Below are 221,525 nucleotides of genomic sequence, written 5' to 3'. Positions count from 1 at the left end.
GTTGTTAATTTGCCCATTTGAAGTGCTACACTGCGGCACAACAGTTTGTTGACAGCTTCAAAAGTTTTGTGGCCTGCTTATCTCGGCTATTTGTTTTTTGGTCTCATTATATAAATAAGCCCGCATTCGAGCGCTGGCTCAGTTTGTCGCGTCACTGAACCCTTGAGCAGTGTTTCGTAGTCAGCAAGCTGCCACGTCAAGTTGTCATCCAGTCAAGTCGAGTGCTTATCCTTGGGCTTTATTAACTGTCCCCAAATGATTCGTTGTTGGCTGCTGCTGTGGCAACAACTTTACTTTACTTTTATATAGTAATTTATTTTTAGCAGCTGTTGTTGCTGTTGTTGCTTGTTGCTTGTTTTAGCGCTTTGCGGTTTATATTTCAATTTTTGCTCATTTTGCTGATTGTTTTTAAATTTCGCTGCCACAACTCGCATAAAATATTGATGCTGAGTGTTTTGGTTAGCCCAGATTGCACTAATTAGTTGACCAAGTGCTTTTCAAATATGCAAATTGATAGCTCAGTAATGTTTGTGCTGCAGCTTTAAATTCAATTTCAACTCAAGCCAATTATTTTTAAATTAACATTAAATTGTTTGTAATTCAATTCGGCGTAAGCAAAATATTGTCATTCATTTTCGTTTTTTCGCGAATTATTTTATGCAATTCAATATAGCTTTAAAATAAAATTGACGCACTTTGTTATGTTTAAATATCAGTTGAATTTCGCGATTTCTTTTTGGTAGCCCACAAAAGGTTTCGCCAGAAAAGAAATATGAGCTGTTGCTGCTGCTGGCATTCGATTAATCTTAATTTGCAGTCATGTCAATGTAGTTGACAAACCTTTTGGCACAAATGACAGTTAAGAAGCAGAGCAGTCAGTAGTGCGGTTATGTTGCAGTTAAAGTCGGAATACTTAAGTTTATACATTTCATATTTAAAGCTTGCCATTAATATTCATTTGAGCAGCATGCCAAGTGTGCTGACATTTAAAAGCAACAACAACTGCAAGAAGCCCTAATGAAAATACAATAAAAATAACAAAGGCAAGCTAATAAACAAATAAAGTACACCCAAGCCCACACACACACACACACACACACACACATACTAAAAGCAATAATAATAATGTTTAGGGCATATGAAACATATGTGCGAATAAGCGCGAGGGGAGCAATGGCGCAAGTGTGAGGTTATGGCTGCTCAGGCAGCAAAAACGATTTGAGTCGCAAATGTAAATACAAAACGCAGAACAGAACAAAAATAAAAGCAACGCAACCGCAAGGTGCAAAGCAATTTATGTTGCTAACGTTAGAGCATAAACTGTAGTTGGGTGGAGTAAATAAAAAAATGTGGAGAAAGCGGCTTAATCTTCTCACACACACATATGCACTTGAATACACACATTAACGACATTAAAATTGGCACTCAATAAGTATTTGAGTTGTTTTTGCTGTGACACTGGCAGCGGCACGTAGACAGTTCTCATTTGTATGTGTGTGGGAGTGTGTGGGAGTGTGTGTGTGCGTGTGTTGCGTGGGCTGACGGCATCCACAGGATGTTGCTGTCATCGTCGCCAGCACGACGACGTCGTCGTCGTCTTCAGCGCTGTCTCTTGTCTGCAAGCAACTAACTGCTGGGCTATGCATATAATATGCATACATAAAATGCCAAAAGGAGCTGCAAATAAAGTCGCCAATCCGGAGATCTGTTTTGTGAACAAAGCTTCAAATTTCAAGTAGCTTAGCATAGTAGTATAAGCTATGGATATTGCTGCTACAACTGCTGCAAAAGATATAGATAAAAGCTTAAGTGTATGCAAACGCTAAAAATTTGATAAACAAAGATTTGCAAATTTTAAATCAAACTCAAAACAACTCACTATCAGTTTCATTTGAAAATATTTGTTATGAATAGTAGAAACTATAAATTGCTATAATGAGAGATTCCAGACTGAGATCTCTGCAGATTAATTCTTTTTTATTTATCTTTAACAGCAGCAAATGAAAATTTATAATAAGTATATTAAGAGTAATAAATCAAATATAAAACACAAGCGTAAAATAATACTACTGCTATTAAATTATATATTTTATATAGCATTTTTATAGAGAAATAAATTAAATTTTGTTTTGTTTTATTTAATACATTAATTCTAAATTATAATTTTACGCTATAGTTTCTAGCATTACTCATAGCATTAGTTACAGCATTACTCATTGATAAATATATTTGCTACATGTCTAATATTTAACTAAATCCACTTGAGCTATACATTCTAATGTTAGTGAATTAAATTTGCCATATATTGATACATCACTTGGCTTACAGTTCCCACGTGCTCAATACATTTATCAATTCAACGCAATTTCACGCTACGTAAATTGTTCATTTATCTGTTTACATTGGACAGCAACAACAGCTGGGCGAATGAAAAGCGCTTAAAGCTGCAGGCCTAAAGCCTCTTGGCCAGCAGAAATCACGCACGCAAGTGCAGAAATCATCACCTGCTGACTTGCGATATATATTAAGCTAAAATTACATGCCACCCGCCGCTACGCCCAAAAAAAATTCGATACGCACGCACATCGATGTGGCTTTATTACAAGCCTTCGGGCCAAACACACTCTTGGCCAATTTAATCCGAGCTCGCATGTTTACTTTCACTCTCACTCTCACTCTCTACGCTGAGTGTCTATTTTAAGCATTTACAAGCGCCGGTCAAGTGCGCCAGGCAAGGCAGCGCCATTGACCTACAGTCTAAGGCTTAGTTTAAGTTGCTTTTGGGAGCAATCACGGCAGGCGGTCAGCCAGGCCAGAGACTCAGCCACACAGCTGCGGTTGCGGGCCACAGCTTCCGAGTGGCTGGATTCAAGGGTTAGAGCTGTGAGCGTGCGCTCTAATTGCCGGCACATTTGACGCCGAGTATGCAAGCAAACATTAAGTATACGCGCTGTAAGCCATGGCAACAATAGGCGCTGACAATAATTAAGCTCAGCTGTCAGTGGCTAATTAACTGCTGTGTTAATTATTAAAATGAAGTGCACTCGAGTGCGTAAAACTTGAGAAAAAAAAGGGATAAGCCTTTAAATCGATTTCACACAAAGGAAAACGAAACTGAGAATGTAATATAAATAAAAATATATAAGAGCAGCGGCGCGTGATAACCCGCATCAGAAATACCAAAACAAAGTGGCACTTTCAATAAATCCAAGCCTCACTATAAATGGCGACAAGCGTAAAAAGGATATTCGCCGCCTGTTTTACGCATTTGCATATAAACATCGTTGCCGGCAGCGTAAATTGTTGGAATGTTTGCTGACCTTAAATGTGGCACGCTTAAATTGCTAAGCCCCCCTGCATATGCGGCAAGTCAACGTTGAATGATTTTTACAAATTTGCCTGCGGCTATTCTTGTTAAGGCTGCGGGACTGCGTCAACATTTAACACAATCGTTTCCAACGAAAGTTATTTGAGCTGTAATAAAGTTTATTGAACTTGGCTTTCAAAATTTTACATTTGCTTTTGTCACTCATTTTCTTTATCTTTGGGTGTTATAATTTTTATGCTTGTTTAATTAAATTTGTAACTGTAGCGTCAACTTTTTTGGGCTTAGTTCAAAAGTTAATAAACAAAAATAAATTTTGTTGTTTAGCAACTTGTGCGCATCGTCGATTTTTATTACTTGTTTGCTTTGCCCAAAAAGGCAAACGAAAATGAAAATAAAGTTGCGCAACTAAACCCTTTTCAATCAAATTAGACGCAACAACGAAACGTTCAATCATCTTGAGCTTCAGCTGATAAAAATGAAAACCAACTGGGGTTGGTTGAGAGACTGAATGGATTAAGCGCTGCCCAGTGATAAGCGACGGACATGTTTGCTGATTTATGAAATTGACAACATTGTGGCTAATGTGTATTTTTGACTTCAATGTGTTTTGTTAGACAAACAAATGTTGTGTTGCTTCAACAGTCGTATACGTGATTTAAATCAAGTCAAATAAATTAAAGCAGTTTAACATAAATATTAATAAAGTGAATGTAAATACAAATTGATTAATAACTATGTGCAAAAATTTGCCAAATTTATATACAATTATTAATAGTTAGCATAGAGCTGTCAATCAATTTGTCAGATTGCTAATTAATTTTGTTTAATTATTTTGTTGCAAAAAGCTGTCAAAGCTGACCTAATTTAATTCAAATTTATAATACGCAAGATCAACTTTAATGTCAGAGCATTAAAGATAAAGCAATACTAAACTTAGTTTGTGGCAAGTTTAAGCGTTTACTGTTGCAACATTTTAAATTCACGATGTGGTTTTAGACCCAAGCAAGGCATCAATTTAATAGTACACGACTTTAGTTTATGTCTATTAAAAGTGGCGAACAACAAACTGCACTCGACATTAAGCCATCAACCAAAGCACACACACACACACACTCTCTGCAGAGATTTGTGTCATGTGTGTGTGTTGAGCGAAGAGTTGACCATTAGTGTGAGCATGTCAAAGGCAATCGAGGGGTCCAGGCATAACTTTGGCACATTGTTAAATTTGACTGCTTTGAGGCAGGCGCTGACTGCAATTGGCAAATCATGGTCTCCAGCTTGGGACTTTTGGAGTTGCAAGTTCAAGCGACAGGCGCCGCTTAAGTTGGCTACTTCCTCTGCTCGTCATTTGTTAAGTGAAAGTGAAAGCGAAAGTGAAGTTTTATTTCCACTTGACTGCATGCAAAAATAAATGATAAATTACTTGCAAGTATATTTTGTGTTATTTCTGCCTTGGAGACAGACAATCGACTGCCCAAGTGAGCGTTAAGTACGTGACAGTGCCAGCTTCGACTTTTCCCTTAACAAACGCCAAGTTTTCGCTCATTGTTGCCTTGGCTCGTTGTTTGCCATTTGCCATTTGAGTTATGACAGTTGGTCATATGCTGGGGCGTAACGCACGTTTTATGAACATGTTAACAAGCAAGACATTCAATTGTGGAGTTTATTCAAAAGTAGTTTGGCTCGCAAGGGAATTCTGCATAAGTTGCAGCAACTTGGCATACAGTAAAGCCATTGATATAGTCTAAATATTTCTACTGATTTATTAGCAGCAATCTTAAGAGCTGAACTCATAACCTTCTCGCAATCTTCAAAAATTATTTCATAAATTCAACGCTTGACTAGCTGCATGTTAACTTTTGTGCTGTCATAGAGCACAGCTAGTTTAATTCTAAAAATAGCTGCCAAGTGCCTGTAACCAAAAAAAACTCACGTATATAAACTCATAAGCGCACAGTCAACTGAACTGAGTGCTAGGGGTCAAAGACACGCATGAAATAAATTATATTGCGCGTTGCCTGCCACAGCAGAGATACTATAACAGTGAAATAAAACAAAATAAGCACAAGTAATACAAAAAAAAAAAGAGCAAGTTGTGGGAACTGACAAAAGATGTCAGCAGCAAAAAATTTCGATTTAAACGGCGTACGAAAAAATTGCGCGCAGAAATTGTCTTGAGGCTGTCAGTGGCAGCTGCAAACAAATAGATTAAAATATCGAAGCGTAAGACTGTAACAGACAAAACGAACACCAACACACACACACACACACATACACATACATATTCAACGCTGGGCTAGTTGCGAGTTTAATAGCCCCGCGTGCATAAGTTTAGCTGCAAGATACATTTCGCCCAGCTGTATGCAACAGTTTTTTCTTCTTGTCGTTGCAGCTTTGGACGGAATTTGTCACACATCATTTGCATATTTGCAACTGTTTTGTCCTCGTCGAGATATCCGTTCGCTTATGTCACCTCAATCTGCACAGCCAACAATTCACTCAAATCGATGGCACTGCAGGTTGTCATGTCCGCTTCAAATACAAATGCCCTGTCGCTCACCTGCCACGTTCGTCGCACATTGGTGCTGGCTATAATCGAAAAAACACACACACGAACACAAAAATGGCTAACAATAGATACGCATAAAGCCATAGTCGTAATTTAGCTTATGTAATTTATAAAAATACTGCCAATATTTTATGAGAAGCTTAAAAATAAAGCCACGATTAATAGCAAGCTTGTAAATTGCATGCATCTAAGCGCTTTAAGCAGCAGCAATTGAACATTTTCCAATTAAATATACAATAAACATTTTCAATTAGTTAAATTGTTGCTTTTTTTGTTTGAATTGCAAATATTTGTTTCAGTGCTGTGCTATTACATAATTTACTACTGCCATCTAGCGTTCATTATGCGCACTACTCACTGCAGCTGCAGCACAGACACGAATCAAACTCCGAATGCCCAAGACAACAACCCGGGGTGTGAAATTGGAATTTTCATTCATAATTGCAATTTTCGTTTTTGATTCTGACGCGTGTGTAATTTTTGTTTTTATATATATTTTTATTTATTAAAATATTATTATATTATTTATATATATTATTTTTTAAGAGTACACAATAATTTTTGAAGTTAATCTTACGCTCAATTAATTACATAAATCTTAAAAGCAACATCCTAAAGCAGACAACTTTAATATGCTAAAAGCGTAATAAATTTACAACAAACTGATAACGCATTTATTTTGTATATATATTTAAAATCTCAAGCGATTGCAGCTATTTACATTAACACTGCAACGTTCGCTGCGTTTAAACCATAAATGTTTGTCTTAACGTTTGCCTGATTTGAATTTTAATTGCCAGTGGAGGAGTCCAGATACTTTTATGTGACGTGTAAAGAGCGTTTAACAGATAGTTTTGGATTATTTTATGACGGCAACGTGCCAAACATAACGCACCAATGCACTTAACTAAAACAGGCTATAAAATTGGATAATAATACCAAAAAATTATTTTAATAGTTATGCGCGCGGCATTGTTAACTACACAAGTGCAGAGAGCTCTCTGACCCTGAGTTAAATATTGTATTGTCTGTTGTCTGAGACAGTTCTGCTCAAAAGATTGATAGCTCCGTCTCAAATTACGCACTCGATAATCGTCTTTGACACAATTGCGACGACGACGACGACGCCTGCGCAAAAAAGAGAATTCAAATGGAAATTTGAATGCTGAATGGATAATCAGTGGAGTTTTATGGCCAAGCGAAAGTATTCAAACAATTTGTTTAACAATTCGCTTGAACGGTGACATTAGGTAGGCGTCACACCTGCGCGCACCTGCGCTTGTTACACTTTCCGTTTCAATTAGTGCAGTTTGTCTTTTATGAACGGCGCCTGTTGAACAAAAAAATCAAATTTGCTGCCCTTAAAGTTTTTATGGCAGCAGTAAGGGTTAGACGTCTGCACATTGATTGACAGACCTTTTTGCTCTTTTTTTGGGAACTGCAGCGAGTTTATTTATGCAGTGCAAACATAATATTTTGGGTAGCGACTCAAGCAATGACTCAACGCTGACTTTATATATAAAACAATTTTTCTTTATATATATTAGAGTAGATTGTTATGCGCTTGACAAGTAATTGGCAGCTGTCGGGCTTACAGCTAATGCTAAAGAGCTGATCGATAGACTTTCAAGCGCTTTAAGACATTTCTTTTAACGCTTTACATGGCTAGAGTACTTAAGATTTGTTGCTAAAAATAAATGCGCTACAAGAATCAGAGGCGTAGGCATTTATTTATTTGTACCTGTGCACGCTGCGCCTCTTCGAACTTTCCAGTGCGTTTTGCTTTATTTAAACTGATAGCTTATACTTTATTTACTTCCTTCTTTGCAGCAACAATTGAATGCGTAGCTGACGTCAGTTGGGAGCAGCACACACCTGCATTGATTTCAGCTCAAAAGTTACGCATACGATACTTCCTTTTAATGAACTCTCCCCCAAGCAGCTTGTTAACCAAATAAGGCGCCGCTTCCACAATATTGTCGCAGCTGCAACAAAGCGGCGTACAACAAAATTTTTCTATAAACTTTGTGTGTGCGTGTTGGGTGTGGGGAGTGGGGGGGTGGGGCGTAGTTGCAGCTTTTAGTTGTTATTGTAAACATGCATGTTGATAAACTGTTCGTATGCATTTCTATACATTGTGCCTGTTAAATATGAAAATTGTGCCTGAGACTTCCGTCAGGCCATGGCGACAGATAATTATGAGTCTCTGATATAAAAAATGTGAAAGAGACAGACATGTGAACTAAAGTGGTAAACAGTCAGTGAATTAAAGTGAATTGTAGTGCAGTGTAGCTGCTGCTGCTGCTGCTGATCTCAAGGGCAGCTGTGTGTGTGCCCCCATTTGAAAATGAAACGAAACGAAACTCAGCAGCAACATTTATCGCCTGCTTTGGCTTTGGAGTCGCAGTTGTTGCAACACATGTTGAAGGGAGCGCAACACACATAGTTGAGACGCGTGCGAGGGCAACTGTTTGGGTCATGAACTTCAATTAAAAGACCACAATACGCCCCCGCAGCAATGTTGCCTCAGCTCCCTTGCTACGCAGCAGCAGGTGCTGTATTGTTTATGCTGCAGTTGCTAGCAATTTGTGCTGCATTTCATGCTACACTGCAACAGCCACACAATAATTGCTTTCAAATCAGCTAGCGAGCACATAATTAAGCATAACATTATGATTGCTTGCAACGTCGCCACGTTTTCCAATTAGTTTGTTACGTTTCGGGCTGTGTTTATTTTGGAAATAAGCTTAACACACAGCTGTTTACAAAACTTTTAACACGAATTCTATTTATGTGCTGCACTTTATAGAAGCTGTGAATGGACATTTAAAGAGCGTTGCTTATCAGTCGTTGTTGCTTGTAATAAATTGTTTTACAATTGAGCTTGATGCACTGTATACTAATTCAATTATACACGATCACTTCACTTGCAATCATATAAAGTGCATGCAACGAGCCTCTTATCAGGCCTGTCCCCAGCGTCAGCTGCAACAACACACACATAAGAGTGTGTGTGTGTTTCTAATTGAGCTACTGCTTGCTTGCTACCCCCGCCACAAGCAGCGCTGTCAAACTGTCTGCCTCATACGTAAGTAATTTGGTTCAATTTCATGCCACAGCAACATTAACTGCGGTCAAACGAACCTACCCCAATAATTTTTCTACAGCTTTGTGGCCCTTTTGATATCGCCCAGCAGCTGATAAGCCCACTTACATGCAAGTTGTTTGCTTTTCATAAACAATACTTTACAATGTGCAAGTTCAATGACTTGCTAAGCTGCCCAAATTGCTGCGAGCAGCGGCGTTCTTGGAATTTCAAACAGGGGGCAACTACATATAATAGCAAGTCTAACAGTATTAATTTCATTTTATTTATGCAATTAATTAACTTAATTTTGGTGCATAAATGTCAACCCCTTGCTGGCGACACCACTGCTCATATAATTACTTGCACGCCAGCAGAAAAATCAACATCCTTTGTGTGAATTTATGTGCGCCATGTGCTCTTCATTTGCATGTCCATTGTGCACCAGCAGCAGCAGCAGCTTCTTTGCATGCTTAATATAATTTTTAATTATAAGCAAATATGTATTTATGCGAAATATCAAAATATAAAAAGAAGCTGACAAATCGCGTTGTCAAAGCAACTTTATTCCTTAAAACGAAGAAGTAACCAAGCAAAGGGAACTTTGCACTCACTCGCATTGCAAAGCTGACAAAACAAGCGAGTGCTGCGCTGCATGTGTGGGAGAGTGAGAGTGAGAGCGTCAGGCTATAGCCAGGCGACAAAAATTTCACTTTCTTTAGCACACAGCGTATATTATAAATTTATAGATATAGCTTTTTATTAATTTGAAATTATGTTCAAATACTTTGTCTGATGCCAAAATTTCCAATTCTATCAATCATTAGCATTAGTATTTTGTTATTATTTCTTATAAATTGAACATAGAAATAAGCACATGTTTTTATTTATTTAGTTTCATTGAATATTGACGCTGATTTATTGATTCATTAAATATGAATTATGTAATTACGGGTTTCCATACCTTTCGATTTTTTGTTTTTCTTTTCTTTTATCTTTTTCTTATAGATGGGCTCGACAGTGGCTTTTATTTTCTTTTTGCTGGGTATGAAAGTGGCTTTTTTCTTCTTATACTTGGGCTCGACAGTGGCCTTTACATTCAAATTTCTGTTGCACATTTTCGTGCAATCGCACTTGCAATTACATTGGGATTGTGGATTTCTTGTATATTTTGGTATACGAGTTGTTTTCCGAAAAGTTTTAGTGGTCTTTCTTGGGCGTTTAGTTTTGCGAGGTTTTTTTGATGTTTTTTTCGTAGTCTTGTCTAAATCGTCAATTTCCGTGGGCTTTGTAGTTTCATTATCGACGGCTAAAATATCCCCTGCTTCCTTAGCCATCGACTCTTTACCAGGTGTTGGTGAATTACCTGCCGTGGTGGGCTCTTTACTTGTTGCAGAATTCTCTGTGGTTGTACTAGCCGACGTGGTGGTGGTGGTTGTAGTTGTAGTAGCGACAGTTGGTGTAATAGTATTATTGCATTTCGAGCAAAGCTTACATTGCACCTCAGCAATAAATAAAGCTGCATTAAATTATTAGAAAAGTGAAGAATTTTCTAATACGTGGCATTACGCACCTGCTAAAAGCAACAGCAGCAATTTCATATTGCTGTTGTTCTCCGCTTTCTTTACAAAATACAACTGAGCAGCTTGCCAACGAATAAAAGAATTTATTTAAAAAAGCGTAACTAAATTGTTATTTAACTATGAAAAATGTATAAGCCACCATGGTCATTAGCATTACAGCTGCATTTAAAAAATATATGTATCAATAAATTAAATTATAAGCTTAGCTAAAAGTATTGTAAAAGTATAAATTGTCACTAATACTGAAGTACTCCACTGTAGTTGTTTGCTCAATTGAGTTTGTCGTTGGTATGTATTATATTGTTGTACTGTTTATTATTTAAATATACCTATAGATTTATTATTTTATAAAATCATTATACACTTGATAGCGAAGTAGGGCTTAGTCACATGCATAATGTGAGCGACAAATTTGTGTGGTGTGCGACAAGTAAAGCAACAAAGTAAAGCATTAAGCTGGCTGCCGGCATTCGTTGATTTCATTTCATTACGAGCCGTCGCGGAGTAAAGTTACAAGAGCGAGAGCGACTAATTGAGCGCGAGAGAGAGCAGAGCGTGCGTAGAGTTGTAGTTGTCGCTTTAATCGCTGTTTGCACGCATGATCTCTTGTTCGGTGAGAGCAGCAGCAGCCGCAGCAGCAGCAACAGTTGCAATATAACGGCGCTTACAAAATACGTATACGATTTTATATAAGTGCAATTATAAAGAAACAAACAAGTTGACAACGACGCGTCGGGTTAAGTGGCAAAAAAATAAAGCAAGACTAGTCTGCGAAAAAGCGCGTAAAAACATGCGCCAATTAAATGTAATAAAACATAAATAATGCAGTCAACATATTAAATAATTGTGATTTATTGGTCTTGTATGTCTGTGTGTGTGTGTGTGTGTGCTGCTAATAATAAAAACCAATTGAGAATTGAGTTTCGAGCGAAATTAAATTTAATGTGCTTCAATTAAATTTAAATTTACTTATTGTACAAAAAATCTTCAAACGCAAAATGTGCCGCTGTGTTATGTTAGTGTTGCTGCTGGCAGTGCTGCTGCCACGCCCACCGCTGCAAAGTGTCAACGCCTTCAACTATTCTCCACGCGCGAATTCTGTCATACGCGCACCGCAACATTTGAAATTTCATTTGCCACAAGCGCGCAGCTCCTACTTTGGTTACACCTTGGTCATACGACCCACCAGGTGAGTGTGAGTGAGAGTGAGAGTCGAAGACAAAGAGAGTGAAGGTGTTGCAAAGTCAGTTGAGCTCGCCTTCAGTCAATATTTGTGCGAGCTATTAAACATTGATATATCAAGTCAGACAAGTCATGTCTTTCAGTTTTGAAATTGTTCAAGCCCAGGGGTCTACACCTTTGTCAATAAATTTGCAGCTGTGTTGAGACACACATGACATATGCTCTAAAATATTTATGCCTTGAGTAAATTGAGCAATCAAAGCGCAGAATAAGAAATGAGTGTAAGAGAGAGAGAAACAAACAGAAATATGGGTTCAATTAGCGCTTCTTGGCTGCGGGCTTGCTATGTACATATTTAACACTTTGACTACTTTTATTTACCACATAATTTAATGTTTATTTTGCAATAGTTTTTGCGCCCGCAACTCGCACACAAACTTGTTTCTCTCAGCCCAACTTTTTGGGCAGCTGCATAAATAAAAAACAAAACACTTTAAGCAGCAAAATTTTCTAAAAACAACAAACTTCAACTACGAAGTAGGTACAGCTACTACTACAACAATTATATATATCTCATATCTGAGATCTTAGTTTTCGGCGCGACCTACTTATGAGTGTGTGTATGAGTGTACTTAGAAGATATGGATATCTTCTTATGTGCTGGAGCTTGCCTCTAACTGCGGCAATGACATCACAGCAAATCAAATCAAATCAAGCTTGAGAAAAAGTGCCCCCAAAAAAGGAAAGTTAAGGCAAGTCGGCAATAAAATACCCTACAAGTACATAAATTTAAATTCTTGTTGCTTGTGAATTTCACTTTTTTATGTAGCTAACTTAGTCATATATATAAACATAAACATTTAATGCAAGCTTACTTTTATATTTAGAGTATTTTCAACGCACAAAATTGAGGCCACAGCTTCAGTTGACAAATGTATTGTATACATAAAAAAATGAATTCTTCTTTTATTTATTATTTTTACGTGAGTTATTATTTTTTTTTGCAACGTTGCATACACGAATTTAATTGTTTATATGATTTCGTACATGTTTATAAAGCGTTTTTTTTTTTTTATTGTTGCTGGCTTTTGCATTTTTAAGTGGCAACTGCAGACAGACGGACGCTAACAACAATTCGTAATTGAGCAAACTTCCTCAATGGCCTTTATTTACTTTTACCACACATTTTTTTTAGTTGTTGTTTTATTTTAGATTCTTTTTTTTTATGTTATTAGCCGCTTAATAGCGCCGAGTGCTGCGCGCCCCTGCAATTAAATTCGAGTGCGCCTAATTATGTACGGAAATTACGCGTAAAATCACGACAAGCTGTAATTTATTTCACATCAATTGAAGTTGGTTTAAAAACTAAAAATAAATTGAAACCAAGTGTTGACTGTTTGTTTTTTATAGTAGCATGAGTTCTGCTTTAATATTATGACTATATGCAAAGTTCAAGTTCTATGAGTACAAAATGTTTATAATAAAATTATAAATGTACTCTTTGATTTATTTATATAGCAATTGCTGAAAGCTGTGTATTAAGCGCTTTTTGTTCAACAATTACTAAAATAAATATATAAAGTGTTTTTTTAAATACAATTTTGATAAGTGCAAACAACTTTGAAAAAATATGGCTTAGCTTAATTTAAATTCTTTCATTCAAAATTCTAAAAAAAATTTCAATTAAGCAAATTATAATATAATATATATTGCTTATTATTATTGACTTGCAAATATTCGACAAATAATTAATTGAGTCTAGGATTTCCTTTACTTATAACTTTGGATTTTATAATTGGAAAATATTTTAAAAGTCTGTATGTATTTAATAAAATTTTAAACACAATATAATTAAAAACATTTAATTGTTGTATGTTGATTTATTGATCACTATTCAGTTTAAATGTACATACGATTTACTTTAGCTTTTGGTCTCTTCGTATTTTTTTTTTAAATTTTTCTTCTTTTTCCTTTGTTGTTTTTTTTTGGGTCTTTTAGTGGGTCTTACAGGAGGAGGTGGAATAAGACGTCTTAAATTTCCTCTGCACACTTGTGAGCAATCACACTTGCAAATACAATCATTTTTTTTTGGTTTACGAGTTATTGGCCCATAAGTTCCAGTGGCTTTCGCTTTAGCCCGTTTAGATCTGCGACGCTTTCTTGTTGTTGTTGTTGTATTTGTTGCTATCGTAGTTTCGTCTAAATTTTCAATTTCCGTGGGATTTGTAGTTGCGTCGTCAGCTAGAGCAGTCGCTGTTTCCTTATTATTAGCCACTGTTGCTCCGTTATTTGCATCCTTAACCGTCGACGCTTTACCGGGTGTTGTCGCATTAGCTGAGGTGGTGCTTCCTGAACTTGCTGCAGGATTCTCTGTGGTTGAAGCGGTGCTGTTGTTGCTACTGAGTGATGTGCCATCCATAAAGTGAGTCTCACTGCACATTTTACTCACACCCTCACATTTATCCTTTAGGGTCTTTTGAAAAACTAGACAACAGTTTAAATGCTAAGAAAAGTTTTTAATAATTTGAATTTTTAACTCACTCGACTGTTTGTGTTTCTTGCGCACACAATTCTCCCTAGACACGTAGCATTGATTTATAAATTCATTCCAACATTGTTTTTTCTCATCAAAGGTGCATACGGCCTTTTCGTCCCCTTTGCAGTTCTTGTCGCACTCCTTGCAATATTTGCAACTGTCGGGATAACATTGCACCGCAGCAATAAAGCAAACTGCATTGAATTTATTAGAAAAGTATAGAAATTTTCTAGTACGTGGCATTACCTGCTAAAAGCAGCAGCAACAATTTCATGTTGCTGTTGTTCTTCGCTTTCTTTACAAAATACAATTGAGCAGCTTGCCAACGAATAAAAGAATTTATTTAAAAAAGCGTAACTATGAAAATGTATAAGCCACCATGGTTATTAGCATTTAAAAATATTATTTATGTCTTGCACATTATTTTGATAAGAAACTAATTAGCTTAGCGAAAAGTATTAGCAAATATAAATCTTTAGTAATTGTTGGGCGGTACTTCACCGTAGTTATTTTCTCAATTTTAAAAGGAGAGTAGAGCAAAAAGCTTTAGGGATTTGATTCACTACGTTGGAATTTACTTTATTGTTCTTCACTTCATATAAAGACAACCATACGATTATTATTATTATTTAATACTAATTTAATTTAGCTCGTATTGCTGCTAATTTTAAAATTATTGTAGCCAAAAGTCTTTGAATTTACAATTTGTATAAGTTTTTAAATTTCTATTCTATATTCTATCATATCAAATATTTAAATATATTTAATTAATGTGATTTTCCACATAATTCAGCTGCACTGACAAATCCTCTTAAAGTTGCAACTACAGCAACATTTTTATCTTCATTACTTGCTACTGTTGTTTATAATTTATCTGTGCGCTTCTTTTGCTTCTTTAAGTCGTTGCAATTTCCAATGATTCACTTCATTGGAACGAATATCAAAAAATGTAAAGTGAGCAGCGAAAATCATTGCGCAACTTGGACAGACACACTCACGTTTGTATGTATGTTGACAAAGGCGATTGCCTGGCGACGTCTGCCTGCTGCACAGTGGCAACAAAAAGAACAACAACAACAGCTGCTGCATATTATAATGCACGAAGCACTGTCTGCAACAGCGGCGCCATATCAACAAAATACACACTGCGCACTTTGGCTGCAACCACACATGGATGGATGGATACATACGCCCTCACCACAGTGTTAACACCGCACAAATATTTTTAGCCGCTTTACTCTTGGTCATTAAACTCAATGCCCAAACGAGCAATGCAGCAAAGAAAGCAGCGAAGCGGTTGCTTTTGTTCTTAAACATTTGTTTGACCGCAAAGTTGAATTTGTTGTTGTTATTGCTGCTGCTGTTGATGATGATGGAAATGGCAGCAATACGCATACGTACAAAATTTGTGTGGTCTTCACTTATTGTTATTATTATTGTTGTTGCTATTGTAGCTTAACATGCTTGATGTTCAGCTCTAGAAACCAGGCAACAAATCATGTAAAGCGACAATCGAAGTCGCCAAACAGCGCTGGCCATGGCAATAGAAACAGCAGCAAATGTGCGCTATGACTAACTTTCGAATTTGAAATGTAACTGTATATATTATGCTAAGTTCTAAACATTGATATAAAGCTTGAAACCAGTTTTTAGTCTATAGCGCTTGCTTGTGATTTTTTGTTGTTTAAATTTGCAGTATAAAATGTTTTTAATGTTTATAAATTATGCAAAACTTAATTGAGCATGAAGTTTCTTAATTGCGAGCAGCTCTATAAAAATGCCGGCGACTGTTGAAGCTTGGATGCATTTCATGTTATATATGTGGGTGACACATTACACTGGTGTCCAGCAAGCGTTGAGTGAGTCACGCGCGCCTTTTGTGCTCATTTATTTTTTTGGGAAATACTCGCAGCTAGCGTTGGTCAGTTATGTTCGCTTTGAGTGATGTTTGCGTTTTGTCTTTTGTTGCTTGTTTTGCATAAGTCAATAATTAAACAGGTAGCCAACTCTCAACTGCTTGTCAACTTAAAGTTTAAACAAAAGCCAGCAATTTGTAAGTAATTAAAAGTACACTTGTGCTATTTGTAATTGAGGCACGCAGTTTAAGCTAACAACTTGTGATTCATAGTCGCTGCTGCTGCTGATGATGATGAGTAAGCATTTTATGCAGACTCACAGCTGCAATCAGCTGTTTTGAATTGTTGCAGTTCTTCCTTCTGCCTTATCAACAAACTTGTGTATTCTTTTTCTATAAAAAGCTAACATAATATAAATATTTGTCACAACAAGCTTTATGTAATTTTTTATAGATTTTCAAACGATTTTAATTGTTATATATTTATGAGCTACTTGAGAGTTCTTAAGAAGTCGTTTTGCGTAGGTCTGCTGCTTTATCGCACATTTATATACATATGTTTTTTTTTCTTCTATATTTATGCAGTGAAATTGGAAATAGTTTTTTGTTAAAGCTGCTTAACCGGTTTTATTCAATTTGTTTTGAATTCATTTTCTTATCAGCAGCAAGCTAAGAAACTCGCAAAATAAAACCAGACACACATGCAAAGTTTAGTTTTCTTTGTTTATTGTGGCTTTTAATGTGAAAACTCTTTGCTTGGCAGCTAAAGTCAATGGCGTGACATTTACTCTTTGCCAAATATGGTAATCAGCAATCGTAAACAATGCTCTTCATAACACTTTCAACTCCCACTGTGCAAGCCAAACAGCAACGGTAAAATGAGTAAGCTGCCCACGACTGTTGAGAGCGCAATAGAGAGCGAGAGCGAGAGCACGCGCGCGCTACCTGGCGGCGACAATGCGGCAAAGCGCAAGCGACTGACAGCGAGAGAGCGCGTATACGACTTTTTACCAAGACGCCGCTCTCTCGAGCGCGTATACGACGAGTTAGTTTCGTTTAGACTTTCGTGTGAGACGGTTGTGTCGAAAATTTGACTGCGCGTGCTTTACGTTTGCTGGCCGCAGTGATAATATATTATCTTAAATTATTTAACGGCCCATAAGTTGGCTTTAACACAAACTTGTTTAATATAAAGGCAACGCGCTTTTCGCATTTATAATCAGCAACAAAAATGGCAGGGCAAGGTCGCTTGTCTGTGCCGCAAATATGCAGTTGCCTGCTTTTGATCGGCCTGGCCTGCAACAGCATCGTGGCTTACAACCTATCACCGCGTCCCAATCGCATCATTCGAGATCCACAGCTCGCAACCGTGATGCCCAAAGTGCGTGCGTCATATTTCGGTTATACTATGAGCTTGCGGCCACATGGGTGAGTGTTACACTAACTGTATCCGTTAACGGAGCCGTACTCTGAGCTGCTGCCAAGATCAAAGCGTTGACTTTGAAAATTCGACGGGGTGCGCAAACAGGTTGTGGAGTTGATGATTCATACGCAATCGAACTGAAGACGAAGCTCAAGCATAGGCCTGAGGCGTGTGTGGGGGGGTCAAAACGCTATAAAATAAAAGTGAATGAAGTAAAATTGCAGCGACGGCAGCAATTTAAAAAGAGTAAAAACCAAACATGCTTAATATGTTGTACAAATGATGAAGTCATTACTTGCTATCAATTGACATGGCATAATGTGTAGACAGCGAGTGGGTGGGGGAGGGGAGTGCAGAGGGCCGAGAGTCGCGCACAGACGTTGCTAAAGTTATGCAAATATTTAAAACATTTTACGTACATTGCACGTTCTTGAGACAATGTGTTGAGCAATTTAATAATTTCAATTTCAATTTATAAAAGTTTCTTGACTTATTTCTAGCTAAAAGGTTAGTCAATGCTACAAACTCTTTACATTATTGTTTATCAAGCGTTGCTTTTTGAGTCGATTTTCTTTGATAAGATTACACACACACATGCGGAAATTGCAAGTGTGTGCGTGTGTGTGTGTGACAAATGGCAATGGCAATAATATAGATCGCTATACTATGATACACTTATTGATCCACGCCCAGTTTATAAATGGTTCAAATTAATTTAAATTTAAATATACAAATTTTAGCATTAAATACTGCTATAGTTTTTAAGCATATTAGCTTAATTTGCTGCCATAAAATAAATACAAGTTTTCGAGTCGACAAAGCTTATCAAGTATACGCCAGCTATGCTGCTAGATAATATTCGCTTATCTGTTTGCCCAACTTAAGTAAACTGACAGCCAAGTCACAAATATATTTATAAATGCAACCAAACAGCGCGGCGACTAATCGATTCATCACCAATGTCTAAGTTCAATTGATCTGACTAATATTTGTCTCTCTGTTGCTCTTGCAGCATTTTTGTGGGCGCACCACAGGCCCAGTCCACACTGGAAGCTCAGCGCAAGGTCAATGAAACGGGCGCCGTTTACAAGTGCTCGCTGCTCAGCGGCACTTGCAACCCTTACATATTTGAGGGGCGTGGCAATATCAATATTGAGCGCAGCGAGTACACTTGGGACTCGGAGCGTCGCGACTATCAGTGGCTGGGTGGTGCCATGGATGGCGGCACGAAGGACACGGACAAGCTGCTGGTCTGCGCGCCCAGATTTATTGCACCCTCCAGCAAGGACTATCATATGAATGGCATATGCTATTGGGTAGCCGATACGCTGGCCGATCAGCCACAGAATATAACCAAGATCTCACCGCTGCGTCTGAAGGACAATCAAGTGAGGGAGGACAACAACCACAGATATTATTTCTACATATTAGCCGAGCAGGGACTGAGCGCACATATTGCCGATGACAACGATCAGATGCTCATTGGTGCGCCCGGCATATTCAACTGGCGTGGCTCGGTCATACGCCAGCGCAAGGTCATTGCAGTGGAGGATCCCTCCGCCAGTCGGCGTGACACGAGCAGCCAGCAACGCAGACGCAAAGTGCGTGCGGGTGGGGATCACATAAACTACGAACAGGAGTATTCCTATGAAACAAGTATACCCAATCCCGGACGCTGGAAGCAGCCGGATGACTCATACTTTGGCTATGCCGTCAGCTCTGGTTACTTCGACAGCCAAGATCGGAAGCGTTTGCTTTATGTGGCTACCGCACCACAGGCCAACGAACAGTCCGGCGAGGGTTACATCTTCGACATACAGGGCAAGGACAACATTGACAAGCTTCATGTGTTCCGAGGCGAGCAGTTTGGCGAGTACTTTGGCTACTCCGTGCTGGCGGAGGATCTCAACGGCGATAATCTCACCGATCTAATTATATCAGCGCCCCAGCACTCGTTCGAGGACTCACATGACAATGGCGCCATTTACGTCTTCATCAACAAGGGCAGAGTGAGTTAATACTAAACTTAGTAGCTGTTATAAGTAATCACTGCTAATACAATAACAAAGATCATTAGATATAGAGATAACTTTAACTTGTGATCAACAAGTTGAGCAAGTCTTTCGCTGAAGAAAGTTCTTAAAGAAAAGACATTTAAATAAGATTAATTAATTAATTAATTATTAATTCAATCTAGAAGGTCTTTAAAAGTATTCCCTGCATTCTTTGTGTAACAATCAAAAGCATTGTCTGTTTAATGGAGTGCATGACTAATCGCCTGACTATCGTTTTCAGTTTAATTTCGAGTCCAAGCTGCTGCGCAGTCCGCTGCCGAATGTGGCCAAGGCACGTTTCGGCACCACGCTGACGCGACTGGGCGACATTAATCACGACGGCTTTAACGGTAAGTCCACTCTATTTAAAGCGTGTTCAAAGCCTTGTTCTTATAACTTTGATCACTTATACAGATATTGCCGTTGGAGCGCCTTTTGCTGGCAATGGATCTGTTTTCATTTATCTGGGCAGCGAGCTGGGACTGCGGAATCAGCCCAGCCAGCGCTTGGATTCGCCACTGCAGCAGGCATCGAAGTATGGCGAGCATATGTTTGGACATGGCTTGTCTCGTGGCTCGGACATCGACGCAAATGGATTCAATGACTTTGCTGTGGGCGCCCCCAATGCTGAGGCTTTGTTCATCTATCGCGCTTATCCTGTGGTCAAGCTGCTGGCCAGTGTGCGCTCCCAGAGCCGCGAGATTAAGCCTGATCAAAACCGAGTGCAGATTACGGCCTGCTATGGACTCACTACCACCTCGAAGGCCAGCTCTGCTCAGCAGCAGGACATGGCCATGCGGATTGTCATTGATGCGCAGCTGAAGCGCGCCAAGTTTGTTTCGACGCAGTCCAATGAGCTCAGCTTCAATGCGGTCGCAGGCATGACCCAACAGTGTCGCGTCGTTGAGGTCGAGGTGCGCTACAGCGAGAAGGATATATTCCAGCCCATCGAACTGGAAATGCACTATGAGCTCACCAAGAAGGTGCCAGACTCTGAGGGTAAGTCAGAACCCGCATTCAATTCAATCACAACGGAATTTTAATGATATAACTTTTCAGAATTCTGCGAAACGTGCGTGGCTGTGGATCCCGGCTGATCCCAAGGTCTACTCGGAGAAAATCATTTTCAGCACCGGCTGTGCCACAGATATTTGCATAGCCGATCTGCAGCTCAGCGGCAAGGATATGAGGTAAGTCGGAATGCATTAAAGTTGTTCATATACTAATCGGATATCTCCACAGCCCAAGCTATATCTTGGGTAGCAGCAAAACGTTGCGCATGACCTACGAGGTGACCAACCAGGGAGAGACCGCCTATCTGCCCCAGCTCAATGTCACTAGCTCGAGTCGTCTGAACTTTGCGCAAACTCCTGGAACCTGCAATGTCTTCGAGGCTGTTATGGTCTGCGATCTGAACCGTGGACGTCCGTTGATGAAGGGCGATAAGGATAGCGTGACCATAAGCTTTGATGTCAGCGCTCTTACGGGCAGTGCCTTGACTATCAATGCGGAGGTGTTCAGCACAGGCCAGGAGAGAAATCCACTGGACAACAAGCTCATTAGCTTAATAGCGCTCCAGCAATACACGGAAATTGATGCCTCTGGGTAGGATTATAAACTAGACATCTGTCTATCTATTTGTCTAACTTGTAACTCTTTTTAGTGGACAAACCAATGGTGCCATCGACTTGGAGCACTACAAGAACTCGGCGGAGATCATAAACAATTACGAGATCAAGAGCAATGGCCCCAGCACAGTGGATGCCTTGGAGCTGGTCTTCCATATACCCGTGGCTTACAAGATTGCAGGATCGACCGCAACTATTCCCATCATCAATGTGAGCAATTTAACCATGCAGGCCACCTATGATGCCCAGCTGGTGGCCATTGAGCTGCTCGATCAGAACAACACGCAGCTGATTCTGAATCCCATTGAGGTGCCCACGAGTCGCATCGGCTATGATGAGGAGCATGCGGTCTTGACGCAGAATGGCGAGCACTACGACATCAGCACAAGTGGCCATGTGCATGAGCACCTGCAAATCTTGGACACGGACTCAGTGGCGACGGCTTCAATGTCTCGCAAGCGACGCGATCTTAAAGCTTTGACTGCCAATCGTGAGCAATATGCGCGCATTTCCAATATCAAAGCACATGAGTTACTCAGCGATGATTTGAAGGGCAAGTTGCCTGTGAATCGCACCATTGTGTTCAACTGCAAGGATCCGGAGATGACCATTTGCCTGCGTGCCATAATGCGTATCTACAACTTCAAGCCGGAGAAGCCAGTGAATCTTAACATGCGCTTCAGCGTGGATCTCAATGAAGTCAACGCCATTCTCAGTGATCCTTGGGAGTTCTTTGCCATACTCATCGATCTAAATGTGCGCAAAGAGGGCGATCCAAAGGGCTCGACGCTGGCGATCACGCGCAAGATTGAGCCAAATGTTATATCCAAGCATTTGGTAACCAGTTTCCCCATCTGGATTATCATAGTCTCTGTGCTGGGTGGTCTATTGCTGCTGGCGGCCATCACCTATGGCATGTATAAGGTTAGTACTCAACTTTATATATAAATGATTTAGTTGGTAACATTCTTGTTTGAATTGCAGGCGGGCTTCTTCAATCGCGCCAAGAAGGAAGAGCTGGACAAGCTGGTGCAACAAAGTCCAGTGGAGCCCGAGGCTGAAACGCTTAACAGTGGCGACAACTAAACTACACACACTGTGATCATCCTTATATATGTAGAATACAAACATCACCACGCGACGATTCGATTTACAATACCAAAACTACCGAAATGCGATAGAATTGAAACTTCGAAATGTGTTCGTAACGAAAGCGACAGATAGATAGATAGAGAGAGAGAGAGAGAAAATTGTAAACAATTATCTAGTGCAACTTGCTAGCTGCAGGACATTGAATGTCCTTCGGCTTTGCAATGTTTTTAAAGTTGGGAGAGCGTGCCTTGTAATTTGTAGTGTAATCGCAATTAATTTATTAAACAGCTAAGGCTTGTGCTCAAGTCAAGCCAAATTGCCATTATTTGTAAATATTTATAAAATATTTCTAACAATAATTGTTTAGTTTTTGTTTTTTCCATTTAGTTTAGTAAGCTTCAAATGGCAACGTGAAAGACTTGACAAAACTTTTGTATACAAAATGTAAAAAGAAAAGCAGCAAGTAAACAATTCTTCCTAAACTAAACTAAGCAGAGTGCATATAACTAAAGTATTAAATAAAATGTATTTTTAAGTTTTACATATTGTTAAGGCATAAAGAGAACGAATTATATTAAATAAAATTAAAGATCGAAAAGAGCTCAACCTAAAATTGAATCACGAACATAGCAATTAAATGAGTTTGTTGCCTAAGTCTGTTTTGTTCCTACCAAGCTTAAAAGTATGCAATGAATTTCAACGGCATTGCATGGGCATTCCTTCAAATAATTCCCTAAATGTTTGGCTACGTATTTCATAGCACCAAATAACATCGATCTGTATACAAACATAATGGAGTAATCTAGAAATCATCGACTTTTAGTTGTTACTTTCCAGCGCGTAAAAAAAGAGTTAATTCTTGTTTTTATCGGAAACTACAATCACTATGAGCGCGAGTTGAAAGTTTGTGGACTGAATATTTTTAGCATTTACAATTTTCAATGCAGCAATCAAACAAAATGTAAGAACAAAATCCAGTGACAAAAGATTAAGAGAGCAGCTGAGTGCTGAAAATATAAAAAGTCAAGATTACAAGAGAACAAGCGAATGAGCGCGTATAAAGGGCACGTCAAACTTACAATAACAAAATGTTTCAATAAAAATAAATTATTGTGTTTTATTTATATGAATGCAAATGCTATATAAGCAACGCACAGTTACATTTCTTGCTAGTATGTTCGGATATACGTGGTTTAATTAATTAGTTCAAGTTCAGTATATTTAATAAATTAAGCGCGCACAAATCGATTAATTGCACAGAGAAAACAAAAGCTACACAATTTACTTTAACATTAATTTGCTTCAATGGAATTTAAATTTATATAAAACAAATCTTTAAACGCAAAATGTGCCGCTGTGTGTTAGTGTTGCTGCTGGCAGTGCTGCTGCCACGCCCACCACTGCACACCGTCAACGCCTTTAACTTGTCGCCACGCCCGAATTCTGTCATACGCCCGCCGCAGCATCTGAAATTTTATTTACCACAAGTGCGCAGCTCCTACTTTGGTTATACAATGGTCATGCGACCCACCAGGTGAGAGTTGTAATATAATAATAATAATAATTGTAATATAATTTAAACTGTTTGAAAACCAATTAGGCTTACAAACTTTGTCATTAGTAAAAATTTACAAAACAGAGCATTTATTTATAATTTTTTTATAAGCAATATGGACTATATAGAGATAGACTAGAAGATTTATTAAACGAAGTAGAAATTGTTTTAAGGTATTTTTGATACATTTGTTAACTGAACTGTGTTCTAAAACGAAAACTCAACTTGTTTTGAACTTAACCTTGGTTCATAAATAACTTAAATTAAATGCTTATGACTAAGCCCAGCCTATGTACTTATATACATATGTATGTAAATACATTCAATTTACAAAAGTTGTAAAACCACATTAAAGGCAAACCGCAAGAATTTAAAGTTATGTACTTCTAACTTCTAGTGTATTTCATTAGCGACTTGCCCTAACTTTTCATTTTTGGGAACACTCAAGAAAATACTATAGCAAAATAAGCATAAACATTCAAAGCGTTACATGAATATAGCAGAAACCCAATTTAACTGTTTTTTATTCAATTTGTTTTTTGTTGATTTTCTTATTAGCAGCAGTCAAGAAACAAAGTGAGTAAGCAGCCTAAGACTGTTGAGAGCAAGAGAGAGCGAGAGTCCCGACAATTAAGCAAGTTCGCTTAGCTCTCGGTAGAGCGCGTCTTATTTTCGTTTGAAGCGGTTGCTCTTTTTTTTTTGCAAGTTCGCTTAGCTCTCGCCAGAGCGCGTTTCATTTTCGTTTAGACTTTCGTGTGAGGCGGTGCTTGTGTGGAACATTTTGGTGCACGTGCTTTTTTTATTTGCTGACCGCAGTCATAATATATGTATTATCTTAAATTATTTAATTATTAAACAACTTCATTATTTATCACTTGATCTGACTAATGTTTCTCTTTCTCTTGCAGCATTATTGTAGGTGCACCACAGGCCCAGTCCACATTGATAGGGCAAAGCAATGTCAACGAAACGGGCGCCATTTACAAATGCTCACTGCCCAGCGGCAGCTGCAATCCGTATGTGTTTGAAGAACATGGCAATATCAACATTAATAGGAACAGATACACCTCGGACTTTGAGCTTCGTGACTATCAGTGGCTGGGTGGTGCCATGGATGGCGGCACGAAGGACACGGACAAGCTGCTGGTCTGTGCGCCCAAGTTTATAGTGTCTTCTAGAAAATATTATCAAATGAATGGCATATGCTATTGGATAGCCGACACTCTTGCGGATCAGCCGCAGAACATAACTAAGATCTTACCGCTGCGTCTTAAGTCAGATCAAGTAAAGGAAGGCAGAATTTATTTCTACCTGATGGCCGAGCAGGGATTTAGCGCACATATTACTGATGACAAAGGAGGAAATGCTTATTGGGTGCGCCCGGCGTATTCAACTGGTGTGGCTCAGTTGTACGTCTGCGCAAGGTCAGCCCCAGTGGAGGATTCCTTCCACAAGTCGCAAAGTGGGTGGCAATACCGTTGAGTATGATACCTATAAAACCAGTATACCTAATCCACAACGCTGGAATCAGGAAGGTGACTCATACTTTTGGTTATGCCCTGAAGCTCTGGCTACTTTGATAGCCAAGATCGCAAGCGTTTGCTCTATGTGGCCACCGCTCCACAGTCTGGCGAGGGTTACATCTTCGACATACTCGGCAACTCCATTGACAAGTGGCACGTGTTCCGAGGCGGACAGTTCGGAGAGTACTTTGGCTACTCCGTGCTGGCGGAGGATCTCAACGGCGATAATCTCACCGATCTAATTATATCAGCGCCCCAGCACTCGTTCGAGGACTCACATGACAATGGCGCCATTTACGTCTTCATCAACAAGGGCAGAGTGAGTTAATATTTATTAATTTAATAATATATTATTATTGTTATTGATATTAATCGCCTGACTATCGTTTTCAGTTTAATTTCGAGTCCAAGCTGCTGCGCAGTCCGCTGCCGAATGTGGCCAAGGCACGTTTCGGCACCACGCTGACGCGACTGGGCGACATTAATCACGACGGCTTTAACGGTAAGTCCAGTTTATTTAAAGCGTGTTTAAGGCCTTGCTTTAATAACTGTGATCATACATACAGATATTGCCGTTGGAGCGCCTTTTGCTGGCAATGGATCCGTGTTCATTTATCTGGGCAGCGAGCTAGGACTGCGGAATCAGCCCAGCCAGCGCTTGGATTCGCCACTGCAGCAGGCATCGAAGTATGGCGAGCATATGTTTGGACACGGCTTGTCTCGTGGCTCGGACATCGACGCAAATGGATTCAATGACTTTGCTGTGGGCGCACCCAATGCTGAGGCTTTGTTCATCTATCGCGCTTATCCTGTGGTCAAGCTGCTGGCCAGCGTGCGCTCCCAGAGTCGCGAGATCAAAGCCCGATCCAGAATCGCGTGCAGATTACAGCCTGCTATGGACTCACTACCACCTCGAAAGGCCAGCTCTGCTCCAGCAGCAGGACATGGCCATGCGGATTGTCATTGATGCGCAGCTGAAGCGCGCCAAGTTTGTTTCGACGCAGTCCAATGAGCTCAGCTTCAATGCCGTCGCAGGCATGACTCAACAGTGTCGTGTCGTTGAGGTCGAGGTGCGCTACAGCGAGAAGGATATATTCCAGCCCATCGAACTGGAAATGCACTATGAGCTCACCAAGAAGGTGCCAGACTCTGAGGGTAAGTCAGAACCCGCATTCAATTCAATCACAACGGAATTTTAATGATATAACTTTTCAGAATTCTGCGAAACCTGCGTGGCTGTGGATCCGGCTGACCCCAAGGTCTACTCGGAGAAAATCATTTTCAGCACCGGCTGTGCCACTGACATTTGCATAGCCGATCTGCAGCTCAGTGGCAAGGATATGAGGTAAGTCGGAATGCATTATAGATTGGCTATATACTAATCTAATATCTCCACAGTCCCAGCTATATCTTGGGTAGCAGCAAAACGTTGCGCATGACCTACGAGGTGACCAACCAAGGAGAGACCGCCTATCTGCCCCAGCTCAATGTCACTAGCTCGAGTCGTCTGAACTTTGCGCAAACTCCTGGAACCTGCAATGTCTTCGAGGCTGTTATGGTCTGCGATCTGAACCGTGGACGTCCGTTGATGAAGGGCGATAAGGATAGCGTGACCATAAGCTTTGATGTCAGCGCTCTTACGGGCAGTGCCTTGACTATTAATGCGGAGGTGTTCAGCACAGGCCAGGAGAGGAATCCATTGGACAACAAGCTCATTAGCTTAATAGCGCTCCAGCAATACACGGAAATTGATGCCTCTGGGTAGGATTATAAACTAGACATCTGTCTATCTATTTATCTAACTTGTAACTCTTTTCAGTGGCCAAACTAATGGTGCCATCGACTTGGAGCACTACAAGAACTCGGCGGAGATCATAAACAATTACGAGATCAAGAGCAATGGCCCCAGCACAGTGGATGCCTTGGAACTGGTCTTCCATATACCCGTGGCTTATAAAATTGCAGGCTCAACAGCAATTATTCCCATCATCAATGTGAGCAATCTCACCATGCAGGCCACATATGATGCCCAGCTGGTGGCCATTGAGCTGCTCGATCAGAACAACACGCAGCTTATTCTGAATCCCATTGAGGTGCCCACGAGTCGCATCGGCTATGATGAGGAGCATGCGGTCATGACGCAGAATGGCGAGCACTACGACATCAGCACCAGTGGCCATGTGCATGAGCACCTGCAAATCTTGGACACGGACTCAGTGGCGACGGCTTCAATGTCTCGCAAGCGACGCGATCTTAAAGCTTTGACTGCCAATCGTGAGCAATATGCGCGCATTTCCAATATCAAAGCACATGAGTTGCTCAGCGATGATTTGAAGGGCAAGTTGCCTGTGAATCGCACCATTGTGTTCAACTGCAAGGATCCGGAAATGACCATTTGCCTGCGTGCCGTGATGCGTATCTATAACTTTAAGCCGGAGAAGCCAGTGAATCTTAACATGTGCTTCAGCGTGGATCTCAATGAAGTCAACGCCATTCTCATTGATCCTTGGGAGTTCTTTGCAATACTCATCGATCTAAATGTGCGCAAGGAGGGCGATCCAAAGGATTTGACGCTGGCGATCACGCGCCAGATTGAGCCAAATGTTATATACAAGCATTTGGCAACCAGTTTGCCCATATGGATTGTCATGGTCTCTGTGCTGGGTGGTCTCTTGCAGCTGGCAGCCATCACCTATGGCATGTATAAGGTTAGTACTAAACTATATATGAATGATTCATCTATTAACATATTTAATTGAATTGCAGGCGGGCTTCTTTAGGCGCGCCAAGAAGGAAGAGCTGGACAAGCTGGTGCAACAATGTCCAGTTAAGCCCGACGCTGAAACCTTGAACAGCGGCGACAATTAAGCTGCACATAATGTGATTCTCTTAATTGTTGCTCTAAGTTTTTTTCCTAAAAGTATGCAATAAATATCAACGGCATTGCAGGTGTATTCCTTTAAAGAAAATAGGGCATAGCTCGGGCATGTCCTTGCGCTAAATAAATATTTTTTGCTTATGGGTTTCACAGGCCAAAATGCTGTCGATCTGCACTCAAGGATTATGGGGTTGTCTAGGAACCATCGACTTGAAATATTTGCTTGCAAGCGGTTAAAAAAAGTGGCCAACATCACAAAATGCTTGTTTTCTCGGCAACTGTAAGGACTGTTGCAATGTCCTTCCGGCAGATTATAGTCCTTTTAAAGCAGCATCGATTAGCACTAATTTCGTCCTTATCCTGCAAAGGATTCGGGAGTTAGAGACGTTTTTCTGTATACAGAAAATCGCTTATTACTCCGCTCCTGTAAGGATTTTCGTCCTGTGAGTTATATATTCTGAAGCGGCTCCATGAGCACTAAATATATGCTGAAGGACATCATAATCGTCCTAGTAGTTTCTGAGATAATAAGAATTTTATGTTTTTTAAGACAAATTTGCAGCCACCCCCTTGTAATTTTTTTCGCCTAACATTTTTTCATGTTCCTCGAAATTCTTGAATTCAGATCGCTAGATTTTATGTCCATGAGCTAGAAAATGTATGTCCTTTTCAAATTAAAAGGATAATTGAGGAGCAGGAGAGAGTCCTGTATATATAAATAACTGTGGTTTCTATAGTATGTATATTTAAATTTATTTCTTAAAAATCAATAAGTACATACAATTTAACACTAATAAAATGCAATAATTTGCGCAAACAATTTGCACTTTAATTATGAAAATAGCGCACGACGGCATTTAACATGAAGCAATTTAAACATTAACAATTTGTCAATCAATTAATGATCGTTATTTGTAAGTGTATAACATGTTTCTTTTGTTTTTTTGAAAAAATATCTATTTGTTATGTACAATTTGTTTTGCTTGGGCAACTACTTACGAGTCTAAACGTTTTTGCTATACATAAGTACATAGAATAAATAAAATAGACTAACTAATCTGCACAGGACATACATATACACATATACATTGGCTTACACATAGAGATATAGATATATATAAATTTGATTAGATTAGAGACAGTTACAGTTACAGTTAAGTACGTTGGTTAGTTTTAAGTTTTTGTGTTTTTTGTGGCAAGTAAAATATTTTGGATTGGATAAGTTTTGGTTTGCTATAGGATATGTGAAAATTGCATATAGTAATATCTCATATGTACGATAGACTAATACTAGACAATATATATATAGTTTTGGTTTAGCATTTAAAACAAAGATATATTTGTATGCGTGTGTTGTGTGTGGGTGAGAAATGCTGGCATTTAAAATTTGTATTTGCTGCGCTCTTTACAGTTAAAGTTACAGTTTTTGGTTTTCCTATTTGTATAATAACAACAATAAAAGATGGCGTTTGTAAATAAATACATTATATAAAAATACAGCAATAATCTGTGTGCTATGTATTGTCCAAAAATTATTTAACACTTGTGTAAATTGCGCGTTGCAAATCTCGAATGTATTTTGATATGCGCTGCATGCACGAGCTCTGTTTCAACATGAATCATATATGCTATATGTATATATATATTAAATATGTATATGTTCCAATTATATATATGCTTGACTAGTAATGCCATTTGATTGAGCACAAGGTGGATTCAGTTACTCATACAAACTACTTAAACTAAACGCACACAATTCACTGATGATGATGATAGTAACTTGTATTTAACACATTGTCTCATTATATGGCGGATCCTTTTCGGAGTCGGTGCTGCTCTTAATGTTGGACGACAGCTTGGCTATTTCGTCCTGCACCAAATGCGTGCTGATCTGTGGTATGGAGAGCGCCACATTGCTGCTCTTGGCGGAGGAGGAGAGCGGCGAGCTGGAGAGCGCTTCGCCGTCGCGCGACTCTTCGGTGCTGGAGCTGCTCTCCTTGAGCACATTCATGCCCAGCTTGCTGCTGTAGGGCGGCTTAAGCGAGGAAATCAGTTTGGCGCCAGCCAAAGCAGGCAGTGTAGCTTGCCCAGCCTCCACCACTACAGCCGCCTCAGCGCTTGCCTGCGCCGACAGCGGCTTGCTCTGGTCCAGGCTAAACTGTTTCTTCAGCTGACGGCCATCGACGGCGCCCACCGAAGCGGTGCGCTTGGGCTGATAGCGAGCTGTGGAGACAGCAGGCGCAACGCTCATGCTAATGCCACTCACAGATTGCGAGTCGCCAGCATCCAGCGAAGGTTCAGCAGTTAGCGAAGGCGTATCCACATTATATGAGCCGGTGAGCGAGGTATTTGTCTCATTGGAGCTCTGCTTGATGAAGCGATACGGATGCGCCGAGTAGTCCGTATCCGTGCTGGAGTTTTTCTGCAAACTCTCGCTGGACTTTTTGAACAGCCGTCCGCTGCTGTCGTAGGGCGCATTCAGAAAGTCGCTGGTGGCACGCGTGGGCACCAATGGCGACTGATACGCCTGCTGTTCCATCGAAGAGTTGCGCTGCCAGGGCCGCTCGTGCTTCAGCTGAAAGCCGCTGGTGGCAGCATGATGGCTGCTGGTGGTATCGCTGCTATCGCCGCCGCCCACAGCGCCCAGCAGTCCGCCCTCAATGGCGGGCTTGGAAGGCGATAGCTCGACGGCAGTTTCACGACGTAGCGGATAGCGATGACTGTAGTCCACGGAGACGCCAATCTGTGAAAAAGAGTGTGAGTAAAAGTTATCGATGCTATCGATATACATACCTCATAGGGCTGCACGCCTGCATCGATAGAGCCACGCGCTTCAAACAGTCCCTCGAGTATTCTATAGTCGTTCTCCTCGCACTCCTTCAGATGTTTCTTCTCCAAAGCTGCTGCAACCTCAGCGCGTGACATTTCCGTCTTGGGGCGATCCAGGGAAACTGTTAAAGCAAAGTGTTAAGTTTAGCATTCAATTCACAGCCTTAGTTAAGCGCAGCGTTTTGTTTGTTACAAACTGGCACAAGCACAAGGCAAGAAATGAATATTACGCATACGCCCAGTTAGCTATGCAATGCTTTTGTTTAAGAGTACGCGCTCTCCAGTTCAAATTTTGGGCTATAGAAAACAATGTATAGTGGGTGTGGGGGGTGGGTTGAGGGGGGTTGGTTGGTTGTATGCTGTTGTGCTGTGGGTTTGGTTTGGGTCGCGGCAGTTGGAGCAACGGCCAACTTACCTTTGTTGCTCTGCAGCGAGACTGTCGGCGAGGCAATCATATGGCAGACGCTCTCCAGCTCATCCGTTATCGAGGTATACTCGCTGTGCAGTTTCAGCAAAATATTTCTGTTGGGTTTCGCATGCAATACTGATTTACCTAAAGTGGCGTAGGTTAGGCGTAGTTTTCAAAACGATAAACAAACAACAAAAAAGTAACCAAATGTATGTGTGTGTGTGTGTGTGTGTGTGCGGTGAAGAGAAAAATATATAAGATATATATATATGAAGATGAAGATTCAAAACGTCGCTTAAGAGTTAATGCTGTTAATTTCGTAGGCCAATTTCAGTAGCTGGATTGGTTTTGTTTTAGGAATACGATAGTTAGTCGGGATTGCCATGATGGAGTAGATTAGTAGCCAGAATTTCGAGCGCATATCAACTCTCTCACTATCACTATCACACTAGCGCTTAGCAGTTTACGTACCAGGTGCTGCAATCGTTGGCGGCATATCCTTGTCGCTGTCCGGCTCAGAGTGCGTCAAGCTTAGCTGGCGTCGCGACAGCGTCGTCAGCTGATTGAGACTTATGTGCGAGCGATTTATATCCGCGCCGGTGAGCGAGTAGGTCTCCGAGTTGCGGCGACAAAGCGACACAGTGCGCTGGCGCAGCGCTCGATGCCGGGCAGCTGCGATAAATATGCGTTTAGTATAAATGTGGCTACTGTTTTCTTTTACAAAGAGGCTACAGTTGGTTTAACTAAGCGAAGCAGATAACACACACAGAGGTAAAATAAAACGCAACGCAACAAAAAGTAAAGCAGCCGTCTGCTGACTTAAGCTGGCAATTTACCCTCAAATGTCATATCCGGCGCTGCATCATCCGAATTATCACCGCCCACTAACGTTTGATCATCATCATTGACGCCCATGGGCGTTAGCGTATCCTTGCTCTCAGTGCTGGCGCCTGTATCCTGGCGTACAGTTACATACGGCGTACGCTTAACAGTCTCGCAGGTCGAGGGACGTTGTGAAAGCGGCAAATATAAATCAGAGTCAGGTTCGGATACCATCGAAGCCTTGCGCACCACCTGCTCGTTCAGCGCTTCGCGTGACTTGATGGCCTCATCGGGTTCCTCAGGCAGCGGCACCACCTCAAAGTGTGTGCCCTCGTCCAGTATATAAGCATCTGGGCGCACCTCAGTGAGCGAGCGATTAAAGCGACGTCGATTGTTTACCTGCAGTCAAAGTAAGTTTCAAACATAGCTAAGTGTTAAGTAAAGCGCTACGCACCTGCAGCGAATTCAGCGTCAGTGTAGCGCTTAATCCCAGCGCTGCCGACAGTCCAGCAGCGCTAATAGGCACAGCTGCTGCACCGCCGCCGCCACCACCACCACTGCTGCTGCCCGCACCGCCCGCTTCATTGTCCGACATGGAAATCGTGCGCATGCGATGCATTTCAGTGGGCAAATTCATAACCGAGCCACGCAGGTCCTCATTGCCAGCTGTATGTGTGGACATAAAGCGATGTATGACACCCAAATGCGACAGAATCTGCTCCGAGGATTCCTCCATTTTGCGCAAACGGAATTCAATATTCTGTGAATGAGTAAAACAGTCAATGGACATTTTCAATTTCACATGCTGTCAGTAACAAAATCACAAGTGTCACACATGCTACGCAATTTGCATAACAAAGCTGTAAACACATTAATGTTTGGGTGGGGGTGGGGGGTTCACACACCTGCACTGTAGCCGTTTGTATATTCTCCTTTTGATTGATATCCTCGATTTTCTGTGACATCGTCTCGACACGCTCTGTGGTGTTCTTAACGCGCTCATCCGTCGACTGATTCAATATGATTTCCTGCTCATGGAAAAAGCCCTCGACGCACTCCTCCTCAAAGTCATACAGTCGCTCCAGATCGTCCTTTTCGAGAAACAGCTTGAGACCATTGTCCCGCTGCACCTCCAATCCTATACAACAACAATAATAAACAATAGAGTATAACAGAAACAGCATAACAATGGCGCAATTAATGTTGCGTATACGTAATGAATTTAAAGTCAACGAATCGAAGCCATTTTGGGGGGCGCGCGCAGCATTTTGAGGAGAAATTAAAAGATTTCTACATTATTGCCATTCCAGTGCACACACAGCTCATGGAATTTTTAGACTCACAGGGAACAAAGCTAAACTTGCTCATGCCCGGCTCACCTTTCGCTTTACGCACACAATACTTAAGCAGCGAATAGAAATGGCAAAAGGCAATGAAAGGCGGCGGCAGCACCGGCTTCTGTTGATACTCCATGACGACAGTGAAGCGCTGAAACATCCACACCTGCAACCCAATTAGTTGTTAGTCTCGCCCACACACAGCAGCAGCATAAACTTCCATCTTGTTAACTCACCTGATGTGACACCGAATTGACCTCATTGAAAATATTATTAAAGACAGCAATGAGCAGATTGATTAGCAATATATTGGCAATCAACAGGTACATGGACATTGTGATTGGCGTTACCCAGTGGCCTGCAAAGCAAATAATTAGTTGAGACGCCCACACAGCGTCCAATTAACACACTCACCTGTAACGCAGGCGGGCTGATGTGGATTCTCGCCACAGGGTGGATCAATATCATCGGCAAACACCTCGCCGTACAACATGAAATACGGTTGATAGGTAACCTACGCAAAAGTAAATTAAAAAATACAAAGAACTTGCATCATTAACAATGCGGCCACTTGCAAAAGCTTCAAACCAACAACAGCGAAGACAGCTAAAGAAAAATTATAGCAAATTCAATTTGCATTTCTGCACACACCAATATTAAATAATTTTCAACACACATATAGTTTGTATCTGTGTATGTGTGTGTGTTTGGGCTCATGCTCAGCATGCTACAGTTCATTAGGCGTGTTCATGTTATTCCATTTCATTAGCATAAATGCAAAGTTGTCAGTTTTAATGAGTTGACGATTAAACCAGTTGGGTTGCTAAAACTTCAAATTGATTTAGTTTGCAAGTAATTACGTTTGCTCCAAGTCTGCTAGGTGAATGAAAGTTTTAATAGCGTTTATAAAACAAAAGCAATTGACTGAAATTTAAAGCTTGATTAAAATTGTGAAATATTGCAAGCTATGAAAATGATTTGAGCGCTAATTGACTTGAACAAAATTACTTTAAAATATTTGCTAAAAATGATTTGAGCGTTAATTATATTTGACAAAAATTACTTTAAAATATTTAAATATTTGCTAAAAATTACTGAATTAAATATTTGATCAAAATTACTTTTAATATTTAAATATTTGCTAAAAATGATTTGAGCGTTAATTCAATATTTAATAAAAATTACTTCAAGTATTTGCTAAAAATGATTTGAGCGTTTATTACTTTTAATATTTAAGTATTTGCTAAAAATGATTTGAGCGTTTATTAAATATTTGATAAAAATTATTTTAAAATATTTAAGTATTTGCTAAAAATGATTTGAGTGTTAATTAAATATTTAATAAAAATTACTTTTGATATTTAAGTATTCGCTAAAAATGATTTGAGCGTTAATTAAATATTTGCTTAAAAATTAGTTTAAATATACTAGAAGTATTTGCTAAAAATATTCAGCTATATTAAATGTGTTACTTTGTTATATAAATTGTTTTTGCCTTCAGCAATTTTGATTGCTCTAACAATTTGCTAAATAAATGCAAAGTTTATGAGTTAATGTTAATAACAAAAGCAGCGTCTTTACAAATAATGCAATCGAATTTAAATTTACTGCTGTTTACTTCTGTTTCTTTGCTTTATATTCAACTGGAGGAGTTCATAAAATCGACAACAACATTTGCATATCGTAAAAATAAAAACGAAATTTGTTATGTACATAGAAAACAAAGTATTAGCATTTGTAGCACATGCCCCCACAGCTGTTGTCGCTTATTCGTTCAGAGTCTGTTGTACTGAACACATCGTTTTTGTAGTTTTCCTACTGTGTTGAAAAAATACAAAAATATAGTGTTTTTTAAAAAAATTCACATAATTTTTGACAGGTCCACAATTGTGGCACAAAATTTTACAAGCACAATATAAAAAGAAATTGTGAGTTTTTTTTTTTTTGTCACCTTTTCCTAGTTGGGCCCCGGCAGCTTGCCGGCGGGGGTTCCAAGTTATGGATCAAAATGTGTCCTACCAGAAGCCTTTTGACTTTGAATCGTTGAAGAAAACTGCTGGTGCAAGTCCGACAGAAATTCGTGCAAACTTGCGATCGCAGTTTCTAACAGACTGGTCAAGCGAAAGTGCAGTCCCTTCCACTACAAGCGGTATCAAATGGGCTACTACAACGTGCAGTACAACTTGTACATTGACATCAACCAATTCATCAATTACGTCACCGTACAAACTTACATCTACACTATGTAACAGTGTGTGCACTTCGACAATCAGCACGAGTGAAAGCAAAACCATTGTCACTGCTTCAGCAATTCCTCAGCCTCCCGTCTGGCAGAAAGTATCCACTAACAAGAAAAAAGAAGTGGCCAAGAAGAGAATCGGTGCTGTCCTTTCCCAAAATGTCATCCAAAAGAAGGCAAACACTTCTAAGGAAGAATTAATTTGTCAAAATCGTTTTCAAGTTTTAAGTGATGAAGAAAACATGGAATTAGACAACGATGGACCCTCTACATCGCATCCCGCACCCAACCGTATTGCGAAGAAACACGAAATAAACTTGAAGCCGGCAATGACTAACAAACTTGCAGAAGAAGTCGCCCCTCAAACCCGCCGTCCTCCCAAGGTACCTAGGATAATGGTTCCAGACGTAATGAACTATTCTGCATTTTGCAGTGAACTGGACGCCCTTATAGGAGACGCATATACCATTAAAGCACTAAACTCAGGTGAATGCGCCGTCCAGTGCAACTCCTCGGATGCCTATAGGTTAGTGGCCCGGCACTTCCGTGATAAGGGAATCCTTTTCCATCACCACCAACTGCCGGAAGACCGGCCCTTTCGCATAGTTATGCGCAATATGCATCATGATGTCCCTTCAGAAGATATAATTGAGTGCCTTCAGAGAGAGGGTCACTGTGTTCAACGTATATATACCCCACGCAACAAGGCAACACAACTGCCGCTAAACATAAGATTTGTGGATCTCAAGAAGGCAGAGAACAACAAGCTTGTTAAAAATATGTCCACTGTCTGCAGACACAAAGTAAGCTGGGAAAAGCCTCGAAAACAAACCGAGCCTGTGCAATGCCATAGGTGCCAGGAGTACGGCCACACCAAGGCGTACTGTACACGACACCACATATGCAGAGAATGCGGAGAGAACCATCCAACCATGGAGTGCAAACTTCAACAGGACGACCCTAGGTGCTGCTATCACTGCGGCAATTCCCATGCCGCCAACTTTAAGGGCTGCAAAAAATACCTCCAAGTTGCTTTTAAAAATAAGCAGCAACCGAAAAACAGCGATCCTCAATCACATACTTCTGCACTTACCTTTGGCAAGCATACTTTTGCAAGTGTGGCCAGAGGCGACCAATCTAACGATAAACGCAGTCAGCCCCGCAAAGCAAAGGAGAACCATCCGCTTCCCCCTGTCCTTACTGCAAATACTAATTTGGAAGCCAAGCTGGAACAGCTATTCATGAGACTTGACAGAATGATGTCCCTAGTAGAGACCCTAATGCATGCGGTTCTTCAGACGCGCTCCTCCCCCCCTGCTCCTCATAATGGGTGTGCTTAAAATAGCAGCTTGGAATGCCAATGGGGCCTCCTCGAAACCTAACGAGATTATGGCCTTCATCGAACTTCATGACATCGACTTGCTCCTGCTGTCAGAATCGCACTTTAATTCTAGGTCCAACTTCAGGATCCCAGGATTCGTCCTACACATTGCCAATCATCCAGATGATAGACAGCATGGTGGAGCTGCAATCCTTATAAGATCATCCATCTCCCATCAACATTCATCCATACACTCAGAAGATCATATACAGGCTGTCACCATTGAGCTCTCCGCAAATAGAGGAAATTTTAAGGTTGCCTCGGTGTACTGCCCTCCTGCCTTTAGGTGGACGGAGGCTGAAATTATGCCATTTCTCACTCAACTCGGCAATAAGTTTATTGCGGCAGGCGACTGGAATGCCAAGCATAGATGGTGGGGTAACTATAGAATGTGTGCGAGAGGAAGGGTTCTGTCTTCTGCCCTATCTGATGAGAACATCGACATTGTAGCAACTGGTGAAGCTACCTGCTATCCCTATCGTATGAGCGCCACTCCCAGTGCCATTGACTTTGGCATCTCAAAAGGCTTCAGACAGCAACAAGTGAAAGTCAAAGTACTGACTGAGCTGTCTTCTGACCATCTCCCACTGCTCTTTGAGTTGGATGAAGATGCTCAATTTTTCAAGGGAGTTGCTAAAATGCTGCCACCCCAAGCAAACGTTTTTAAAGCACATATAGAAGCCGCTGTCTTACTCAATATACCCATCAACACCTGCGATGAGCTGGAAGCCTATCTTGACTCCTTCACCTCCACGATTTGTGAGGCTGCGCAACGAGCTACACCAACTCAGCACCAATCCAGTCCCGCTGTTAGAAGAGCGCCCCTACTAACCTTGGAGGCAAGGGCACTGCTGAACCAAAAAAGACACCTCAGAAGGCAGTATATAGTGTCAGGTGATCCTGCAACTAAACAGCTTCTTGCAAGCATTACAAACAGGCTGCGTCGGGTTCTTGCCAAGACCCGACAGAAGAACCTCGACACCCTGCTGGAAGGAGCCGGCACAGACAATAACTGTGATTTTTCAATTTGGAAGCTAACGAGAAATATTAAAAGACAGCCGCTTTTCCAATCGCCCATCTTGAGCAACAGTGGTCTCTGGCTGAAGTCGGATGAAGACAAGGCAAATGCATTTGCTGCACACCTAAGTTCCACCTTCACTCCATTCCAACTAACGGACGACACCCACCGTGAAGAAGTTGCAAGATTATTAGATGCTCCAGTGCAACCAGCCCGCCATATGAGACATACTACACCGCAAGAAGTCTCATTGCAGTTAAAGGCGCTGCTGCTAAACAAGACCCCTGGGTATGATGGTATTGACAACAGAGCTGCTAAATGTCTTCCACGCAAAGGAGTCTTAGCCCTTGTTAAAATATTTAATGCCATGCTTAAACTAGGGCATTTCCCAAAGCAGTGGAAGCGTGCGCGGATTGTGATGATCCCCAAACCCGGCAAACCACCAACGCAAATAGATTCGTACCGCCCAATTAGTTTGCTAGCGACTTTCTCCAAGATTTTTGAACGGATTCTGCTAAGTCGCCTAATGGAGCTGCCGCAGATAACAGATATTATACCACAACACCAATTTGGCTTCAGGAAGTCACACGGTTGCCCTGAACAAGTCCATCGCTTGGTTAATCATGTTACACATGGCTTTGAACACAAGCTATATTCCGTTGGCGTCTTTTTAGATGTCAAACAAGCCTTCGACAAGGTGTGGCACGAAGGTCTCCTGTACAAGATCAAAAATCTGCTTCCTGAACCATACTACTGCATTTTAAGATCGTTCATTTCCGACCGGACCTTTGAGGTTGCAGTGCGGGACTCAAGATCCAGCTTGGAACGGATATGTGCAGGCGTACCACAGGGAAGTGTACTTGGACCCTTCCTGTATACGCTGTACACTGCTGACATCCCAGCCCCCGTTAGTAACAACGAAGAAGGCCTCCCGGTGAACCTGCTCCTAGCCACCTACGCTGACGACACAGCTATGATTGCATCCCATGCGTCATTGCAAACCGCCTCCAATGCAGTCCAGGAATGGCTGCATACAATGGAGCGATGGGCTGCTAAATGGAATGTGGCTATTAACAGCTCCAAGTCGGCATGCGTCACGTTCTCTTTGCGACGAGGAACTTGCTCAGGCCTCACCTTTAACGGAGAAGTGATTAACAGCGTCACATCACACTGCTATCTCGGCGTACACCTGGACCGGGCGCTGATCTGGAGAGCCCACATTACGGCCGTCAAGCAGAAATCGCTCGAAAAATTAAAAAAGCTCAACTGGCTTCTGCATTCCAGCAAGCTGAACATAAAAAACAAGGTGCTTTTGATTAAAGCTGTCCTTACACCAACCTGGACGTACGCCATCCAAGTATGGGGGACCGCCTCCAAAAGCCAACTGGACAGACTGAGAGTCGTCCAATCAAGAGCTGCGCGGCATGCATCCGGGATGCCGTGGTACGTCTCCAATTACGTCATCGAGCGAGACCTGAGGCTCACTTTGGTTGGTGACCAAATTAACTTCCACAGCAGCCGATATGCGGATAGGCTAGCGGCACACCCAAATCCGTTGGCGAGCGATCTCGTTGACCCCATTCCCCTCCGACGGCTGAAGAGATTTCACCCCAGCGATCTCCCTACTCGCAAGATCTCCTAGTTACCCTTTGTTGTAATTGTTATATAGTTTTAGTCCCCACTAGGTTATGTTCATACGAGACTGAACGATTCCCAGTGAATAAATAAAATAATAATAAAGATTAAAAAAAGTCTTAGCTGGAAATTTTATAAGTGCATTGATTGTATAACTGAAACTGAACTGAACAGTGGCAACGGCAACAAACAAAAACTGAAATGTAAAAATGAAAAAAATGTACAGGCAATGTTTTTGTTTATAATAAATGAGCACTTAACAAAAACGTAACTGGAAACTGAGTACACACATTTACTTATTTTGTTGCAAGTACTTGTCATGCATAAATTATAGCATAAAATAAAATGAGCATATGATATAAAAAATAGAGTTGGGGGGCGAGCAACGCGTAAGGGTAGTGAACATAAGAGAGAGAGAGAGAGAGAGCGAGCGACAGCGAAAGGGACTGAAATTTATAAGTAAGAAATTAAGCAAAAGAATTGAAAATTTGAAATTGAACCAATTAATATTTTTTGATAGACACAACAACAACTATATAGACAAAGTCTGGCAAATATATAATATATATATTTATTATAAATGTTGTGCTACACAATTCAATCGCTTTAGCAAACCAATTTTATACATTTGTTAGATTTCCGCTTGAGATATTGCCAAGCATTGCAGCAGCAATGTTGCTGTTGTTGTTGCTGCTGTCTGGCGTTGCATCAGTTGTAGTTGTTGCTGCTGTGGTTGTTGTTGTGCTTGTTGTTGTTGCTGCTGCTGCTGCATGACTGCGATGATGAGCAGCAAAGCCAGCGAGACGTGTATTGTGTGTGCGGCTATTGTGGCCGAGTGCGCCTTGAAATCCGGGCGCAACTATAGAGCCAGCTATAACCTGTGCGCCCAATACATATAACAAACGCGCATACAAATGCAAATGCGTTTACGTATGCGTAATATTTTTTTCATGGGTTGAGTGTGTTTAATGTTAGGTGCAATGGTGTTGATAAAGAGCGTAAAGGGGAGTTGCGTGTGTGTGAGTCAGTTGTAGTTCAGTTACGCCAAAAGAAAGAAGAAAATGTATACAAGACACGAAAAATGGAAAGAAGAGCAGTTAGTCAATTTGAGTTAAGACGAGTTTCGAGTTCTACCGCTGAGCACTAACTATAAGTTACTTAAAAATCGAGCGAGAGAGAATCAAAAGCTACAAGTTTGTAATGAATTTTAATGCTTGCTATTAAGTAAATGCATGTACTCCATTTCACACTTGAGTAAAGAAAAGGCAAATATAATTGGCTGTCCTTTGATACGCACACTGCTAAAGTTATGCACTTACCTCTCTGATGAGCCGCCAAGTGGGATCGCTATTCGGATGCAGTATGGCCTGCCGACTAACGCCAAAGCTCATTAAGACCACAGCCAACAGCACAACAAAGTAAATCATATTCTTAACCATTTTACCCATCATAGTAACCAGCGGACCTGCAATTGTGCACAGAATTAAAGGCCACTCAAGCAGCTGCTTGTGCAAGCTTACCCAAATACTTGTTGACACCCAGTATATTAAGTATACGCAAATACCAGTAAATGCTGTCCACACAGTAGATAACGCGTCCAATGTCCATTGTATTGGGACGAAAGCGAAACGCCAGGCCTATGATAAAGAGTATAATGGCAGCGCCATCGCATGGATTCCACATATTCCAAGTCCATACCGAGAATTTATGCCTGTGCGTATAGAAATCGTAAATCAAGCGTCACACACACACACACACACACACTTAAAGCTACGCTGCGCATTAAAAATGTGTAGTCAAGTAATCAATATGCGCAGCAGGCAGCGTCTATCCCCTTGACGCGCTGCTCATTTATAATCATTAAATGCAATTAAACACACACATGCTGAATATTTCCATTTGCACTTGCGTTTTTTTTTTAATTCAATTAAATTGCGACTTACGTAATGGCCACCGGCTCGGAGGATACAATCTCTCGCACCTTCTCGAATCCCAATGTGGTAATGTACGCTATCGAATACCATTCCTGCCAGCGCGGCATCGGATTCATTTTCACCAGCACCGTAAACGAAAACATTATCAGAAAGAACATGTAGGCAATCTGCAAAGCGAGAAAGGAAAACCAACAAATCCGCAAATTAGATAATGTAGCAAGCAATGCGAGTAAGCGAGCATGCGAGCTGTAATTAAATTTCAGCAATTGTAGTGCCAAATAGCGCAAGTCGTATGCCCTGTAGCTATAAATTTCAAGTTAATTGCAAGTAGTTTGATTTACAAACAGCTGCTTTGTTGTTAGTTTGATTGGCAGCTAACTAAATATATATATATATTATTTTTTAATTTTAATTTTAATTTAAATTTAAGCTCATCTGCTTTGTTTTATTGCTCAGCAGCTTATGCTTCAAATTTTTTTAACCCACAAAAGCATGCTATAATTTATTTGCTGCAGGCTACACTGAACTTTAACAGCGAGTCAAGCGTCAAGTGTATGACGGAAATGAAAGCGCAGCGCTTAATTTCCTATAGCAGCTAAAATAAAAATATGACTTACCGAATCAGCCCAGAATTTTGTTATGGGCGCTGTATAGAATTCGTAGAATTTCTTTTTTAGCCGCAGTGGTTGATGCTGTTTCAACTCATTGGTGAACTCCGAAAGTGGAAAGAACTCACGAAATTGCGATGGATCCGAATCGGTGAGGGAAACCTAAATCAAATGCACAATTAATTGAGTTTTCAGCGTGCAATGCAATGAATAAATAAAAGTATATCATATATATATATAGAGAGAGAGAGACAGTGCGAGTTGAATTGCATTAGCAGCATGAATAAACATTTACTAGCATTAAGAATTGTGCGTGATAATTAGTTAATAAGTTAGTTAGTTAGTTAGTTGACTGTTAGTTAAGGTGCGTATATGTACAGCTGGCTGTTGAATATATTTTTGTTGCGCATACGCCGTGTGGGCGAATTAATTGCAATTGCGTGTGTGTGTGTGTGTGCGAGCTAATTGATTAAAACGCCAATTGGTATGTAAGCCGCGCAATATAAATAAAACATGCAGCTATTATATATAGAAATCTAAAACCAACTTTGTTGATGATATAAATCAAATGCAATATAAATTGTGTTGAAACGAGTTTTTTAACTAGAACTAACTTTGGAGGGCTCCAGCTCTGCTCCAGCTGTAAGATTAACCTGCAAAATACGATACGCATAGAGGAGGATACGAGATAAACACAAGAGATTGTGTTTATATTGATGAATACGTGGCGTATGTGTAACAACGCTGATATTGTTAATTAATTAAAACATATGCGTATGTGTGTGTGCTATAATTAATAAAAAATCTTTGTTTTTGTTGGGTTGGGTTGGGGTGGGGTGCGGTAGGGGGAGGGTTAACCACACACAAGAGAGAGACAGAGAGAGAGAGTAAAGTAAATGCCAAAAGTTTACTTTCATTTTGCAATTGCAGCGCATTCAATCAAAGTTCTCAATGAAATGAATGTCAAGAGTATAGCAGTGTGTGTGTGTATTTGGGTGTGTGTGTGTGCTTGTTGATTTTGTGGGTAATTTACTCACTTTGCCATTTTCGTGTACTTTTGTATCGCGCACTGAATACGTATCCGCCAATAGAGCCTGCAACAGTTTTTATGTTTCGTTTTTTTGTTTTCGTTTATTGGGGGAGCACAAAAATTTATGCATTTGAAAAAAAAGTATAAACAAACAAACGTTAACAATATGAAAAATCAGCTACAACAATTGCTACGTGTGTGAACTTAAAATATTGAGAATGAGAGCAGATCAATTACTCAATGTATAAATAAATCAAAAGCATGCCACACATACGACTCCTGAACCTGTAAAACAAAAAGGTGCAATCAAGTGTGGCCTAAGCACAAGTTGTGCTATATAAATTCAATAGAATTTAATTTGATTTGCTGATTAAAGCAGCACTATATGCGCTATATGTGTGTTGGTGTGTGTGTGTGTCTTGTGGCTTTTGTATGTAAGTGAAAAACAATATTTGTGCAATATCAAACTGAGCGCCGACCCAGCAGCAAGCACACAAATTAAACTAAAGCGCACACAGCCTGTGGCTGCTCCACTGTCTATGTGTGTGTGTGTCTCTTAACGTTTATGACTTAATTGAACTTTAGATTAAAACTGTAGCCCAGGCAACAGCAACAGCTTTGGCTCATTAGTGCATAGCACTTAATACAGAAACTAAAACTCAGCTGATTAACAAATTTTGATATGCCAGCAAGCTTAAGGTGCATATATTAAATGTGTGTGTGTGTGTGACTGTGTGTGTGAGAGAGACTTACATCTGTTGAATTTGTTAGACTGCTAAATGCTGGCGTAGTCTTTTCAGCAGGTTTTAATAAAAACTATTAACGTTGTACACAGAAGTAAAAAGAAACAGTTACTGATTTTAATTTAAATAAACTGAAAGAGACGAGCATGTACTACAAATAAATTGATATATAGACAGCACATATATAGAAAAACGATTTAAAACAACAGACAGACAATAGTTTAAAACACAATCGATTAATCATAGACGAGTAGTTGGAACAGCAATAAAGTAGTAGAAATAATAACAATTTTCTTTATGTTAGTTGTTACTACCTTGTCGCGATTATTACTGCTCGCACCCATTCTATATCTCAAGGAAATGGATCTTTTGGCTTTTAAAAGCGTATTCTATAAACAAACAAAGTTGGTAGAAGGTATTTTTGTTGGTTGTTGGCAAAGGTTAAGGTTAAGCTAGGCAAGGTTTAAGTTTAAGCTTAATAAACTGCAGCTGGAAAAAAGTTTGGCTGCACGCACACTTAGAACTAAACTCGTAAACAATTTAATAAAGTTGTAGCTACATTACCTCAGCATCGGGTTGTGAGCGATCTGAATCATCGTTATCCAAATTTTGATTCTCCAAATGTTCTTCCTCTGTTTGCGGCATTTGCTGCAGCTCCTCCTTTGACTTAAAGTCCAATTGTCTTATATAGAAAGGCATAATCAAGCCCAAGATAACCTGCAATTGAGCGTTTGTAATTAATTATAATTTAATTATATTATATACGGGCTAACCTTAAAGTTTGTGTTTTTGCGCGTACGCAGTCCGCCCATCCAGAGATCTGCAAGTATCACTTGGCTGCAGGGATGCGCCAGCAGTGCGCGATGATTGGCTGCCACAGCCAGCGAGAGGCAACTTTGATTCGACCACGAGTGCAGCTCGCAGGTGAGCAGACGCTGCGCCTTCTCCGCATCCTGGCGATAGCTAAAGTCCAACAGTTTGTTGCCTGCGCATAAAAGTAGGCAATAAGTTGAAGCTCAGGGCGCTTGATGAACTCAACTTACCCTTGCTCTCAAATTCTTTGGCATATGAGCGCAGCTCCTCATAAATTTCCGTATCCAAATCATCCTCGGCCGCCTCATGTGCCATCGCCTTGTACAGCTTGCAAGCGACCAGCGACTTGGCCAACGCCTCCTCGCCATGTGTCCACATCAGCAGCGCCATTTGCTGTCGCTTCGTTAGCACTGCCCAAATCTGTAGACAAGCGTTACCAATGGCAATGCCTCAGACTCCAACTCTATTTACACTCACCAGCAGCTCATTGAAGGGGAACTCAAACAGCGCCATTTCGGATGTAAATGGCAAAAGTCCGGTGACCAGGCTAAGTGAATTGGCGCCTGCATAGCGCTGGTATTGATATGTCGAGGACTTGCGGCAGGCATTTGCATAGCTGTTCATCACCTTGGCATAAATGGGACGAAACTTGCGGCGCGTGTAATACGAACTGCAAAAACGCCACAAAGTAATTTATTATAAGAAAACGAAATAAAAAAAATAATGTATCTACTAAAAATTACTTTGCTGCTTCTTTTTTTACTGTTTGCTAAGCTGCTTGTTGAGCGTAGCTGTCGCTTATCCCTTTGTTTGTGCTTGCCAAACAGTCAGCAACAGACAAAAGGCTCAAAGCGAGCGAAAGCGACAGCTTAAGCGATTTTCTAGGCAAAAATTTGCTGCAACAAAATTGCGTTTAATATTCCAATTGTTATTTATATTCCGAGCTGTTTGCTTTGGCTAAGCTGCTAACCAGGGATTATTAACAGCTAGCAAAGATAAAAAAACGTTGGCAAAAAGTTTATAATTTAAAAAGTTTTGACAGCAGTCACAGTTATCCAATTTATTTATATATCTAAGAACTACTTTAATAAGCTGAAATTAAAATTAAAGATTGAAAGTTTAGGTCTTTAAATAAATAAAAATAATATTAATAATAATTAAAATAAAGAAAATAGTATTAAAGATTTAAACTTTAAGTCTTTAATATTATTTTAAAATTTGTAAAGCTTAAAGTTGAACTCTTTAATATTTTGTTTAGCTTATTACGCATATTTCTTTATTTGCTTGCATTTTAAGATTAATTAAATATTTTATTTGATTTATTTTCTATTAAATGTGTTATTTTATTTCTTCTGTCTCTTTAATAAATAAACTACGCATATTTCTTGATTTGCTTGCATTTTTAGTTTAATTAAATGTTGAACTTAAGCAATTCTCTGTTTATTTTATTTGATTTATTTTTTGTACTTTTAATATACCAAAATTCGTTTTAATTTCTGTCTGTCTCTTTAATAAATAAACTACGCATATTTCTTGATTTGCTTGCATTTTTAGTTTAATTAAATGTTGAACTTAAGCAATTCTCTGTTTAATTTGATTTATTTTCTGTACTTCGTTTTAATTTCTGTCTCTCTGTCTCTTTAATAACTCAAGCAATTTAATTTACCTCAACTATGCGTATTTATTTATTAAGCTTGTTGAAATTCTAAAGCAATTTTTGATGTGCTCCCAAGTGGGCTCTAACAAGCTTTTAAGCCACTCTAAGCAGCCCACTCAACGTTTGAGCCAAAAATGTCAAATTTTCCGAGTTTACTTGTGTACATTGTTTGTTGCTTTTGGGCTGACGACTTGGCCGTAAATTATTTATGACACACAAACGTGCAACAATTTGAATCAATTCAAATTTTATGCAAAGCAAATCACAAAACTTTGTGCGCGTTTAATTACGCACAAATTGGCAACACTTTACAATTGTGGGCCAGGCCAAGACGACAAGCATTTCAACTGTTGCCAGTCTAGACAACAATGGGCAGCCAGTTGGCATTCAGTTATAGCTTTTGACCAGCGTAACAAACAAATACAAAAGCCCACGCAGCAGCAGCAGCAGCTGAAAAAGGTAAAGCTGCGTGGGCCCAAAGGCCAAGCGAGAGTGAAACAAGTAGACTTAATTTAATATAAAACAAAGTTTCGTTAGCTAACTTTTTGCGCAGCGGCCCAGAGCAGCTCTCTCTCTCTCTCTGTCTCTTTCTCTCTGGGCGGTTGAGTAGTGTTAAATTAAGTAGTTTATCCAGTCGAATGACATCAATGAACTTTCGACTTCTAGCATTGGCAATTGGTCCTTTTTGCTCGTGCGTTAAGCTCAAGGCTAAATGTAAAATGTGCCAAAATCAGGCAGGCAATTTATTAAAGATCAAAAACGTATTTTGCATTTCAGTCAATGCTTAAGCTTTTAATTAAAACAAGTGATTGATATATATAGGCAACAGTTGTATTTTTTTTTTTTGCCTTTAACAAAGCAACCGCAAACATTTTATGCAACGCTCAGCAAAATGTTAATGCGGTCTAATTACACACGCCCTTTTTACTGACTTTAGCCACAAAAATTAACAAAAACTTTTTGCTGTCTGCCAGTGTAGACAAGGCGCTTCAAGCTGTGGCAAGCAACTTATTACATTTTCATAAACAAATTTCGGCTCTGGCAGCCTTTGCCACAAATTTAATCCGGCAACAAGCAGCGTTTGGCCCACGTGCATAATTTGTTGTGAGCCCAAAACATTTTTACGACTTTTCGACATAAACCAAAAGTGTTGCAGTGATAAACTAATTTGTTCGCCCACCCACCCACTCACCCACTCGCCTTTAAGGCTTCTGACCATTTAGTTGCGTTTACTTTTAATTGAAGCGCCCATTATAGTTTTATGCGCTTGATTATAACTTTCTCAGCACATTGCTGGGGCTTGCTGCGCTGCTCTTGGCATTTTATAGTTTTCCGCTGTTACTTTTGCTGCAAACGTAGAACTTACAGCTTTACGTTCGTTGCCATGCCAACCAGCTTAGGTATGAGTTAAGACATATTAGAGCGCTTAAGTATCGCACAGATATTAACAAAAGGCTATGCTGCATTTAAACTTTTTGTTGCATGCCGCTAAATAAACTTTAAGCGTTTTACTTTTGTTTAATTTTCAAGCGGCCCAACAAAAGCCAAAACTATGCGCTGAGCCAAACTTTAGATATAAATGTATATACAAATATTTGGCATATCGCTTAAGGTTTATGTTGCAGTTTACTTAAGCTTAAAATAAAATTTGATATAACTTAAATTTTGTAGCGCTTTAATATAACTAAAAGCATTTGCATTTAAATGAGCAAAGTTTAGTTATATGTATATAATCTACTCTTTAATAAACAAGTAGCATAAGCTTAAAAAAATTTGTTAAAGGCTACGTTACTTTAGCTGTTTGCTTTTAATTAAATAGCAGCGCTAATGTGCTTGTATTTTTAATGCATAATGCTAAATTGCATAATTAGCACCGCTTTTTAAACTTTTTAATTTTAATTTAATTAACTATTTAACTATAACAAACATCAATTCTTTTCAATTTGGCAGCGTTTACTGCTTTGAACTTTAATTTAATTAAATGTAGCATACTTTTTTGCGCAACTCAAATTTTCCTTTATATTTAAATGCATTCCCTTTTTATACATTTATATACAACACACAGCTTGTTATAAGCTGAATTTATAGTTGCGACCCACAGTGTGTCTATGCCCGTTTAACCCTTTAAACATTTCAATTAAAATGAGACCTTTTTGCACAAGTCTATGGGCTACATGTGACTCGTTTTTTTTGCTATGCTTTGTAGCACGTGTCAACAGCTGTTCGCTACTCTCAGTGTGTGCACGTGTACTCACCGATAAGCGCCGCCCATTAGTTTATTGATGACAAGGCCAATGTCGTGCAGAGTGTAAATATAGCCCTTGGGTATGTGCGGGCGAACGTCGCGCAATATGTAACTGCAATTGAGAGAGCGAAGGAAGCAGCAATAAAATAGCAGCATATTTTTTTTTTTGCTTTGCCTTTGAATTTACATAGGCAAACAACTTGGCAGTGCTCACCCCAAAGTGTTGGCTGGACCATGTTTGGTATTGTAGAGCTCCTCGAGGCGCGGTATTGTTAGAAATTTCTTCATTGAGACGCCGTTCTCCAAAAGTAATTTGACAAAATCGATTCTATCATGTTCGAGTGCCTGCATCATGGCCTCATCCAAAGCGCCTGCGAGCACAAAGTACAAAATTATCATAAAAATAATGCCAGTGGATTGAAAACAAAGTACAGCCCCTCAATATTTGCTTAGAGGACACTTTGCCTACCATTGGGCCATTCCTGTCCGTAGACGAAAATTTCGCTGCGTGCAATGTCCACGCGATTCCACGTTAGCGCCAAGCTCAGCTGCTCCGGCGGACTGAGATGCTGCGACTTGAACAGCGCAGTGAGTATGGTCTGATCCAGCTCCTGTGCCTCGCCCTCGGGCTTTTCCTGTATGCGAAATACGGTAATCTGGCAGAAAATAAACGAAATGTAAATGAAATATGCTGCAAGGGCAAGAGAGGCCGCCTCATTTGAAAACCAATTAAAATCTTAATAACGAAATGCCAATGCTAAATTTGGGCGACGCTGATTTAAAATTCATTAGACGTTCAATTCAGAGTCACACTAATTAAATATTTAAATCTGTGGCACTTAAGTGAAGCTTTAAGGTAAATTCCCAAAGGCTGTTGCGCGCGCATAATTAATCATAAAAAAAAGTTAATAACGCGCGACTGCACAACAAACTTTTAGTTTGTCATGGCATGTGAATTTTTCATTTAATTAACTTACCAAATTCTTGTTGCGCGTGCATTGAAGCAGCTCCTGGTAAAGTTTCTCCGCCTGATCCAAACCCACCTCGAAGGTCTTTTGTATAGTGCCAATGAGATAGTCGCGCATAGATTCCAGCACAGGCTGCTCCTCGCCATCGGAGGCGTATCTAAGTAAATTTAAAATATTAAAGCCACAATTATGTTAACTAATTAGGCAGCAGCAAATAAGTTAAAGTAAACACAAGCAGCAGCGTCTATAATAAAAACATGCACAACAACAAAAAAGTAAGGGGTTAATGCTGCGTATGCGTAATATGTACACATTCTGGCACATTTTTCAGCTTGAATTTAAATAATTTGCTATGTCGTGTACCTAATGAACTTTCGGCGCAACTAATAACAGTAACAGACCCGCCGCAAATTAAATAAGACAGGACAAGGCCACAGCCTCCAGTGGCTGCCTGCACGTTTCTAATTAAATTTACACAACACTGCGGTCGCTCATTAATTGCGCTTGATATATGCTCTAAAAGCAGCAGCTTGAACTTCAAACTGTAATCAAGCATAAAGCGTAACGATAGCTAGAAAATTTACTTACTTGTGCACAAAGGCGAGCAAATCGGCAGCACGCCCGGAACCATCGCATACGACCACCGGCACCGGCGGTGAGTCCGTCACGTATTCCAGGACGGCACGTATTGTGTTTGTGCCGCCCTCGATTACCAGACAAACGACCGGCGTACTGGAATGTGTAACTGCAACAAGCAAGACAAAAGAATTATAATCAAGCATTAGGTCTATAAATAAATTATGTTAAGTCGTAGCCAACAGCTCGAGACTCGACCTAGCCATAATAATAATAATAATAATCAGCAGCTAATGCGAACTTCCATTGCATTCTAGCTGCACCTGCTGTGTGCTTTGCTTTGCTTTGCTTTGTGTGCGTCAAAGCCAACGACAGGCAGCAACGATTGCAATTTCCTAGCTCATGGCAAATGACACCAGCTGATGGAATCGCATTAAGCTGTCAAATCATTTGCTGCAAGAGTTGCCTTTCATGTTCGGTATGTGGGCAATCCAATCAAAGCTAATTATTGAGCTTCAAAGCGTAAACTTGCTTGAGTGGGTTAACAAAATTTCATTTCGAGTTCTAAGACAAAATAATGGCAACAATAGCAGCTGCCAAGCTTTAGACTAAGACTTGCGTATAACAATTATCGATAGACTTAAGCATAATACGCTACAGTTAGTTTTAAAATAGAAATATAAAAGTGTGAGGCTGAGAGCTAAAAAGGCTTCGTTTTGTTTTAATGAATAAGCAAAATCTATTTGATGAAATTCATATAATACTCCAGAGTTAGATTAAAAATATAAATATCAAAGTTAGCGACTGAGAGTTAAAATGATTAAAAATTAAGCTTTAACTATTGGCTTAAATTTATATTTGTTTAATGAAAAACACCCCAGTTAAATTCAAAATATAAATATTAAAGTGAGCGAGTGAAAGCTAAAAAGGCTTCGTTTCCTTTTAATAATTAAGCATTAACTATTTGCTTAATATCATATTTGTTTAATAAATAACAGAGTTAGTTTAAAAATATAAATATAAAAGTGAGCGAGTGAAAGTTTAAATAATTAATAATCAATATCTATTTTCTGAAAAAATCCTGAATTAGATTAAAAATATAAATATAAAAGTAAACAAGTGAGCGCTAAATGATTAATGATTAAGCATTAACTAATTGCTGAAATGAATAACACTCCAGAGTTAGATTAGAAATATAAATATCAAAATGAGCAAGTAAGAGATAAAAAGGCTTCATTTCCTTTTAATGATTAAGCATTAACTATTTGCTAATAATAATAATTGCTTAACAAGCCTTAAGACAAATGCTAAATGCTGTTCAGAATCTAATTAGTTAACAATTAGCAATTGGCTAAAGCGGCAAACAGTAACGCCAAAGTTAGATTAAAAATAAAAATCAAAGTGAGCGAGTGCGACTTTAAATGATTAAATAACTTTAAATAATAAGCAATAACTATTTGCCAAATACTTAACAAGACAATTCAAAATGCTGTACAAAATCTAATTAATTAAAGTTAGCCAGTGGCTAAAACGACTAATCAAAACTAAGTAGCGCTCAATAAGTCGATAAACTGTCTATAGTTGAGCTTAAGTAAATATATAAATAGCTCAATCTTAACTAACTCGCTTCGCTGATATTAATTTTTCATGTTTATCTTTTAGTTATCAAAGTTTCAAAGCGTAACGTAAGTTCTTTTCACTTAAATTATATTAATTTTATTCAACACAAGACTTTGCTATAAGTTCTCTTGACTTCAATTATATTAAATATTAAATACAAGACTTTACTTTATTATATAAATTCCATGCTTAAAGTAAACGCTTTCAACTTTTAGCTAAGAATTGTCTTTAAACTAATTAGCATTGCCTTTTGTATTGAACAAACAAATTGACATACGAATCCAAGTTATAACTAGCAACTTAAACTTAACTCTCGCTGTCTCTGCTCAAACTATTTTAATCAGTTGAACTTGCAGCTAGTGCCATTTGGCATTGCTGCAACTTTCATTTCAATGACAGTTCCATTTAAATGAATATTGCATACAATACTCGTGTACTTTGTCAACTTTGTCGTTTAATCTGCTGCTTTTTTCAATTTATAAAGCCATATTGAATTTCTTAGCTCAAGCTGCAACTGATTGCATTGTAAGCTAAAGAGAGAGAGAGAGAGAGAGTGAAAGGACTTGCAACTTACATGGATGCAGCTTTAAATTCGAAATGAATTTCTCCAGTTTGCGACGCAGAATCAATTCAGCGCCATATTTGGCCATTGTGCCATTGTCGACCAGCAGGAAATACGCATGACGATTGTTGAGCACAGCCAATTTGGATCTGAAAAGTGTGGCATGAGTTAGTTGTGTGTGTGGCATGCAACAAGTGTTTGATTGTGATTAAATCTGCATTAAAAGCTCACGCACCTGGGCGAACTGATGCTGTGGCAGGGCACTTCACGATTGTGACCCAATAGCTCATGATTGCGCTCCACAATGCCCCAGGGCGCAATTCCGATGCTGACCACACGTCCTGTGCGCTGTTGACCCTCCAGCAGCAGAGCATCGCCCACTTGTTTGGTGACGCCTAAAAAAGTTGATACAACGTACACGAGAAATTGAGAACAATGAACGCGCGACACGCAAAAGTAAATAAGTTTTTTTTTTAGGTAACTAAAGCACCTTGACTTTGCTTTTTATATAAAAAAAAGATTGTATATATAGCGAGTGGGTGGTTGGGCATGTTTGCCTAGTCAGCGAGTCGGCAGCATGTCTAAAAATTTAATAAGTGCACGAAAAGCACAAAAGAGACTCGACAAAAAGGACAATGAAACCTGCAATGAAATTTTGCTGAGCGTGTAAAACAATTTTTAGTTACTCTTAACAAAAGCAAAGGGAAATGTATAAAAATACTTTGCAACAAGTTGCAAGCACTTAAAGCTTTAAATTGTAGGAGGAAACATATTTTTTGTAATTGGAATAAGCTTGAAATTTAATACTTTTATTTAAATATGTTTTGGCTTTGCAAGAATGAAATTCAGCTGAGCGTATTAAACTATTAAAGCTTTAAATTGTTTCAATCGCGTATTTTTTTAATTATAAATTCATTTTGTTTAAGCGCTGCTTGAAATTTAATACTTTAATATTTTAATATTAGAGCTGAGCTTTAACATGCTATAAATTTGTTTAAAATATTTTTCAATTATAAATTAATTTTGTTACTTTAGCGCTGCTTGAAATTTAATACTTTCATTAAAATATGTTTTGGCTTTGCAACAATTAAACTTTAAATTGTTTCAAATGCATATTTTTTTAATTATAAATTCATTTTGTAACATAAGCGCTGCTTGAAATTTTATACTCGCTCAATTTAAATTAAATACGTTTTGGCTTTGCAACAATAAAATTCAGCTGAGCATGTTAAACTATTTTTAATAACAGTCAACTCAAGCCTTAAGTTGCTAAAATTAAAGCTTTAAATTTTACATATTTTAGGTAATTATAATTTGTTGTTGTAATGCGCATTTTGTTGAAATTTAATACTTGCTCAATTTAAACTAAATATGTTTTGGATTTGCTACAATGAAATTTAGCTGGGCATGTAAAACTATTTTTAGTTAAATTAAAGCATTAAATTTCACATATTTTTGGATAATTATAATTTGTTGTTGTAACGCGAATTTTGTTGACATTCAATACTTAACCAATTTGTTATACTCAAATATTATTTGCAACTATTTTTCGTTACTCTCAACTCGCTCAATTAAATTGTATAAAATTCACTTTTTTATTTATAATTCAAACTACGCTTTAAATTCAACACTTTCGCCTTTGGTTAGTGTATTTAAATATGTTTCGAGTTTGGCTTAGCTGCAATCACTTGGCTGCGTGATTTCCGTTTGGGTTACTCTCGCCTCGCTCTTGCTTTTCTTTCTTTCTTATTTATTTAATTTTCAACTTGGCCGCCGCTATGGCTTTTTCATTAGGCCAGGCCAACTTAAACTGCTTTAACTTTGCTGGCGCGCAGCTTTTTGCTTTTATTAGCTAAACATAAAAAAATTGTAGTGTCTGTCATAAAAGTTAAATTGAAACTTGCCGGTATTGGTGCCACCGGTGAAAATCCAAGCGCCTGTGGTCTTGGCCGCCTTCAGCAGTCCTTTGCGTATCTCCTGCGAGTGAGTGGGAGTGAGAGAGATTCAATTAGCCGAAACTTGCAGCTTACCTTTTTCAACTTGGCCTGCAAATCAAAGTTGGCCTTGCCGCCTTGCACGGTGATCAAAAGTTTTGGCAATTCCAGATTCCATTCTTTGGTGAATAGCTGCACCAGCAGTTCCGGTCGCGTATCGAATGACAAACGCACATACTACGCATGGGGAGTGGGAGGGGGGAAATTATATTAGTGTGTGTGTGGCATGTGGCACGTGATGTCCGTTTGGGCAAATGTTTACGCCATTTACCGCTCCTGTTGTGTGTGTGTGTGGCGCCATAACTAATGAACTCACCTGCGCCTTGGTGGGATGCGCACCACCTTGAAACTCAATCGTGCCATAGGCATCGGTGGGCTGAGGCCGCGTGTGCTTCGTGGGCAGCCATAAATCGCCGGGCGAGCCGCTCTCGATGCCGGGTATTGTCTGATGTGTAATTTGTGCCTGACCGCAGCAGCATCTGCCCGAAGAAAATAGCAATGAACACGAAATTTAAGACACATTAAGCATACGCAGTGTGTGCACAGTGAGAGAAAAATATGCGAATTAAATCGAGGAATATTTTTAGAGGCAGCTAGTGCCATATTTGATAAGTTTCATTTAGTTAGTTATATTATATTAATATTAAGTATACGCAGTGTGAAAGAAAAATATTCGCATTACATTTTAAAACATTTTTATAGCCATATATTTAAGTTTAATTTACTTTAATTTAGTTAATTTCATTAAACATATTAAGTATACGCAGTATGGCACAATGAGAGCAAAATATGCGTTTAAATCTTGGCATATTTTTATAGGCAGTCAGAGCAGTTTGCACTTTATTTTAAATTTAACATATTAAGTATACGCAGTATGGCACATTGAGAAAAAAATGTTCACATATTCTAATATAATTCTAATTTATATTAATTTACTTTTATTAATTTAATTAGTTAATTTAATTTAGTATATTAAGTATACGCAGTGTGACAAATTGAGAAAAAGAATATTCAGCTATCATAGAATATTTTTATGCACAGCTACTGCAAGATTATAATTTAGCCTCTCAATGAAAATCATTAATTTAGTTAGTTTGCTTTATGCTGCATAATTTAATTTTAATATGAATATATTATCTTTAAATATTGCAAACTAATTTATGCTTTATTTAGAGCTTAGAGATTTTTAGCTGTGTGTTTAATTTAGTTTCACTAATTAAGTTTAAATTTGATAATGCGCGCTTTATATACTAATGATACTAATTTACTGTCTGTTTCACTGAGTTAAGTTTCAATTTAAATTTAAATATTTGCATTTATTTTCTCTGTGTTGACTTGTCAAATTAACTGCAGCTGCCTGTAGCTATCTTTAACTATATCTATAGCAACAATATGTTGGCAAATTGAACTGCCTTTTTGGTAGTATTCAAAGGGGCTGATTTATTGTCAATATGTGCGCTAAAAATGACACTTGGCAAACAAAGAGCCCGCACGCATAGCAAAGAGAAAGAGAGCGAAAGAGAATGCTGCACGCTTTTGTTATTGGCAAACCTCACGTGTAAAATAAACCGTTATTTATGCATGTGTGTGGGTGCTGCCTGTCACAATTGTGTGTGTGTGTGTGCGTTTGCCGCTCTAGCTGTCTGACTGTCTGTCTGTCTGTCTGTCTGACTGGGTAACAATGGCTCATGACAGTCGCTGCTCAAAAGTTGCTGCTGCTGCGCTGCTGGCGCTGCTAAATAATAAATTTCAATTACAGTCAACTAACATGAGAAAAGAGACACACGCATATTCCATTCGTCAAGGACTCTTACAATAGCCTAATAAATAAATCAATTGTAGCAAGGCAAAAAAAAAAATAAAACGCAACTCAAAGAAATTTATACTAATAGGGGGCTATGCCCAGGGGATACAATTATTGATTTATATATAAATAAATGCAAATGTAATTATAAGCAAAAAACAAAGTTGAGTCCTGGCTGCTGCTTTAATAACTTGGCATGTATTTTAAGCTGCTTGCACTTTATGTAAATGTAAATGCAACTGCCAAGTGTCAATCTCTCACTCGCTCTTTTGTTAATAATTGTCTATCTATCTGTTTGTCTGTTTGTCTGTCTGTCTGTCTGTCTGTCTGTTGTTTGGCTTAAGCTGGAAAACAAGCGGCGCGATATACGTATAATAAATATTTACGCAGCTCTCAGATAAGCAACGTCAGTTGCTGTTGATTTAAAGTCATAAAGCTGCTGCTGCCAGAGCAACGTTGAAAACTTTCACCCAAATTAGCTGAGACGACGCTTGGCAACTTTATAACGCATTTATCTCAATTGGGTTGGGATCAGAACGTGGCAGCGACGTCATAATAATAAACAAGCAAATGCCAGCGCAGCGCCAAAAATGAAACTAAATACACACGCCTAGGCTAGAGAACTGGGCCACAGCGCTATTTGCTTCTTTTACTTCTTAGAGAGATACGCAAAACTGGGTCAACACTTTTTAGCCAAGTTGTGTGGGTGGCGACGACGACGCTTCACTGGCTTAATTACTAAATGAATTGCAATTGAATTTTGCAAGCGGATTCACTTACTTTGTATCGTCCTTTGGGCATGGTATAAATTTGATGCATTCACGCTTCTGAAAATTTGTCTCGATCCAACTGCGCGGCTGATGCTAAACAAAGTGAAAGAGAGAGATAGAGCGAGCGTGTGAGCAAGAGAGCGCATTACGAAAGGCATTAAAGCTTTAAAACAAATCCAATTCGCATTAGTTTTATACAAACTTAACATTTAGAGTAAACAGCAGAAAATAAACTAAAACTTAAAGCTAAAGCGCTACATAGAGAGTGCCAAAGTATTTTATACATTAATACATTATAAATAAATTTTATTTAAAACTTAGTTGCTATATAAAGTATAGTCAAATTGAACGTATACAGCTTAAGCTGCATAATAAAATATTTTAAAGCTCTAATAGGCTTAGGAAACTTATTATGCTTATAGAAAAAAAAGTACACTACACATTAAGTATACGCTCATTAAGCACTTAAATGATAAATATCAGCTGTTCACATTTATATAAAATTAACTTGAGTACATAAAATAATTACAGCTAAGTATATATATAATATAAAATATAATAAAAAAACAAGCAATACATGCACAGCATAACTTTAACTATTATAGCCATGCCAACTAGAACTAAAGTAAATAACTTGGCAAATACTTGGCGCTTGGGCTCTTGGCAAAGTCAATCTCAATCTCAAAAGTTCGTAACACAAAATGCAACAGTTTAGCCAAGTTTACCTCTTGAGGCGGCTCAGTGTTTGTCTGAGCCTTCAGCAAATCACGCACATTGAGTATCAATACTTTCGATAGAGTTGAAGAGACGGACGAGCGCTTACGCATACGCTGGCGTTTGCGTATGCCGCGCGGCGTTGTGGGCAAATCTTCAGCCACATCGTTGTGCGTGGATGTGGGCGTGGCTGGGCGCACAGTTAGCGTTATGGGCGGCGTATTGCTATAGCGACGCACCGTAGAGAAATCTTTTGAAATGCGTCGCAAATACTTTTGTGCCGCAATTGGCGAATCAATAACCATTCTAAGCTTTTATTTTATTTTATGCACAGCTATTTAGTAATTTCACTGAAACGCGCTAATTAAACGCGGACGAGGAGCGACGAGCGTCGTCGCTTGGCCTGTGCTCACCGCTCGCTGTATGAATTTCAACTGACACGCACCTGCTGCTGCTGCTCTTGATAAATCTCCGGATTATTCGGAATTTATATAGTATGCACTTGGAGCCATTTAGCCGGCCAACTGCGCTCACAAATTAGATAAGCTCTGCTCGTTACACAGTTAAAAATAGTCGAGCAAGTTTGCGGCTGGCACTTTGGCATTTTGCTCGCTGCAGCGTCTGTGTGGCGCAGTCGACTGCATTAAATCAATTTGATTGCCACATGCTCCACACTTAATGCCATTAGCAGTTTGAGTTTAAATTTCACTTGGGCTGCGACTTCGCTTTAAACGCATTTAATTAACGTTTGTTATAAAATGCACATTGGCATTTAATTGCGAGTGCACCGCTGAGCCTTTGGCATAATTGATAGGACAATAGGTTAGATAGATTGTGCCCCAATGCATTTCAAATCAAAGCCGTAGCTGGAGCATTTCATTAAGCAAATTGCTGCGTGTGGCATAAATGTTGCTGCTGCTGTAATTTAATGTGGCATAAACTTGAGATGTTTGTTTGCCTATAATTGAACTAATTAATGGACAGAGTGAGGCTGAGGCTGAGGCGAATTCGCTTGTGGTTAAGCGGCACATAAATTTCATTACTTGCAATCGCAATTAATTTGCTTGAGTTTGCAGTTAATTAATTCAATTATTTTTAAGTAATTGCTTAAAATTTTAATAAGCGTTTGCTTAGACTTTTATGTTAAGTCCAAAAATAATTAATTAGATTTTTTGTTGAGTTGCTTTATACAAATTACTCAAAAGTTTTTTCAGTAATTAGCAAATATAGCTACAAATATCGATAATTAATTGTTTATATATTTATGTTAATTATATAAATTATGCAACAGTAATTAACCACATTATTTTTTGATAATTATTTCAGTTGCTCGAAAGTAATATTTATGTTAATTATATTAATTACTCAACATTTATTTCAGTTATTAGCAAGTATTTGCTACATATATTGATATTGTTTATTATTTATTTATTTAAAGTTAACTTATAAAAATAATTACAAATTATTATTGATTGATGAATTGTTGTTTGATTATGTTAATTATATAAATTATGCAACAATAATTAGCCACACTTTCTGGTAACTATTTCAACAATAATTAGCCACATTTTCTGGTAATTATTTCAGTTGTACGAAAGTAATTACTTAATTACATTTCTGTTAATTATATAAATTACTCATTATGTCTTGTAATTTATTTAAGATATTCGCAGCTATTTGTTTAATTTTTCAAGCTAATTATTTCAACTTCTCACAAATAATAAGCTAATTAGCACTTGTGAGTTTTAAATTAATTAATTATTTTTGTATATTAAGCAAGCATGTAAAAAACAACAACTAATAGCTTAGAGCCTAAGCCTTAGATTACAATCTACATTTATATGGAACACAACAATTACGAATTAAAGCAATGTTAAATAATTTTTACACAATTATGACAAACAAATGTACAAACAAATTAAAGCAATAATACTTATAAAACAACAACAAGTTGTGCCGCTGGTGGTGGCAACAAACAAACAACGTATAAAAAACAATGAATTGCACACAAAAGTTGACAAATTAAATGTTGAATGTTGGAATAGCTTACCCTGGGCACAGTTATATTTATGAGACCCCAACAGATTTTTTTCAGTCCCCATGGTATCTTTATATATATTTAATATATATATTTAATGTGTATTACACATTGTGGTATTTTTGATTTGACATGTTTACAATTTTTTAATGTATTTTTTCAAATTTGTCATGTTGTCAGCGTGATTGTTGTTGTTGTTGTGTAGGTGAATGTGGCATATTGCGTGTGTATGTGTCACGCACACACAATAACAAATTGGGTGCATTTGCGCACAAGTGAACAACAATTGTTTTTATTTATTTGGTGAATTGTTTAGTTATATGTTTGTGGTGTGGAAAAAAATATATAAATAATTAAAACAGTAGTTGAGACAAATTAATTGTGATGTGTAAGAAAGCAAAAAGTAAAAGAAAAGCAAATTTGTTTAGCGACAGAATGTGAGTTTGTGTTGGGTGCAAAAGCAAATGTTGTAAATAGAAGAAAAATTGAAAGTTTGTTAAATTAGTTAAGAGCTTGGCTATTTAGTAATTATTGAGTTATAATATTTTGCGCTTCGGGTTTAGTTACAGCATCGACTTACTACCAAGACCACTTTGCAGAGCCAGTTGAACTTGAGAACATTCAAAATTAATTAACGTATTTTATGCTTAAAGCAAAGTCAAGCACAAGAGCTGAGCCTAAAAGTATGCAGCAAAAAAACTGAAATGCAATCAATGCAAATTGCTATTGAAGCTCAACACACACACACACACACATGGACACATAGACACTCTTTTTTGTCGTCTGGGCATTTGTTGCATGCTCTGCTGCTGTTAGTCAAAGTTAAAATTGCGTAGGCACGCCCTGCCACTTGAATTGCCCCAAACTGTGGCACAGACTGTCAACAAGTTTACATTTCATTACCACAGCTGAAAATACGACTGTGTGGTTTTGTCTAGTTGCAGTTACTGTTGCAACGCCCCCTCAATTTGAGTGCACTTCAGCAGATTTTGCAAACTGAGTGCACCAACCACCAACCACCCACCACCCACAAGGTAGCAAAACTGATATGACCACGAGTTGGGCTAACCACACACAAAAAACATCTGCCAAACCCACAAATGTAAAGCAAAACTAACCGCAACAAATTGCAGCTAACACACACACACACACCTTTAATTGAAACAAATTGTTTGACCAAAATAATATTTATAACTAAAATTATAATTGATTGGCATATGCGCTGCGTGTTTGATTTTTTGCTTAAACAAATGTAAATGCAGCTATGCCGCTTATTTGTTTTTGTTTAAATATTAATTATATTCATTTAAGTTTAAGTAAATCAAATAGTAAACTAATGATTACTAATTAATTTTTAAAATTTCAATTATTTTTGCTTTGCAAATGCCTATAAATTAATTATATTTAAGTCAATCGTATAATAAACTAATTGAGCTATTAAAATTTTAATTTATTTTATTATTATTTAGCAGCTGTGGCTTAATCTCTAGATTTAATTGCATTAATGCATTTGCTCCTCTTTTATATTTTTTCTCTTTAAATAACTCATTAAAAGCTATTTGCAAATGTCAATAAATTAATTATATTCAAATATGTTTAAGTAAATCAAATAGTAAACTAATGTTACTAATTAAATTTGGCATTATTCAAGTTTCAATTATGTTTTTATTTATATTCAATTCAACCAAATTGTAAACTAATGTTACCAATTAAATTTGGCATCAATCAAATTTCAATTATTATTTCATTTATATTCAAGTCAAATCAAATAGTAAACTTATGACTACTAATTAATTTTGGAATTATAAAATTAAATTATTTAATAGTTGTAGCTTAAAATAATTGCACACAAGCTCTAAATTAAATATTTCCAACTAATTAATGTTTAATTTTGAATTTTTAAGCGCTGTCTATATCTAACTATGCAGCTTAGCGAGTTGTTCCTGTAGTTTCTACCTTTCTAAAACATTTAGAGCTTTTGTGTGTATGACCACATAAAATATTTTATAAAAAAAAAACTTTAGCAGCTGGCAAAAGCGCATTAAACTAAAAGCTTTGTGGCAACTTTTTAGTGCACAGTTGAATTCCCAGCTAAATAATAAACGCATATGTCAGTTTCTGCTTAATATTAATGAAATGCGTTGGCCGTGGCCGTGGCCGTGGCCAGTGGCAACTGAATTATAAATTATGCAACAATTTGCTGCTGCTGCCACAGACGACACGCGTTGACATTAACAGTTGGTTAACACTTCATTAGTGTTTGCGAATTAACTGAACTGCATTAAAAAATAAAATGAAATGAACAAATTATGCTTGACGGCCCCGTTCAATTGGCATTGCAAATATTTATTTCGTGGGCGTGGCAGCTAAGCGGAAACTGCAGCAAATCCAATTAGCCGTCAGTTGTTTGCCACGTGTCTGCCATCAAAATCGACATTAATGCTACGAAATTATGCAACGCAATTTGGCAGCCACAGAGAAAACAATGCACAAGCCCACGCACCACGCACCACGACCACGCCCACTCCAGCCCCTATGCATACATGCGTGGGATGCGTCGTTGTATGCGTAACCAATTAAATTGGCAATTGGCAAATGCAGCAGCTGCACACACTGGGCACTGCATATCTGATACTTTCCCCGAATGCATCAGATATTGTTATATAACAAGTTCATTAAAACTGCACACAAGCCACCAAAGTCAGGGGGGGGTGGCAAACTAATGCTAATGAAACTAATGAAATACGCAGAAGCTGCAACGTGATGTGGCAAATAGTTCAAGTCAAGGTGTTGCTAACGAGTTAGCGGGAATTTTGGATTCCAAGCACTTTGAACTTATCAATTTATATGCGTTTAATCAATAGTAAGCTACATAAATCTCAACTAATATTTTTGTTTAGTCATTTTGGTCATAAAAATGAAATAAATTTGAAAGCAACAAATTCTCAAATAATAACAAGCGCACTGCTAACTGCTTTTAAATAAATTTTAAGCAATTTTTTGTATTTTAAATTAATTTTTTAAACGGAATTCTAATTGCAGTTTAGAATATGCAGCGTTTCGCTTAAGCTTTAACTGCAATTTTAAGTAATAAACTTATATATATTGCACTAAACAACTTTAAGCAATATTTCTGTTTTCATGCTTAAATTTGTAGCTCTAAATGAATTTTCAACAGGCATTTAAATTGGCATCTTGCGTCTTTTGCTTAAAATTGAAGCACAATTGTTAGAAATAAATTTGCAAATATGAATTTTCAGCTTTCACGCGCTTTCACCTTCAGCTTGCTTACACTTGAGCTGCCAAATAAATTTCAAGGCAAGTCTAGTTGCATTCTATGCAAGCTGTGAGCCAAACAGATGCAGTCAACCAATTTTGTAAGCTTGGCTTGGCCGTAACCAGGCAACAACCAACGAAGAAGCGTTTTTGTGGCTTGGGTGGCTGTGGGTGGAAACCCTTTGCCCACTTTATTGCGCACTTAGCATAGTTTGCATTGAACTGTCAAGCTTGGCAAGCTTGACAGCACGGCAACTCAATAAAAAGTTCTGCAGCAGCATAAACTCCACTTAATATCCACATCAAATGCTGCGCCACATGCATAATGTAAACCAACTTTAGCCACAGGCCAATGCCACGCAACAACAGCAACAGCAACAACAATAATTGCTGCAGTTTTACCTGCTGTTGGTTCCTTTCAGGTGCGCCAAAGTGGAAAATTGAAACTGAAGCTACGAGCTGGGCGCAGCAGTTGATGCAAGCAAGAGCCAAGAGCAATGGATTTTGACGGCGGCAGCTGTTTAGAATTTTACGCAAGCTAAGAAACTGTAAAACTTTGCAAAGAGCGACACAGAAGAGAGCGACAACGCGTTGACACATGCACGCTAAACGAGTAGAGTGGGTGTCAAAAGAGCGAGAGCGCGCGCGAGCGTGTGAGTGAGTGAGCGCGGGTTTTGAGTGAGAATATAATCAACAGCTGCTGATTAATACCGAACGTCGAGCAATAACAACAACAAGGCCCCTTGCCATACTTTTAACTCTAATAAAAACTCACTTACATGTGTACATATATGTAACTTAACTTAACTGCTGCTTAACAAGTTAATTAACAATTAATAAAGCCAGCCAAGTTGCTACTTACAAACACCCAGTTTGTTTCAAAGTACATTGTATGAATTTTATTATTTCACTTCTGTGTTGCTGGCTGTGCCAATTAGCAACAGCGTAATAATAACTTTTTTTTTTCCAAATGTAAACAAAAAGAAACAGAAAACAAAACGAAACGAAACGCGCACAATTTGCCGCTCACATGGCGTTTCCAAAGTCGCGTCGTGCACTGAGTCAAGTTATTTTTCCAAAGCGCTCAAACTGTGTCAATTAAAAGCGCAAATAATTCTACTCGCATGTCGAATCGAATAACGTAAAACAATCGAAGAAACAGACAACACACAACAACAGATAAAAACTGTAGCGAGCGCAGATAAGCGCGAGAGAGCGAGCGCGTTGACATTGAAGAGCGCGTAGCTTTGTGCGCTCTCTTTAGCGATCAGCAAATTAATTGAAAACTTTAACGGCATAAATTGTGCAGCATAAAAGAGACCGGCAAAGCAGCGCACATTATAAGAGCGAACTCTTTACTCTTCATTTAAATTTACTGCCATCATAACTTTGCAGCAATTAAAAAGTTTGCAGCGCAGTTGCTATGACGTCACTGCAGATGCTGATACTAACCAAGCACAATAAATAACAAGCACACACACGCACACACACACACACACACAATTTGCTTTGCATACTTTAAGACTTTACAAATTTAAATTTTATATTTAAAAATATGTTACTTTAAGTTTAAGTTTATAATTAGCATAAAGTTCAAAACTACTGAACAAATTTATTTTGTATACAAGGCAAGCAGCCAACTACTAAAAATACTAAACTACAATTCGCAAATAGTTTGACTACTTTTAAAATACTTTTGATGCTGGTATATCATTTAGAAAGTTATCAAGGCCAGTGCCAAAAAGTTGGGCAACAATTGTAGAAAAAGGATAGCTAAATATTTAAAAAAAACCAAACAACAACAAATTAAAACATAGAGTTTGTTTCAATCTTGATTCTTTAATTTCTCAACAAAGCAGTTTGGCAGTCAGTCAATGAAGCAATTAGCAGTAGAAAGTTTCTTGTTAGTAAGCAAGAAAATTAAGCGAAAAATAATATAAATTAGGCGCCATATATCGTAAGTTTGGGGGTGGGGGGGAAGTTGAAGATAGTTAGCTACTAGAGTAGAAGAGAGACTTAGAGAGGGTTAAGGAGCGGTTTTGATTTTAGTTGTAAAATGTAAATGTTTTGCTTACCGGTTTCGCTTTGGGTTTTTGCTTGGCCAAACGTTTCGGTTTCAACATAGTCCGTAATGGACGCACACAGACACACACACATACACAGGTAGACAGAAAGAGTGCGAAACGTTTGGCGCTTCACTGCGGCGGATGCGCTCACGTCGAGAATTTGATGATGATAACGATAACGATAACGATGTTGATGATAATGAGGCTGTTGCTGCTCCTGTTGCTGCTGCTGTTGGCGCTAGTTGTAGCAGAAAATTCCTTTTGCAATTCGAATCTTAATTAATGAGCACACCTCACAGGCTTTGAGCTTGGCCTGTGTGTCTGTGTGTTTTGTTTTTATATAGAATGTGTGTGTGTTGGGGGGGGCGAAAAAGAAATATATAATTATGAAATATCAAAGTTTATAGTTGCGCTTATTGGTCATGCAGCTGGTGCTTTGGAATTTGTGCAGTAGCCAAGCCAAGTGGCCTAAATTAATGGCTAAGGTTATAATAATAATTGAGCAGCAAGCAAAGCAATTTATAAAGCTTTTAAAGCGTAGCAAAACAAGCAACATAATGTTAAAGTTTAAAATTAATGAGCATGCAAAATGCATAAACTTGCAGCACAATTAAGCAACTAAACTTTTAAAGAAGTTTGACATGCATTAAATTGAATTTAATGCCATATATTAAAGCTTTAATGTGCTGCTTTTGTTTATCAAATCTTTTATTTGTTTTATGCTTAAGCTGCCTACGAAACATGCAAATACTTGAAGCGCCCACGCGTTTCAAATTAATGTTTTTTTTATACTTTTTTTTTAGCGGCAACGCCATGTGAATAACAAATACACTGAATAAACACAAAACAATAACAAAACAAGTAAAGGACAAACACAAGAGAACGAAGCAATTATAAAGGACAAAATAATAAAATGAATTGTTGTTGTTGCTTCAAAGGATTTGTTTGTGTAGCAAGGAACCCTTTACATTATCTAATGCATGGCTATGCTAATTGTGTTTGCTTAGGTCACAGATCAAACAAATCGTGCATGGCTAATGCCAAACTGATGTAAGCAATTCGAAATTAAACATGCTTAGGCTTGAAGTAATTGGCCGCTCACATACCTTGACGGGCTTCTTTACGGGCACTGGACGCGAGTATTGATGATAAACCTGAACATGATTCGAGGTGAATTTTCCCAACATGTGTAGTAATTTTCACGTGGCAGCGCAGCAAGTTGAAAGCTGAAAAGGAGTAAAAACGTTAAATGAAAATTAGTTCAAGTTACAAAAAAAAGTTTCATGCGCACACTTTGAAGTTTTTACAGCTCAGTGGGCAGCAACTAACATGGCGTATACGCAATTAGAAAAATGGCCTATTAAAGCTTTAGCTTTTGTAATGCAAATTGCAAACTTTTGTTGTCAAGTGTTAACTAAAGCCACAGACAGTTACAGCCCCCAAGCTCGTGCCCTGTTGATCTTTAAATGCTGTTGCAATGACGACAGCTCCACACGCGCAACGTGCCACACACACACACACAGCTTCATTTACAGTAATGCGCTGAGCGTTGAGCGTAAGCAAACTTGGCCAAGACCACAACAAGGCCAAGCCAAGTACAAGAACAAGGTCGAGCGCCAAAGCAGCTGCGAATGTTGAATGCCTGCCTGCCTCCAAAGAAATTGAAATAAAAGCACATTTATGCCACAGCCGCCGACTCCGCCGACGCCAGCAGTGCGAACAGTCTAAACAGCAAAAGTTATGCGAAGCATTTCACAAGCTTAGCTTGAGCCCAGCAACAAAAGCACGCACAGCCAGAGCCAGAGCCAGAGCTAGTGTAAGTAGTTAATACAACTTGTAAGACGCTCAGATACTCAACATAAAAATTATATAGAAGCTTGAGCTTTCATATTAAATATTGTGTAATTTAAATTTAAGCTAAAAGCAGTTGAAAAATTATAGAAAGAAACCCACGCATAAAATGAAATATAATTTGTTAAATAAATTTAAAATAAAATTGAAATTTAATGCAATAATAAATATAAAATATTTTAAATGCAAAAAGCAAAATGATTTTTATTAAAAACTGCTTGTTTGGCATAAGTAAGAAGTTTAATTTTCATTGATTTTTGTTGCTTTAGCTAAGTAGTGAGAAAAAACTGAGCTGAGTAAACTAAATCAAATTTTACCTCTAAAATATCTAATAAATTGATAAATAAATTTAAAATAAAATTGCAATAAATATAAAATATTTTAGATGCATAAACAAAAATGTTCTTTATTGAAAACTTGCTTGAAGTGAGTAATTAATTTAATTTTGATTGCTTGATTTGCTTTAACTAAGAAGTGAGAGAAAACTAAGCTGAGCTGAACTAAATCAATTTTACGCTTGAAATATTTTAAAAATTTATAAATAAATTTAAGATAAAATTGCAATTTATTGCAGCAATAAATATATAATATTTTAAATGCATTAGCCAAAATTTTCCTTATTAAAAACTAGTTAGTAATTAATTTAATTTTAGCTTGCTTTAGCTAAGAAGTGAGCAAAACTGAGCTGAGTAAACTAAAGCGAAATTTTAAGCATGAAATTAATATTATTAAACAATGTAAAATATTTGAAGCATAAAAATTGAAACTTGTTGCTGGCAGCTAATTAACTACTAATTGCTTAATTAATTTATGAGCATTTAAAGCTGCTCGGCTGCCTTTTATGCTAATTTTAGACGCTTGAGCTTGAGCGACGACTTTGGCTCTATTTGCCAAAAGCCTTTGCATGCCTTAGCCTTAGCCTCGGCAAGCTTAGACGTTTATCAAAAAGTATAAATAAATAAATAAATAAGTTGTTGTGACAAGACACCCACTTGTAGCTATTTGGCTTAGGGTGTGTGTGTGTGTGTGTGCGAATGGGAAAAAGTCAAAGAAAATGCCAAGTTTACGCTCAACAGTTTTTGTTGTTGCTGCTTGCCACTGAAGCTTGCCTTAATTTGTGGAATTCAAGACATTTCGCTTTCATTTGAAGATTATATGCGCATTATAATCCGCTGGCCATGCGAGACAGCGCCAAGGATATAAGCATAAGTACCAAGCAGGAAGCAGGCGCAAAATCAATACAACAGCAACTGAAGTATGTGATTAACTCGCTGTGCTCAGTCAGTTAGGCAAAGCGACAACAACAAAAAAGTTAAGATAACGCGCCATTAAATAAGACATTTTAATATTGTGGCATACTAAGTTTTAATTTGATTTTAATAAGCAATTGCAGGCGCAACGATGTGCACAGCGCCTGATAGAGTAAACAGTCTATAGAGCGATCCTTGCATATGGCCGCTTGAGCGAAAGGCTTTCAATTTAATAAATTGCGGCCAGGCGTCGACTATTATTCAAATTCGTTACAGTTAATGCTGCTCAGGGTACCGCATCTAAGCCAACAAATGCGCCGTTGGCGAACCGTGAAAACCTCAACACACGCTCAAAAGCACTTAGAGCAAACTTTCGAGTCTCAAGAACTTGACAACTTTCAATGGCTTTCAATGCAGTCTCGTTGAGTAGTTGGCACAATCAGTCAACACACAAAAGCTGCAGCATGAAAATTACATTAAACAGTGGCGCAGGCAGCGACGGCGACGCCGACGTCACACTGCTTTTGAACAGATTTCCTAACAATCAGTCAGGCAGCCCACAACAGTTAGAGCGAGGCTACGTCATCAACTGTCAAGTGGTGCTCAGCTGTCTGTATGAATGAGTTTTCCTAATTGAGATAAGACACAAGCAGTCTGCGACAAAATGAAAAATGAGAAAAGCTTAAGCACAGAGACACACAGAAAGAAGCGGCGAGAAAGTTACTTAAGTCTAAACTAATTATGCAGCAAATAGAGCACAAATAATTCATAATAAATGCTACTTCATAGATTTAACTAATTTGAAAAATAAATGAAATAAATGCTTTAAATAAATAGTTAAACAAGCTAAAAAGTTACGCAGCAAATAGATCGTAAATATTTAAAAATAAATGCTGATCAGCTAACTAATTTTGAATATAAATAAAATTATAAATGCTTATAAATGAAAAGTTAAACAAGTTACGCAGCAAATAGAGCACAAATATTTTATAATAAATGTTATTTGCTTTTATCTATAGCTCATAATAAATGCTAAGAAATAAATAGTTAAATAATATATACTTAAAATAGTTGAATTAAATAGTTAAAATAGTTAAACAACAATTTGAGTAACTTAAAATAGTTAAATAAAATAAATAAAATAGTTAAAATAGCTAAACAACAAATAGAGTAACCATATTTATTAATAAATGCTATTTGCTAACTTATTTGAAATATAAATAAAATAATAAATGCTAATAATAATAAATAGTTGACCTAGTTACGCAGCAAATAGAGCACAAATATTTAATAATAAATGCAATTTGCTTTTAGTTATAGAAAAGCTAACAAATATTTAATATAAATAAAATAATAAATGCTTTAAATAAAAAGTTACATGAGACTAAACGAGTTAAGCAGCAAATAATTGAGCTCTCTAAAGTACATAAATATTGTTTATAATAATGTAAATATATCATTATTCATTTTAATTTAATTCAAGCTTATAAATAAATGAAGCTTGCATTTATATTCATTTTAAATCGAAATGCAAGTTTATTTAAACTGAAATTATTTTTTTTGTAGCCTAATTTATATTTATTTTGCTCAGTGCACTTTCAGTTACAGTTACTGTTATTATCGTTGGTCAAACAAAAACCGCTTAGCAGCAAATTAGTTAGACTACTGTTAAATACATATATGTATGTGTAAGCGATTTGTTAGTGTGTGTGTGTGTGTGTGCTTATTGCTGCCGAAACTTGATTATTGGCAAATCACAAGCAGGCCAACTGCAAAAGGATAACAACACATACATATGACCCACAAAGCAAGGGCAAATACACACACACACACATACACATGCAGACGTATGTACATGTTGTTGCTTTTATACTTTCATTGCAATCATTCAGGCGCAGACAAATGCTTTGGTGTTTGTTAGCGTCAACAAAGTGTCCTTTTGCAATTTTCACACACACACACATACACACACACATGTGCTTGATTTTCCAGATTCGCTTTCCCACACAGCTCTTTAAATATATTGCCTGTGCTCTTGTGTGTGCTAATAAGGACACTTAGGATTATAACAAGACGATTGCAGTGGTAATGCCCTGCGCCTAAAATTGATTCCTTGAGTAAATAATAAAACAGCAATGTGCACAGATCGCTGGATAAAATAGCTATTTATTTTGTTTGTTGGCCTTTCGTGTTATTTTTTATGCACTTTGTTGCTTGAAAAATGTTAATATATTATATAACATCATATAAAGTATTTATAACAGTCCAAAAGGGCAAAAGCCGTTGATACAGTCAAACAATTTTATTTTTTTATATATTGGCTATAACTATGCAGCTATGTTTATTTATTTATTATTCTTTTTGCTTGTGCATTTCTTGGAAGCAACAAATAAATGTAAGCTCAAGTTTAAGAAATTTCTCCAAGCTGCTAAGCATTATAATCATATATTTCAATAGTTAGCAGTTCGATTTAACATATTTGTGTTTTTAAGTTATATATAATTTATTTAGATACAGAACAGAATGTTTAAATTATTTGCCTAAGTTATGAACAAAAGTGTAAACAAAAGAAACAAATTTCTGTGATATATGAAACTTTGATAAGCTCTAACTCGAAATTTAGTTCGATTTCAGAGTTATATATACTGTTATACTCGTGAGCTATATCTGCACAAAACTGCATTTAAATTTATCAATGTTAGGATTTTTCATATTTTGGAAAAAAATCGTGATGTAACCCCTTTGAATTTTTGCAAAAATTGTGCCGTCTCATTTTCGTGTCAGTTCACTTTGAGTGCCATAGTGCTAAAAAAATCGCTAAGAGTTTTTTGGCTAACTTACTCATGATACTAAATCACATATGTGTTGTGTTTTTGATTAAAATTATTTTGATGTTATGGCTATAAACATTCTTGCACCTTTAATTTTTCGCCGAATTTTCACACTTGGGAAGCATACTCAGGCGAATTGGACTGCGATTTTACGTTTTCTGTTTGTAGTGTGAGATGTTGTAACAAAAGATAAAATTGATTTGTATGATTTTTGTTTTTGGCAAATTTGTATTACATTTTTGCAAAAATGATGCCGTTCATTTCTTTATCACTATTAACTTATGAAAGTTCTCAGCCAAAAATAACCGCACTGAAGAGTGTTTTAGCTTAATTTACTCATGAGATACTTATAACAAGATAAGTTTTTGTTTCTTATGAAATTGCATTTTTCTCTATATAGCATAAAACCAATGGTGCGATAGATTATTTTGTTAGTTTAAACTTGCGAAGCTTATCGTAAAAATGCAATTTTAGCGTTTTATACTTATTTATGTTGGTGGAAAGCACATTAATTATGTAAATATGTTATGCACAAAGTTATTGGGGTGGCAATATATAAACAATAGTAAACAAACAGAAATTATGTCTATGATGAATCTTGGTAGCTGTATTCAACGAAGCTCGATTTCGGTCATGCTTGTTAGACTCGTAAGATGCATCTCAATTAATGATTCAAATTTGTATTGGATTTTGAGTATTGGCAAAATCGTGATGAACCTTTGAATTTGAAAACAGGCCGGCTTTCATTTCCTTTCCTTTTACTTTGAGAGTATTCAGCCAAAACAAAATCGCTGAGTTGTTTTATGGTTAATTATATGGACTGGTAATACATCGTGCTATGTTTATTAATAAATGTCTTTACACCGAATTAAGGCAATAAAACAAAAGTTGCAGTGCTACTTTTTGTTTAAATTCAAACTTTATAAAGCTATAACTCAGCTAAAAAAAATCCTATCCAAATGTTTTATACGTCTTTATGTTGGTATAGAAAGTAGAATTAAATTATAGTATAAGAGTGTATGATATGAAAATTTTTTGGCGAAGTTATGCACAAAATAATAAACGAACAAGACAAATTTATGTGATATATCAAACTTTGATAAGCTCTAACTTAGCGAAATTTAGTTCGATTTCAAAATTTCATGTCACGTTATTTGGCAAAGTTAGAATTTTTTGGATTATGGCAAAAATCGTGATGTAACCCCTTTAAATTAAATATCAAAAAATGCGAAATATTTAAAATTTCTAAAATACAAAATGTAATGATACAAATTTGTTTTTAGCATAAATACGCGACGATAAAAAGCAAAATATTTAAAAGTCGCATGATTTTAAATAAAGTTATGCCAAAAAATAGAAACAAATGCAGCTAACTTTGCTTTTGTTTTTAATTTTAAGCTACGAGTAGCTGTAGCAAGCATAGAAAATGCCCTTTTATGTGGGCGTGGCACACATAATTTAAATGAGCCAAAATTATTATAAACAAAACATTAAACTTTTATTGTTAGCTTAATAATATGTCTTGTTTAACTGTGCAGCTGTTAAATTGACAAAATATATTTTACATTGACTGGCAGTGTTTTGTCACTTACAGCAAGTGAAAGTGAAAGTGAAAGTGAAAGCAATAATAGCCACTCATCAGCCGCAAACACGCTGTAAATCTGTTGGAACTAACGAGCAGTGACAGCAAGAGCTCGACCGAGTGGCCAGATGAGTAGCCATTTGAAATTCATGCCACTGCCAGTGCTAGTGTCACAGCTACTTGCAGCTTGGGGCAGACACACACACACACACACATGCAGACATTGATTTAGATTTTATTGAGAGAAAGTGCCACATGGTTGAACCCAACCGACAAACGTTGAGCGCACTGAGCCATGTGTGTGACATTCAAATGCCAGGAAGTCTAATAAAATGCGGCCAAGGCAAAGGATGTGCAAACAGGTGCGACACAATCAATAAGCAATTGAAAAGCAATTTATTGAGCACACAGCACACACAGACAGAACGAGATTGTTTAACAGTTCTTGGCGTACTTTAAAATGCGCTGCTCAATCAGCGGTGCAAACTGCTCGAGCAAACCGCGCACCACATTCGCTTGACTATCGGACAACGCACAGATTGTGGTGTGATCCATTTTCTTGCGTATAATCTCCAGGAAATCAATCATATGCGGATGAGCCTCGCCCTTGGCAAAGGCTTTGAATATTTGTGGCAACCAAATGGCGCCATCGCGGCAGGGCGTGCATTGTTTGCATGTCTGATCCTTGTAGAACTCAATGGAGCGCTGCATCACAGCTAAAGCATCGCAGTCCTTGCTTATAACTATGAGCCCGCCAGTGCCCAAGCTGCTGTCCACAGAGTCCAAGCAATCAAAATCCATAAGCACTTCATTGGCATCCGCTTTGCCTATGAGCGGCGTGGATAGCCCACCAGGAAACACCGCTGCAAGATTATCCCAACCACCGCAAACGCCACCCGCATGTATTTGTATCATATCACGCATAGGTATGGACATTTCCTCCTCCACAGTGCAAGGATTCACCACATGGCCGCTTATGTTGAACAGTTTGGTGCCCGAATTCTTGGCACGTCCCAGTCCAGCAAACCAAGCAGCGCCTCTTCTAAGTATAGAGGGCACCACAGCCAGCGATTCCACATTTACCACGCAGCAAGGATGATCAAAGTATCCCTTCTCCACCAAATAAGGCGGACGCTTGCGTGGACGCGCCATTTTGCCCATTAAACAATTCACCAGCGCAGTTTCCTCGCCAGTTAAGTAGCGATCGCCACGCTGCACCCACATGTCAAATTTATAGCCCGAATCGCAGCAATTGCTGCCCAGCAGGCCATAGCGATAAGCCTCGACCATGGCAAACTGCAGATTGCAAACTTCATTGTAGAATCTATTGCGACAATAGACAATGCAGCGACTACAGCCCATGGCCATGCCCGCCATCAAGCAGCCCTCGATCATTTTGTGCGGCTCATGGCGCATAATCTCACGATCTTTGCATGTGCCTGGCTCACCCTCAGCGCAATTAACAATCAACACCTTGTCCTGCTTTTCCAGTTTGCGCAAAAAGTCCCATTTGTTGCCCACATAGAAGCCGCCGCCGCCACGTCCACGCAGCCCACTGCGCTTCACCTCATCCGTTATCCACTCCGCGCCCATGCCCAGCAAATCCGCAGTGCGATACCAATCGCCACGTCGCATGGCGCCCTTGAGTCTCCAATCGTGCCGGCCATACAGATTCTGAAATATGCGATCCGCATCCGCCAGTGGACCACACTCGGTCTTATTGCTGCTCAACATGCCCGCAGGCGGTTCGTTGGGTGCGCGTTTGGTTACTGGCGATTTTTTCTTTATAACCTGCCCAGGTGGTGCTAGCGCCAGCGGCTTAGTTACAGCTGGCGGCACCTCAGCTGGCTTCACTGGCAGCTCCGGCACTAGCAAAGGCTGCGGTATAGTCATGGGCACAGCTTTGCTCTTCCCAGCGGCGGGTTGTGCTTGCTCTTGCTTCTTATCGCCGCCATCTTTGTTTTTATCCTTTGGCAGTTTCGCTGGATTTACAATCACCACATGTCGCTGGCTCAACAATTGTTGACGCTGTATTCTTGTGCATAACGGTAAAATGCATTTGTACATTTTGTGTTTAGTTTAAAAATATATAAAGTGTATTTAATGTTTTTGCTATTGTTGTGTAAACAATTGACAAATGAATGCAAGTTTGCTTTGTTAAGAAAGTTTTAACTTAAAATCAAGTATACGCAATTTAATGAATAACAGTATGTCACACTTTTGTAGTAATAATGTTTGATTATGAAATTTAATTCATTTTGATTATGCACATTTTTTTATGCATTTGATTTGCGCTTTTAATAAGCTCACAATAAATAATCTTGCATTTTAATTTATTGCTGCGCTATAATTTCATTTGCATTTATATTACGCATTGAATCGATGCAATTTGATTTGCAAAAATAAGCAGCACACAAAAAATTAAATCAACTAAGTTCGGATTGTTAAAAATATTTATTCAAGCAGCAAAATTTAGAGCAGTATAGAATTTCATCCATAATCCAAAGCTATTGCAATTGTTTTGTTAACAAAAGCAAACAAAAAAAAAAGAATTATTGAATTTTATTTTTATATGTTTTGCTGCATATTTTTAGTTTTTATCTTTATTGTTATCATATAAAGTAGCGAATTGTCTTTCAGTTTATTACTTCATTGTATGTTTAGATATATATTGTTGCTTAACGTATTGTTTAATGATAAGAAAGCGACGCCGAAGGCTGTACAAAGCAATAAATTGAAGTGAAACAAAAGAGGCCAACGCAATTGAAGCGCACACACACGCACACACATGCACACACACGTGTACGCACACATGGCGTTACAGCTGCGGCAGCTGGTTATCCCTTGCTGTGCAAACAAGCACACACATTGCGTATACGTAATTTTTATCTAAATCGACGTGCGTTTGTTGGCAGCGCCGCACAGCCCAGACCAGCAATTTACTAAAGCAGCCAAGCGGCATTTAATTTATGCGACACACACACACACACGCACGCACACACACATACATTACTTTATATATCTTATGCCTTTTAATAAGCAACAAAAGGCAGCAGCTTCAACATTTGTGAATGCATTGAAGCTAACAACTTGAATCAAGCTGCCACTGACAGTTGCACAAAGACACACACACACACACACACAATTAGCACACACATTGTCGCAGGCAACGTAAATTAATTGCACAATTTTAAAGCGCATTTCTTTAGACGCCAACGACGCACACATAGTTCATAATTAGATTTGTGCCGCGGCTAGTGGCACTTGCTGCAGCTGGGCTGTTGCTGCTGCTGTTGTTGCAAGTTCATTAACGTAATGGCTGCTGCTGTGCCATTAGCTGCAATATTAGCGCGTTTTAAGCGCCAGCAACTTTGTCTCAAAGTGCAAAGTGTAATTCAAGTCAATTAACTAACTTAGACAACAAATATTTTAAACTAAAACCATAAGCAAACAGCTTCTGCGCATATGTGGCGCCAAATTTGTTAAGTGTTCTAGTTATTTATGTTACAATGCTTTTCAAACTGTTGCTAGCAAAGCTTCTTCAACTGAAGTGTCCTTAGCCAAGCAACAATTTATTTATTGTTGTTGTGCGCCATTTTGTAGCTTATTTATGATACGTAGAGCATGTGTGTGTATAAAAATTCTACAATTTGCTTTTACTTGCCACACACTTATTTATTGTTGTCGTTGCTGTTGCTTGTTGTAGTTGTTGACTTCGCCCGCTTGCTGTTTATTTTATGACCCATCGCACACGTTTGTTTGGCTTTCGCTGATTTCATTATTATTATTATTATTTTACGCTCGTTTTGTGGTTTACGCTTTTTGGCAGCTTTTGCTTGCGCTCGGCGCGTGCATTTGACATTCAAAAAACATAGCACTGCATACTTTCGTGCGTGCTACAATTGAAACAACAGCCAACGCTTAATGCACTGAGATTAAGTCTAATGGAGTGTCCCGCACAATAAGCACTAAAAAGCCATTGTTAATCTTTATTAAACAAAAGCGTAACATTATTTGATTGTATACACATGTTTTTGCGGCCAAATGTGTTCAGAAAAACCAAAAGTTTAGTTTAGTAATTTGTTTTGCTTTATTATTAAAGCCCATGTTTTTGATAATTAAAATAGTTTAGCATTTGACAGTGCTATGCAAACAAGCGCTTTAATATATATTAACATATTAGTTTAGCACATTTAATTTGAAATATTTAACTTAATTTTAAATATCTTAAAAGCCGAAGGCCTCGTCGCCAGCGCTTTACCAACTAAATTAGTCTAGTTTTATAAACTTCTCCATCTTTAATAATAAATAAATAAATTTCAAATAGTTTTTAGTACAAATTTTTTTTTAACTTAATTTGCTCATAGCTGAACTTTTGTTTATTAAAAGTTAACGCATAGAGAAAATTTTTAAATAAATTTATAGTCTATGAAATTAATTTAATAGTAAAACTTAACTTACGAAATTTATTTAATTCTAAAAAAAAGAAGATATGTCAACAAGCAGTTGAGCTATAAAAATTAATAAAAAAATATGTTTATAATTTAAAAATACAATTTATAAATATGTATATAATTTTTGTGCTTCTTTTTTTTATATGCATATTTTTAATTTTGAAGCTTCGTTTGCAATGCAAATTTTAGTTAAATAAAATAGTTATTTATTTAATTTATTTATTATTATTTTCAATATTATTTTATTAATTTATTGCTCAAAGCTTCGTTTGCAATGCAATTAAAGTTAAATATATAAGTTATTTACTTGTTACTTAGTTATTTATTTCATTATTTTATTTATTATTATTTTATTTATTTATTGTTCGAAGATTCGTTTGCAATGCAAATAGTTAAAATATTAGTTATTTACTTGTTACTTTATTTACTACAAATATTATCATATAATTGTTAATATATAATTTATTAGCACTAACAACTTTCAAGTCAAATAAATAATAAAACCAACTTCAGCTTTATAGATAGTCCAAAAGGCTTATAAATAATAAAATGAATCCCAAAGCTCACATAGTTTGTATTTCAAGCTCAACTTGGCATGTCAAACGCAAAAAACAGATTTGTTGATTGCTTTGCATTGTCAACAGAATAACAACAAAAAATTGTTTAATGGCATGGCCTTTTGTTTGTTTATTTTTTTGTTTTCACTTTGTCAAGCTTTGATTGCTAAGGACATAATGTCATATAGCATTAGCTGAGCTAAAAAGTAAACCTAATGCACATTAGCGCTAAGCGCAGCTAGCAAAGTTTGAGTTGACAATTGCAGAAAAATGTGCAAATGTAATTTAAGCAAGAGTTTGAGCGTCGTCGGGGCGCACAAGTGTCTGCTTCAGTTGACTGCAGTTGTTGCACGTTCGCACACATGTGACTGTCTGTGTGTCTATGTGTGTGTGAGTTCTTTGAAGCAGCTTGTTAGCGCGCTAAACAGCAATCAATAGCAAGCTCAAGGACACTTTTGCTACGCGGCGAGACAAAGTGACGCGACATGTCGCCTTTGAAATAAGCTCATTTACATGCACAGACACACACACACACACATGCACACACACAGTCGCTTAACAAATTGTATGCCAAGCCAAGCGACAGCGTCTGCCAATCGCAAACGAGCGAGCCGTTTAGTCTTTTATTGTTGTAAATGGCGCTTGCTGCTGCTGCTGCTGCTGGCGCTGCTTGTTGCATATTAATAGCCAATGTGGCAGCATGTGGTGGCAACAGGCAACAACTATTTACACTGTGGTTAGACGCTAAATCATTTGCCACAAACACCAGCGCCAAAGCAATTAAAGCGCACAAAACTTTCCATTGCCTAGTTACAGGCGCAGGCGAAAACAGGCCAAGAGCAACAGCTAAAGCTACAACAACAACAAGTGGCTGTGGCCCAAAGTGCAACTTTCTTTACATTTTGCAATCTCAGTTATGAAACAAAGAGCGCGCAGGTGAATTCACATTCACACACATACGCTAGAGTTCTTAGTATGCGTGAGAGTCATAAACAAAACTAAAAGTATTTATAACATGCAAACACGCGTTGCCCCCACTCACTTGGCCAAGTCATGGTCATTTGCATGTTGCCCAACACACACACACACACACACACACACACACAGAGAGAGAACACACACTTGTGCCTCAATGGGCGCAGCACTCGCATTAAGCGTCATGGCAAGTTAATCACGTGGCATGAAAAGTCACGCATATAAACCTGACCTCCGGCTGCTGCAATTTCCCCATAGATATACAAAGGGGTGCCCAGCAGAGCAGTAAAACTTTTAACAAAAACATGCACAAAAACCAATAAACGCAGCTCAACAAAAAAATTTATGTATATGCGAGTGCTACGAGCAAAGTTTTGAAGGTTGAACAATTGAAAAAACAAAAGCAAAAGCATATTGCCAAACTTAAGTAATGTGTACAGCATAGGCAGTGCGCACTGTGGTGTTACTTGCATATAATTTGTATTAACATTGCGCATTTTAAACATATTAAAGCACAAAATTTAGCTGCGCTGCCCACTGTGCCTGCTGCCTAAATAAATTTTCGTTAAATTCTGCAGCTCTGACCCCATTTCGGCTTCACTGCCAATGCCAATGGCAACACAACAACAATTCACCCAAGACGGCGTCAACAATTTTCTCTGCTCCTTTTTTTTGCAGTTTTAGTTTTGCGGCACAAAACTTTATACAGCACGTAACTGTGGCCTGCCAGTTTTACTTTCTTACGGCATTTTTTACATCTGAGCTTTAGTTTTTGCTTTTTGCTGCCCTGACAACTGCTTAATGGCAAACACACACACACACACACACACACAGAGAGAGTGCCCCAAGGCGTAGAGCTCTAAGCTGGTTTTGGTTTGTCATTAAGCGGCTTAAAACTGGACAACGTTGTGTTGTCAAATTTTTTAAGTACGTTTGGAAATGCTGTACATGTGGCAACTCTTTTGGCATAGCATACTTTTGGGAGCTGTTAATTTTTTTTAACAGATTATTTGGCATGGCAATTCTTTAGCTTTATGCAGAAACTTAAGCCAAAAAAGAGTAAAAAACAATAGACAGCAAATATGTAATAACAAATGTGCTAAGAATAAAAACAATAAATGCTACAATAGCATACAGTATTGTTAGTTTAATAAATATTATTTTAAATTTGTGTGGCAAAGTGAGAGCAACATAAAATAAAAATTTCTACTTTCTACTAATTTTGTTTTATATTTGTTTAGTTGTAAATTCATTTAATGCCATTGTAATGACTTTTCTTTTATATTTGCCAAGCACAATATTCACACACTGCGCTGCCAATTGTTATTAATATTAAAGCCTTGTTCATATTTGCCAAATATCAAATACGCAATATCATTCACACATGTTGCCGCAGCTTAAAAATTAATTTGCCATATTTACGTTACGTTGCGCATAACGTAACGTGCTGAAATAACAAGCCCAAGCAGTTAACGAGAGCGTCGAGTCTACACTAGACTACAATGTAAGACGGCACCCAAAGGGTTTAGGCCCACAGGCCCACAGCGTCAATATGTTCATTTATATATATAAATTTAAGAGTGGGCGTTAGAGCTTATAGAAGTTAAATGGTTGGTCGCTTGCTGTTTGCGTGAGTCAACATTACTATATACAAGGATTTGTAGTCATATTTACAAAACATATTCAACACTGCCGGCTTGCAAACAGAGCGAGAGAGAGAGAGCGAGAGTGAGAGAAAAACACATAAAACCCATTGCAAAATATGTTTGTGTTTCATTAAAAATTTAAGAGCGCGCGCTCGCCCAGTGCAATAAATTGTAAAAAAAAATAACAAAAAATCAGCAACAACAAAATCAACGCTCGTGTTTATGGACATGCGACAATAATTTGTTGCTGTTGTATTTGTGCATTGGAAATGACTCTACGATGAAGTTGTTAATATGTTGCCAACAAGTCGTAAAGTTTGAAATATTGAAATGGCCACAAAAATGGCAAATTCTGTAGTGCAAAGTAACAGAAAATAAAATAAATGTGCCACAATATTTTTAATACATTTTTTAATAAAGTTTCAAAGCGCAAAAAAACAGAAAATAAATATACAGCATAATATTTTTAATAAATTTAAAAAAAAAACTCAAGCGCAAAGGAACAAAAAATAAAATAAATGCAGCAGCATATTTTTTATAAATAATTAAATGAAGTTTTAAGCAATAAATAAGGTAAATTTCTCTTATACAATGAAAAATATTTTACTGTGTAATTCTATTTCCTATTTTGAATATTCTGTCAGCATTTTTAACAAACAAACAATATTTTTAATAAATTTTTAAATAAAGTTAAACAGAAAATAAATTATTTGCTTCAGCATATTTTATGGAATGCAGTGTTAAACAATAAATAAAATATTTAAAATAGCTAAAAAGCAGCTACAATCAAAAATCCTTTACTGTGTAATTCTATATCCTATTTTGAATATTCTGTCAGCCTTTTTAACAAATCGTTAAAATTCATATGCGTAGCTGCAGCTTAACAGGCCATTAAAATAAAATGAGCTTTGATTTTGACAACCGCTTCGGCATTTTGTTAAGCTATCAAAAATACACATCAATAAAAAAAAACTGTAATCTTTTTAAAGCGATTAACATTGACAACAATATTAAAAAACCCTTAGCCATATGTATATATATTTTTATGCATGAACTGATAATCGAATTTGGGGCTTGGCCCAAAGTTTATTTTATGCGCTGACTCTGGTTTAATAGCTGCAGCTGAGAGCCAATTTATAGTGGGAGCCAACAACAGTTGCCCTTCAAGTTACGAACTGTCCATTTGCTTACATTGTTAAAATTGTGTGTGCGGGGCGGGGCAGGACTTGGCTGCATTTCAAAATCGATACAACAGCAGCTGGCAAATACCAAAAAGTTGGACTCATCAGTAAAATATGTCAACAAGAGTGGGGCAGAGGCTTAAAGCCAAGCTATGAATTTCATTTTAGTGCCAACAAATGACTTTTGACATTGCCATGTCCAAATGCGTCTGCTTTGTTTTTTTTTTGGGGGGGTCATTAACAAGCAATGCTCATCAATATTTATGTGCCTAGGACTTGTGTTTATTATGTGCGAGAAACAGTTGCGTATGCGTAATATGCAAATACAGCAGAATTATATTAAGTATACGACTAACACACATTTGGCTTTAGGACATGTCATTGCACGCACGTGTTGCCTTATCATATAATTTATAATTTATTTGCGCAGTTCTTTGCAATATTAAAACAACATTAAAGCAATTGCAAATAAAACTTGAGCGATCAGCAGCGAAATGTTTGGCAAAAGTGCTTTTCAGATGAGAACACATAAAACTCAGCGCTGCACTATAAATTTGATTTATTGCGCATACGCCAAGTGCGCTGCATACACAAGGGTTAACTAAACAGAACAACAAAAATATTTGGCAATTTTTAAAGCTTACAAAATACGGAAATTAAGCTAATAATGCCATTTACATTTTCCACAAATAAACAAACGCATTTAAATTGATTGTGAAACGGATTTTAATTGTCTCAGGCAAATGTTCGCCTTGTAAGCTCTGAAATTAAAAGTTTTTTTTCAGCAAAATGACGCAATTTGCGTTTGCGTTTAATGTGATTGCACTAAAAGCAAATAGAGCTGTTTGATAAAAATACAGATACATATGTATCTTATATCTTATATCTTATTATATTAAGAGTTTTATCTAAGTCAGCGTAAAGTGACTTTGGTTGACGTTCAAACGTGTGTACCTTGAAAAAAAAAATAGAAAATAAAATCTTTTAGTTCTCAGCTGTGTGTGTGTTTTTGCTCTGGCAGCGTGACGCGCTGTTTGCTACTAAAAACCAAAGTCAGTCTGTCAGCCAACCCCCCACCCCCTTTTTATGTGTCTGTATGCGTGTGTGTTTGTTTTTATAGCGCCTGCTTGTCGTGTAGTTGTCGTCGTCTCAAGTTTATCAGACTGCATAGCAATGAGACGATATGAAAATGCGCATGTGTGTGTGTGTGTGTGTGTGTGTGTGTCTTGTGCTCAAGTGTGCAGACACTTGGACAAAAGTGCAGTTAGCACATAGACGAGCTCAAAATTCAAATTAAGTTTTTTTTACGCTCAGCCCAGCAGAGCCCCAAGTCCAAAAGAAAAACACAATCAGTTCGTGCCTATTATCAAGGTAGTTAGTATGAGCTTGGCTTTAACAATTCAATTTCAATTTCAGCAGCTAAAGCAAAACAAATCTCTTGTTCAATTTTGAGTTTCATTTTGAGGCAATATTACGATAGATAGATCAAGCAGATAGATGCATAGATTGAAATTCTTATTGCTTTTGATTTGCAACAAGATAATTATAGCTTAACTCATCATAGCTCACATACTCAATATATCTCATACTATATAATTTATAGCTTAACTCATTTATATCTCATACTAAATATATATTCATATATATTTTGATAAGCTACAAAATAATTTCTTTCATTTCAATTATACTAGTTTAATATTTAAAAATGAATATGATAATGGTTTTTACTCTATTTCATTTATGCTCTATATTTCATTTTGCATTTTTATATTTAAAAATTAATTCATTAATTATATTTTCTCTATATTTTATTTTTATGCATTTCTTCAATTTCAATTTGCATTTTTATATTTAAAAATTAATTAATTTATTATTTCTGTCTTCTCGCTTTTACTCTAATTGCTCTATACTTTATTTTTATGCATTACAAATATATAATAGTTTTTACTCTATTTTATTTATGCTCTATATTTTATTTTTATGCACTACAAAAAAGGTTTCTTGCATTTCGTTTGCCTTTTTTTTATTTAAAAATGAATTAATTTGTTATTTCTGTTTTCTAGATTTTAATCTATTTTTTCTATATTTTATTTTTATGCATTACAAAAAAGTTGCTTTCATTTCGCTTGCATTTTTACATTTAAAACTTAATTTATTATTTCTGTTTAGCAGTTTTTACTCTATTTGCTGCATATTTAATTTTTTAAAAACTTACTAAATAAACAAAGCTGTTAAGCTTGCAGCCCAGTCACAACCTGACATAGAATAACTTTCTGCATAGCTTCAAGTCTTGGCTGATAATTTTTCAATATTATTGCAATTGCTTTGTTATTGCTACCTAACTGAATTTTAATGTCAATAGCAGCTATGTGCAGATTTCTGATGACACACACACACACCCACACATAAGCAAAACATAAGCTGCAAATGTTTGCTCTACGTGGCTTGCTGACAATACACGCATATAAAAGCATTTTCAATTTATGTGTGTGTGTGTGTGTGATTGTCTTGCGGCTTTTACTGGCAGGCGCATTCTTTATATGCTCTGCTTCTTCTTTTAGTCTATTGCATTAAGTCGATTTCGCGCTTGAATAGCTTTTGTTGCCGCCTCACAACTTTGACTACAGCTTTACCTTTAGCTATGGAGCACAGAAACTCCTCCCAGCTAAGCCACTTTATGCGCTCAATCGAATACGTTCGCCTTGCAGCCAAGCAAACTATAAGTAGATATATTTATGTAGAACACACACACGCGCATATATAAGTGTCGCAAAATCAATGCGTACTATTCATTTGATTTGGCTAGCCACGAAGCCTTGAGCATTTCATAATTAGTAAGCTTTGTCCTTTTCATTGCCTTGGCAACGTTGTAACCTCTGAGCTTACCTCTTAATTAAAACTAATTAACTTTTGTGCAAGTATTGGCCACAATAAAAGCAATTTATTAAAATTGAGCGACAATCAGCCGCCCCCACAAAGTTACAAAACTCATTAAAAACTCTATTAACTCTTCATTGAGCGCTTTAAATGCTTTAAGTATTTTGCTTAAATTTTGTTATTTGTGCTCCGCTGATTTGATTTTAAGTTATTGTTTGACGCTGATTAGCATAAGCAGTCAAAATGCCCACAAAATGTGCTACAATAAAAAAGAATACGCATTATAAAAGCAGCGGTCAACTACAGCATACACTTTTAACAAAAAATTAAAGCAGCTCAAAGCGAACCGCTGAATTTTGAACCGCTTTTGTTTACAATAAGCGCACAACTTTAGGTTATCCTTATTGTTAATACAAAATGTCAAAGTGTATAACAAAAAACTTGCCAAACAAGCTGCTTAACAAGTTGGCCATACTCATTCATAACAAGTTAATTTATGTAAATATTTTTTTCGCAACATGACGTGCAAGCAAACTGTCTGTAAAGTTTGTGCGCCTTCAAGTAGGCACTAAACTTTACAAAAAATGTATGCAGCAGCTCATTGACTAAAGCTTATGCTAAAGAGCGTTTTTTTTTATTAGAATAGTTGCCAAAAGTTAAAGCCATTTTGCTTCTTAAATTGGAAAATTATGTTCCAGCATTTTTGACTAATTTGCAGCAATTAAAGCTACATAATTTTTGGCATTTTACGCTTGCGTGTTGCAAGTGTTAGTGCGTCACTTGTACAAGTTTTAAGCAGCCGCGAGTTTGCTTAATTAACAACAATTACAGTGGCTTGCATGCCCGTTAAGTTGCTTAACTGTTGAAAGCCACAGCTGAACATTTTTACACAGTTTACGCAGCCGAAAGCTCAAGTTTAATTTTTGTTAATTTATGTCTGCATGCCACATGCCCCAGCAGACAGAGCCAGCCAGCATATAGCTGCTGGGGTAGTTAAAACTTTTAATTTTTTTTCGTATCATTTTTTGCTTGTGTGTGTGCGTTGGCTTTGCAGCCTAATTGTATGCAGTAATTTATGTTGAAAGTTGCGCTTGGTGCTTGCAACACTTTCCAACACACCAGCAGGTAAGAGATTTTTGCCCACAGCCATTAGCCTGCTGCCACGCCTCAACTATATACACACTATATGCTAAAGATAAAAGGCAAAATAGATTTAAATTTTGAAGACTACTCACCTTTCTAGTAGCAAGTGCCAGGCATTTATTTTTGAATGGCAAAAAAAGCGGCCGGAAAGAGCTGAAAAGGCAATTGTTGTTGTTTCTGTAATTGTTGTTTTATCTCTTTTGTTATTGTTTTTACAATTAGTTAGCGCACTCAGTTCATTTGCTATGCTTATTGTTTATAATTGTTGTAATTGTTTTTATGGTTAATTTCGCGCATTTTCAATTAAGCTTCATGGTTTGGGTGTAAACAAACAAAACTTATAGCTTACAACGTTATTTTTTTGGAAATGATTTCCAACCGTGTGCTCGTGTTAATTGTTAGAAATTTGGCATTTCATTTATATAGTAAACATAATTGATTTCGTCTTGGCAACTAATTTTTTTATTTTACTTTTATACAGAGCAGCACATCATAAAGACGCGCAGCTCTTAACTGAACTTGCAGACAAGCTACCTGGAAGGAATCTGGGCAGAAGGCAACGAAAAATATCGAGCGCTTCAATTGCTGCTGGCAATGGGCACGGCACGGCCGTAAGTATCTTTTTATTTTTTGCTAACAATTATTTATCTTGTTTGATTGTTGTTGTTGTTGCTTTTTATGCGCATCTTCTACACTTGGTACTTTAAGTTTCTTGTGCTTGTTTTATAACAATAAACATGCAGAAATTTTCATTTGCTTTGCTTACGCGCACTTGAATTTTAGTGTTTTACGATTTATTTTTTAAATTTACGACTCGAGTTGACGTGCATTAATTATTTTTGTGCTCTTACGCTTAACAGCTCATAACTATAAACTAAGCAAATTCCTTAGAAATCGGTTTATTAATTTGCTCAAAATCAAATTTATGCGCTTTTAATTTTTAGCACTTGTTGTTGAGATCATAAATAAAATTTGCAAATACATTCATTTGTGTATCTATAAATTGTTGGAAAAATACAGCATAGGCAATAGCAAATTAATATGATTAAATCAAAATTAATAGACAACAAATTACCCTGTAGTCTGGTTATAAATGCTGTTGCTTAACTGTAACTGTAAATGCAAATTAAGCACTTCATTATACCCTTGGAATATTAAAGGTATAAGGTATAAAAATAAATTCAAATGCAGTCAATCTCGCGTGCTGTCTGTCCCTGAAGCCCATCAAATTCTAGAGCACGTTTTGCCGTGAGAGCGGGAGAGTGCTCTCGCTCGCGAGCGTGGGCGAGAGAGCGCACGATCTAGAGTTCAATGCAATAGGAATAACAATAACAGAAACCGATCAGACAAATTGAAAGGCACGCGCTAAATTCATGGAGAGATGCTGGGGGGCACTTTGATGATTGTTGCTGACAGTTGCCGCTGCCGCTGCTGCTGCTGAGAGCGCAAGAGAGTGAAAAGAGCGAGAGCGGGGTAAAGCGCAAACAGCAAGAACAAAAAGCATTGCGAGCAGCTCGACGAGATCGACGAGTGTGTGGTAAATGGCCAAGGTACATTTTGAAAATGTAAACCAAACAAATCACACACATAAAAATAAAAATGTTTTCTTATTTTTATGTATTTGCTACAGAAATAAACCATAAAGCAAATATGTATTGTATTGTATTTTGCAACAACTACAAGCACTTTTAACTTTATATATAGACGTAGTATGTTTTGAATAATTGTTGTCAAGTTCAATGCACACGCACACACGAGAAAATCACATGGCGCACAAATTGTTTATGCCCATTGAATTCAATACTAAAATTATGCACAATTGCAATTACTTTTCAAATTGTATAACTCGAAAGTCTTTTTGTTTTGCGCAATTTCAGCACATTGCTTGTTTCAATTACATTTTACATTTACACAGATAATTCCACACACAAAATACAACACCACAGCATAAATAACAAAACGGACGAGCGAACGAACGAACAAGCGGCAGACGCTTTTTTTTTTAATTATATTATTTAAATAATTGTCTTTTTACGCCGCGACAGCACAAAAACCAAACCGAACACGTTGAAAACGCAAAAACAAATGCTAACGTTTTGGCTTGGCTTTGCTTTTTTTTCTCTTTGCTTTTGCACACAGCTGTTGATCGCCAGTGTTGCCACACCTGATTATAAGCAAAATACGTTGCTATTCAAATGCAGTGGTTTTGTTAATTACTTTTCATTTCTTTTCAAAATGTTCAGTAAATTCAGTTAATGTTAAATAATTAATTGTTGTATTTACCCAGCGCACGTCACACACACACGCTTCTGACCTTGCCTGACGATTTTTTAATTGCTTACGGTATAACTTTAAAACACGCACACGTTCTGATTTGAATTTAATATATTTTTTTAAAACTAGCTCACAGGAGAGTAGAAGAGCCACAGCAGATGTGCTTATGGTTTGTCAAAAAACGTCTGAACGCTGTCAGAGTCCGAATGCAACTGAGTGTGTTCCAACTCGGAAATGTGGCTTTTATACACGGATACGGCTACGGTCATCGGTTTTAAGGGGTTAAGGATTTAAGGCGCAGGCGCAAAGCGGAATCGGTGTCAACTGTCGCTGGCAGAGAGCAACAGCTTTCGCTTTTATGACTCCAGGTTAAACTTCGCGACAACGACGCGCGCGCCCACCCACCCAGACGACAGTCACCTACATTTTCATTTGGTAGTACAAAAAAGTTAAGGGGTCAGCGTTACAAGCACGTGCACACAACTCTTTGGCAGTGGTTTATATACATATATACTATGTCTACATGTAGATGTGTGTGTGTGTGTGTGTACCCTGACCTAGCCAAGGGCCCAAATGTTGTGTTTCTTGGCAAACAAAAATACATTAGCATTACTTTAATCTATAATTCATTACAAGTCAACTTAATTCATTACGCAAACGACGCTCACGTTTCCATTCTCTTAGCTTCTCTCGCCGCATGTCATTACGGTTTCTGTTTGGCTGCTGTGGCAACGTGTTCCTGTACCTATGCTTGGTGGCATTTGTATCAAATGCCTCAAAATGTGTCACACGTGCCGGGGATTGCTCAATTCCCAAACCAGTGCGCTGTTTGCGCAACACAGTCTTTATGGGATACAAGCGTCCGCTATGCGTGGGTCCCAATCCATGTTCTCGATCCCAGCCCTGCTTAACCATTAGCTGCAGACCGCGATTTTTCAGAGAAATGTTAAACTTTTGTAGCTTATGCGCGGGCAGAGACTTCATGTTGAACTGATGCACAGTGGATGTTTGATGCGCATGCCATGTTGATTCCTTGTAATCTCTTTGGCACACTTCACAGTAGAATGGTTTGGTAGCTGTATTTGTTGTTGTTGCTTCTTCTATTGGCAATGGAAGTTGACTCGCTTGTATCATTTCCAGCATCTCCACAATAGCTGTGTGCCCTTTCTTTCGGGCCAACGTCAAGGCTGTGTTGCCACTCTTATCTGCCAGCTCTGTATTGGCTCCAGCTCTCAGCAGCCATTCCACCGCATCCGCTGCACCTTCGCAGGCTGCCATCATCAATCCTGACCAGCCGTATTTATCACAAGCGTTGAGTTGCTGCTCCTCTGTTATTGCCAAGCGACTTAAGCCCTCGACATTATTGCCAGTGGCCAGTCTGAAGAAGTTGTTGCTTTCATATGGTAATTGAGGCGCTGGTTTCTCCTTTGGTCGTCTTGTACTTTTGCGCACTGGCTGACTAGCTATGGGTGGTGTCTCCAGCACCTCCTTATAAAATTGTTGCACTTCTTCGCTGCTGACGCCTTCAATTTTATGTTTTTCCGCCTTGTCTGTTGAAGCTTCCACAGTTTCCCCAGCACGCACAAAGCGCTTTAGCGGCACATGCAATGTGGTGAGTGCTATCCAATTTGGATGCAACTCCAGACCAGTAGAATCCATATTTACAATTCTAATCTTAAAAATTGTTTACACTTATTTCGTCAGCAGCTGTTTTACTGTTCAGTGTGACCGAAAGCTCAAAAAATACCAAAACAAAATTACCATGTAACGAGGATATTAAACTCTGTATGCCCAGATGGTAGACGGCAGCATTCAACGCTGAACGTTACACCCCTATATTAATATAATTATAAGAAATTTATAAAATACCATTGTTTACATTTATTTGCGAATGTGCTGTTTTCGATATCGAAAATCTTATTAGAAGACTGAAATATCGTATCGCGAAGTTGATAGTTCTTAGTACTTTTAATGAACTTGGCAGCGCCTTCACTTTTGTGCTGCTATCGGTATCGATATGTGAAACGAAAAACGCCAGAACCGCCGCGAAAATGTGAATTTCACAATATTTTTTAAGTTACCATTGTAAACAAACGAGATTATAATCAAAAGGCGAAGAAATTAAATCAAAACAAAACAAACTAAGTGTGAAACAATAAAACTTTGCGTAGACAGCTAAAAACAAGAGTAGAACAGCCAAAAACTGCGCAGTAAAAATCAATAACTGTAAGTGGCACACAGACACAAAGCAGAACACACGCACACAGAGGCAATCACATGTAAGGCAGCCCAGGCTGTGAGCAACAAGCAAACCACACCAAACGATGTCAGACGAAGAAGACGAGTCCCTGTCCGAGGGCTTTTCAGCCAGCACCGAAGACGAGTGGAAGCCAGAGGCTGGAAAAGATGCACGCGGTGGCGAATCATCCGATGACGATGACAGCGAGTTTGAGGAGCTGCCTGGAGCGGCGGGTGGTAGTGCCACAGCCAGTGGACGTTCATCGGCAGGGGCAGGCAAAAAAAGGCAAGCTAATCAATCAAATAAAATCCCTCAATGCTAAACTTTATAAATTTTTTATTAACAGAGAACAAAAAGCTCCAAGTGGTATTAAAGGCGCATCTGTGCGTAAACGCAAACCCAGTGGTCAATCATTGCGCTCCAAGCTATATAACAAATATCGACCGCCGCCCAAAACTTTTGGCACATCATCTCCCACACAGAATTCGCCATCAGCGTCGGGATCGTCGGCAGGTCGTCTAACGGCCTCAAAAAACGCAAAAACGCCCAATGAAAGCAACCATGGTGACTCCAGCAGCGACTGCAGTGTCGATGACTATTTAGTGAATCCAGCAGATCTGGATTTACGCTCTAGTTTCTTTACAGTCAGCAAAGAAAAATCGCCAGTGCCACAATTTGATTGCAATGCAGGCCTTGGCAATCTTACGGACTCTGGCTCTGAGGACAACAACGAGAGCAGCATTGAGGAGAATGCCGGCAATGCCGATGCATTCGACTTTCGTACGCTACTCGAGAATGCCAACAGTCTAGAGCGCACTAGAGATGCACTGCTGGCCAAGTGCAATGCCACCAGCACTACACCTGCCACCAGCACCGGTAACGCTGCCAATATGGATGTCAATGCATTGCTTGCATTGGGCGAAAATCAAAACTACGCAGATGAGCAAGAGAATGAAAGGCAGAAGGTTAAAGCACCTGAGCCGCCAGCGTTCGATGGTCCGTCGCGTCTAAGCAAAACCAAATCCACACGCATCAAGCGTCACACAAAGACACGTCCAACGTCCACCGTTGTGGCTGCTGGCGATACCGATGATTCGGACTTTGAGGAAGTTGCAGGTAGGAAACGCAAGTAGAAAGACAAAGAACATCTGTGTTTAGCATGTAGTTAGTATGAAGCAAATTAGCAGGGCTTGAATCAAGTTGGTTGTGGCGTCGAATACTTGTTATACAATACATACATTAGATCGGAGTGAAACATATGCTGTCCCTATAGATAATCTAAAGCATGAGTTTTCTAGTTTGTTCGAATATTGTAAAAATTGTTGATAACTAGCAAAGATTCAGTTGTTTGCCTTTAATATCATTCCAGTTAAATTAATTATTATAAAAGTAAATTTATGTTTCCTCCGTAAAGCTTAGAAGAACTTTGGCTTCACTCCTTTCTAACTTAAATGTTTGTTTGTTAATGGTAGTTAGACAAAATTCTAGGTATCTGATGAAAAAACGCTTCCAAAAAAATTGCTCCGTATGAGACTGCGTAGTTTCTGATTTTGAATTTGGTTGTTAAACGAGCAGCAGCTGCCTATAAGCAGTAGATGTTGAAAATCTATATATATACACACACTATTAAATGTAAATCTCTATATCTACAACATGTTTGGCTAACAAAAGTTTGTAGAACTGAAACTTAGAAGCATAGTCTGAAAAAATAGCATAAAACAACGCTAATGTAGTAAAATCTAAAAAAAAAGCTTTAGTTGACTTTTAACTAACTTTCTCACATAAATAAACAAAAGCCCAAACTAACAAACCTAACATTACTACCAAAACAAGTAAAGAATCAAATGCTTGCTACTATAATTTGTTTCGTATTGATTAATAATAAACTTCAGCAACTTCTGAATGTCGTTTAGCTGTTTGTAATATTTAAAAATCAAATCAAATCTGAGTGTAAAATCAATTTATATATATTTGCGCACAATATGCAGCACACAATATTAAAATAATGATTAAAATCAAGCATAGTCTTAGCCTAGTTAAGAATGCATTTATTTAAATTGTTTTTAACACATTTAAGAAATTTTAAGTTGCCATGCAATTGACAAGACTAAAACGAAAACTAATAATTCGAAATGCAGTTTTAAAACTAAATTATAAATAAATATGTAATTACTTTATAGTAAAATTCAAGTGTTTCAACAAGAAGAAAAACAAATTAGCTAAATTAAAAAGAATAATATAAATTAGAACTGATGTTAAACGAATTTACTTTAGCAAAATTGTATTCATTTCACCAACTATATAAAAAAAAGAAAACTAATTTTAGCGCAAATTTAGTAAATGTTAAATGTATTTAATTCAATACTTGCAAAAAATACTTAAAATGCACTTCGAATGAAATCAATAAATGCAAAAGTGTTTAAAAAAAACTAACCTCATGTAGCTTACTAACTTGACTTGACTACCACTGCTTGGGTGCTTACTTATATAACTAACTGTAGAGCTGTCTGCCTGTTTGAAACCTCCACACCTACAACAATTTGCTTTTACAGACGCGCAGCTGAGCAGCGACGAGGAGCTTGCCACACCAAATGTTTCAGGCGACCTGGAAATACACGTGGATCTGCCCGGACGTCATTTAACCAAGGAGCAGAAGACACAGCATGAGCTGGAAATGGCGCTCAAGCGCCGCATGAATCGCGACATTAAAGAGCGACAACTGCTGATGCATAAAGCGAGCCTAATGTGCATCTTGGCTCGCAGCATGAAGTACAATCGCCTGCTGGCCGACACGCAACTCATGCAGGCGACGCTTAAGCTGCTGCCCAGCAAGAATGCTTACCCAACGGAGCGCGGTGTGGAGCTCAAGTATTTGCAGTCATTTGTCACTTGGTTCAAGACTGCCATCAAGCTGCTAAGCAGCAATTTGTATCCACCACAAACCAAAGCGAACTCCAAGCGCGCGTTGCTGGCGGAGCTTCTTGCTCAGGTGCAACGCAAGGAGGCACGCAGCAAGCAGGATATGATATTCATATTCATTGCACTAGCGCGTGCCATGGGCATGAATTGCCGTCTAATTGTTAATATGCAGCCCATGGCTTTGCGTCCTCAGGCCTGCAATCTTATACCAATTAAACTCAAACCAGATGAGCGAAATAAGAGCCAAAGCAGCAAAAGTGTAGGCGAGGAGGATGAGAGTGAGTCGGAGAGCAAAGCTAAAAAGCCGCGCTCCAAAGCTGTCAGCAGCAAGAGCGATACAAGTGGCAGCTCCAGAAGTAAAGCAACAGCCACAAGCAAGAGCGATACGAGTGGCAGCTCCAGAAGTAAAGCAACTGTTAGCAGCAAGAGTGATACGAGTGGCAGCTCTAAGAGTAAAGCAACTGCCACAAGCAAGAGCGATACGAGTGGCAGCTCCAGAAGTAAAGCAACTGCCACAAGCAAGAGCGATACGAGTAGCAGTTCCAATAGTAAAGCAGCATCCAGCAGCAAAAGCGATACGAGTGGCAGCTCCAAAAGCAAAACAACTGCCGTCAAGAAAGAGAATGCAAAAGTCTCACCCAAAACTGAGCCGAAATGCTCGCCTACGTCCAAGATATCAGCTACACCGATAGCCAAACGCACGCGCTTAGCATCTGCAGATGCTGAGACAAATGTCAAGCAGAGCAGCTCCAAAGCTGAAGTCAAAACCGAAGCCAAGCCGCAGCTGGCGCGACTGAAGCGCGCTGTGGCAACCGCACCAAAGCCTGAGAGCAGCACGCCTGTGGCTAAGCGAACGCGCAAGGCATCGTCAGATGTTGTTAAAAAGGAAGAATATGCTGAGAAAATAGGTTCACCCGTTATACCCAAGCTAGTGGTTACCAATGCGCAGACACAGAACATTAAATCGAGTAATGAGCAGCGTCGTTCACGCAGCAAATCACCAAAAGTGCACATCTCACCAGTATTTTTAAGAGGCGACAGTATATCGCCAGTAGCTACCGATAAGCGCCAAGCCACAGCACGCAGAAGTTTGGAGCAAAAGGCGCGCATTTCACCCACATTTCTAAAGGAAGCAGCAGCGACAACACAACGACAGCTGCGAACGCGTGCGGCAACTAAGTTAAGCATACCACAGCTAGACGGCGGCGATGATAGTCTGAAGCGTCCCAAGCTAGAGAAGCTGCAAAAGTCGCAGAGCAAAGGCAGCGATGACACCGATGAGAGCACGCCCAGCAAACAAATTAAAAAGGCGCCCGTGCTGCCCAAGCTGCAGCAGCTGCGCCACGACAGACGCGTGCTGTCCACAGACGATGAGTGTGTCAAGGATAAGAAAAAGACAACTGCATCGGATATGTGGGTGGAGTTGTGGTCCGAGGTGGAAGAGCAATGGATATGCATAGATCTGTTCAAGGGCAAACTGCACTGCGTGGATACGATTCGGGTAAGCTCACGTTTTTGGTTTAAAAAGCTACAACTACATTTTGTTTTGTATGCAGCGCAATGCGTCCTCCAATCTTGCCTATGTATTTGCTTTTCAAGATGATCAAAGCATTAAGGATGTTACCGCTCGCTACTGTACCACTTGGACGAGCACAGTGCGTAAGGCGCGCGTGGAGAAAGCTTGGCTGGATGAGACCATTGCGCCCTATTTGGGCAGACGCACCAAGCGTGATATCAACGAGGATGATCAGCTGCGTCGCATACACTCGGACAAACCCTTGCCCAAGTCTATAGCCGAGTTTAAGGATCATCCGCTGTACGTGCTCGAACGACATTTGCTCAAATTCCAGGGCATTTATCCGCCCGATGCACCCACGCTAGGTTTCATACGAAGTGAAGCCATCTATGCACGCGACTGTGTGCATCTGTTGCATTCCAGAGATATTTGGCTTAAGAGCGCGCGCGTCGTCAAGCTGGGCGAGCAGCCCTACAAAATAGTCAAGGCGCGTCCGAAGTGGGATAAGGTAGCCACCAACATGTTACACAATTTATTTGCGCTTGCTTAAGTTCTATTTGTTTATAGCTTACACGCACAGTTATTAAGGATCAGCCGCTAGAAATCTTTGGCTATTGGCAAACACAGGACTATGAACCGCCCACAGCTGAGAATGGTTTGGTGCCACGCAATGCCTATGGCAATGTGGAGCTGTTTAAGGCTCGCATGTTGCCCAAGAAGACTGTGCACTTGCGCTGTAAGTAACAGCAACTAATTGCTATAAATTATAACTAATCACTATTTTATTTTAGTGCCTGGTTTAATGCGTGTCTGCAAAAAGTTAAACATTGACTGCGCCAATGCCGTCGTGGGTTTTGACTTTCATCAAGGCGCCTGTCATCCTATGTACGATGGTTTCATAGTCTGTGAGGAGTTTCAAGAGATTGTAACCGCCGCCTGGGAGGAGGATCAACAGGAGCAAGCACGCAAAGAGCAGGAAAAGTACGAAACGCGCGTCTATGGCAATTGGAAAAAGTTAATTAAGGGTTTGCTCATACGCGAGCGTCTTAAGCGCAAATACAATTTTTGAATGTTTTTTTTTTTGTCCACATTTCATTTAATTCATGTAAACTTTACTGTCCAGCATGCAAGCTGGCTACGTCCATGCTCTAATTTCTTTGGAAATTGTCCGATTATGTCTTAATTTTGTCACTTTTCTGTATGCATTTATTTAGCGCTTGTTTAAAAGTTCGTTTCACACAATAAATTAAGTACATAACATACAAAAAATGTTTTTTTTTTCAATAGAACAATACATTTAGATTTATAATAATACCGCAACGGTTACAGTTTAAGCTTAAGTAAATAAGAAGTATTTTTTGGTTATTTTTTGAACAGCGACTGTATTAAAAGCTGCAGAAATCACAAAGTTTTTAAAGAATATTTTTATAATTCGTTTTTAAATTTAAATTACAGTCACTGCTTTGTAGCTGAGAATTTTTAAAAGTTTTGTAAGCACAAGTTGATATAATAAAAAACATACAATAAATGAGTTTTTGTGTGGAATGCAGGACATGTTCAGACTAGTCACATACTAAAATCAAATGATTAAAAGCTTTGGTTGCGCCGACAAAATGCTTAGCTTAAACTTTATGCAAGACATTTTGAGCAACTCCTCAGTTCCTAACTATGGGACTCTATACAATACAATTAATTCAACAAGTTGACAATTACGTAGGTTGCTAGATTTGTGGCGTCTCAGCTGCGCTGGTGCTGGTGCTTGGCTGCGGCTGCTGGCGCTGCGCCTGCAGATACTCAAAGTACATGCGACGCGCCTGGTTGAGCACGCGGGTCACGTCATGCTTGCGCACCATTTTATCAAAATGCATGGCAATCTCATTGTAATCCATGGCAGCCTTGATGATTGTATTGCGATGCTGCAGCAGCAGCGTTAAGCACAGAAACATGAGAAAGGCATTGCCGCCGCCGAATTCGCTGGGCGGTGGCAAGGCGGCGGCGCTGCTGTTCAGTCCATTGGCAGCGCAACGTTGTGGCGAGCGTGGATAGGCATTGTAGGCGCTCTCATCATCCGCATTGGTGCCCACTTCAACGGCTTCAACGCGATTGGGCTCTGTTGAGATTGGCATTATAACCTCAGGCAGGCTGCTGCTGTTGCGCATGCCGCCGGCGCCGCCGCCGCTGCTCTCCAAGCGCTCGTCTATAAATGGATTCAGTAGCTGCGTGTCTGGTGGCTGCACGCTGTTGCTCTTAGCCGCAGCCATGCGCTGTCTGCGTCTCATGTGCAGCTCGCTTACAGCGGGGCAGGTTATAATCTCATTCTCTTTTAGGTCTTCGACCATATCAAGCGAATCCTTGTCCAGCTGCTCGTACTCAATGTCATCCAACTTAATGGCAGGCTGCTGCTTTTCCGTAAAAGGCAAACCAAACACTTGTCTATCCAGATTCTCTGCCTCCAAACGCAGTTCACGCGTTATGGCTGTTGTCATCGGATAATACTCTTCATCCTGTTGGGCTTCGGGCGTGCTGCCCTCTTGCTCCTGCGTGTCCGTTTGCAAACTATAGTTGCTCGACTGCTGCGTTTGTTGTATGGCCGTGGCGGCCGTTGAGGCACTCCAGCTGGTCTCTGGTATGGAAGAGGAGTCGGACTCATCCAGCGAGCTGCCCACTGGCCCGCTCTTGGTTAGCTGCAATGCAGGCTTGCTCGGCTGCTGCGCTGGCTTCTCATTAAGCTGCAGCTGCTGCGTCAAACGATCCGAGATGCGATTCTTGTTCATTGCGGCAAAGTTCAGAAATTCATTAAAATTCTTTACCAACTTGGGTGGCGTTTTATCTTCGTCAGCGTCAAAGGACAAGCCCATGCGACTGGTAGCTGCAATTTTCTCCTTAAGATCCTTAAAGTGACCGCCGCTGCTGCTGCTTACGCGTTTAACGCTCTCGCTTACAGCGCTGGCATTGTTAACCAACTGCTTGGCCAACATATTGCTTACATTGAGTATATGCTGTGGCTTGGGTTTGCTTTCCTCCTCGAAATTGGAAGAAGATGAGCTGCCCAGAAAGACACGCGCTGGCATGGCGCTGTTGTTATTGTGCGGCTGCTCATCTGCAGCATCCTCCTTGAAAGGATTACTCTCCAAGAATTGCGGCGGCGACGTAGAACTTTGCTGCTTACAATCGAACACATCATCATCGGTATCCTCGCTAGCGCTTAGCTGTTGCACAGACTTTGTATTTTCCACAGCAGCGCCGCTTTCGATGAGCGCCAGCATTTTTGACTCGTCCAGACTTTGATCTGCCTTGGCGGCGCGTCGCTGACGACGCTGCGCTGTATGCTTGGACATGTTGTCGTCCAGACTATGATTCAAGCGCTTTGAGTTGTCCAGCGCGTGCGAGCTTGCGGCGCCCAGCGAGGAGCTCAGCGAGCTAAGCGATGCTGAAGAGCTTTGACGACGCAAGGCGCAGACTTTGGTATAAGGATTCTCACGTGGCTTGGTTAGCAAATAAGAAGGGCTTGTGGGCGTGGCGCTGTATGAAGTGGAAAAGGTGCTGGCGCTATTGGGCGCAGAGCTCTCCGTAATGGGCACAAATTCCTATAATATATATAATTAGTAAATGTTGCAGTTAATTCACAATGAAAAGTAAAAACCTTTTCGTATAGCGCCAACTCCTTGGCATTATTATTGTCATAGCACAGCGAGCTCCATTGCACCTCCAGCATGCGCAGTGCATCCTCAAAGGGAAATTCACGCTTAAGCTCCAGCAGCAGCCAGCGATAGCAAAACAACAAATCATCCGCTTGCTGAGACTTAAGATATTCCCAAAACTCTGGATCATAAAAGCTTAAAGCTTCGGTTAAGTGAGCAAACTTCTGCGTCATGGCAATGCCATCCAGCATAAAGTTGCCACGCACACGCGACATTATGGCGCAGAAGCATATATAGGCCTGCGCCTCATCGTTCATGGTCACCAGCAGCGGCGACGCAATGTCGGACATGCCTTGGCAATAGCTAACCACCGGATGATTTAGCGCATAAGTGGTAAGAATATTAAAAAGCGAGGCTATATTCTGATTGTCATCGCTGCCTGCGTAGAACTGATGCAGTCGATCCGTGCGCAGCACATCCTTCTTAACCATGCTGGTCACATAGGCTAGTTCGCCGGCCACGCTGCCACGTTGCACTGCCGCTTTCCAGGTGTCACGTAGCTTGTAGTACTGCTCCGATTTACGACGCATAAACTCCATGCGCTGATGTCCATCCATGGGTACGCCATTTGTGCCGCTGGGATAGACATTTAGCAAATGTTTCCACACAACACGCCTTAAGCTCGGTTCGATGCCGCCCAAGAAGATGACCTTGCGCAGCTCGTCGTTGCGTTGTATTTGCCCCAAGGCGTCCAAGAAGAGACGAAATTCGCTGTCGCACATGGGCGGACGTGGCGGCAAGTTTGCCATGTGCTCATCGCTCAAATTGAAGGCTTTCTGCACTATGGAGAATGTCTTTTCCATTTGATTCATAATCAAGCCCGGCAGCTTGGTCTGCATATGTTGCACATATTTCTGTGACATGCCCAGTGACTGCAAAGGCGAAACGCTTGCCGAGAGCGTGGCGCCACTGCCCACGCTGTTGGCTTTGCTGGTGGAGCTTGCATCTGTTTCACACTCACGCACCACAGTGAAAGGCTTGACATCAATTTGCAACATTAGACATGGCTCCGTTGACGTCTGTATGGATATATTGTGTATCCGCAGGAATGCAGCGTCCAAATCCCAGTCAGACAACACAGCCAAGTAGATTTCGTTGCCAGCTGGATCGAAGGCTTTGTACTTAATTGAAAAGTCTGACTTGATGTCGAAAGCCTTGGCAAGCAGCGAGTAAAGCACTTCCAATGTTGTTATTTGCGGATCGACGGAAAACTTGCGCCATTCGGGTGGCCTCGTTGCCTCACATTTCTGTTGAGCAATGACAATGGGCAAATTTTGAAAGTTCTTTGTTGTCTCGTTTTAAAATTGCTACACAGCTACACTTTACATACCTTGACTTTAACGCGCACCGCTTCTCTAGTGTACATGCCCGCCATCTTGTATATTAACTGTATTTAATTACTAACTTAATTCCATTATTTATTTGTCTAAAAATGCACTATTTCTTATTGTTGGCTAAAATTGCAAGCATTGCGATAATAGGTAACGCGAATATCGTCCGACCGCCACGATGTCAACTTAAGTGTAACCAGCGCGTTTAATTATTTCGCCTCTTTCCAATTGGAAAATGTGAGTAGAATTGAATTGGGTATTTGTGCATGAAACTTACGCTTTTTAACACTTTGTTGGTCGCTTACAATTATTAAAAATGCAAAGTTAAGTTAGTGATTAGTTAGTTACTGTTTTGTGAAGAAAGCAACTTTGCTTGTTAGATAATATGTATTTGAATTTGTGCGCCAGTCTTACGCATATCGATAGTTATGCGATTGCTTAGCAGCTGTGATAGATTTCTAGAATAGAATTTCAATGCGAAAATAAAAAAAAATATACAAATATGCAATACTCAAGTAACAAGTGCTAATTATTAAAAAACCCACCATATAATTGTGTTAAAAGTTGCCGCTGCACTGCATACGTATGCGTGAGAGCGCTGCCTATGTGCGAGAGTCTGTGAGAATAAGCTGGTGTTGTTATTTGTTAGTAGAAGAAAAAGCAACAGTTAAGCTCACGCCGGAGAGCGATGGGGCGACGAGAAGTGGATGGCGATAGTGACAAGCGAGGCAGAGACGCTAGAATTAAAGTTTAGTCTAGTTTAAGCCACATCACAACGCGCTCGGTGCACGGGCCGCTGTCGTCTGCGTCAACATCGCTACAAAAGAATTAAAAATAAACTGGAAATTTGTATATTAAAGCTGTGGGCATATACTACGAATACCTGCATACATATGTTGAGTTTAAGAGACGTGTATTGGTGTTGATATTTAGCCAGCGGCAGTGTGACAAATGAAGCTACAGCCAGTGAAGCAGCAGTTGAAAGGGGCTACGTTCGCGCAGGAACGTTGTAATTGTAAACGTAATTGAAAGTGAAGAGAGAGAGAGCAAGTAAGCGTCTCATAGACACAGTGCTACCTCAACAAAAGCCCACGCGCACATTAACACACACATAACCAAACCCACACCCACCCACACGTAAACAAAATGCTGCCTCGGTTTCGTTCCTTCTATGGCAAAATAATTGTTTTTGTACTCGTGGCGCTGTGCTTTGTGCTTTACCTGAAAGTGCAATCGGATGGCGAGGATATAAATCTGCCTGGCCTAAGACCTGCGGCCGCCGCCTTCAAGTCAGTGCGGAAACATGCGCGCGAAAGGTATCCCAAAGATACAGAAAACGAAATCCAAGCACCCGCCACGCATTCCCCGTATGAAGTAAGCATACAATTGGATTTGGATAAACAGGTGCCGGGACTTGGCGATGAGGGTGTTTCAGTGAAACTAAAAGGCGCCGCCAAGGCACGTGGCGATAAGATCTACAAGAAGATTGCGCTCAACGAGGAGCTGAGCGAGCAGCTGAGCTACAATCGCACCGTGGGCGATCATCGCAATCCGCTGTGCACCAAGGAAACCTACGATGATCCCGCCACACTGCCCAGTGCCAGCGTAGTCATCATTTTCTTCAACGAACCCTATTCCGTGCTGGTGCGCACTGTGCACAGCACATTGAACACTTGCCACCCCAAGGCGCTCAAGGAGATCATTCTGGTGGACGATGGCAGCGATAATGCCGAACTGGGCGGCAAACTGGATCACTATGTGCGCACACGCCTGCCCGGCGGCAAGGTGACCATACTGCGCCTGAAGAATCGGTGAGTGGTCAGTGCGAAGACACACCTGGGTTAGGTTATATGTAGGTATAGGTGCCATTCATGCTAATCGCTTGGCTCTTGTAAAATTAACACAAAAGCTCTTGTGGCTTGCCTTGCCTTCATTTGAATAACTCGTTTACGAGCGCTAAAGAGTTGGAACGTCTTCGAGGCAGCATAAAGTAGACGAAACGTTCGAAAAAATAAATTTAAAAGTCAAAATATGAACAGTGCACAAAAGAAGACAAGGCTATAAAAATACCCTAAAGTGGTTTACACAGTTAGAGTTCAATGTATCATAGATGTGTTCAAACGAAAATAGATAAGCAAGTCAAGCTCATTTATAAATTCATTTAAATAAGCAGCGAGTAAGAGAAAAAATTAAGCAATTAGCTAATCAGTTAGTAGCTGCATAATTCAAGCTTTCAGTTTACTATCTCTAGAAAAAATAAACATACAGAGCTTTAAAAATTTGCTTTATAATCTTTGTATCAATAGCTTGGGGATTTTTGTATGGTAAAGCACAATCAATCGATTATCGCTCGCATTGCTGTAACATACCCGACGTGCCCAATTCCCTCAGAGGGTAGCGCTTGGAATTGTAAAAAACCTGTTCATCAACTTATGTCTTTTTGACTTTTATTTTGTAGTATCTTCATATCTTCGCTGTGCGCTGACCCAATAATTTATTTTCGTTTTTCATGTTCTCTCACTTTTGTAAAACTTGAGAAAACCATTTCGCTGAAGGAAAGTTATAAATTTCTCTCGATTTTTTTTTTTTATAGATTGGGTTTGATACGCGCACGTTTGGCCGGCGCACGTATTGCCACCGGCGATGTGCTCATCTTTCTGGACGCGCATTGTGAGGCAAATGTGGGCTGGTGTGAGCCACTGCTGCAGCGCATCAAGGATTCGCGCACCAGCGTGCTGGTGCCCATTATAGATGTCATCGATGCCAGCGACTTTCAGTACAGCACCAATGGCTACAAGTCATTCCAAGTGGGTGGCTTCCAGTGGAATGGGCACTTTGATTGGGTGAATATGCCAGACCGCGAGAAGCAGCGTCAGAGCAGAGAATGCAACCAACCACGTGAAATATGCCCAGCATATAGTCCCACCATGGCAGGCGGTTTGTTTGCCATGGACAGAAGATACTTCTGGGAGGTGGGCAGCTATGATGAACAAATGGATGGCTGGGGAGGCGAGAATCTGGAAATGTCCTTTAGAATCTGGCAATGTGGCGGCACTATAGAAACAATACCCTGCTCCAGAGTGGGACACATTTTCCGTGATTTCCATCCATACAAGTGAGTAGAACTTGCAATAAAATTAAATTTCAAAATTTATTCATATTTGTTTGCATTGCAGATTCCCCAATGATCGTGATACTCACGGCATTAATACCGCACGCATGGCTCTAGTCTGGATGGATGAGTACATCAATGTGTTCTTCCTCAATCGACCTGATCTGAAGTTCCATCCAGATATTGGCGATGTCACGCATCGAATAATGCTGCGCAAGAAGCTGCGCTGCAAGAGCTTCGATTGGTATTTGAAGCATATCTATCCGGAGAAGTTTGTGCCCAATAAGCACGTGCGCGCCTGGGGCAAGGTCAAGGCAATGCATAGCAATCTCTGCCTGGATGATTTGCTGCAGAACAATGAGAAGCCCTTCAATCTGGGCATGTATCCTTGCGGCAAAACGATGCAAAAGTCGCAGCTCTTCTCCTTGACCAACAGCCAAGTGCTGCGCAATGAACTGAGCTGTGCCACAGTGCAGAACAGCGACTCCCCACCATATCGCGTAGTCATGGTGCCCTGCCTGGACAACGATGACTACAATGAGCAATGGAAATATGAGAATAATCAGCTGATGCACGGCAATACGGGCATGTGCTTGGATTTCGATGGACTAAAGAGCATGGATGATGCGCAGGTGGCGGATTGTGATCCAACCAGTGAATCGCAGCGCTGGACTTTCAGCAAGAATTAAGCTGCTGCCAGAGCGTGCACACAAGTGGACAAGTGGACCAGTGGACCAAGCCAATTGTAAACTGAGAGTAATTGACTAAAGCGAGCAGCGTTTAGACGCCAGCTCCCACTACAGACTCGAATTAGCGCAACAAGAATTGTAAATACAAAAAGAGTGAAGAGTAAAGAATTCTATATATATTTTATATAAGATATATATACATAGTATAGTTAGTGAATATGAAAGTGAATAAAAATCAAAAGTCAAAATAAATTAAATAAACTAAACTGTGTGCGTAAATTGTTGTGACGGCTAATTTTACAAAATGCAACAACAACAATAAAATGTAAACTAGTTAAAGTTGTATAGCTATAATTTATATATTATATATGCATGATATAAATGTAAATGCTTGAATTGTAAACTATTAATGCAATGTGATCGTAAATTTGTTATATAAACACTAAACTGCAATAACTTCTTGCATTCCAATGCAGCCCAACTACAGAAATAAAATATGATAACTAATATTATATATATGTATATGTCTAAAGCATTTATCTACTAACACACTTTGCCATTTTGTTTTCCAAAATAAATGTTGTCAACAACAAATTTAGACGTCATAATTTTTTTGATAAACGCGCGCTGTTATACAATTCCATAAGGTCTTGGTTCAAGGTAAGATAAAAAGCCAAAGCCAAGCCAAGTCAAGTGAAGTCGTCGGACCAGCTAGACAGCTGTGGCAACAGCTTAGATAAAAGACATTAAAACAAACATTTAATTCATTGCACGTTTGTATATTTATAGATGTAAGTACATAAGTATATTGTTTTATGTTTAAATACGCGTTTTGCTGACGTTAAATTACTTAAAAATTCTGAATTTCAAATAAGTTTATAAGTATAAATTACAGAAATACATATTTTGTGTTTTATTCTTTTTGTTTATAGCAAGTGTAGTTGAACTTAACAACAATTGGCTTTACAATTCAAAAAATTCATAGCTGGCAATTATTTATTATTTGTAAGTGTGTGTGTGTGTTAAAAGCATTTTGTGTTGTAATCTTTTGTTTAGTAACTGTTGTGTTAGTGTGTGTATGTGTGTTATTGTTGTTGTAGCTACAATTGATAGTTTAAATAACATTATTTTGTTGACCGTGCTGAAAGCTCTAAAAGTGCATAAATTTGTATGTTTTTTAAATATGCTTTAAATATTTTACTTTAGGCGCTCCAAACTATGCCAAGCCAATATGTTAAGCTAACATCTAACGATACCAATACTATATAAGTTTGTATATAATAATTACCACTTGGTATATGTATTTGTTTGTTAGTGTGTGTGTGTGTGTTTGATTGGCAAATTATATATTATCTACAATTGTTTGTGTGTGTGTGTGTTAGCAGCTAATTTATTTAAAAAGCTGCTGCTGCTTTAGCCATTTGTTTTTGTTAAGGTACCATTTATTTATTTCATTTTGCAATTGCATTTACCAATTGAATTCAACACTTGTGTTGCCTACAGCTCCAACCTATAGCTATATATATATAATATATTATTTACTTTTTAACTGCTGTGCAAATTTCTAAGCAAGCATACTCGGTGCTTTGCTAATCTCATTCTATTTTACATATGTGTAAATTTTAGCTTGGGACACTTTTTAAATTTTATTCATAAACTGAAGCTCTACGTAAATTACGCTTATTAAATGCATTAATTTTCAGTAAGTTAAGTACTTCACAATTTTGTTTTTCTATAAACGAAACGTAAGCGGCGTCTACTAATTGCACACACACCAAATATTATAAATAATTGAATAGTTTAGCTGTAGTTTGTTTACACTCTTTGAGCTCGACAGATGACATATGTTTAAATATATATTTTCGTTTTTGAATGAAAACTGCTCAAGTAGCATAAGAGCATCGGCTGGCCGAAGCTTATTTCAATTATTAGTTTAATTCATATGTGTAGTTAGTAAATAAATATTTGTTGTTATGTATATAATTAATATGTATTTGTATATATTTTAGTTTAGTTATTCTTTTATATAATGCTTGCGTTTTTGTTTTTTGTTTTGAATTGTTTTCAAATATTTGGACGTATCTTCAAGTATATTCTGGTAGTTTTTGATGCAAGTAGAAAACACAGTTCGAAAATATACAATATATACCTATATAATTTTAATTTTGTAATTTATTGCAAAAAACACTGAAGTTTAATATCCAGCTGGGATTTTGGAACGCAAAACTGTGTTTTTGAATTTTTTGTTTTTCTTTTTACATATAGTATACGTATATGTATTTTGCTTTTTATTGTTTTGTAAATTGCAATTTATCTCAGACTCAGTTTGGAGTGTCTTTGGATGTTTTTTGGTTGTTTTGGATGGATGGATATACGTTTACGTATAAACGTTACTTCAGCCTACTTGCAGCTGTGTATATAATTTTAGTACTCGCTTGTATTATAAGTCGTTTAAGTCTTAAACATAAAATAATCGCAATTATTGCTTCACTTTTTTCTTCAGCGACGTAGCCTTTTCTCAAATCGAGTGTGTTTCGGTTAATGTGTTCACAAACAAATCGCACAACCTTTAACATTGATAAATACAACTCAAATGATATATTGATATACATAGACATACATACTAAATTTAATATTGCACTTGTAAAATAAACGAGAGAAATTATAGCAAAACATGATATTTTTATTTGCAGAAAAATTATAAATAAATCACATGAAAATAATACAATTTATATAGTATATGTTTCGTTTATAAACTATAAAATAAAATTGGCTTTCTGTTCACAAATAAATGCATTCAAAACAGAAACTGAGCTGAAAATTCAAGTCAAAAAATTATATATTGCAAACCTTACTTTATATATATACAACTGATTATATAATAATATATTTGATATAAGTCGTTTATAACAATTAAAAAATAAGCTCATTCGTTTTAACCAAGTCACAATTTGTTGTAAATAGTGTGTATACAGTTTTGCGTACATATCAAAAGCAAAAAACAATTGAACTAAACTAGACTTGATTGATACATAAAAAATATATATATATACGCGTGAAATGTGCTTTATCAAAAAGCAGTCGAACATCAATTTAACTAAGAAACTCAAACTCAAGCCGCAGTAAATTATCAATAAGAAAAATATTACTAAATACAGTTTACGCTTAAGACAATTACACTTTCTACTAGTACAAGCTACAGGTGTGTGACAAAGTCAAAGTGTTCGTGGTATTGCACATGTTGCATGCAACTACGCGAACGCTGCGCTTTGCTATTAAATCGATTTAGAGCATAGTGGGGGGAGAGCTATGTGATTAATTGCTAGTTCTTTCGTTAATTATGCTGTAGACACCGCCTTAGAACTACGTTTTTCTTTAGAAGCATTGCATTAAAAGTGTGTGTGTGTATGTGTGTGCCTGTCTGTGTGAGTTAAAGTTGAAGCTAGCGTAATGAATTGGATATTATGCTGCGCATTGTTCGTTGGCTGGACGTTCGTGACGACGCGCTGCTCTTTTCAAAAGGCCGTCGAGCGTCGATTGGCAAAACACTTTTTGCCATGACTGTTACTGCTGTTGTTGACTGCTGCTCCAGCAGCCGCAGCGCCGCTGGTTGCACGCAATCTGTGGCAGCTTGTGCTAGCAGCTGCACTTGCCACTGCGCCAACTGCTTGCGATTGCCTGCAATTAGGCCAACGCTGCAGCTGATGCGAACATTTCGGATACAATCATTTGCGCGCCGAGACATTCAGCGCTTCGCCACGACTCTTCGAGCGCGTCATCGAGCTGCTCATCTCTGCAAATGGGTAAGCATTAACAATTGTTTATATATAACTAAAACAAGTAATACCTTTATTTATGCTATTTTGTTTCTCGGCAGCCTTGAAGGCGCGCATGGCTTTGCCACGCTTATCCACCATCAACTTGTCGGCGCGCACAAAGATTCCATGTTTGGGCTTGCATTGGAAATATTGTATGCCCTGCACGGTGCCGTCGTTCTTGCCCGTGGGCGTGTCCAGCTCAACGCCAATCCAAGCGCCAGGCTGAAAGTGTGTAGTGCCTACAAAGCTAACAACGCCGCTGGTGTTATACGGACGTATAAGCACAGACTCGCCCACAACTATCCATTCAGGCAGCGTTAGATCCAAGTCCTTGCCTTCATCTATAACGAAAAGCAGTTTAAATTGTAACTAAGTGAGTCTTGCAGTTAAGCTCACCCTCCACTTCGGTGCTGCTGGACATAATGCTAGCATTGGCATCTAAATAACTCGACGACAGTCCTTCCATTTTGGCCAATGAAGCGCGCTGATTGTTGCGTGTATTAATATTGTTATTGCTGCTATCGCTCGACTTTTTGCGCCGCATTACTTTGCCCGCAGGCAGCTGCTCGCTTACAATGCCATCGCCTTCCATAATCAGCTCCTTGTTGCCATTCTGATTGTCCACAGTTAAGTGCTCAGGCTCTGGCTCATAGGCAACAGGCTGTGACTGCTGCTCATTGTTGTTATTGCTGCACTGCTCATCGTCCTCCTCATTGTCGCTTTGTGCTTGTTGCTTGGACTCTGACTGCGCCAGTGGATGTGTTAGCGTCTGTTGCAGCTGCTTCGACTCAACAATGTCGTGCGTTTTAGCTTTTGGCATGTCCTTCAAAAATGGATTTACACGCGCTTGACGATTTGGCGGCGAGTTGGAGTTTGTACGTTCGAAATCTAAGGCAAAATAAAGTTAATTTATGCATTTAGTGTTAAGTTCAGTAGCTTACCTGGCGTCTCGTCAATGCTCATGGAGCGCATGGATGTAATATCCTCATTGCTTAGATTATTGCAGCTCACTGCCTGCGAGCCATAGCCGCTGCTGGTGGACGAGCTCATGCTGAGCGTGGCCAAGCCCGTCAAGTGCTTCATATTTGCATTGGCGCTGGATGTGTAGCTCAAGTAGCTTTGATTCGAATGACTGCTAACATCCATAAACGAGTCCATTGTTTTGGATGCAGTTAAGCGCGAGCGACTGGCCAAGCTGCGATTTTGCTGCCGCTCCTGCTCATACTCTGCAGCGTACTCCGAGTCACTGTAGCTATCCTCTGGCTCCTCATCCAGCGCACGATGCACGCCCAGCGGCTCCTCGTGCAGCGTAGTCATGCGCATGCCCAGCAGTTTGCTTGTGGCTGGCGAAGCTGCAGAAAGTCAAACAAACAAATTAGTACAACGTCTTGCATTTGATGCTTATATATAAAGTAGAAGATCCTGTTTTAAGTTTTAAGACAAACCACATACGTTTTGTTGGCGCAATTCTCAATGTGTTCAAGTTCAAATTGAGATTCAAAAATGTTGGACGCGCTGCATTCCACGTTTGTATGTGTGTGGGGGAAAGACAATGTTTGTATGTATTCATGATTAGTTTACAATGACAGCTAGAAAACATAACTGGATGAGAGCTTTACAATAAAACTATAAATATATATATCTCTAGGCTAACAGCAACTAGTTCACTGATAGCACAAGCAAACAAACAAACATACATAGAATTGAATTATTAACAAAGAGCATAAAAATCTAGGGCAACAATTGATTAACTAAAATGCAATGCAACTTGCTGCTGCTGCTCGTGCTGTGTGTGTTGGTTGTTGCGGCGTGCCACAGCTGTGAATGGTGCATCAAATTTGTTTAGGTGGCTTGTGTGTGTAGTACAATGGGCATGAACAATGGGCATACAAATGCGCTGAATGACAACACAAACACTCTATATAGAATATATATAAATATGAAGTAGTGCGCGTATGACTGCAACAGTTTTGTTTAGTTTGTATGACATTTATGTTATGACAACTATCATTAACTAAAACAAACTACTTTGCTAAAGTACAAATCGTTCCCAACCCACTATTGTTCTAAATGAATAAATTACATTGGAGTTATACATAGAGAGAGAGAGATGACTGCAGAGCTGTAAAGAGCTTAAGCTTTGAATTATTAAATGTCCTTAAGCCATTTACAGCTCAGTTATGAATTTTGCTTGCATGGAGTGTTAACAACAGTTAAACTTAAACGCCAAAAACTAACAATTAATGAATTTTCAATCAAATCACATAGTTATGGGCCAGTCTTTACCTGACAGTATGGAGCCTGTGTTTTTGTACATTTAACAAATATGAATTTGTAATTAATAATTTTTCGTTTATATATTAACAATAAATATGACATGTGTGTGTGTAAACTTAAACTATGATGTACGCTATGCTTAGTGTAAGATCATGTCAATTTATATGATAAGCTGATGTGGGCTTACTCATGTATGTGTGTGAGTGTTTGTGTGTGTGATGTGCATTTTGGAAATTGAGACGCAGGCGCGTAAGATTCGGTGTATTTTGTTGCATTAAAGCAAAGCAGAAAATATTAAACTTTAGTAACAAAGTCAAAGCGGAATTTGTTGCAATTGCTTGCGTAGGCGCAAAAGTTAAAGCGTGTGTGTGGCGTGTGTGTAAAGGACACACAGGTTGATGCAAGGATTTATCTTCTGACTAGTTGAATTGATTGAAATACTAAATTTATAAATTTTTAGCTACAATAATAGAAAGTAAGTAAGCGCTAAATGCTTTTAATTTTATATATTTTGTTAAAGATAAATCCCTTTTTGCGCTAAGACATGTCAGCAACTAATTTGTTTGTAAATTCTTTTAAGCATAAATATTTGTAACTAGTTATAAAAGTTTTGGAGTATATAGGCTGTAACTGTATGTTATGTAATATAAAAAACTTTTGCTTTAATTGTTGTATACATTTTTCAAGTTGCTCAAAAACTAAATATATTTGGTGAGTTGTAATTAAATAATAAAATGTAGTTGAGCGTCCAAGGTGACAGCTTAAGTTTAAAATACATACCAATGCCAAAGGCTTTGCCGGGCGAATCGTCGCTGCTGCCCTTGCCGCCAAAGCTGTGGCGACTGCGTATGACGCCGCCTGGCGCGCCACCAAGTGCTGCAAGTTGAAATATATTTATAAATGTATAAAATAAAATATGCAGTGAAACGCACCTGGTGTAAATTTGTTGCCCAGCGCATTGTTGGTATTGTTTAGATCTGCAAAGGATTCGGAGCGTCCCACATTTAGCAGCGACTCCATCGAAGCATCAAAGCGCATGATCTGCATAAGTTTATTCATGAGTTTCTTTGTGTCACAAATGTTATAGCAACATTAATGATAAATAATTAAAAACAAAAAAAGAGTAAAAAAATGTAAATGATAATTAGAAAACCCAAAAAAAAAACTGAAAATTGCCAAAAATTTGCGCATAGAGTTAAAAGTTGGGAAAGTACAATAAACAAACACAAAACACAGAGAGAGAGAAACATAGTAAGAGCAACTAGTAAGCAGTTTAGAGTGTTTTCAATTTTACTGCTATAGCTATATATATTTCTTTTTTTTGGACAAAGCACACAGTTTACTTACACTCCCGTTGTTGGTGGTGTCTTTAACCGCCTGTGTGCGCAGAACACAAAAACACGTAAAATTTAAGGCCAATAAACAAATTGCAGTTTTTTTTTTTCGTTTTTGCAGCGAACAATTATTTTTGTTTAGTTTAGTGTGTGCATTGTGAATTATTTTTTTAGTTTTGTTAGTTATTTTTTGGTGAAAGCGCATATAGAGCATGTGAAAAAGAGAAAGAATTGCGTTTTTAGTCAAATATAAGAGTTTTTGTACAAGGTTTGAATTTTGTAGTGGGGGTGTTGGAGTGGGTGTTGGTGGTGGTGGTGATGTGGTGGGGGTTATGATGTTAAGCACAAGTTTAAGCTGAGAGTACGAAGCGCGAATTTAACTGGCAGCGTCGCCGTTGCACTTACCTGTGAAAAGTTCGGCACACTAACTGTCTTACGCATGGACAGCGGCTGGCCATGCGCCGTCTCCAGCTCCTTGACTGCCACATTCTGACGCAGTCGATCCAATATCAAAATACTCTCCACAGCTGAAACGCCACGTGTGTATTTCTCTGCAAGCACAAACAAAAAATTTATTAATATCTCTATTATCTATTTAAATTTGTGTTTGTGCTCACCTATGTACGTCTCGCCATCGCAGGCGGAGCAATCATCGCCACTGGCTGCGAGCTGTGCTAGCGATTCGCGATCCTCCAGCTCCTCCGATGCCTTGGGAATGTTGGACACCACCTCGTAGGTCACGCCGCTTTGCCATATGGCATGCTCGCCACGCACCAACCGAAACTTCTTCAAGCGATCTGTCAGCGTTTGTCCTTTCTTTATGTTGATGCTCAGACGCTTGCGCAGCACCAGATCCATGGGCGCTGGATGCGACAAGCGCACAGTGGTGCGCAATATTAAATAAATGCGCTCATTGGCTTCGGTGACGCGATTCAGCGCCGTGCTGTCGTGCATGGACGAATCCCAGCTGGCCACGCAGCAAACATCCTTGTCCAGATGCTGCAGTATTTGCAGCGTGTAGAACTTGTGACCATGCTCCTTGGAGAGTATGGAATTGATGCCAGATATAGAGAGCTCATCGTTGGTATTTTGCGCCGAGAGATCATCGCCGTTTAGATTGAGAAACAGCACGGGCACATGTGGTTCCATGCCGGCGGGTGGATCCCAGGAAGCAGGCGCGCCTGGTATGCCCGAGCCGGGTGCAGGCACCAGCACTGCATTGCGCTCCTCCGTCAGGGACACCCACTGATGCACCAGGCTCAGCTCGCGCTCACGCTCCTGCTCGTTCTTCTCCTCCTTTTTGATAAGCGTTTGTATTTGCTGATCCAAGTACTGGCGACGGCGACCCAGCGCCTCGCTCCATTTCTCGCGCAGCACAGTGAGATCTTCCTCCTGGTAGGAGTCCAGTGGACGCTGCAGACGCGAGCGCACAGTGACGCTGCCAATGGCCACATTGACAATCGACTGACATATAATGGGCAATGTGCCTGAATTCTGCACAGGCTTAACCCTCACATTGACGCGACGCTGTTGACCCTGACGCAGCTGATAGATGCCGCCAGTGAGCACCTCGTTGCGATTGGTTACCTCCACGGGCGAGTATTCGCCATTGTCGTTCAGCTCGTGTATTTCCACCCACAGCTCAATTTTACGTGACAGCTCCGCCCAGCGATCCACAAGCGAACGCGCCTTGGCCTGCTGTTGCTCCACCTCCCAGCCCTTGGACTTGGAAAAGCCAGCGCTGCGATGTCCCCACACTTCAATGGAGAGCGCGCCCTCGATGCAGTGCTCCAAGAACTCCTCATTGATATTAACTGTAAAGTCCTTGGTATGCTCAAACTTGAAGGTCATGTTCTGATCATGCGCTGTAGTCTCCGCATTGATGACAGGCACCACCATCTCCTGGTGACCCCAAAAGGTGTATTGGCAAAAGACAAAGTTGGACAGCGAAAGCGGCAAGCCAGTGGCGCATTTGATGGTAACGCGGCAGGTAATCTGATTGGCCATGGGATCCACAGGGTCCTCATACTCATCGCGCGAATCGGCAGAGGAGGTTTCCGACACCGACTCACACATGCGATCCTGTGGCATTTGTCCAGCCACACGCTGAATTTCCACCTGCAGACGTCCAGCTACCTCGCCCTGCTGACTAATGATGGGCGTATGATAGTCCAGCTTAACATCATGGAACAGCACCTCCAAATAGATATTGGCTACGCCTATGAGATTGTGATTCTCCTGTGATTCGTAGAACGGATCCTGTGGCTTGCCACTCTCCTCATCCTAAACAAAAACAACAATAATTAGTTTGATATAACAATAAGCATAATAATTAAATTGCAACCAGCCATAAAAACAAGGGAATTTAAACATATACTTAGATTAGGTTAAGTTTTAATGTAATTAAATTGAGTTATGAGCGGAAGCAGCTGTTTGGGCTTATTCAATTACCTTGTCATCAAATTCTTCAGCCGCGTATGTCTCTACAAGGGGCTGTTAATTGTATGCATGTATGTGTGTGCATGTATGTGTGTGTGTGTGTGTGAATTATACATATAAAGATTATGGTTAGTACAAAAGACAATGCATTGGGGCAAACAGAACTGCTTTGATATTATTCACAGCTATACGCACCAATCCATGAAGTATACGCTCCTTATGCTCCTGATACATTTCACGCATGTCTATTAATTTATTCTCCAGCTTCTCCATGCTCCAGATCTGACTGCCTGAATTGGTGCGCTTAACCAATATAGCTGGCTCGCTTACAAAGGCGCCACGTCTGCGATTGGGACTTAGATTTGCCGGCGGTATTTGCAGCGTTACCGAAAATTTGGTTTTCTTTTCCATTTCCTCGGCTAGAAAGTTTGCCTCCTGCACTAGCGAATTGGCGCGCATTATGTCTGTCTTAAGTTGCCCCAAAGAGCGACGAAACATTTCATCGCGCTCCTACAAAAAGTTGCAGCTTTAGTTAAACAGTCGACAGCAGCTTGTGATCAACTTACCTGCGCCCACTTTTCCACGCGCATTTGCGATGTAGGCGTATTGGGCGTAACCTTGCCCATGCGCAGCGGATCGTAGGGTGCGTACGGTGCATATGGCGTGCTGGGTGAGAGTATATTGCGCAGCTGCTGGAACTGTCGCTCGTACTCTTGTCGCTGCTTCTCCAGCGCCACCTGCTTGTCCTCCTCATGCTGTCGCTCCAAGCGCGCTATGGCCGTTTGTATGGGATCATTGCTTAGCTCATTTTGCATAATCTCATCGCGCGCAAAGTTATAATCTATAAGCTGCGCTGGCGTTTGTGGCTCCGAAGCGCACAGATTGGCGCTGTTGCCCACACGCGGTGAATTGACGCGGAAAAAATGATGATTGCCCCAAAGTATGCGATCTCCATTTTGCAGCGGTGTCTTCTCCATCACCGCCGAGCCATTGACAAAGCAGCGCGCACCCTGCACAGGATCCATAAACAGTCCGCTGTCTTCAATTGTAATGACGCAATGCTCCGGCTGTATGCCCAGTCCAGACAGTTGTATATCAGGCTGCTGTCCGCTTATGGTGCGACCGCCAATCAGCGTGCGTTCCTGTTTAGCAATAAAACATTATTAAAGCCTTTTTACTTGTTTAACGTTCCTACCTTTAGGTAGTAGACAAGCAGCTCATTCAGCGACGGATCTGCATTCAAATTGACCAAATAGTATTTATTCTTCTCCACCATAATGCCGCTCGCTTGCACGCTTATGCCCATTTGCTCCAGCGCCTGCTGGCGTTCGTTCTGTATGCGCTCGGTCTTCACCAGCTTCTCCTCCCAGGTTTGCGATATTTGCTTCATCAGATTCTCACTCTCCGCAAGCTTATCCTGCACATCGCCCACGGGCGAGCCTGTGGCATGCTTCAGCATGCTGCGTAGCGTTTCCACTTCGTGACGCAGCTCGCGTATAATGCGCGCATTGGGATCTTCATTGACCACAGCATGATTGACAATGCGCTTGGCGCGATCCGCATAGCGCAGCGTGGATAACGTTTCCTCATAGTTATCCGCCGAGGGTGATATGGTGGCCACCATTACTGTCTTGGAATTGCCGCCCAGATTGTCCTTTAGCAGCCAAGTCAACACAGAGTCGCGATAGGGCACAAACTTGTCATTGGTGCCCTTTTTGCCAATGGACTGATCTGCCAGCTTGGAAATAACCAAGCCCAGCGTGGTTAAAGATCTACAAGCGTACAAAGTTCCCTTTTAGTACATATAACTAAAAATAAACAATGGCAGCTTACTTGTTAATGTTGGAGCCTTCCTTGAGACGATCGCCCACAGCGCCAGTCTTGACAGCACGCTCCGAGCCCGCCAAATCCACCAGCGACATGCGTGAGACTTTCTCACCACTAACGCCACTAGCCTCATCAGTTAAGATTTGCGTTAACACCACAGAGAAGACAGCATGGGAACGCGATGACTCTGCATTCATATTGGTGGCCGCCACTGTGCGCGACTTGTTGCCCTCGGTCATGAGGTTATCAATGTCTTTGTAGCTGGCTACAGCCAGCTGGGAAAGTCCATCCACATAGGGCCCGAGCACATTATGCTCGCGCACCTTAAGCGACTGCTTGTTGGGCTTGGGATCGAGCAGATCATGCACTTTCTCATTGTAGATTTCCATATAGGACACCTCCACCTTGTACATTAGCTCCGCTGTCGATTTGTTGGCTATGGCTGAGAAGAGCTCGTCGCATAGACGCGGTATAATGCCTTTGCTTTCCTGTGAGCCCATCATGGTGTATGATTTGCCAGAGCCTGTCATGAAAATTAAATAAAATTGCTGATGAGTCAACGAATTTAATTCAGTGTGTGTGTGTGCTTACCTGTCTGGCCGTAGGCGAATATGCAAGCATTATAGCCCTGAAAGGCATTATCCAATATATCACGTCCCACGCAGTCGAAGACTGTCTCCTGTGATGCAAAGCTGACATCTTCAGCGTTCAACGAGTAGAAGCAGTGATCGAATGCAAATGTCTTTGGTTGTTTTCTATGCAAGAGACAATGGAAGCAGTAAAAGTAGAAGTTTCAATTGTTGCTATAGAAAGTTAGCCACTTACCTTTCCATTTTCTCCAGCGTTGGCGGATTTTGTAATATGGTTTGTTGTTTGTCCATTTCGACAATGCATTTTGTACCCAATTCAATTTCTGCAATTATCAAATATTATAAAATTAATGTAACGCTTATATCACTTTTCTTTTTGCTCAGCGCTAGCATGATAACAAGTTCAAAATAGCAACGGCCATGCAAATTTATATACTAAATATTAAATTGTGTATATAACACGCTCGATATATGCGCCGTCTTTAATACACAAGTGTGAAAAAAATATACTTCTATATATGTATATAATCAAGGCGATAAATGAATGTACATGGCAAGTCCAATGCTATGCCCAACGCAATCTTAATGCACATAAATAAAAACGCGAACCTTTCGAAAATAGCTGTAATACTCTTGCCCCAAAATATATGTACGTGCAGCGTAATAAATATTACGTCCATACTATTACCGCTTACAGCTAAAAACGCATCTATCTCAGCCATAAAAATAAGCAACAAATAAATAACATAGCAGTAGACAAAAAAGTGAAGCAGAACAAAAACAAAAATCGTTTGCTACGTGCATTACTGCAAATTGTTGAAATAATGTTGGCCTGCGGGCCAATGTCCTGCCAGCAGCAGCGCACAAAGGAGCAGCAAATATAACAAAAGGAAGTTACAGTGAAACTCGCATAAGTGGCCTTCAAAGTGAAGAGCACATTTTGGGTATATTTGCTATGGATTTATTGGAATTTCAAGAAATGTATTTGCTGTTTGGTTTTTTTTTAGTGACAAAGTCACACGTTTGTAAAAGATAAGACACAATATTGAACTGCAGAATTATAACAAAGAAAGGCAAAGAAAGTAAACATAAATATCATATATTAAATTTAGCTTGACTATGACTTGATTATGCATATTTATGGCAATAAATAATTTTACGATTTGTTTGAATTAAAGCATAAGCAGCTTGTTATAATCTAGAAATATTCAAAATTAAATATTTATGCTAAATGTGGAAACCCTTCCTGGTTGCAAAGCCATTAAGCTGGCTAATCAATAAAAGTTCTGCCTGCAGTTTGACCCACTGTGCATGCGTTGACCTTTTTTTTTTTTCAACTTTTTACGTGCTAATTAAGCCATTTTAAGCTCAGCGCAGTTAGTTAGGGCTGGCTGTACACACACACACACACATACATAATTATATATGAACGTTTTTATATATGGCATACTTTGCGCTCGTGTTTTGGTCCTGGCTTTGTTCGCTTCACTTCCGCTGCGGCTTGTATTGCAAAAAAGCAACTAAGTGTATATAAAGCCGACATGTCATGGACATGGACACGGGCATACGAACACATGGCTAAAAAGGGCCAAAGAAGAAGAGAAATAACCCGCAAGACCGCAAAGGACATGCTAAACAACAAGGCAACCAAAAAATGTTGACTTGTCTGCAAGCTACACACACACACAAATGCATTATGTGTATCTGTGTATCTTCATACTAATAAATAATTTGATGAGTCTCGGCGCTCGTTTGTGAGTGAGTTCTGCTTAGTTGGTCAGCTGTGTTGAGTTGAGTTTCGAGTTGGAATTGAAGCGCAGCGAGTCTGATTTGGTTTATAGCCAACGCCATAACCTTAAAGTCTGCTTACGCGTTTGACCAATGTTGAAATTAACATACAAACAAACAGCAACAAACGCAGACAGCTAAAGTTTCAGCTACAGATACAAGTCATATAGCAACAGCTAGACGCTCATTTGGGGAAAAACAGGTTAAGCTTTTTTTTTTTATAATTTAGCTTTCAAACGCTGACTTCATTTCGAGCGGCTGTTTGTATATTATTATTATTATTATTATTACTATAGCTGTGGCCTGTGTCTATAGTTTTCATTTTACGCTTTGCTGCTTTAGGTTATTTGTTGTGTGACTTGAAGAGGTCGCAATCAAAGCTGCCCCAAATACGGAGCGATGCGTAAGATGTCAAAAAATAAAATACATTACTAGCAACGTTGACTAACTAACTGTTGTTGTTGATGTGTGTGTATTACGTGGGAACTTCTATGTATAACAAGTTGAATAGTACAAGTTGCGCGCTTATCAGTGTTGTGATAAGGATTTGACGGCTCAGTTGCTTATCAACGCGCATACATTCATGACATTCATGAATCAAGCGAACAGAGCAGCAGCCAAACGAACAAAAAACAAAGCTAATGAAAATTGCAAGCACAAAAGCAAACATGTGCGAATAAACTAAATGCCAACGAGCAAAGCACTTGCGGCTGCTTTGGATGAGGGGCAGAGCATTCACATACATAATTGACTCGACTGGATAGCGCGTAGAGCAGCCCCAACCCTCACACACACGCACACATATACATGTATGTGTGTATTTCCGTTGCGCTCCTAATGCCCCCACTCTGTTGTGTATGTGACTCATGGATAAAGTCGAATGAATGATCAGTGTTGACATTGGAAATGGCAACAGCATGTTTCTCCCTCTCTCTGCTTTACTCTTTCTATTTGTTGTGCACTTGCAACCAAACATTGGCGATTTCACCTTATGCAAGCCCTAAGCTGGAAATAAAATGAAAATCGTTTGTTACTGTCAGGCGGCCAACAGTCAGTCAGTTAGTCAGTCAAGCAAGCAAGCAGTTAGTCCACAAGGCTAAAAGCTGCTAACGCTGCAATTGTAAAACGAAGCGACCTTTGTGTAAAAGGAAAACGAACGGCACATTTGCATGCAAAGCAAAGCATGCAGAAATAACAAAAAAAAAAAAATAGCACATTTGCATTTGTGCCTGCTTATCCCGAAAATAAAACAGTTTCTGCTGATTTATGCATAAATTAGTGAGATAGAGACAGCACGTCTAAGACTGCATTTGCATTTTAGATAATGTAAGCTTACCGCGGCGATTAAAGGGTCGCACCCTCACAGCAACTTTGATCTTATCACTTGACATCGTGTTGGAGCTCTCTCTTCTCTCGGTTCTCACTTTCTGAATTCAATAGAGCAACGTGCGTGCTAGTGGCGTGCGGCAGTGGCAATGTGGGTGGTATTGATGAGCACACGTCTGATTCATGCAACCCGCCGTCGTCAAAGGATATGGTTTTCGGGGACGGTTTATTTGTATTTTATTATATATTTCTTTCACTCGCTTTGTTGTTGCTGCTTGTTGACTTGATATTATGTTTTTTGTGCGGCCCGCCGAGACTGCTATGTGTGGCAGTGGCACGCAATAGTTTTATTCGGGGGCAGGTGACTCACAGTCGCGCGAGCTTGAGCTTCTCGCAGGGTATCGCTGCTCCAAATTGTGTGAGCGGTTCAATTAGCGCCACGCACACGCCTAGCAGTTGTTGTTACTTTTAATATTGTTGTTGTTTTTTGTTGTAGCAGTACGTCATGTGGGGCGGCATAGAAGTGAGGGTGTATTTCCATTTCATTCTTGACTTTTATTATTTGTGCTACTACACATACTTGCGCATACACATACACGCACACACACAGGCGTACACGTTTTGTTATTGTTGCACTCTATTGTGTTGGAATTTTCTTTATTTATTCGAATCGCTGGCAAATATTTACTTCGAATTATTACGCGCGTTTGCCTAATTACGTTTTATGACTATGTCCTGTCTGATTTATAAACAGACAAACAATTACACACGCACTCACACACACACACATGTACTAGTCTTGGCTGGACTTTTGGCAAGTAGGTAGGCAAAAAAATATAATGTTTGCACTCCGCTCCGACGACGCCCGCGCGTTAAAGTGTCGCTCTGCTGACTGCGACTTCGTTGGAGAATCGATTTTTATGGCTCTTTTCTAAAAGGCTGGAATTCTATGCTGCGCAGTTGAGGTTTTCGTTTAAATTTATCTTAAATAGCAATTGCACATTTTGTGTGACGTTTTCACATTAATTTCACTTGATTTGTTTTAGTTTTTGTTTATTTTCAATTACGAGCATTTTCGTTTCACATAGTGTTGGGTTGCTCACTTTGCGATTGCTAATGAGGTGGCAGAGCGATAGGCTTTAATAATTTGATAGCTCAATCTGGCTCAAATCGATAACTTTCAGCCCTGGTGCTGCGGTGTGACCAAGTGTTTTACTGCTAAGCGGCGCTAATTTTGAAGTTCAAGGTAACGACGATTATGAATTTAAAAATGTCAATGGCAATATTTGCAAAAATATGTTAATTGCGGACAGTTATAGCGTTAACAATTGACTACAAGTGTATGTTTAACAAGATTAAAGGAATATTTTTAGGCCACCGCCTGCCACTTACAGGCCCCGCATGCGGAAATTGCCGCATGGCTGTTATCAACGGTGCAATGAACGCCGTTTTCAATGATAAACAAGAACTGCAGGCTCACCTTGCAACGCCATCAAGCATACGCCAACACAAGCTACAACAACTACAGGAACTGCCGGTGATTGTGACCAAGATGAAATGACAACAAAATGGTTATAGTTACGAAAAAAAGCCGAGTTTAACATGTTTTGCTTGCTATCACCCTTTGTTTTGATGAAGTGTTATGATTGTTGTTGCTGCCGCAGCTGCTGCTGCTGCTGCTGGCGATGCTGCGATAGTGCTGCTGGTACCTGCTCACGTGCTGCAGAGTTTATAAATGGCAAAGACGAGACGCAGGGCGCCGTAGTTTCTCGGTAAACCTCAGACGTGCTTGGAGCGCAGCCAAGTGAACATCGAATTAAGCATACGTATTTAGATTAAGCTTTATTAATGCGCGTTTTTTGCGAACCACGGCGCGCGCAGCAACAAAAGAAACTGCTCACAGATAAATGTAATAAATAAAAAACAAACTAAAAAAAAAATCACAAATCAAACAAATTTTGCTCGCGCTAATGAAACTTGAATGCATATGTGATTATAGTTTCGAAAGTGAGCGACAAAAAGGTCGAAAAGAAATCGCAACAAAATCGCTTAAAAAACCTCTGAAGAAGTAAGTGTGAATTACACAAAGATGTCAAAATATAAAAAAGAAAATTATGAAAGATGCACAACAAGATTTCAAAACAGGCAGATGCAGCAAGAAAATTTCCAAAAACAAGTGCGTGGGCTGCTTATGGGCATACTTAATGTAAATCAAATGCATGATTAAGTGTGCGTGTGCGTATTTTATTGATCAACCTTCATGCATAATCTGCAGAGGAGTGACCCTAATGAAAATATGATTATACCAATTCGACATGAGATTGAACAAAAACCTTTGTTTGTTTAATAAAACTTGCCAAAAGCGGGCAATATTGGAGCGCATGCTCATCATAACTATAGTATAATGTAAAACTGAAGGCGCCGGCTCATTTGCATACCAATTTTTTTTTTTTTGGGAAAGAAAAGAGCTGCAAAAGCCAAATGTGGATTGCCCTTGAAATGGTTTTATCGCAAAGCAATTAACTAACCAGCTTTGGAATTGGGTCTCGCGTAAAATTTACAGCATCAACCATGTATGCTATATATAAACAACTTTTTTGGGTATTTTATTTTTTGTTTTGCCAAGATCATATTTACCATATATTTTTGGCACACGACGTGCGTAAAATTCGCAAAAAATGCCGCAGGAACTTTAGCTAAACAAATAGCAAGTGCTTATTAAGTATTTGCCCAGAAATCAAAAAGACAGCTTGAAGTACTTTTAATTAGCAGCTGACAGATAAAAATAATTTATATGTCCAGCTAACAAAACGTTCATTCTTGCTTTGGAGCTGACCTTAGTTTGGGTTTATTGGCAAAATTGGCAAGTGCGCTTTAGAGTTACACACTCAATAAACCTTCAAGTGACTACAGAAATCAATTTTTATATAGAGGTTTTTAAACCTAATCCATTGCAGCGTCACTTGTGCTGCTGCTGGCGCCGTTGACATTGAATCAAACTTGAAGGCATAAGACACACAAAACAATAATAAACTGGCCTAAGGGGGCAATTGATATTTGAACTTGATTTGTTTACCATACGCCGCGATCTTTGCCATTGTCATGAACATATTTTCGGGTGCGATACGTGCACTAAAAAGAAAAAAAATAAAACACGCCCCTGCCTCTTAATGGACTGAGCAATTGTTTGTAATAAACGCGACAAACTACAAGCACTATCTATCATCAATGACGGCACTTATGGTGTTGGCCCCTATGGTTCCGGTGGGATAGACTATTTCCACTTTAAGTGCAGCCTACTTTACGCGCGGTGTTTCACATTTACACTAATTGTATTTGCATATACTAGTCTCTCAACTACAACAAGAGCTAGAGAAAAGTGGCGTGTAATGTCTACTTAAAGCACACTTTGTGTATATAATGCTTGCCATTGGCATTCACAAAGCTCTCAATTCATTGCAGGCCTCGCCATGATAAGACACGGATATCTATACGCCGTACTCTTGACGCTGCTGCTGCTGAGCAACTCCAGTGCCGAGTTAAATGACAGCGCTTGGGCGCTGCTTCAACAGCCGTATAATAAAGCTAATGTAAGCAATTGGTCGCAGGCACAGCCCAAGGATCTGGTGCTGACAGTCAATACGCCGACTGAGACGGCGGCTGCTGCTAATTATGGCGCTTTGCTGGCCAAGAGTTCTGTCATCTACAATCTCATGGAGTTGGCCAATAGCAGCAACGTAAATCCCATTTGCCATGCCCAATTGAAACACGTGCAGCGCGGCATCCACAGCAAACAGCCTTGGGCTATAAGGGGTAAGTGCAAAGTAAATAAATATTCTTAAAAACATTTAAATTGAAAAATATTTAGACTAATGCTCATTTGGAATTGGAGCAGTACTTACTCAATAAGTCTAAAGTATATTTTGGAACTGTTTGCATATACATGAATCAGAACCAAGTTAGTTGCTGCTCAAATAGTGAGCAAGACATTAATTTGTTTGGCTTGTGTCAACTATTTGTTATTACTGCATTATTATTTCTTATTGCTTTATACTAATTATTTATTTGCTTTGCAGTGCTCGATGCCTCAGGCTCCAAGTCAGCCGGCTTTGTCTTTGGCCAAAACTATTGGCTGGGCAGCCGCGAAGGCTGCAGCACCATTGATCGTCCCGTGGGTGTGACACTCTCGCGTAACTACAAGCGCATTATGCACTATGGACTCATTACACAGCAGTCGCCCTTTAATCTGGATTATCGCGTCATCTATCTGCGTCACAACTCTCCATGGCAAGTGGAGGTGAAGCTAATGTCAGAGCAGATCTTACACATTGGTCTGTGCCTGCCCAGCGCTTGTCAGTCCAGCGAAATACAGCAGCTCACGGAGCAGTATGTGTCAGGCAGCTTCAGCGACAATGACATCTTTGAAATGCGTCCTGAAGTGCTTTACATGAAGGATCTGAAGCTGCGCGATGTATTCTATCAGCGTCTGAGCTTCAAGCTGGTAGTGGGTGCTCTGCTGCTCACCTGCGCTTTTATGTTGTGTGCGCAGCAGTTGAACGTGGCCAAACAGCTGCCGGCGGAGGAACCGCAACTGGGTGTAGCGCTAGCGCCTGTGGAATCCGAATTTTGGACTGCTCTGCATTGGTTGCTCAAGTGGCAACCTTTGCAGCAGCTTGTCAGCTGCTATGATGTAGCCAAAAATTATGGCAAATTAATAAAAACACAAGAAAACAGCGCTGCGCAGATTCCTGTGCTCAATGGACTGCGTTCGGTTTGCGCCCTTTGGATTTTGATATTCCATGTGGTCTGGTATATGTATTTTACGGTTCACAACAAAACTGTGCTCATATCCTATGCGGAGCAGATCTTCTTTCAGTACGTGTCTACAGCTCCTTTGCTGGTGGATGTCTTCTTTACCATCAGGTAAGCCTTGAACAAATATTTTGTTTAAATAGCTTATAAACTTAATTTTCTTCTAGCGGCTTTTTGCAAACTTACAACTTTATGCGCAATACGCAGCAAATGGAAGCAGTGCGTCAGAATGGCTTGCTCTCTAACCTCAAGCTTTATGGTAAGCTGCTCTTTCATCGTTATCTGCGCTTGGCTCCACTCTATCTGATAGTCATGGGCAGCGTGGACTTGGCATTCGCCTATATAGGCGATACTTCAGTTTATCATATCAATGAACGCTTTGATGAGCTCTGCACGCAGCATTGGTGGCGCAATCTACTCTTTATACAGAATCTGTTTGATCATCGCGAAATGTGCGCCAACTGGTCCTGGTCCTTGGCCTGTGATATGCAGTTCTTTGTCATAGCCAATGCTCTACTCTTTCTCTATGCCAAGTAAGTAGCATTAATTATACATATATTGTTTATTAAATAATCTTTACTTACAGACGCCCCAAGTGGGCTAAAACGCTTGTAGTTGCAGCCTTTGCTGCCAACATTGTCTGGTCCTATGGCATTGGCATCAACACCAAGTTCGAGTTCTCCTTTGACTCCACCTATGCTACAGGCACACAGATCTACATAAGTCCATTTGTGCGTGCGCTGCCTTATATAGTGGGTGCTATTGTCGCCTGGTGTCTGCGGGAGCGTCGTCTTCAGTACGATTTGAGTGAAGTGCAGCTGCGTTGGCTTTGGCACTTTTGTCTGCTGGTCTTCATTGTCTGCATCTACTCCACGGTCAAGCGTGATTTGGGACATCTTATAACCATTTCCTTGTTTACGCTGGGCAGAGTGTGCTTTGCCTTGAGCATTTGCTGGATGATTGTTGGCAGCGCTTTGGGGCGTGGCGTCTGGTGGTCACGTCTATTGGAGGCAAAGTGCTTTCAGCACTTGAGTCGCTTATCCTATGCCATTTATTTGTTAAATCCATTGGTAATAGCGTTGATATACGGGCTAACCAGCTCCAGCACTCATGCTGATCCTTTCATGCTGGTAAGTTAGCAATACCTTTATGGCTATTTCAATCATTTATTAATTATTTTGCAATTGCAGTGCGTTGTCAGCTGTGGCTTTACTATGATTGTCTATTTGCTGTCTATTGTGTTCTCGCTGGCATTTGAGCTGCCCTACAGCAATTTATCAAGTTTATTACTTGGACAGCGCTCCACTAAACCAAAAACTGTCTAACTTTGTGATTTTAACTTTTAAAGCTTTTAGTTTAATTTTTTGTATATATGCACTTTTGCCAAAACATAGCCAGTCTTTTTTAATAATATAAACAAAACAGGTATTAATTGTTAACACAATTATAAGCAAGTGGCTTTTCTTGTAAAAAACGTTTAATCGAAATTTCGAACCTAACATAGGCAGCTGTTATCGATTGACAGTCAGAAAGCACGTTAACAGCGCGTGAAGTTGGCTGCGCTACACAATTAAGCGCGAGCTTTTAAAATAAGTTCAATTGGTTGTGGCTGTTTGCTTGTGTATATTAAGAATATTTATTTTAAACAAAAGCAATTTCGTTTTGTACTTAAGCTAAACATTTATATCGAGTAATATTTACAACACTAAATACATAAACATATACATTTAAATTGTAGAATCTATATGCTAGGAATGTGAGTGTGTTTAAAGGTGTGTGTGTGTGTGTAGGTGTGGGTGAGTGTTTGTGTGAGTGACAATGTTTTTAAGCTCCTCCACGCAACATGAACATGGCACGACATCTAATGAGTAGCAGCAGCAGCACAACAATAGCAACATTATTACTTAAATACTAATCTTTAAGATACTGCTCCAGCGGATTGAATCCCAGGAGTCGCGATGTGGCCGTCTCATCTGCAAAGCAAACACAAAGCGCATTAGTTAGACAAACAAATAAAGCTTGTTAGGATTAGACTTACTGGACTGCGCAGGCTTGGCGGTGGTAACACTTTCAGTGCGCTGGGATTGCAGACAGTCCACCCACTCGGACAACGAGATCTTTTTATCGCCATTAGCATCACAGTAACGCGGCATTTTCTTGCCACAGCGGCTTAGATTTCTATACAAAAATCAAATTATGCTAAATACATATAAATAAAATTAAAATGTATAGCTTACCTGGCATCTGTAACCAGATCACGAAAGACTTTCCACTCCTTGCGCTCCCAGGACTTGTTTTTGTTTTTGTCCAAATAAACAAAGCTCATTTTGGCAATGCGCTCATCATCCGACTTCCACAGGCTCGAGTTGCTGAAGCAGAGCATTTGATTAGCATTAGCTATAAAATGAAATGCGTAAACTTACGCTGCATTGCCAGGAGGCAGCACACGCGTACTTAAGAACTCCTTGAGCTCTTTGAGGAACTGCGTCTTGCGCGGCTCGGTGCAGCCCTTCATGGGACGCACGACCACAACCTCATCGCATTGTGGTCGCTTGTGTTCCTGCGAAAAGGTTTCGGGTATGGTCTTGCCCGTATCCTCATTCACACACCAGCAATAGGAGCTATAGCACTGCACCCGCTGGTAACGTCCATCATCCGTGCATTCCGGCACAAAGAAGGCTTTAGTGCCGTCATGCTGGAAATTGAGTTTGGGTTTAGTTATAAGCTGCGCGTTGTGCTTGTTAGTTGTCCCACTTACATCGTCTCTGGCTGCTTTGCGATCGGACCAACAGTTGGCATCACCTTCGCTCTCATTGTTCGTTGTCTCCGCTGTCTTGGCACTCAGAACTGTGAACGAAAGGCCCATTAGAATAGACTCGATTCTGCCCTTTGAAAGCATGCCAAGTGCTATTTGGATGTTACTTGGGTATTACTCAAAATAGATGGTTAGTGTATAGCCCAACAAGTACGTACAATTAAATGAGGATGGAGACAACGGTGAATTATATGAATGCGTCATGCTTTCTTCCTGCTCCTCGCCCGTATAGTCCTCCTCCTCGTCGACGCCGACGCCGCCGCCGTTGTTGTTGTTGTTCCCAAAATCATCGATGTGCGAATTCACATTATAATTGTTGATGATATTGGTGTTGGTATGTTCATGACTGGGATTTGAATGATGTATGTTATGCACATTGGTGTAATGAGTACGGCGTGGCAACGGATTTGACGGCGTTGTGCTCGGCATGCTGGACCAGGAGCTGCTGCTGTTCAACACATCAACGGCCGTATTACCTGCATGAGAGTTTCACACATGGATAACAGATACAAAAACGAAACAAATACAAACAGCAACCATTTAAATAAGTATACGACATGGGGGTCAAAGTATTTTTGGCTCATGATGATTATACCCCATGCAAATTCAACTAAATCAAAACCATAATGAACATGAAATAATCTCGCAGCTGAAAGCTTTTCCCCATGCAATCTGTTTTATTATTTTCCTCACCCGTCGCTGCTTCAAGTGGGGCATGCAAATGAATGTGAGAAAAGAAGCAGCAAGGCACTTACGATGGTTGGCATTCTTGGACAGGCAATTGCTCCACTCCAGTCGCGACAGGTTATCGTCTTTGTTGACATCACAGTACTTGCCAAAGGCACGTCCACAACGTCTGGGCTTAACCGCCTGCAAATGCATTTAGAACTCAGGCTAAGTGCGCTGATTGAAGCGTACAAGACAGCTGCTACTCACGCGCTTGACGAGCTTCTTGAGCTCACGCACTTCTTGTCTGTCCAGCAACTGATTGCCATTCGCATCCAACTGGGCAAACTTCCAATCCAGCACAGCGGCATCGGCCTGACCAGTGGCACGACTGGAGCGCACCGACTCGGCACGAAAGAGTTCAATCAGATGCTGATTGAAAGCCAAGCGATCTGCTCTGCTGCAGGCACGCGGCGCAGCGCCATCGCTGCTGTTGACAGCATCCGCATCCAGATTAAGCTGACGCGGCGAGGAGCGACGACGATTGTGATTGCGTCGATAGGCACCGCACTTGGGCTTGCGCCCACGCGAGCTGGTGTTCTTAATGGGCTTGCCAGAGCTGTCGCTGCACCAGCAGCCGGCATCGCCCAGACACTGCACGGCAGCATAGAAGCCATCGTGACGACAGCGTGGTATGAAGATGCGAGGATTGCGCGCCTGCTGACGCTTGGCGTACTGCAGCGCCACCAAGCAACCTGTGGAGCAAGTAACATTAGTTGCAATGAGTTCCATTGGAGGCTGTAGCTTACCTTTGCATGCGCCGCGATGCTTGAGGCTCACTTGAAAGCCGCTGCACTGCACCCGCTCCAGATGACAGCGCGTTGGATATGTCTGATCATCAGTGCCGCACACTGGACCGTCCATCTCATCGCACTCGCCCACCTTGGCGGCGCATTCCGACAACGACAGCTGCAAGGTGTGAAGCGTAAGATATGAATAGCAACAACAGCAGCAGCAACAACAAAAAACATAAAAAGTAATAGTAACGTAAAATAAAATTCAAACATGCGTAAAATGATTTATTACATTTATGGTCGCCAAATTCAAGTCGCGACACGCCGGCTTGACTTGCATACGAAGCAGGCAACAGCGACTGAGCGAGAGAGCGAGAGACATGGGCGACAAAAACGTGGCTAATATATGAAAATCAATGTGGTCAGGCCATAACTTGACTATATACACACACTCACATACTATATGTATCTGTTCAGGCTACAGACAGTCTGCTGCCATTTGAATGTCTGGCTTGCAATTCCCAGAGCCCAGTTCCAAGCTTTAAGCCACATTTTTACTTGCAATCAGTTTTTTATTTATTTATTTTTTGTGTGTTTTTTTTTTTTTTTATTATTTTTGGGCCGCTGCCAAGCTGCTGCTGCTGCTGAGTGCGCAGATTCTTGTTTATCGACTCAACAAATTTATTGTATAATGAAAAATGTTTTACAAACACAAATTGATAATTATCATTGCGTAGCCAGTGCGAGCTGCGAGTTTTTGCCATTGCAGCGTCTTTTGGCCAAAGTCGCCAAGCTGGCTGCCAGCTAAAATATTTTGTTGTTGTTAATTAGTTGAATGTAAATTGATATGAGTGCAATTTAGTGTTAAACATAATTCATTTTACGTTTTTGAGAGTTGACAAATATGTTGAATAGTTACAAGGGCGTAACTCCCTGCCTAGATGTTATAAATTGAAACAGCTTAGTAAATTATAATAGAATAATTTATATTTTTTATTTCATTCAATGTTTTCAAGCTCATATTCAATGCTTTACAATCAGCTTCATTTGTAGCTATGCTTTAATATTTTGTAAATGAAAAACAAACCTTTATTTATATGAGCTGCTGTCAGGCTTGACTTGATTTATACAACTGTAGTCACTAATAGCTTAAGAGTCAACACAGTATTGCTTTTAAGCAAGAATTGTAAATGACAGTCATTGTTAGCTAAATTACTTGTCATAGCATAGTTCACTCAAAGTTAAGTTTTTATTATATATTATATTGCATGTTCGTTCAATTGTAGTCATTTATTTTAAACAGTTTCATTTCATATTTTTATCAAAATATATTTTTTATAGCAGTGTTCTGCATAAACTTCTTTAATTTGTAGACTGTTTCATTCTACATAACTTTACTAATTGCATATATATTTTGTTTTATTTTTTAGCACGCTTTAGTTGGTAATTGGATCGATTGGTTGACACCTTTGTATGCATATTAGACATTGGGCTTAACACGAAAATAACCAAATATCTATATGGTGTGCCATAATTACAGTTATTGCTGCCTCAGCCAGTCTGCTAATGCAATTCGAGTTCCAGCGAATGTTATACGATCAAGTGTAGGGCATCTATATATGCGACAGCGGATTGAGAAACACCAAAAGCGGCGCCACGAACTAATTGTCAATGCAAATTATGCGAAATAGGGCGTTATGGCAGAACGTGATAGACATAATAACAGAATGTACTATAAATCAAGAGCCGAAACACCCTGTGTCAAGAATATGCTTTATATATAAATGGCGACAAGCTCAAGGATTGTTACGACAAAATTATTGACTGACAGTTCTCACGATCATGCGACTGCAGCTTGGTGGCTTGCGAGGTGCGGTGGGGTAAACAATCAGCAAGAACAACACTTAAAATACAGCTTCACACTTTGTCATCATCAGCACAGCTTAGTGGCAGTGGCAGTGGCAAAGAGCTGTGGCTACCTGCCCCAAAGGCCAAAACGCTTTTGACTTGTGACCATTTTTATATATTTTACATCTCGCAGAGCTCAGAGCACAGAGCTTGGCTGCTATTTTTTTTTGCTTGCACGCTTTACGCGGTTCTTAAAAAAAAGCAGAGAAAAAAGAAAAACACGTTCGTCGGCAGATGAAACAAGGCGAAGAAAAAAAAAACGTAAAGAAGGAGCAGGCTGAAGGCAGCTGGGGCTGGGACTGGGACTCGAGCTGGGGTTTTGGGGCTGCAGCATGCTTTAGCCGGCAAAAGCCAAAGTCTGCAGCTGCAGACAGCACGGCGGCAGCTGCGCACAGCGTCTGTCTGTGTAAGTGTGCGTGTGCAAGAGAGATAGAGAGAGAGAGACAGCTGCTGCGCATGCGCGCAGAGAATTGAAACTGACTTTGGCCGACAAATTGTGGTGCTTTGAATACCTGGAATATACAAGTGTTTTCCTGGGAAATTGATTGCTGCAAACGAGAACTTAAATTTAACTTACCGACTCCTTGGACTCCAAGCAGTTGCTCAGTTGCAGCAACGCCAGCAGCAGCAGCAGCGGCAGCCATTTAATAAACATTTTTGTAGCAAATTGCAATTGCAGCTTTTGCGTGTGCTTGGCAAATCGTTCAATTAATTATATTGTCAATTGTTTAATTGTGCGCCAACATTAACTTTAGCATTATGCACACACACACACACTCACACACACACACGCGCACACATGCACAGCAGCAATTGTTTTATCCGCACTTGTTGCGCTTTTCTTTGCTTTTCACACAGACACGAAAAAAACTTTTGCGCCAAGTCGCAATTTAAACTTTTATTTATTTGTTTTATTATTTTTGGGGTGTATGGGGTTAAGTGTGTGGGCGTTTGGGGCGTGTGCCGAGCGGCAGCTAAGGTGTGGTAAAAATTTGCCTTTTCTTTATTTGTTTAACGATTTCCGCGGCTATTTTTAGTTGGCATATAGCTGTATAGCATACACTGAGTTTTGTTTATAAGTATAATGGATTTTAATTTAGTTTTTTTTTTTTGTTCCTTTACTTTCGTTTGTTGGTTTATGTGAACTTGTGTTTGTTGTTTATGCGCAAAAAACTTGCAGGGAAGCGAAGTGAAAAGCGCTGCTGGACACACTCGACGTTAACTGAAAAACCAAACCGTGCGTCGCCAAGTTTCAAATACGACTGCGACTGCGACTGAGAGGAGACAGCAGCAGTTCGATAGGAGTCGCCTACACACACACACAGATACACACACATGCGCATGCATATGTGAGTGTGAATTTATTGCGGCTGGAGAGTGGCCTAAAGTGGCCCATGCGAGAGCGAGAGAGCCCAAGCGATCGCATGCATAAACTGGCGCTGTCTATGTGTGTGTGTGTGTGTGTGTAAGTGTATCTGTGTATGAAAAAGACAGACAAACCTGGCAGAGAGTGTAAAGTTGAGCGCGCATGAGCGAGAGACCAAGCGCAAGCTCGCCTGATGATGTTGCTAATGATGTTGCTGATGATGTAGCCGATGATCATGCAGCTAACACACACACACTAACACACACATGCACGCACAGTTGGTCAGCGGTCAACATTGGCAGTCGACAATGTCGCCACAATGTCTGGCAGTGTCTGGGCTAAACATATCTTATCTTTTTGCTGCCTGTTCAGCTCTCCACAGCGGTTAACAATAAAGGCACAGGCCCAACAGCGATCCTCTGCTGTTTGTGTCTGTGTGTGAAATTTATCTTCCTTTGTATATCTCAAGAGGTCTCACACACACACTCGCACACTCGCACAGTTAAAGCAATCAACAATATTAACACCAATACCAATGCCAAAACGGCTAAAACAAAACAAGGCCCAGTGCCAGTTGCCTGGGATCAGCGTGGCAATCTCAAAGACGAGGGCCAAAAACAAAAAAAAAATAAAACAGAAAAAAAACCTAAAGTAAAAGGAGAAAAGGAAAACGTGAGCTATGTACTTGTTGAGACTGAGAGCGAGACTCCAACAGCGACTGCGACTTGGCTTGCAACTCCTTGGCCGCTCGCCAGGCAGTCAGTCGCACGTCTGTGATTTATAGAACGAATGTGCAGCAGCAGCAGCAGCGGCAGCAGCAGCGGCAGCAGCAGCGGCAACACCACCAGCCGGTATCTCGGCATCGGTGTGAAACCTGCCAGACAGTGTGACGGCAACCAACGATAGCGTCCCAAGCCCTGCCTCATGTATACATGTGTGTGTCTGTGTGTGTGTGTGTTCCCTCCGCTTGTCCCTTGCCCAGGCATTGTTTTCGGTCTTTGCTTGCTTTTTGTTGTACACAACGCGTATTTTTGTGGTCTTCTTTTATGGCCGAACAGGCTATAGATATTATTCAGAGAGTTTCGATTTGGAACTTGTCTGTCTGTCTGCTGGCCAAAGGGAGCGGGGCAGCGGAGGAGCGAGGGAGCAACGCGACTGCCAGACAGTATGACGCCAAATTCAAGACAACAGCGACGATAACAAAGGTAAACAGGCCCATACACAAGAAGGGCGTATGTAGTAGACAAGCATGAGCAGCGGCAGGGCAGGGTGGGGGGTAGACCACTTGAGAAGTGTCAATAATAATAGCCACAATCCAATGGACATGGGATGAAGATACATTTGGTAGCCGTGGGGCAAACACGCTGTTTCTGATCTCTGTCTCTCTGTGTGTGTGTGTGTGTGCAACAAAAACATACAATATCTATATATTTGTATACATATGTATATGTATATAGCCCACAGCAAAGAGATATTGATATACTCACACTCACACGCTTGTGTACTTAACTAATCATGCTTGTGATCGAAAATGTTTTATTTTATTTTGTTTGTTTGTTTATGTGTAGCAACTTTTCGGTAGAAATTATTTATTATATCCTCTAATATGTGTGTGCCTCTTTTGTATATATGCCAATGCCTATACTTATTCCAGATGCTGTATCTGTAGCTGAGAAGAAAAAAGACTCTCCTGCGCATTAGCTAAGCAGCCAAAGTACTTTCTGAGAAAATGAAAACATTTTGGAAAATCAGCAAAATTTTAGATATACAAAATTTCGTTTTTGAGTTTTTTTTGGCTAGATAAAACAAATAAAGCGATTAATTTAGGCAACAAGTGCATAAAAGATTGCACAATTATTTAAGATCTAACATTATAGAATATATAAATAAATAAATAACTTTTTGAATATTAACTGATTATGCGTGACATAGCATCACTTTTCATTTTTTTGTTTTTTTTATTGTCAATGCGTGTTAAAAATCCCCTAGCAGCACTTGTGAATTTGAATACAGATGACAAAAGATCACCTAGTGGGAATCCCTGGCTTTATCGCAGCTTTAGAACCAAGTCGAAAGCGTATATAAGTCAGCTATAACTTTGTAAATCAATCAGTCAATAAACTAAACCCAACATGAAGCTAGTACTTTTCGCTGCTGCATTGATCCTGCTCACATGCCTGGCACAGGCACAGCCTGCATACTTGGAACGTCCAGAGGAACGAAACTCGAACTCCAAGGATACGCTACAAGATATGATTCAACGTCAGACAGTCCTTTACCGACAGAAACGTGCCACCTGCGATCTGCTCAGCTACTTAAATGTGAATCATTCGGCTTGTGCAGCTCATTGCATTGCAATTGGCTTTAAGGGTGGTTATTGCAATGATCGAGCTGTTTGTAATTGCCGTTAGTAAAATATAGTTTAAGAAATAAGTAAATAATAATATAATATAAAATGTCTTACAATCATTATTTAAGATATGTTTTGTGCATTTAAATAAAAGTATACTAAGCACTTTTAAAGAATTCACAATCAAACCTGAGAACAATTTTCAGCAAAAAAAAACAGCAAAACAAAAATGTGTTCTAACAATAAGTATAAACAAATTGCAGCTTTGGCAAACATTTCAATTGCAAACAGAATGCAAAATATTTGTATTTTATATACAATTTAATTATTGCCAGAAGAATGCGATATAGTTGTATTTTATACACTATACATGTTATTGCAAGATAAGTCTGTATTTTAAATATCATACAAATGAAAATATAGAGCAGCATTTTGTGATGCGTTTTTCTATGATAATTTTTTTATTTTACTGCTTTTATTTAGTAATATGTGAGAAATATTAAGCCTACTCTTTTTAAAACTGCTATCCAGTTAATTTCATAATAGGAATAGGAAAAGATAAAGCTAAAAAATAAATTGTATATGCTTGAAATGCAATATGGCTTCATGACTCAAAAATCAAATAAAATAATTCAGGTGCACGCAAGGCATATAAATTCTAATAAATATCACCGATTAAAAGTCCCCTGCTTATCTTGTCGGCGCAGAGCACACAAATTGTCTGTAGGGCAAGCTAAAGCTCAGAATCCGATATATAAAGACGCCATGCAAAGTAGCTCAGCAGTGTACCAAGTCAAGTCTATGAAGCTCTTAACAATAGTTTGCGCTGCAGTCCTGTTGTTTGCTCTGGTGCAGGCACAGCCTGTAATCGAGCAGCCTGTGGATGCTGTAGATCATTTGGAAGCTGTACAGGCAGCTGTTGCTGAACTCGTTGAACAGAAGGATGCTAAGGAGCTAAGCGGACTAAAGGATCAAGAGTTAGCCGGCACACATAGGCGCCAGAAACGCGCCTGTCGTTGCTATACAGATCCACGCACTGGGTGGTTAATGCTATGTGCTTTATCAATTTCCTAAATTAAACAACTTTTTCTTGATTTATTTATTAGTTTTGACATTAATTATGCTGTTAAGCTGAATTGTTGCTTCGGTGCTTATCGCTTAAGTGGCAGATCTTTGATCTTAGCACGCTTGGGGTTCAGCAAGATCAAGCGCTTATTTCAAAATTTGATTTCTATTTCTTGCCTCAAAGAGTGGCAAGTGCTCAATTATAATATTACATGCTCCAACATGTACATAAATTTATGCACATGTATGTAAGTCACTCACAAATTCTTATCAATTAAATGAAATAAACAGTCTAGACCGCCAGCATACAGCAGCTCAAGCAGTGGCACGCTTAATTAATGCCAATTATACGTGTGCTCACAAAGAAATTTGTTAATACAAATTAAGACAATTAATACAGCGTTACAGGCACAATAATATTTGCGAGTTGCATTAAACAATTAAACTATTTGCAATTGCAATTAAAATATTGCAATTCTTTATTTATTAAAGTTCAACGCGCGACGAGATTGCGAACTGCACGCGAGTATTTTTATATACAGACTGAGACAATCCACAGCTATCAGCAGCAACTAATTACTAGTTTAATCTCAAGAGACAAGTGTAAAGTAGCAGTGCAAGAGAAAGTAATTGAGCGTGTGAGAGAGAGAGAGTAAGAGAAAGAGAGACAATTTGCGCTAAAGATTAGCAGTGCGTTATTGCTCAATTTGAATACAGCGCCAACAATTTGAATTTCAACGATACAACGTGCTCGATAACAAGTGAAATATTAAAATATAACTTAGAACAGTTTCTTTTTTGATGAAATTTGAAAATATATGCTCAGTTAACTTGAAAGTATATTTAATATTTTAAACATAAAACACTTCTTCTTTTATAAGCACATTATTTCCATATAAAAAGGACTTAGCCCCCACCGTTAATATACCTTTCTATAATTAATGTAATATCAATACAATACGCAATACATTCTTTTGTTGGTTAGTAATTACTAAAGCATAAATATAAATGGGTTTGTTGCATATGCACAGCAAACATAAATTTAGTTTCAGAATATAATTTAGTATCCGCCATGGCTTTCTTTATGTCGGTTCTATTTTGCCTACTATATTTGTTTGCTACTATTTTCGGAATTAACGAGTTTAAGTTTCTACGCCAAGAACGTAAATTTGTAAAATCTTCGTTTTTGCGTATTTACGTAATATGTTTTCACACGCTTTTTATATGGCCACTGTTTATAGTATACACAGTATATTTTCTGATTACGGATATATCGGCAAGAGTTAATTTTTCAAGCATTGCTGTGCACTTGGTTCACAAAAAGTTGTTTAGCCGATTTTCATCACTAGCTGTATTGGGCTGTATTTTAATGCGTGATAGCCAGAATATCCGTATATTCTTAAATCGGTTTTTGAAATCACACAAAATGCATAAGCTGTTCTACACGAGTGACGTATACGTACCGTGGTACATATTTGTAATTTTTTTTTTACGCGGAGTATTACCAATAACCTATTTGTCCGATAGTCCAAACGGCATTAGTTTGTTTATGCTGATGGATATTATTGTAATGTTTTTAAACATTATATGTGATGTGGCATTTTTAGTTCACGTACAACTTCTAAAGTCCTTTGCTGAGTATCTGAAGCGTCCTGTTAAGAGGCAGAAAGTAAAACGCTTGCAAAGTCTGAAATATTTTCGACTGTTGTTGAAAACGCGCAGCGGCTTGCAGAAACTTACTTGGATACCAAACATTAGCAGGATGGTCGAAGAGGTGGCGCACATCTCTTCACACTGTATATGGTTTTTTATTCTTCCTGCTCCTGCTGGATTACATCAGACATTTGGCTTGCTCGTGGTTATCGCGTGGAGTGTTGTTGCTTCAAACACGTTGGGAGTTATTTTCATGGCAAAATCGGTTGACAAAATGGAGCGTCAGATCCTCGACCGCCTAAATCAGTTAGAGCTACGTAAATATCTGACGAAACCAAATGATAAACGAACGTTATGTGCGGAGTTGGTAAGCTTTTGCTTAAGAAAAATCTCACAAATTAAATTTTTTTAATTTTTTTCCAGGTCGAACAAATGTATTTGCAGCGTTGTACTCTTAGCGAAAGATCACATGCAGTGCACAATATATTTTATGTAAGGCAGACACTTTTATTCGAAATCTTCGACATTCTGTTCTCAAATATACTATTACTAATAAGTTTTATTTATATATATAAATGAAATGCACGCAACAATAATTTTGTAACGAACACATGAAAACCAAATATATGAATTGAATTGCTGCTTTTGAATTCAGCGCCAATGGTTTTATGCGATAACGATAGAATATGCTCGATATCAAAAATAAATCTCTAAGCGATAGCTATTATTTGCTATCGATTAGAACAGTTTCTCGTGTTGACGTGGTTTAAAAAGATAATCCCAGTGAACTTTTGTGAATAGTATAAATTATTGTTAAATAGTTGTAACAAACATGACGCCAATTAGCTTATTACTGTGCTGCCTAGTTGCGCTTACACTCAGCCAAGCTCAAGCCTACAGTTTCACCTCACAGGAGGTCAAATGCCATGGTAAACAACAAGCACACACCTGTTACGGCTAATTAATAATAAGTCTTGTATTATTTTTAGTCTGCAAAGCTACAGTACAAGAGTTGGAGGAGGCTATCGCCAAAGTGGATGCTAATAAAATGGCTGATGTGAGTGGATTCCGGCTGGATGCCCAGGGCAACTCCATTAGCAAGCGCGTGCGTTTGATCAAATCCGAAATGTTCCTCACAGAGCTCATGGAAAAGATTTGTAAGCAGCAAGCGTAGGCTTATCTAGTGCAATAGAAACTAATTACCAAGTTAATGCTTGCAGGCGAAAAGATGGATGATTATTTAAAAGCCACGTACAAGACCAATGGCAAATTCACATTGCTCAAGATGATAGTTGATGGCAAAATGAATCCAGAGTCGTCGCTGGTTGACTTCGTACAGGATGGCGATTTGAACAAAAGTCTTGGACATTTTTGCCTAGAAGTGCTGGAGGACAATGAGGAGGTTTTCCTAAAAGCGTTCCAGTCTGAAGAGCTGGGCACAGACTTAGATATACAGATTTGCTCACAGCAAGCCAAGTACTGCGATGAGGCGCCAGTGCAGGAAGAATATGACTTTGGCGGCAAGGAAGAGCTGTGATTCTTAGCCAATTAACATTAACCACTAACGAATTTTTCTGATCATCAGCGTCGACTGTCTCGACGTAATTTTATACTAAATTTTAAGCTACATGTAATGTAGCAATGTTGTAATGACAATAAAACAAAACAAATGTACATTTCTCTCCCCAGTTTTATTTGTATATTTAATGTGATTTTTGGATGTCTATTAAGCGTCTTCCTCTTTCTGATGTGATTTTTGGATGCCCATTTAGAGTCTTACTCCTCCGGGGGCTTTCTGCAACCGGACATTTAATAAATATTGCAATTAAGTATAAAACATTACTTACTCCTCATAAGTAACAGTGCGCATCATCTGGTGACGGAAAACCAAACAAGGGGCACCAAATCCTATAACACTCAGTACTACAAAAAATATAGTAAACCGTATGGGAGACTCCATGCCTTTACGAAAGGGCATATTCTGCACACAGCATATTTATATATATATACCAGATATATGAAACTGTAGGAATATAACGCTTGCTTGTATACTCACCAAGCCAGGAATGCCACCTGGATGTCCATGGTGGCGTACCAGGGGCAAATTTAATTTACGCACGCTATTAAGTAAGGCAAACATTTTAGTTTGCACAAATATTTCCAACTATTGTGATTTTTTTAAACAATTTACTTGCTTGCTAGCAATGTAGTATTATTAAAAGTAAATGCTAAGGCTTGAGTATTATTCAAATATAAACTATATAGCAGGGCCAACTAATTTTGAAGAGAAAACTAGACTGTTTAGGTCTACAGTTTGTGGGTAACTTTATTACGTTGAAACTTTGGACTTAAATATAATATGTAATAACACACTGTTCGACACGGCTGCCACAAATCTGCAAAAGAGCAAAAATTGAATCATCATTTGATGTACTATTTGTTTAACAAATGAAACTAACCTTACAATTCGCATTGTTGTTGTTGCTACTGCCGCTGTCGTTGGGGCTGCGACGATCGCTTACTTCTTCAGCAGCTGATGTCTGACAATCAGGAATGGGGAGCCAAAGCCCAAAACACAGCCGATGGTGAACAGAGCAGTGATCCTATATTTGTTGTGCAGACCAAATGGCAAGTTCTGCAATGATATAATTGATTTTCCATAAGGATTATGATTTCATTGCACATTATGTAATCACAAGTTATTGTAATGAAGTGTTTTTACCTCGCCGGGAATACCACCATGGCCACCATAGCGCACCATGGATTGCGAGAAGTTGCGTGCAATAACACTGCTGCGGCCCAACATATTTATTTAATTATTTTAATTTTTCGCGTGAATAGACCACCAAAATGTTTTGCTCTTCGCTAGAGATGGGTATTGATAGGGATGTACAAATTGTTGATATATTTTTTTATGAATATATCGATATGTACGAAAAATACTAGATTATGCTACCAAATGTTGCCTTTTTCCGTCAACTCTGCTTTGGAGCATGTTTTAGCTAAAAAGGTGTTGGTCTTGGCTAATACGTTAGTTGTTAAGACAATTCAAAAATATTTGTTTCTTTCAACAGCAAAACATAAAAACTAAGATTTTAAAAAATGGTTTTATTTTTAGTGTTGTTTTATAAATAAAGAGTGTATATTTTAAATATGTGCGCTGAAACTAGTGCTGCTTAATGTATGCCCTCCAATGGTGTATAGGTCTTGTATTGATATAAATCTGGTCCACCGTAGCCATAAAGCAGTTTACCTCGACCATTTTCATCATAGTAAGGATAACGATATTTGGGCCTGTAATAAAAGAATTGTTTAATTAAAATTTGTATACAAAATTATGAGCTGTGATCGACTTACCTTTCAAAGTATTGAAAGTTAGGCGCTTTGGGTTGGACTGCAGCATATGCAGCATGCGCAACAAATGCAACAATTAGTAGAAAGAGCTAAAATAAAAATTTAAGTTATATTAGAGTCGGGTAATTAAGTAAATAAAAGGTAATGCGGGCTCATTAGTTCAGTGTGTCAGCTAGGTACATAGCGAATTTAATTCATGTACAGGCAATTTGGCATGATGTCTTGCATGAAATAAGCCAGCAACAGCAACAACAACAACAGCAACAACGATGGTTATTGCCATGGTTATGCAATGCGGCAGCGATGTTAATAACAACAACAACAATTGTTGTAGTAAACAAGTGAGCATGAGCATAGCTTTGAAATTATGACACAATTTGTATTGCCTGTTGGTAACTTGGTCAACACCAAACTGGCTGAGAGTAAAGAGCGCTCTTTGTTGTTAGAGAGAGTGCGAGTGCGAGCGGAAAAACCATTTCGATCGCAGCCGAATTGGGCAATGAGCACATTTCAAGGTCTCTCTCTCTCCACACACACACAGAAAAATTTGGCACAACAATATTTCGAAAACAATTGAAGTTGGCCAAACAGTTCATTGAGCATTCCACGCACATTTCTTTTGCGTCGGCGTCGGCCGTCTGCATTGGACACTTTTCTTTTTGGTGCGACTTTCGCGGAAATTGTGTCAGCGCGCCAACGTGCGACTTTTGTTTAGGCCATGTTAATTGAAGAGGTCAACAATAGTGAAATGCAAGCGACTTACAGGCAACAGCAGCGTATTCCGATTTGCCATGACTTGGACTTGCGTATAAATTCGTTTTTGATTATTTGCTGCCCACGACTGCGACTGCGCCCGTTGCTTGCGTTGTTTACCACGCGCGCTTTGTTTGTCAACTGAATTGTAGTTTGGCTTAAACCCAACTCTCAAAGCTTTCACGCCAAGCTTTCTGCTGCAAAGCTGCGCTTCAACCCGACTTGGACTTCGACGGTTGCAGCAATTGCGAGCTGCGTTAATTTCGGTCTTTGAATCTAATACGCAAGATACGGCAACAGCTTTGCCCAAATGAAAGTGAAAGTCCTGTTTCTTTAGCAAGCGCTTAACGTTTGCTTCCTTGGCGCTTATTAAGCTGTCAGCAGCAGCTGCTGAAAGACAATTTGCATGCCGGAAATTTGAGTCAGTCTTAGGCTGAGTTTGCTCACTTGACAAGCGCAACTAATAACTAAATTTTCGACTATTTTAGGTTTGGGCCAAGTGCGTTGCCGCTGCGTGCTTCAATGCACGTAAATAAAGTTAACACACACGCCAAAGAGAGTGCGAGTGTAAGAGAGCGAGCTTTTTGTGTGGAGTGCAGCGCAAATAAGTGGGAATCGAGGCCAAATTACTTACTTAAGTGGATGATGTTGAGGCTTTGAGGCTGTTGTCTTTGGTTATGTTTTTTTTCTTTTCTGGTTTTTGGCCTCGTCGTTGTCGGCAAAGAGATCATGTTGAAGACCAACAGATTATGTAACTTCTGCTACAATAAAACGTTCAACCTGTTTGTCTTTTGTGTGCGCTGTCTCGCTCTGACTTAGTCAGCTGTGCTATTTTCTATGAAAGACATACAACACTTTCTTTCAGTGACAAACGATTTAAATTAATGCATTTGCATGGGCAAGTGTTACTCACCTTTAACACTTATTGTTAGTTCCGTCTGACTGGCATTAACAGCAGCTATAAAGGCGAACTGAACTCTACTAATTAGCTTAGCACACGTCAAGGTCATGTTGCTGCTTTAATAAATTACAAATTTAAATTTTAAATTGTGCCATTTGTTACAAATTTCTTGCCACATTTTTTAGCCATTGCAAGCCGTTAGCTTATTGAAATTTGGTTTTGTTTTCTTACATCGGCTTGTTTGTTATCGTCTTTGTAACTTCTCGGCATTTTTGTCTTGTTTGCTAAACAAGAAGTACGAGTATAGCTCATGCCTTTTTCAATATTTTGTTTATTTGTTCGTCTGTCCGTCTATGTGTGTGTGAGTTGCGTTGGCGCTTGGCTGCGCTTTATGCAACTACGCGATTTTTTTTTTGTAGCTTTAGTTTTAGTGATCAATGGTCCAGTGACTCGCGCGGTTTTGCGGTTGCTCACAAGAAAAACAATCAAATATAAATCAAATGCAGTAAAATGTTGCAAATAAGAGCGTTGTTTTTGCTCATCGTAAGTGAGAAAGTCAATCTTTTAAAGTTTTTAAATTTTATTTTGTTGTTTACAAGTGTTTATGCAAATTATTGAATTCGAAAGCGGTTTGAAGTGCGTAGCTTAAGCTTTAAAGCTTAAAGAATTGTGCCTGAAGTTTGTTTAAGTGATTTAAAAATCTAGACAGAGCCAAAGTCTTGTTGATTACTGTGTAATGTATAAAAAGTTAAAGCATCTTTTAAATTCTAGTGCACAATTTCGTTGCTGGATATGCAAACCTCAGATGCGTTTATTCTACGCTTTATCAGCGAGACCTTGCAGAATAATGTTGCCGGCGAGCCCGTGACACATGAGCGTACCAATTGGGACTTTCATCCGGAGGCGGCAAAGAAAGCGCGTGCAATTTATTACGAGGTTAGCTTAAACTGCAAGTAATTAACATGAATGTTTATTAATATTGCCGCTTTATTTTTACAGAAAAACGGTTTTCGTTCTGCAAAATTCATAGAGCGCATTGGCGTAGGTCTCGATGGGCAGCATGAGGAGCGACGGGCGGAGCAGCATGCAAGAGATGTGGGTCGACTGGATGGCGCACATGTTTTCAACTTTCCAGCTTAGTACCTACTACATATGATTATTATATTTACAATGCAATATGAGCAAATAAGAGAGAGAAGAGCGCATGTAACGTAATATTTAGCACATTGTCATCATTTTAATTTGCAGCGATTAATTGTCATTAATGTGCTTCAGCAGGATTTGCATAATTTGCCCAACGTTGCACACATGCAAATGCATACAACAGTCAGAGCTTATTGTTAATGGCTCTCAAGCGAACAAAATGAGTGGAGCAGCGGGGGGCCGAGGCATAAGGTAGAACGTCAGCTTATGCTGAGCATGTTGTTGTGGTTTTAATAAACGTTATTAGCGACTGCCAACTGCAAATTGCGGCAATTATGCGCAGCTAAAGCAAAAGTAAAAATCTGTTCATATCCAACAGCAGCAGCAGCAGCGGCAACTGCAAGCTACTTACTTTCATAATTTCATAATGCTGCGCATAATTGAAGCCAATTTTGTTGCCAGCCAGGCTGGCTGACTGTTGCAGTTGGGCCAATAAGTAGGCTGCAAATAAATTGTGCACAATTGTGGGTAATTCTGCGTGTGAATTCCGTTCAAAGTTGTTAGCGTATGTGTTATAATTGAGATTGTGTGTTATAATAATATTTTCACTTTCAGAACAGATATGCAGAATTGATTGTATATCTCAATATATAACTATATAATGAAATATTTCTGATATATAAATTCAAATGTAAGCAAACTTTATGGACAGCCTGAAAGTATGCAACAACAAACTGCATATGTTTGCATTAATTAATTTCAATCAAAGTACATTAAAGTTAGCAATAATGCTGAAATTGTAAATGAGAACACGCACGCACACACACGCGAATTACGCGATAATCCTCAACAATGTCAATTGAGCAATTGCAACGGAAATTAACTGTCGGGCATGCTGGCAAACTGATGCAAATAAATAAAATTACGCACAATTTGTTGCTGCTGCTGCGAGTGCGAGTGGCTGCTGTAAAATTGAACAAATGATGATGAGCAACCGGCATGCAGCGGAAATGCATAACGGAAATTACATTACCAAGTGTAAATCAGTTTTGGGGTAAACCACTGAACGGCACATGCGTCGTATGCGCAATATGATAACACCCATAAAATTGTTTAATAAATTGTTAATACAAGATTGTAAATAATATTTCAGTTGCCTCTGCCAGCGATAAACATGTCGCGTGGGAATTTAACAGTTGTTTGCCTTTGTCACTTTATGACACTAATTTAATACAAAATCCAAACAGTGCCAATGGGCGGCGATAAGGGCAAGGCAACTGAGCTTTTATTAAAACCAAATATATGCGTAGTACGATTCTAATGATAAATATGCTTAGCATATGCTGTTGTTGGTCATTAGGCTTGTCAACAGCGCACATCAAATAAAATATTTAATAATAAAAGTGAAGCAGTGCGAACAAACGCAACAAAAATAAAAAATAACGTAGTCGAGCTATCGCAACAGGCTTATCATCAGGTTCAATCAATTGACTCGTTGTTGGGTATTAACATTCATTTTCTGTCGATTCTTCTGACATCAATTGCTGTGAAAGCGGATTATTTGTCATAAAAAGTGATACAGCGACATTCACCTATACAAATGTATGCGCGTGCTTTTGCCTTTGGATTTGATGGCTTGGGGTATGCACAATGGGTTAACTGTGCTGATTTCTATTTGACCAGTTATGCCTTTAATGCGTTAAATATTTTTGCATTACCTAATATATATTATCTGTAAGCTATGATGAAGTCTCATATATATTAAAAAAGATGCATGGCCACAACTCCAACCCACAATTCAATATAAAATCAGCAATGCTCCCATGTGTGTTATTTAGGGTGAGTAAGCAGTTCATAAATGTTGACTGACATGTGCATATTAATATATCAATGCTCACTTTTATCACTCTACAGCATTTATATTTCATAGTTGAGCTTCAAATAAAATAAATCGACAGCATATCCTTTTTTTCAAAGCTCAAATATTTTGTTTACAATACGTTGAGAAAATAATAAAATGCAATAGTATTTGATTTCCAAGAATTCATAAATTCATTTCGAATGTGATGAATTCAAAGGATAAAACTGAATGCAGGACAATATTGCATATATTCTTATTTTTTTACTTTGTGTGTTCGCTAAATATGCCCAATTCAAATTGAATTTAAATGCAGTTTTGTTCAAATGCGTTTTATGAGTCTATCAAGGCATGAAACTCCGCAATCGGATGCAATTTCGCTGAATTACGGAGGTTATCAAAGTGCGATATTTCCAAAAAAGTGTCTTGTTAGTTTTACTATTTTGTTCTATTAACTCGACAAATAAAGTTTATATCCATACAATCTTATACTCATTTTAATTGTGCTTTCCACGCCAACATATAGACGTGTAAAGCATTTGGATCGGATTGTTTTTAGCCGAGTTACAGCATTCCAAGATTTTGAAATTAAACAAAAAGATACTCGTCAGCATTGGCTTTCTTCTTGCCATAACTATTTGAAAAACAATTTTTATTGATCGAACACAATAGCACATGTTTATTTAGTATCGTTCATGAGTAAATTAAGCCTAAAAAAACACTTCTGTGCTATTTTTTTTGGCTGAGATATAGGTTTCCAAGTTAGAAAGTGATAAGAAATGAAAACGGACGACATCATTTTTGCAAAAATTTACAGGGGTTACATTCACTAAATTTTGTCAAAAATATCGGAAAATCACTTAAAACTTCAAATTGATGCAGTTTTATTCTTATGCATCTCATGAGTCTAACAATGCATGGAACTCTGAAATCGGATGCTTTTTTGCTAAATTACAGCTTATCAAAAATTAATATTTCACAGAAATTTGGCTTGTTTGCTTATTGTTTTGTTCATAACTTCGTAAAATAATTTTTGAATCATACATTTTAACACCTATGTCATTTGTGTTTGCCATTCCTACAATTAATGGTATAAATCAGTTCAATCAGATTTTTTTTTCGCTGACTTAGAGCCTGTCAAAGTTTGAAGGACGCAAGCTTTTGTAATTGATGTAACAACTTTTTGTTATTGATGTAACTCGGTTTGTTCCTCTAATTGGGAGCGGCGTTTGGCTATTATCATTTGTTTGCATAACGTTTGCTAAATAAATCATATACCAAAGCTACTGCTGGCAGCCACAAATGATACCCATGACATGGCCCATCTCTAGAAGAAAGTAAGTCAAAAAGCAATTAATCTGCATCGACATCTTTATTCTTATCAAAAAACATTTTACAATTATTTTATCATCATGGGCAATAGCTTCGGCGCCGTTCCAGCTTCTCTCCACTAATGGAAGTGCTTACTGCAACGGACTTCACCGCTTCACAGTCAACAGTTTGCAGTCCACATCCTTGAGAGTGGAAGCCATCTGGACTAATCATCAGTTATCATCATCAGTCGACAACAATGATAGCTTTGCTGCTCGAACGGATCCTGAAGCAACTTTAACTTTAGGTATCTGTATTTATTATTATTTTAGTTAATATTATTATTATACATTGTATATTCTATTGTATATACATATATTTATTTTAATAAAATACTGAACAAAAACAAACTAAATATGTGTTATTATTTGTAAAGAGAGTAAAGGACTCTTTAGGAAGGTTTGTTCTTAATTGCGTTTGTTGATTGCGTATACGCTCCATCTTCCTTTTCTTAGAATGCACGCTCTTTATAGATAGAGAATACAACAACAATAACAAACATTATTTACCTTACTTACCTGTTGCATCCGTCATACTTACCTCCGCCAAATCCGCAAGCTTTACCCAGTTCAAATTGAATTTTTACATTCAAAATGAATTTAGTTCTTTTTCAATTGTAATTGCTTTTAGTTTTATAATTACCTTGTTGAGATAGAGCTCAACTAAGTATGAAATAAAACATTAATTCATAAGTTACAGCTTTGAAATAAACAAAACACAAGTCTGCAGCATATCTTGGTCAAAATTCATCCGATTCTTAAACGGTTTACTGCTGCATGCTTGCTTTGATGCTTAAAACAAAGTTGTATCATTTTATTTTGAGTTTTAGGCATAAAACACTAAAATCGGAAGCAATTTCGCTGAGTTACAGCTTGATATTCCACACAAATTTGGCATGTTTGTTTACTTATTTTGCTTATAGCTTCGCCAAATAATTTTTATATATTACATTTGTACTTTCATTTTAATTTTGTTTTCTATACCAACATAAAATGATATCAAACAGTTCAATAGGATTTTTTTTTGAAAGATTTATAGCTTCTCAAAGCTTGAAATTAAACAAAAAGTAAGTCTGCTGTTTTGGTTTTATTGCCATAACTTTGTCAAAACAATTATTTCCTTTATCAAACACAATAGCATGTTTATTTAGTATATCATAAAGAAATTAAGCCAAAAAACTCTTCAGTGCGATTGTTTTTGGCTGAGATATAGCTTGTCAAAGTTAGAAAATGATTAGAAATGAAGACGGCATCATTTTTGGCAAAATTACGGGGTTATCATTCAGGTTTTTGCAAAGAGATATCAAAAAATCTTAATTTTTCCAAAATTTTTTTTTTTTTTTCAATGCAGCGCAGAGAAATTCTCTTCTCACGAGTCTAACAAGGCATGGAACTCTGAAATCGGATGCTTTTTTGCTGAATTACAGCTTATTAAAGTTGGATATTTCACAGTATTTGGCTTGTTTGCTTTCGCTAAAGTACAACTTTTAATGTTTAATACATGCGTATAAGCTCATTAAAATTGTGTTTTCAACACCAACATAAAATTGTATAGAACAGTTGATGCGAATTTTTTATCGCTCCGTTACAGCCATTGGAAATGTTTAAAACGAATGGCTGAACATTCAAATTAAATAATTATCAAATAATTATTAAATTAGCACAATATGCTTACTCTAAATCATAAACATAGGCTAGACAGCGCATTAGAGCTGATTTTCTATTGATGGCAACATCAATTGCTGCCACAGCCCAACTCAACCCAAGTATATTGGGTCCAGGACATGGCATTAGCGCAGTTCACTTAAAAGGCCACAAGGTGCAGTCGGCACTCATATATAGCTTGAGTATTGGTATTATGCAAGTGCCTATTAAAAGCATGCTCAGCATTTTTGTTAGCCTAAGCTTTGTGTGTGGGGAAGAGGGGGTGGGCTGTAGGGCGGGCTAAAGTTGAATTTCTTAATGCATTTCCGTTGCGCAATTGAAGTCAAACTCAAGCGAAGGACTCGCTGCAGGCGACTGTTGCTAATGTAACAGCAGCAGCAGTAGCAGCAACAAACATAAGTTGCATGCAACTGAAAGCAAAAATAAGAGCGCAATGAAAAAAAAAGGCAGAAAACAAATCAATGTGGCTTTTTGTTTTGCATTAGCCTGCGCACAAAATGTAATTTATAAAATGTAATATAATATCAACAGCAATACACAAACACACACACACACACAGACAGAGAGACAGACAGTGCACAAACAATGCCATAAGCATAGCCATAATGTCAACTGGCTTTTGTCCTTGTAGTCTGTTGACGAGCAACCTGCTGTGTTGTTGTTGCTGCTGCTGTTGCTGCTGCTGCTTCTCAGCTCGCCGCATTTTATTTTATTTCATTAAAATGCGCAAAAAACAGCTTGCTAACTCACTCGCACACACTCGTCCTGCACTGCGGGCGTTCTTGTGCCGCATATCCTTGTGCCGTTTATTTTTTTCATTCTTATTTGAGCGTAATTACAATGCTAGCAGTCCAATTTTAATTCTATCATTACGCCCGCATCTGCCACTGACAGTTAGTTGGCTTTTATTTAGATTTATTTCAGTGCCTTTTGGCTCATTGTTTTGCCCACATAATTATTATAGCAGCAATTAGCTACGCTGCTCATAAGTAAGCAGAGCTGAGCTTATATTTTAGAGCTGCTGCATTTCTTTATTTAAAAGCCACATCATCGATATTTGCTGTTTGTCTGGGCTTAAGCCAAGTTAAGTGTGTGCAGCAGCTTAAAAATTAAGCTTATTTTATATTCATTATAAAGTGCAACAACTATAGCTAAAAGTGATTTGTTTTCTTTGTAGTCTAGCTTTGAGCTTAATGAACATTTTAAGCAAATACAACACGCATTGAATTATTAAAATGTAATTCCTTAGAACCTTAAGAGTTTCTTTAATCAAAGCCAAGCATGCATATAAATTTTATTAAAATGTTATTATGCGTTTTGTCATTTCACTTTGTTTACTTGTCTGTTTTTTCTGCTTCTTGCTGTTCTGTTTGGTGTGGGCTAGACTGTGCAAATAACGGCATTTAAATGTCAGGACTCGTATCGGCTGCAAATTATAGTCATTCAATGAAAAGTCATTGCAACATTTCCGTCTTCTCTTAGACTTGGCACTCAACATTTTTGCACTCGAATTCACTTGATTACAAAGTAATTTATTGGAAAAACAGCAGCAGCAGCTAGACAGAGACAGCGATAGCGTTAGCGTTAGCAAGAGATTTGTCTCAATAGCAGCGCTGGCTGCGTCTGTCTGTTTATCCGTTGTGCATACGAAATGCGGCAAATCCCAAAAATCAACAAACAAATGAAAAGAAAATTCAATAAAATGCGAACGACGTTCGCAGCAGCAGCAGCAGCAGCAGTAAAAGTAGCAAAAGAAAAGCAAATGGCAAGAAAAAACTTGTGGCGAAAACTAATTACAACCAAGTTGAAATTGCGACTTCCAAGTGGGCGTGTTGCGCATACGCCCCGTTTATCAAAAAGTGTTGCCACAGTTAACTTCTGACTGGCTTTTTTTATTCGCAAGGCGCTTTTAATTGCGTATGCCATGCACACACACACACACACACTCACACAGTTACAAGTGGTTAACCCTGCTAAGCTGCCACACATGCAACATTTTATGGCGTGGCGCTGTCGTTCTTTCGCTATGTCAACAGTTAACTTAAAAAAAAAACTGAAATAAAATTAATTATTTTGTCAGTTGATATGGCAACGTTGAAGCTGTTCACAACACCCGCAAAGACCGCAGCCACCACCACCTGGCAAGTGAAATTGACATGTTGTGTCAATATGACAAGTCAGGCGCAGTCAGCGTCGCCGTCGCAGTCGCAGTCGCAGTCACAGCCACCAGACGAGCAGACTATCTAAGCCAACGCTTTTAGCTTGCTTTCACCCATTGCTCTTGCCCTGCGGTCATGTTATTTTTTGCAATTTTAACGCTATTTGTTCGTGGACAGCGTGTGTGTGTGTGTGTGTGTGTGTGTGTCTCTCTATCAAAGCTGACTGCTCACACACTTTGAAGCGTTTTTTGTTAAGGACACAGTCAACTGTGCGTTTAGCAACCCTTTTAAAATTATATTTATTTAGCGTTTAGTTATTTTTATGCATTTTGCAAAATGAAAAAGAAAAGCGTAGTTTATAGTTGTGTAGCAGCTCAGTTTCTATAATATATAAATACATAATAAAATAATACATATAGTATATTATTATTGAGCAGTGCTTTATAAGTCTAAAGAGATTTTTGCCGTACCTATAGATATTGTATTATTTGGAATATTTAACTGCGGCCACTTAAAGTTGTTGCCATTCATATAAAACATCTTAGAATGTATACGTTGTCATTAAAAGAAGTATCTGTAACTTCTTAAATCAAAGCGAAGATTGATTTTAAGGTTTGTTTGGGTGACCTTTAATTAATTCTTTCGCATTAGTTTAAATTTTATACTTATTTTATTTCCAGCTTGCACAACTTCGACTGCTTTGGTCGCAAGCTACAAATTTATATTAGTTTTAATTAACAGTTGCTTAATAATATATTTTATCTGCATATATGTCTCTTAATTGCAGCTCATTGCACATAATTTTGCATAAAATGCCATTCATTTATTTGAGTTAAAATACTTGCATGCAGACATTTTTTAATTACAAACCCGCCAACCAAAAATGAAATGAAAAGAGTTGCCAAAAAATAAAACTGCAACAACTAAGAGCAAAATGAAACGCTGCAATCCACGCCCCCCATATCCATCTGGCTGTCTATTGTAGGCAGAGAACCACAGTTTTCCAAACAATTACAGACAAATTGCGTTGAAATGAAATTTTACAGCGTTGTGCTGTTCGATTTTTGATGCGCTGCACTTGCTTTTTGGTTTTTATTTTTTGGCTTTGGCCATTTTGGGGCTGGCAATTGCTGTTGCTTTAGCCTATGGCTTGTTAATCGTTTTTTGCGTGGCAAGGCTGTAAAAAAATTTCATTACAATTCGTAGGCCAGCAAATAGAAAAAGCGACGCACAAAAGTAGGCAACGCTAAATTGCGGCACAGCTAAATGCAGAACAAAGCAACGAGCGAAAATAGAAGAAGCACAAGCCAACTGCAGCAGACAAAGATTAAATGAATGCTAAACTGGCAAAAGCTGTGTGTGGCCACTCACAAAAAAAACCCAAAAAAAAAATAAAGAGAGATGTGCATGTAGGGGGGCGGAGGCGTGGCTTAGGGGCTTGTTTGGTGTGCTGTCTTGCATATGTGCTAATCTCTGACGTTGATTTTTTGTTGCAGCTTTTAGGCGCAAACGCTTATTGCATTTAGTTTTCATTTTCCGAGCAACTCAAACAAAAATCCCCACCCCCCGTCAAAACAAAAAAACCACAAAGAATGAAGACAACAACAAACAGCTAACGAGAAATTGCACTGACTGCTGAGCGAACGGGGGATTGGGCTGCAATAAGTTATTTGCACATGCTGAAATTTAAGCGGTTATTTAAACGCAATTGTTATAAATAAACACAACACAAAAACAAAATCAAATGAAATGCAACAAAAAAATTGTAACAAATTTCATTGCAGCAACGTTTTTGTTTGAGTTAAATTGTGTGCAAGTTTTTCATTTTAACTTTTTGAGCTTTTCTTTTTTTTTGCACTGTCGAGGCAAATAAGGAAATTTACAGCACTTGTGCAAACTCACATGTGTGTGTGTGTGAGAGGCACAATGCATACACATACAGACGCAATTGAATGCAATTTTGCGAGGCATATTAAAAAATTCTTTTTTGCGCAGTTTTTCTTGGCGCTGTTGGGTTTGCTGTTTTGTTTTTTTGGGTTCATTTCATTTGGGTTGCCAATTGTGTGTAACATTTCCGCTTAAGCGGTGGAGGCGTGGGGTGTGGCTGGTTGGTTGTCTCTGCATTTTTTTATTTTATTATGCACACATTATGAAAGCAGCAACAATAACAAATGCAAACCGTTTTTAATGAAATTTTTGAACAAGTTGTGCGCTGGCACTTGGCAGAGTTTCATTTTGCCAACGCTATCAACAAAACTGTGAATTGATTTCTCAATTGTGCTCCAATGGCTGCTGCTGCTGCTGCCTGGGCACTCAACTATATAATTTTCACAGAATTTTGTATGCCAAAGGTTTTTCAGTCTCTCAGGCCTGAGTTTATTTTTTTCGCATCGTTTCGCATCGTTTTGTTTTGTTTGTTGCAGCCGCACGGGCCACAAAAGGTGTGTGATTACAATTGTTGTTTGTACGGTAGGCGCTGCCACGCCCACAGCTAAATACACACACGCATGTGTGTGGAACAAGCAAGCGCCTTATTGTGCACTCTGTCACTTTGTTTGTTTGTTTTGTGTGTGTCTCTTTTTGTTGTACTTTGCATATTTTCTCAAGTTCTTTTGTTGGCCAAGTGCACAGTAGCCGGCTTTTGGCCATTTTGCATGCATTGTTCCCACATTTTTATGTAATTCAAGTGCACAACACAATGGCACAGGTAATTCAACAGAATTTCACTCACTTTGCACATGTCCATGCTCTCACATGTGACCGCATTGATTCATTTGGCCACTTTGACCATTTGGCCAACACACACACTCCGTTGACGCCTACAGAGCGTCGCCAGCTAATTAGCTGGAACTGTTTGTCGGCCTGGCTTTCAAGTCAGCTCATGTGGCCTATTTAACGCTTATCTTGGCTAGAAATTTTTACACATATGCAGATTTATTGCTCGAGAGTGTCAAGTAGCAATAGCTAAGCAGAAGAAAAAAAACGCAGACCATGCCCGCCAGGCTTAATAAACCTTTTTGCCAATATCGTTTGCTCATATATATGCGGTCTGCCCCCCCACTCTCTGCCCACTAGCAAAACAAAAACAGTTGACAACTCCTGCTGTGCGCCTGGCTTGGAATATTAAATTATGAAACTAAATGTCAAACAAGCGCTTCGTTTCACTTTGCCATAGCTGCTTATTGCCTTGTCCCAAGTTCGCCCCCCCCACACTTAGCCAGGCTACACTGTTTGATTATGGCCACAAGCTGCAAAGGATATTGAATCATTTCAACGTCTACAACTTGCTCCATGTGTGTGTGCAAGTTTGTTTGTCCTGCTGACTGCTGCCCAGCTTAACATATGCTCACTGCTATTGGCGCATATTAAGTTTTCCAGCCACTATTTGCCAAATGGGCCACACACACATGCACACAAGTGTGCTTTAATTGATTGACTCAATTTTGGCTAATAAAGCTGCAGCTAAGCTAAGCTAAGTTTTGTGGTGTGTATTAAACTAATTAATTTTATAGCTATTGCAGTATTTATTCTTAGATATATTTAATATACTTATGATCAATTTAAAAGAATTGCAAGGCTTTTAATCAAATTCGAATTTAAGTTTTATGTGATGAAAGTTAAAGTGCAACTACTCGCTAAATTTTGTTGACTTGGCTTTAAGATTTTGATTTATTAATAGCACAAATTATACAAGCATTAGACACTAGTTACAAAATATACAACAAAGCTAAAATGTAAAAGAAGAGCAGATACAATTTAATTTTAACCTCAAGATGTGAAGATCTGTTAACTACAGTCTTGAACTTAAAAGCTAAGTAAACAGAACTCTTATTTATAATTATTTGTATATTATCCTACAAATTAGCACGCTTATTATAATAAATTTGTATCATTATTTAATTAAAATTATAATTATAACTTGGTAGCTTTGTATTTTCTAAAGCAAGTTTAGTAGCTCAACATTGCTGCAATTTATTTGATACTTATAATTTGTTGCTAATTAAAATTGCTTGCACATTATAATTGTCATGTATCTGCTGTAGCATAAACTTTCATTATATAAAGCAGCTGTTGGCGCTGCGCTCTTGCCAAAAAATCTATTTACCTTTATAATTAAGCAGGCAAATCCTTTAGTCCCTGTGCCTGCAAATAAACTCATCATAATGTCAGCAGCAGCTATAGACGCACACACACAAACACAGACAAAAAATCAAAATTGAAAAAACCCCCAAGTTGAGCAGCAGCAGCAGCAGCCCAAAGCACGCAGCACTGAACTCTCTACAAAACGTCAGACAATAGCAGACAGACGCTAAGTAGACGAAAAGTTTTTAGTTGGATTATTTAAGGCAGCAGGAGCAAGTGGCACACACACACACACACAGACAATAGCAGCACACACACAGATACAAACAAAGCTGAAGCTTGCCGCTGCGAAATTCGTTTTATTACTTTGATATATTAGATTTAATGGTTAAGAAAAATGTTGCCCACAGCGCTCACTCACACTTGGCTGGCAAAAAGCTTAGGTACACAACCACCAATACACACACACACACACACACACACATATAGAGAGGCAGCTATTGTTGTAGTGGGTGTTGTGGGTCGATCGTCGACGCAGTTAACCTTATTAAAAGGTGAACACAGTCATGGCACCAGAGAGAATTGCCACAATGTGTTTACACGCAGCTCAGCTGTGTATGTATGCGTGTATGTGTGTGTGTGGGTGTGGGGCTGATGGGCTAACACGATAATGACCTCGTTGCTGTGTGCGTGGCAAACATCCAATGAGCTTTCAGCTCAACTGCGCAGCTGCTGTGAGCAAGCAAAGCAAATGCCCCATACCCCACTCAATCTCACTCTCTCTCTCACACACACTGTCGCTCTCTCACTTGCTCTATTTGACTGTCGCTTATTGCTTGTGCTAATTTAGAAATTACATTGAAGTGCATGCCTTTCAATGAGTTTGAGTTTGACTTTGACTTTGATTCAATTTGTCATTTCACACTTGCGCTAAATGGCTTTTGGCTTTCGGTTGCCATAGCTGCCACAAAATGCTGCAAGTGCCACTGCAACAAAGGCTAAGCAGCCGCACAAATTGATCAGCGCTATCTTTTAATCGTGCTAGACTAATGAGCCTGCGATTTACTTAAAGGCTCTAAAGTGCGCGCATGATGCAGCATTATTTTTATATATAGCTAATATATTTTATTTTATTCCTTTTTCGTTTAAACGAGCGATCATAGATTATGGCAGGTAGGCGCTTGTAGGGCTCGCTGCGAGGCCAGCTAAATTTAAGCCCGCAAGGCTGGCTTAGCGTCTCTCTCTGCAGCTCTAAATTAAACGAATGTGCAATCGGATTTCTGAATGAAAATCTGCATTGCATTTGCGTCCTATGAAAATATGATTAAGCGCCTCACACGCTGCGCTATGCTAATCCCGCCACTGTCGCCAGCTAGACTGCTAGACTGTGTCCTTTTGTGTCCTTTTCTGCCTGCCTGCCTCAGTGTGTGAAGTGTGGCGTCACACATCTGGACACTTTAATGAGTTTGATCAACGCAACTTGTTCGCAGTTCTTGGGAAATACGCTGCTGTTAAGGTGTTGGCTTTGGCTTTGGCTTTCGCTCTTTGTTTTGGCTGCAGCGCACAAAGGAATTGTGTAAGTTTCAACAAATTAAGAGACAGAGGTAGAGAGCGAGCAAGAGCGATCAGCAGCATTGTGCATTATTTTTGCAACATTTTTTTTGTTATGCAATTTGCCTTGTCATTGCCAAGTGCACTGTCCCTTAGTTTAGCAGCTGAGTCTAAGCTGTGGCTCAGTCAAATCCTGGTGGGTTCCAAGGCGCAATCTAGGCTGGCAGCCTGCTTAGTTTAGCAACCAAGATCAAGCTGCCTTAGTTGTTTATGTTTGAGCTGCAGTTCTATAAAAAAGCAGCTCATATAATATGCTAAAGACTTAAGTTTAATGTTAAATAAATGCTTAAAGTATATACATCAAACTAGTGTTTAATAATTTGCTTAAAATAACTTTAAAGTATTTTTAAAAAATATTTGTTAAGTGCAATTTAAGTCTTGTTATTCCAAAGACATTATTACTGCTTTGTGTCTATAACACAAACCAAAACTAAAATGATATCAAATTAAATTAAATTGTTAATTTAAATTTACACTTTATATATTTTTAGAACAAATTTAGTAAGCAACATTTGTTATTGTTGCGGCTAGAAACTTGATGCATAATATTTGTAAGTGTAATAAATAAAATATTTGTAATAAGCAAGTTAATAGCTTAAATAAAAAGAAATAATTTTTAGCTATTTTTAAAATTACAATTTTAAAAAAGTTTAAGTCTTTTTGCATTTAATTCTATGATTTTATCTGCTCTTTATTACTTATATTAAGACTCTTGGCTGCTGCATATAAACATTTAAATTATTATACAGCCTATTGTGGTATTTCAACTGAAGCCAAGTGCTGGCTTTATAATGGGTCAGGATTATAGTTTTATGAGCACGGCTTGAATTTCAACAGATCCGTTTAATCAATGAATCCTTTAAGCCACAGACAACCGCTTCCCGTTTAACACGCTGCTTAAGCGAAAGGATTCTTCATTGAGCGGGGTTTGCATTATGCTGAATGAAAAGCAAGATGCATATAAAATAAAAACGGAAATCAGCAAATAGTGAGCTATAAATGGCCGCTCTAGGCGCTCAGGTAGAAGCAAAGACTTGGCTGTGATTTGTTGCCTTAAATTGAGAGCGTGTGTGTGTAGCTGTGTGTGTGTGTAGAAAGGGAGGGCGAGCGTGTGTGTAAATAGCAAACAAGCGCACGTTTAGTTTTAATGAGTGCAATTTATGAAATAAATAAAATTAATCAGCAAACATAGTTGCAGTAGCTAAAGTAAAGAGGCAGCGGGTGAACAAACAGAACTAAAGAGCGTCAGCCACTCTCAATGAGAGCGAGAGCGAGAGAGCGTGTCCGCCCCTATGCTACCTGTACACACACACACAGAGAGAGGCAGAGAGCATTTCAGTGCTGGGGGTAAACTACCCTGCGCAAGCGAGACAGCTAATAGCAAGGATATATGGACGCTCGCCTCGCCCATTTCACTTGCCGCCTTGCAGCTTGTGGCACGACGTATTTAATGCCTCTGTGCCACACTTAACGAGCTCAGTCGGTGGTTGTTGATCGCTACGAGCGTTACGTGTTCCCAAAATTCGTTACACACACACACCGCAGTGCGCTCAAATAAAATAACAATTAATTTATTAATAAATTAAATAATTTAGTGCGTGCGCGTTTGCAAATTTAATTGTGTTAATTAAAAGTTTTAATTTAAAGTTTGCGCCGCTGTGTTATGCTTTAGTCCAACTGCTAGCTACAGTCAAGCTGCACTAAAAGCCACAGGCCAACTTAAGCAACAACTGCTGGTTGTTGTTTCCAAACGCGTGTTTAAGCTATGATGACCACAACAACAAATCATTCCATCATGCCACCAGCCATGCGTCCAGTTCAAGAGAGTCCCGTTTCGCGACCACGCGCCGTCTACAGCATCGATCAGATCTTGGGTACTCAGCATCAGTCCAAGCGAAGCGGTAAGTTGAAAGTTTTTATACATAAATTAATTGCCGACGGCGATCAGTTGGAGCTGCAAAAAAAGCTAAAAATATAGAAAAGTCATAGAAGCAATTACTATAATTTAAAAATGAATTTAAAGGTTTTTAATGCTGTTAAAAGCAGAAGCAAACTATAATTATCTTTTTTAGCAGCACCCAGTGTTGATGCTTGTATTTTAATTTAAAAGGCTCTGGAGATAAAGTTTGATAGAATCTTTCAATTCTTATGTAAAGCTAAAATTCAAATTCATAGCGTCGATGTCGACTATAGTTATTGAATAAATAAATTTACATATATTAAATATCTTATGGCATTAATTTAGAAATAAGTATAGATAGATACATAGATATTTGTTAGACATTTTATTATTATTTTCTTAATAATCGAACTGCAACTTAGATTTGTTGATAGTTTAAATCCCAATAACATTTCCTTTCAATACTCAGTTTCTTAGCTATGAATTCAAATCAAAACAATTTATGTCATGTGTTTATTTAAAAGGAAACCACATGCCACAGTCTAAAAATTATTTAATTTCAAAGGCTAGTTTGAGCCTTAAATGTGACAAACAAGCTCCAATGGGCAACCACATCAAAGTTGGAAGCCTTTTGACACTGATGCATATGCAAATGAGTAGCAAGTAAACAGCTCTATATATAGTTTTTGCCTAGACGACAAGGACGATAAACAACTGTTCGCACATTTTTGGGGAGCGTTGTGTTCGCATGTTGTGGGCGTGGCTCGATGTCATGCTGTGTGCAATGCTGGCAAAGAAACTAAATATGAAATCGCTGCAGCGCAGCAAATCAAAACATATCACGTTATTGATAGCAATAGAGCCTGTAGGCAGTTTGGGTAATGAGACGCTTTTTGCATCATTAGACCCATAATTAGATTGAGATTGGGCACCCAGTGCTGGCCCTGGCTGTTGCAACGTGTAGTCTGCACCGCAGGACACTCGAAATCGCTGGCATATCCTGCGCGTAATTTGATGCGTAATTAGACGCCACAACAAGCGGCCTGAAAACTGTTGCAAAATATTCTTGCTGTCCCGCTGTGTGGCAAGCACTGCGACGTTATTGTGATACAGATTTTTTCTATATTAATTTGAGGTTCATTAAATTTTGATTACATGTTGGGCCAAGGGCGTGTGAAAGTATCAAAAGGGGTAGCTTGAGTTTCATAAATTGAAACTGTAGCCAAAGCGCAAATGTTGCTTAAAATTATTATATTATTGATTGCCAAATCGCATCAGCAATACGCACACACAATAGTCGCTGCGTCTGTTGGGGTTAGTTTGGCAAAAGCTTTGAATTCAGGATATTACCACTTCACTTAACAATTCAATGAATTTGATTTTTCAACACGACAGCAGCTGTTGGCTTGACTTGCAAACACTTGAGTTTTATATTTTGGCATTGCTTTGCAGATACGCCCAATGAGCTGCATATTACGCATACGCAGCATATGCATCATTTACATCATAACAGCCATAACTTGCAGCAGCAGCAGCAACAACAACAGCAGCAGCAACAGCAGCAATTGCTAGCCAAGCGCGAAGATTCACCTACGAATACAGAAAGTGGCCTGGATGTGGATAACGATGATGAGCTCAGCTCCAGCCTGAATAATGGCCATGATATGGGCGATATGGAGCGACCGCGTAAAGTGCGCAGGTAAGCAAAGCCGCTTAGCAGCTTACACATTGTTAGCCAACTAACCCTCGCCTTTGTTTTTGTTTTTGTTTATTGTTAAATTGCAGATCGCGCACAACATTTACAACATTTCAATTGCATCAATTGGAGCGCGCCTTTGAGAAAACGCAATATCCGGATGTGTTCACAAGGGAGGATCTGGCAATGCGACTGGATCTAAGCGAAGCACGCGTGCAGGTATATATCTATATATAGCTATATGGCGTTTGTATTTGCCGGCAATTAATTACGGCTTAAGCATTTAAAGCTAAGCAGCTTACAAGTTGTTAATTGGCCAGCGAGCGAGCGAGCGAGCGTTTTTTATCGCAATCAGCGCGCCTAATTTGTAAATAGTCTTTGCAACACTTTAACTCCCAGGGTGTGTATTTCTATACCCATTTCTATATCCATTTGGGGGTTGCTTAAAAGTACATTAGCTATTTGTGATTTGCTGTATGATTAGATTGTGTGTGTCCTTGTTGTCCTCGTTGTGCTGCTGCTGTTGTTGTTGGTGTTGGTATTTTTATTAACTCTACTTTTGGGTAAACAATCAAAGTGGCTTTGGGTGCGTTGCACACGCGGTATGCTTAACACACGACTAAACATGTAATTTACCCCTCGCAGCCCTCGCAGGGCCTCGCACTACGCTTTGCACTTCATGCACAATTTGATTTCAGTTGAAATGCTTTCAAGCACTTGAGTGTTTCATACTCGCTTTTTTTTATGTTGTTTGCCCTCTTTCTGTTTTGTGTATTTTTTGTTGATTGAGCATGTTGACAGTTGATACAAACAAAATGCAAAACAACTTGACCTAAGCGCCCAGGCCAGGATTATTTGTGCTCTCTCTCGCTTTGGAAACTGTTACGCTTTAACGTTTTGTGTATCCGTTTGGCAGATTAAGCGTAATTGGTCATTGATACACATACGCTACGTTAGCTCATAGATTTCAAGTGTGTGTGTGTGTGAGTGTTTGCTTTTTTTTTTATTTTTACTTGCGCATTTGTTTCATCGAAGGGTTGAGCTAAGCATGCAATTATTTTGGGATTTTCAGTCAGTCAAGTAAGCTAAGCCACTGACGCTTTTTATTTTGCAATTTGCAATGGCATTTTTTGCAAAATATTTAGTTGACACATGCTCGACGGATATCCGCCCAAAAAGGCAAAAGTTGAGACCGCATTATAATTGCGCTACTAACAATTAAAATTGCACACACATACACACACACACATACACATTAAATGTGGCTCATGTGGGGTTGGCAGGCAGACAGCAGAATAATTGGCAGCAATTATAGCTAGGAAATCGTTGCTAATTTACTACTCGCCTCGTTGCACGCATTGTTGCCACACAGTTGTGTGTGTGTGTGTGTGTGTGTGTGTCTTAAATGCAGTGTGTCTATAATTGCGCCAACTCTTGCTAGCAGTTGTCAAGTGATTTCAATTTACAAACAATTAATTTTCTTAATACGGCTACGAACCCAAAGACAGCACAGACAAGCACTTGCGTCTTCTCTACAAGCGTCTGCAAATGCCAGCGGAAGTGAAGCCACCCACCCAACCAACCAGTCAGTCCCACACACACACAGTCAAGTGTCAAAAATGCATAAGACACCCTTACAATTCAATTGTTCTCGCTCTCTTTCTCTTGTGCTGCTGCTGTCCATGGCAAATCAGAGTAGCACACTTCCGATTGGATGCCATTGTATTTGCCAACGACTGCGTTGAAGACTCAGCTGCATGGACCTCAGTGCTTAAGCTCGGTTTGAGCATTTGCATACACAGCAAAAAATTGCAATCGAATTTGCGCTTACAAATTATTTTCTATGCACATTTTCATAGCAATCTCTTTTTATTTATACGATTTGTTTCATTTGACTTGCTCTCTTTGTTTGCATGCCAACTTTTTGCGCAGTGTACTAACTTCTAACTCTGCTCTCTTTTGCTTGCAGGTTTGGTTCCAGAATCGACGCGCTAAATGGCGCAAACGTGAGAAGTTTATGAATCAGGACAAGTCTGGCTATATGCTGCCCGATCAAGGTAAGCATTTGATTTGTTACAACAATTCTCGCCAATTACCAAATTACGTGTGCAACATAATTACATGGCTAACTCACCACCCACTTTCTCTCTCTGCCCACTTGCAGGTCTGCCTGAGTTTCCGCTGGGCATACCGCTGCCGCCGCACGCACTTTCCGGCCATCCGGCTGCGCTGCCCGCCGAATTTTGGCCGCCACACTTTGCCTTGCATCAGCACTTCAATCCGAGCCTGCTGCCGCAGCAGTTGATGCCACCCCACTACAAGCTGCCCAACTTCCATACGCTGCTGTCCCAGTACATGGGTCTGAGCAATTTGAATGGCATCTTCGGCGCCGGCGCCGCTGCAGCTGCAGCTGCTGCTGCCAACGGTTGCAATTCGGCTGCTGCTGTTGCCGCCGCCGCTGCTGCCGGCTATCCGCAGAACCTGTCGCTGCATCCTTCGTCGGCGCAGGTCAGCCCGCCTTGCAGCAACAGCAGTCCACGCGAAAGTCCCAACAACTTGGCGCCACATCCACTGCACTCGCTGCCGCATGCGGCTACAACGCTGATCTCTGGTGATCTGACGCTCACATCGACAGCCGCGCACTCGCCCCGCAGCGCCACTGGCGGCAGCAGCAATGCCTCCACACCCGTCTCGGTGGTCACCAAGGGCGAAGACTGAAGAGCCCACCAGTCTGGCTTGGCCAAGCGCTGGCTCTGTGTATATTATTAGCGTTAGTGTCTAGTTATGGCCAAATGTACTTAAGTCTTGAATATATAATTCATAGCCTAGCAAGTAATTAACATTTAATTCGCTACAGCAAAGTGTCATCTAAACTAAACACCAATTGTATAAATTAAACATAACAACTAAGCAAATAAAATTAATATATATAAAAGAAAAAGCGAAATGTGTTTTTAATGATGAAATAAACAATGGAAAACTTACAGGAATTGTAGCTCAAAAAATTATTGAAGCATTCTTAGACTCATCAGATGGAGATATGAATGTAATTTGGGGAATTAACAGCAGCTCATAGTTACTGCTTAGATACTTTCTATACTATTTTGAATAAAATAACAGTTAATGTCTTAGATTATTCGCAAGCATTTCAATTAATTTTGTACTTGAATGGATTAAAATTAAACCTCAATCTGAATCACTTGAATTTATTAGTGATTTAATTCTAGCAAAAATAAAAGGCAAAAATATTACTAATTTATTGATCAGCTGCAAATTTTAAGCCAACAGAAATACTATAAAAAATAGATTTACAATTTAAGAAAATTGAGCTATTTATTTTCAAATCTAACGCGCCATTTCCACCTTTGACGCATTGATTTTCTCTATTGAAACTATTTGCTATTAAATTGTTTTTACCGTGCCTGCAGTTCGTTGATCAATTGCAGCATCACTTGCATTAGAAATTAATTTGCAACTGAAGCGCAAAATTAAGAAACTATAAAAGGTAAATTGTTGGCCCAAAATGTTGCAAGCAAAGCCGTCGACCTTTTCTTTTTGTTTTGTATTTGTTTGTTTGATGCAGAGCGACGAGTCAATGAAAATGATCTTTGTTGCCAACCCTCGGCTAAATAAAATAATAATCTTGATATTATGTCAAATTGCAAGCCAAAAGGAAATGTTGCACACACACACAAACACAATCATATGTGATGAATAGAGCCTGAGAGCAGCAACTCGAAAGTCTCGAAGTCGTTTGTTGAAGAGAAATCCTATTGTAAGACGGCAGACAGCAGCGGAAACAGCAGCAGCAGCAGCTAGAGCAGCAAAGGCTCTATAAAGGATGTGAGCTAAAGGATTTTGCACAGATTTTTGAGCAATGGCTGCGTTTGCTTTTGTGCTGAGGCCGCATGCAGCGTTAAATGCTATATTGATGTCTCGTAATTTGTGCCATAATTACTTTTTAATAATTCTGCACTGTGCTGATCACAGCAGGGCACAGCAGGCCGAGCGAATCCTGCGCGAGTGTGCGCGCTCTCAAATTTAATAAACTCGCCACATTGAGTTGCAGCTACGCTGCTTCATATTTGATTACACTTAAGAGTTTCGTCGCTGGCTGTGAGGTCAAAATTAAATTCTTTGCACAAATAAAAGCAACATCATCATCATTAAAATGCACAAATAAAAAGCAGGCTTAACGGATTTGTCACTGACAAATTCGAAAAGTTGAGAGTCTCTTATATAATGCAGCTTGGTCCTCAGTGGGAATCAGCAGCAGAGTCAGAGTCAGCATCAGAGCCAGAGTCAGCATCAAGCGTTGTCAAAGCTGCTTTCATAAAACTCATATGCAAATGCCTGTGACTGACTGTGGGCGTGTGTGGGTGGGTGGGTGGTCCCTTTGAGTGTGGCCACAAGGACAAACCGACTGCGGCTACTCTATTTGTTACACAGAATTGTTGACAGTCCAAGCAAATTGCTCGACTTATTTGTAGTGAAAAAAAAAAAAACAATTTGAGCAAAAATGGAATTTCAAAATAACAAACGTTCGTTGGAAATATAAATATAGTAAAAATATTATAAATAAATGCAGTTATATTGAATGATATATATTTTATGCACAGCTCAAGCTACAGCGCATTGCATATTCGTCGAAGCTCAAGTTTTATTCATCTTGTTTTCTATCAACGAAAATTCAATAAGTTGAAGTAGATCTTTTATTTGTGGCAAGTGTTTGGCCAAGCAACGGGTGCGGGCTCAAGGGCATTGGAGCGAGCCCAAAAAGGTAGCTGAGGCGCAGTCCAAACAACATTATTTCGGGCCCAACTGAGTGTCCTTGTCGCTCACTCTCTCGCCCTCTCTTTCTCTCTGTGTGTGTGTGTGTGTGTGTTGAAGGAATTTTCATTCAGTGTGCAAATGCAGCATCACTCTGCGGGCTATAAATATATGAAATTTATCAAGTGGCCTTTTGAGTTTCGTATTTTGTGGCTCTATAAAATTGAGTGTTGAGTGTATTTTTTGTCTCGCTCTCGCTTTGTGGCACAGTCTGTATTTGCATGCAGCTCAGCGCAATAGCGTATTTCACCTTGTAGCTGTATGTGTGTGTGTGTGTGTGTATATCAAACATAATCAAGCACATTGCCATTTTTTTATTTGTTGCTGCTTGCAGTTTTTTTTTTGTGGCAGCCTCTTCAGCATAACGAACAATGAAAATGAAAATCAATTTCGGCATGACACTTGAGCTCGAGCGCATTAAAATGGCAACAGTTACAGCAACGCCCAGTGGGTGGGCGTGGCAGTCTTGTACTTGAAAGACTGGCTACATTCTCTCTCGCTCTATATATAGTAATATATATATATGCATTTGTATTTTAATGGCAACGTAATGAGGCGCAACTGTTGATGCCGCCCGTAGTCGACAATGTTGGCAGCTGAATACAACGGTAATTAAACAAGTTAAATCCGCTCAACAGCTGCTCAAGTCAGTTGCTCATGCTGCGTTGCAAGTACTTACCACAGCATTTTCATATTTCATTTCATTTCATTTTGGTTGCAACATCATTATCATCATCATCATTCCCCAGCAGTGTGAGCAGTGTGCACTTAAAAAATTATTTAATTCATCAAAAAGTTGTCAGCGCAATAATTATGTCAGCTTGTGTACGCTCTCGCTCTCACAGACAGACTGTGTGTGTGTGTGTGTGAAATAGTCGCTAATGAGCGCCATTTTGTTGGCGTAGGCGTAGGCGCAACGCATAATTACTGTAATTTGTGCCGACTTGAGACACTGCCGCCTTCTTCAAGTTGGCAAGCCTCAAGTATCGCATGACAGGACTTTGTTCATAGATCGCCGATCACACCGCAACATGCAATTGCTGCAATTGCAACAATTTCCGACAGGATACACATACCTTAAGCATCTTGGCGACAGTCGATCAACAACAATGTAATTCAATACGCTTGTGGCCCATTTTTCAAAGCGACTCGAGCCGACGGCGACGGCGACTGAAGTTTTCCTTTTCTGCTGACTTCAATGCGCTAAGCTGTGCCAGCAGCTGACTCTGATCCTCGAGTGTCGAGTCCTTAAGTGTCCTCTCTTGCTCTTGGTCGCTCTGTGTTGTGATTAAAGTATGAGCAGCAGCCCCGTTGCTTTTGTTTATAATGGTTTCATGCCTGATTACATACGCATTTGTTTTTTTGCGCCCAACGCTCAGCTCATCTCAGCTCAGGTAGCCATTGAGCTGGGTCAAGTACAGCTGCTGCCAGGACTGAGACTGTGCAATTGTGCAGTTAATTGTTGTCCTCATTAGCCAATGGTCGCCTCTGCACACACACAATGAGCTCCAGCTAGCCACCAGGACAAGATAGTTTTCGTTTAATTGACGACATTTTTCAATTGCCAATTGCCATTTTTATTTTTCTTTTATTCTTTGTGTATTAGATTACAAATACTTGATTAGCTATTTAGTTACCAATTCGCTGTCTTTTGAGATTTGCATTTATTTTAGAATATTTAGCTATGAAAATGAAGTTAAATATAAAAGAAACTTTATGTTGAATTTTAAAGAATTAAAGTAGTGAGCTTAACATTTTTTGTTTTAATGTAAATTTGCGCTGCTTTGTGAATTTCTTTCTAACTACTTTTGTTTACTATTTGCTTTAATATGAGTTTCCTTTTTTGAAATCAAGCAACCGCGATGCGATTTATTTAATAGCCTGCATGTCAAATAGTCACTCGGCCCAATGAGCTCTATTTATAATGATAATAAATTAAATAAACAAACAAATATATCAAAATGCATGCGCTAAAGCACAGCAAATAAAAAACAAGAGAGAAAAATACTATTAAATTAAGTTAATCAAAGGTGTGCGCTGTGAAATTGAGCAGCTGTTGTCCTGTTTGCATATACACCTTACTCCGCATTCAAAGCACAACCACAGGCTCATAAATAATATTAATAAAAATATATATGCATGTGCATATAGAAAAAAGGAAATAGTGAAAAAAAAGCGAGCGAGCCTCGAGTGCTGCGAGTGTTTGTTGCGAGAGGGTTGTCATTGCTATTAAACTTTGTTTACATTTTGTTTATTAAACGACGCGGAAAACTAGTGACAAGCACACATAGCGACAAAGTCGAGCGATATATACTAGAGTGTGCGCTATATAGGGCGGGGTGTTATAAACTAAACAAGTCACACCTGACTGAGAATTCGTTACCCTCGAGGGGCGAGGGCGAGAGCTGCTGGCAAAAGAAAAGCGCGTTGTTGGCAATGAGACTCTATTTGATTTTAATTAAATTTCCGTAACTTTATCACAATTTGTGTTTGCTGGCATGCATATATATGTGTAGTAGTCTTAACCCCTTGTTGCCCGCACATTGCGTGTGGTGTGCGCTGTCAACTGTCTCGACTGACTGTTTGTTTGTTTTGGGCCAAGTTTATTATTATTTTGCACGACAGGTGTTGGCTTAGAATTTATATAAACGCTCCAGACTGCCTCTGCCCTCTGCCTGGCCCAGTTCGCTGCAGGACTCGTGTATGTTGGCCAACTGTTGCAGCAGCTGATTGGCATGCGCCAACTGCGTGTGCTCTGTCAATGTTACAAATATTTAGCCAACCAGCCATCAATAAAATCAATATACAAGCATATAACTTACCCATGGCTGTGGATATATCCATTATGTTGGGCCTGCCACACCAATCGTCCTTGGGCGCTGACATTTTATTTAGCTCTGAGAACTGAGACCTGAAACTGAAACTGAGCCTGTGACTGAGTCGAGCTAACTATTGATTTGTCGCTATGTTCACAGCTTACAGTCAAAAAGTCAAAGCCAACTGTAGCTCTAGGTCAACATTCAGCTGAGTTAATGCCCAATTATTACGGCTGATTTATTCAATTGAATGGCATAAGTGCCTGCTAATCGTTTCATTTCCATTTCCCAACAGCTCGAACGCACAAAATTCAGCAAGCACATCAAACAAAATTGACAACAATTGTAGCTTTGTGCTTATTGTCCTGTCTGCACTTTGTGCTCTCTCGCTGTCGTCGTCGTCGTCGCTGCTGCTTATTCACGCTAACTGCGGAAGCCGGAAACGCGCCGCAAATTGCAAAGTTTGAGCAGCGAACGCCCGGCTCGCTCTCAACTCGAGCAAATTAATTTTATTTTACTTTATTTTTTTTTTCATTTTGTCAGCAAGCGTCTGCGCCTTTTGCGTAGGCATGACAAAATGCCATTGATGAACTGACTTTGACAGCAATTTGCTTTTTTGCGCTATTCGCATTATGCGACGATTATAATAAATGCGAATTTCCTTAGCCATTTCCTTAGATTGTGGCATCTTACAAAAAAGGACAAGAGTTTTAACACTTGTGGGAAAAGATGTTACATCAGACTATGGAGTACCATATAATAAAATCAAATTGGCTAGAAATTTTATGAAAAGTGGGAGGAATAAATTAGATGACGTCTTAGTGGACTTAGTCCTTTTATAGATTTGCTTTACACTGACTATGATATATCAGATCTTTGCTTTAATCTTGCCTCAGTATATGACAATTATATATTGAAAGCAAAAATTGATGCTGACAATATTTTATAGTTAAGATGTGCATTTAATTTTATAACATAAGTCAAAAGTATTTTATACAACGTACATTTTTTTATTAGTTCTTAAATATTTAATTAGCATTTCTATTTGCCCTTAAACTCGAAGTAAAAATATTTCCAACTAATATTTGAATTGATAGTAAATATTTTTTAATTGAAAACCGAAAAAATTACATACAAATAAATAAAATCATAAAATATATTACTAATATATTAAAATTTAAGTATTTTAAAAATATTTAACTTATATTTCTATCAACATTTAAGCGCATTGCATCTCATTAAATTTTGTAAAATTCGAATTTCTACTGCGCTTGCTGCTTTTATTTCGCTCATATTAATTTCTATAGCTGTCCACACTCATAAAATTCATATTTGAGTGAACGAAGCCATTTTGTGTGTTTCTGCTTGGCTGCTGCAATGCTAACGGCAAAAACTTGTTATTAGCGCTGCCATAATGCATGTCCTTTCAAGGACACACGCATGCAGACACACACAAACAGTGCCGCACATAAGTATGCGCACAAAACATTTGAAATTCAAGTGTCAAAGCACTTGAAAAATATACAAACTGAATAGACCACTGGCGAAAGTGAGAGAGAGAGCGAGTGGGAAATGAATTTGCCATTTGTGAGAAATTAGCAAGCATTTAGAGTTAAATCAGGCGCATAATTATACGCATTGATCACACGTGTGTGTAAGTCTGTGTGCGTACACAGGTATTAACGGTCAGGCGAAAAGGTACAGCACAAAAGGATATGCGTTTGGTTGTGTGTGTGCGTGTGTGTGGGACTTTTGGGCAAATTGTTGCAAATCTTTTGGCACTCTTTGATGCTGTTCTCACCTTTGCCGCCTTGTGTGAAAGCCGCCAATGTGTGACGGCTTATTTAAATTACAGTCTAGCTGTTAAATAGACGCATTAGCAACACTAATTTGTGGGCATTCACACACACACACACACATATACTTACACTCTATATGAAGTATGCTTAGCCATAATTTGGCTAAAAAGAAAAACTATTCAAGTGGCCTAAGATGTTAAAACAAGTTGCACTTGAGTCGTTTAACAAATTGTTGCTGAGTTTTGTGATTTGCAAAACGAATCGCATGGCTCAGGGGTCAAAGCTAAAGCCAACCCCCAAAATGCAAAGCGCGTTGCATGCAACCCCATCGATTAGAGTCAATTAGCGCGCAATTTATAATGGCATTTGCCACCTACCCCTACCCACCCATTTAATTGCTTTAAAGTCAGAGCAAAAATTTGCACATAAATTGCGTAAAGTGCAATCTTTTTTTTTTTCATACATAACACGTTTACACAACGAGCACCAGCACCACCAACAGTTGTTGCCAGTTGCTATACGCACACTAACAAAGGGCAATCACCCCCATCAGCAGCAGCAGCAGCAGCAGCAGCAGCAGCGCAGCGTGTCAGCAGCCCCTTTTTTTTTCTATAGAGCTCTCAGGCTCGTCTCTGATTCCTTACACTCATATTTGGTCAACGCACATTGTCAGCCCAATTTCACACAAAAAATGCAATCAAATGTGACGCTTTTTATTATTCTTGTGTATATCTCCATATTGAGGAGTGGGGGACAAATTGAAATCAATCAAATTAAATTGCCTGCAATCGGTTCAAACGTTGCTGAGCAAAAAATCTCAAATGCAGTTATTGCAATTGCTATATGCCTATATTTTTTATCAAGAGTAAGCCTTTATTTAATCGGGTAGTTTCTGTCATACTTTATATATAGCACATGTCGTTAATCTCGTGAGAATCAAAGCATACTTTTTGCTGTTGAAATTTCTAACAATTAGATATATAAATGATTGAAGTATCAGCAATATTTAAATTTTAAGACATTGTCTAGTAAATTTTTAACTGTGATTTAATGCGCACGATTTGGTTACTACAACTATAATTTAGTATTTAGTGCATTGATGCGGGCTCAAACGAATTTTAAATTAAATGAAATGAATATGTTTTTTATGCTTTATATTTATTTTGAATGTAATGAATGCAATGTCCAGAACGTTCTTTACTCTATGTTTTCCAACTAACGAATATTCTGTTCAACTGAATCTGCTTGCACTACATTGAGCTGTAACTTCTTATTGAATGTTAAGCTGCTGCTGTGAATCGAAACTTTTTTATCTGTACAACTGCTTAATTATTTTCAAAATGTTTGCTGCACATAATTTTATTAAACTTATATACACAGTTCTTAAGCTTGCATAAACGAGGGATTCTTTTTTTTACAAGTCTCGCCAGCACTTGCATACGCTTGACTGAGTTTGCGAGCTTCAAAAATTATTTGGTGGCATCGATATATAATTGAAGTGAAAACAATGTGTGTGCGCTGGCGTGTGTGTGTGTGTGTGTGTGTGTGAGGCGGTCGCAAAAGCTTCTTGAGGAACTTTGATGCCTGATGCCCTCATTGTACTAATTGACCATATGGGACGTACTTGAGTTCGTCAGCGTATAGAGGAGTTTAGTGTACTCTCTACCGCATTTTATTATGATGTATATCAAATCGAATTTGTATGGAAATTATAAGTACTGAAAATTGCATTATTTTCGACGTGATTATTTATTGTGTGCGTGTTTATTTTTGTTTTTGTGCAAATTGATTAGTGGGCCGGTCTGGCTTTGGGGTGGTTCTGCATTTTGTTTCTGGGTTTGGCTTTGGCCTTTGACTATGACTTTGCCTTTTGCATTGTTGTGCAGCGCGCTGTAAAGTGATTCGCTTGAGAAATAAGTTATTTAAAAAATAAATATGCAAAAGCGAGCATACGCGACTTAAGAGTGCGCTGTAAGCAAATGTAATTGGTGCCAGCACATTTGTTGTTAGCTAGCAAACTAAAAGACGCTTTTTGCTTTTCGTACAGAGTCTAAGCATGCAGCAAAAAGAATAATTTAAGTAGACTGTCCAATACACTGTTGAGTTGGCTGCTTGCCACAAGCAACAAACTATTAATTGTGCAACTTGGCTGGGCTGGCTGACGGCTGTGTCATGTATGCACTCGAAAAATGCATTTCATTCATAAAGATCGAGTTTTAATTAAACGCCTTGTTGGCTAATTGTCGCTGCAAACATTTGTTGCTCTTCTTGCCTGCAATTGATCAAGCTGCCAGCCAGTTGGCAACTTGCTAATTTGTAATGCGCTGCATTTGGTGCATGATATTGTTGCTAATTTAGCAAATCTGTTCACATAATTGACGTTGACAGTTTGGTTATTACCCTGGGCGTTATAAATGTGAAGAAGGTATGCTCTAGCTTAGCCTTCGCACTATTTGTGCTTTGATCTTTGCTGGTTATTTTTAAGCTGTTCGATTTGCTAAGCTATGTGCGTCATAATATATCGAGTTACTCTGCGTGTAAACATTGACTATGGCATGAAGAAAATTTTGTGTATGTCTGAATTTTGTTTTGTCGGCTAAAAATAAAATATTTAAACTTTTCTGTGTATACAAAGAATTTCGAAAATATTTTTGGCTGCCAAAGCTTTCAACTAACTATTGCTCAAGCATTTGGAAATATGAAACGTCTGGAGCCAGAGCTTTCCTATATATAGCAGACATCCATAGTACTTGCTATATGTACGGCAGCCTCTATTAGATAATGCCAGCCAGCCACCTTGATATGCAACCCATATACGAAATACATACAAAATTTAAATCTAAAAAAATCATTTTTTATTTATATAAATAATTATAAATTTGCATTTAATTAAAATTACATTCATGCGATCATTTCATAAAATTATATTTCGTAACAATAGACCCCAGTGGCTATTGCGGATGTTATATACAAAATCGAGGAAAGAGCTGTTATTTTTTCTTTTTTATAAAACAATCGTTAACATTGATGAAAACACAAAATAAACAATTTTAAATTTAAGGGGTATCGTTTTCATTTTCTTAGTGTTCAGTCAGTACAAAAAATAATCTGGAACCAAGGATGACACATTGGTCTGATGACATTTAACATGATGTTGTTGTTGTTTTTTGTTGTTGTTGTTGTTGTTGGTGTTGGTGTTTAAGTGCACACAGACACAGCAAACCAAGCAGCACCACCATAGTAGCGATGTGGCCTGGTGTGTTATGTAAGTGCTGGAGATGATCGAAATGCTTAGAAGCACTTGCGGTGGACAATGCCGGGGCCGGACTCGTCGTATTCTTCCTTGGAGATCCACATCTGCTGGAAGGTAGACAGGGAAGCCAAGATGGAGCCACCGATCCAGACGGAGTATTTGCGCTCTGGGGGAGCAATGATCTTGATCTTGATGGTGGATGGGGCCAGGGAGGTGATTTCCTTCTGCATGCGATCGGCAATACCGGGGTACATGGTGGTGCCACCAGACATGACAATGTTGGCATACAGATCCTTACGGATATCCACATCGCACTTCATGATGGAGTTGTAGACGGTCTCGTGGATACCGCACGATTCCATACCCAAGAATGAGGGCTGGAACAGGGACTCTGGGCAGCGGAAACGCTCGTTGCCGATGGTGATCACCTGACCGTCGGGAAGTTCATAGGACTTCTCCAGGGAGGTGGAGGCAGCAGCGGTGGCCATCTCCTGCTCGAAGTCGAGGGCGACATAGCACAGCTTCTCCTTGATGTCACGCACGATTTCACGCTCAGCGGTGGTGGTGAAAGAGTAGCCACGCTCGGTGAGGATCTTCATCAGGTAGTCGGTCAAATCGCGACCAGCCAAATCCAGACGGAGGATGGCATGGGGCAGGGCATAACCTTCATAGATGGGCACGGTGTGGGAGACACCATCACCGGAGTCCAAGACAATACCGGTGGTACGGCCGGAGGCGTACAGGGAGAGCACAGCCTGGATGGCGACATACATGGCTGGGGAGTTGAAGGTCTCAAACATGATCTGGGTCATCTTCTCACGGTTAGCCTTGGGGTTCAGGGGGGCTTCAGTCAGCAGGACTGGGTGCTCCTCTGGGGCCACACGCAGCTCATTGTAGAAGGTGTGATGCCAGATCTTCTCCATATCATCCCAGTTGGTGATGATACCGTGCTCAATGGGGTACTTCAGGGTGAGGATACCTCTCTTGGACTGAGCCTCATCACCGACATACGAGTCCTTCTGTCCCATACCGACCATCACACCCTGATGGCGTGGACGACCAACAATGGAGGGGAAGACGGCACGGGGTGCGTCATCACCGGCGAAACCGGCCTTGCACATGCCGGAGCCTGCATAGCAAACAAAAAATAATAACACACGTTAGTCGCACACACTTGGAAAATCAAATCAGAGTGGCCCTGAATCAAATGGAGACTGTACTACGAAAAACTAAACGTAGCTGGAAATACCAAGCAAATGGTATGAAAATATTTGAAAAACTTGGCAGTCTAACAAAATCGAAATATGATTTTTAGCAATTGATATGCTGAGAAACATTTTAGTGGTATAAACATAGGAAATTTGCAGATGAATCTTGTGGTTGTTTTTTAATAGAAAATTGTATTGTTAAGAAAGAAAAGCAGGAAATTTGCAGATCAATCTTGTGCTATTTGAAATGGAATTGGTTTTTTTTGAATAGAAAAGTTATTCTTTTCAGAAAGAATTTTTGTATTCTTTGATAAAGAATGTTGAAAATGTAGCAATTGGGAAATGCTTTTGAAGAAATTGTTGCTTGAGGAATATTTAAGTGATTTAATTTTTTAATTTGCACTATTAGCATTTAGCATTGAAGAATTCCTTTCGATTGGAATTTGGGCACTTTAGTAATTTAGCACTGCACTTGAATATCCTTGGCAAATGTAATCCACATATTATGTTAATCCATTTGATTGTAGTATTCGCTATCCAGTATTAGATTGTTTTTTTTCATTTGGTATACGCACCATTGTCTACGACCAAAGCAGCAACCTCATCGTCACACATTTTGTCTGGGTTTTGGTTTGTATTACGGTACCACGGAAGAATAAATTAAGTTTAACGCAATGTGTACGCTTTGGAACACAACTGACTGACTAAAGTATCCCAGCGTTGGTACACGGATTTTATACCAGCTGCAGAAATATCGTTGGCATTCAAGAAATAAAAACAAATTTCAAGCAACGCCACAGATGCTGGCAGCGACGCCAGCGCTCCCTCTCCCCCGCAGTCTAAATGCTAGCAAAGCGTTCCCCAAAAGAAAGAAAGACTCTCACATATACAGGCACACATACACTTGCTCATGGATATCTGCCCACCTTCAGCATAGCAGCAGCAGCAGCAACAGCAGCAGCGGCAGCAAGAGTCGACGTCGACGTCGACGTCGCTGCTGGCGCCTAAAAATAGATCCTTTTCGTAGGGGGGCTGCCTTTGGACAATGTTGCGCCAGAGCGAGAGCGAGCAAGAGAGCGAGAGCGAGCACAACAAAAACAGTTCGGCTGATCGAGCGTGCAGATCGCAATCATGTTCTGTGGACGACGCCCGACGCCCGAAGTCCAAAAGTGCCGTATAAGGCAAGGCTCCAGTCAGCTCTTGCTCTCTCTCGAAAAACACACGCACGCACTCTCGCTCTCTCTCTGTCTCTATCTGAGTTGCGGGTGTATTCAAGTGTATAGCACACACACTTGTAGTTGTATCTGTAGCTGTAGCTGTGTGTTCGTTTTTTTTAGGTCGTGGGGGGATGTTGAAAATGATTTTTAGTTGCTACCCCCTGCCACCGCTGCCACTGCCACTGATCTTGTTTAGCTTTTTTTCACAAATGTTTGTGTGTGTATGTGTGTATACAATATATATTTTGTTGGTATTCATAACTTTTTTGTGTTGTATTCTATGCGTATGTCGTAATAAATTCATTTTCTATTTTCGATTTGTTCATATCTCTAGCTCTCGCGCCAGTTGCTCACATCTCAATTCAATGCTGCGTCTCTTTGGCGCGCACGTTTGCACCTTCAATGAAATTCCAACTGGCCCCACTTCTATTTTTGGTCATATTTCCCATTGCCCACGCCCCAACTCTCGCTCTCGCACTGGCTCTCGCTCTTTCTAGCATTTCTCTTGTAATGAGCATAATTTAACTAATTGTTTATTTACAATTGTAAAATGTTTGGCTGCAACAATCTGTGTCTACTACATGTTGCACTATTTAGTTTTTAGCTCGGCTGGGGGGAGCTTGGCCATACGCTTTCTACGCCTTTGCAGGGTATCCATTTAAATTAGGTTTATAAATTATTTTTAGCTGCAACTAAGTGGGGCATGTTTACGTTTTATGGCATCGCCAGTGTACATCCAATTCTTTTCCACACATATACACAATCACTCCAAGCATTAGGCATACATATGCACATATATATATATTAGCATATTCAGCTTGTTTTGCTACAAGTTTTTACTGCAAAGTAAAAGCGGAGCATACATATGAAAAGATTTATGTCGCAAACGGAACAGCGAGGCCATATGCTTTTTTATTGGCGCTAAAGAAATATAGTTCTATATACTATTTGCTATATACTATTATATATCATGTGCATATAGTATATATGCATTTACAGCAAAGGCTTAAATCCCATGCGCCTGACTCATCCACGTCTAAGGTGTTTCTGATTACAAATTTAGAAAGGTGTTTATTAATAATATTTGCTAAAATTAGTTTTCACAGCAGGAAGAACATTCTTCTACTTCGTTTACGCTCTCAATGCCAAGTCTCATTTAAAAACTATGCAGCATTTTTTTAGCTCTTAACACTTGATTCCATTTATAAACAAAACCTTTGCATCTCATATTTAATTAATTGTTCATATAAATTAGCATTTATGTGAATTTGTACATATGCATTTTATTTCATTTTAAAAGCAATAATAAACATTTACAACATAATATTTCAAAAATGCATATACATGTATATTTATATTTATATTTATATTTATATAGAGCTACAAAAAATTACAAAACAAAAATTATGAATTGATTATGAAATATAATAATATATATTTTATATATATCGAAATATAAAATTTGTTAGAAGAGAAAAAATATTTATTTTACAATAATTTAACCAATGCAGAATTCAAAGCGTTTTATTACAAAAAAGGAGTACAAAATTATTTGATATAGCTGCAATTTATTTATCAAAGAGATATATTACATATAAAATTTCAATAATATTGCATATGACAAAATTGAAAATTAAAAACTGTCAAAGTGTATAGCATATTTTTTTATCAGCTTCGATTTTAATAAATTTAGCTTCAGTTTCGTTTGAATTCTACATTTTCAGCTTGTTTTATTTTTAGCTGACTCACCCCTAATGTTTCGCTAGCAATAAAATATATTTAATCTATTTGTTTGCTAGGCTTGAGCCCAATAGTTGCAGTTAAGCGACCCTTAACTGAAACTGTGTAGCATTTCCAAATGAGCAATCACAGCTCGCGCGGCCTAATCGCAATCAAATCGCATCAAACCAAAGTCCAAACAATGCCTGGAGCTATGAGAATTGCTCTAGAAGTTGGGGAGTTGCCTTGGGCTAAGCTTGTGTTGGTTTTGTTGTGAAAGCGAAAATAAAAGCAAATTGCAAATACATAGATTGTATAAATGGCTAAATCAAAATTTAATAAAACTCAGTCAAATGCGCAATGGGCGTCGCTTGGGTGTCACTCGATTCGAGGAATTTTAATAATGAGGCACGTATCCTGGTCGTCGCTGTCGTTGTAGTCGTCCTTGCTGTTGTTTTAGTGCACGTGCGCCAATTGCCAGCACTAAAGGGATTCATTTGTGAATTATCCAATGCGAGGCTCTGGCTCTGGCGCTGGCTAAAAAACTCAAAGCGAGCCAAACTGAATCACTCGCACCACGTTCCTAAGTAAACAAGCGTTGACGTTCGCCAGAGCAGAGTCGCCTGGTTGACTTGCTGGCTAAGGCTCAGGCGCTGTGCCCAGGCATGGGAATCAACTAAAACAAATTGCAATTGAGCCTGTAACGGCAACATCGGCGGCTGCCTGTTGGGCTGGGTGACAAACTGGGCACCACAACAGAGCAAGAGAGAGCAGAGCACAGATTGAGAGAGAGAGAGAGTGGGAGTTGGGGGATTTCGTTGCGCTGCGCATTTGACAGCTCAAGCGGAATGCACACAGACGACGCCCAAAGCCAAGGCAACAAGCCGTTACATGGGCTGTGGCAAGAGTGTGAATGTTGTCTGTGTTTTTGTCTCCCTGTGTATGTGTGTGTGTGTGCGTTGCCCTTTTCAACTGTGTGTGTGTGTGCGTGTGTTTAGCAGTCAGTCTACCCCCTTAAGCCTCAAATGACGAGAGCGAATTTGCGGAATTTTTATTAAGTTGCCAATTTGGCAGCTACTTTCTGCTTGTTGACAGAGTTCATCAAAGTGCTGCCTCAACCACAGCTTAAGGGTGAGTGTCCAACTATTTTTGCCCCCTCTGCAATTCTCACACTTTGCCCACAATATAGCTCTACATTAATTTCAAATTAGTTTGCCGCAAGCCGAGCGCATTATTGGATTTTCTACCTACTATTTGCCAACTCCGTTTACTCCCCCCACTCCGCCACCTACGCGCATTTGTAAACACGCGTGTGAAACAAACAATGCAATTGATTAAGTGCCAGTGTCCAGTGTCCACTGCTGAAAAGGGGTTAACCACAATCCGCTTTTATTGCTAATTGGCCTAATCGTTGGCATTGTCCACTCCTGTCCACTGCCAACCGCTCGAACCTAAACTCCAGCTGCAATTGCAACTGCAACATCAGCTGCTGCCACTTGGCCGTTGCAAGTAAATCAGGTCAACCACAGCATATTTCGAATCCAACAATTTGATGCCAAATGCATTAATTTGTGTTAATGTGTGAGCGCTTGGAAATTAGAAAACTTCTTCAACCAACTTGCGGGGGTGTTTATGATTTGGAAATTGAGTGCATGGAATTTTATTTTTAGTTGCACACACACACACACACAGACACTTGCATGGAATTCTTTATAGCATAAGCAGAGAATTTTTATTATATTTAGCTTGTATATGTGAGATCATTAATAGAAGAACTAACTGCTTTTGTTGAATAATTAATTTTTTTAAATACCTAAAATTCTAAAAAATATATTCTTAAAAAATATTTAGAGAAAAAATTTTTAAAGGCATATAAAAATATTTAAAAATTAGTGGGAATATTTTTTTTCACATTACATTTCCAACTTCGTTGCATTTACGAATTTTCTATTTGGTTAATAAAGCTTTTGGCAATTTAATGAACAATGTGTAAACTCATAGGATATCATATGTCTATACTCAAAACCCTTTTATACTAAAATTCCAACTTATGTTGCATTGCGCAATTATTTGCTGCACGTGCTGCTTGCAATGATTTTAAAGTCGCAGCAGACAAGTGGTCGAATCATAATCTATAAGCAAAGCCTATAAATACAATTAAGGTGTCTACAATACAAAAGAGAACAGACTTGTGTATCTATATCGAAAATGCGCCCAAAATATATTTGTATATGCGCCACGATTCGCATAATCTATGGAACTGTACGCCTCCAGAGAATGTTAAATATATATAGATTCATGGCATTTGTTCAAGAACAGTATAGAAGTAGAGAAAAAGAAGAGGGAATTATATAGCTAATCGTTTTGTATATAATCAGTATGCGCATTAGCCTATAATTCTATATATTGGGGTGAACAAACATTGCAGCTTAAGACTGTTTACATTTTTATTATTTATAAAATAGTTTTGAATATGAAATTAAATGCCAAATTGTTTATGATTTCTATATATATTTTTGTTTGTTTATCAAGCTCTGAGCACTCCAATTTCAAAACTCATATTGCAATTATTTAAAAAATGCCTTGAATATCAATTCTCTGTGCTATTTTCAATGCTACAGCAAAATCCACTTGATTGCTATATACACTTGGTTCACCTACATTGAATGTTTGTGCGCTCTCTCTTTTCACGATAAGCAAAAGTTGAACAAAAGTGACGCGGACATTTATGGTGCGCGCTAAAACAAAAATTTTTGATTTTCATGTTGTTCTTGCTTTTGATTTGTATTTTTCTCGTTCGGTTGTTGTTCAATAATTTGTTGTATGTTTTTGCTGCTGCTGGTTTCATTTCGTGCAGAGGAATTTATTTTTAACAATGTTATTTTATATACACAAAAGTGAGCGCATAGAAGAAAAGCAAGCGAAACAGACAAAATATATATGTATATAAATCTAAAAACAAAAAAGAAAAAAACTGAATACCGCCAACGCTTTCATCATCGACCAAACGGTCTGGATCAGCTGTATGTCATCAATATGCGATATATCTTGTTTTCTGTACACTGTATGAATGGGTGGGGGTGTGTGGTATACATACATGAGTACATGTAATCTGTAAGGAGGGCATTAAATTCGGAAGTTCTATGCTCAATTTATATGCGAATTTTCGCCTTGATGCAGACGTCAGCATTGGCTTCCGCCTGAGCATTTGGCCATGGGGCGATCTTTTCTCGTACTCGGTGGTTTTTGACAATATCTATATATAGCCAGTCATAGTCACAGTCACACTCAAGAGTTTGCGCCACTGTGGAACACTTGTCGCTGTCTGGGGCTTGTTGCAAAATCATTTAGGAATTTTAATTCGTCACTTTTCTAGCTGCTGCTTGCTCAAGTTCAATGCATTGCCATATCAGAGAGCCAATTGTCTTGTATTTTTTGCCTTATATGGTGCTTTGGCATTACACTCAGTGCCACAAGTTTGTTATTCTTAAGCGCATGAGTCATTTGCCTCTCAACGCGAACATCAGTCAATCAGCCGCGAGCTAATTATATGTGCACATTAGTTAAACTGCAACAAATGCATTTGCTTTCCCTTCATAGCTCATTTACAGTTTGACAGCTGTGTGACAGCAATTGCATGTAAATGAGTTTTTCATTTAAAAATGAATTCAACGAAAGCTCTTACAACTGTTGGCGGTTTGTTGAACTTGCATTTGAATTGCTGCGCAACTGTCATCCATTAGCATGTAGCGGGGCTGAAGTGGGAACAGCTGTTGCAAAACTGTGCACGCTGGTTTGTGTATGTGCTTAAATTGTGGGTATAGATGGTGTCGCCATCTATCGAGCACTGAGTCAGTTGCCGCTGAAGGAGGAAGTAAAAATGAAAGCATTTAATGTCTATTAATTAATTTAATAAACCATAAAGCTGTGTTGCAGTAATGTTGAATAAACTGTTATTAATATAATATATATTCTATTCTCTTTGTTCAAATGCAAACCTTACATGTAATTTTAGTTTACTTTTCCCATGTAAATAACAATTGCCCTTCATATGCGTTTTCGCCCTCTGCAATGCATATTCAAACTATATATTTTATACAGATTTTACAAGATATAATGCATGTGATAAGCACACATATATAATTGCTTGTAATTATCCTTGCACACACACACACATGCAAACCAAAGCGAGGTTGATTCGAAACTATTGTAATGGCAGTTTATAGTGCAAACAAACCGGTCAGTCTCTCTCCCCATTTTTGGTTACCGCTGTGCACAGTGCACAACGTGCTTGCATTTTAATTGCCCACGGCGTTAATCAATTATAATTTATTCATTATTTTATTACTGCAGACATGTACAACTAAAATACACACATATACATATGCATATGTGTGTATATGTGAAGTGTCCCCTTAAGCTTTTCCTGTGCCATGTTCCTGTCAATTATGTGTCATTATGCGCCTTTGTTTGCTGTGCATTTAGTCCTTTTTAATTGCATTTAATTGCTGCTTGTCAGCATTTTCAATTTGTTGCCACGGCATTTACTTGAGGCGCCACAGCCAAGCTGCTCGCTCTTAAGCGCGCTCTCTTACTCATTCTCTTTCCATTTTTGTGTGTGTTGGCTATTAATTTAGTCATTAATGAGATTTTGACAGCTGATTAAGAGCGCTGATAAAGATTTCTAATTGCTACAGCGAGGGCGGCTAATTAAGTAATCAATGAACACTACACACAACGATAATTAACAAATTTTTGTTGAGCTTGAGCTAAAACTTTTGTATTTTTATTTTCGTGCTAATTATGCAGTTTGGGTTTTTCATTTTCTTGTTGTTGTTGTTGTGTTAAGTATGTTAGGAATGCTTTTAAAATGTTACAAATAAATCTATGCACATTTACAACTATTTGTTTATGTATATTAGCTTTTGTAGTTAGTGTACTATTTGCTATAACGGCTTGCAAATCAATTTGATAATTTACTAAACTAAAAATTACACACATAAATATATTTTGTTAGAAACTAAACAGTTATGCGATTGCGTGTGTGTGTGTGTGTGTGCGTAGTGTCTAGACCATGGAGACGAGACCCTTGTTGAGATTATCCAGATGCTCCTTGGCCTTGATGCGCAGCGTGGCGATCGAATTGCTGCGCATGTCCACGTTCCCAACTTGCGGTGGCGTATTGGCGGGCGTGCGCTTTATGGACAGCGTGCAGGGTGGCGGCGGACTCTCTCTGCCGACGTCGAGCAGCTCGTTGGCGCACTTCTCCAGGCCGCCAGCGCCGTTGCTGCTGTTGCCCTCGGCGTCGTCGCTGCAGTCGCGTGCATCGCCATTGGAGTCGGCATTGCAGATGCTGAGGTTTTGCGGTGACATGCAGACGTCCGGACCGCTGCACTCCAGTGATGAGGCGGAGGAGGAGTTGTTGGAGCAGGCGTTGGCGCTGCCGCTGTTGTTGTTGTTGTTATTGGGTGGCAGTGGCGGCAGACTGGCCACATTGGGATGATGCGGCGACGCTGCATGTGGCGACATGCGTGACAGATGCGGCGACAAATGAGACAGCGGCACAGCATGATGATGCGGATGCGGCGGTGGAGGCGGCGGCGGCGGCGGTGGTCCAGTTGGTGGTGGCTGCAGCGGACCGCTATGCGGTGGCCCATGATGATGTCCCATGGCCGCCAGACTGCTCATAGTCAGATTGCCTGGGGCCAGGCTCAGCGGCGGCGTCAGATAGCTGGGATAAACGGTCTGCGGATGCGACAGAAAACCTGCGAATGCCATAAAGTTGGCTTGAGTGGGGGGCTAGTGATGGATCTATGAGCTGTAGCTTACCTGGCAACGCACTCAGCAGCGGTGGTGATAGCCAAGGGTCGACGGGCAGACCGGAAGCGCCGCAGCCAAGTCGATGTGGCAGGTGCGTAAAGTGTGTCAGGCCCAGGCGCAGGCTCTCGGACTTCTCCTGGCGCCGCCACTTGGCGCGACGATTCTGGAACCAGACCTGCAAGCAAAAGCAAAAATATGAAAAAATAGGTGTTTGGTTAATAAACTGTGCTATAAACAAAAGGCAATTAAAACGAGGCGTTAATTTAATCAGGCCGCGTGTCTAAGCAGACACAACAAGGTGACTGCGAAGGTCAGCAGCGCACTGCATAAGGCTTAATTAGCAAGAGCAAGACAGCAAGCGCAAGAAAAGCAAAATGGCTGCCCAGTCAAAAATGTTAATGAAAGTCACGCCACAACAGCAAGAGATGAGCGCCAACAATGTAAAGAGAGCGAATGAAAGAGAGAGAGAGAGAGCGCAGCCAAAAATACAGACAGTTCAACATGCTAGGCAAACAAAATGGCGTAACAACAACAACAAGAACAGCAACAAGCACATTAAGCATCCCAATGTGCTGTAGAAATAAAATTCAATTAGTGCCCGTAGCTCTAATTAGAATTATCGTTACCAAGCTCCAAGCGTGCGAGCATGCCAAGCTCTGCTGCTCAACTGCCAATGGCCAAACCAGCGCACAGCCCAAGCGTCTGTCTAATTAGTGGTAAGGCTCCAAGAGCGTGAAAGAGCGAGAGAGCGCACAAACACACACACAAACACACAACTGAGCGAGCAAGGGGGCGTCAGCCAGAGAGTGAGCGCAAATGAGCTCTGCTTTGGCTTTGGTTGTGATGGGGGGAGGGCTTGGCAACATTTTTGGATTTCCGTTTTGCCGCCGGCTGCGCTGCTGCAGCGCTCAAAGTAATTAAATGCAATTTGCGCAAATTAATAAGAAATTATTTCTGATGGAAATTTCATTACCATTATGTCGTAGTTGGCGTCGTTAAAGTACTTGTTGTTTGTTTTTAGTCTGTCAGCTGCCACAAAATACACAAACAAGCAGCGCTGCTTGCCACACTTGCCGCTACTCTTGTTGTTGTTGTTGTTAGTCAGTGTGCGTGCCTTTGGTTGCTGCGGCTCTTTAATTAAACATAATGGCGCGTTAAATTATTTTCGCTGTCAATTTGCCGCTCAGGCTGAAACTGATTTGCATTTGCACAGACAGACAGACAAAACTGCTGCTAATCCTTTTGATTACGATTTAGAGCGTTTACTTGTTGGCTTCATGTACAGTGCACACGCGTTAGAGTGAACCCTCATAGCATGTAGACAAGGCAAGAAATATAGACATAGCTCTAAACTTATAGATAGTTATGTCTTTTTATTTGTGGCAATAAAAATATTCAAGCATCATTTGCTTTATATTTGTGGCTATGTAAACATTTAAGCATTAGTTTTGAAAATTATAAATATTTTCCTTAAGTAAACTCCCATAGTTTTCATTAGTTTATGCCATCGAGCATTAATTTTAATTCTTCGAATTTATTAAGAACTTGTTTAGCTTGCTTAGATTTTTATTCAGTGAAAGCAACAAAGCTTAGCTTCGACTAAGTGAAATTTTAAAAATGTTCATGAAAAACTCAGCTTAATTAAGCATTTTAAATAAAGTAATATAATCAGTGTTTATATTGCTTCATTCAAAGCAAAAAGAGATTCTAACTTTCTAAAATTCAACAGTTTTCAACTATTGTACTTAAAATACAATTTTAAATTTGCATATGACCAAAGCAAAAGTCTCACATTTAAGCAAATATAATTTATAATTATTCGAATTTTTGTTTTAAGATAAGTTTTGTATATTTCCACATCAATCATAATTATTACATCTATTCAACAATTTATTATGCTTTCGAGTTTGATGACTTAAAACTTAATGAGCAGTAGCTTAGCTTTATTTAGTTGCTTAGCATATCAATCTATGAAGATAGTATATGATAAATTAGCATAGCCAAGTGACAGTAATAACAAAGCTTGAAGTAGCAGAAGCAACTCAAAGTCTAATTTCCTGTCGCTCAAATCTGTACGAAGAAAATAAATTAAAGTTAGCAGCTTTAGGCCACATTCGAGCTACTCACACACACACACACAGCCAAAGCAAGCGTTGCCAAATGTTAAATGAATATTGACATTTGGCAGTATGTGCGGCAAGCAGTCTGTATATGTGTGTGTGTGTGTGTGTGTGTGTGTGTGTGTGTGTGAGCAGAGAGAGAGCAATGGCTGCTGCTGCTGCTGTTGTTGTTGTTGTTGCTGTTGCCAGTCGGCGACTGTTATAATTTGAGTTTGTGCTTCTTCATTTTAATTAAATCATCAAAATCAATTTTGTAATTTCCATTCATGGTGCGTCATAAGCGCCACACAGAGTGACAGCAATAGCAACAGCAACAGCCTGGAGATGAGCGAGAGAGCGCGCGCGTATGTGTGCAAGAGAGAGGGTGGCAGAGTGAATGAGAGCATGCTTGGGTGGCACGCCCATTATCAACTTCGTCGACAGCATCATCATCAACATCATCATCATCAGCAAATTGTCTGCTTTCATCTTTGGCTCTTGATGCTGGGCAAGGGCCTGCCCGCCTGCCAAACTCAATTTTCCACCCCATAGACACAAATACAAACACACACACACGCACATACATACGCGCCCATTTCAGCCATTTTCAATTTTGCTACATTTTCTGTTGCACGCCCCAGTCATCATCAGCAGCAGCATCAGCAGCAGCGCCCAACTGCTGCGGCATTTGGCATTCATGTGGAGCGGCCCAAAGCACGCGCCAGGCCACAACGCCCACCCGCCATACTCTTTGCTCAGTCAACCACTTTTCAACTTTAATCTTTTTCATAAACTTCACATTGGCAGCAAACAATTTGCCTGTCCCCAAAAAAAAAAGAAAAGAAAAAAAAGTACTATATAAAATAAAAATGAAGCTGAAGCTCTGAAGCTGGAGCCCACAGTTAAATGGCGTTGAGCATCCCTGTTAGCCCACCCCTGGGCCTACGCTGTGGCACAAACAATATAAACTGGCAGCAGGCAAGCGTGGCATGCAACCCCATGGTGCATGTTATGCTCATCGTTGTCGTCGTCCTCGTCTTCTTTAATTTTGTTCGCAGCAAAGTTTTGCCGTTTTATTGGAAAACTTCTGCCGCAAAGTGTCGTCGCCCAAAAAGCATACAAGGCGTATACGCAATTTGACTTGTACTCACTGCAAACTGAGAGAGAGCAAGCGAGAGCGCTTGCGTGTATGTGTGTGTGTGTGTCTGTGTGTGTGTGTGCTATGCTATGGCACAAATTGCTTTTCGAATGTTTTTGACAGTTTGCAAATTGGAAAATTGACTTTTAACACACAAGAGCTCAGCAGCTTAATAAAACTGTTTGCAACTTGTACAGCAAGAGAGAGTGAGCGCAAGTGTGTGTGTCTGTGTGTGTGTGTGTGTGAGAGCTTTTGGGACAACGTCTTGTCATTACACGAGCATTGTTAAACTTTTCGTTCGTTGCTTTTTTTTTCCCATTTTGCATTCATTGGTTGGCAAGTTTATGAATTGCTCTTTGGCTAACTAGCTTTGGCCTCTGGGCTATGCTAATGGTTTACGGCAATTGTGATTATCGTGCTGAGCCACACACACACACACATAGTATAATATTGTAGTCGCCCTGCTGTGGGCACACTGCAATTATAGATCGCATAATCATTATGCCCCCATTAGTTTTCGTATGTCGTCATGCAATTCAATCAATTTGATTGAAGTTGAGTTTTGAGCGACGCCAATGCATTTGCTGCTTGTTGCCGGCTTGATAAGCATTTAATTGCATGGAAAATATATAGAGAGTTCGAAGTGCACTCTATAATTAGACTCTTTTGAGTTGAGCGAGGCGCTGGCGAGCGACAGGACAACCCGTTGCGTTCAAGGATATTGATAGCGGCGCCTAAGCTAATGTATGCCCGCCAATGTTCCATCTGCATACAAATTTACAACGACTACACACACACGCGCATGTATGTGTGTGTGTGTGTTCTGTGTTGTGCAAGCTTTAATTCAATTAAAAAACTGCCTGCCTGCTTGGCTGGCTGGCTGGCTGGCTGCCTGGCCGACCCTAATTATATACCTGGCAGGATTTTTAGCCAGGCAGCCCCAGACAGACATCAGTCAGCCAAGTATGCCTGTCATAATTTCAGTTCAGCTCAGTCGCGCAGTCCGCGCTTAACAAAGACACAGCGTGGCGTCCTTTTTGCGCTAGTTTATGACATGTTTTCTTTTGTTGGCTTTTAGTTCCGGGGCACATACGAGCGAGCCATGCATCCTGTTTCGACGACTCTGCGGTACAAATTAGAGCTAAACAATGCACACAAAAGCTCACAAGATGTTTTAATTAGTTTAGTAGCCGACAAGCGTATTGATTTACACTCAACGCCGCTGCGAGTCCTGTGAGTGCGCAAAGCAGGTAAAGCTCAAGCCGCTGAAGATTACAAAACGAATTATTGAAGCAGCAGAGCAATAGAAATATCAAGTAGGTTCCAATAAGTAAGGCAAAAGGTTTTAAAATTAAACCAATTTTGAAGCAGTTAGCTAACATTTAATAAGAACAAAATAATAGCTAGAATTTCGTTATATATAACATTTTTAAACAAGCACGCATTAAAGTTATCCAAGCCATAAATGAATAGTAAACAATTTAGTCAACAACTCTGAATTATAAAGCTTTGCTAAGCTGTAAATACAGCTGAACAAAACTGCATTCAAATTTGGCAATGCTAAGATTTTTTATACTATTTTGACAAAACATATACAATCAAAAATAAAAATTGTAAAATGTTGTAATGCAACTTTGTTTCTAGTAGCATAATTAACATTAAACAATAAAACATTTAGGCAACGCTTGAATTTTGTTTAAGTTGTAGCTAAAATGCACATGGTGCCAACTAAATTTTTTATTTCCATGAAGCAACAAAATCATATTGAAAGGCGAATAAATCCGCAGTTATTGTTTCCCTTACTCAAAGTGTACAACAAATATATTTCTAAGCTAACTAGCATTAACTAATAGTTTTGCTTGCAACATTCTACTTTGCTTGCTGTCGCTTAAGCCGCAACTTTAGCTGCTTGCCTCATTAGGTCTAATAACAGTTTTGGTTGCAGTCCAAATGACTGTAATACAAAGCGCGACACACGCCTCTGGCCTGCCAGTCGCAGCAGCAGCGTTTGAGAATAAAGAACTAAGTCAAAAGGCGAGTGAAGAAGTGTGCCACGCCCACTGCAGGTCCCAGGTACTACATTTAACACCCACTCGATCAAACGCGCTCGAATTTCCAATTGCTACGAATTTCTTCTGCTTAACTTAAACTGACTTTGACTATTGCGAGCGGGCGAGTGGCAGGGGGGGTTGTTTGGCTGGGCGTATTTGGGCAGCGCCACGTGTCACACTGTATTTAATTAGCTATTTATTTACTTGCTGACATACCGAGCCTCAGCCAACGAACAAACGAGCGCACGCACAGTTAATAAGCAGTTAAATCAGCTACAAAAGAACGACAAATATGCCCAGCAGCAGCAAACCCATTGTAATATGTGTATGTGTGTGTGTGTGTAGGGTGCTGCTGGTAACTGTCACACGCTTTGCTTTTTGGGTTTGTAGAAATTTTGTTGACACTCGCACAACGCATTTTTAATTTGCAACTGTGGCCAGTTGGGTTTTGGGTAAACAAAAGTGACGCAAAGTAGCGAGGGCAGTTTTAAAGTTAAGCAGAGTGGAGTTATTAAAATTTAGATAGAAGTTATGGGTGGCTGATTTTGTTGGTTTGTTCAGCAATGAGAAACTTGAAGTGAATTCAGCAATGTTTGGTGTTGAAGAATTGAAATAGAAATAGAATTAAACATCCATAAGTACGACTAGAAATTTTATCTATAGGCTTAGGTAATACAACACTATTTTATTTAAATATTCGAGCTTCCGCTTATAGTTTTCATAAAAGAAACAAAGCAATCGCTAGTGGGCGAATTTACTAATAATTGGTTTGAATTGGCGGTAGCTGCTCCGATAAGCGAAGCTGCTCACAAGCAAATGAAAACTCAATTAGAAAGCAAACGCAATTAGAAAGCCTTAACCTTAACCTTAACCACTCTTAACCGACTAGGTATCGCTTAAGTTGTTACTTTTTAGGCTGCCCTCGTTACATCAAAGGCTGCGAGCAGAATCGGACTACTCTAATCCTTAAGCAAACAGAATAAAATGCCTGAGGACTGCACAAGTAAAAATCTGTAAGCAAATTCAGCTAAATTCGCAACTTTCAAGCCACCCTCGCAACTTCACTGCTAAGCCATACAAAATTATTTGTGACTGCGGTCGTCAGTTTGCCGCTGATTACGCGCCAAAAACATTTGAATAATGTGCTTTATGACAATATAAATTAGTTTGACTTGGCAGCTAAAACTTTGGCTTGCATATATTAAAACTTGATAACTTAATTAGAATTTGCGTGTGCGTTCATTATATACACACATATTGCCATGGCGAGCAACAAAAACTAACAACAGCAACATTTGTTAGGTGATTAATTAGCACATCATAAAGTGGCAACTGCACGGAAAATTATTTAAGTGTTTTATGATTTATGCGCACAATAACAATGGCAACCACAACATTCTCTATATTTTTTTATAAAACGCATAAAATCAATTAGCATGTAACACATAAATTAATTAAAAGCGGAAATCAAGCAAACTATGCAACCCTCACAAATAATAAAACTAAGCTTGCCACATAAAGTTATTTATAAATTTTTTTTTGGGTAATTATGTTAAGCAGCTTGTGTGCGCATATAATTAGGCTCTTGTGTATGTGTGTGTGTGTGTGGGTTGTGTGCCTTTTAGGCCTTCCTCTCGTTGTCAAAACAAGCATTTATATAAAGCTGATTAAGTCACATTTCACATATCATTTTTATTCTTTTGCTGGCTGGCTCAAGTACCTGCCGCATTTCGTTGAAAATTTCATTTCATTTCATTTGATTGACTGCACTGAGTCAGCGCAGCTTCCCCCGAAAACCCGAAAATAAAAGATACAAAAAATTGGAACTGAAATTGTATTGTTTGCTGCTAATTTGACAACTTAAGCCAATGCTCATTTAAACTGACAGGCATATGTGCATAACATAAGCATCTGTATCTTTTGCTCTCACTCTCTTTATCTTACTCTCAGCATTCTCAGCGTTTAGCTGCCAGGCCACAATAGATGCGGCAAGCTTTGAGTAAATTGCTGGGAGAGTCTAACCAAGGACACGTGTTGCCAATGCTAGTAGTTGAAACTATGATTAGTAGCTATAGTTTTGAATTAAGTAACTCTAAGGAGAAATAAAAAGATATAAAAACGAATTAATTTAAGCTATCAAGTTATTGCAGTTCGACAAAGATTCAAATGTTGGCTAGAACTATTTGATACAAGCTTAAGCTTAAATATATCTGAGTTTATACAACTAATAAGACAAATATGTTGGTGACTAATAGATATTAAAACATATGTATATGGAACATAGTTAAAACTAAAGTTAGAGATTGAAATTGTCGAGTAGAGCGACCAAATTTATGACATTCATATCCATCTTTGACTTTCATCTGCCTTGTACAATTATTTTATCTTCATCAATGGGTTTTAATTAAGCTTTTTATAATTTCCTATTGCTATTAAAATTATATTTTAATTTCAAGCACAAGTTACCATAGCAATAAATCTACTAATAATCTAATATTCTTAATTTATTTTACATTACTTTGACATCCTCATCAATTTCCTCACATATATAAGCAACAAATTTAGCTGCTTAGCTTTTTAACATTTCCAAACTTAGTTACAAAATATCTTATGCAACTCTAAACGTTTTCATTTAATAATTTTCCGCTCATTTGGCAAACAATTTGCGCCCTAATTTGTTTTGTGCTCGAGATAAGCAAAAAAAAATCAAAAAGTGATTTCGCTTTTATATATTTACTTGACATCTGACACATCATATAATGTAGTGCATGTAACAAGGCAAGTGGCATAATGCAATAATCAACAACAACAACAAAATGTAAGGACCGCCGACAGGCTTTGGGTTTTGACTTCTGACGCACTTGAAAAATATATGAAAAATAAAAATGTGAAAGGTTGAACGTTGAACAGATGTGCAACTCATTAAACGGCATTTAGGCGTTCAAATTGAATAATATTCATAATTTGCCAACAGCGTGAGCCACCCCCTTTTATTTTATTTTTGTTGAGGGCTAAGCTTGGACAGCAGCAAACACTTGATGTCTCAAGTAGAGATCCAGGCAGCTGCTGTTGGCGCAAAGATTTCTCAGCGCAGCTTTAGTAACACTGTCTAAGCTTTAATTTGGCAAGCAATTTAAGATGAAACAAATATATAACGTCGCATAATTTCATTGTAATTGTAATTGTATTCGCTTGATTACATTTGATCGTATTTTGTTTCACTTTAAGCCAAACATATTTTGAGTGTGCCCGCCAGCACACAAAACGAATAGGAAGTGAGAGCAGGGAATGTGGGCTGGGGTGGCTTTGTTTTGTAACCCCTAATGTCAAGTGAGGTTATGTTTGGCTGTCAGGGGGTGGCTCTGGTTTGACGCTTGAGGGCGGCAACGAAGGCAACGAAAAAATGATTTATAATTTCATTCCTTTTGATTTATACATTTATATTGAAATGTGTTGACAGGTTACGACTGAATTCGATATAAAGCCTAAGCAAATTACGTGCATAACCTCACTTTTGACATGGTCATGCTTAGTAGTGCCAGCAACTAGCAACAAAATAAAAAAAATACAAATCCTTTGCACGCGCCGACGCTGCTGCTTGAAATTGATTTCATTAGCTTGGCAAAAAGCGCAGTCACTAGACAAACAGAGGGCGTTCTTCAATATACGCAAAAAGGATCTCTAAAGCGAACACGTTTCGTAGCTTAAATTACCCACACGTTGTGGCACAAGGATGCGAAGTCTACTAAGCAAACTTTAGCAGATAAAAGGCGGCGACGTCGGCGGCGGCGACTGCTTTAAAGTTTGAAGCTTGCAGGCACAACCAGCAGAGACAACACCCTTTGGGCCAGGACAACGAAGACTACGCCGCAGCGTAAACTCAATAAGTCGCATAAAGGAATGAAATTGGATGCCATTGCAGCGGCAAATAAACAATATAATGCCGACATTGTTCTGCCGCAGTCTCAGTCGCAGCCGCAGCCCATGTCCTTGGCTCTCTCTGTCTGTGAGCTGAAGCTGCGGCATGTGCGTCTTCTGCGGTTTTAATTAATTGCGACACGCATTTCTTTTGCAGCAGGTAAACTGCTTTATATGTAGGCGTAACTCAGCTGCTGCTTATTGTATTGAGTGCGCCTAATGTGGGTTAATTGAAAGCGGCAAAGTTCTGTGGCAACTAGAAAGCAAAAGCTGCGTCAGCAAGCTTACAATGAATCGAAAGAAGCAAAGAGCTAATGGCAAAGCAACGCAGTTGAATTAGAGCTAAACAATACTGAATGCCTTGAATTATATTCAAATTATTTTGAAACTCTTGTGGAATGTCTATTGCTTAGTTTACGTTGAGTCATGCTGCCAAACTATAAAAAAATAAAATAATAATTTCGAAGCCAATGAATTAAATATCTTAAAATTTGTTTCCAAAGATACACAAGACTTAAATAATGGTATAAGTGTTGATATCTTTAACTTAAATTAGTAATATGCTGATGTTGAAAATCATGAAAGTCGCTTCAAGCTGATAAAAGTACGAAAAAAGAAGTAGCCTCTTAATTAATACAATAATTTAAATATAGTAAAACTTAAAATACGGTTCAGACTTTAATTAGGCAATAAAAGTTAAGCTATAGACATTTCTTCTAGGCTGGACTAGGAGTAATCTTCATTTGACAAGCAGAAACGTTCGCAGCTGCTTTATCGCTAATACGAGCAGCTCAAACATTTGTTAAGTAAACAATTTAGTTACTACGCTGACTTGTTAAACTAAATTGTTATATAGCTAGTCAAACAGTTATAAAGTCTGCTACAAATAGAAGTTGAAGAAAAATATTCATTTCAACTTAAGCGCAACTTCAAATTGCATTTAGCTTGTTGCTCAATTGTAGTAAAGCTTAAGTCGGCTATAGTCCGATCACACTGTAGCTGCAGCTCTGGCGTTTACAGCACTTAAACTACTCATACATTATACGATTATATTTATATGTCGGCAGTTCATTGTTTATTAATACATAATTAGCCAGCTCGCTTCAAGTGTTGATTCTGCATTTTCGTTTTTTCTTGTTCTGGCTTTGTTTTATTGGACAGTTTTATTTTGTTAAACATTTAGGTATGTAAATGACAGATGTGCAACCCTACTACTTGACTTTCGAGCATAATATATATTTATTGTTTACCCTTGCGGCTGCTTTGTTGTGGTTAGAATGCCAAAGGTGGCATAACGTGTTAATTGTTCCCCACGCCCACGCTCGGCACTTTAGAGCAGCTGTCGTTGCTGCTGCTTTTTTATTATTATTTATTTATGCGCAGCATTTTTTTTTTATATTGCATTTATTCTACAAATTGCAGCACACTTTGAGGTACATTAAATCAATTAGTTGGGCGTTTGGTCACTTGGGCGCTGAGCAAATCACAGAGAGTGCCTAATAAATGGTCAACGTTAAATATGCTAGCGCAGCACTCGAGGGATTCAATTCATTCCAGCAATTGATCGTTGGGGTGTGGCATGTTTGTTTGATTCTTTTTATGATAGATAAGTTGCTACTGCGCTGTGCTGTGTTGTTGTCTTGATTATTTTCATTATTAGATTTGTATAGGATTTCAATAAAAATTGTTTTGTGGCCCAAAAGTAAAAGGCGCACACAAATGAACCTAATATGCATTATTATTATTATGAGACATGTGAAAAAACGAAAGCCGAGAGTCGTACAAGTATAAATATATCGATATTGTTAGATAAATGGAGCGTTGCAGACAAATACACAAAGCTCGAGTCGAGAGACAGAGACAGAGACGGCGGCAGAAGCAGAGACAGAGGCCATGGCAAATGTCGCAAGTGGAATGCAATAAAAATCTATTTTATTTGTTAGTGAAATGACATTTTTATTTGTTTGCTTTTTATGCACACACACACGCATGCAAAGACTAGACACGACACACACGAGTCGTATGCGCAATATGCAGATAAATAAACCTCGGCATATTGAATGTTTTTCGTTCCTTCAAGTATTTTGTACCCTGACAGTTTTACGATATTTAATCATTTGCCTATGCAAAAATAATTGACAGTCAGTGCTTTGCTTTTGCTTTATTTGTTTAGCTGCGATTGCTAATAATATTAATAAAAATTGCCTTGCTCGACAAAAAACACACACACGAGCGCTCACAATTTAATGGCTTGATGATTTACATTTCGGGCATAAGCAAACACGCAATGTGCATATTCAAAATTCTTTACTGTCTCTCATATGTGGCATGTACATTTCAAATGCTTTCATTTACATGCAACTGACTGAACAGCAAAGTAAAATATTTATTTATTGCTGCCTTTTTTTGTTGCAATCGGAATGTTTAATTGCAAGTTGAGCAAAGTTATGGCAGAAAGTACATTATACGAGTATTTAACTGTATATAGCCAAAAGAGATATTGAATGAATATATGAGAAAATAAACTGTTAGCATTTACAGTGAAAAACAGTTTAATAAATGCTGCACATATAGTACAAAAATATTTTAATAAAAATATTTAATAACAAATTTTATATAGCTGTCAATACAAGCGAGTAAACATATATTTTAATAAATAACAGAACAATTCTACATATATTTTTAAAAATTTTAAATATGATTTTAAGTAACTGATGTCAAAAATTTAAGCATTTAAATTGCATTAAAATTATTTATTCAACTCTTTTTGGTAGCAGCACAGCTTGAGCATTGCTGCTTTTACTTTAAGCTTTGCTTAGCTTAAAATGCAGACTGATTTTAATAAGTTAAGCAGCACTTAACCCAAGCATTAACTTCCTTATAAGCTGCTCTATTTCCCATTCATCAATCAACTAAATTTTTTGTTGGCAGTAGTTTGCTTATGTTTTTCCATAGCAATTAGCTTTGGTTTGCCATGGCAAATTAGGTTTCTAATTAAACTCTTTTCTGCGCTCAAGCGTCTAAGTGTGTGTGTGTGTGTTTGTGTTTGTGTCTTTTCTCAGTTGATTGTGCCTAATGCGGCGTATGATTAACCCCTTAAATGTTTGTGCTGCGCAGACTCAATTTTTGGCGCACTCAGTCAAGCGCTTGACGCGTTGCAAATTGTTGGCTGTCAGCATGTAATCCAAATAAAATAATTGTCATCTTTTGTAGGCCATATGCTCTAGCTCACATCGTAAAACAAAAACAACAACAATTGCCAGCTGACAACGTTTTTTTTTTCTTCAGTTGCTGTGTTAATGATGTGTCTATGTTTTTGTTTAGGGCATTTAAGCTGTTGTTTAATTTCGACGGCTTAACGCTGCTTGTTTTGGTTACCATCTGCGATAAGCCTAATCCTGCATATAGCGCTGGGTTGAGTGCAGCTCGTATTAATTGCTTTGGCTGCGAGACCACAAAATGATTGTTTCTGCTTTATTGCATTTTCATCAAATGTCGCTCAGAACTAAAAAGCTAAATGTTGTGCCAAGTGGCAGGCCAATATATTGCCATTTAAACAACAATCAAACAAGCCACAAAAATGCATACAAAATACAATAGAGCAGCAACAACAACAAGCAAAGCAAGAGCTGGCAACTGCAAAATCCAATCAAACTTTTTAAACAAACATTTAGCAAATCTATTACAATGCACAATCAAGCGCCACCCACTGTAACCAAAAAAATGAACTCATCTAAACGAGAAATTGTATTGCCTGATTGACTGTGCTCTGTGAGGTGGGGGGGGCGGGTGGCCAAGTAACAACTCAGTCAACTCACATATAAACTCTTCTCTTTTTTTTCTCTGCTTTCTTTCTTCTTACTTACTTATGCTTGGCGTTTGCTTTTTGCTTTGTGTGTGTGCAAACTTAATCAAAACAAATTTCCACCTTCAACGAGTTGCACACCAAGCAATTTCCCTCAGACCCGTTACGATAACTAGAACTTCATGCAAACTAACCGCAAATACGATTACACATACACACACACACATACACACATACACACATACACATGCGCGCCCTCAACAACAACAAAATGTGCCCACTAAATCGAAAAAACGAGTTAAACTTGCTGCTAGTCAAAGGAGCTGGCAATGCTTTTTTTTCTGCTTTTTTTTGAGGGTGCCCTTAGTCTATATGTATATGTGTGTGTGTGTGTGTGGCTGGCATAATTTGAATTCGTGTCAATTTGACAAAGTGACACATGAGGGCCGTACGCCATCTAAAAATACTGATAAATCGAGCAAAGGCAGCTAGAACAAAATTTTTATGCGATTTTGGCTCATTACTTTAGTATTTCGTTTACGAGTCGCTCAGGCCCAAGCTAACTTTGTATATTTGTTTATTTATTTATATGCATATTGTCGCATTGTTGTTGTTGTTGTTGTTGCTGCTTTTGTTGTTGTCAGGCATTGGAGACAACAACGCGTTTGGCAATCGTCGTCGGCACGATAATGTTTAGTCAATAAAAATGATTTGTCGTCCCGACTCTGTCGCCGTGTGTAAAAAAGAAATGCATGAAATTTGATATTGTGACCCCCTGTGGCCGCGCCTTGCGCTACAGTTCAACAGTTTATAGCTTAGTTCAAAACTGGTCCACACAGTTTAGCTAGTTCCATATGCAATTAGATGCCACAGCAAGTTGGCACTCGAGCCCTTTCAACGGTTTGTTTTGCTTGGGGGCTGGGGGCGTCTTTTATGCTACACCACTATGAATGGAATTTATGAGGCGCTCCGCCCGTTAACGTCACAATTTGCCACCCGAAACGAATGGCAGTCAGACATGCAGCGAAAAGCGCCGTGAATCAGTCGCAAGGCGCATTGTCACAGGCAAAATGCATAATTCTCTTGCCTCAACATAAGTTTCCATATACATTTTATTGTTTGGCTGGCATTGTCAGTTTGCAATTGAGACATAAATTTTAATATGCATTGAAAGAAAGTTGGCAAAAGTTTCGCTTTACAACAAATAAATTAAAGTTGCTTTTGCAGTTTATCTAAACTCACATAAATCGCTGTCGAGCAACTCGTTTGATTTTTTTTTCAGGTGCAAACTTAATTTCGTTAAAATAAATTGTTAACGGAAATTGTTTAATTTCCGGCTACACAGACAACATTGCTTATGTTGATTGCACAATTAGCTAAAGTCAGCATATAAATAAAGCTGGACAACAGCATTGCCCCGTTACTCACCTGCACACGCACTTCGGGCAGGTTCACCTTCATGGCCAGCTCCTCACGTGAGTAAACATCAGGATAATGCGATTTTTCGAATGCGCGCTCCAGCTCGTGCAGCTGATAGGTGGTAAAGGTGGTGCGATTGCGGCGATGCTTCTTCTTGGCACAGTTGTCGTCCTGGCCTGCAAATGCAGAATGGGAAAGAGGATCAGCAAATCGATAGTCAAATAGCTTCGAACTTTGCATAGAAAATAAATGCGGCAGCTTAAACTTCGATTGGAGGCATATTTTATATAAAAATATAGTTCACTAATCTATCTGATGAAACAGATTAATTAATTTGATCATTTTTTGTAACAATCACAGGCTGGTTACTGTTGTTAAGCTTAAATTAAATCAAAAAACTTTTGAATAAAATTGTCCCTCTGGAAAATCTGATGCTCTATTCTAAAAAGAGTCAAATACCTTCGAACTTCGCTACTTTCGGGTGTTTAAACTTTGATTGGAGGTATATTTTATATCAAAATAAAGTTAATTTAATTATCCATCTATCTAATGAAACATTAATCTGAACATTTTTTGTTAGAATCACAGTTTGGTCGCAATTAATAAATTTAAATTAATTAAATCCTCTATAACTTCTGCAAAAAATTCTCTTAATTCCGTTTATTTTAGATGCGTTATAGCTTAAGCAATTACGCTTAGAGTCTTCAGTTAAATAATTTGATTAGTTAATAAAAAAAGGAAATTAATTGCATATTGAAATATTTCCCGCCTTAGCAAATGTGCGCTAAGCTTCACTGTACTCACCTTCATCATCGCTGCCGGATGTGATTTTTTCGCCCTGCTCGCTGTTGTTGGTTTGATTGAGATCCTCGCTGGAGGCGCAGCTGCCATTGACTAGACTATCATTGTCCACATGTTCTGTGGCATTGTTGTTCGGATTTGCATTGTTGTTGTTGCTGTTGCGATAGTCGTGCTGAAAGTGTTGCTGCTGCTGCTGTTGTTGTTGCTGCTGCTGCTGTTGTTGCTGCTGCACTTCATCGAGACTGCGCGCTCTTATGCTGTAATTGCCAAGCTGCTGACCATTGGCTAATTTGGGCTCATTATCATCACAGTAGACGCTTGAGGATTTGCGCTTGCAGCCAATGCTGCTGGCATTGCTCAGCGGCCGCGGCGTGGGCGGCGTAGTAACATCAATGTTGTTGTCGTGCTGCTGCTGCTGTTGCTGCTTTGTGGCATCATCTTCATCGTCTTCCAGCTCGCTGCCGGACGACAAGGAGCGCTCATCAAAGTCACGTGCTGCTGCTGCTGCTGCTGTTGAAGGCGCTGCCACGCCCAGCTGTGTGGTTGCTGCTGCTGCATCCGGCACAAAGTAGCTGCTCGCAGTTGTTGCTGTTGGCGGTGATGACTTGACATATTTGTGGTGCTGCTGCTGCTCCTGCGCATGCGCAGCCAGCGCCGCCAAGTGCTGCTGATGCGTGCCATAGGCGCCAGGCGGTGGCGGCGGCGGTGGCGCCACCACCGGTTGCAATTGATTGGCCTCAACCATTTGATGCATTGAATTGAGGTAATTGCTTGCCACGTCCTCCTGCTGCGCATAGCCATGTCCATGATGTCCATGCTGTCCATGACTCTGAACAAAGCCAAAGGCATTGTGATAGCCAAAGCTGCCCGCATGTTGCTGCAGCGACTGTGGCGCCGACTGCGCTGGCGCTGCGGCAGCAGCAGGTGGCGTGGGTGGGCCATAGTGCAAGCCATTCTTGGCATGCTGCTGCAACATGCTGGCCATGTGATTATCCATGCTGCGCAGCTGCGTCAGCGACATGCTGCAGCGCAAATCGGTGGCATCCTCATCCGCCAGGCAAGCGTCGCCATCGCCTGCAAATGGAAAATAAAAGTTGCAGGTTAAAAAAGGAACAGCAAGACAAAGCGTATCAAGTTTGAAAGCAGCAAGAGAAAAGCCCTGAATTCTATAACAAAATAAATAAAATAAATTGCTATTATTATAGGCATAGACATTAAATTTCTTTTATTATAAAAGTTAAAAGTAACTTTATTTAATTCAAGCGCTGAAAGCAAAGCCAAATTTGACTGACTGACTGACTGATTAAATAAGAATTATCGCTTAGTATTACAATTTTTATATAAAGTCAAAAAATTTAATAACTCTGACTATACCAAAGTTAACTCTAAGCTAAGCTGCAATGCTTTTAATATACAAAATATGTCAGCGAACTTTTTGTGCCTGCAACTCACATAACAATTGTTAGCTACAGACGTAATGGCCTGATTAGTTTTTAATTAGACAGTCTTAAAAGCCTGCGCCACATAACAATGTGTTATTTAATTTGAGGGGGGGGCTGACTGACACTCCAACCCTTGCACCTGTTGTGCTCAGACCATTAATAAACGGCTTTCAATTAGTCGCCGCGTATTTGCTGTGTGTGTGTGTGTGGCCATAAAAAAATTCTCAGTAAATGCCAAATGCCGTAGGGCAAAGCGGCGGCGCTAGTGTAAACTACTAGCTGGTGGGTGGCTGGGTGGGGCGTTGAGCTAATGGGCGTGCTAGCTGGCGCTGGCACATATCACGTGACATGCGAGGAAGTCATTAGTTGTCGCCCAAACAATAGTTAAGCTCTGTGGGTGGTTGGCTTAACTATTTGCAGTGACTTTGTCTAACCGAATTCAATTTCAGTGCTAGTTTGGGTACACTCGAAATATCTATAATTATTTATGTAATTGCTTTTTGATGTACGTAACTGCGGCATTTAATTTGCGCTCGTTCGATTACATAAATCGCTGTCTAATGTAATTATGAGCGCACTCTATTGATTTCTTTCTCTTTTCGCAGTCGCTCTCTAATTGGGTCAAACTCTTTGCCTTGCCTGGGCTAATTAACTTGGCGAGTAAAATGCATGGCATTAACCTTCGCCGGCGAGCGCGCAATCAAGCGAAATTTACACGCACCACATGCGTTTTGATTTGGAGCCACTGCGGCGTTAATGAAATCAAACATCAAAAAATTCAAAAGTTTTCAACACACAACAACAGGCAAACAAATGAAGTAGCACATAAAGCCTCACGCATTTTAATCATAATACAAAAAGCTCAAACAAAAGGCGTGAAACGCCACATGCGGCGCCACAGTAGCTCCCATACACAGACCCCAGACCCCAGAGCTCGCCATAGCCCACACCGAGTGCGTGCTTGAGTTGCGTGTGCCTGAGACCAAAACCAAATGCGCAACAAACGCAAAAAATGGTAAAAAACGAGATTTTTATTATTCCATGAATGAAGTCAAACTAAGCGCGAACTGTGCGAATTACAAGCCAATCAATGGTGCTCATAATTTCTATGTAAGCGCTAAATTCACACGTTTTTTTTGGTTAATTGTTTAAATATTTTGGTAATTGCTTTTGGGCGTGAAGAGCGGAGCCTACAGTGCTCAATGGCTTAGAGTTGTAAGAGCATCAAATAGATTGAAGAAAATTTAATTAATTTACAAAGCAATACAATTAGAATTTAAGTAAATCAGAAAATAGCTATGTTATAATATAAATAGAAGTTGCTAAACCTTTTATCTCTGCTAAGATTTGAAAGCATTTTATTCTTTAAATATTTGTTACGCTAATGTGGAAATTAATATAAATAGCAAAGCATTTAAATAATTTTGCTATAGTTTGTATGCTAATTTGCAAAATAAATAAAAATAAATATAATTTACTAATAATTTACTATAATTTCTGTTTACACTATTATTATTTAAATAATCTTTAAGCTAATTTTAGATTGAGTTTATCATTCAAAGCTGATTTGCAATATAAATAAAAGTGTCTTAACATTTAAATATTTTACTATATTTTCTATTTACAATATTATTATTTAAATATTCTGTAGTCAAAGGCCTAAGCAGCTAGCAGTCACCACCTTTAGTTATTATATTATATTTTGTATAATAACTAAGTTTGTAAATAAATAAATCAATTATATATTCTTTATGCAGATTAAGTTTATCAATTAAAGCTCGAAACAAAACAAAATATATAGCAAATTGATTTTTGTATTTTTTTTTATATTTTATATTCTACATGTTCTGTCTGATTTTCCACTTTCAGGTACTTAAACTCGAGCTTGTTGTGCACTTTCTTCCAAGCTTATGAATGAACTCAGAATTAAAAGCAACTCCTACACAGTTCAATGTCACAGTCAGGCAAGCATTCAATATGCAAACTCATACATAAATTCAAAAATTCATTCACAGCCAAATGCTCTGATCGACAGTTCAATTAAGTAACGAGTTTTAGTTTGAATAGCCCACAGACATTGTCTATGATTTAGAGCGTTGGCAATTAAAGTTGGCAGCTGGAAATTTTCTGTATTTTGTTGCTACGCTTGTTAACAAATTGAGTGTGGCGCAAAGTTGAAATGTTAAAAGGTTCAAATTAAGTCAGCTACTGACAAGCTGCAGTTGCCTAATTGAGTACAGTGAAACCCGAACGACCAAATGTTTTTTTTTTTCGTCGGCAAAAAAGGACAAATTGACGTTAATCGCGTCACTTGCATGATTTGACAGTTTTGAAAACAATAAAGAGTACAACAACTTGGCCATTAAGGCGGTCTAATTGAAATGTTATTAGCGTGCGTATAGTTTTCTTAAAAGTCATGGCCAACAGGTAGGAAATGCACAAAATGTTTGGCATCTTCCGGCGAGCGAAAGAGAGAGACCCAGAGATCGAGGCATATCAAGAGCGGCAACAAGCCATAAACAAAACTGTCAATCAATTGCGTTAAAAGTAAAGTGGATTGTTATTGTTGTTGCTGGCAACAAAAGGCGGCTAATAAGCCGAGCTGCAACACCGACGCGCGCGCTTCGTTTCGGACACGGCATTAAAATCATTAAATGACTTAATGCTCAATTTAATGCCGCGTCAACTCGAGTTCAGTTCAATTCAGTTCGATGGGGCTAACGTGGCTAACAACAAAAAGCGATCACTGGCGTCGGCGTCAGCAGTTCTCCCTATCTCTCTCTCTCTTTCTCGCTGTCTCTTTCTTATGACTGACTTGTTTATCTTGATCGCAGCATCTCCGAAACTCCACTCCACTCAGCTTGACTTGGCCTAATGCACTTGTAGGCAGACTTGCGCTTTTAATGAGCACGTCGGCTCCGCTTCTGCCCCCTCCTCCCCGCCCTCTAAACGCTCTTTGAGCTCTTAATGTGTGCGCTTGTAACGCCGGCTGAGCCAGCTGTCAGTTTAAATGCTTTTTGACAGCTTGTGTCTAGCCGCAGTTTAATTATGATTATGACTTAAAGGCAAAGTCTAGCTGCCACGCCCCCCTTTACTCCTCATCTCTTATTTATAAACACGCGCCCACTCTGCAGTAGCCAGTCTGTGCTTTTTTGCTTGCTTCTAATTAATTTGCGGCCATTTAACCTGCGCTTGTGTTGCTTACAGCTTTGGCTTCCATTTTGTTTGCTCACACGTTGCTGTTGTTGTTGCTGCTGCTGCTGCTGTCATGCGGTTTTTGCATTTACTTTATAGCCACATTTGTTGTCTTTTGGCATTCATTAACGCAATGCCTTAATTGAATTAATTGCAAACGTCTTTTAATTGATTTTGGCCAAATGCTGCGGCGTCGGCATTTCTGATAAACAGGAAATAGCTGATCAAGCTCAAGGCTAATTGAAAATCTAGACAAATGATTGATGTCTTCACATTTTATAATTTGTAATAATTATGTAGTATTATTTTTTAATTAATAAATGTGCAAAAAATTATGCAAAGTAATTGCAAATAATTATGCCTGATTCAATTAGTAAGCTTCGGACTTTTTTTTATTGAGTGTAACAATTTGCAATGAACATGAATCGATTTTTAACTAAAGCTTAGGGTGAAATTTTATTATTTATTTTGTAATACTTTTGTAAATCTATTTTATTCAGTTTGAACTAGTGTAAAAATTTGAAATTAATTTTTATTTATTGTTTATTATTTTTAAAGCAAAATGGCATTTTTACTTTTATGATTGAGCTGCAATAATGAATGCTACAAATTCTTTATCTCTACTTAGATGTTGCCACTGAGAAGACTTAATTATTTTGAATATTTTTCTTATTTAGTATAAATTATATTTTTTTTTTGTTGCTAGCTATCTTTACTTATCTTTTTGCAACTGAGACTGTAAATTGCTAGCAGCATTCTGGGGGCAATCAAAAACATAAAGCGCTGGGCCCCACCCAATTTTCACAAATTTTGGCATTTCTGCACAAAATAGGGCTGGATAGAGAACTTTAACTCATCTACCAGTGGGAGGCACAATAGATCTTTTAGGTCGCAGCGCACTTACTCCAAACAATAATAATAATAAATAAAATACAAAGTGTTTGTTGGCGGGCAATTCGAGGCAGTCACCAGCTGGCACCGGGCACACATAAATCCAGCTATAATCCAGTTAAAAAGCCTTCAAAACTAACAACTAGCCGTTAAATGCAACGTCAAAGGGCAAAAAGAAAGTTTAAATTGGCCAAGAAGCAAATGCCATAAAGCGCACGCCCACGCAAAGCAAGAAAAACTTGAGCTCCTAATCCCCAATAGCTGGAGTCATGTAAACCGATTACCGTTGACTGATTGCGCTTATCAGCTGTCGTGCATCGGCGACGACGGCGCTAAAGTGCAGCCCCCGCAGACGAAAGGCGAAAGGCACGAAAGTCAAGTCGAAAAGGAGAACCCGAAAAAAAGAAAACCAAAATGAATGCTAATATAATTTTGCGATTGTGTTTGTTGATTTGAAGCTGGCAACAGCCGTAATTGAAATCGATTTATAGTATGCCTGGCAGCTGATTACAACACTTTGACTTATGCTTAATGCATAAATAATGACAGTTATGTAGCTTACCATCGCTGTTATCCGCTTGCAGTTGCTGCTGCTGCTGTGATTGCGGCTGGCCATTGCGATTCTTGAGTCCCAGTATAGCGTCGATGGTGTGACGTGGCGTGAGCGTTTGGCCGCCAGCGCCAAATTTGCGTGCATTGTCCTTGAGCGCTGTGTCGCTGTCTGTAAAGCAGAGCAAAATAAAAAAGCGCAGCGAAGAAGGACAGTTAGTGCATGTGAATTAAAAGCCTGTTTGCCAACAGTTTGGAAAAGTCAATTAGGCGCACGACAACAGTTGCCAGCTATGCAAATTTGTCAGCAATTTTGAATGTATTAAAATGTACACACACACAACTTTATTTACAGTTTTAACGAGCTAAAAACTGTAATTGCAGCTAAGCGACAATGCTGCATGCGTTTGTATTTGTGTGTGTGTGTGTGTGTGTGTGTGTGCAGTTTAATGCGCATTTGTCATGCTAGTTAAAGTGAACGCTCAAAAAGTAGGCAACAGTTTTTTGCGTCTAATACATTTGGCGACTTTAGCTGGCAAATGTTTTATGATTGGCCACATGCCTGCGCAATTAGTTTATAATTTGCAAATTATTTTACGCAGCGCACGCTACAATATGCTCACATACATGCATAGCGTCAATTTGTGTTAATTAAAATGCCTAATCAGTAATGGCAAACGCTTTCCGGGAACTAAACTCACCCTCTGTAATCACAGTATTGTTATTGCTGCAGCCCAGCTGCACATAGTGCTCCTGCAATTGCTCCAGATTCTTAAACTTCTCAAGCACCAATTGCAAATTCTTGCCATCACGCACATTGCTGAGCAAGTGACGCAAATGCTCCAGCTGCTTGGGCGGCAGCTTGTGATTGCCGCCGCTTTGTTGCACCAGCTGCTCAAAGATGTGTTGGAATGCCTGCTGCTTATGCTGCAATTGCTCCAGATTAACGTTGCACGTTGCCGACGCGGGCGCAACAGCATCCACAGCTGCTGGCATGGGTGGTGTAACAGCTGTGGCTTTAATATCCATAACTAACACGCACACACGCACGCACTAAAAGTAACTTGCTTTAATATTTATTAGCTAAGCTTGTGTTATTATTTATGCAAAGCGACGGCACTAAAGACGACTATAACTTTGTTTGCTTTGCCTTAAACTGTAACTGACTTAACGTTTTTTTTTATATGCAGCCGTAACCGTTGCGCACGGTGCCAAGGCAAAGTTGGCAATAAACAAGTTGACGCTGCTCGAAATGTGTTTAGCTGCAGAATCAAATTGGAAACCGGTTGCCTGCCACAAACTGGGCGGAGCTAACAGCAAAGAGAGCGAGTGAGTGAGAGAGAGCGCGCATGCGCTAAGAGCAGCGCAGTTTGTTTGTTTGTGTGTGTGTGTTGCCAGCTGTTGTTTGCCTTGAGCTCAGCTTCTGAGTAACTGTCGGCTGCATATGCAACAAATTATGAGTTTTGTTAAAAGTAAAATTCGTGTGCAAGCCGCACAAACAACCCTAGGGGCAGCAACAGCAGCAGACATAAGTGGATTTGATTAATGTGCTGCTATTGTTATATTAAATATATAAAAAGCAAAGCAAACTAATAGCCAAATTTCTGGCAATTTATAAGCAACCGACTATGCATTTACAGTTAGTTTAAGACTTGGCTTTAAATGTGCCTGTAGCTGCTGCTGTGGCGCTGTGGCTGTCACACACTTCAATTGAATGCGCTTCACTGCAAGTCATTTGCTCGTTTACGCTATCTGCCATTACACACGTTAAATGAAAATGCCAGGCAGACAGCTACAGCACACAGAGAGTGAGAGAGTGTGTGTGTGTGTGTGTGTGTGTGAGCGAGAGGTGTGTGGAGAGAGCTTTGGCTGGTTTTGTGTGCCTTTTGCCAAGCGATTCGATTTGTGCCAACTAATGAGCTCTTAATGTGCGTTTATTCTTACGCATAACGAGCTTGCCAAACGTAATTATGTAGACTGTGTGTATGTGTGTGTGTGTTGGCGCGCTGCTTAATTGAAGTGGAGCGTCGACTTGTCTGTCTCTCTGTGTGTGCGTCATTTTCATTTGCGCTACATCCGCTACAGCCGCGTTTGCCTCTCGTCGCTGTGTTTTAAATTAATTTGCTTTTAATTTGCTTTATTATGTGGCAATTTCTTTTGCTACGTACTTTTAATTAGTTTGCTTTTATCGTTAAGCGCTGTGTGGCAAGCTACGCTACAAGCTAATTAAGCATACGCCCCATGTACAGCGTACGCTTAAAGCTGCAACTTTTGCATTATATGGCTGTGCAGTGAGTCGTAAATTTAACTGAGATATGATCGTTAATGCTTTTTCTTATCGCCGTGCACAAATCAAATCGAGCTGCGGCGGCGCTTTAGTTGAGCAACAGCTGCTAACTCGCTTGCTCGCTAACAAACGCGCGCTCTCGCTTTAGCAGTTGTGCGCTCTCTTGCTGCGTAGGCGTGGCTTGCAAGCAACCACAGCTAAGAGCGAGAGTGAGAGCGCGAGTGCGCAGTACACACACACACACACATACACGTACGCACGCCTTGTGGTTCACCATTGAAAAAGTGATGAAAATAACTCTCTGTCACTTTATTGGCGCTTAACGAGTTTGAGTTGATGAAGAATTTAATTTATGATGCTGCTCACTACACACACAAAGAGAGCGCGCGTATGTATGTGTGTGTGTGTGTGTGAAACCGCAGAGCACAAGTGTAGCTGCAGACCAAAAAGTTTGGGCACAGCATAGCAAACAAAAAAAAAAGGCTGAGAAATTAATGAACTCGTAACTGTCGCTTTGCAAATTGGGCTGGCGCATGTGTGTGTGTTTGTGTCTGTGTGTGTGCGCATAAAATGGCGTGGCAAGCAGCCTAGAGTGAGAGGCAGCTAGTATAAGTGTGAGCAGCATATATACAACAGCAACAGCAGCAGCAGCAGCAGCAGCAGCCAGACGTCAAGCTTTGATGATTTAATTTTCTGGTCTTCTAATTTAATTTTATTATAGAAATACAGTTGTGTGTGTGTGTGTGTGTGTGTTTGTATGTGTGTGCGAAAGAGCTAGCGCAACTGCTAGTAGATTGTTAAATGTGTGTCTGTCAAGCACACACATACACACACACACACAGGGACATGCATGCAAATTCGTTAATGGAAAATGGTGGCGTTTAATTGAAAAAGGAAGTGCGCCAAGGGCTGAGGACGTGACAGCAGCAGCAGCAAAAACAAGCGAACTCAACTCAGCTCAGCTCAGCATGTTATGTTGTTTTTTATTTCAAATTAATTTGCATGTGTGTGTGCGTGTCTTTAAAAAAAAACTGTTATTGTTTTTCTTTTTTTTTTTTTGCAGACTGCGGTTACTTTTGCCATAACAATTTGCAATTAAAATTATTTGTTTGCATTCATATTTATTAATTGAGCGACAGCGTGCGCCCGCGCCTTGTTTTATGCATATAAATAAAATAATTTTTTTTTATTCATTCATTTGTTTGTTGGTTTGTCTGTCTGTCTGTGCGCAAAGTTAATTGGATTAAAAAATGCGCAGATAATTACAAAATGGCGTTGATTAATCGTCAGCCGCCATATTGATTTTGCAGCAACAATATTTAATGATTAACAATTAAGTGCAAACAGGGATTTCTGATGCCAAACTCTCAGCCCACAGCGCTCAACTCGTTGCCTTAATAAAACCAATTAAAATTCATTAGCTGTGAATTTTCAACACTCACACACACACACACACATAGACACAGAGCCACAATCACACACTAATGCCATCATGCGCTCGTTTTCTCAATTATTCATTCAATTTTGTTGCCACAAAAGACGCTGAAGCTGAAGCTGAAGCTGAAGCTCTCTGCATATTCATGCAGCTAAATGAAAACGGCAACACTTAAATGCAATTTACCTCAATTTTAGCAACCACTACACACACACACACACACACACACACACACACACATACATACAGCAGCAGCAACTTGTCTGCTCTCTGCGCTTTCTTGGCAACAAACTTCGTTCGCTTGGCGCCCATTTAGCACATCTTAACGTCTTTTCATGGCACTTACATCGTCATTCTATTCGTCTAATTTCATTTTCTTGCCATTTTCCAGCGCACAAACTAAGCCAAGCTAAGACTCAGTAGCAGTAGTTCGCTCTCTCTCTTTCACTCGCTTGCTTGCTTGCTCGCTCTTGCTTTTACTTGTGCTAGATTTGGCAGCTCATGCGTTTTTCTAATTACATTCAATTAGAATGTTGATTGATATGTTTGTCTAACTGCGACTTTGAAAACTTCTGAGGCAATGCAGCTGCAACTAATTTGCATTGTCGTTGACTCAACGCACACAGGCAAACACACACACACATACGAAAGCTTAAATAATCAAAAGGATTCGTTGCTTGCTGAGTTAGTTAAGACTTAGCTAGACAGTTTGTATTGATTTATTTAAATTAAAAGTATTTTCAATAATAATTGCATTTTTCCCAATTTCATTTTAAATAAATAATTGAATTAATTATTCTAATAGCTTAGCAAATAATTGAAATATTGCACATTTAAATTTAATTTTATTCAGATATGAATGAAACTGTTTGAAATAAAATTATTTCATTAGTAGATTTGGTCATAATATTGTTGCTAACATTGCTTTAATATTTTATTCTTCGATTTTAAAGTATTGCTTCATACTTTATATTGGCGTAATAAGTTTAGAATTAAATAAATATTCGTGCTTATTTGTTTAATAATTTTTGGATTTGATTTATAAGTTCAGTTTCGTTAAGCACTTAAATCATTCAATAAATATTTAAGCTATAATTATAAGTTAGAAAATTGAATATCAATTATTGTTTGTCATAATAAATTTGTTTAATTTCGTGTTAAAACATAATTTATACTACAATATGCGCACAATTAATTGAAATTGTAAATTTGCTAAAAATAAACGCATTAATTGCTTAGAATTTATCGTTTATTAGATGTGCAATATTAAAATTATTTATGCACATTTAAGAGCAAACAAAATGCTAATAATTAACTACAAACTCTCGCTATATAAAGCAAACAAATTGTAATTTTAAGCGCAGCCACGCCTACTCATAGCCCAGCCCAATTTGCATTTCATTTGGCAAAACTGCGTATTTGCATTAATAAATTGAATTAAGCAATTTTAGCCAGAAAAATTTTGTCATAAATGCAACAAAAAGTTTTTGGAAAATAATTATGTTTAGTTGCTATTTTGTTTGGTGGGCATGGGAATCGATTTGCATGCCCAAAAATTAAGCTTTATTTGTGAAATTGCAATTCAATTAAGTTGGCAAAACACATACAAATTGCGTTTGTAGTGCAAACGTTGACAACAACAGCAACAACAGCAACAACAACAACAAGAGCAAATGGCTCAAAACCGTAACTTGTTTATATAATTTCATTAGCGTTGATTTGCAGCAAATGCAATCGAAAATGTTCAAACGTTCAACACACGCGCCTGTTTCTGATTATGGCCACACACACACACACACACACATACGTAAATATATGTACAACACTAGTCGATGTGGCATATAGTACATATAGTTAGTTAGTTGATGTCTGCTGAACAAATCGATTGGAATTTGTATATTGTCTAGTGCAAATATCAGCAATGCGAGCTACTCATGCACATTTCACTCTGCGCTCAATAAAAACTAATTACAAGGCAGCGTACAAAATGTTACATGACGTACTGTTTGCATATGGCCACAGGACCAACTGATAATTAAGCTGTAGAGCCTGCTAATGGGGCGGCTCACATCTACGTGTGTGTGTGTGTGTGTGCTTGCAGCTGTAACTGTAAATTGAGTGTAGCCAGCAGAGCATGAGGCTGCGTCATGGTCACCACAGGAGGCCCTATGAACAGATTTGCAGATACTAGAAGCGAAGCGTTGTTCTCCTCATGGTCGTCGTAGTAGTTCGCTCCAATGCCAAATTCACATTGAAAGGCAAAGGCAAACATGTCCGCAACAGTTTCCGCTGCACTAACGCAATTATAGACGTAGACGATAACACACACACACACACACACACACATAGAGAGAGCGAGAGGCAGAGCTGTATCCTGCGGTGTTGTCCAAGCCAAAGCCAGAGCCGAGCACTGCTTAATGCCCTTTGAGTGTCTAATTAGTGGATTACTTTACGCAAACTATTTGACAAACAGCAAATTCGATGAAATTGTGCAGAAGATTTAAGCTGTAGCCAGAGACCTAATTAGGCCGCAAGCTAAGCAGCCAATTAACTATAGTTAATTTAAGGAAATTTGTAAGGCAAATTAATGCCAGTCACTGTGGAAATTAAAAATAAATTGCAGAGCGTTGCATTATGGTAAAAGCAAATAGCAAAAGAGTTGATATAATTTTTAGTAATCTAAATAAACAGCAGGTCAGACAGGAAGTCAGTCAGTTATCGAAACAGTGATTGGTCGTAGGGATAGCATATATAAAAAATAATATATGCTTAACTTTTGAATGTAGAAGTCAGCATATAACTTTATAAGACTTCATTAATGCGAAGCTGAGAGATTTGCATAAATGACTTTAAATTTAAATAAAAGTTAGTCGATTATATGATTAAATAATTCAAACTGCTTAGTGAGAGCAATGAAAAAAGACTAGCTCTATATATTAATTGTAAGTAGATATATGTATATATATATATATATTATTATACAGGCCACTAGCACACTGCTTGTTTACCCATCAACAGTCCATGCACTACTGACCTGTGGCCTCGCTTGCTGCCCGCCTACCTGTTAGCCTCTCTCACATGTGAACCGCTCTACGCTCAAATGCTAGAGAGTAGCTCGATCGCTCTCAGCTGCTGCGTCTGAAACAAAGCGTCGCTCATTTGTTGCTGAGAGAGAGAGAGAGAGAGCAACGTACGCTTGTGGGTGGGCTTGGGAGCTGGACTGCTTTAATGTTTAGCAATAATTATTGTTATAGCATTGAAGCCTACGTCCCAAACTTACTTTGTTGCTATTGATATTGTAATTGTATTTAGTTGTTAAATGCGCTTAGCTGATTAACTTAATTGAAGATTTGTAGCATAGTTTAGTATGCGAGAAAAATATAAATAAATAATATATAAATTTATAGGCCTCATTTTTGCTTCTATTTTTGAAAACTATTATCTATTATTTGCAATATTAAATGAATTCAATTATTTCAGAGCTGAAAACCTGAGTGCTCAATTATAAATATGTAACAAACTGACAATTTTTTAATGTAAGCTTAATGCAATTCGATAGAGATTTTTGCTTTAATGTTCTATTTTCGAGAACTAATATTTATTATGTAGAATATGAAATGCATTCAATTGTACTTACAACTTTATTTCATACTGAAAGTTTTTTAATGTAAGCTTATTACAATTCGATTGAGATTTATAATAAAAACACTCAACATTTATATCTTTACACAAAGCAGACACTTTATTCAATTTATTACACTTGTTTACTTGGCCAACTATACACGACGATAACGATTTAAGTTCACGATGCGATCGCAGAGATCTTGGACAGGACGCGCATTGCGCTCAATGCGAGAGCCGCTGCGACTGCGCAGCTTGCGAAATTCATGCAGCTGACGCTCGCTAATGGCCAGCGGAATGGGAGAGATGAACCACTCGGCGCCACGATGACAAGGCGGTTCAGTCAGCGAGCCTTGATAGCTATAGAAGTCCGAGTAGAAGGTCGGCATTAGATAGTTGAGTGGAAAGGGCGGAATCTCGGCGCATTGGCCCGCCTGCTGAACGGCGACCAAGTAACGTATAATGACATTCAGAAAAGGATTCTCCACTGACAAGGTGAACAAATAGGACACCACTAACAGTCCACGGCTGGAGGCATGGCAACGATCAGCGGCGTCTGTATGCAGACACTGCATCTCCAGCGGATAATGTTGATTGTCCAGCGTGTGCTCCGATCCTTCGCCGTCGTGCCAGCTCCAGCGAAAGCTAATCTCATGGAAGCTGAAGCAGCTCAGCAGATCGGCGCCATCTATGAAAGGCGAGGCGCCATCGTAGGCGGCGCGCAGCAGCAGCGTATGCCCATTGTTCTCCAGCCGAACGCCCAACGGCAACTTGTCGTAGCCCACCCAGTTCAGCGGCATGTCAAAGTTAATCCGCTGCACCTCGCGACTCTCAATGTTAATGGGACTCTGATTGCTCTCAGCAACGTGCCAGGTATGCGGTCCACGCTCCACACTATAATCGTAGCCCGCTCCCACCGCACTGCTTGTGGTCGTACTCACGTCCAGAGCGCAGCCATTGCCCGGTGTGCACATCATGAAACTTGTGTGAACATTGCAGAGCATCAGCAAAGCTGCGATAGAGGCCAGCGCTATGATATAGAACTGACTCTCGCAGAGCTGTCCATACAGACTCCATATGAAGCACATGAAGCACTCAAAGCAGAAGACCATGGTGTAGAAATAGACAAAAAGCAAGTTGTAAACAAAGCTCAATTGATTAAATACAGACAGACAGTAAAGTCAAGTGACAAGATTTGCAGAAGCATTTAGAGTGAGTAAAAATCTTAGCTTTCTTTTAGCTTTTCATGTCGTGGATATAATAAATATTATGGCAGTCTCAATCATAAATAATCTAACGTATTAAGAATTACAAGACTCTATTTGAATTTAGTTTTAAAAATTTTGTTTTATGTCTAATGCTTGCAAATCAAATGTAAGATAATTAAATAAGCTTTTTTTAAAAGACACAAACCCTTATTGATTTTTTAGATATTTAGCTATTAACTCAATGCTGATAATGATTAGAAGATCTAAAATATTATCATTAAATTCAGATTGAAAGTTTCTAAGAGTTCAAAAGAATTAATTCGAAATATATAATAAAGCAATTAAAAAGAATTGCGCTGATTGGAAATATTAATTGTTTTAAATTGTAGACATTTTAGGATATCATATATCACATTTCCAATCAGCGCAATTCTTTTTAATTGCTTTATTATATATTTCGAATTAATTCTTTTGAACTATTAGAAACCTTATGATAACAGATACGTTTAGTGAAAAGTAAATTATTCTCTTCGGGGTTGGTTAGTAGCAAAATCTCGCCACTGAGTATTGAATTGAATTGGCATAAACTTTAATCAAACTTTAAACAAATGCAGCCAACATTTTATTTCACGCTCCAATTCAATAAGCATACCTCGCAAATTCTACCCAAAAATTTTCTAATTAAACGCGCTGAAAAGTTAATTATTTTGAAAAACAAATTGTTGCGCAATTTGCAATTTATTTGCATTTGCATTTTTGTTGTTGCTGTTGCTGCTGCTGTTATCAACGCACTGTGCATTTGTTGCTGCTGTTGTTGTTGTATATTTAGCATAAATTAATTACGCGCTGCTGGTAACAACTCTTTAGCAACGGAAATTACTTGCACAAATATCCTGTGCTAAGGCTGCATTTTCGTTGGCTGCAAGGATATTAATTAGTTTTGTATACAAAATGCGAAATGAGCATTAAAAGCGGAAATTATTTTCGGCTACACAACAAGTTTTTATTGTTGTTTTTGCTAATTATGCTGAAAAATACCAACAAAAAATAATAAAACTATATTTTGAGGTCCAGTTGAGCAGGAAATTTGACACGGCGATTAGCATAAAGTTACTGAAAAGCAATCAAAGTAACGGTAAACGCCCCACAAGTGCTACGCCCAGCGAAACATGCGTAAATATTTGATGCTGCATTTTTTAGGGTGGACATTTGTGCCAGCTTCAACTTTGATTGAATTATGATATTTTTAACGATATATTCTTGACTTGATTTGAGTATTTGCACTTGCACTTTCCAAGGGGGCAGGGGGTACATCAAGGGGCGTTGACATTTGCCAAATGTTACAAATCTAACTTTTTGTTCTTGTGTGTTGCATGACCTCAGGCGTTTTGTTGTGGCACGCAAATTGCGGGGTAAGCATGTGGCATATAAACGAAACACACACACATACAATATAACATTGTTATATATAGAAAACCAAAAACTGCTGCGAGGGTGACAATAACAATAATAATAATGCTGACAGTAATATGCCCGCAAGTTCATGTTTAGATTTTTGATCAACGACTTTGGCCTGGCTTGCGGCCTAATTGAGTTTGCAAATTCGATTTGCAGTCGTTCGAGAGCTCAACAGCTCAACTCAAAGCTAGTTTAAGTTTCTCTTGTCAATTATATAAACTCAGTGCTCTGTGTAATATTTTAAATAAATGTTCACATGGCTCAAACACCTTTAACCTCAACGTTTCCGCATCTGGATATACTGCGACAAACTGACAGCCAGGCCGTCTGCGATTTGGGGCTCATCAGCAAGAGTCTGAAGCGGCTGAAGCAAGCGACAGAGCAGCAGTTAGCCAAGCTTACAGTGGTGCTAAGCGAAGAAGAAACCGATAAACTTGCAGTAGATGTAACTAAATGTCTCAAAAAATTAGTGCCCACAAATAAGCAGAATATGTTGGCTGAACAGCAAGCGGCGGAGCGTGTGGAGCAATGGAAAGCAGCAGAGCCATTGCGTAGATCAAGAACAGAAGTGGAAATCAAGTGGCAAGTGGGCACCTCAAATTCCAGACTATCGCTGTGTGGGGCCAAAAGTAAGTAACCGAATAGTTTGGTATTTAGCAAAGGGTAAAGGGCTAAGGCAATATAAACTGCAGCGAAGGTATTCAAAGTGTATAATAAAGTCGTTTACATCCTAAAGACAGCGTTGTAAAACTTTGATATGTAACAATGGCAAGTTATAGTTTATAGTTGCTACAGGCGAAAGACAAAACCAACTAAAATTATAACAAGACAGTTTTAAGCGATATACATAGATGTTAAGCTGTATAAATGATTAAGTGATTAACGCCAAAAATTAAACAAAAAATATATTAAAACAATTGGATATGTTAAAAGTAGTAAAGTGGCAGCTTTAAATTTTGCAAAAGTATGTAACTGATTAAAGCCAAATTGAAGCAACTATAAGACAGTCTAAAGCAATGTTGGCTACTTCTCCATTTAATTATCAGAAGAACGCCAATATACGTGTTTTAAAAGTTAAAGAAGTAACAAAGTTAAAATTATGATTGATGTCAAAGTGTTAATACAAAATGATTACATACTACAATAAATACAAAAGTAATTGGAAATATATATTTATACACTTTGTTACATGCTAAGAATGTCTTGAGAAGAGCTCAATTGTGCCAAAGCTGAAGCGATTGAAAGTATTATTAATATATAATATAAAAGGGCTCACATCTATTTAACGGCTCAAAAAATTAAACCAGTTTATTGTGAAGTGGTAGAATATTAGCCGCAAGCTGTGATGTCAAGTATTTTTAACAACCCCATTTAATCTCAGCATTAATTCAGAAATTAACTTAATACAGCATTAAAAACGACAATTTTATGCATTGCTAACAAACTGAATTGTCTTTGCAGAGCCCACGCCAATTGCTGAGCAACTGGAGGTTATACTAGCTCGGCTGCCGCGCCCCAGCGAACTTGTGCTGCAATGCGATGGAGTCTATAATGGCGCCATACCCAGAAGCCAGAAGCAAAGATATTTAACATTGGGAGAGCGCAGTGAATTTGGCGGCACCTTTGGCAATCATCGTCGCAAGTTCTTGGTCATGTGCCAGCTGATAATGAAACCCTATGGCATACCCATGTACGAGTTGAGCACGTCCTGGGAGAATGGCCAGGCGCTATGCGCGTTCATACACGCCTTTCGGCCCGAGCTCATAGATACGCAGTATTTCAAATGCAAAGATGCTGAGAAGACTTTGAACTATGCACTGAGTGTAGCTAAATATTTGGGCGTGGAATTTCCAGGCGATTTGGGCAAACTGTTGCAAGAGAAAGAGGACATACTTATTAGCATGTTTTCCTTTTTGGACAGACTCTACTATGTGCTAAAGACTACGCGACTGCAGTGAGCGATAGACAGCGTTTATATATATATTTTTTAATATTATTGTTTGCCAGCGCTAATAAAAAAGAAAGCTAGACAAGTGAATCGCTTTGGCTGCAGTGCAAACAAATTGCATGCGCTAGCAAATTTCCGCTTCCGTTACGTCAACTTTGTTAAACTGACGCGAATTCAATTGCAAAAAAGAAAGCAAGCAGTAGCATTGGCTGAGTTGGCAGTGCAATAGCAATTGGCTAAACAAATTTGTGAAGTGAATTCGATTTGGCTACAGTACCAAGCATAAGTATATCCCATAAATCACTTAAACGCATTTGGCTGATTAAGCCAATGAGCCGCACTAGCGTGTCCTGTTGTGCAGCTTGACAATCAATCTCTTATATTTTCTCTCGCTCTTTCACAGCATGCGGCTTGCTTCAGGCGTAAAATTTCACACATTATTTGTAGCAGAGAGACAATTACATGTCTCTGATAACATTGTGTCTGGGGTCCACAGCCTGATAATGTTAATGTTAATGTTAATATGCGCCGCAGGACATCAAACAGCGCAGCACACAGACAGCTCAACTACTCAACTTTGTTTGGCCAATCCGCTTAAGCGTAGCCATTGAATTCACACACACACACATGAGTGGCAGGATTAGCGCTTTACAAGCCGAGTGTCGAGTTTGTTAAATGAACAGCAAGGATGCGACGTCTGTGTTTGTCTGTCCATGCATACCACAAAACAAAAACCACATTCATTTGCACTCTGCGATCGTTTTGGCAAAAAAAAAAATAAAATTATGGTTTCCTACTTTAGCTACTGTAGCTCCTAAATGTTCCTCAGCTGCCTGCCTGGCTGCCTGTGTGTGTGTGTGTAATCGTGATCCTTATCGCAGCATGCGACCTTTATGAGGTTTCTGTTCCTTTGTCCACACTGCTTCATTAGCAGCTTAGGGGCGTTGACAACGTGTTGTTGGCTCTTCGTTGTTTACATTATTGTTACTTGGCCTCATTATGTGCCAAAGACGTTTCAAAGTGTGTATTTCCTACTCTTGTTCTCCCTCTCTTGTTGTTGTTTTGCTTGCCACAAAAGCAAGCCACGTATAATGGCAAGAATAAAAAGTATAGTATCAGTGGCAGGAGCTGGGAACGTTTGAAAAAAACACACACACAAAACGCCCACTGAGCAATTCAAAAGTGGAGAGCAGCAAAAATGCATGAGAAGAACTATTTATGCGAATATGCTAAATACTATTTGTTGCTAATGCTTTGCAGCTACAAAAATATATTAGATGCGTATGCAATATAGAAGTTTCTTTATCAAAAGTAATAAAACTTTAATTAGAACATTGACTTAGTTAATAGATAGTGAAGAACGTTTTTGGATTTTATAAATTTGCCCATTGATTTCCAACTTAATTTAATTCTACATAAGCAATCTCTTTTTGATTCAATTTTGCAATGCATTAGTAGATATTAAAATAAAGTCAAGGTATCAATAAAATCATTAAAAACAAATTTATGCTAAAGGAAATTAGTCTTATAAGTAAGCAAACGAAATCTAATTCTTATCGCGAAACAGAGAAAACAGAACAAGAATACATTTGAGCTATTAAATCAGTTTATTTATATTTAACTAATTACAAAACTGATTCAAATTTAAATGCAGACTTCTGCTTTTGTATAATTCTTGTGAACATATATGCTTGTGTTAGTTGCTTACACAAAATATATAGAGTGTCTTCAATTTTATTAAAATATTAACTTACAAACTTATTTTCTGTTTGCTTTAGTGCCCGCAAATTAAAAATTCATAGATATTTACTTTACAGTGTACGGTTTGTGTTTTTGGTTAGCAAGAACACATACCACTTTAGTAAAGTCACAGTCCTCTTAAGGCAGGGGCATTAAGTTTGATGGTGCAGCTGCATCAAAAAACATTTGAAAATCTAAATTATACCGCATGCATAAACTTATACAACATACATATAAACATATTTATGAATATATTTATTTATAATATATGACGTATGTTTGCTGCATGTATCGTGGCCTGCTCTCAAACTAAGCACGTACGCAATCCCAGTATTTATTTTTAGCTCTCATGAGCTAAACTGTTTGTGCATGCGCTAAAACTTTTCTTAGTGTGTGCAAGAACCGAGCAGAAAAAGATGAAGGCAGCGAAAGCTTCGCATGTTATTATTTGTAAGCATAAGCATAAAAACTAGTACGCTTTCATTTAAAATAAAATTGTTTTAGGAGAAATTAAATATTGAATTTGTCAGACTGCAAATTGAATTAAAAGCAAAAGTTACAAATGCACTCTGAAGCATTTGTCGCTGCTGCTGCAGCAAAAAAAGCAAAACAAATGTTAAGACAAGCAACAACAATAAAAGAAATGCTTGAAAATGTAGCGAATAGTACTGTAACAGACATGTCACTAAGCAAGAATAATGCGTTACACGAAACTGCACTAAGCACAACAATTTTTGGTTGCCTTTACGCGTATCTATTTTTTTTCGTCCTGCTGCACACACACACACTAACATGCACACACACAGTCAGCTGACGCATGATGCGCAACAAGAATGTGGCAACTTGAGAGGCAGACAGGCATGGGCCTAGTAGCGCCACTAGACAAATCACCAATGGGCAACAGCTAAAGTCAAAGAGCACCCAAGTCATCAGTCAGACTCTGGGTCCAAGCCTATGCACGAGACTCAAAGGGTCCAAAAAGTTAATGAAAAAAATTGCAGCCGCATGTAGCATATGCCAAGGCTAATTAGGCAGCCACCCACGCCCACTCAGTGGGCGTAGGATAGGGTACAAGAGACTCAATTATATGCTTAAGCTGGGTTCCTGCTGAGCTTGTCATAAATTTTGACTGATTATGCGTATTCGTCTTTGTCGTGCACTGTCCCAAGGAGACAATGCGCCTGCCCCCCCCCAAACTGCCACGCCTACCCTTTGACAAATATTTCGTGACAGCTAAAGAAAATCATAGCCTCGGGCTCTCTCTGGCTTTTAGCTGTGTTGTGTTCAGTTCGCTTTACCCCGCCGCTTGGCAAAGCGTCCGTCGCAATTCATCATTCAATTAGGTTGACCAATGAGCGTCGCATTCCAAAGTTGCGTTTGGGTCTGTGTTGGCGGGTTGGAGAACTTAAGGCATTGGCCAAAGTTTTAAAGCAGCCAGCAGTGAGGCAAATCCTTTAATGCATTTTGTGCGCTGCCATCGATTATCCTTTCAATAAACGCGCCACAGCGCCAAAATAACTTTGGCACTCGAGTTTTGTTTCTCTGTCTCCGCTGCAATGGCTCAAAGTGTTTGAAATGTTCGCCGTTCGGCATTCTCAACTGACATCAACTTGTGTAGCGTAAAGCTGGCGCTTGATTTATGCGCTGGCTTAAAAGCCAATTGATGTGAGCAGCCAGCGCTAACTGCAGGACTTTTTTTCACACACACACACAAGTGGGTGGTGCAAGCTGCACGTACGCTTTGGGCTTGCTGCCATTGGATATTTTTTTGGCTGCGTGGCAGCTTAAACGATTCTTTTGACAACAAAGTCAAATATGCTGCGCGCATTGCAATGCCAAAAAATATTTGTTGGTGCGAGAGCGCAGGCTTAGCTTAGCTCAAGCTGCTTGTCAACAGCCAATATCCTGTCGGGCATTTGGCAAAGTGATTTATGTGCTGCCCATGCACAGCATGCAAAAGCAGAGCTCAACACAAAGGCAGCAGCAACATCCTTGCCATTGGGCTGCAAATTGTAGCAGCAAAGCAAATATTTTGAAAATTACTTTATTTACTTAAAATATATGCATAGCTGCCTTATATCTCTTCTTCTTTGGCCTGGGCAGTGTCTAATAAAATGCGCAACAGCCACTCAAACGCTTTTGATTAATTAACACGCTCGTACATTTTTGATAACCGAAAAAAAAAACGATTCACACTATTGACGACACACAAAGCTCTAATAAACGAGCCCAACAAACGGATTGAACTGTCTTCACGATTATTTTGCTTATTTACTTAGCACTGCACTGCACTACAAACTCAAGCAAAGCAATCATAATAAACTAAAACGATTGCCATGTTAATTTAGCAATAAAAAAAGGTAGGGCAGCAGTAAATCCTAAAGATCTTGCGCGGTATTTTAATTTGAGGAGTGTTTAAAGACTTACCTATAATTTTTAATATTTATCTTTTATACGCTCTTAAGCACGTGCTAGCGGAGGTCGAGCTACACGTGTCTGAAATGAATTAAATATTAGTTTATATAAACAAATGTATTTACTGATTTTTAAATATAACAAATTCCAATGAAAATTGCTTTCGAAATACATTACATTGTTTTAATTAATTAAAACAAAATATTGCATGCAAAAGTGTCTTCAAAAATTATTTATTTATTTAATGTGAACTATTAACAGTCGATGATAAAAGAAAAATATTACATAAAATATTTAAAATTAAATTAAAAAGTATTTAAAATTATGTTTTTTTTTTTAAATTTGATAAACTTATATATTGGCTGTGTTAAACAGAATTATATCTTAATTGTAAAAAATCAGCTAATCCCAAAAAAGAAGAGATACCCTGTATATTACAGCCAATTGCCAAATAATTGAAAACAACGATTACGGCTTAATTTGAAGTCATGGTAGATATAGACCACGATAGTTATAAGTATATATAATAATAAATAGTTTGCACATAAGTTTGTGAAACTTTGAAATAAAACAATCTAATATCTAATTATTCATTTTAATATTCCATTTACTATTCAATTAATTGTAAATTAATTACTCTTTAAAAATTTAAATAAACTTAATTTACCTAGTAGCTTAAATCATAAGTTAACTCTTGTTGCTCAAGTTTATTAAAACGAAAAAAGAATAATTAAATAAGAAAACAAACTTCAACTAATAAATAACTCAATTAGTTATTAACAACTGTGTGTCTAAATTGGATCATTTTATATTTACTTTTGTATTTGTATGTAATTTTTAATTTCAGCTAATCCCCGCTTATATAATAAACAACGCTATTTATTTAGGCCAAAAAGGAACCTCTAACTAGGCTAGACACTGCCAATCCTTTTGTCATGCCTACCACAAAATGCTTGGCATTTCAGGCTTGCTGCTCTACAAATATATAATTTAATTAAATTAAATATAAAATAGCACAGTAGACTTGAACTTGACTTGATATTTGGTTAGTTATTTACACAAGATAAAGGTCTAGCTGTAGTCTGTGATATTTGACAGATTTGTATGTTAGCTTAGGCTGCCATCAATTTGTTTCATTGTATTAATGTGGAACTTTTTTTGTGCTAGTTGTTGTTGTTGTTATTAGTGTGGCTTTTATTTGTACTGCTTGAGGTTTGGTGCGTTTATTTTTTTTGTGTGTTTGATTTGAGTTTTTAATTAACGCCCCGCAATTTGTTTGTTTGCGCACAAACACTGACGAATTGAATAGCAAGAGAGGTTCAAGTGTAGAGCTGCCTGACTATTGTGTTATTGGGTTTGAGTTGCAGTGGGCGGAGGGGTGGAGAGCGGAGGTGATGTGGCTTTGAGTGAACTGTAGTTGCCATGGCAAGTTTCATTTTGAAAACATTCTTTGTTGGCTAATTCGGCATTTTGCATGCTGCACAAATATAAAATTCCGCTGAAAACGCCCTGACAACTGCCACTGATTGTAGTCAGAGGGGGGGGCAAAGAACAGAGGCAGAGCATAAAACAGAAACTAATAAACGACAACAGCAGCAGCAGCAGCAACAACAACAACAGGTGCGTGGGTGAAAGACACACAGACACGTGCCCATAAGCATAAACTGTAAAAGATTTTTAGTTGCAATCGCTGGCAGGACGTAGGACTTTCCAGCAGCCCAAAAGTGGCACGCGGCTCAGACTCTGCCTCACTCTCTCGCTCACACACACACACAGCGCCGCTCGCTTAGTTCAGTCGCAAAGGTGAGTTATGCTTTATACAAATTCCACAGTTGCCATCATCTACCCTGGCGTTTACTTTTGGCAATAACTGTATGAGCTCTGCGCTGTGGTTGCCACTGCGACCGTTGGTTGAGGTGGTGCCTCGTGGTAAGGGTGCGATAGTTGCTAACTACTTGTAATCGATAGTAAATGTTATCGCTGTGTATCGCTCGCTGGCAATACAAACTTTCCCCCCACGCAGCGCAGCGCTGCACGCATTTGAAGGCGTGGCCTACAGCTGGCAGTGAGTGCGCTAGCTAGTTGTCTCGCTCGCACACCTGCAGCCGAAGCGAGTCAGCGCATGTGCGCGTTAGAGCGAGCGCGCGCATGACCAACAAGATGGCCATGCTTAACGACTTGGCGTTGTCTCTGTCTGGCTTCAAACATTTGCTCTGCGGGGTTTTTTGCGAAAATCACAAATGCTAAGCAGTTGGGCAGACAGCAGATAAAACGCGCCTTATGCCCGCTGTCGATTGCTTGGCATAGCCCAAAAGGGAGGCTAGTGGGTGGTTTTGCCGATTGACATCCAACGCAGTCAGCAGCGACAGCAGCAACAGCAGCAGCAGCAGCCATTGCCAAGCGGCGACGTTAACATTATCATCATTCGAGTCAATTCGTTTTGATTTTTTCGCATTTGTTCTCAAATGCTAGCGAGTCGCCTTGGCCAAACGTAACGCGTTCCGTTTCGCTTGTGCGCTGCCAGCCAAACCCAAAAACGAATTTCGCCGTCGCAAAAAACTCACAACCGGAAATAACACACAAGACTCATCAAATATGCAATAGTCGCAAACAGA

The 221,525-nt window shown here is 39.1% G+C and overlaps 24 protein-coding genes across 36 annotated transcripts; 10 read left to right on the top strand and 14 right to left on the bottom strand.

The window, feature by feature from the left end:
- Positions 1–9,890: 9,890 nt before the first annotated feature.
- LOC108595923 (salivary glue protein Sgs-3) lies at positions 9,891–10,619 on the bottom strand. Its single transcript, XM_017981213.1, has 2 exons — positions 10,556–10,619; positions 9,891–10,501 (listed from the first exon to the last, which is right to left on the bottom strand). The coding sequence occupies exons 1-2, from the start codon at positions 10,581–10,583 to the stop codon at positions 9,912–9,914; spliced, it is 618 nt and encodes a 205-aa protein (XP_017836702.1). The 5' UTR covers positions 10,584–10,619; the 3' UTR covers positions 9,891–9,911.
- Positions 10,620–13,668: 3,049 nt separating this feature from the next.
- On the bottom strand, positions 13,669–14,565 carry LOC117134721. Its single transcript, XM_033293305.1, has 3 exons — positions 14,530–14,565; positions 14,289–14,477; positions 13,669–14,231 (listed from the first exon to the last, which is right to left on the bottom strand). The coding sequence occupies exons 1-3, from the start codon at positions 14,555–14,557 to the stop codon at positions 13,669–13,671; spliced, it is 780 nt and encodes a 259-aa protein (XP_033149196.1). The 5' UTR covers positions 14,558–14,565.
- Positions 14,566–17,205: 2,640 nt separating this feature from the next.
- Positions 17,206–22,920, top strand: LOC108597134 (integrin alpha-PS3). Its single transcript, XM_017983522.2, is given in 9 exon segments — positions 17,206–17,566; positions 18,574–19,570; positions 19,857–19,965; positions 20,030–20,614; positions 20,675–20,703; positions 20,705–20,805; positions 20,858–21,220; positions 21,279–22,167; positions 22,228–22,920. Coding segments are annotated over 9 exon segments (3,372 nt in total). The 5' UTR covers positions 17,206–17,369; the 3' UTR covers positions 22,330–22,920.
- Positions 22,921–23,681: 761 nt separating this feature from the next.
- On the top strand, positions 23,682–28,281 carry LOC108594855 (integrin alpha-PS3-like). Its single transcript, XM_017979992.2, is given in 13 exon segments — positions 23,682–23,869; positions 24,799–25,243; positions 25,246–25,332; positions 25,335–25,451; positions 25,454–25,732; positions 25,807–25,915; positions 25,980–26,272; positions 26,275–26,337; positions 26,340–26,568; positions 26,629–26,758; positions 26,812–27,174; positions 27,233–28,121; positions 28,180–28,281. Coding segments are annotated over 13 exon segments (3,294 nt in total).
- Positions 28,282–29,463: 1,182 nt separating this feature from the next.
- On the bottom strand, positions 29,464–88,072 carry LOC108596711 (transient receptor potential cation channel trpm). 7 transcript variants are annotated; one of them, XM_017982738.1, is made up of 37 exons: positions 88,010–88,072; positions 85,819–85,879; positions 66,486–66,605; positions 65,389–65,700; positions 60,050–60,106; positions 57,296–57,378; positions 55,028–55,190; positions 54,748–54,888; positions 54,622–54,694; positions 52,953–53,112; positions 52,730–52,866; positions 50,548–50,704; positions 49,969–50,116; positions 49,461–49,647; positions 49,206–49,362; positions 49,002–49,103; positions 45,567–45,759; positions 45,320–45,509; positions 45,050–45,261; positions 44,841–44,993; positions 44,287–44,349; positions 43,541–43,597; positions 43,118–43,156; positions 42,513–42,665; positions 41,905–42,062; positions 41,482–41,672; positions 41,281–41,426; positions 34,103–34,202; positions 33,925–34,046; positions 33,731–33,854; positions 33,257–33,489; positions 32,806–33,111; positions 32,366–32,750; positions 32,001–32,201; positions 31,536–31,673; positions 31,085–31,242; positions 29,464–31,034 (listed from the first exon to the last, which is right to left on the bottom strand). In XM_017982738.1, the coding sequence occupies exons 4-37, from the start codon at positions 65,434–65,436 to the stop codon at positions 30,078–30,080; spliced, it is 5,892 nt and encodes a 1,963-aa protein (XP_017838227.1). In that variant the 5' UTR covers positions 65,437–65,700; positions 66,486–66,605; positions 85,819–85,879; positions 88,010–88,072; the 3' UTR covers positions 29,464–30,077. The 7 variants fall into 7 exon arrangements, with proteins under 7 accessions (XP_017838227.1, XP_017838228.1, XP_017838234.1 ...); XM_017982739.1 differs by lacking the exons at positions 60,050–60,106; positions 65,389–65,700; positions 66,486–66,605; positions 85,819–85,879; positions 88,010–88,072 and adding an exon at positions 64,176–64,257; XM_017982745.1 differs by lacking the exons at positions 43,118–43,156; positions 44,287–44,349; positions 60,050–60,106; ... (2 more) ...; positions 85,819–85,879; positions 88,010–88,072 and adding exons at positions 40,588–40,839; positions 64,176–64,258.
- Positions 73,267–75,006, bottom strand: LOC108596713 (NADH dehydrogenase [ubiquinone] flavoprotein 1, mitochondrial). The gene has a single exon (XM_017982746.1). The coding sequence runs from the start codon at positions 74,958–74,960 to the stop codon at positions 73,329–73,331; it is 1,632 nt and encodes a 543-aa protein (XP_017838235.1). The 5' UTR covers positions 74,961–75,006; the 3' UTR covers positions 73,267–73,328.
- Positions 88,073–88,502: 430 nt separating the features above from the next.
- On the bottom strand, positions 88,503–89,679 carry LOC108595721 (G patch domain and ankyrin repeat-containing protein 1 homolog). Its single transcript, XM_017981002.1, has one exon. The coding sequence runs from the start codon at positions 89,657–89,659 to the stop codon at positions 88,637–88,639; it is 1,023 nt and encodes a 340-aa protein (XP_017836491.1). The 5' UTR covers positions 89,660–89,679; the 3' UTR covers positions 88,503–88,636.
- A 332-nt stretch (positions 89,680–90,011) lies between these two features.
- On the top strand, positions 90,012–96,091 carry LOC108596697 (DNA repair protein complementing XP-C cells homolog). The gene is made up of 6 exons (XM_017982720.1): positions 90,012–90,524; positions 90,586–91,355; positions 92,792–94,659; positions 94,715–95,182; positions 95,242–95,410; positions 95,466–96,091. Exons 1-6 carry the CDS (start codon positions 90,325–90,327, stop codon positions 95,741–95,743), a joined length of 3,753 nt encoding a protein of 1,250 aa, XP_017838209.1. The 5' UTR covers positions 90,012–90,324; the 3' UTR covers positions 95,744–96,091.
- Positions 96,092–96,134: 43 nt separating this feature from the next.
- LOC108596698 (TBC1 domain family member 25) lies at positions 96,135–99,857 on the bottom strand. Its single transcript, XM_017982721.1, has 3 exons — positions 99,706–99,857; positions 98,318–99,622; positions 96,135–98,261 (listed from the first exon to the last, which is right to left on the bottom strand). Exons 1-3 carry the CDS (start codon positions 99,748–99,750, stop codon positions 96,396–96,398), a joined length of 3,216 nt encoding a protein of 1,071 aa, XP_017838210.1. The 5' UTR covers positions 99,751–99,857; the 3' UTR covers positions 96,135–96,395.
- Positions 99,858–100,213: 356 nt separating this feature from the next.
- Positions 100,214–104,100, top strand: LOC108597710 (polypeptide N-acetylgalactosaminyltransferase 1). Its single transcript, XM_017984400.2, has 3 exons — positions 100,214–101,517; positions 102,300–102,821; positions 102,883–104,100. Exons 1-3 carry the CDS (start codon positions 100,853–100,855, stop codon positions 103,505–103,507), a joined length of 1,812 nt encoding a protein of 603 aa, XP_017839889.1. The 5' UTR covers positions 100,214–100,852; the 3' UTR covers positions 103,508–104,100.
- Positions 104,101–106,411: 2,311 nt separating this feature from the next.
- Positions 106,412–119,984, bottom strand: LOC108596739 (kinesin-like protein KIF13B). 4 transcript variants are annotated; one of them, XM_017982801.1, is made up of 19 exons: positions 118,917–119,984; positions 116,028–116,115; positions 115,794–115,957; positions 115,209–115,725; positions 114,571–115,147; positions 113,942–114,517; positions 113,571–113,885; positions 113,388–113,429; positions 111,554–113,219; positions 111,342–111,487; positions 110,950–110,979; positions 110,535–110,643; positions 110,383–110,478; positions 109,612–109,626; positions 108,778–108,840; positions 108,267–108,677; positions 107,722–108,213; positions 107,355–107,666; positions 106,412–107,300 (listed from the first exon to the last, which is right to left on the bottom strand). In XM_017982801.1, the coding sequence occupies exons 1-19, from the start codon at positions 118,969–118,971 to the stop codon at positions 107,233–107,235; spliced, it is 5,742 nt and encodes a 1,913-aa protein (XP_017838290.1). In that variant the 5' UTR covers positions 118,972–119,984; the 3' UTR covers positions 106,412–107,232. The 4 variants fall into 4 exon arrangements, with proteins under 4 accessions (XP_017838290.1, XP_017838291.1, XP_017838292.1 ...); XM_017982802.1 differs by lacking the exon at positions 109,612–109,626; XM_017982803.2 differs by lacking the exons at positions 108,778–108,840; positions 109,612–109,626.
- Positions 119,985–122,376: 2,392 nt separating this feature from the next.
- On the top strand, positions 122,377–125,044 carry LOC108594856 (nose resistant to fluoxetine protein 6). The gene is made up of 5 exons (XM_017979993.1): positions 122,377–122,719; positions 122,983–123,829; positions 123,886–124,251; positions 124,305–124,848; positions 124,909–125,044. The coding sequence occupies exons 1-5, from the start codon at positions 122,377–122,379 to the stop codon at positions 125,041–125,043; spliced, it is 2,235 nt and encodes a 744-aa protein (XP_017835482.1). The 3' UTR covers position 125,044.
- A 324-nt stretch (positions 125,045–125,368) lies between these two features.
- Positions 125,369–130,732, bottom strand: LOC108597165 (SPARC-related modular calcium-binding protein 1). 3 transcript variants are annotated; one of them, XM_017983577.1, is made up of 10 exons: positions 130,479–130,732; positions 128,009–128,168; positions 127,470–127,954; positions 127,289–127,403; positions 126,692–127,009; positions 126,477–126,625; positions 126,142–126,413; positions 125,956–126,087; positions 125,757–125,896; positions 125,369–125,691 (listed from the first exon to the last, which is right to left on the bottom strand). In XM_017983577.1, exons 1-10 carry the CDS (start codon positions 130,554–130,556, stop codon positions 125,630–125,632), a joined length of 1,911 nt encoding a protein of 636 aa, XP_017839066.1. In that variant the 5' UTR covers positions 130,557–130,732; the 3' UTR covers positions 125,369–125,629. The 3 variants fall into 3 exon arrangements, with proteins under 3 accessions (XP_017839066.1, XP_017839067.1, XP_033148914.1); XM_017983578.1 differs by having other exon boundaries at positions 125,370–125,691; positions 126,477–126,565; XM_033293023.1 differs by lacking the exon at positions 130,479–130,732 and adding an exon at positions 128,450–128,551 and having other exon boundaries at positions 125,370–125,691.
- A 2,525-nt stretch (positions 130,733–133,257) lies between these two features.
- LOC108597166 (defensin) lies at positions 133,258–133,678 on the top strand. Its single transcript, XM_017983580.1, has one exon. It carries the CDS (start codon positions 133,400–133,402, stop codon positions 133,676–133,678), a length of 279 nt encoding a protein of 92 aa, XP_017839069.1. The 5' UTR covers positions 133,258–133,399.
- A 3,415-nt stretch (positions 133,679–137,093) lies between these two features.
- LOC108595340 (protein seele) lies at positions 137,094–138,005 on the top strand. The gene is made up of 3 exons (XM_017980561.2): positions 137,094–137,264; positions 137,325–137,492; positions 137,556–138,005. Exons 1-3 carry the CDS (start codon positions 137,168–137,170, stop codon positions 137,870–137,872), a joined length of 582 nt encoding a protein of 193 aa, XP_017836050.1. The 5' UTR covers positions 137,094–137,167; the 3' UTR covers positions 137,873–138,005.
- A 2-nt stretch (positions 138,006–138,007) lies between these two features.
- On the bottom strand, positions 138,008–138,539 carry LOC108595341. Its single transcript, XM_017980562.2, has 3 exons — positions 138,392–138,539; positions 138,183–138,316; positions 138,008–138,130 (listed from the first exon to the last, which is right to left on the bottom strand). Exons 1-3 carry the CDS (start codon positions 138,473–138,475, stop codon positions 138,112–138,114), a joined length of 237 nt encoding a protein of 78 aa, XP_017836051.1. The 5' UTR covers positions 138,476–138,539; the 3' UTR covers positions 138,008–138,111.
- Positions 138,540–138,635: 96 nt separating this feature from the next.
- Positions 138,636–139,198, bottom strand: LOC108595342 (cytochrome c oxidase subunit 7C, mitochondrial). Of its 2 annotated transcripts, none has more exons than XM_017980564.1 (3): positions 139,058–139,198; positions 138,800–138,970; positions 138,636–138,731 (listed from the first exon to the last, which is right to left on the bottom strand). In XM_017980564.1, exons 1-2 carry the CDS (start codon positions 139,139–139,141, stop codon positions 138,854–138,856), a joined length of 201 nt encoding a protein of 66 aa, XP_017836053.1. In that variant the 5' UTR covers positions 139,142–139,198; the 3' UTR covers positions 138,636–138,731; positions 138,800–138,853. The 2 variants fall into 2 exon arrangements, with proteins under 2 accessions (XP_017836053.1, XP_017836052.1); XM_017980563.2 differs by having other exon boundaries at positions 138,795–138,970; positions 139,058–139,196.
- A 262-nt stretch (positions 139,199–139,460) lies between these two features.
- LOC108595972 lies at positions 139,461–140,569 on the bottom strand. Its single transcript, XM_017981258.1, has 3 exons — positions 140,453–140,569; positions 139,693–139,778; positions 139,461–139,629 (listed from the first exon to the last, which is right to left on the bottom strand). Exons 1-3 carry the CDS (start codon positions 140,480–140,482, stop codon positions 139,512–139,514), a joined length of 234 nt encoding a protein of 77 aa, XP_017836747.1. The 5' UTR covers positions 140,483–140,569; the 3' UTR covers positions 139,461–139,511.
- A 1,212-nt stretch (positions 140,570–141,781) lies between these two features.
- LOC108595949 lies at positions 141,782–142,549 on the top strand. Its single transcript, XM_017981235.1, has 3 exons — positions 141,782–141,886; positions 142,115–142,279; positions 142,343–142,549. The coding sequence occupies exons 1-3, from the start codon at positions 141,854–141,856 to the stop codon at positions 142,481–142,483; spliced, it is 339 nt and encodes a 112-aa protein (XP_017836724.1). The 5' UTR covers positions 141,782–141,853; the 3' UTR covers positions 142,484–142,549.
- Positions 142,550–156,997: 14,448 nt separating this feature from the next.
- LOC108595631 (retinal homeobox protein Rx-A) lies at positions 156,998–161,704 on the top strand. Its single transcript, XM_017980900.1, has 5 exons — positions 156,998–157,133; positions 158,585–158,831; positions 158,918–159,047; positions 160,798–160,885; positions 160,993–161,704. Exons 1-5 carry the CDS (start codon positions 156,998–157,000, stop codon positions 161,544–161,546), a joined length of 1,155 nt encoding a protein of 384 aa, XP_017836389.1. The 3' UTR covers positions 161,547–161,704.
- A 9,801-nt stretch (positions 161,705–171,505) lies between these two features.
- Positions 171,506–173,449, bottom strand: LOC108596111 (actin-57B). Its single transcript, XM_017981537.1, has 2 exons — positions 173,310–173,449; positions 171,506–172,655 (listed from the first exon to the last, which is right to left on the bottom strand). Exons 1-2 carry the CDS (start codon positions 173,347–173,349, stop codon positions 171,565–171,567), a joined length of 1,131 nt encoding a protein of 376 aa, XP_017837026.1. The 5' UTR covers positions 173,350–173,449; the 3' UTR covers positions 171,506–171,564.
- Positions 173,450–180,659: 7,210 nt separating this feature from the next.
- On the bottom strand, positions 180,660–203,827 carry LOC108594857 (retinal homeobox protein Rx). The gene is made up of 6 exons (XM_017979996.1): positions 203,500–203,827; positions 202,812–202,970; positions 196,725–197,795; positions 195,930–196,096; positions 181,500–181,665; positions 180,660–181,435 (listed from the first exon to the last, which is right to left on the bottom strand). Exons 1-6 carry the CDS (start codon positions 203,825–203,827, stop codon positions 180,738–180,740), a joined length of 2,589 nt encoding a protein of 862 aa, XP_017835485.1. The 3' UTR covers positions 180,660–180,737.
- Positions 203,828–210,235: 6,408 nt separating this feature from the next.
- On the bottom strand, positions 210,236–211,333 carry LOC108595681 (putative carbonic anhydrase 3). The gene has a single exon (XM_017980960.2). It carries the CDS (start codon positions 211,251–211,253, stop codon positions 210,297–210,299), a length of 957 nt encoding a protein of 318 aa, XP_017836449.1. The 5' UTR covers positions 211,254–211,333; the 3' UTR covers positions 210,236–210,296.
- Positions 211,334–213,012: 1,679 nt separating this feature from the next.
- LOC108595772 (cytospin-A) lies at positions 213,013–214,830 on the top strand. The gene is made up of 2 exons (XM_017981062.1): positions 213,013–213,436; positions 214,269–214,830. The coding sequence occupies exons 1-2, from the start codon at positions 213,064–213,066 to the stop codon at positions 214,763–214,765; spliced, it is 870 nt and encodes a 289-aa protein (XP_017836551.1). The 5' UTR covers positions 213,013–213,063; the 3' UTR covers positions 214,766–214,830.
- The last annotated feature ends 6,695 nt before the right edge of the window (positions 214,831–221,525 follow it).

This window comes from Drosophila busckii, chromosome 2R, assembly GCF_011750605.1.
Source record: "Drosophila busckii strain San Diego stock center, stock number 13000-0081.31 chromosome 2R, ASM1175060v1, whole genome shotgun sequence".
In the NCBI taxonomy this organism is placed as follows: domain Eukaryota; kingdom Metazoa; phylum Arthropoda; class Insecta; order Diptera; family Drosophilidae; genus Drosophila; species Drosophila busckii.
The sequence above is the reverse complement of the archived record's forward strand: the minus strand, read 5'-3'. Positions and strand labels throughout refer to the sequence as shown.

Coding starts and splice junctions, on each gene's coding strand:
- LOC108595681 (XM_017980960.2), bottom strand. CDS start 211,253: ATGGTCTTCTGCTTTGAGTGCTTCATGTGCTTCATATGGAGTCTGTAT.
- LOC108596698 (XM_017982721.1), bottom strand. CDS start 99,750: ATGGCGGGCATGTACACTAGAGAAGCGGTGCGCGTTAAAGTCAAG. Junction 99,623..99,705: donor CGGTGCGCGTTAAAGTCAAG/GTATGTAAAGTG, acceptor ATTGCTCAACAG/AAATGTGAGGCAACGAGGCC. Junction 98,262..98,317: donor AGTTGGCGCTATACGAAAAG/GTTTTTACTTTT, acceptor TATATATTATAG/GAATTTGTGCCCATTACGGA.
- LOC108596111 (XM_017981537.1), bottom strand. CDS start 173,349: ATGTGTGACGATGAGGTTGCTGCTTTGGTCGTAGACAATG. Junction 172,656..173,309: donor TGCTTTGGTCGTAGACAATG/GTGCGTATACCA, acceptor TTTGCTATGCAG/GCTCCGGCATGTGCAAGGCC.
- LOC108595972 (XM_017981258.1), bottom strand. CDS start 140,482: ATGGCAAATCGGAATACGCTGCTGTTGCCT. Junction 139,779..140,452: donor GGAATACGCTGCTGTTGCCT/GTAAGTCGCTTG, acceptor TTTTTATTTTAG/CTCTTTCTACTAATTGTTGC. Junction 139,630..139,692: donor AACTTTCAATACTTTGAAAG/GTAAGTCGATCA, acceptor CTTTTATTACAG/GCCCAAATATCGTTATCCTT.
- LOC108596711 (XM_017982744.2), bottom strand. CDS start 58,304: ATGGTTATTGATTCGCCAATTGCGGCACAAAAGTATTTGCGACGCATT. Junction 50,705..52,729: donor GAATTTAAAGCTGCATCCAT/GTAAGTTGCAAG, acceptor TGCTTGTTGCAG/TTACACATTCCAGTACGCCG. Junction 34,047..34,102: donor TCAGCCCGCCTGCGTTACAG/GTGAGTGTGTTA, acceptor TTTGCTTTGCAG/GCCACTGGGTAACGCCAATC.
- LOC108596713 (XM_017982746.1), bottom strand. CDS start 74,960: ATGTACAAATGCATTTTACCGTTATGCACAAGAATACAGCGTCAACAA.
- LOC108595949 (XM_017981235.1), top strand. CDS start 141,854: ATGTTGCAAATAAGAGCGTTGTTTTTGCTCATC. Junction 141,887..142,114: donor GAGCGTTGTTTTTGCTCATC/GTAAGTGAGAAA, acceptor TTTAAATTCTAG/TGCACAATTTCGTTGCTGGA. Junction 142,280..142,342: donor CGCGTGCAATTTATTACGAG/GTTAGCTTAAAC, acceptor TTATTTTTACAG/AAAAACGGTTTTCGTTCTGC.
- LOC108595923 (XM_017981213.1), bottom strand. CDS start 10,583: ATGAAATTGCTGCTGTTGCTTTTAGCAG. Junction 10,502..10,555: donor GCTGCTGTTGCTTTTAGCAG/GTGCGTAATGCC, acceptor AATTTAATGCAG/CTTTATTTATTGCTGAGGTG.
- LOC108594857 (XM_017979996.1), bottom strand. CDS start 203,827: ATGGATATTAAAGCCACAGCTGTTACACCACCCATGCCAGCAGCTGTG. Junction 181,666..195,929: donor TGCCCGAAGTGCGTGTGCAG/GTGAGTAACGGG, acceptor TTTTGCTTGCAG/GTCTGGTTCCAGAATCGTCG. Junction 181,436..181,499: donor GCTGCTGAGTGCGTTGCCAG/GTAAGCTACAGC, acceptor TGGCATTCGCAG/GTTTTCTGTCGCATCCGCAG.
- LOC108595721 (XM_017981002.1), bottom strand. CDS start 89,659: ATGGATTCTACTGGTCTGGAGTTGCATCCAAATTGGATAGCACTCACC.
- LOC108596739 (XM_017982801.1), bottom strand. CDS start 118,971: ATGTCAAGTGATAAGATCAAAGTTGCTGTGAGGGTGCGACCCTTTAAT. Junction 114,518..114,570: donor TGCTTGTCTACTACCTAAAG/GTAGGAACGTTA, acceptor ATTGCTAAACAG/GAACGCACGCTGATTGGCGG. Junction 110,644..110,949: donor ACACCACCAACAACGGGAGT/GTAAGTAAACTG, acceptor AAACTTATGCAG/ATCATGCGCTTTGATGCTTC.
- LOC108597166 (XM_017983580.1), top strand. CDS start 133,400: ATGAAGCTAGTACTTTTCGCTGCTGCATTGATCCTGCTCACATGCCTG.
- LOC108595342 (XM_017980564.1), bottom strand. CDS start 139,141: ATGTTGGGCCGCAGCAGTGTTATTGCACGCAACTTCTCGCAATCCATG. Junction 138,971..139,057: donor ATGGTGGTATTCCCGGCGAG/GTAAAAACACTT, acceptor ATATCATTGCAG/AACTTGCCATTTGGTCTGCA.
- LOC117134721 (XM_033293305.1), bottom strand. CDS start 14,557: ATGAAATTGTTGCTGCTGCTTTTAGCAG. Junction 14,478..14,529: donor GTTGCTGCTGCTTTTAGCAG/GTAATGCCACGT, acceptor AATTCAATGCAG/TTTGCTTTATTGCTGCGGTG. Junction 14,232..14,288: donor CAAGAAACACAAACAGTCGA/GTGAGTTAAAAA, acceptor ACTGTTGTCTAG/TTTTTCAAAAGACCCTAAAG.
- LOC108597710 (XM_017984400.2), top strand. CDS start 100,853: ATGCTGCCTCGGTTTCGTTCCTTCTATGGCAAAATAATTGTTTTTGTA. Junction 101,518..102,299: donor ATACTGCGCCTGAAGAATCG/GTGAGTGGTCAG, acceptor TTTTTTTTATAG/ATTGGGTTTGATACGCGCAC. Junction 102,822..102,882: donor CGTGATTTCCATCCATACAA/GTGAGTAGAACT, acceptor TTTGCATTGCAG/ATTCCCCAATGATCGTGATA.
- LOC108595340 (XM_017980561.2), top strand. CDS start 137,168: ATGACGCCAATTAGCTTATTACTGTGCTGCCTAGTTGCGCTTACACTC. Junction 137,265..137,324: donor ACAGGAGGTCAAATGCCATG/GTAAACAACAAG, acceptor TATTATTTTTAG/TCTGCAAAGCTACAGTACAA. Junction 137,493..137,555: donor AGAGCTCATGGAAAAGATTT/GTAAGCAGCAAG, acceptor TAATGCTTGCAG/GCGAAAAGATGGATGATTAT.
- LOC108595631 (XM_017980900.1), top strand. CDS start 156,998: ATGATGACCACAACAACAAATCATTCCATCATGCCACCAGCCATGCGT. Junction 157,134..158,584: donor GCATCAGTCCAAGCGAAGCG/GTAAGTTGAAAG, acceptor ATTGCTTTGCAG/ATACGCCCAATGAGCTGCAT. Junction 159,048..160,797: donor TAAGCGAAGCACGCGTGCAG/GTATATATCTAT, acceptor TTTTGCTTGCAG/GTTTGGTTCCAGAATCGACG.
- LOC108597165 (XM_017983577.1), bottom strand. CDS start 130,556: ATGTTTATTAAATGGCTGCCGCTGCTGCTGCTGCTGGCGTTGCTGCAA. Junction 128,169..130,478: donor GCTTGGAGTCCAAGGAGTCG/GTAAGTTAAATT, acceptor CACACCTTGCAG/CTGTCGTTGTCGGAATGCGC. Junction 125,692..125,756: donor CGCCAAGCCTGCGCAGTCCA/GTAAGTCTAATC, acceptor TTTGCTTTGCAG/ATGAGACGGCCACATCGCGA.
- LOC108595772 (XM_017981062.1), top strand. CDS start 213,064: ATGGCTCAAACACCTTTAACCTCAACGTTTCCGCATCTGGATATACTG. Junction 213,437..214,268: donor ATCGCTGTGTGGGGCCAAAA/GTAAGTAACCGA, acceptor TTGTCTTTGCAG/AGCCCACGCCAATTGCTGAG.
- LOC108595341 (XM_017980562.2), bottom strand. CDS start 138,475: ATGTTTGCCTTACTTAATAGCGTGCGTAAATTAAATTTGCCCCTGGTA. Junction 138,317..138,391: donor CAGGTGGCATTCCTGGCTTG/GTGAGTATACAA, acceptor TGCTGTGTGCAG/AATATGCCCTTTCGTAAAGG.
- LOC108596697 (XM_017982720.1), top strand. CDS start 90,325: ATGTCAGACGAAGAAGACGAGTCCCTGTCCGAGGGCTTTTCAGCCAGC. Junction 90,525..90,585: donor GCAGGGGCAGGCAAAAAAAG/GCAAGCTAATCA, acceptor TTTTATTAACAG/AGAACAAAAAGCTCCAAGTG. Junction 95,411..95,465: donor GAAGACTGTGCACTTGCGCT/GTAAGTAACAGC, acceptor ATTTTATTTTAG/TGCCTGGTTTAATGCGTGTC.
- LOC108594856 (XM_017979993.1), top strand. CDS start 122,377: ATGATAAGACACGGATATCTATACGCCGTACTCTTGACGCTGCTGCTG. Junction 124,252..124,304: donor CTACTCTTTCTCTATGCCAA/GTAAGTAGCATT, acceptor CTTTACTTACAG/ACGCCCCAAGTGGGCTAAAA. Junction 124,849..124,908: donor ATGCTGATCCTTTCATGCTG/GTAAGTTAGCAA, acceptor TTGCAATTGCAG/TGCGTTGTCAGCTGTGGCTT.